General features: G+C 42.2%; 1 protein-coding gene, 1 long non-coding RNA gene, 1 other non-coding gene and 3 pseudogenes across 8 annotated transcripts; 5 read left to right on the top strand and 1 right to left on the bottom strand.

Moving 5' to 3' along the window:
- The first annotated feature begins 16585 nt into the window (after window positions 1-16585).
- Window positions 16586-16690, top strand: LOC112424386 (small nucleolar RNA U13). The gene has a single exon (XR_003015131.1). It is a non-coding gene; the product is annotated as a small nucleolar RNA U13 (small nucleolar RNA).
- Window positions 16691-33039: 16349 nt separating this feature from the next.
- On the top strand, window positions 33040-33550 carry LOC112424319 (large ribosomal subunit protein uL11-like; annotated as a pseudogene).
- A 29135-nt stretch (window positions 33551-62685) lies between these two features.
- On the top strand, window positions 62686-63257 carry LOC112424320 (large ribosomal subunit protein uL6 pseudogene; annotated as a pseudogene).
- Window positions 63258-68913: 5656 nt separating this feature from the next.
- On the top strand, window positions 68914-280119 carry LOC105468002 (pleckstrin homology domain containing M3). 6 transcript variants are annotated; one of them, XM_011717877.3, is made up of 10 exons: window positions 68915-69547; window positions 72777-72877; window positions 75486-75704; window positions 95915-96839; window positions 121643-122578; window positions 155207-155352; window positions 171924-172117; window positions 194553-194616; window positions 241444-241601; window positions 274574-280119. In XM_011717877.3, exons 4-10 carry the CDS (start codon window positions 96230-96232, stop codon window positions 274749-274751), a joined length of 2286 nt encoding a protein of 761 aa, XP_011716179.2. In that variant the 5' UTR covers window positions 68915-69547; window positions 72777-72877; window positions 75486-75704; window positions 95915-96229; the 3' UTR covers window positions 274752-280119. The 6 variants fall into 6 exon arrangements, with proteins under 6 accessions (XP_011716182.2, XP_011716179.2, XP_011716180.2 ...); XM_011717878.3 differs by lacking the exon at window positions 72777-72877; XM_071073316.1 differs by lacking the exon at window positions 75486-75704.
- Window positions 76437-76535, top strand: LOC112424363 (U6 spliceosomal RNA; annotated as a pseudogene).
- Window positions 176868-187644, bottom strand: LOC105468001 (uncharacterized). The gene is made up of 5 exons (XR_011610006.1): window positions 187370-187644; window positions 186037-186101; window positions 181488-181585; window positions 180084-180246; window positions 176868-177359 (listed from the first exon to the last, which is right to left on the bottom strand). It is a non-coding gene; the product is annotated as an uncharacterized lncRNA (long non-coding RNA).
- Window positions 280120-288358: the final 8239 nt, after the last annotated feature.

The following is a 288358-nucleotide window of genomic DNA, read 5'->3' as shown; positions in this document are numbered from 1 at the left end:
GGAGTTGGGAGATAGAGTCAATGAGACTTAAGCCACATGGAATGAGAATGAGGAAGAGGTCATGTGTAGGTCAAACATAACAGCTGTTGCTTATCTTTTACTGGATGCTCTCTAAGCAAAGTTGGATCTAAAGTATTTTGGGGATTAAATGCAAAGCACTGAACACTTATCTTTAGCAAGAGAGATTTCTGTTCATTTAGACTTCTTCTTGAAGCAGTCTACTTTATCTTTAGTTATAAATTTAGGTTGGGCTATTGAAAATGTTCACAAAACTTCATTATTGTTGAAAATATAAGCTGGAAATTTTTCTTTAATTAACAAATTTAATTGATTGAAATTAATTAATTAATTTTTATTTATGTATTTTTATTGAGAAGAGGTCTGTTTTCCAAGGAAAAGAGGAGCACTTGAAGGTGGAATGGATTCCGAGAAGAAAAATCAAAAGAAAACAAGTGCTCGTCACCTGACTATGCCCACTACAAAGTCCAAAGAAAATTGATAACTTGCTTCATGACACAGCATGTAGCGGACACTCCTGCTAACAAATGGGCAGACTAGTCACTGGCTCCCTCATTCACCAGGAACACAGACACTGACAGTGGAGTCTATGGACAGTATCTCTGATTTCCCAGTTAGCACCCTATCACCTGCAACTTTATGAAGCATAATATGTTTCTTCTTCCTTGAAATTTAGACTGTTTTAAGCCAGGTGCAGTGGCTCACACCTGTAATCCCAGCACTTTGGGAGGCCGAGGTGGGTGGGTCACCTGAGGTCAGGAGTTCAAGATCAGCTTGGCCAACATGGTGAAATCCTGTCTCTACCAAAAATACAAAAATCAGCTGGGAGCGGTGGCGGACGCCTGTAGTCCAAGCTACTCAGAAGACTGAGGCAGGAGAATTGCTTGAATCTGGGAGGTGGAGGTTGCAGCGAGCCAAGATTGTGCCATTGCACTCAGCCTGGGTGACAAGAGTAAAACTCCATCTCAAATAAATAAATAAATAAATTTAGATTGTTTTAAAAAACATGTACTGAAAAATTTCAGGTTAGATGAGCACTTCCTGTTGGTAAAGGTGAGTAGACCCTGGAATGGAATTATTGTGTAAAGTTTTAAGATTTTTCTATCATGAGCTGTGTAGAAAATAGGGTCACTAAACTTACTGATCTCTTAAAGGCAAGCCTTAGAGTAATCTACAAATAAATAAATAAATTTAGACTGTTTTAAAAAAAATGTACTGAAAAATTTCAGGTTAGATAAGCACTTCCTGTTGGTAAAGGTAAGTAGACCCTGGAATGGAATTACTGTGTAAAGTTTTAAGATTTTTCTATCATGAGCTGTGTAGAAAACAGGGCCAATAAATTTACTGATCTCTTAAAGGTAAGCCTTAGAGTAATCTTCAAATAATCCCACACCTTTGAATGACCAGGTCTCTTCAGGGTTCTCCAGAGAACTACAGTCAACATGTGTATATAAGAGGACATTTGTTGTAAAGATTGGCTCATGTGATTATGAAGGCTGAGAAGTCCCACAATTTGCTCTTTGTAGTCTGGAGAACCAGAACACTGGTGATGCAATTCCATTGGAAGTCTGAAGTCCAAGTCTGAAGGCCTGGAAAACAGGAGAGCTAATGGTGTATGCTCCAGTTCAGACCCAAAGGCCCGAAAACCAAGAGCACTGATGTCTGATGGCAGAGAAAGACAGATGTCCCAGCTCAAACAGACTGAATTCACCCTCCTCTACTTTTTTGTCCTATTTGGACCCTAAATGGATAAAATTATCCATAAAATGATAAAATTACTGTATTGGTGAAGTTAATTTTCTTTACTGAGGCTGCTGATTCAAATGCTAATCTCTTCCCAAAACACTTTCACAAACATACCCAGAAATATTTTACCAGATATTTGAGCATCCTTTAGCCCAATCAAGTTGACACATAAAAGTAAGCAACCCACTACTATATACCTAATGTGGTCCTTCAATCTATTATCTCATTTTGAAAACCAGACTTCGAACTTCTGTAAAGTTCTGTACTGCTCTGAAATCAAGGCTTTGTAAAGCTCCCACTTTTAATGAGCAGTGGGATGGTGCAGTGAGAAGTTAGATTTGGAATCACGAGCTTGGAAGCCAAGTCTCAAATGTACTTCCTGTTATTTGCATGATTTTATGCAACTCTGAGCCTCAGAGTCCTTGTCTCTCAAACACCAACAGAAATTCCTACCCCACTATCTTGCCAGAATTTTTCAAGAAGCAAATGCGATAATTGTTCAGGAAGCCAATATTTAAACTAGAAAGTGTTCTACTTTTTTGTAAGGTAGACACACATGGAGCTACTCTATAATTAAATGACTACTTGCAGAGTCATTCAATGTCAAGCCAGGTTCCTTCACTCTCCTCCAAGTGGACAGTTATTAATATTTAAATATTTTTTAAATGCCGATGGAAGCTAATTTAAGACAGCCTGCCTTTCTTTTAGAGAAATAAAACTACTTTTTCTTCTTTAATAAAGATATTTATGAATTCATGGACTTTAATTCCTTTTTTTGTAATAAATCTGTTTGCCTTTAGATTATGGAACAGTGTTACACGATTTTAAGGAAATCTGGTTTTTTTTTTTTTTTTTGAGACAAAGTCTCACTTTATTGACAAGCCTGGAGTGCAGTGGCACAATCTCAGCTCACTGCAACCTCTACCTTCCAGGTTCAAGTGATTCTCGTACCTCAGCCTCCCCAATAGCTGGGATTGCAGGTGTGTGCCACCACATTTGCTAATTTTTTTTTTTTTTTTTGAGACGGAGTCCCGCTCTGTCACCCAGCCTGGAGTGCAGTGGTGCAATCTCGGCTCACTGCAAACTCTGCCTCCCGGGTTCACACCATTCTCCTGCCTCAGCCTCCCAAGTAGCTGGGACTACAGGCGCCCACCACCACACCTGGCTAATTTTCACACTTGCTAATTTTTAGCAGAGATGCTATTTTTAGTAGAGAGGCTGGTCTTGAACTCCTGACCTTAGGTGATCCACCCACCTAGGCCTCCCAAAGTGCTGGGATTACAGGCGTGAGCCACTGCGCCCGGCGGAAATCTGTATGTTATTTCTGGCTGCCATTTTTTCCATGCTGAGTTTCCAAATTCTTTAATTGATATATGTCAGCCTTTCTGGTAAATTCTCCACAACTTGATTAGGAGCATTCTTCCTCTTCCCCTATTTCCTGTGTTGGCTCTCTCTGCAGGCACCTCAATGTTGCATCCTCTCACTCATCAGCCTATCCCTCTGGGACACTCTACCAAAGCAGTGCTTCTCAGTCTGCATGGACACTTGAATCATGCGGGAAACTTTTCAAAAAAATCCTAAAGTTTGGCCTCGCTCGGAAGTAGGAGTTAGTCTGAGGTAGGACACAGGCTTCCCGGTGTTTGTAGAGTCCCTCAGCGGATTCTAATGTGCAGTCAGAGGTGGAAACCATGGGGGCAATTTGCCTTCTGAACAAATGTTTTTTTTTTTTTGAGATGGTGTCTCCCTCTTGTTGCCCAGGCTGGAGTGCAGTGGTATGATCTCCGCACACTGCAACCTCCACCTCCTGGGTTCAAGCGATTCTCCTGTCTCAGCCTCCTGAGTAGCTGCGATTACAGATGCCCGCCACTACACCCTGCTAATTTTTGGTATTTTTAGTAGAGACAGGATTTCACCATGTTGGCCAGGCTGGTCTCGAACTCCTGACCTTAGGTGATCCACCCACCTCGGCCTCCCAAAGTGCTGGGATTACAGGTATGAGCCACCACACACCCGGCCTAATAAAGTTTTTAAATACAGTAGCCACCACTGTTAACAAGGCAAATATTCTTTGCTAATTCTATTTCTAGTTTTAATCTTTTTCTTTATGTCTTGGCTACTGCATTCTATTTGTAATGTTCTTGTGTTCTCAAAGTTAATATAAATATTAGTACAGAAAAGAGCAATATTCCTTCATAACAACAAAATTAATGTTCCCATCTGTTTTTATTGCTTATTTTATTTTTGTTAATACATGGAGTTCTTTGAATATCTGAACTTGTCCCTACTTTTAAAAATTATCTAGAACCTCTAACAGTGTTAAATACTAATTTTAGTGTCATTACAAATTCACGGTTGCATTCTGTGGTACAACAGTCATAATTTCTTTTTCTTTTTAGACAAGAGTCTCACTGTGTCACCCAGGCTGGAGAGCAGCGGCGCCATCTCAGCTCACTGCAACCTCCACCTCTGGGGTTCAAGTGATTCTCCTGCCTCAGCATCCCAAGTAACTGGGACTACAGGTGCGCACCACCATGCCTGGCTAATTTTTGTATTTTTAGGAGACATGGGGTTTCACCATATTGGCCAGGCTGAGCTCAAAATTCTGACCTCAGGCGATTCGCCCACCTTGGCCTCCCAAAGTGCTGGGATTACAGGAGTGAGCCACCATGCCCGGCCATAACAATTTTTATTAATATGATCCTCATTCTTTCAATTGTTGAGCATATACCATGTCAGAGACTTTGCTTTGCTCTGAGAAGACCAGGATGAATAAGAGGCCTGAGAAAAACAGGCATGTAAATCAGTCAATTTAGAGCAATATAACAAGTATTCCAAAGGAAATAAGTAAAAGTTCAATGACATCCCAGAGTCCCCTAGGTTTCAGGTTCATCTCTAACTCTCCAGTCCAGACTTTTCATAGAACTTTAAACCCACTGGAGGAGGGACCAAGAGCAACAGCTATTAGGAGGCTGTTACAATAGCCCAGGCAAGATATGGTGATGCTCAGAGCAGGATTCAGGGCCTGTCATTACTCACAGGGACAATGGCCACAGCCTCCTTCTTGGCTTTCCTACCTCCAGTCTTCTCCCCTTAAATCCATCCTCCACATGCAGCCAGACTAACATTTTTAAAAGCAAACCTGATCATGTTGCTACCAACCCAACCCCTGCTTACAAGCATTTATGGCTCCCTGTGGTTCTCAGGGAACCATCCAACCTTCCTTTTTAGAAGGTCCCTACCTCCTCTCACTTATCACCCTTTCTCTCTACCATACCCTCTTTGTCCTTCTCAGCATATTTCCTTCTATTCAGGGCCTTTGTACATGCTCTCTGTACCCTTAGCTAATTCCTAACTCTTTCTTTGGCTCTCCACTTTTTCTAACGAGGCCATTTCCCCCATTTCACTCTGTTACGGCACCATGTACTTTGCCTTCATAAAACTTACCATAAACGAAATTTAGTGCCTTTCCTGAAACTCTTTGATCACTATCTGTCTCCAATAGAGCGGAGACTGTGTATGCTTTTGGCTTACAGCATAGATCTCTGCACTGAGATCAGAACTGGGCCCACAGCAGGTGTTCAAGAACTATGTCCTGATGAATGAATGAGGAGATGAGGAGGTCTTGGAGGTCCCCACAGAGGAACACGTGTACATCATCTGGATGTGCTCAGGGATCATCAAGAAGCATGGCATCAATGGAACATAGGGTATAAGGCAGGGATCAGGAGAACATGAAGCTAAACAGACAAGCTGGGACCAGCTCATGAAAAGCCTCACGAGTGTCTCTATTCTGCAGACAGTAAGGAACTACCACATAATAGCAGAAGAGTAATACTATCATGAAGGTAAGTTGTAGAAATCTAATTCTGGCAGCTTTGTGAAAGATGGGTTGGTGCAAGGAAGCCCTGAATGCAGGGACTTGAGTTAAATGATGATTACATTTCAGGATAGTTTCCTATTTCCAACTGCACTAGCCACTCATTCTAGTGGCTTCTCCAGTTTGACCTTTGGCAATCCTCCTCAGACACAATTCTGTTCTCTATTGGCTGTCTGTTTTCTTCCTACCCTGTTGGGTAAATACCGTGGACAATTTGGACCCAACACTTTTCCACCAAATTGGCCAGATTCACCAGTATTTCCTCACAAGGATGAGTCAGACAGGATCAGGATGTTAAACTTGGTCAGTCAAACTGTTTCTAGACTTCCTCAATTCTTTTTCTTTCCTTTTGGTCAGGTTTGTGTTAATGGCAACTGGAACCCCAGTGGTGGATGAGATGACTCAAAGAGAACCTACAGTGTGCAGAGAGAAAAGGGCTTGAGGAAGAAACCTTAGGAACACCAAAATTTTGGAGCAGAAAGAGCCAGTAGCTGAGACCGAGGCAAAAAAGATAAAAGAAAGGACAAAGCAAAGGAATGACATCTGGGACACTTCTAGAATATCACTAGAAGCTACAGGAGAGGAGAGTTTCATGAAGGAGAGAGTAGTCAATGGTGTCCAAAGTCACAGATACGAGAAGTAACATTTGGGATCTAAAAGATGGCAAATGAATTGTGTTGATAGGAGGTCTTTATTAACCTTAACATTTTATTTTTTAACTATGGCCATTCTTGCAGGAGTTCGGTGGTGTCGCATTGTGGTTTTGATTTGCATTTCCCTGATAATTAGTGATGATGAGCATTTTTCCATGTTTGTTGGCCATTTGTGTATCTTCTTTGCAGAACTGTCTATTCATCTCCTTAGCTCACTTTTTGGTGGGATTTTTTTTTTTCCTCTCTGATTTGTTTGAGTTCCTTGTAGATTCTGGGTATTAGTCCTTTGTCTGATGCATAGCTTGCAAAGATTTTCTCCCACTCTGTGGGTTATCTGTTTACTCTGTTGATTATTTCTTTTGCTGTGCAGAAGCTTTTTAGTTTAAGTCCCATCTGTTTGTTTTTGTTGCATTTGCTTTTGGATTCTTGGTCACAAAGTCTTTGCCTAAGCCAATGTCTAGAAGGGTTTTTCTGGTGTTATCTTCTAGAATTTCTATGGTTTCAGGTCTAAGATTTAAGTCTTTATTGATCTTGAGTTGATTTTTGTATAAGGTGAGGGATGAGGATCCAGTTTCATTCTTCTACATGTGGCTTGCCAACACCATTTGTTAAATAGGGTTTCCTTTCCCCACTTTATGTTTTTGTTTGCTTTGTCAAAGATCAGTTGGCTGTATTTGGCTTTATTTCTGGTTCTCTGTTCCATTGGTCTTTGTACCTATTTTCATGCCAGTATCATGCTGTTTTGGTGACTATAACCTTATGGTGTGGTATAAGTTGAGTAATGTGATGCCTCCAGATTTGTTCTTTTTGCTCAGTCTTGCTTTGGCTATGTGGGCACTTTTTTTGGTTCCATATAAATTTAGGATTGTTTTTTCTAGTTCTATGAAGAATGATGATGGTATTTTGATGGGAAGTGCATTGAATTTGTAGATTGCTTTTGGCAGTATGGTCATTTTCACAACATTGATTCTATGCATCCATGAGACTGGAATGTTTCCATTTTTTGTGTCATCCATGATTTCTTTCTGCAATGTTTTGTGGTTTTTCCTTGTAGAGGTCTTTCACTTCCTTGGCTAGGTATATTCCTAGGTATTTTATTTGTTTATTTAATTTGCATCTATTGTAAAAGGGGTTGAGTTATTGATTTCATTCTCAGCTTGGTCGCCGTTGGTGTATAGCAGACTTACTAATTTGCGACATTGATTTTGTAGCCTGAAACTTTACTGAATTTATTTATCAGGTCTAGGAGCTTTCTGGTTGAGTCTTTAGGGTTTTCCAGGTATACAGTCATATCATCTGCCAACACCAACAGTTTGATGTCCTCTTTGCTGATTTAGATGCCCTTTATTTCTTTCTCTTTCTGATTGCTCTGGCTAGAACTTCCAGTACAATGTTGAATAGAAGTAAGAAATGCTTTCAACTTTTGCCCATTCAGTATAATGTTGGCTGTGGGTTTGTCATAAATGGCTTTTATTACCTTAAGGTATGTCCCTTCTCTGCTGATTTTGCTGAGAGTTTTGATCATAAAGGGATGCTGGATTTTGTCAAATGTTTTTTTGTGTGTCTATTGACATGATCATGTGATTTTTGTTTTTAATTCTGTTTATGTGGTGTATCACATTTATTGACTTGCATATGTTAAACCATCCCTGCACCCCTGGTATGAAACCCACTTGATCAGGATGGATTATCTTTTTTATATACTGTTGCATTCAGTTAGCTAGTATTTTGTTGAGGATTTCTGCATCTATGTTCATCAGGGATATTGGTCTGTAGTTTTCTTTTCTCGTTATGTCATTTCCTGGTTTTGGTGTTAGGGTAATCCCGGCTTCATAGAATGATTTAGGGAGGATTCCCTCTTTCTCTGCGTTTGGAATAGTGTCAACAGGATTGGTACCAATTCTTCTTCGAATGTCTGATAGAAGTCAGCTGTGAATTCTTCTGGTCCTAAACTTTCTTCTGTTGGCAATTTTTAAATTGCCATTTTAATCTCACTGCTTGTTATTGGTCAGTTCAGGGTTTCTATTTCTTCCTGGTTTAATCTAGGAGGGTTGTATATTTCCAGGAATTTATCCATCTCCTCTAGGTTTTCTAGTTTGTGAGTGTAAAGGTATTCATAGTAGTCTTGAATGAGCTTTCATATTTTTGTGGTATCAATTGTAATAGCTCTCATTTTATTTCTAATTGAGCTTATTTGGATCTTTTCTTGGTTAATCTTGCTAATGGTCTATCAATGTTTATCTTTTCAAATAATCAGTTTTTTGTTTCATTTATCTTTTGTATTTGTTTGTTTTAATTTCATTTAGTTCTGCTCTTATCTTTGTTATTTCTTTTTTTGTGTGAGGAAGGGGCTACAGATGGGGTCTCACTCTGTCATCCAGGCTGGAGTGCAATGGCACGACCTCAGCTCACTGCAACCTCCACCTCCCAGGTTCAATCGATTCTCGTGCCTCAGCTTCCAGAGTAGCTGGGATTATAGGTATGCACCACCACACCCAGATAATATTTTTTGTATTTTTAGTAGAGACAGGGTTTCACCATTTTGGCCAGGCTGGTCTTGAACTACTGACCTCAAGTGATCCACCCACCTTGGCCTCCGAGAGTGCTGGGATTACAGGTGTGAGCCACCATGGCTGGCCTGATCTTTGCTATTTGTTTTCTTCTGCTGAGTTTGGGTTTGGTTTGTTCTTCTTTCTCCAGTTCTTTGAAGTGTGACCTTAGATTGTCTACTTGTGCTCTTTCAGGCTTTTTGATTTAGGCATTTAATTCTATGAATTTTCCTCTTAGCACCACTTTTGCTATACCCCAGAGGCTTTCATAGGTTGTGTCATTATTATCATTCAGTTCAAAGAATTTTTTAATTTCCATCTTGATTTCATTGTTGAGCCAATGATCATTCAGGAGTAGGTTATTTAATTTCCATGTATTTGCATGGTTTTGAGGATTCCTTTTGGAGTTAATTTCCGATTTTATTCCACTGTGGTCTGAGAGAGTACTTGATATAATTTCAATTTTATCAAATTTATTGATACTTGTTTTGTGGCCTATCATATGGTCTATCTTGGAGAATGTTCCATGTGCTGATGAATAGAATGTATATTCTGCAGTTGTTGGGTAGAACGTTCTGTAAATATCCATTAAGTCCATTTCTCCTAGGGTATAGTTTAAGTCCATTTTTTCCTTGTTGACTTTCTGACTTGATGACATGTCTAGTGCTGTCAGCGGAGTATTGAAGTCTCTAACTATTATTACATTGCCATCTATTTCATTTCTTAGGTCTAGTAGTAATTATTTTATAAATTTGGGAGCTCCAGTGTTAGGTGCATATATACACACACACACACACACACACACACACACACACACATATATATATATCAGTGTAATATTTTCCTGTTGGACTAGACTTTTGATCATTATATAATGTCCCTCTTTGTCTTTTTTAACTGTGTTGCTTTAAAGTCTGTTTTGTCTAAGAATAGCTACTCCTGCTCGCTTTTGATGTCCATTTGCATGGAATATCTTTTTCCACCCCTTTACCTTAGTTTATGTGAGTCCTTATGTGTTAGGTCAGTTTCTGGAAGCCAGCAGATGCTTGGTTGGTGAATTCTTATTCATTCTGCCATTCTGTAGCTTTTAAGTGGAGTATTTAGGCCATTTACATTTGGCAGTAGTGTTGAGATGTGAGGTATCATTCTATTCATCATGCTAGTTGTTGCCTGAATACCTTATGTTTTTATTTTGTTGTTTTATAGGTCCTATGAGATTTATGCTCTAAGAAGGTTCTATTTTGGTGTATTTCTTTTTTCTTTTTTCTTTTTTTTTTTTTTGATATGGAGACTCGCTGTGTCACCCAGGCTGGAATGCAGTGGTGCACTCTCGGCTCACTGCAACCTCTGCCTCCCGGGTTCAAGCGATTCTCATGACTCAGCCTCCAGAGTATCTGGGACTACAGGTGTGTGCCACCACACCTGGCTAATTTTTTGTGTTTTTAGTAGAGACGGGGTTTCACCATGTTAGCCAGGATGGTCTCGTTCTCCTGAACTTGTGATCTGCCCACCTCAGTCTCCCAAAGTGCTGGGATTATAGGTTTGAGCCACTGCGCTTGGCCTATTTTGGTGTATTTTGAGGCTTCTATCTATTTCTCTGGAGATTTTTCCTTCCATATCCTGTAACATTTTTTAAATGTCTTTAAGTTGGTATTTACCTTTCTCTGGTGCCTCGTTGAGTAGCTTAATAATCGATCTTCTGAATTTTTTTTCTGGCCATTTAGAGATTTCTTCTTAGTTTGGATTGTGAACCTAGAAAGTCTGAGACAGTTCTCAGTTAATTTAGAAAGTTTGGCCGGGCGCGGTGGCTCACGCCTGTAATCCCAGCACTTTGGGAGGCCGAGACGGGCGGATCACGAGGTCAGGAGATCGAGACCATCCTGGCTAACACGGTGAAACCCCGTCTCTACTAAAAAAAAAAATACAAAAAACTAGCCGGGCGAGGTGGCGGGCGCCTATAGTCCCAGCTACTCGGGAGGCTGAGGCAGGAGAATGGCGTGAACCCGGGAGGCGGAGCTTGCAGTGAGCTGAGATCCGGCCACTGCACTCCAGCCTGGGCGACAGAGCGAGACTCCGTCTCAAAAAAAAAAAAAAAAAAAAAAAAGTTTATTTTGCCAAGGTTGAGGACAGACCCGTGACACTGCCTCGGGGAGTTCTGATGACATGCCCAAGGTGGTCGGGGCACAGCTTGGTTTTATACGTTTTAGGGAGACATGAGACAACAATCAATATATGTAAGAAGTACATTGGTTGGATCTGGAAAGGCGGGACAACTTGAAGCAAAGACAGGAAGATTCAAAGCAGGGAGGGATATTCCAGGTCATAGATAGGTGAAACACAAACAGTTGCATTCTTTTGAGTTTCTGATTAGCCTTTCCAAAGGAGGCAATCAGATATGCATCTATCTTAATGAGCAGAGGGATAACTTTGAATAGAACGGAAGGCAGATTTGCCCTAAGCAATTTCCAGCTAGTTTTTCTTAGTGATTTTGGGGCCCAAGATATTTTCCTTTCACAGGATCCATTGCTGGTGAGCTAGTGTGATATTTTGGGGGTGTTAAAGTGCCTTGTTTTATCATATTACCAGAATTGTTTTTCTGGTTCCTTCTCATTTGGGTAGACTATGTCAGAGGGAAGATCTGGGGTTCAAGGGCTGCTGTTCAGATTCTTTTGTCCCACAGGGTGCTCCCTTGATGTGGTGCTCTCCCCTTTCCCCTTGGGATGGGACTTCCTGAGAACCAGACTGCAGTGATTGTTATTTCTCTTCTGGGTCTAGCCACCTGGTGGCTCTGGGCTGGTACTGAGGAGGGTCTGCAAAGAGTCCTGTGATGTGCTCCATCTTCAGGTCTCTCAGCTGTGGATACCAGCACCTGCTCCGCTGGAGGTAGCGGAGGAGTGAAGCGGACTCTGTAAGAGTACTTGGTTGTAGTTTTGTTTAGCATGCCAGTTTTCTCAAATGCTGGTTGTACTGACAGTAAAGCTATCATGTGGACAGACTTAGGACCTCTGGTTAGCCAGGATGTTACAGGCAGTGGAGTTAACCATTGTTTTCTCCTTTCTTGGGGCAGGGCTATTCTTTGATGAGTTGCTGTAATGGTTTGTGTTGCTTGGCCTCCAGCCAGGAGGTGGCGCTTTCTTTTTTTTTTTTTTCTTTTTTTTTTTTTTTTTTTGAGACGGAGTCTCGCACTGTCGCCCAGGCTGGAGTGCAGTGGCTGGATCTTGGCTCACTGCAAGCTCCGCCTCCCGGGTTTACGCCATTCTCCTGCCTCAGCCTCCCGTGTAGCTGGGACTACAGGCGCCCGCTACCTCGCCCGGCTAGTTTTTCGTATTTTTTAGTAGAGACGGGGTTTCACTGTGTTAGCCAGGATGGTCTTGATCTCCTGACCTCGTGATCCGCCCGTCTCGGCCTCCCAAAGTGCTGGGATTACAGGCTTGAGCCACCGCGCCCGGCCAGAGGTGGCGCTTTCAAGACAGCTTCAGCTGAGGTAGTACGGGGGGACCCAAGCTTCCCCTCGGGTCTCCTGGATGAGCATTCAGGTTTCTCAGGTGATGGGCGGGGCCGTACAACTTCCATGAGTTGTACGTCTTTTGTTTTTGGCTACCAGGGCAGGTAGAGAAAGATCATCTATCTGGTGGGGATAGAGTCAGGCGGGTCTGAGCTCAGACTCTCCTTGGGCGGGGCTTGCTGCGGCCACTGTTGGGGAAGGGGTGTGGTTCTCAGGCCATTGCCGTAGGTTCTCAGTGGAATTATGGCTGCCTCGGCTGTCATACAGGTCGCCAGGGAAGTTGGGGAAAACTGGCAGTGACAGGCCTTACCCAGCTCCCACGCACCCTGAAAGGCCAGTCTCGCTCTCCCAGTGCTCCTCAACAGCACCAAGTTTATATCTAGGCAGCCAGTGAGCAGGGCTGGGAACTCCCCCCACCGCCACCATACAAGCCTCCCGCCTAATAAAGCAAGCAGGGCTTTCAGGCCCGCCCCTCCTCGCTGCGGCTTCTGTGCTCCTATCTGCACTTCCTATTTGCCCCCAACCCCAGATTCTGCTCTGGAAAATTCATGCTCGAAATCACTATAAAGTTAAGCTGAAAGTTTCCTTCTCCCTGTGGGCTCTCCCTAATTCCACTGGCAGTCCCCTCCCCACAAGGGCGCCTGTGAGATAAAGTCAGAAATGGGGGGGTCTCTGGGCTTCCCTGGGGACCGGGAGTGCCTACAGGGTTCTTCCTGCTGCTGCTTCTACTTTTATATTTTGCTCAGCTCTAGGTAAGGTTAAATCCTTCTCCCATAATATGGATTTTCAGGCTCCCCAGTAAGGATGTGTGTTTGGAAGGAGACTCCCCCCTCACACTCTGGCCACTCACAGTTTTTCAGCTGTGTCTTGGAGTTTGCAGCGGCAAGCCGCTTCTTTCAAAGGGTCTGTGAATTCTTTTGGTTTTCCTGGTATGTTCCTGCGGTAGTTCTTAGAGCAAAAGTTCACGATGTGAGTCTCCGCATGCTGTTCTGCCTATCTAAGTGAGAGCTGCAAGTCAGTCCTGTCCCCCATCTGGCAGCTATTTTTATTATGCCTTCTGTTGCCGTTCTTGAGAATGTCCAGTGATTGTCTTCCAAGGAAAAACTTTGTATACTATATTTTCTACCATGATCTTTCATCATCAAATCCTAAATTATCTTTCTGGGTGTGATGAATGAGACAAACATGTCTGGGATACTTTCCCATATCACTTTGAAGCAGTCAGCATCCAAAAAAGAAACAGATGGCACACTCAATATGGATAAATTGAGGATATTTTAATAAAGGGTCTATTTATAATGGTGGAAGCCAGATTAGGGAAACCAGAAAGAGAAAGTGTAGCACCCTGGAACTAGCAGTGGGGGAAGCTATTACTTAGGTTAGGGGGTTGGGAAGCCCCCTAACCTAAGGCTCAAGGAAAAAGAGCAATTGTCGCAACCCAGAGAGCTTAGCCATCTAGAGAGGGCTTCTGACAAGAGCAGTGGCCTTCAGAAGGATGCAACCAACCTGTGGAGACACAGCAACAGGGAAACAGGTGAATAAATATCCTGGCCTCAGTCTTCTCCCACTCTCAGATCCCTTCATGGTATTCACCCTTGGCCAAACTCAAACCACAGGCTAACAAAGCAGCTGAGCCCCCCAAAATCATGCTGTTCTTTGTTCTGTTAGATCTTGGAAAGAGTGACATCCCTACTCCATTCTAGCTTGCCACTTTTTAGGACTTTTTTCTCAGCCACACAAGGATGACGGAAATACCCCTGAAGTGCAATGTTGTAGTGAGCAAGCATTTTTGATGGAAGTCTAGAAGTACTGAGTGCACAAGTACCTAAATGCTTACTTCACTCAAACAACCTCTGGACCAAAGCATCTCTCTTTCCTAGTTTAGAAACTAGTGATTAGCAAATGATTAGTGATTGAGATCCAGTTTAAAAATAAAAGTTGCCTGATTTCATCATTGAAACTAGTGCTAAACTCTTTGGACTCGTTTAAATACTGGATTCGTAACACAACACACATTTATTCAAAATCTACTATGGCTCAGGTCCTCCATGCATGCTAAGGCTTAAGGACACAGGCACATAAGACATCAAATAGCATATTCATTCACTCAACAAGTGTTCCTTGAGAGCTTTCTATGTGCCAAGTACTATGTGAGATTTATAGTCTAGAGGGAGGGAGGCAGAACAATAACAGTAAATGAGATAATTACAATGCAAAAGAGAAAAACCCTCATGGCTTGTTATGTGATGAAACTAATGTCTCGACAAATACCACATATTCCTGAATATGGTTTTCCTGAAGACCAAATTCTTTTTTTTTTTTTTTTTTTTTTTTTTTGAGACAGAGTCTCGCTCTGTCGCCCAGGCTGGAGTGCAGTGGCGCTATCTCGGCTCACTGCAAGCTCCACCTCCTGGGTTCATGCCATTCTCCCGCCTCAGCCTCCCGAGTAGCTGGGACTACAGGCACCCGCCACCACACCCGGCTAATTTTTTGTATTTTTAGTAGAGACAGGGTTTCACCGTGTTAGCCAGGATTGTCTCGATTTCCTGACCTCGTGATCCGCCCGCCTTGGCCTCCCAAAGTGCTGGGATTGCACCAAATTCTTTATATACATAATTTTAGAAAATATTTTAAAATGAGTCCTTTTAGAACAACTGTATAATACTAATGTTTTGTATTTATACCACTCAAAAATTTTTGCTGGGCACAGCAGCATGGACCTCTAGTCCCAGCTTCTCAGGAAGCAGAGGTGGGAGGATCTCTTGAGCCCAGGAGTTCAAGGCTGTAGTGCACTATGATTGTGCCTGTGAGTAGCCACTACACTCCAGCCTAGGCAACACAGCAAGACCGTGTCCTTTCAAACTAAATTTTTAAATAAAAATAATTTTTAAATCTTCATTAGGCATTGTAATGGTTAAATATCATTCATTCATTAATAATTATTCAGCACTTATTATAAGCTAGCAATTTACCCCAAGTCATATGATTCTGAAATAACAGAACCCAAGTCTGAACCCAGCCAATTCCAAATCCATGCTAGTTCCTCCACAGTAGAGAGAAGAAGAGGAAAACATGTGAAGGAGAAAAATATTCCCATAAACGTGAGGAACTGAGCATATTTGTGGAAGAGGAATGAAATCAGAACGTATCAAGTCAGGACAACAGAAACCACTCTTTCAATCCAAGGGAATTTAATTCAGGAAATAGATTACAAAAGTGATAGAAGAGCTGAGTTGCCAAACAGGGTGGTGACGTAACCCGGAGATTAGCGACAGCAAGAATCAGCTAACACCCATGGGATGGAGGGACAGTAGGAAGAGATGCTATTCTCAGAGCCTAAAAGCTAGGATTGTCTGGCTGGAAATAGAACCATTATAGAGGCTCCCTTGCGGGGGTCTGGACCATGGAGGGAGGGCCTTTCAGCGGGAGTTAGAGCCTTGAAAGAGACTCTGCTGCTGTGGAAGACATCACAGGAAGCACAGAGAGGCAGGAGAAATACCCATTCACTCATGCCTGTCCCCAGCAGAATATACAAAACTCACGGAGCAAGGAAGCCTGCAAACTAAAGGTTGCCACAATGCAGAACGGGGCAGGGTGAGGAATCACGCTGGGCAGTTGACAGGCTCAGAGCTTCCAGGAAATATTTATGTAATTTATGCGATGTAGTTTTATGTAACCACTTACCCTATCAGTACTATCCTTTTTTTCAACACTCTAGGTCTTACTTCTTGGTCTGAAGGAAAACAGAGGGCCAGGCGCAGTGGCTCATGCCGGTAATCCCAGCACTTTGGGAGGTTGAGGCAGAAGGATGGCCTGAGCCCAGGAGCTTGAGACCAGCCTAAACAACATAGCAAGACCCTCTATTTACAAAACATTTTTTTGAAGTGAACAAACAGGCCTTGCTGTGTTTCCCCGTTCCTTACCAAAAACCAAAAATGTGTTTTTGCCCTATCACATTTCTCCACAGTGGTCCACTCTTCACTAAACCTACTATAAACAATGCTCACATTTAACGGCTTCTTTGGGTCTTCATTTCCTTATGAAGCTTCCCATGTCATGTAAAATTTAAATAAGTTTGTTAATCCATCTTTTGTGCTAAGAATCAGAAAGAGTAGCACTCTACTCCCCTACACAATTCTATGGGACAGATATTGGCATGTCCATTTTAACAGATGAAACTCAGAGAGTGAATGATCTACCCAAAGCTCAGAAATGGTAATTGGCCAAGTAAAACTCAGTCCTTTTGTAGTTCGGGAGCATGATGATTTGGTGTTTATGCCTAAGTGTGCTATGTGCCTCCCTCTGAACCTTGTTACAGCATTGGCACATTAGCCATCTAACCTGAACAACAACAACAACAACAAAACTCAGTCCTAGTTCTTCTGATCATAAGTTTAGTGCCCTTGTCACCTCAACACAATCACCTTCCCCAAGAGAAAGAAGCTTCTGTATTCCCTTCCATATTGGGAAGACACTGTTAAAGTTGAGTGAACTTTATCTTGTATTATCCCAGCCATCTGCTCTATGATTATGATTTTAGTATAAACCTTAAGGCTTTACCAACGAAAATCACAATTAACTTTTTCTGCTCACCTTTTTTTTTTTTTCTTTTTTCCGAGATGGAGCCTTGCTCTGTCGCCCAGGCTTGAGTGCAGTGGTGTGATCTCAGCTCACTGCAACCTCTGCCTCCCGGGTTCAAGTGATTCTCCCGCCTCAGCCTCCTGAGTAGCTGGGATTACAGGCACGCACCACCACTTCTGGCTAATGTTTGTATTCTTAATAGACACGGGGTTTCACCATGTTGGCCAGGCTGGTCTTGAACTCTTGACCTCGTGATCTGCCCGCCACAGCCTCCCAAAGTGCTGGGATTATAGGCATGAACCACCACCCCCGGCCCTTTTCTGCTCATCTTTACCAAAATATTGAAATGTGTTTCCAAGGCCGGGTGTGGTGGCTCCCATCTGTAATCCCAGCACTTTGGGAGGCCAAGGCAGGCAGATTGCTTGAGCTCGTGAGTTCAAGACCAGCCTGGGCAATATGGTGAAATCCCATCTCTACAGAAAAATGCAAAAATTAGCCAGGCGTGGTGATGCACGCCTGTGGTCCCAGCTACTCAAAAGGCTGAGGCATGAGAATCACTTGAACCCAGGAGGTGCAGTGAGCAAGATCATGCCACTGCACTCCAGCGACAAGAATGAGACTCTGTCTCAAATAAAAAAAAAAAAAAGAAAAGAAGCCAGATGCAAAAGAGTACATAGTGTATGATTTCATTTTTATAAAATATAAAAACATGCAAGAGAACTTTATTAGGCCGGGCGCGGTGGCTCAAGCCTGTAATCCCAGCACTTTGGGAGGCCGAGACGGGCGGATCACAAGGTCAGGAGTTCGAGACCATCCTGGCTAACACGGTGAAACCCCGTCTCTACTAAAAAATACAAAAAACTAGCCGGGCGAGGTGGCGGGCGCCTGTAGTCCCGGCTACTCGGGAGGCTGAGGCAGGAGAATGGTGTAAAAACCCGGGAGGCAGAGCTTGCAGTGAGCTGAGATCCGGCCACTGCACTCCAGCCTGGGTGACAGAGAAGACTCCGTCTCAAAAAAAAAAAAAAAAAAAAAAAAAAAAGAACTTTATTAAAATCACAAGGGCACAGGTGGGTTTCTGGGTTTCTGGTGATATTCTATTTCTTAATCTGTGTACTGGTTACAGGGGTGTGACCAGTTTTTGAAAATTCATTGAATTAGACACTTGCAATTTGTGCACTTTTCTGTATATATGTAATATTTTAATAAACAGGGTTTTTAAGAGTAGCATAAGTTGCTTGAAAAAAATTTCCAGGACAGATGCCTTGAATTTACATTTTCTCCTACGCACTGCAGTCAGCTAGAGTGAAGTGTGAAAGGCTCACTCTTGACATTCGGGCCCTTCATTCCTCCTTTATTCATCCATTTAACCCATATTTATTGAAGAATGGTGTCAAGCACTCGGAGGCAGAGTCCCTGCCCTCATGCAGACTACAGCCTATGTAGAGAGGGAGGAGACAGATGTCAATCAAATAGTCATACAAACACACATATCAGAGATGGTGAGAGAAAGGGGGGATGCTGAGAGGCCTCTCTCAGACCTAAAGGGTGAGTAGGCTCTGGCAGAAGAGGATATTAGAAAGGGAACCGTGGTCAGGTGGCTTTTACACGTTAGGCTTAACTAATCCAGTAGAGGGCGACCACAGACAGGCATTTCTGGCAATTCCTACCGCATCAGGAAGGCTGAAGGCTGAAGGCTGAAGGTTTGCTTATCATCATCTCTCATTGAGTGTTGAAGGAGCACAAATTACTCACCAGAAACTAAGAATCCAAGTGTAAATTTACAAACGTCAATGTTGCTGTCTAGCATTGCCCAACAGTTTGATGCAGATTCCTACCAAATGCCTAGTGACCTTAATAAAAAAAAAAAGAAAAAATGTTAATAAGGCACGATTAAAGGAATCAAAATAAAAGCCCTTTTCTTGATTTGCACACATCCTCAAAGAGCTGCCTCAAGCACAGATACATACACATGTGACTTTTTCTTATTTATTAGTACCCCCCTCCATGCCACGCAAATACACAAGAGGCTCATATCTGCTGTACCCCACATCCCCTACAGAAAGCATTCTACTGTGGATCTGCTTTGTGGATTATTGGTTTTATTCAGGCAGCTGATGAACAAATATAATTTTATATGTTGCCTATAGACATAAGGCAAAACAATCAATAATTTCCCACATCCCATTAAATGATCAGGGATGTAATCAGGATTAAAAACCAAGATTTTCCAGTGTACTTAAGGATAGATTTCTTTAACATCTAGTATATGTCAGCACTAGCAAGAATCTAAGGCATGTCATGTCCTTCCTTTAAAATTAATTCCCACTGCAGGCTGGGTGCAGTGGCTCATACCTGTAATCCCAGCACTTTGGGAGGCCAAGGTGGATAGATCACCTGAGGTCAGGAGTTTGAGACCAGGCTGGCCATTATGATGAAACCTCATCTATACTAAAAATACAAAAATTAGCCAGGCATGGTGGCACACACCTGTAATCCCAACTATGCAGGAGGCTGAGGCATGAGAATCACTTGAACCCAAGAGGCAGAGGTTGCAGTAAGCTGAGATTGTGCCACCGCACTCCAGCCTGGGTGACAGAGCAAGACTCTGCTTAAAAAAAAATCCCAATGTGATTAAAATTTTTCAGTTTTTTAAAAAATGAAAGCAATTCTCTGACAGGTAAAGGACTGTGTGGTCTAGCCATTACCCATCTCCCAGACTAATCTCCTTTCCTCCTCATTATGTTTCAGGCTTTCTTGTTTCCACGAAATCGTCATTTTCCATTTGCTGTTTCCCTTGCCTGAAACATTCTGCTCCCATCATCTAACCAGAGCTTCTTGTCATTCAAGTTCCAAATTGTTACTTCCTAGGAAAAGACCTCTTTGACCACTCATTCCTGTCTGCCCTTCCCAACATGCAAAACAGAACCCTGATCTGTGGCTGGAAATGTTTTGGGTTTTTTTTGTTTGTTTGACAGAGACAGAGTCTCCCTCTGTTGCCCAGGCTAGAGTGCAGTGGCATGATCTCAGCTCACTGCAACCTCTGCCTTCCGAGTTCAAGCAGTTTTCCTGCCTCAACCGCCCAAGTAGCTGGGATTACAGGCATGCACCACCATACCCAGCTAATTTTTGTATTTTGGTAGAAATGGGGCTTCACCATGTTGGCCAGTTTGATCTCGAACTCCTGGCCTCAGGTGATCCATCTGCCTTGGCCTTCCAAAGTGCTGGGATTACAGGTGTGAGCCCCCATGCCCAACCTAGCTGGAAACTTTCCTGTATATTAGTCTATATTTCTCAGCCTCACTAGCAGCAGGATGTGGTCATGTTTCTGGCTAATGGGATATAAGTGGATATGTTCAGTGGGACTTCCTAGAAGCTTCCTTAAAGGGAAGCAGACAGGCCAGAGGAGATGCTTTATGCCTAGAATCCCAGCACTTTGGGAGGCCGAGGCGGGAGGATCACTTGAGGCCACGAGTTTGAGACCAGCCTGGGCAATATAGTAAGACCCCATCTTTACAAATTATAAACTTTTTTTTTTTTTTTTTTTTTTTTTGAGACAGAGTCTTGCTCTGTCGCCCAGGCTGGAGTGCAGTGGAGCGATCTTGGCTCACTGCAAGCCCCGCCTCCTGGGTTCACGCCGTTCTCCTGCTCAGCCTCCTGAGGAGCTGGGACTACAGGTGCCTGCCACCATGCCCGGCTAATTTTCTTTTGTATTTTTAGTAGAGACGGGGTTTCACCGTGTTAGCCAGGATGTCTCGATCTCCTAACCTCATGATCCGCCCACCTCAGTCTCCCAAAGTGCTGGGATTACAAGCGTGAGCCACCATGCCGAGCCTGTTTTTTAATTTTGTTTTCTTTTGTTTTGTTTTGTTTTGTTTTGTTTTTTAAATTAGCCAAGTGTAGTGGTTCATGTGTAGTGCCAGCTACTCGGGAGGCCGAGGTTGGAGGATGGCTTGAGCCCAGGAGTTCAAGGATACAGTGAGTGAGCTATGATTGCCTCACTGCTCTCAAGCCTGGGCAACAGAGTGAGAATTCATCTCAAAAAAAAAAAAAAAAAAGGTGGAAAGTAAAAAAGGGAAGCAAACAGCTCTTTTTCCTATTTTCCCCTCTCCTGCTATCTGGAATGCAGGTGTGATCACTGGAGCTCCTGAAAACACCTTGGATGCTGAGACGGCAGTGAGGACGGGAGGAAAGAACGGGTTGGGGCCTGGCTAATGGCACTGTGGGATGAGGGTAGAGTGTGCAATACCAGCCTCTAGATAACTTTGATGTGAGAAAAACAAACAAGTTTCTATCTAATTTGAGACACTGTTATTTGCAGCTTGACTGTTACATGCCGCCAAACCTCAATACTAACTAAAAATATCGCAGCCATCCCCAGACACATCACCTTATTTCATCAGTGTCATTTCCCTATTGGAAATACCCGGATCACTGTGTTTATCTGAGAGTAGGGATCTGGTCTGTCTTGTTCATTGCTGCGTCCCCAGCACCTGCTGCGGTGTGATGTTTCCATGCCTTCCCAGAATTTCTTGGGAAATTGATATTTTCCTGAATCCCAGGAAAAAATCAGTTTAAAATGCAGGGAAAGTTTTCTAATTCTTCCTGCAAGAAATAAATTGTCATGATCTTCATGGAAATGTTACTGGTGAGGAATTCCATCAATATCAACAGCTAGTGGTGATGCAGCAGTAATGAAAAAATTTGGACAGTTTTCAGCAAGTGTGTTCCTTCTCCTTGCTGTAACAAAAGTGTTTTACTCAAAAACTGGAAGATACAGCATCAGACACAACTGGCTGAGGTGGTGTACAGAGTGTAGTCTGTCTATGAGACAGATGAAAGCAATTACTCTGATTCAGATTATGTGGCTGGAGCCAGTCAGTATAATCTACAAGGTCGTGTTTTTCTGGCAATTTTTAGAAAAAGAAAAGTGGTAAAACTGTTTACATTTTCTCCAATAAGAAATTCTCTTTTGCATAAAGAATGAGAAAAAAAAAAAAACACACAGGCCAGGCACAACAGCTCACACCTGTAATCCCAGCACTTTGGGAAGCCAAGATGGAAGGATAACTTGAGCTCAGAAGTTTGAGACCAGCCTGGGCAGCATAGTGAGCCCCTGTCTCTACGAAAAATAAAAAACAGCTGAATGTAGTGGCACACACCTGTAGTCCCAGCTACTCAAGAGGCTGAGCCAGAAGGATCCCTTGATCCCAGGTGTTCAAGCTTGCAGGGAGCTATGATCATGCCACTGCACTTCAGCCTGGGACCTTGTCTTAAAAAAAGAAGAAAGGGGGCCAGGCACAGTGGCTCATGCCTGTAATCCCAGCACTTTGGGAGGCCGAGGCGGGCAGATTACCTGAGGTCTGGAGTTCGAGACCAGCCTGACCAACATGGTGAAACCCCGTTTCTACTAAAAATACAAAAGTTAGCCTGGCATGGTGGTGGATGCCTGTAATCCCAGCTACTCGGGAGGCTGAGGCAGGAGAATTGCTTGAGCCCAGGAGGCGGCAGTTGCAGTGAGCTGAGATCACTGCATTGCACTCCAGCCTGGGTGACAAGAATGAGACTCCGTCTCAAAAAAAAGGGGGGAAGGGAGGAAGTGGGGGGCGGAGGGGAGGAAGAAAGGAGAGAGAAAATGGAATATTGTAAAATTGTGAGAGAGACAATAACTTGCTTAAAACTTGTTTGATTAGTAGTTGAAGCATTAAGTAATCATGGCGCAAATCTTCTAATCGAAAACAGAATTGTGCTTTGAGTAGCATGCTTTTAAAAGAAATTAGAATCAAATTACTTAATGCAGAAAAAAGATCTCATCTCTCATTAAATATTTCAGCAGTTAGTAGTTTATATGAGGTTAACAAATCTTTTTGCTTCAGGAAACAAAAATGAAATGGCTTAATTAGCAAAATCATTAAGGAAAGACTTTTGTGGAGGAAAATATGCTTTATCAGAAGCAATGCAAAGAAGAGTGAATATTGTTGGGAACTACTCCATCACGAAGTCAGAAACATCTAAAATCTGAATTAGCGAAGATAATATACACTTCAAGGAAACAATCAAAACCAGTGAAAGAAGACAATATTTTCATCATTAAGAAAAGTGAATGAGTTTATAATAACCAACACGTACCCTAACGCCCAATTCAAAGATGCTTGTAGACACATTCTTAGTAATAATAAACTAACATTAACATAGAATGAAAGAAACATTCTGCACCCGGAATATTTGTCAGGAAACAAGGACCAAGACATTCAGGGCAATTCGTGCTTTATGTGTTTTTCAGTTTCATTTCTGAGAATAACTTTTGGCCGGGCGCGATGGCCCACGCCTGTAACCCCAGCACTTTGAGAGGCCAAGGCGGGCAGATCACGAGGTCAGGAGTTTGAGACCAGCCTGGCCAACACGGTGAAACCCCGTCTCTACTAAAAATACAAAAATTAGCCAGTGCAGTGGCGTGAGCCTGTAATCTCAGCTATTCGAGAGGCTGAGGTAGGAGAATTGCTTGATCCTGGGAGGTGAAGGTTGCAGTGAGCCGAGATCGCACCACTGCACTCCAGCCTGGGCGACAGAGCAAGATTCCGTCTCCAGAAAAGAATAACGTTTAAAATTTAAATGTTTGCAGTATTATTTTTCAATTATTTGAATTGAAACAATTTGAATCATTTTATTTGGCATTATTCTGTGTTAATGTTCCCTTCTTTTAATATATTCTATTGTCTAACTCAGGTAGAAATTATTTTTACGTGTCATTGAAATGTAGTGTAATCTTGTCTCAATATATATATGTCCATAATAATAATAAACCATATAACCCATTCATTTATTATGTCTGGGGGGATTTCTTGTTTGTTCTGGGGGAAGTTTTATTTGCAGAAAGCCTTAGAAACCTTTTGTATAATCCCATCACAGAAAAATGATTCGCTGTTTACTAGTGTGGTCAGTTGTTGTTTTTAAAAACATACCAAGAAGTCATTATGGAAAAATGTAGAATAACTTATGATTTTGAGGATTGCCAAGAATTCTCAAGAATTCTAATTTTTTGTTCCCGAATCCTGAAGATTAATAACTCTTAGAAATTCTCAAAAACTAGAACAATGCCTGGCATAGAGTAGACATCAGCAGATATTTAGAAGAATGGGTATTATTCTGTTTAATAGTCACAGCACTCCTGTGAAGAAGATGCAAATGTTTCCATTTTACATGTTAGAAATACTTGGATCTCCTTTGAGGTTCCTTCCTGTAAGACAACACCTTTAGGAGTCTACAAAGTTCTATTGTTTACTGAGATGGTCTATGAGGCACATCCTTGCGATTACTAGGCCTGCCCTTAAATTTTTCTGACAAAGCATCTTATTCTGGATTTGACCTTAGGCCCCAGAGATATTTTTTATTTGGGAATCTTTTCATGGGAGAGACCAGGGATAAGCAACAGGTTTATTTTATAATCCAATATTTGTATTTTACCATTTTTGCTAAGAACTTGAACAATTTTTCTTTTTTTCTTTTTCTTTCTTTCTTTTTTTTTTTTTTTTTTGAGAGAGAATCTCACCCTGTCGCCCAGTCTGGAGTGCAGTGGCGTGATCTCAGTTCACTGCAACCTCCGCCTCCAGGGTTCAACCAATTCTTCTGCCTCAGCCTCCCAAGTAGCTGGGACTACAGGTGTGCACCACCACACCCTGCTAATTTTTCATATTTTTAGTAGAGACAGGGTTTCACCACATTGGCCAGGCTGGTCTTGAACTTCTGATCTTCTGATCCTCCTGCCTCAGCCTCCCAAAGTGCTGGGATTCAGGCGTGAGCCACCGCACCCAGCCTACAATTTTTCTTTAGATCATCTCTCCTGTCTCATATTTTGTATAGGCAACTGAAAAAGCCGGTTGGCATCTTCTACATTCTGCTTGGACATCTCTCTAGCCAACCCCACAAGCTGTTAAGCACCCTTTCTGTTTTCCACGTTCCCATAGGCGACAGTGTCCTCACACTTCCTGTCACTACATAAAAAGAGTCCTCTGTTTTCCAGCCTCTATAAATACTTTCCTCAGTGTTTCACACCCTCACCCATAGTCTCCTCCTGGCTTTTCTGCTTCTCTCTGACACTCTGTCCCAAAGTCAGTGCCGCATGGTTTGGTATTCGTTATGATAGCACCCCACTTCCAAGTACCAAATTCTGCCCAAGTATCTGTTGTTACCGAACAATACTGCAGTGGCTTGAAACAACCATTTATCATGACGATCTTCAAACAGGGCACAGCAAGGGACGGCTCATTTCTGCTGCAGAATGCCTGGGGCCTCAGCTGCAAGACTGGAGTAGTCGGGGGACTAGAACAACCAGGAGTTGGCTGGGCATCTGTTTCTCTTTCTCCCTCGGTCTCTCTGTCCCTCCCCACCCGCCTTTCCACAGAGTTTCTTCCTGCAGCTACCTCAGGCTTCCTTATTCGGTGGCAGCCTCTGGGGAGTCAGACTCTCACGGGGAAGCTCGGGGCTCCAGCCAATGTCCTCAGACAGGAACTGGAAGCTGCCAGTCTCTTACAGCCAAGCTTGGAAACCAGCACAGCGCCACTCCTCGGATATTCCACTGGTCAAAGCAGTCAGACTCAAGGAGAGGAGACGTAGGTCCCCTTTCTCAATGCGAGCAGTGTCAAAGAAGGTGTAGTTGTCTTTCATCTATTACTATTCACCTATTTTACTACGGTTATAATAATATGGTAAAGCTTTGTGATAACATAGATTATAAAACATTATTATTATTATTGAGAGGGAGTCTCAGTTTGTTGCCCAGGGTGGAGTGCAGTGGCGCGATCTCAGCTCACTACAACCTCTTTCGCCCAGGTTCAAACGATTCTCCTGCCTCAGCCTCCCAAGTAGCTGGGATTACAGGCACCTGCCACTGCACCTGGCTAATTATTGTAGTTTTGGTAGAGACGGGGTTTCACCATCTTGGCCAGGCTGGTTTTGAGTTCCTGACCTCGTGATCTACCCGCCTCGGCCTACCAAAGTGCTGGGATTACAGACGTGAGCCACGATGCCTAGCCAAAACATCATCAATATTATTATTATTATTATTATTATTATTATTGAGAGATGGTCTTGCTATGTTGCCCAGGGTGGTCTTGAACTCTTGGCCTCAAGTGATCCTCCGGCCTTGTGTTCCCAAAGTGCCGGGATTACAGGCATGAGCCACTGTGCCTGGCCAATTCAGATATTATTTAACTCCTGCTTAAACCCACTCTTAAAAGGAGGCGTCCTCTAGTTCCTTGTCTTCTACACAGTGGTGTCTTGTGATCATTTGGAGACTCTCAGTTCCACATATAAAGCACACCATTTGAAACAGTTGGTGTGCAGAATAGTTTTCATTCATCTCTCTAGGGTAATGCTTTGTCCCTTCCTCACCTGCTCTGTGTCTCAGGAAGCAGGTCTTTCCCTGTTGGCTTCTGGTTGATTTCAGCCACTGGATGACAACAGAAGTTCCATGGAAGAGGTAAGGGAGGGTGAGGGTGCTGGATTTATTCCCCAGCTTCATCCCAGCTGAGTCATTGTGGTTTGGCTTTCTGTTTCTCCAGGCAGCATTCTCCATTTAGCTACACCATATTCTCTCTAAATTAGTTCAGGCCTAGATCAATAATGTCCTCCTGGTTCTTGCTAACTTCAGGATACTGCACCATTCTTTGTGAGTTTCCCTTAAACCTGATTCTTCATTAAATTCCTCTAAATTATCCTATTTGGGTCTTCTGTTCACCGACAGAGACTGATACAGATGGTCTACTTCTGATATAACTAACACTTTGAAACTCTCCCTAATTTTTTTTTTTTTTTTTTGAGTCAGGGTCTGTGTGTTGCCCAGGCTGGAGTGCAGTGGTGTAATCTCAGCTCACTGCAGCTTCCACCTCCCTGGTTCAAGCAATTCTCCCAACACAGCCTCCTGAGTAGCTGGGACCACAGGTGTGTGCCACCACATCTGGCTAACTTTTGTATTTTTTGCAGAGACAGGGTTATCGCCATGTTGCCCAGGCTGGTCTCAGACTCCTGAGCTCAAGTGACCCACCTACCTCGGCCTCCCCAAGTGCTGAGATTACAGGCATAATCAGCCTTTTTCTTCTCAGAATTGTTTATTAATGTAGTTTTCCCATTTTTAAAATCAGGCTTTTGATCCTTTGTCCTTCCATTTATTTAGAGTTCTTTACATATTAAGAATATTATCCTTTTATCTGTAATATATTTCACTGCTTACTGTGTTTTATTTTTCTTTTTGAGGGGAACAGGGTCTCACTCTGTTGTTCAGGCTGGAGTGCAGTGGCACAATCACAGTTCACTGCAAGCTGAACCTCCTGGGCTCAAGCAATCCTCCCACCTCAGCCACCCCAGTAGCTGGGACTAAAGGCATGCACTGCCATGCCCAGCTGGTTTTTTTTCATTTTTAAATTTTGAGATGGAGTCTCACTCTGTCACCGAGGCTGGAGTGCAGTGGCAAGATCTCGGTTCACTGCAACCTCCACCTCCCGGGTTCAAGCAATTCTTCTGCCTCAGCTGGATTACAGTAGCTGGAATTACAGGCACCCACCACAACATCCAGCTAATTTTTTTGTGTTTTTAGTAGAGACAAGGTTTCACCACATTGGCCAGGCTGGTCTCGAACTCCTAACCTCAAGTGCTCCACCTGCCTTGGCCTCCCAAAGTGCAGGGATTACAGGAATGAGCCACCACGCCTGGCTTGTGCTCACTGTTTTTTGACTTTATAGTGGGGTATTTAGCCATGCTCCCCCAAAATTGTTTTTATTTTTAATCTAGTCAAATTTATTAACCTTTTCTTTTATTACCTCTCGATTTTGAGGCTTTCTCCATACCAAGGTTAAAGAACTCACCCATGTTTTCTTCTAGCACTTGTGTGATTTTGCATTTTACATTTAGATTCCTATCTTGAATTTATTCTTCAATATGGTGTGACGTATGAATTTAATTTTATCTTTTTCAAAATGTACCATCTGTCCCAGAACCATTTATTTAAAAGCTTATTGTAGAACTTGAGGATAACTGGTAGATTTTAAAAAATAATAATAAAAGTGTATCTTTGACCCAATGGTTTGAGGTGCCAGTTCTTCACATAGTCAGTTACCATATGTGTTTCTTTCTGTTTCCGCGCTTTTAATTCTGCTGCATTAGACAGTACCACTGGGTGTTAATTATAAAAGGCTTTATAGTATATTTTAATATCTGTTTCGTCTACTTCAAAGTTTTGTGTGTTTTTAAATGTTTCCCTGGCTATTTTTAAATGTTTCTCCATATAAACTTTAGTATCAACTTGTATGGCTTCATTTAAAAAGCTCGTTGCTATTTTTATTGGGATTATGGTTGGTAATAAATTGACTTGAACAACTGACATCTTTGTGCTGCTGAGTCACCCTATCCAAGAATAGGAAATGTTTTAATTATTAGGGGCTTTATAGAATATTTTAATATGTGGCAGGCTACTCCCTGCTAAAAGTTTTTCTTTTTTATTGGTTTCCCGACTATTCTTGCTTATTTTTAAAATATGAACTTTAGTATTAATTTGTTTGGCTCCATAAAAAATTTGGTGGTATTTTCATTGGAACTGTGATAAATCGACTTAGGGAGAAGTAACAAGGCCCCCAGGTCTGATCACTTCAAAATAGATATTTTGAATGTAAACACACACACACACACACACACACACACACACACACGCACACCAGAACCTAAAAATTTATTCCAGATGTGGAAAGGATCAATGTCATTCAATTTAGCAAATATTTATGTATTACCTGCTATTTGCAAATCATTATAATAAAATATAACATGAGTCACGGTCTCTGTTCTCAAGAAGATAAGCACCTGAAGGGGGCGATAAGCACTTAATGATTATAGTGAGCCTCCACGGGATTGAACGCAGTGTCTTTCAGGGTGAGCATCTCTCTGAGTCACAGAAATCTACAGCCCAAATATCCAGCACTTGGATATATCCACAGCAATCCATGGCAAAAATGCAATTTGGTTTTTCTTGCATCTGCCGCATGTTATTATAACTTCTTATTCTCTAGGGATCTTGATCATGTCTAACATTGATCCTCACCCCCAAAATGTTCTCTCTCATAGGAGAAGAAAAGATTAAGATGAGACCATTAATTTATTCTATAAATATTCCTTGAGTACCTTTCATATGTGAAGAATTGGTCTGGGAGCTGAACTCATAATAGGTTACAAGAAAGACCGCATCCCTCCTTGGGGAGATTCCATTCTAGAGACAGAGACAGTTCAGGCGGAAACAAACAAGTTAAGTGATACAACATAATTGCAGGGTGAGGAGGGCTATATGGAAGAAGAAGACAGGGAAAGGAGACAAAGGGCAAGGTGCAATTTTGGATAGGACGGTGAGGGAAAGCCTTGCTGGGGAGAAAGAATTTGGACAGACTTGAATGTGACTGGGGGAATCACATGAAGGTTCTTGGAGAAGACCCTGCCATGCACAAGGAGCATCTGCAGACCCCGGGGGCCCACAAGCCAGAAGATAAAGCAAGGGAGAGACAGGGAGAAAAAGGGCTTCAGGTGCACGGTGCCTAGATCAGGTAGGCACTCCAAGTTCCCCAAAAGGAGTTTGGATTTTGTTCTGTGAGAAAGGATGCTTTAAAGCAGGGGTATGACACGTGTGATCTGATTTATGTTTTAAATTTGGCTGCCATGGAGAAAATGGACTGTAGTGAGGGGGAAAGGGGGAGGCTGGTCAGAAGTCACTGTGCTGATCATGTGACAGATGGCAGGGGCTTGGATCGGGGGACCACAGTGGACAAAAAAAGAAGCAGCAAAGTGGAAGAATGTGGGAATTTTTTTGGAAGACAAACTAACAGGACTTACAGATGAACTGAATTTGGGAGTGAAGGGAGAGGAAGAGCCCAAGGTGGCTCTCTAGTTTTTGGTTTGAGTAAGTGGGCGAATACCAGTACCATATATTAAAAAGAGGTAACTACTGGAGAAGGAGCAGGTTTGGGGCAAAACCATAGAGATCTATTTTAGACACATTATTCAAGATATTTGGTTACTTCCCACTAATTTTTAATAACCTAGCATAAGTTATATTGCCCTTTTCTATTCTTCTTTCATCCTCAATTAGAGTTGTTCCCAGGACAGTGTTTAACCTAGATGTAAAAGAAGGTACAGCAATCATCATTTGATCATTTCTGAAGGTCTCAAGCATTATCGTTCTATAAAAAGGATTCAATAAGGACAGGCAAGGTGGCTCATGCCTGTAATCCCAGCATTTTGGGAGACCAAGGCGGGCAGATCACCTGAGGCTGGGAGTTTCAGACCAGCCTGACCAATATGGGGAAACCCTGACTCTATTAAAAATACAAAATTAGCCAGGCATGGTGATGCATGCCTGTAATCCCAGCTACTCAGGAGGCCGAGGCAGGAGAATTGCTTGAACCCGGGAGGCGGAGGTTTCAGTGAGCCGAGACCACACCATTGCACTCCAGCCTGGGCAACAAGAGCGAAACTCTGTCTCAAAAAAAAACAAACAAAAAGGATTAAATAGTCCAGGTGGAGTGGCTCACACCTGTAATCCCAGCAATTTGGGAGGCCGAAGTGGGCAGACTGCTTTGAGCTCAGGAGTTCAAGACCAGCCTGGTCAACCTGGTGAAACCCCATTTCCACACACACACAAACACACACACACATACACACACACACACACATCAGCCAAGCATGGTGGCTCACACCTGTAGTCCCAGCTACTTGGGAGCCTGAGACTAGAGAATCGCTTGAGTCTGGGAAGCAAAGGTTACAGAGAGCTGTGATGGCGCCACTGCACTCCAGCCTGGATGACAGAGTGAGACCCGGTCTCCAAAAAAAAAGGATGGGGGAGGGATTAAATAAATATTGTCATTGACAGCAAAAGCTGTTTGGATCTAGTTAATGATATAATCTGGATATGTGTCCTCACCCAAACCTCATGTTGAAATATAATCCCCAGTGTTGGAGATGGGTCCTGGTGGGAGATGTTTAGGTCATGGGGGCAGATTTCTCATGGCTTGGTCCTGTCCTGGAGATAGCGAGTAAGTTCTCATGAGATCTGATCATTTAAATGTGTGTGGCACCCCCACCCTCACTCTCTCTCTCTTGCTCTTGCTTTCACCATGTGAAGGGCCAGCTCCCACTTCACCTTCCACCATGAATAAAAGCTCCCTGAGGATTCCCCAGAAACTGAGCAGTTGCCAGCACGATGCCTCCTGAACAGCCTGCAGGACCGTGAGCCAATTAAACCTCTTTCCTTTATAAATTACCCAGTCTCAGCTATTTATTTATAGCAATGCAAGAATGGCCTAATACATTGATTTCAACTATAGTCAAGGAGGGAAAAAAGTGAATGGAGGTTAAACAAAGTTGTTTGCCATTTTTCACATGATCAGGAGCAGAGATAAAGTTATAACTTGCAAGTGGCTCCATTCAGGCTGATGGTGCATGATAACAGTGCTTGGTTACCTGGTGGGCCTCATGGGCTGAGGCCTCAAAGACATAACCAGGCCCTATTGTGATCTCTGCATTGGAAACATGGGGCCTTTATTCAGCATCTGCCATCCACAAGACACTGTGCCCGGGACTTTCACCATGTCTCATATGGTGGCCCTGCTATTATTCTTAGGCAGCTCTTTATTCCCAGAGGGGTTCCCTTGACTTCTTAGATACAATGGATCATTTGAGTTTTGCTTGTGAAACTGTGAAAAGTCTTTAAGAGCAAACACATACCTCAATGAGACCACAAAGGGGTTAAGGCATGTGCAGTGCTTTGAGGTGAAAAGCTCTCAGTAGTACTAATTATTATTCTTTTACTTAAAAGTAGCTCTTATATATATACATACACACACACACACTTTATATATATAGTATATATATGTACTTAAAGTGTATATATATATACTTTAAGTTCTAGGGTACATGTGCACAACGTGCAGGCTTGTTACATATGTATACATGACGTGCTGTGTTTGTTTGCCACACCCATTAACTTGTCATTTACATTAGGTATTTCTCCTAATGCTATCCCTCCCCCCTCTACCCACCCCATGACAGGCCCTGGTATGTGATGTTGCCCGCCCTGTGTCCAAGTATTCTCATTGTTCAATTCCCACCTATGAATGAGAACACGCAGTGTTTGGTTTTCTGTCTTTGCGATAGTTTGCTCAGAATGATGGTTTCCAGTTTCATTCATGTTGCTACAAAGGACATGAACACATCCTTTTTTATGGCTACATAGTATTCCATGGTGTTTATGTGCCACATTTTCTTAATCCAGTCTATCATTGACGGACATTTGGGTTGGTTCCAAGTCTTTGCTATTGTGAATAGTGCCACAATAAACATACGTGTGCATGTGTCTTTATAGTAGCATGATTTATAATCTTTTGGGTATATACCCAGTAATGGAATCGCTGGGTCAAATGGTATTTCTAGTTCTAGATCCTTGAGGAATCGCCACGCTGTCTTCCACAATGGTTGAACTAGTTTATACTAGTTTATACTCCTACCAACAGTGTAAAAGCGTTACTGTTTTGCCACATCCTCTCCAGCACCCGTTGTTTCCTGACTTTTTAATGATCACCATTCTAACTGGTGTGAGATGGTATCTCATTGTGATTTGGATTTCCATTTCTCTGATGACCAGTGATGATGAGCATTTTTTCACGTGTCTGTTGGCTGCATAAATGTCTTCTTTTGAAAAGAGTCTGTTCATATCCTTTGCCCACTTTTTGATGGGGTTGTTTGTTTTTTTCTTGTAAATTTGTTTAAGTTCTGTGTAGATTCTGGATATTAGCCCTTTGTCAGATGGGTAGATGGCAAAAATTTTCTCCTATTCTGTAGGTTGCCTGTTCACTCTGATGGTAGTTTCTTTTGCTGTGCAGAAGCTCTTTAGATTAATTAGATCCCATTTGTCTATTTTGGCTTTTGTTGCCATTGCTTTTAACAAAACAATAAGTAAAACATGAGTCCACAAAAAGCTGTGAGAGGGATATACTTTATAAAGACCTTGGGTTCTTTCAGCTCTTGGCTTGGAGGAGGCCAAGGTGCAACTTTCTTCCATCGTCCCAAATCCGGGTTAATCCAACACCAGCTGCCTCCACCATGCTGCAGAAGTTCAGTCCCAACGAGATCAAAGTCATGTACCTGAGGTGCATCGGGGGTGAAGTCGGGGCCACGTCTGCACTGGCCCCCAAGATCGGCCCCCTGGGTCTGTCTCCATAAAAGGTTGGTGATGACATTGCCATCAATGGGTGACTGGAAGGGCCTGAGAATTACAGTGAAACTGACCATTCAGAACAGACAGGCCCAGATTGAGGTGGTGCCTTCTGCCTCTGCCCTGATCATCAAAGCCCTCAAGGAAACACCAAGAGACAGAAAGAAACAGAAAAACATTAAACACAGTGGGAATATCACTTGTGATGAGATCGTCAACATTGCTTGACAGGTGCAGCACCCATCTTTAGCCAGAGAACTTTCTGGAACCATTAAAGAGATCCGGGAGACTTCCCTGTCTATGGGCCATAATGTTGATGGCCACCAACCTCATGACATCATAGATGGCATCAACAGTGTTGTTGTGGAATGCCTAGCTAGTTAAGAAGCACAAAGGAAAATATTTCAGTAAAGGATCATATGACAACTGAAAAAAAAAAAACAAAACAAAACACCTTGGGTTCTGCAGTCAATTCTCCCTGCCTAAGTGAAAATCCCTGATATTTTGTGAATGATGAGAGGACACAGTCATTCCAGTCCCCAGCACTAAGTCACAGTACACAGAGCAGGGCAGAATATCTGTAGCTACTGTGAATGAAATTATTTTGAATTTTGTGGGAAAAGAACAGTGTGATTGGGCCAGGAAGGAATGATTTACATTTTAAGCATCAAATGTGTGAATATTTTTTTCCAAAAATATAAAGTATTCTTTTATTATAAGGAAAGTAATACAAGTTTTACATAGAAAATTTAAAAATATGAACTTTTATTTCATTTTATTTTATTTTTTTGAGGCAGTCTCACTTTGTCGCCTAGGCTGGAGTGTAGTGGCGTGATTTCGGCTCACTGCAACCTCTCCCTCCCAGGTTCAAGCGATTCTCCTGCTTCAGTCTTCCGGGTAGCTGGGATTACAAGCGCCTGCCACCATGCCTGGCTAATTTTTGTGTTTTTAGTGGAGATGGGGTTTCACCATGTTGGCCAGACTGGTCTCGAACTCCTGGCCTCAAGTGATCCGCCTGCCTCAGCCTCCCAAACTGCTGGGATTACAGGCATGAGCCACCATGCCCAGCCAGAGTATTTTTTTTAAATAACATTTAAATTAATTTTAACCACTACTGAGATAATCATTATTAATATTTTATTTATATACTACAAATACATATGTGTATGTGTGTGTATATTTTTATACAATCATATTTTAGAAATATTGACTTCTATGAGTGTATTCTTTAAGAGAACATGATTTGAAAACTAAAAGATCAACTTTTGAAAACCTTTGTTATTGGGAAAGTTGCCTAGGACAGATATAACAACAATTACTGGCATTTTATAGCATCTTATGTGACTTATCTCTTTTATTATTAACAATAGCTATTGTTATTAACATAAAAATAATTATCATTGACATATTAGTGACAGAAGAAAGAATGCCTTGCTGGGAGGCATAACTCCCAGTTCAAAGTTATGATTAGATACAAGGCTGCGAAATACTTTGAGCCTGAATTTCCTCAAGTATATAATAAACATCTTGGACTAAATGAAGCCTGAGGCCTCTTCCAGTTTTAAAATCCTACCCAAGTCTTATTTTAGAATAGGGGCACTTACTGAGATGCATTTGCTGAGATGCAAATTTACTTTCAAATATTTTATCTAAAATGCACCTGTTTTCAAGCTAAGAAAAATGGATCACATTTTGAAGAAAATTCGAAGGCTTTGAAGATGGGGCCTATTTACAGAGACCAATTTGTTTCTCTGCATTATTTTAACATGCAACTCTTCTCGAGTCCTGAAGCTTCCTAAGTATCTGAGGCTTCGAAAAGTGGGGGTAGAGACAGCTTATTACCATGGAGATAGATGGGAGCAAACGGTCACATCATCAAAAGCAAACTAGAAATGTACAAAGCTTTTGTGATGCTGATCCTTTTTTTTTTTTTTTTAAGTAAGAAGAAGAAGGGAAAAAGGCACAAATAAAAGGACAGATCTCTCTCATTAAATCCAACACTAATTTAGTAATCAGTGAAATAAAGGTACCCTTGAAAGCCTGCTGCCAGAAAATATAGTACAACAAAGAAGCACAAAAGGTTGCTGGCTGCCAGGTATAATTTCCAGGTACTCCAAGTGCATTTGGACTCCCTGTTCTCTTAGCTTTGCTTTGCAGATTGGCTGTCTTCGTGGCAGGCTCGAACTATCCATTTAGTCACCCTAGTGTGTTATCCAAATATTTAGAAGGAGAAAAATTGCAGGAAAATAACCTTTAATTTTACAATTCTCCAAAGGAAACTGTTCAAAATTAAGAGGTCTAAGAAGCTAAGAATGAGTGTTAATCTATTTTTCTGTTTACTACCTATCACTTTGGATAATCTGGAAATAATTTTGACAGTGGGATAAAAGTTGAAGTTGCGGTAAGAGTCCAAATTTTCACAAAGTAGCTTATATCAGAATAAAGTCGCCATCCATTAGATTGCTTACATATAGATATGCGAGCTATTACACCTATCCATTACATAATCTTACTCCAGCAGAGGCTACCAAAAACCTGTAGGCGGGAAAGATTTACACTCAGTTCCTCATAAGTACCCAAAAGAAAAGAAATCACTTTAGAATGATTATATAAGTTAAAGAACACGGCCAAGTTTGTGCCCTGAACTTTTAGCCTATCAATTAGCAATAGTAATTGCATACTGCTGGGATGTTTTAGAGACTGAGGTAATGTTTTAAAAGTGTTTTGTGCTATTCAGAGGGAAATGCAATTTACATTATATTTTAGGATGTGAATTATGAAGGAAATTATCTCTTTTTCTTTCTTAAACCCCTCTTCCCCCTCCTCTACCCCCTTCTCCTCCTCTTCCTTTTCCTCTTCAGATTTTCCCTCTTTGCCTACAGCATTAAGAGAGACTATTCACATTATAAAGACATTGATTTCCTTAATTGATCTATAAATTCAACGTGTAGCCAAATAAAACAACAAGGTGATTTTTTTCAACCTGACAAAAATAACACTAAAGTTCTTCAAGACATATAAATGGGCAATTAGAAAAATTCTGAAAAACAAGAGTAGTGAGAGGGTAATTAATATAACTATATATTAAAATGTATCATGGAGTTATAATAATTAAAATATTTTATTCTAGAGAAGAAATAGAATAGCTAAATAGAATAGAATGGAATAGAAGAGAATGAACAGACATAAACCCAAATACGTATACAGATTTAATGTGTGAAAAAGGTAGATGAGTCAAATTTATAGGGGAGGGATGGGAGAAGGGAAGATGTATTAGTCAATAGATAGTAATGAGAAAACTGGCTAGGAATGGAAAATAAAATAAAATGGGTTCTTTACCATGCTGTTTATATTCCCAAAATTTCCAGAGGGTTCAAAGAAAGCTATACATAATCTATAGCCATACCACTCTGAATGCCCCCAATCTTATCTGATCTCAGAAGATAAGCAAGGTTAGGCCTAGGGGGCTGCTTAATACTTGGATGAGAGAAATGTAATATAAACAAGTAAGTGTATATATGTGTGTATATATGTGTATATATATACACACACACACATAAGTACATATATATACACATATATACTTAACTGTATATATTACACTTGTTACATATACTAGTTTTGAACTACTATTATATGTTAGATTATATAGTTGGTGAATTTATATATAATCTGGAGTATGAAATATATATAATCTAGGAGTTGTATATAATCTAGGAGTTTTTAAAAACTGGTGAATTTATATATAATTAGGAGTTTGGAGTGAATTTATTTATACATAATATATAAATAAATAAATTTATTCATTTATTGGTGAGTTTATTTATATATAATCCAGGAGTTTAAAAATAATTTCTAGGCTGAGTGCTGTGGCCCACACCTGTAATCCCAGCACTTTGGGAGGTCAAGGTGGGAGGACTGCTGGAGCTCAGGAGTTGCAGACCAGCCGGGCATGGTACACACCTATAGTCCACGATCCTTGGGAGGGTGAGGTGGGAGGATGGCTTAAACACAGGAAGTTGAGGCTGTAATGAGCTATAATTGTGCCACTGCACTCCAACCTGGGCAACAGAGTAGTAAGACTCTGTCTCAAAAAAGGAAAAAGGAAAAGAAAACATAAAATAAAATAATTAGACTTTTTCTTCATTTTTTTTTTAGTTTTTTTTTTATACCCACACTACACAGATGTAATATAAAAAGACTTTCTAGGCAAGACACACAATCCTAAAGTCTTAAAGGAAGAGAAAAATAAATTTGAATATATACAAAGTGGAAAAAATATTGCAACATATTTGACAAGCAAAGAAAATCATTAATATACAACTTCTTGTACAACTCAGCAAGTAAAAACAAAACAAAAAGAAAGTGGCCAAATCTATTGAAATCTTTGTCTCATTCACAATTGAATAATTGCATGTAATAATGAGCATATCCATATAATGAAATGTTATCTGGCAATAAAAAGCAGCATTATTAAATAACTGCCAAAAAGTGTAAATAACCAAAATGCTCATCAACCGATGAATGGAGCAGCAAAATGTGCTATATCGATACCATAGACTGTTATTCAACCATAAAAAGGAATGAAAAACTGACACATGCTACCACATGGATGAGCCTTGAAGACGTTATGTTAAGTGAAAAATGCCAGACACAAAAGCATATGTTTTATGATTCCAATGACATAAAATGCTCAGAATACGAAAATCCAGAGAGACGGAAAGTGAGTTTGTGGTCGCCTAGGGCTCGGGGGTGGGACTAGAGGGAAAATGGTGAGTGACTGCTAATAGATACAGTTTTGGGGGGAGGTCATGAAAATTGTTTGTGGTGATGCTTGCACGACTCTGTGATATACTCAAACCATTGAATTGTGCACTTCAAATGGATAAACTTCCTGCCATGTGAATTATATCTCAATAAAGCTGTTATTTTTTAAAAGCTTATGTAAAAAAAAAACCAATGAGCTATGTTGAATTTGTTCATCATATTACAAAACTAGATAACAATAAATGTTGTTAAGAATACAGACACAGTCATTCTCATACTCTATTGGTAGGAGTGCAAATTGGTACACTTTTTTGAGGACAATTCAGCAATAGCCTTCAAAATTTAAATATACCATATCCTTTAATTCTGCAATTCAAAAAATTATCATATGGATATACTTGCAAAAACTTGCCAATATAGATATACAAGTATATCGTTTACAATAGAAAAATCTGAAAATCTGGAGCTAGCCATTGTGGGGAATATTATACAGCCTTTTATTTTTTATTTTATTCCTTTTTTTTTTTTTTGAGACAGAGTCTCGCTCTGTCACCCAGGCTGGAGTGCAGTGGAGCGATCCTGGCTCACTGCAAACTTTGCCTCCTAGGTTCAAGCGATTCTCCTGTCTCAGCCTCCTGAGTATCTGGGACTACAGGCATGTGCCACCACACTCAACTAATTTTTGTATTTTAGTACAGACGGGGTTTCGCCATGTTGGCCAGGCTGGTCTCAAATTCCTGACTTCAGATGATCCACCTGCCTCGGCCTGCCAAAGTGCTGGGATTACAGGCATGAGCCACCATGCCTGGCTTTACACAGCCTTTTAAAAATATTATAGTTATATGGACTGCTATGAAAGGATCTCCAAGAAAACAGTAAAAATAACTAATATTTACCGAGCTTTTGCTATGTGACAGGCAATCTTCTAAGTCCTTTACATTCAATAACCCGCTTAATCTTCTTTGGAACCCTATATTTTTAATATCATCACCTTCATTTTCTAGATGGTGACACTGAGAGGCACAAATAGGTTTAAGCAACCTGCCCAAGATTGCGTAGTAACTAAGTGATAGACACAGAATTCAAACCCGCTTGAATAAATTTAAAAAGTATAGATCTATATAAATATGGCTTCATAGTTATTTTTTTCTTTCTAGGAGCATACATAAGTAACTGTTTGAAGAGAGAGGTACTGAACTGCCTCCTTATTGGTTACTACAAGGCAAATCAACACAAGCTACAAAATGAGGTGGGGTTTTTTTGTTTGTTTGTTTGTTTTTTAATGGAGGGATGGGAGTGGAGGGAGTTGTTAGTGTTTACTTTGTATGTTTCATGGTCTAAAGTCTCTGTTACTGACTGGAAGCAGATTGCTGAATCCATAATTTGATTTGCCTGACATTTTTAGATATGAAAATCAAAGGTCTACCCAACATGTCTAAAACTGAATGACTAATTGTCCTTCTTTTGATATTTTACTTAAATGAAATAACCAGTTTACAGACCTAATTTTCCCTTCTTAAGGTGTTAATTCTCCCTTATTAGGGTGTCTAAGACCTGACCCTTCTTTTTCAGTATAGCTACGTTATATCTAGACTACTCTAGTATAGCATTCAACACTGGTTTTATTCCATTACTTTCTTGCACAAAAGCCTTCAAACTCCCAGTATTAGTCTGTTCTCACTCTGCTGTAAAGAAATACCTGAGACTGGGTAATTTATAAAGGAAAGAGGTTTAATTGACTCACAGTTCCACATTGCTGGGGAGACCTCAGGAAACGTATAATCATGGCAGAAGGCAAAGGATGAGCAGGTGCCTCCTTTACAGGGTGGTAGGACGGAGCAAGTGCAAGCAGAGGAAATGCCAGATGCTTATAAAACGATCAGATCTCCTGAGACTTATTATTAGAGAACAGCACGGGGGAACCGCTCCCATGATCCAGTTACCTACACCTGGTCCTGCCCTTGACACATGGAAGTTATTACAACTCAAGGTAGATTTGGGTGGGGACAAGAGCCAAACCGTATCATTCCCCTCAGGTAAAGATTTCATCCTCAGCCCAGGCTTCACACCTTCCTTGGTCTGTTCAAATCTTTCTTTCCAGGCAGGGCATGGTGGGTCACACCTGTAATCTCAGCGCTTTGGGAGGCCAAAGTGGGAAGATCTCTTGAGCCCAGGAGTTCAAGATCAGCCTGGGCAAGATGGTAAGACCCTATCTCTGTAAAAAAAAAAAAAAAAAAAAAAAAAAGTCTCTTTCCAGTATTATTTCCCACGGCTTTACCCTCCACACCAGCATTTGCTGTGTGAGATTTTTGCTTTATCCCTAAATCAGCGTATCCCTTTCTTTCTGCCCATATCCATTATAGCCTGACTTCGAAGTCCAACTTCAATACAACGTTTTATCGAGAGCCTTCCCTGACCATCCCTACTCTAGTAAGGGTAATCATAGTTATGGCAACTTCCTTGTAAGCTCATCCCGGCATTATTTATGGTTTACTTTGCAATGGAAGAAATGCCAATGACTCAATTTTGTCCTCTCTCACCTGACCAGGATCCTCTCTCTGCAGATTACTCTCTCTCTCCCCTGTATCCTCAGTCTCTCTCTCTTTACTGGCTCCTTCCCATCTCCATTTAAAACTTTTCAAGAGTCTCCTATTATAAATGAAGCAGAAAGTATGTGGCAGTGAAAGTTCTGGTCCCCCTAAGTAAAGTGCTGAGAATACTGAATTGCAAGCCCCAGGATACTGTGAATTCTAGGGTTTGCAATTTTCCATGTACTGCATTAAGCTCCAAGTATCAGACAATCAAGCAGTGGGCAGGTGGGGAGAGGGAAGTAAACGGTAACAAGTATTTTGGAAAAACAGTTTGACATTAAAGAGTTGAAGATTAAAGTGTTCCCTGGGGCGTTATCTACAGGGGGTATGTTCCAAGATCCCCAGTGGATGCTCGAAACCGCGGATAGTACCAAACCCTGTGTATACTATGTTTTTCCTTATACATACATACCTATGAATAATAAATTAGCTGCAGTAAGAGATTAACAACAATAATTAACAACATAGAACAATTATACCAATATACTGTAATAAAAGTTATATGAATTTGGTCTCTCTCTTTCAAAATATCTGATTGTACTGTACTCACCTATTTTCAGATGTTGACTATGGGTAACTGAAACCATGGAAAGCAAAACCACAGTACGGGGGGACTGTTGTAATATCCTTATGACCAAGCAATTCCATTCCTAAATATATGCTCTATAGAATTCCTTGAATGTGTGCACCACGAGACATGTACAAGAATAATCATAGCAGCATACTTATCACAGTCCAAAACTGCAAACAATTCAAATGTCCATTGAGAGTACAGCAAATAAATAAAAATGGTTGTATTGTAATACACATAAATGTATTATGCTGCATATGGAGTGCTTAATAGTATTCTATACAAGAGAATACTACTGAGTGGTGAAAATGAATAAACCGTAGCTGCATGTAACGACATGGATGAATCCCATCAACATTTGAGAAAAAGAAAAGGAAAAGCAACCCCTAATATTCAGCAGCTGTGTTCGTGCTATCAGATGGCCGCTCACAACTAAACATTGGTGTTCACCTGTTGAAAGTAAGTAATTTCATGTAACATTACACCAGATAAAGCCACCCCGTGACCATGATAAAGACAAAAACAAGATTACTCTGTAATCACATCTGACCACAGACAAAACATGGATATTGCCCAGACCACAAAAATGACTAAGTACCCTCTTATTCTAGCTAATGAGGGACTGCTGCTTCTTTCTCAATTACAGCATTAGCCTTGGTCTAGCCTTCCCTGCTTCTAGATAAGATTTAGTGCAATACTCAATGCTCCTGACAGTATCTAGTCCAGAGCAAAGTCCTTGTTCCTTAAACTCTCCCCGAAATTACCTAACAGAAGCCCAAATCCTACAGTGAGTCCTGACACCCTCTTACTGAGATGTCCTGACACCCTCTTACTGAGATGTCCTGACACCCTCTTACTGAGATGCCCCCTCCTTCCCCATGCTGTGCTTCCCCCTCACTATAATGAGTAACGAACTCAACTTCTTCGACTGTAGGAGTTTTCCTGTTGGACTGGAGGGCATTGGCATATTAAATTGAAAGAAGCAAGTCCCCCCAAAGTATAAACTTCCTTGAATAGGAATGATTAGAAAAATAAATAAAAATAATAATCAGAAGAAAAAAAGCAAAATATAAACTTGCATTCAAATTTCTTGAAATACTAATTACATTATTTAGGGATGATTATCACATCCTAAGTGATGTGATACAACTATAGAAATAAAAGCAAAGAGGCCAGGCGCCGTGGCTCAAGCCTGTAATCCCAGGACTTTGGGAGGCTGAGGCGGGCAGATCACGTGAGGTCAGGAGACCAGCCTGGTCAACACGGTGAAACCCTGTCTCTACTAAAAATACAAAATTAGCCAGGCGTGGTGGCGCACGCCTGTAGTTCCAGCTACTCACTCAGCAGGCTGAGGCAAGAGAATCACTTGAACCAGGGAGGCAGAGGTTGCAGTGAGCAGAGATGTGCCACTGCACTCCAGCCTGGGCAACAAGAACAAAACTCTGTCTCAAAAAAAAAAAAAAAAAAAAAAAAAATTAAAGGAGAAAAGAAGGAAAGAAAAGAAAGAAAAGCAAAGAGAGGATTATGACAAACATGGGAATAGTGTTAGCTCTGAGGGGAAGAAAGGGTGGGGTAGGTTGAGGCATAATCAAGGAGGGAGCACCAGTGAAAGCTGCTACAAGAGAGCACATAGGGGAAAGCTGGCTGAAATCTGGAAAGTGACCTGATAGCTACGGAGGTGACCTCTTCTCCGGATGTGTCTGAGAGGAGGGCTCCAGCATTATCCCACTTGACAGAGAAAGGATTCAAGAGCTTGTCTGATGATAAACCTTCGGTCTAGACATAGCTTACCTTATTCAAGGATGAGTAAAGACAGCAAAACGCTGAAGCCTTGGAGACACTTGCAGAATAGGAAAAAGGAAACAACCTCCAGAAGTTTCCAGGGTAGAGCTTGCCCCAGGAATTGATCTACTATAGAATACAGAAGGAAAATTCAGGAAACTGGTAGCCTGCAAAGGTACAAGATGGATTTTTTTTTTAAGGGAAGGGCTATGAGTTATTAAAAGAGGGGAATAAAATGAAGACATAAGGATGAAATGAAAATGCAATGTATTCATCTGTTGAGGCTACTCTAACAAAGCACCATGGACTGGGTAGCTTTTAAATAACATAAATTTATTTCTGATTGTTCTCTAGGCTTGAAAGTCCAAGATCAAGGCACTGGCAGATCTGGTGTCTGGTGAAGGCCTGCTTCCCTTTAGACAGCCGTCTTCTCACTGTAATCTCACACGGCTGAAGAAGCAGAGTGAAGGGCCTCTCTCAGGCCTCTTTTATTAAGACACTAATCCAATGCATGAAGGCTCCACCCCATGACCTAATCACCTTCCAAAGGCCTTTTACCTCCTAATAGCATCACCTTGAGGGTTAGGATTTCAACATATAAATTTTTGAGGAATGCAAGCATTCAGACCATACCATACGATAATTTTTTTTTTTTTTTTTTTGACAGAGTGCAGCGTCACGATCATGGCTCACTGCAGCCTCAAACTCCTGTGCTCAAGTGTTCCTCCCTCCTCAGCCTCTCAAGTAGCTGGAACTATAGGCATGAGCCACCACACCCAGCTAATATTTTATTTTATTTCATTTTATTTTATTTTATTTTATTTTATTCAGAAATGGGGTCTCACTCTGTTGCTCAGGCTGGTCTGGAACTCCTGAACTCAAACAATCTTCCCACTTCAGCCTCCCAAAATGCTGGAATTACAGGTGTGAGCCATCATGCCTGGCCACAACAAGATTTTTATTAAAGGAAGAATGATGTAATGAAGAAAGATTGCAAGGAAATTCTTATGTCCTGGAATTAAAAACAAAACAAAACAAAAAATCAGGCCAGGCACGGTGACTCACACCTGTAATCCCAGTACTTTGGGAGGCCAAGGCTGTCAGATCACAAGGTCATGAGTTCGAGACCAACCTGGCCAAGAGACCAGACTGGCCAATATGGTGAGACCCCGTCTCTACTAAAAATACAAAAATTAGCCGGGGATGGTGGTGGACACCTGTAATCCCAGCTACTCCAGAGGCTGAGGCAGAATTGCTTGAACCCGGGAGGCAGAGGTTGCAGTGAGCTGAAGATCATGCCACTGCACTCCAGCCTGGGTAACAGAGTGAGACTCCAACTCAAAAACAAAACAAAACACCACAATGTTGGAAGTGTAGCAAAACTGATGCTGTAGTGACAAGGACAAGTTAAATAACTTTCCCAAAATACAGGGGGAAAAAAGGACAATGAATGATAAAGATAAGATGATAGAAATGAAGGCTAAAGAGCGAAAAACAGAGGACGTTTCTTAAGAACTCAGAATCAGTGGAAAGACACGCTCACCAAGGGTATGAGAGGAGAGTGATTCTCCACTGGAGGGTGGAGATGAGAGTGTGTAATAACAGCCTGAGTGGGCACATGATGAGAATGGCCCCGGATGGGCTGGTGTGCTTTTGAATTGCAGTAATTAGTGTCTGCTAATTGGGCTGTATTGTGTGCTTCAGTTGAGTTAGGAAAAAAAATAAGTCAGAACCACTGTAAAATAGAAGTCTGATATAAGAAAATGAATCCATATGAATGAATGAGTGAAGTTTAACTAGATCAAGAGTACTAATACATGTTCCAGATGAAATAAATCTCAGGACTTCGAAACCAGACTGGGCAACATAGTGAGACCTCATCTCTACAAATATTAAAGAAAATTAGCCAGGTATGGTGGCATACGCTTTTTTTTTTTTTTTTTTTTTTTTTTTTTTTTTTTTGAGACGGAGTCTAGCTCTGTTGCCCAGGCTGGAGTGCAGTGGCCGGATCTCAGCTCACTGCAAGCCCCGCCTCCCGGGTTCACGCCATTCTCCTGCCTCAGCCTCCCGAGTAGCTGGGAGTACAGGCGCCCGCCACCTCGCCCGGCTAATTTTTTTTGTATTTTAGTAGAGACGGGGTTTCACCGTGTTAGCCAGGATGGTCTCGATCTCCTGAACTCGTGATCCGCCCGTCTCGGCCTCCCAAAGTGCTGGGATTACAGGCTTGAGCCACCGCGCCCGGCTATGGTGGCATACGCTTATAGTTCCAGCTACTCCAGAGGCTGAGGTGGAAGGATTGCTTAAGCCCTGGAGTTCAAGGTTGCAGTGAGCTGTGAATATGCCACTGCACTCCACCTAAGGTGATAGAGTGAGACCCTGTCTCAAAAAAAAAAAGAAAAAAAAGAAAAACATACACCTAGACATATTTAAACAAAATATTTGAACCACAGAATTTAGAAAAAAAAAAGCCAGCATATTTTCTCATTATAAAAAGAAAAATCCCAAAACAAACAGAAAAATTAATATTGTCACAAGCTTCTATTTTTGTGTCACATAAAATACTGGACACAATGAAACAATGTTTACAGAGTGCTGAGAAGTGAGGTTGAAATAATATTCAGCCACATTTTCATTCAGGAAAAGGCAACATAAAGACTCCTGCAATTCAAAAGCACTTGGAAAGATGCCACCTCTGTACTCTTCTTTCAAAATTACGTGAGATGGACTGTAACAAACTTATAAACTGGCAAGTCATGGCGATGAGTATTTATCAACTAAAATTGAGATCGTTTTAATACAAAAATTAACTGAGCATGGTGACGTGCATCTGTAGTCCCAGCTACTTGGGAGGCTGAGGTGGGAGGATGGATTGAGCCAGGGAGGTGGAGGTTGCAGTGAGCCAAGATCATGCCACTGCACTCCAGCTCAGATGACAGAATTAGACTGTCTCAAAAAAAAAAAAAAAAAAAAAAAAAGGAGATAGTTTTATAATCAGTGGCACAGCAGATTCCTATTCTCTATACAACAAAATCAATTTCAGAAAAAAAATCATTAAGTAAAACAACATTAATAATAGTTCATCTCTCAGAAAAGAAATGCAAAAAGTGAAATATTTTATCAAACTTTGTTTCAGTAAAAATTATTACATTACAAAAAAGGAAAATATGGATTAATGCTTTTTAATTACAATGATGTATTTTTGTTTTTGTTCTCATAAAAGCAAAATCTTGTAACTTTGTGCCTACATACTGGTTGGCCACAGTAATGGATACAGCATTACAGTTTGATAATAATTACAAAAGGCCAACATGTTGAAAACAAGAATAAATTCCAATTGTAAAGATTTGATTCAAATTCAGTGCAATATTTCATGTGTAAATGAAAATTTGTAATCAAATTTTTGCCTGTCACATACATTCACTTTGTAGTCTGCATTGTTTCACTGTTTCATATTGTATATATCAAAAGTCCAAAAGGTCACAAAGAAGGACAGAACTAAAGTTAACTCATATTCTGATTTTTTTTTCTTTGTAATCACTATTATTTCAAATCTACTCTTTAAAGACAGGCGTTTGTAGTACACTAGGGCTGAAATCACAACTAGGCCCCCAAAGTGAGCTGGAACCATCTGGTCCATTATAAACTTACTTTAAAAGGAGCCTGCGTTGCTGAGTCCCATGTGTTGGAAACCGAATGAATAACTGGAAACTCTTGTAATTTACTTCCATGTAGAACACTGGGTTTGCTGAAGGATAAGTAACAAAATACGCTAAGTTGAAGTTTACATGCACATTATTAAAACTCAGTAACCTCAGCAATTGTTCAGATTTAGGCCGAATATTTTTTTCAGGGAGGAATATTTTGTCATTGACTTTGTTTACATTTGCTAGCACATGGTGATAAGCACAGCCCAACTTTCAGTTGATTTTATTACTGCTCCCACTGCCCTACGCTTGGTCTACCACTGGCTTTAATAATTCTGGTAGGCCAGACACCAGACACAGTGGCTCATACCTATAATCCCAGCACTTTGGGAGGCCGAGGCAGATGGATGACTTGAGGTCAGGAGTTCACGACCAGCCTGGTCAACGTGGTGAAACCCCGTCTCTAAAAATACAAAAATTAGCCAAGTGTGGTGGTGCATTCCTGTAATCCCAGCTACTTGGGAGGCTGAGGCAGGAGAATGGCTTGAACCTGGGAGGTGGAGGTTGCAGTGAGCTGAGATTGCACCTCTGCACTCTAGCCTGGGAGAACTAGTGAGACTCTGTCTCTAATAATAATAATAATAATAATAATAATAATAATAATAATTCTGGTAAATCTGGCTGGAAAACTGAATGCCAGATCCTGGGTCGCTCTTTTTCGAATTTTTCTCCAAAGAAAGGACTGTGGTTTAATCATTTAGGGTTATGCTCCCACTGTATGTAAAGGAAAGTCATTGCAAAGGCTGAAGCGAGTGAGGGAAATCCTTTTCTTGTGTAATAGACAGCCCAGGGTTGGCAGAGCAGCTGCTCATTGCCAGCAGTGATGTATGCTTTCCCTGGCTTTTGCTTCCAACACCCTTCACTTCTGTCTTTCTTCCTTAAGCTTGTGAAACAGCTGCTGAACCTCAATGTGTCATGCGGACTTTCCACTCAGGAAGAAGCAGAAAAAGCAAAAGCAAAATATTCACAAAGCTAAATCTGTCCCTTTTTATGAGGAAAACAATAGCTTTCCTAGAAGTCTCATCTACCAGGGTTTTCCTGAAATCTCATTGACCATACAGGCCATCCCTGCGTGCAAGAGAGAGTGAGAAATACAGCCTTTTTATTTCAGCTGGATTCATTGCCACCCCAAATAAAATTAGGGTTCTTTTGGTGAGAGGGAATGGATATCATTTAGATAAACTGCCTGGAAACTAAATGCTAGCTATTGAATTCTTTCAGTTGTGAAAAGGTACAGAAATAAACTTGGGGTATACTTGAACTTCCCATAAGGAGAAACTTGTGGTGGAGAATCACTATAATTTTAAACAGTTCCAGTGCTACAGCATGAGAAAGATCCATTAAGAAAGATGCTTAACTATGGAGCAATAGAGACCACAATTACTTCGGGCCAAAATCATTTCATGTTTCTACTTTTTGTATTTTAATATTTTTTTCACTTATGTCGCCTTTCTTTTTTGTGACCAAGAAAGGTTAAAATATATTATCATATTGAATCACCATGAATACGTATCACAAGGTCTAGAGACTATTAAAACTAGAAGCAGGCTACTCCAAAGGCAAATACTGACCCTTCTTTTTCCACCCAGTCATCTTTCAAGTTCCTGAATCTGCCTAAAGTAGAAAGCAGCAGTGGCCCCGGCAGCAATATTAACTATTTACCATTTACTTAGGTCATTAGTCCCACTGCACAGCAACTCCTGAAAGGAAGGGCATGATGGAAGCAATGGTCGTTCCTTGGGTATTTTTAACGCCAAGGCTCCCTAACACTGAGTTCTCATGTTCATCTAATCCAGCTACTTCCTTGTTGTAGCAGACCCATGTTTTCTTAGTTTGCCCTCATTGAGGTGAATAACATATTTGTTGGTGAAAAGTTTCAAGATCAGCTACCTGTTTTCTCTTCTTTTTTTTTTTTTTTTTTTTTTTGAGATGGAGTTTTCGCTTTTGTTGCCCAGGCTGGAGTACAGTGGCTCGATCTCAGCTCACTGCAACCTCCGCCTCCTGGGTTCAAGTGATTCTCCTGCCTCAGCCTCCTGGGTAGCTGGAACTACAGGCGCCAGCCACCACACCTGGCTAATTTTTGTATTTTCAGTAGAGACGTGGTTTCACCATGTTGGCCAGGCTGGTCTTGAACTCCTGACCTCGTGATCCACCTGCCTCGGTCTCCCAAAGTGCTGGGATTACAGGTGTGAGCCACCATGCCTGGCCATACCTGTTTTCTTATTGTCTCCCACCTCAGAAAATAGTGCGGTCTGAAGGAAGGGCTCAGGAAAGGAGCTCCTGTCTAGGGAGGGTACAGTGAGGCTGACAGGCTCCACTACCTAGCTGAAGAAACTGCCACTTGGAGACAAATTCAGGCAATTCATAGTCTCTCTAAAAAAAAAACACTTCTCAAAAACTCTGGCTGGACACAGTGGCACGTGTCCCAGCTACTCAGGAGGCTGAGGTGGGAGGACCACTTGAGTCCAAGAGTTTGAGTCCAGCCTGGGCAATATAGTGAGATCCCATCTCAAAAAAAAAAAAAAAGTCTGGGCCGGGCACGATGGCTCATGCCTGTAATCCCAGCACTTTGGGAGGCTGAGGCAGGCGGATCACAAGGTCAAGAGATCGAGACCATACTGGCCAATATGGTGAAACCCCGTCTCTTTTAAAAATATAAAAATTAGCTGGATGTGGTTGCGGGCACCTGTAGTCCCGGCTACTTGGGAGGCTGAGGCAGGAGAATCGCTTGAACCCGGGAGGCGGAAGTTGCAGTGAGCCGAGATCATGCCATTGCAGTCCAGCCTGGGCGACAGAGTGAGACGCTGTCTAAACAAACAAACAAACAAAAAAGTCGGGGCCAGGGCCTTTCATTTTGCTTTTACATGGGATTTCATGCTAGATAGACAGAGATATAATCGATGTAGATATAGATGTGGATACAAATAGAAATAGATATACATATACATACAGAAAGATATACATATATTAACAGAGATAGGTAAGGACAGACAGATACATATAGGTAGGTATAGATACATGGGGACTAAGTTTCCCAAGAGAAGACCTGCACACCACTTTGAACACCTAGGCCTCCACTGCAGCTGACCATCACAAAGTTTGTGCATACTACATATCACGGCCATCTTCACAACTGTATTCTCAAACACCCCTATCACCATATTCTTCCCAGACTAAACAACAGTGATAAATTATGGTGCTTCATTAGGCAATATGTCATTACACAGTGAAATACCACTGGGCCATTTAAAAGAATGAGGTAGGGCCAGGTACTGTGGCTCACACCTGTAATCCTAGCACTTTGGGAGGCTGAGGCAGGCGGATCACTTGAGGTCAGGAGTTCAAGGCCAGGCTGGCCAACATGGTGAAACCCCGTCTCTACTAAAAATACAAAAAGTGGCTGGGAGTGGTGGTGCGCACCTGTAATCCCAGCTACTCAGGAGGCTGAGGCAGAAGAATAGCTTGAACCTGGGAGGCAGAGGTTGCAGTGAGCCAAGATTGCACCACTGCACTCCAGCCTGCACCACAGAGTGAGACTCAAAAAAAAAAAAAAAAAAAAGAAAGACTGACAGAGGTATGGGGGAATATATTATGAAGTGAACAAAGGAAGTTGCAAAGCTGTGAATAGAAAATTATATGTGGTGTTTTTTGAAGGGGCTGGAGAGAATAGTGTGGAAGAGACGTGATTAGACTATGGATTAAAAAAAAAAATTCTAAGGGAACATATACCAAAATGCCATATATACATATATATATATTTTTGGTTGGGGAGGAGATCACTTTCCTACATTATATGCTTCTCTAATGCTTTATACTTTTATACAAAAATATATAACCTTTGAAATCAGGAAAATACATTGATTCATGTCTTATGTGCAACATGTTTTTAAAATTCACTTTCGACCAGCCACCTGTATCCCAATACTTTGGGAGGCTGAGGCAGGCGGATCACCTGACGTCAGGAGTTCAAGACCAGCCTGGCCAACATAGTGAAACCCCATCTCTACTAAAAATACAAGTAAATCCATCTCAAATAAATAAACAAACAAATAAGTAAATAAATAAAATTCACTTTCTTACAAGATCTGGCCTTGGCTTTCCTACTCACTCTTGCTTCATACCACTCCCAGACTTTCAGCTTCAATAAGCCTCCCTCCTGCCATGTTCATTTCCTCACCTCTACTCCTGTTATTCCTTCTGCCCAGAACATCCTCCCCTGAGCCTTTCATCATTACAAATTCTACCCAAATGCCCTTCAAGGAGTCCAAGAGTCTCCTTGAAACTCTTCTTCCAAATCAAGTGCGGTGGCTCACACCTGTAATCCCAGGCGGGCACCTGTAGTCCCGGCTACTTGGGAGGCTGAGGCAGGAGAATCGCTTGAACCCGGGAGGCGGAAGTTGCAGTGAGCCGAGATCATGCCATTGCAGTCCAGCCTGGGCGACAGAGTGAGACGCTGTCTAAACAAACAAACAAACAAAAAAGTCGGGGCCAGGGCCTTTCATTTTGCTTTTACATGGGATTTCATGCTAGATAGACAGAGATATAATCGATGTAGATATAGATGTGGATACAAATAGAAATAGATATACATATTCGTACAGAAAGATATACATATATTAACAGAGATAGGTAAGGACAGACAGATACATATAGGTAGGTATAGATACATAGTAATCCCAGCACTTTGGGAGGCTGAGGTGGGACGATTGCTGGAGACCAGGAATTTAAGGCCAGCCTGGGCAACATAGTGAGACCTTATCTCTATTTTTTAAAATAGAAAATATGTATAAAAACTTTTCCAGCCGGGCGCGGTGGCTCAAGCCTGTAATCCCAGCACTTTGGGAGGCCGAGACGGGCGAATCACGAGGTCAGGAGATCGAGACCATCCTGGTTAATACGGTGAAACCCCGTCTCTACTGAAAAGTACAAAAAACTAGCCGGGCGAGGTGGCGGGCGCCTGTAGTCCCAGCTACTTGGGAGGCTGAGGCAGGAGAATGGCGTGAACCCGGGAGGCGGAGCTTGCAGTGAGCTGAGATCCGGCCACTGCACTCCGGCCTGGGCGACAGAGCGAGACTCCGTCTCAAAAAATAAAAAAAAACAAAAACTTTTCCTTCAGCTCTCATTCCACTCCGACCACTTCTTTTCTCAATTTGTACAATTCCTTTCAAGTTTTAGTGTGTATAGGAATCCCCTGGAGAGATTGTTAATGCTCCTGTTTCCCCACCCCCAGAGCTTCTGATTCAATAGGGTGGTGTAGGGCCCCAACATTTGCATTTCAAACAATATTCCCAAATGATGTTGCTGCTGCATGCAGGTTGTGCGTCACACTTCTAGAGACACTGGTCCAGAACTCAATAATTTAGAACGTATATTCTGTTGCTTTGTTCATTTTATGAAACACATATCTCTTTCATTATACTGTCAGCTCCTTGAGGGCAGGAATCTTGTTTCACACTCCTCTATCCTCTGCAGTACAAGAGTGCCAAGAGATGCTCATAGGATATGTGTTAATTGAGGCTGGAGGTTTGCATTTTCTTCATAATTTAGATGGGGTAAAGCTTATGTGTTTGCAGCAGTCTCTTCCAGTAGTACCAGCTCTGGAAAATTTCCTGGCACTGGCTCTGAACTTGAATGCATCTGGAACACATGAGGTGTGACCATGTGGCTTTGTGTTCACCTGGCTTGGGAGGACAATTCTCTATGGGCCTCAGATTTTCTGAAAACACAATTTTATAATAAGACTTTTTTTTCTTTGGTCTCCAGACTGTCCCTAAATTGGTGCAGTCCTGAGACTGAGTGATGCAACTTGATTATAAGACAGCAGTCTGGGTCTAGGTGGCCATACTAAGTGTAAAATACAAGTATGCCATCAATTTCTAGCTTTTTTTTTTTTTTTTTTTTTTGAGACAGGGTCTCACCCCGTTGCCCAGACTGGAGTGCAGTGGTGCAATCACAGTGCACTGCAGCCTCAACCTTCTGGGCTCAAACAATCCTCCCACTTCAGCCTTCCAAGTAGCTGAGGTTACAGGTGTGCACCACCACATCTGAATAATTTTTAAGTTTTTGGTAGAAATGGGGTCTTACTATGTTGCCCAGGTTGGTCTCAAACTTGCGGGCTTATAGTATTATAGTTTTAAAAGGAGTGATAGGATACATGGCCTCAGTCAGCCCACTGTATGAATGCCAGATCCCATTCAGTGTGAGTCATGGTACATTCAGTTGGCTGTGTATGGCCTGATGGCCTTCTCTCCAGGGCAGCCGAAGGCAACAGAATACACACACAATCCATGCTGTTACTCTGCATCTACTGAAGCCCACCCTTCCATCTCCAAACAGTAGAGAAAGTCCCCAGTTTTCTTGGGGATCATAAATAATTGGAACAATTCCACTCACCTATCTCTGTGCTGGCGAGTCTGGAGTGCTGAGACACTCTAATTCTTCAACTTCTTCTTTGGATAGACCCTCTGTTCTCTTTCCCACTGGGTGTTGAGAAGACAGGAGGCATCGCTAAAGCTTGTGTGTGTTTACTTGTGCCTTGTGAGTCTGTTATTGGATAAAAATGCTCTCAAAAGGGAAATAAGAATATGCTTCTAGTTCTACCCATAAAACTAGAAAATTAGTCTTTAATCCCATAGGAAAAGAGACCTGGCCTTTTACGCTGATCTGAGAAAATATGGAATATAGGTAGTTCCCAAATATACTAGTCATAGGAACCTCTCAGGGAACAAACTTTGGCTGATAAATTGCAAACAGGCGGCTGAGCGCGGTGGCTCACACCTGTAATCCCAACACTTTGGGAGGCCGATGGGGGCAGATCATGAGGTCAGGAGATTGAGGCCGTTCTGGCTAACACGGTGAAACCCCATCTCTATTAACAATAATTTTTAAAAATATCCAGGCATGGTGGCACGTGCCTGTAGTCCCAGCTACCCAGGAGGCTGAGGCAGGAGAATCACTTGAGTGACAGAGCGAGACTCCATCTCAAACAAAACAGAACAAAACAAAAAAAAAAAAACTGCAAACAGGCAGGAGGAACGGGGTACAGTATTTTGAATCACTATACACAATGCAACAAAGATTTATTAAGCACTCAGGTCACAACACATTGTACTGGACACTGAGGACAGGATGATACAACAAAAATAGGCATAATTATTGCTTATGGAGCATGTGGTTATTCTCATGAAGCTTACAGTTTCCAGCAAGGTAATTATTAATATACAAGCATTCTGACAAGTATAAGTGTTTAATTATCGTAAATGCTGTGAAGAGCATATGGTGCTATAATTGCATGATACAGACGTCGTCAACCTAGAACGGGCACTAAAGGACAACTTTCCTGAAGGGCTGACTACTGAGCTGAGAGCTGAAGGATGACTGGAAACTACTAGGGTAAAGAGTGTTCTAGACAGAATGATATGCAAAGGCCCTGTGGCAGGAATGAGCATGAATTGCTCATAGCATTGAAGAAGGCTGCAGTGACTGAAGCAGACAGCTAGGGGGAGCGTGGTACAAGATGTTGCTAGAGAGGAAGAAAGGACCAGACCACGTCTGGGTCTCTTAAATCATAGTGCGAATTCTTATGAGCAATAGGAAGCTACTGAAATGCTTAAGCAGTTTTCTGTTTTGAAAGAGTTACGCTGGCTGTTAGCTGTTGTAGAGTTAATGGATTGGAAGGGCCAATAGTGCTGCTAGGAGGTGATTGCAGGACAAGTGCAGTCACCCAGAGGAGAGAAGATGGAAGCTTGGTCTAGCGTTGGGAGAAGGGAAATGAAGAGAGGTAGACAGCTCTGCACAGAAGAGTTCCCCGTATGTGATGCAAGCTTCTAGGACAGCTAAGCATTTGAAGCCTTTGTTACAAAGCTAACTGATTATGGAACAGTAGTTTGAATGTAGGTGGCCGTATTAGGTTTGTAAGCATGTGATTGACTTTTAGCTTCATATTTTAAAAGCAATAATGGGACAGGCAGTTTTTCCAGAGAAGTGGAGTCCTGGAGAGTGAGTAGAAGCAGCCAACTCAAGGAGAAATTCTTCAGGAGTGCCATTCTGCTTTATCACCACTGAGTGCTGCTGTTTCCAATGACAAGTTCCCAAGAAATCAAAGGGCCCAGTAAGGTAAGAGGAATCGGGGGGGAAAACCACCTTAGAGTTTTAAAAAGTGGGGAAGACAAAGATGTTTTCTAATTTTGGAAACCTGAGTTCTAAGCTACAAGGGTCCAAATCAAATTTTTGGGAAGGTCATTTTGTAGTATGGTAACTTCTTGCTTTACTGTCAGCATCTCTAAAGACAGTCCCCAGTAATGAAAGGGCCAAAAGAGGCTTTTTTTAGAACCATTAGTGTACCCCCTCCTGTACAGTCCCATTAGCGGGCCTTATTAAACCAACCCAGACAAAGAGCAAAGATGCCCTAGTTAATGGAGAGTCTCCGATAATTACTCTGCTCAGCCGCTTCTTTTAGGGTCTGAATGGTCTTTAAATAATGTTTCTCTTGCTGTGGTCGCAGACAATGACCTAGCAGTCTGCTTTAAGCGGTGCCAATCCCATTAGCCAAAGAATAGCAAAGCTCTGTGTGTGTCTGCGTGCCAAGGAGCGAGTGTGTGTATGTGTGTGTGTGTCTGTGCGCATATGTGTGTGTGGTGAGGAGCTGAGCTTATGGCAGGGATCAGGCTTAATGTTGCTTTCTTCCTCTTTTCCTCCCTTTCTCTTCATACTCATCCCTCCCAGGAACCAGACACACCACTGTGTCTATTGGGTCATCTGCCTGTTAAGTGACAACCTGTCCTTATTGAAAATGGAAACAGACTCCCTTAAATGCTTGCGGATGATGTTTCTCATTCCTACTTACTAAGCACTTCTCTGTAGGATGTGATTCTAAACATGCCCCTGTCCTCTAAGAAATTCACGTCCCGGAACCACAATAATGCAAACAATGTAAAGTCACCCCAGTAAATGTGTGCCACTCAGGTTGGAAAATGTTTTAAAAGCTTCATAAATGTGGAAGAAAAAGATTGAGGGTACAAAAGTTATAGGAAGGAATGCCAAGATCTTTGGAATATTTTCCTCTGTGGCTTTCTCTCCTGATGCCTTGCAACTCTTTTTTCTGATAATGAGAATACTTACTTATATTTGAAGACAGATTACATCCTGGACAGAGAATGTGGAAACAGGGCAACATTAATTTATTTAGGAAGGATCAAGTGCTCCAACATGAAAATGTGAATAAGTTCAATCATGAACTCTTTCGTAATAAAAATGTACAAAGCAACACTCAGAAACACTGCCGTACATGGAACCTGGTTGCAACCTGCTCCTGCCCACCGTTGTCTGGAGGACTTTTTCAGAGGCTCCAGAATGGTCTGATTCAACAGTTTTTGAATCAACTGAGTGTGAAAACAGGCTAGCATAAGTAGGTAGGGTGACTCCACTCACACAAATACATGGGAGTGAGTTATTTGCAGCTCATTAAGTATCACAAGGCCTCTCCCCACCACATACCCACCCATCACCCATATCATATGCCTCCTAGGAAGAATGATTATACTGAAGCCAACAGCATAAAAGAGCCATTTTCTGGTTCTGGGTTCTAGAAAGATATCCTAGACCAAAAAATAGTTTACTTGGGAAAACTAAAAAGAAGCTCCACTTATTTCTTACTTTCTGTAACTTTGATCTGCATGTGTTGTTGTTGTTGTTGTTGTTGTTGTTGTTGTTGAGACGGGGTCTCACTCTGTCACCCAGGCTGGAGTGCAGTGGCGCATAAACACAGCTCACTGCAGCCTCGAACTCCTGGGCTCGAGGGATCTTCCCACTTCATCCTCCCCAGTAGCTGGGACCATAGGCACACTCCACCATGTCTGGCTCGTGTTTTTAATTTTGTAGAGATGGGGTCTCACCATGTTGCCCAGGCCAGTCTCAAACTTTTGGGCTCAAGCAGTCCTCCCACCTCAGCCTCCCAAATTATTGGGGTTACAGGCATGAGACCCTAAGCCCAGCCTCATTTTTTAAAATTTCATTTTTTACTTTAGATTCAGGGAGTGCCTGTGCTTGTTTGTTACATGGGTAGATTGCATACTGGTGGGGATTGGGCTTCTAGTGTACCCATTACCTGAGTAGTGAACACTGTACTAGAAAGGTAATTTTTCAACCCTCCCCCCTTTTGGTGCCCCCAGTGGCTATTATTTCCATCTTTATGCCCATGTGTACCCATTATTTAGCTTCCAGTTAAAAGAGAACATGAGAACATGAAGTATTTGGTTTTCTGTTTCTGAGTTAGTTCACTTAGGATAATGGCCTCCAGCTCTATCCATGTTACTGCAAAGGAAATGATTTCATTCTTTTTTATGGCTGTGTGCCTTTCATTTAAAATTAAATTTTGAACAGATCCTGTGAACAGCTTATGTGTGGGGCTCCTTCTGCATTACTTTTTCTTTCTTTTAGGGACAGGATCTCACTCTGTTACCCAGGCTGGTCTCAAGCTCCTGGGCTCAAGCTGTCCTCCCACCTCAGCCTCCCGAGTATCTAGGACTACAGACGCACGTCACCACAACTCAGCTTCCTTCTGTATAATTTAATTTAAATTTTTTATGTTATTTATTGTTAAATGCATAAACTTACAAACAATTATTTGAGAGAGATTAGTTTCTTGTACATGGACCATTAGCAACCTATCTGTTGGGTAACAACTATTTGCATAACAATGAATTAAAATGTGTGAAATAAGGCAACATCCAGCAGGAGCTGAAGAACTCAGTGTTGTGGGTGTCAGGTTGTTTTGTATCAGTGATTCCAATTCTGGTGAAAAGGAATGAATGGTATAAAAGCTCATTTGGGCCGGGCACAGTGGCTCACGCCTGTAATCCCAGCACTTTGGGAGGCCAAGGTGGGCGGATCACCTGAGGTTGGGAGTTTGAGACCAGCCTGACCAACATGGAGAAACCCTGTCTCTACTAAAAATACAAAATTAGCCTGGTGTGGTGGCAGGTGCCTGTAACCCCAGCCACTTGGGAGGCTGAGGCAGGAGAATCACTTGAGCCCAGGAGGCTGAGGTTGCAGTGAGCCGAGATAGCACCTAGAAGGTAGCAACCTGGAGGCCCCTCCTTCTAGATCAGGTACATGGGGCTTCACAACTCCCTGCCCCGAAAGTTCAGAGTCTGCCTCTAGGGCTGCATGGGCCTTTTCCCCAGGGTCTGTCACCCTGGGGGCTGACCCAGCTGTCAGTATGTCATCATAGGCCTGAGGAGTGACTTCCTCTGGGGAAGCAGTCGGTGAAGTCAGGACATGGCAGCTGAGGTATCTGCATACACATGTGGGTCCTTGTGGTGCAGGACAGGGTCTAGGCTGGGAATCTGAGGGCAACCATTTGTTTTCTTCCCCCAATCCTTGTAACTATCAGGGGTGTGCCTGCCATTAAGGACCTGTTCTGGCAAGGTGAAACTTGGCTCTTTGAATTTTTCCTGGCAGTTTAGTTTTGAGCAATATCAAAGTTTTGTTATACTCTGGCTGCCAGGGCAGTTCAACTTGGTTTTTTAATTTGTTTTGTTTTTCCTTTTTTATTTTTTTGTGGAGAATGGGGTCTCACAATGTTTCCCAGGTAGATCTCAAACTCTGGGGCTCAAGCTGTCCTTCTGCCTCTGCCACCCTAAGTGCTGGGATTACAGGTGTGAGCCACCACGCCTGGATACCAGGGAAGCTCAACCCAAAGATTCACTCTTGATAGGACATTTTGTAAGAAGGGAAAATAGGTCATCATTTCTGATTAAAATTCAGTACATCCTTTTTCATTATTTTTATTTTTTGCACTACTCTGCAATATGATATCTCCATTTTGCTGCATGAAATAAAAGGTTATTTATCAGAGGCCAAATATTACTAAGCACTGTTATAAACTCTCAATATGGGCTGGGTGCGGTGGCTCACGCCTGTAGTCCCAGCACTTTGGGAGGCTGAGGTGGGCAGATCACTTGAGGTCATGAGTTCAAGAACAGCCTGGCCAACATGGTGAAACTCCATCTCTACTAAAAATACAAAAAATTAGCCGGGCGTGGTGGTGGGTGCCCACCAGCTACTCAGGAGGCTGAGGCAGGAGAATCACCTAAACCTGGGAGGTTACAGTGAGCCAAGATCATGCCACTGCACTCCAACCTTGGTTACAGAATGAGACCCGGTCTCAAAAAAAAAAAACCAAAAAACCAAAAACAAAACTCTCAATGTGAATTAACTCATTTCAACAACACTTTGAGGTAGATAAGATTATTACTATTATTATGTCATCATCATCCCATTTTACCTATGGATAAACTGAGGCACAGAGAAGTAAAGTAGTTTGTGCAATGCCTGAAAACTAAAAAGTGGTAGAGCCAAGATTCTAACCACAGTGCAATGCTACTTCTATTCAATCTTCTCTGCTTTTTTTTTTTTTTTTTTTTTGAGACGGAGTCTCGCTCTGTCACCCAGGCTGGAGTGCAGTGGCCAGATCTCAGCTCACTGCAAGCTCCGCCTCCCGGGTTTACGCCATTCTCCTGCCTCAGCCTCCCGAGTAGCTGGGACTACAGGCGCCCGCCACCTCGCCTGGCTAAGTTTTTTGTATTTTTAGTAGAGACGGGGTTTCACCGTGTTAGCCAGGATGGTCTCGATCTCCTGACCTCGTGATCCGCCCGTCTCGGCCTCCCAAAGTGCTGGGATTACAGGCTTGAGCCACCGCGCCTGGCCCAATCTTCTCTGCTTTTCTACCTTTACTTATCCTTCAGGTCAAGCTCAAGCCCTCCCTCTTTATAGAAGCCTATCTGAGCAGATCCATCTGATTTTCTGGACTTCTGGACTTTTCTTTGCCTTCATCCCTCCCTGGATTTTTACTGTTTGAGACTGCTGGAAATCTTTCCAAATTTGTATCTATTAGCTCCAACATCTAAAGTAAAAGGCCTCAGAGTATATGTTCCAGGTTGAAAAAAATGTTTAGGTGAAAGGTGACTAGACTGACAGTTGAGTAGGCAGATGACTGGTTTCCCATCACAAGTATGGTAGACTCTGTGATGTACTGCCCAGATCCCCCATCAAAAAAGGACTTGTTGCTCCAGCTTTGGGGAGTGCTGTCAGCAGGTTACCATCAGTGGCCATTTTTCTTAGAGATTGTCTCAACTTCATAGAGCCACCTTGCCCTAGAGTGGCCCATATCCAATGACTAAGGGATGTGGGAATATAAAATCCTGGCCATCTGGGTCAGTGGTGTGCTGGAGGCAGCTTCTACTGATTCTTAAGGCTTGAATATGTACATTTACAATTCTGTGTTCTGTGATGATACATCCAGAGCTTGAAATTAGGCACGGTAGGGATTTTTATATTGTGAAAATTGGCAAACTCTGAAAAATCAGAACTTTTACTTTTTCAGTCAGTTTACCAGTACACCACTGTTCTTGGTTCCACATAAACTATGCTGAAGCCACATCAAGATTGAGACAGTTTTTCTTTTGTAATATTTTAACTTTCTGGACGATTCTCTTGTAATCACCCAACGGCTTCTTCCTGCCCACTGCACAGATAAAATCAATATACTAAGACTGTGGCATTGCAGTAGAGAAAGAGTTTAATTGACATGAGGCTGGCTCATGCAGAGGAACTGGAGTTATCACTCAAATCAATCTCCCCAAAGGCTGGAAGACTAAGGTTTTTATGGACAATCTTGTGGGCAGGAGGCTAGGGAATGGGTGCTGCTGATTGGTTGGGGATGAAATCATCAAGGAGTGGAAAAAGGTTCTGGTGCACTCAGTGCACCTCTGGGTGGGGCCATATGACCAATTGAGTTATGAGTCACAAATCCAGGTGAGGTCAGTCTGAAACAGCTATAAACCCAGTATTCGTTTCTACAATAGTGATGTTATCTATAGGAGCAAGTGGGGAAGTCACAAATCTTGTGGCCTCCTGGCCACATGACTCCTGGCAGTAAAGGATTATAGAAACTACTTCTACATTTTATCAGAGTTCAAGCCCCTTCCATAATCCTATTCTGTGGCCTTTCATTAGTCTTACAAAGGTGGGTTTCTGTCCCTGAGCAAGGAGGGGGCATTTTAGGGAGGGACTATTATCATGCTTGCTTTCAAGTTAAACTATAAACAAAATCCCTCCCAAGGTTATCTTGGCCTATGGCCAGAAATGACCAAAGATATTTTGAAGGTCAGAAGCAGAATGGTGTCAACTATGTCAAATTTCTTTTACTGTCATAATTGAAACCACAAAGGCGGTTTCACTCATCTATAAACTGTTAATGGAGGCCTCTGGATAGTACTGACCATTATACAAGCCACCAAGAATCAATGAACCCCATACCTAGAGGACAGTGAATTCCTGTAGTAAATGCTTGTTTTTTCTGTTTTGTTTGGTTTTGTTTTCAAGATGGAGTCTCGCTCTGTTGCCAGGCTGGAGTGCAGTGGCATAATCTCAGTTCACTGCAATCTCTGCCTCCCAGGTTTAAGTGATTCTTCTGCCTCAGCCTCGTGAGTAGCTAGGACTATAGGCATGTGCCATCACGCCCAGTTAATTTTTGTATTTTTAGTATAGATGGAGTTTCACCATGTTGGCCAGGATGGTCTCGATCTCTTGACCTCGTGATCCGCCCACCTCAGTCTCCCAAAGTGCTGGGCTTACAGGCATGAGCCACTGCACCCAGCTAGTAAATGCTTGTTGAATGACCACATTCAAATTGCTCTATTGATGTCTTCTGTAAATTCTATCACTTATTCTTGATTAAACTTATTTAGTTTAAAAAGCCTTGGTAGTCGGTGGTGGGGTGGGAAATCATTGAATAGTTAGCTTTGCTAATGGCTTTTCGCTTTTTTCTGTTAACTTATTTGTAGAAGAGATAGTCAAAAGAGTTAAAGACATATATGGCCTGGCCATCAACTAATCGAAAAGAATCCTAGGCCAGGCACAGTGGCTCACACCTGTAATCTCACCACTTTGGGAGGCTGAGGCAGGTGGATCCCCTGAGGTCAGGAGTTCAAGACCAACCTGGCCAACACAGTGAAACCCAGTTTCTACTAAATATACAAAAATGAGCCAGATGTGGTGGTATGTACCTTTAATCCCAGCTACTTGGGAGGCTGAGACAGGAGAATCGCTTGAACCCAGGAGGCGGAGGTTGCAGTGAGCCGAGATCGCACCACTGCATCCAGCCTGGGCGACAGAGCAAGACTCCATCTCAAAAAAAAAAAAAAAAAAAAAAGAATCCTTGCCCTAATATAAGAGTAGGGTCCTAGAGATACCCACCATTTCAGCAAAATAGGGTCAGATATTAATCTTTTGTGTGTTGGATCTTAGGATGTGGGAGGTTCCTTGTAAAGAGACCTTAGGATACTTAGAATGGTTAGAGACAGAAGCTAGTTACCAACCCATATGGAACTGTTTCAATGGAACTGTATTTTAACAGCAGGTATGTCCTTGTGGGTGCCTTCCAGCTGAATAGCAGGTTCATTTATACTTTCAAGGAATAACTCTATTTGTGACTTCAATATTTGACATCTCCTATGCTTTTAATTTACCTAACGAGACAAACAACAGTAATTATACTATGTTGATCTTAATAAATATCCTAATCATTTTTACTTGGGCTTATTTTGGGAGATGGGTGAGGTATACTTGGCTTGCAAATTTTAAGCTCTAAATAGCACTAAAAAGGTTCTGATTAAGTTTAAAACACTTTTTGATGAGATTTTTGTTTTATTTATTGGAAGACAGCATTGATCTTTTTGAATCCTGGCTTGAGCATTACTTTAGTAAATGAAGTCTAAAAGGAAAATATCTAATGAAAGTATATAATAATGGTACTTCCTCATATGACGTTTAACATTTTTGGAGATCATTTACTAGGTACCATAATACTTGTTGAGGAAAATGCAAAGATGAACAAGATAGGGTGCCTGCCCTGCCAGGGATGCTGAAGGGAATATGATGGGGGAAACTTTGTATTTGTCAATTAACCTCAGTAAAGCTGGGAAAAAATCAATTAATTAATTAAAAAGGGGAACCTAAAATTGGAAAAGAAGCGTTTCCAGGAGTGGGTTAAAAAAAAAAAAAAAAAAGGCTTTTTTTGTTGTTGCCACATCTACTGCAAGAATGAAGATCATTCTCAGCAACCAGACTGCTGACATTCCAGAAAATGTTGACATCACTCTGAAGGGAAGCACAGTTATTGTGAAGGGCCCCAGAGGAGGCCTGTGGAGGGACTTCAGTCACATCAATGTAAAACTCAACCTTCTTGGGAAGAAAGAGGCTCTGGGTTGACAAATGGTGGGGCAACAGAAAGGAACTGGCTACCGTTCAGACTATTTATAGTCACACACAGAACATGATCAAGGACGTTACACTGGGCTTCCGTTACAAAATGAGGTCTGTGTCTGCTCACTTCCCCATTAACGTCGTTATCCAGGAGAATGGGTCTCTTATTGAAATCTGAAATTTCTTTGGTGAAAAATACCCCCCCAGGGTTCAGAGGAGGTCAGGTGTTGCTGGTTTGGTATCTCAAGCCCAGAAAGATGAATTAATCCTTGAAGGAAATGACGTTGAGCTTGTTTCAAATTCAGCTGCTTCGATTCAGCAAGTCACAAGTTAAAAATAAGGATATCAGAAAAATTTTGGATGGTACCTATGTCTCTGAAAAAGGAACAGTTCAGCAGGCTGATGAATAAGATCTAAGAGTTGTCCAGCTACAGAAACAAGATGCTGGAAGACTCCTAAGACCTATTTGTGATATTTAAATGATGCAATAAAAGACCTAATGATTTTGCAAAAAAATAGGTGTCTGGACTATAAAATGGGAATAAAGGGGTATGTGGGAGATAAGTCTGGAAAGGTGAAGTGTCAGTCAAGACACTTTCAGTTGTAAATGACAGAAACCAACACAAACTCCCTTGAGATAACATGGGCTTAATTGATAATAGAACTGTGGGGTCTAGGAGGTGAGGTTAGCTCCAGACCTGAGGAGATCCTGGGACTCAAGCAAGGTCATTAGCTCTTACTGTCCCACCACACCTTCCCACTCCCCTCACACAAAATCTTCATCCCTCCTTTGGTGTTACTCTCCTCTCCCCTGTCACCTTCCTTCCCTTCTTCAGCAGACAGGCATTCTCATATGGTGGGAAAGATGGCCATCAGGGGCCTCCAATTCACATCCTTCCAGTCCTGTAACCCAATAGGCAAGGCTCCTTCCACAGCTTCAGAGATGAAAATTCCAGGGAGGGACTCTGATTGGCTGGGTCATATGCCCACCCTGGCTCAACCGCTGTAGCCAAAAGACTAGGGTACTGTGACTAGTAGAACTGGCCTAGCATTGATCACATACTTACCCTGTGTCTTACAGGTAGGGGAAGTTCCCAAAGGAGGTAGGAATGCTGAGTGCAGAAAAACACAGATGTCCCCACATGTAGGAGGGAGCCAATAACGTAGAGAGCCTCAAGGTCAAGCCATGAAGTCTGAACTCCTTCTGGCAATAGGAGGCTGTTAAAAGTACTGGAGGCCGGGTGCGGTGGCTCACGCTTGTAATTCCAGCACTTTGGGAGGCCGAAGGGGGGGGGGGTGGATCACGAGGTCAGGGGTTCGAGACCAGCCTGGCCAACACAGTGAAACCCCACCTCTCCTAAAAATACAAAAAAATTAGCTGGGCGTGGCTGTAGGCACCTGTAATCCCAGTTACTCGGGAGGCTGAAGCAGGAGAATAACCTGAACCCAGGAGGTGGTGGTTGCAGTGAGCTGAGATCATGCCACTGAATGCACTCTAGCCTGGGCAACAGGGCTAGACTACTGTCTTTAAAAAAAAAAAAAAAAAAAGTATTGGAGTAAGAAAGTGGCTGTGGATTAACAATTGGATTAGATAATCTTCTAGGTTTCATCTCATTCTAGGTTTGGGGTGCTTTTTTGTTTTTGTTTTTTAAGACAAGATCTCACTCTTGCTCAGGTTGGAGTAAGAAAGTGGATGGGGATTAACAATTGGACTAGATCATCTTCTAGGTTTCATTTCATTCTAGTTTTGTTTTTTGTTTTTTTTTTTTGACAAGATCTCACTCTGTTGCTCAGGCTGGAGTGCAGTGGTGTGATCATAGCTCACTGCAGTGTCCAACTCCTGGGCTCAAGTGATCCTCCTGTATCAGCCTCCTGAGTAGCTGGAATCTTGTGCCACCACACCTGGCTGATTTTTTTAATTGTTTAAATTTTGTAGAGATAGATTCTCACTATGTTGCTCAGGCTGGTCTCTAATTCCTGGGCTCAAGTGATCCTCCTGCCTCGGTCTCCCAAAGTGTTGGGGTTATAGGTGTGAGCCACTGCCCCCAGCAAACCTTAATTACTGAGCTACAGCATGAGGCTCCATTCCGTGTTAAAAAAACATTCTGATTATTGAAAGAGAGGCCTTCCTGAATGTTAGGGTATAAAGAAGTCAAAAAAATGGTTGCCCTAACGTAAACTATGAACTTTGGGTGGTAATGATGTGACTGTCAGTGCAGGTTCATTGATTGTAGTAAGTATACCACTGTGGTGCAGGATTGATAGTGGGAAAGGTTGTGGGTTTCAGGAACAAGGCATACATGGGAACTCTGTACTTTCTGCTCAATTTTCCTGTGAACCCAAAATTGCTCTAAAAAATAGTCTATTAAAAGACAAAAGAAGGCCGGGCGCGGTGGCTCAAGCCTGTAATCCCAGCACTTTGGGAGGCCGAGACGGGCGGATCACGAGGTCAGGAGATCGAGACCATCCTGGCTAACACAGCGAAACCCCGTCTCTACTAAAAAATACAAAAAAAACTAGCCGGGTGAGGTGGCGGGCGCCTGTAGTCCCAGCTACTTGGGAGGCTGAGGCAGGAGAATGGCGTGAACCCGGGAGGCGGAGCTTGCAGTGAGCTGAGATCTGGCCACTGCACTCCAGCCTGGGCGACAGAGCGAGACTCCGTCTCCAAAAAAAAAAAAAAAAAAAGACAAAAGAAGACCGGGTGCGGTGGCTCATGCCCGTAATCCCAGCACTTTGGGAGACCAAGGCAGGCAGATCACAGGTCAAGAGATTGAGACCATCCTGGCCAATGTGGTGAAACCCCATCTCTACTAAAAATACAAAAATTAGCTGGGTGTGGTGGCGTATCCCTGTAGTCCCAGCTACTCAGGAGACTGACGCAGGAGAATCACTTGAACCCAGGAGGCGGAGGTTGCAGTGAGCCGAGATCATGCCATTGCACTCCAGCCTGGGCAACAGAGCGAGACTCCATTTCAAAAAAAAAAAAAAAAGACAGAAGAAGATGGTGGGACTGCTGTTAGCAGATAATCTTTTGAATGGAGATATGAACTTAAATATTTTATATTTAGAGAGGCAAAATGCTCCCAGCTGACACACAGAGGCCCATGAGCCAGTGGCTGCCTAGCTGAGATTATTCTCAGCCCTAAATCTTTCATCCTTTTTCTGTGATTATCCCCTTAATTTTGGTGCTGAGGATCTGTATTTGTGAGAGTGAATAAAATCAGTCATTCTTTTTTTTGTTTGTTTGTGTTTTTGAGATGGAGTCTCGCTCTATCTCCAGATGGGAGTGCAGTGGCATGATCTCAGCTCACTGCAGCCTCCACCTCCCAGGTTCAAGTGATTTTCTGCCTCAGCCTCCAAGGAGCCGGGATTACAGGCGTGTGCCATGACACCCGGCTAATTTTTGTATTTTTTAGTAGAGCCAGAGTTTTGCCATGTTGGCCAGGCTGGTCTTGAACTCCTGGCCTCAAGTGATCTGCCTGCCTTGGCCTCCCAAAGTGCTGGAATTCCAGGCGTGAGCCACTGCACCAGGCCAAAAGCAGCTTTTTAAATGCATTTTATGTCCCAGACTTCATGCTTAATCCATGAAAAACAATGACAAATCACAGACTCCTGACCTCAGACTTCAAGGCTAGCTTGAAATAGTTTTTCTCAAAGGGTGGTCCATGGATCACCTACATGGGAAGCACTTGAGGACCTTGTAGAAATTATGGAATTCAGCACCCTAATGTAGGTAGACCTTCAGAATAAAAACCTGTGAATGTGTGACCCAGCAATCTGTGGTTTTTTTGTGTTTTGTTTTTGTTTTTGTTTTTTGTTTTGTTTTGTTTTGAGATGGACACTCACTCTGTCACCCAGGCTGGAGTGCAATGGCGTGATCTCGGCTCCCTGCAACCTCTGCCTCCTGGGTTCAAGCAATTCTCCTGCCTCAGCCTCCCGAGTAGCTGGGACTACAGGCACTGGCCACCACATCTGGGTAATTTTTTGTATTTTTTTGTAGTGACAGTGTTTCACCATGTTGGCCAGGCTGGTCTTGAACTCCTGACCTCAGGTGATCCGGCCTCCTCAGCCTCCCAAAGTGCTGGGATTACAGGCATGAGCCACCACGCCCGGCCTAGGAATCTGCATTTTTAACAGCATTCAAGAACTTTGACATTCAAAATGCAGCATCACCGAGAAGATCATGACTGTTGCAGAGGCCCCATCTCAGATTTACTGTATCAGAATCTGCATTTTGACAGAATTCTTACCCATTAAAGTTTGAGAAACACCATCCTAGAAGATTCTGTTCCATGTGAGTTTTGAGAACCACCAGTTCAACGGAAGACTGATCTGTGTAGCACAATGTAATGGGTGCATTTATAAAGGAACACATGAGGTCCTCTAGGAGTGCATAAAAGGAGCAGGTTGCCCTGTCAGGCAAAGTTTCCAGAAGAGGTGTAATGTCACCTGCCGCTTTTTTTTTTTTTTTTTTTTTTTTTTTTTTTTTTTTGAGGCAGCGTCTCGCTCTGTTGCTCAGGCTGGAGGGCACTGGCTCAATATCAGCTCACTGCAACCTGCGCCTCCTGAGTTCAAATGATTCTAGTGCCTCAGCCTCCCAAGTAGCTGAGATTACAGGTCGTGCGCCACCATGCCCGGCTAATTTTCATTTTAGTAGAGACAGGCTTTCACTACGTTGCCCGGGCTGGTCTCGAACTGCTGGCCTCAATCGATCCACCCGCCTCGACCTCCCAAAGTGCTGGGATTATAGGCATGCACCATCATGCTCTGCTAATTTTTGTATTTTTAGTAAAGATGAGGTTTTATCATGTTGGTCAGTCTGGTCTTGAACCCCTGGCCTCAAGCTATCCACCCGCCTCGACCTCCCTAAGTGCTGGGATTACAGGCTCAAGTCACTGTGCCTGGCCTTTTCTGTTTTGTTTTGTTTGTTTGTTTGTTTTTAGAGTGAAAGTTTATTAAAAAGCTTTAGAGTAGTAATGAAGGGAAGTAAAAGAAGAAAAGAACACCTGGAAGAAGGCCAAGCAGGTGACTTGAGAGACCAAGTGCCTGTCACCTGCTTCTTAAAGAGCAAGGAGAAATTAGCCAGGCTAAGTAAGAGGATGAGCCAGGATTGAGAACTCTCATGAGAGGGAATCACATGTACAAAGTCCTGAGGCAAAAGAGAATACTGCAAGTTTAGGTAATTAAAACAAAACAAAACAAAAAAATGTACCCCTGGCCAGGTGAGGTGGCTCACACCTGTAATCCCAGCACTTTGGAAGGCAAGGAAGAAGGATCACCTGAGGCTAGGAGTTCAGGATCATCCTGGGCAACACAGGGAGACCTTGCCTTTACAAAAAAAAAAAGAAAAGAAAAAAGAAATTAGCCATGTTGTGGTGATGCGCGCCTGTAGTCCTAGCTACTCAGGAGGCTGAGTTGGGAGGATCCCTTGAACCCAGAAGTTCAGGGCTGCAGTGAGCTATGATCGTGCGACTACACTCTGGCCTGGGCACAGAGTGAGATCCTGTTTCTAGCAAAACAGAAAAGAAAGTACCTCAAATTGCAGGGTTTAGAGAAAGTTTATTTAAACTTCGAACATCAACCAAAGGAAATTTTTTCTTAACTCAATTGTTAAAGATTTGCTTATCAATCTTCCAGAGGGTGGGAAGAGGAATCAGAGTTTTAGATTTCTGTGTTTCATCCCTGACCCCTCTGACTTTTTTTTTTTTCATTCCTTTGTTCATTCATTTATTCAGATATATATACATTGGACCTGTGCTAGGTGCCTACTAGATGGTGGTGAGTGAAACTGAAATAGTGCCCGCCCTCTGGGAGTTTGTAGGTGAGATGCGTGAGCGTGGGAAGACCAATAAAATATATAAATGTGTACTTATACAGTGAGAAAATGGCTAAGAAGTGTGCTATGATGGAAAACAGACAGGAAACTGCAAGGAAGGTCTGTCCAATCAGACCAGCATATCCCTGCAAAGCGACCACAGTCACGGTGGGTGGGGTGTGGGTGGTCTTACTCAACAGTCCTGCCCGTGTGCACACACATGCACACTCTATTTTGCTGGGAATCCGCAAGTGGGGGTGAAGACCTCACCTCAAAACCACCCCTTTTCAACCTGCGTAGGAAAGGACGGTGAAAACGGATTTTCACTGCAGCCCCAAAACCGGAAATGAGAAGCAATCTCCAGGTTCTAATAGTCCCACTTTTGGAAATAACTTATTTCTTTGCGTAATTAATTCCCTTAGACAAGGAAGATGCTAAAAACCAGCCCGACCCTGACATGTTCTAAGTGACATTTTCCAATCGCAAACACCCATTTTGGCGTTGGGTGGAGCAGTGAGGAGGCTCCGCGACGCACGCCATTGCTTTCACAATGTGTACGAGAGGAACTGTACATAAGAAAGCAAAGAAATAAGAAGGCCTGGTGGGTGCGGTCAGGCCCGGCCGAGCTGCCCGGTCCCTCGGGCAGGAAAGACACGTCCTCGCAGCCTGGAACCTTGTGTGTCCGGCTCTGGCTGCCCGGGCCGCCGGCGGAAGCATTTCAGAGTGGAACCGCGAGAAGCCGCTTGTAAACAGAGCCGGGCCGGGATGGTCAGCGGCTGGGCTGGCTGTCACCGAGAGGCGGGCGGCGGGCTGCGGGAGCCAAGCCCCCGCCAGCAGCGGACTGCAGGCCCCGCAGGTGAAGGGAGAGTAGCAGCCGGCGCCCGGGTGAGCATCCGTCTGCTTCTGTGCTGCCTGGCCGGCCAGTTTGGGGGATGGGGTGGGAACGACAGCATTGTAAATATCTGAGCAGCTCCCGGGGTAGCGGTGATTTTGCTGTTTCTCCCATGCCCAGGTTTTTATTTCGTGCTGGAGATTGTACCACATTGCAATGGCTAATGGGTGACGGGAGATTACATGATGCATTGTCTGCTTGTTTTTGTGAATCAGGTATATAATAGGAGGAGAAAGTAGTTGAAATAGTACGTGATCTCGTTGAGTGCGTTATTAGTACCCCTGCTATCCCCTCCTGGGGATTATAAAACCAAACCCCAGCAGAGCTTTTAACCTACATCAGACTGGGGCTTCCAGAAAACGATTGTTCTTTCTGTCGACTCTGTCCGTTTTTAACGTATAGTAAATGACACCACATGACTGATGACAAGCATGGTTTGATCTTGTAGGAAAGAATTATTAAGCTAAAAAATCAAGAGAAGGAAATCTCACACCCATCCCTTAAATAAAAATAAGTTACTACTGAGATATATATTTGGATGACAAATTGAGACTGGTCTGGATGTACACCTTGCAAAGCAAGACAAATTTGAATTTACCAGGTTAAGCTGAGATTGAGCCATGCTGTTGTAAACTTATTTAGAAGTTTATTTCTCTCCTTTTTTCTTCCTTGGAAGGGACCAGAGAGAAACAGCTGGATTTTTTTTCTTTGTATTTTAATTTAAGTAATCGTAGTGAGTTGTGATTTGTATTTATAAAGTATTTTATTATAAAATACTACATGTAAATTATAATTGGCATACTTAAAATACAAGGTACTTTTTGTTTGACTTCAAGAAAATGCCTTAACAAAAGCTGGGCTATATATATATAGTCTCTAAAAATGTCAATTGACATTTGTAACCTTGGTCACATAGTCTTTTAGACAGGAGATGAATATTAAGTTAAATTGCACCTACAATAGATAGATATACATAGAAGAAATGATACTAATTCCTGATGAGTTTTTCTTTACAGTGAATATTTTTACACTGTCATGGTTTATAGCAAAAACTATAAAGCCAGACTCCTTCAGTTTGAATTCTTGCTTGGTCACTTCCTAGTTGTGTAATCTTGGGCAGTTTACTTAGCTCTTCTGTTTCCTGATCTGTAGAATGGGAATAATAACAGTATTGACCTCATTAGGGTTTTTATTATTGTTATTTTATTTTATTTTATTTTGAGACAGGGTCTTACTCTGTCACTCAGGCTGGAGTACAGTGGCATCATCATGGCTCACTGCAGTCTTGATTTCCTGGACTCAAGCGATCCTCCCACCTCAGCCTCCCGTGTGGCTGGAACCATAGGCACACGCCACCACAGCTGGCTAACTTTTGTACATTTGGTAGAGGCAGGGTTTTGCCATGTTGTCCAGGCTGGTCTTGAACTCCTGAGCTCAAGGCTTAGAACAGTACCTGGCATATAGTAATTGCTATATACATGTTTGTTAATAAATATATAAAATAAAAATATGCCAGTGTTGAAAATGGAATGGTGATTACCAGGGCCTGGAGGGAGGGAGGCAGTGGAGGATTTGTTGTTTAGTGCTGCGGTCCCCAGCCTTTTAGGCACCAGGGACCAGAAGACCATTTTTCCACAGAGGGGGTGGCGTGGGGTCGGGGAGTAGAGGGAGGATAGTTTCGGGATGAAACTGTTCCACCTCAGATCATTAGGCATTAGATCCTCATAAGGAGTGTGCAACCTAGATCCCTCACATGCACAGTTCACAATAAGGTTTGCAAAAGAATCTAATGCTGCTGCCCATCTGTTAGGAGGCGGAGCTCAGACGGTAATGTGTGGCTGGTCCATTGCTCAGCTGCCATGTCGCCCAGTTCCTAACAGGCCATGGACCAGTACTAGTCTGCAGGCATGGGGGTTGGGGACCCCTGGTTTAATGGGTATAGAGTTTCAGTTTTGCAAAATGAAAAGTTCTGGAAATTGGCTGCACAACAGTGTGAATGTACTTAACAATACTGAACTGTACACTTAAAAATGGTTAAGATGGGGCTGGGTATGATGGCTCAGGCCTGTAATTCCAGTGCTTTGGGAGGCTGAGGCAGGGGCATTGCTTGAACCCAAGAGTTGGAGGTTAAGTGAGGTATGATTACGCCACTGCACACCAGCCTGGGCAACAGAGCAAGACCATGTCTTTAAAAAAAAAAAAAAAAAAAGGTTAATATGGTAAATTTCATATTATACGTATTTTACAACAGTTTAAAACTTTTAAATACCAGTGTTAGCAAACTTATGTTTTCAAATTTTTTTTTTTTTTTTTTTTTTTTTTGAGACGGAGTCTCACTCTGTCGCCCAGGCTGGAGTGCAGTGGCCGGGTCTCAGCTCACTGCAAGCTCCGCCTCCCGGGTTCACGCCATTCTCCTGCCTCAGCCTCCGGAGTAGCTGGGACTACAGGCGCCCGCCACCTCGCCCGGCTAGTTTTTTGTATTTTTAGTAGAGACGGGGTTTCACCATGTTAGCCAGGATGGTCTCGATCTCCTGACCTTGTGATCCGCCCGTCTCGGCCTCCCAAAGTGCTGGGATTACAGGCTTGAGCCATCGCGCCCGGCCGTTTTCAAAATTTTATTAGCATGCTGCAGTCCCATTCACAGTTAGTTGCCTTTGCCATTATGGAAATGCAGCTTCTGCAGTCATCAGTAAGATTCACTTTTTTAGTAGATTTGTGTCATTGAGATTTAATTATAAAGAACACAAACAAATGATAAGAAACAACACCTAAGACTCTGTGGCAGGCAGAATTCTAAAAATGCCTCTCTACTAAAATTGCTCTCTGTAATCTGTGAAACCTGTGCATATAATAAGATGCCACTTTCTTGATTATGTTATGTGGCACAGTTGAATTTAAAATGGTGCGATTTTCTGGGTGGGTCTAATCTAATCACAGGAGCCCATGAAAGTTGAGAGCTTTCTCTGTCTGGGAAATTGGAGAGACTTAAAGCAGGAGGACTCAACATGCTGTGTTGCGGCTTCGAAGGTGGAGGGGAACTGTTGAGAGGGAATTTGGGCAGCCTCGAGGAGTACTGGAGGCCTAAAGTTGGTGAGGGTGGCCCCAGCAACAACCAGCATAGAAAAAAATGGGGACCTCTGACATAGGCCACAATGACCTAGATTATGTCAACAATTCCAATAAGCTTATAACTGGATTATTTACCTGAGTTTCTATTAATAGATAAGAACCCAGCCTGGCCGCTACCTTGATTTCAGCCTTGTGGGAGAGAATCTGAGCAGAAAACCCAGCCAAGCCCATCCAGGCTTCTGACCTTCAGAACTGTGAGAAAATAAATAGGTGTTTTAAGCTACTTAAGTTTGTAGAAATTTGTTATGCAACCATAGAAAACTAATACAGAAAGAAAAATTGAAACAATAGCAAAGTATCATTTTTTCCAAATCTCAAATTAACATAAATTTTCAAAACTCCTCCACACCAATTAGTGTGCAGCGCAGCAGACACTCGCAAATGCTAGGAGGGATGCACAATTGCTGTAACCTTTCCAAACAGCTCATTGCTGAATGTATGAAAAGCCTCAATGATGCTCCTACCTTTTGACCCAGTTAATTCCACTTCTAGAGTCCATCCAAAGGAATTTTTCAGAAATATTTTAAAAGTTAATGTTCAAAGATGCTCAATATAACTTTATTTAGAAAAAAACGTGTAATAACCTGAATGCCCCAAAACAGGGGAACAAATTATGGTGTCATCAATAGATACAGTGTTATATAGACACTAAAAAGGATTTTTTTTTTTAATTTTTATTTTTTTGAGACGGAGTCTCGCTGTGTCGCCCAGGCTGGAGTGCAGTGGCGCGATCTTGGCTCACTGCAAACTCTGCCTCCCGGGTTCACGCCATTCTCCCGCCTCAGCCTCCCGAGTAGCTGGGACTACAGGCACCCGCCACCACGCCTGGCTAATTTTTTGTATTTTTAGTGGCGACGGGGTTTCACCATTCACAGGATGGTCTCGATCTCCTGACCTCATGATCCACCTGCCTTGGCCTCCCAAAGTGCTGGGATTACAGGTGTGAGCCACCACGCCCGGCCAAAAGGATTTCTTTTTTTCTTTTTTTTTTTTTTGAGACAGAGTCTCAGTTTGTCACCCAGGCTGGAGTGCAGTGGTGCAATCTTGGCTCACTGCAACCTCTGCCTCCCGGGTTCAAGTGATTCTCCTGCCTCAGCCTCCTAAGTAGCTGGGATTACAGGCGTGTGCCACCACACCCGGCTAATTTTTGTATTCTTTAGTAGAGACGGGGTTTCACCATGTTGGTCATGCTGGTCTTGAACTCCTGACCTCGTGATCTGCCCGCCTCGGCCTCCCAAAGTGTTGGGATTACAGGCATGAGCCACCACGCTCAGCCAAGGATTTCTTAATGAAGTTTAAAAGTGTGGAAAGGTGTTTGCTAGTTGTGGAAATGATTGCTAGTTGGGAAAAAATGCGTATCTATAGTAAGCTCTGAACTATGTTTAAAAAAACAAAATCTACGTAAGGGCTGAAAGGGCCACAACGGGGCAGTGCTTTTTTTCCAGTGGAGGGTGAATAGGCGTTGTTTATTTCGCCCTTTATTCTCTTCCATATTTTCAAAATGACAAGCAATGAACATGTAGTACTTATTTATAATCACAGAACTCAATAAACATTATTTTAAAAGCTGTTAAGTCTCTACATTGTGGGGAATACAATGACCATAAAACACTATACAGTCAAATACTGGAGATAATAAAACCCATAGATAAGTATGTGGCAGAAAGTGATTTTTTAAAGAAAACAAGATATAGAAAACATTATTATTGAAAAGATTGAAAATAAAGTTGGAAACTTATTTCTCAGTAGGGTAATAAGTGAAAGTTTCATGGTAGAAGGATCACTGAATGTCACATAGAAATAATAGAAAAAGTAGGCACATAGCTGAATGTTCATTAAAAGTATTTTGTTTTCTTATAGATTGACGGATGTAGGTTTTGGGCTAAGGACTCAGGTTAATTATACTAGTGGAAAACAACTGTGAAGAATATGTAACCATTTACAGAAAAAAATGGTGCCTGATTAGGAAAACCAAGCTGGCCCTAGCCCAGTAACGTCTTCATTAAAAAACATCCAAGGCTAATATTTACTGAATATTTATGAGATACTTGACATACTCTATTACAGTTTAATCTTGTATATAGCCTTTGCTTAAGACTTGAAGTCGGCCGGGCGTGGTGGCTCAAGCCTGTAATCCCAGCACTTTGGGAGGCCGAGACGGGCGGATCACGAGGTCAGGAGATCGAGACCATCCTGGCTAACATGGTGAAACCCTGTCTCCACTAAAAAATACAAAAAACTAGCTGGGCAAGGTGGCGGGCACCTGTAATCCCAGCTACTCGGGAGGCTGAGGCAGGAGAATGGCATGAACCTGGGAGGCGGGAGCTTGCAGTGAGCTGAGATCCGGCCACTGCACTCCAGCCTGGGCGACAGAGCAAGACTCCGTCTCAAAAAAAAAAAAAAAAAAAAAAAAAAGACTTGAAGTCATTCATTTACATATATAAAAAGTAGGCAGGTAGACAGGTACTAATTTAATTACTGGTTTCAAAAGACCTGACTTTAATGGGAACTTGGAGAAGGTTAGATTGGGCAGGTTTTTTAGGATTCTTTATCTCTAGACAGTTACCAGCAGCACCAAGCTACTGCTGCTGTTACTTTCATTTTCCCATTGTCATCCTATCCTATTTCACGTCACCCTGTCCCCCAACACCCCTAGAAAAGTACAGAGAGTGTCTGTGGCCCCATCGGTTGCTGGCCAAATGCTGATTTGCTTCAGCAAATGTTAAGCCCTTAAAAGAAAAAGTCTGCAGGGATATCTAGATAGCAAGGAGTTGCTTTTTTCTTCTTGCTTTCTCCTTTTAGAGTACATTTGGCATTTGATTCATAAGGAACTGAACTACATCCTAGCTTGGAGTTTCTGACGCAAGCCAATTAATTCAGAGAACTCAGTGCTGAGTGACAGTGTGATAAAAATGACCACCAGCAATAAATTCCATGCATTATGTTTGCTCTGTTTCATTGGCTACTGTGGATCATTCCAGACATTGAAAAACATGCATAATTTGCCTTGGTGCTGACAAGGTAAAAGTTTTATTTGTTCCATAAGTAATTAATCTTGATGACAGTATGAGTTATGAGCAAAAGCCAAAGTCAAAATATGGAGGCCATTGCATTAAGATGGCAGGCATGCTGTTTTCATTAACATTTTGTTTGTTTTTCATACACTCATTAATTGTTCATTTGAGTCATGTGGTTCAAATAGAATCCCCCAATCATATGATATGCCACATTTGTGACCATGGTAGAGATTTATTTATCCAGTTCTCCTGCCTAGTGTAACCAGTTTATAATTCAGTACAAACTAAAGCTGTTCTATCTGGCATTATCCAGTTTACCTGTGAATACTTATATAACTGGGAAATTGTTAAATATCCACTTCACCTTGTATTCTGTAGGTGTGATTATATAAATGTTGATTTTTCAGTCACAGAACAAAAAACATGTGTTATAGGTTAGAAACATCGATATATAACTAGCAGATTTTTTGTTCCAGGAAATTAGCTGAATGATCTCCTCCTACGTGTTCTTGATCCACGTTTACCAGCACTATCACTTTTCCAGAACAGCTTCTCTTCCACCTTCAGGGATTCATTGATTTGTTGATTCAGCATGTAAGGATTGAGCACTTGTTTTGTGCCATGGCACAGTACTTGGAGGTAGGAATGAACAAGACAGGCACAGTCCATGCCTTCATGAAGTTTACAGTCTAGTGGGGGAGACCAACAGTAAACAAGCCATTTGAAAATAACTTCTGTGCTCACTTCGGCAGCACATACCTTAAAACTGGAACAACACAGAGATTAGCATGGCTTCTGTGCAGGGATGACATGCAAATCTGTGAAGAGCGCTTTCGGGTAATGTTAAGATGTGTATGGTTTATACCAATGGTAAAAAATTATAAAGTTAAAAAAACTAGCTTGAGATGCATAATAGTGGAGGAAATCTGGGTGCTGTGGTAGCATATAAGAGGCCATTCAAAATGGACCTGGAGGTCAGGAGAGATGTGATTCCTCATCAAGGACCGGACAGCTGAATTACACTTAGCCAGATTGTTTGTGTGTGGGTGGGAGGTAAGGAGGGGACTGGTGATAAAGAAGATGAGGGTGATGGTGGTGGAAAACAGTGTTCCAGGCAGAGGAAACAAGATAGGTAAGAAAGCATGTGGAAAATTCCAGGTTTGGTTTTGTTTTCAGACAAGGTCTTATTCTATTGCCCAAGCTGGCGTGCAGTGGCGTGATCATAGCTCACTGCAGCCTCAAACTCCTGAGCCCAAGCGATCCTCCTACCTCAGCCTACTGTGTAGCTGGGACTGTAGGTTCACACCGCCATGCCTAGTTAACTTTTAAAAATTTTTTTGTAGAGATGGGGTCTCACTATGTTGCTCAGGATGGTCTTGAACCCCTAGCCTCCAGCAATCCTCCCATCTTGGCCTCCCAAAGTGCCGGGATTACAGGTGTGAGGCACCGTACCTGGTTCCAGTTTCTATAAATCTTTTTTTTTTTTTTTTGAGATGCAGTGGCACAATCACAGCTGAAAGTGCTGGGATTACGGGCATCAGCTACTGCTCCTGGCCTGTATAAATTCTTTATAGGTAGATATAGAGTGGGGGTGAGGTGGGAGTGGGTGTGGGGTGAGGGTAGGGATAGAGAGAGAGATTAAAGAGATAAGGCCAAGAAGGTAGGTGGCCATAAACTCTTTCAGGTAATGTTAAGATGTGTGTAGTTTATCCAAATGGCAATAGGTTTTAATTTTGGAAAGAACATTTTGGTTGCAGTGTGGTGAATGGATTAGAGGAGGGTAAGACTGAAGGGAAGAAGATTGGAAGGTGGTGATTGAATGAAGGCAGTGGAGACAGAGAAATGGGTAGATGTGGCCAATGCTGTAGATGAGAATTCATATGACTTGCTGATTTGGAGTGATTGCAGGTGAGGGAGCCAGAAGGATCAAGAATGATGTTTATCTTTTGGCGACAGAGGATATGTCCTTTACTCTATGGTGAATGCTGAGAGGAGGGACAGTTTTGAGAGAAGATGAGTTCAGTGTTGCATATGCAGGTCTAGAGCTTGAGAGTAATGTGTTTCTTTTTTTTTTTTTTCTTTTTGGGACAGAGTCTCGCTCTGTCGCCAGGCTGGAGTGCAGTGGCGTGATCTCGGCTCACTGCAACTTCCGCCTTCCAGGTTCAAGCAATTCTCCTGCCTCAGCCTTTCGAGTAGCTGGGACTACAGGCGCGTGCCACCACCCCCAGCTAATTTTTGTATTTTTGGTAGAGACGAGGTTTCACCATGTTGGCCAGGATCATCTCGATCTCTTGACCTCGTGATCCACCTGCCTCGGCCTCCCAAAGGGCTGGGATTACAGGCGTGAACCACTGTGCCTGGCCGGAGAGTAATATGTTTCTTGTCTGCCATGTAAATTGCAGCTGAAGCCACAGGATGAAGATCACTCAGGGAGGGCAGACGAGGAACCAGATAAGAGGGTTATGGGCAAAACGGGAATACCCACATGTACAATATGGGCATAGGAAGGGGAGCCCATAGAAGGTAGTGGGAGGAGCCTCCAGAGTTGGAGAAATACCAGGAGAGAGCATCCGTGAATTCATGAGAGAATGCAAGGAGTGGGTGTTCAGTAGGTCAAATACTGCTGTGTGGTTAGGTCAGATGCTGAGTGAAAAGTCTTTAGGGTTTAGCAAAAAGAAAATCATTGGTGACCTTTTCCTGTGAAGTTTCAGCTGGGGCAGAATCAGACTGCTTCTTGAGGGGAGAATGAATGGGCAATGAGAAACGGAGTCAGAAAGTATAAAGAACAAGTTTCTTCAAGAAACTTACAAAAAAAAAAAAAGAGAGGAAGGGGAAAATATCCCAGCTGTGGGGAAACTTGGGCGGCAAAGATGGGTTTTATTCGTTTTTTACTTTTTTTTTTTTTTTTTTTTTGAGGCGGAGTCTGGCACTCTTGCCCATACTGGAGTGCAGTGGCCCCATCTCGGCTCACTGCAAGCCCCGCCTCCTGGGTTCACGCCATTCTCCTGCCTCAGCCTCCCGAGTAGCTGGGACTACAGGCGCCTGCCACCTCGCCCGGCTAGTTTTTTTGTATTTTTTTAGTAGAGACGGGGTTTCACCGGTTTAGCCAGGATGGTCTCGATCTCCTGACCTCGTGATCCGCCCGTCTCGGCCTCCCAAAGTGCTGGGATTACAGGCTTGAGCCACCGCGCCCGGCCCTGTTTTTTACTTTTTTGAGAAGAGATATTCCTTTTGAATTTTTATGCAACACTGCAACACTTGCGCCACTGAATCCGTCCTTTCCAAGACCACCAGAAAAGCTGATGCACAGCAACTCCTACTGCCTTGAAAATGCTGGAGGAACCTTGAGTAGATTAAAACCTTATTTCAAAGCTTCCTAAACTGAGTGCTGTCGCCACTCCCTCCACCAGTTCGTTGATTTATAATGGAGATCAAAGAGAATGTGGTGACCTTTTCGTTGGTATCAGACAACTGATGGGCATCCTGTACACTGCTTTGGAGTTCATAAAACACTACATTATGTTATTTGATTTGCACTCTGAAAAAGGTGAGAGAGGTATCCTTATTTGCCCTACATCACAGACAAATTACAGTTGGCCCCCTGCATCTGTGGGTTCCACATCTGCAGATTCAGCCAACCATGGATCAAAAATATTAGGAAAAAAAAATTCCACAAAGATCTAAAAGGCAAAACTTGAGTTTGCTAAATGCTGAATACCACATTGACTCCACCAGATGAGAGGATGTGTAGGCACTGTAATAGATATTGTAAGTAACCTAGAGATGACTTACGGGAGGATGTGCGTAGGTTGTATGCAAATATTACACAATTTTCTATAAGGGACTTGAGCATCTGTGGATTTTAGTATCTGAGGGGGTCCTGGAACCAGTCCCCCATGGATACAGAGTAACTGAAATTCAGATTCAAGTCGCTTGTCCAGAATCAAACTTCTCATAATGATACATAGAAAGTTGAGGCCCAGATTGGCTAATTCCAAATATTGTGGTTCAAAAGTGGTTGCCCTACACTGAAAGGTTAGCTATGGCCTCTGTATTTTCATGGTAGTATGGTAATATGAAACCAGGGCATATATATATATATATGTATTTTAAACAGGGTCTCACTCTGTCACCTAGGTTGGAGTACAGTGGCTCGATCTCGGCTCACTGCAATCTCTGCTTCCCAAGCTCCTGCAGTCCTCCCACCTCAGCCTCCTGAGTAGCTGGGACCACTGCCATACACCACCATGCCTGGCTAGGTTTTTGTATTTTGGATAGAGACAGGGTTTCACCCTGTTCCCCAGGCTGATCTCGAACTCCTGAGCTCAGGAAATCCACCTGCCACCGCCTCCCAAAGTGCTGGGATTATAGGTGTGAACCACCACACCCAGCCAGCATATCATCTTTTAGTAGATTATAGAAACAAGACAGAAGGTTGTGGGTCAATTTTGTTATTTTGTTTGAACCCCACATACATTGATATTTGCCTGTCCCCCCAAAAAAAGTCGTTAGTTTTAGAAGGAGGCAGTTTATTTATTTAATTAATTAATTTATTTTGAGATGGAGTCTCTCCCTGTCCCCCAGGCTAGAGTGCAATGGCGTGATCTCGGCTCACTGCAACCTCTGCCTCATGGGTTCTAGAGATTCTCCTGCCTCAGCCTCCTGAGTAGCTGGGATTACAGGCACCCACCATCACAGCCAACTAATTTTTGTATTTTTAGTAGAGATGGGGTTTCTCCATTTTGGCCAGGCTGGTCTTGAACTCCTGACCTCAGGTGATCTGCCTGCCTTGGCCTCCCAAAGTGCTGGGATTACAGGCATGAGCCACTGTGCCTGGTCAGCAATTTATTTCAGTATGTCTTAATCATCAAAATATGTTTGAATTAGGCCGGGCGCGGTGGCTCACGCCTGTAATCCCAGCACTTTGGGAGGCCGAGGCGGGCGGATCACAAGGTCAGGAGATCGAGACCACGGTGAAACCCTGTCTCTACTAAAAATACAAAAAATTAGCCGGGCGCGGTTGTGGGCGCCTGTAGTCCCAGCTACTCGGGAGGCTGAGGCAGGAGAATGGCGTGAACCCGGGAGGCGGAGCTTGCAGTGAGCCGAGATCGCGCCACTGCACTCCAGCCTGGGCGACAGAGCGAGACTCCGTCTCAAAAAAAAAAAAAAAAATATGTTTGAATTATTGATCGTAACATCTAATTTGAAATATTTCTTTTAATTCTTTTGACAGAAACATTTGTTTGCAGGTTGTTTTAAGCAAACATTTTTACAAGTGTTTCTATTTATTGGCTAAATGAAAAATGATGTCGCAGGGAAACACTAGTAAAAGGTTTGGGCAATTAGGACCATGTAAACATTTGCAGAAGCACTTGTTTCGCCTAAATGAAGTCACAGTTATTATACCCTTGCAAACATTCCAAGTAATGTGTCCAAGGTCACTAAGACAATTGAGGTTAGCTATTTAGAGAACAGCTTTTTACCGTGTTTGTTCAGGAACCTGTCTTCTACCATTCCCTTAGAGAACTTATAATAATAACATAGAAGTATTATAGAGGTGATTTTTTTTTTTAATTAAGTATAAACTACTTCCCCAGGTGTAAATGTGATATTTAGCAATTAACTCTCTGGGTCATGGGATTAAGAAACATATTTGGAAATAAATAATATAGTTGCTGGCATTTGACACTAAAATTTGAAGCACCGTGTTCATGTACTAAAATTTTAGCCATATCCCAGGGTAATTAATTTGCTCTGAATTGTCATATGGGGCTGTGTGTGTATCTTAGAGTCTTGTTTCTACTCACTGACCATATTTTCCTAGACAAGTAACTTCATCTTTTTAAATCTCAGTTTCCTTATCTGTAAAGTAGTAATAATAGCAGCTTTCTAATAGGGTGGTTGTGAGGATTTAACAACATAATGCAGTAGAGGGCTTAACATATGTTAAGTAGTAAGTACTTTAGTAAGTATGCAATAAATATTAGCTATAACTTTTTAATCTTGGTCTTAGATTAGGGCTTATAAGAACTATATTTTGTTGTTAAACATTTTATCAAATACATCATTCAACCTTTAAAATGTGTCCATCCACATTGAAGGAGTCCTCTGCAGGACATGTTTAAAGAGTTTAGCATAGCCATAGCAGTGCCTGATTCAGCTATTTATTCCCAGCTATCATATGCCTATCATCCTGATGTCAGAGCAAAACAATCCAAGAAGTATGGATCAATCAGAGCTCCAGAATTCAACTCCAGAATGTTCACACATTGTTTGATAAAATCTATGCCATGCTAACGGTAATAGTCCCTAATAAAAGAAATTCAGAAACTGTTTTAATGTAAACCCAGATTAGGGGAATGAAAACATAGTTCCTACTACTCTTTTTTTTTTTTTTTTTTTGAGATGGAGTCTTACTCTGTGGCCCAGGCCAGAGTGCAGTGGTGCAATCTTAGCCCACTGCAACCTCCGCCTCCCGGGTTCAAGTGATTCTCCTGCCTCAGCCTCCCGAGTAGCTAGGATTACAGACGCCTGCCACCAGGGCCAGCTAATTTTTGTATTTTTTTTTTTTTTTTTTTGAGACGGAGTCTCACTCTGTCGCCCAGGCTGGAGTGCAGTGGCCGGATCTCAGCTCGCTGCAAGCTCCGCCTCCCGGGTTCACGCCATTCTCCTGCCTCAGCCTCCCGAGTAGCTGGGACTACAGGCGCCCACCACCTCGCCCGGCTAGTTTTTTTTTTTTTTGTACTTTTTAGTAGAGACGGGGTTTCACCATGTTGACCAGGCTGGTCTCAAACTCCTGACCTCAGGTGATCCGCCTGCCTCGTCCTCCCAAAGTACTGGGATTACAGGCGTGAGCCACTGCACCTGGCCAGTTCCTACTATTCTTATCCTTCATACCTTATACGGTTTTCTTTTTTTTTTTTTTTTTTTGAGACGGAGTCTCGCTCTGTCGCCCAGGCTGGAGTGCAGTGGCCGGATCTCAGTTCACTGCAAGCTCCGCCTCCCGGGTTCACGCCATTCTCTGGCCTCAGCCTCCCGAGTAGCTGGGACTACAGGCGCTGCCACCTCGCCCGGCTATTTTTTGTATTTCTTAGTAGAGACGGGGTTTCACCGTGTTAGCCAGGATGGTCTCGATCTCCTGACCTCGTGATCCGCCCGTCTCGGCCTCCCAAAGTGCTGGGATTACAGGCTTGAGCCACCGCGCCCGGCCCCTTATACGGTTTTCTTCTGTCCTGTGTGATGGGCAGAGATTTTTCTGTCCTTCAATTTGTACATAGTTAAATGACAGAGACTCATTCTGTTATTTTGCCTTATCTTGTGCTTATCTTTGAGGGTCAGAGACAGTGTTTTGTCTGCCTTTGCCAGCCTTGCTTGTTTCCTGACTAAATTAGTTAAGAGGCTGATTGGTAGCCAAGGTTGTTGTCACAGATTAAGTCCAAAAGGGAGGGAGAGGTCATAGATGCAGCCCATCACTGCTGAGTATGTCTGCCCTTTCAAACAAGAGGTGAGTCACCTTTTTGCTTAGATCTTACCATTGGTCTAGTACTCTTGGGATGCCAGTTAACAAAGACCTAGGCTTACTTTTTAGCAGGTTCGAGTTCAGCAGAGACAGAAAATAAATCAACTAATTACTTCTCTCATACATTTACTCTGAATGCCCATGGAAACTGGTTTTGTGAGTGTGTGCTAAGCCATAAGCTGGTTGTTTTTTTGAAGGTTAAAGTTGTAAGTATTCTCCCTTCTGCTGGTGAGCTGCAGTGACCAAAAGAGTTAAAGTCAACAGGAAGTGAGGGAATTATTCATTTGCCATGACATCCTCACCACCCAGCAAAGGCCTTCTATTGGACAAGAATGTGTCTGTGGGTCAGAACGACTTGAACAGCTTGTGAAGAAGGCCTTTGCATGCTTGCCTTCCGCGTGTGGTTAGTTCACATAGTGCTCACTCTTTAGTGGAACCTTTGAGGTTGTTATTGTAGGCTGACAGCTTCATGCCAGAAGCAGCATGATTTCTTTTGTTTTGTTTTGTTTTTTCTTTTTGAGACAGAGTCTTGCTCTGTTGCCCAGGCTGGAGTGCAGTGGCATGATCTCGGCTCACCACAACTTCCGCCTCCCGGGTTCAAGCAATTCTCCTGCCTCAGCCTCCTCAGTAACTGGGACTACAGGTGCATGCCACCATGCCCAGCTAATTTTTGTACTTTTAGTAGAGATGGGGTTTCGTTATGTTGGCCAGGCTGGTCTGGAACTCCTGACCTCTTGATCCGCCTGCCTTGGCCTCCCAAAGTGCTGGGATTATAGGCATGAGCCACCATGCCTGGCCTGCAGCATGATTTCTGGAGCAGGTATGATTGGTTTTGTTGTATGTTTTTGTTTCCTTTGTTTCTGATTTCTTTCGACTAAAGTAATCTCTGTATATCTATCATTGTCATTTAATTGTGTTCTGTTACTTGTAAGAATCTTTATTGTCCCTTAGTTAGTAATGATTCCTTATTTGTGCTTATATAACATGTTTTGTATACTTCTGTTGAAGTGCTTTTTATACTTGGTTTTGTGTCTCACTCTCCACTAGCTATTTAGCTCTTCAAGAGCAGGAGCTGTGTTTTGTGTCTCTAATATCTCACATAGTGTTTGGGTACTTGGTCTGTCCTCTATAAATGCTTGTTGAGGATAAATGGTTATGTGGTTAGAAATCAGCTAACTAATAGGAATAGTCATTGTTTTAGAGTTAATAAAGAACTTTCACATGCTTTGTCCATATTGTGCTTCTCTGCTTTCTCAGGTAGAAGGCAGCAGGCATTGGCAGGACTTCCATTTTGCAGATAAGAAGGGCACAGAAGCCCTGAGTCAGCCTGACTTGCTGGATGTCAGTTAGCTTAGAAGGCAGTGTGGGGACATGACCCTTTCCTGGTGTTATAAATTTATGTTCTTCCTATTGCCACACTTCTCTCACACTGAACAAACTCAATATGTAGTCTGAGTAGCTCAGGGGTTGGATTCAGCCTACTCACTCCTTGTTTATGGTCCTTCTACCAACATCAGGGCCCCTGTGTGATTTAAGGTGATTTAAAATGTAATTGAACTTGGGTGGCCCAAAGGACTCAGTAATTAGACAAGAATTTGAGGAACTTCATTTTCTTCTCTTCGGGAACACAATTGACAATAAATGAATCATCTTGGGTTCTCTTTCATCATCTTTAAAATAGTGCCAGTACTTTACTCACCTCTCTTTTTTGAGATTACTACAAGTGTTTATTAAGAAGTTATTAAGAAGGCCAGTTGCGGTGGCTCACCCCTGTAATCCCGGCACTTTGGGAGGCCGAGGTGGGTGGATCACCTGAGGTCAGGAATTCGAGACCAGCCTGGCCAAAATGATGAAACCCTGTCTCTACTAAAAATACAAAAAATTAGCCAGGCGTGGTGGTGGCCACCTGTAATGCCAGTTACTCGGGAGGCTGAGCAGGACAATCACTTGAACCTAGGAGGCGGAGGTTGTGGTAAGCCGAGATCACACCATTGCACTCCAGCCTGGGCAACAAGAGTGAAACTGTCTCAAAAAAAAAAGAAAAAAAAAGAAAAATGAAGTTTATCAAGCACTTAAAATTTTTTTTTTCATTTCCGTAAGTTTGTGGGGAACAGGTGATATTTAGTTACTAAGTTCTTTAGTGGTGACTTGTGAGATTTTGGTGCACCCATCCCCCAGGCAGTATACACTGAACCGGATTTGTAGTCTTTTATTCCTCACCCCCTCCCCACCCTTTCCCCCTAAGTCCCCAAAGTCTATTTTCTCATTCTTATGCCTTTGACTCCGCATAGCTTAGCTCCCATTTATGAGTGAGAACATGTGATGTTTGGTTTTTCATTCCTGAATTACTTCACTTAGAATAGTAGACTCCAAACCCCTCCAGGTTGCTGCAAATGCCATTGTTTCCTTTTTATGGCTGAGTAGTAGTCCATCATATACATATATTTATATCTATATGTATCTATATATATAGATTATATATATAGATATCTCACAGTTTCTTTCTATTCGTTGATTGATGGACATTTGGGTTGGCTCCACATTTTTGCAGCTGCAAATTGTGCTACGATAAACATGCATGTGCAAGTGTGTTTTTCGTATAATGACGTCTTTTCCTCTGGGTAGATACCCAGTAGTGGGATTGCTGGGTCAGATTGTAGTTCTACTTTTAGTTCTTAAAGGAATCTCCCACTGTTTTCCATGGTGGTTGTACTAGCTTACATTCCCACCAGCAGTGTAGAAGTGTTCCCTTTTCACTACATCCACGCCAACATCTATTTTTTTTTAATTTTTTGATTATGGCCATTCTTGGCAGGAGTAAGGTGTTATCACATTATGGTTTTGATTTGCATTTCCCTGATCATTAGTGATGTTGAGCATTTTTTCATATGTGTGTTGGCCATTTGTTATCAAGCACTTTATAAGCTTTATTCTAAACCATGCATGTGAAAAATGATTATTTTCTGTAAAAACCAAGTGATTTTTTCCTGAGATTACCTCAGTTTTAGGAGGTTTGTGAGATAATTAGATAAACACAGTCCTGTATTGAATTTAGAAACACAACCTCTATTACGCAGGCTCAAGTAGAAGATTCTAGTTATATAAACTGATGACATCTTTAAGTCTATTTCCCCAGCCCTTTTTGGGTATCTTGCATATTTGGTCTCACTGTACTTCTTTGTTGTTACATTCACTGTTGCAGTCAGCCACACTAGCTGGCTTGGCTCTGATGGTACCTACTTGTACCTCACCAGTTACTCCTGTTGCAGTTGGAGGCTGATATGGTTTTTATCATGGAAGTTTTTGCCTTCTTCCTCTCAGTCCCAAGATAAAGCTAATTCAAGTGGTTCCTTTGTTTTCTAGTCAATGTTCTCTGCCATGGAGGCAAAGGGAGATGGAAAACGTCAAGTCTGCATTTGTAGACATTTCATAACTGAAGTTTGTGTCCTCCTGCTTTGTTTCTAAGAGCAGGACATACTGGATCTCTGGTGGTTTTTATGAAAATGGGCTTCCCAGCCAGAAGCTTTGGCTTTCCAATTTGACATAAAGGTGCAGTAACACTGCTGCCTTCAGTCGCAAAGCAATCTGAGATTTAAAGTGCCATGCTTATATTTAGTTAGGTTTCTGAGGCAGCAAATGTCTCAATGATTTTGCAGGTGGCAAACAATAAACATGTGCAGAGATGTGCTGAAAAATGCTTTAAGTGGATTGTTGGGGCTATTTCAAAGGGAACATCTCATCACTGGTGTTGTAAAGAGCTTGAGCTCTAAGTTGTTGGAAAATGAACCCAGCCAAGTTGCTGATATTGTAGTGGTTCACAGGACAATTCCTAAGTAATGCAAAGGTGCTTTGGTTTCTATAAAAGGTCTGAGTGAGGTTTTTGCTACCTGATCTTTGCCATGTTATTTTTAAGCCCAGGTTTTAATAGCTAGGAAGCCTTTTCTACCAAGAAAAAAATGTAAAAGTTTGAGTTCAACATAACGTTTTGGAAAGTATGTCAAATTTTACTGAAACGAGCCTATAAGGAATTCAAATATAATTTTGCCAGGAAACTAGAGTGGTATATATACTTACAGATGTTAGTGGCTTAAAAATATACTGTTTATTCAGTTATTCATTCAACAAATGCTTACTGAGTACCCGCTGTGTACTAACCACAATTCTATGCCCAATGAGAGTTATACAAATGGAAGAGGGCAGAATTGCTGCTTTCAGGTTCCTCTAAGTCCAGTAGGTAGTCGTGTTACTTGATATCAGGCAGTTTACTTGATATAATTGAGCGTCCTCATTTGTAAAATGAGGGTGATAGTACTCACATTATACATTTTGGGGCTTAGAGATATGAAATACCAAGCAACATACCTGGCACAAAATAGGCTTTTGATAACTTGTAATTATTGTCATCATTGTCATTTGAGAGGGAACATGCAGCATGCAGTATATGTTATGGGGGAGGTACCAAAGATATTCTGTGGCAGTTTAAAGAAAGAACAGACCATTTTGGATCAGGGACCCAAAAAAGCTTGCGGAAGTGGTGGTATTTGAGCTGGGCCTTGAAGAATAGAATTTCAGTAGGTTGAGGTGGGAAGAGGGTATTTCAGAAATAACTGTAAACCTTTCCTGAAATAACTGGAAAAGCATAACATTTGAGCAATAGCGTTCAGTTTGGAGGTAAAGAGTGTGTGAATTGAAGTAGAAAGTTGGAATGGCAAACTAGCCCAAGATTGTGAAAGGCCTAGAATGTCAGGTTAAAGAGTTGAACCTTATTGCCAATGGGAGCTTCATCGAAGGGTTTCCCTGGTGCCCAGCACAGTGTCCAGCCCATAGTAGGCACTCAGCAAATACTTATTGAATAAATAAATGAGTATAATTTTAGACAAATGGAGCTTAGTAAGCCAGGTGGAAATGTCTTACAAATAGCTGGGAACATAGGACCAAAATTCAATTCTGAGATTGAGACTGAAGGTGGAAATTTGAACAGCATGCATGTAGAAGAAGTTACTGGAGTTACACATGTGAATAAATTGATTTAAGGAGAACATCATGTAGCTCTAGCCAGAGAAGAAACTCAGACAACGCCCCCATTTGATGAGACCAGGAAGGGAAGGAAGAAGATGGAGACTAAGTGGGTAGAAATGAGAAGAAAACTTCAGTGAATGTAGTACCCTGGGAAGAAACTTAAGAAGGGACTGGTTAACAGCACAAGGAGGTTAAGGACTTTGGAAAACACTAATGGCTGTGTAACAAGGAGGTCCCTTGGTAGCTATAGAAGAGAAGTTCAGTTGAGTGGGGTCTTGTGTCAGGTTGTAAGGTATAAGATATAAGTAGGCACAGCACTCCCTGGGACATTTCTTTTTGTCTATTTTTTTTTTTTTTTGGCAAGATTAGTATTTACTGGTATTTGATTTTTTTGGCACATACATTTAAACAAACAGTGTACCCAAACTGTATATATAGTTTTTGATTCCAATTAAATATTGGACAAAAGTACACTTACCTATTGATTTACTTTGACTGAGTTATGAGATCATGATTGATTTTTATTTCCTTTTCCATGTCTGTCACTATTTTCCAGAGTTTCTACAAGTATTTATTACTTTTAGAACTGGAAAAAAATTATATAGATTATTTTCATTTTATTTATTTATTTATTTTGAGACAGGGTCTCACTCTGTCGCCCAGGCTGGCACATAGTAGTTCAATCACAGCTTACTACAACCTTGAACTCCTGGGCTCAAGGGATCCTCTTGCCTTAGCCCCCTGAGTAGCTGGGACTACAGGCACATGCCACCACACCTGACTAATTTTTAATTTTTTTTTTTTATTTTTTATTTTTTTTTGAGATAGAGTCTCACTCTATTACCCAGGCTGGAGTGCAGTGGCTCAGTCTTGGCTCACTGCAGGCTCTGCCTCCTGGGTTCACGCCATTCTCCTGCCTCAGCCTCCCGAGTAGCTAAGACTACAGGTACCTGCCGCCACGCCCGGCTAGTTTTTTCTGTTTTTAGTAGAGACGGGGTTTCACCATGTTAGCCAGGATGGTCTCGATCTCCTGGCCTCGTGATCTGCCCACCTCGGCCTCCCAAAGTGCTGGGATTACAGGCATAAGCCACCGCACCCAGCCTATTTTTAATTTTTTGTTTGTAGAGAAAGGGTCTCACTGTGTTACCTAGGCTGGTCTTGAACTCCTGGCCTCAAGTTATCCTCCTGCCTCAGCCTCCCAAAATGCTGGGATTACTGGTGTGAGCTACCACCTCCAGCCCAAATTATTTTTTTAATGGTATGCTCTTTATGTATTGTGGCAATAGTCTTCTCTTTCATTTAAACTTAGATATAATGTAGCCATTTAATGTTTGCTCCAAACCTATGAAAATGGGATTCCATCTGTGTTTCTAGCTGTCTGTTTCATCTGACAGCCTTCTGAGCTCTTTTTATGAGGTCCACCCTGGCACCATTTCCTTTTCTGCTGCTTGTGGCATGCCTGTGCTCCATCCACATCCTTACATCACCATGTAGCCTTGTGGTCCAGAAAGGCCATATTACTAGGGGCAGATCCTCTGGTGGTGTATCCTTCACATTATGTAACTCTTAAAAATTCTCAGTCAGCCACAACCTTAAACCAAAGTGAAGACCAGGTGAGCACCCTCAATGTGGACCATCCTTGTAATCACCTTTGGCTCTTGTTTTTGCAAATTGATGGACAGACATAAGTTGTCCTAGGTATCTTTGCCATTGCAATTTTCTTCCCAGTCCAGCGGCTTCTAAAATAATATGGCCCTCATAATATTCTGAGTCACTTAGCTAAGAAGGAGGAAGTCAGTGCTTTTACCATCCAGCTCAGGAGGACACGGCATCTCTGTGTGAGTCAGGGTAGAATTATTACTCATAAGTGCTTCTGTCTCTGTGTGGGAGAACTACTGTATTCATCCTGTTAATTAGCCTTGCATAACGATCATGTAAACAACAGATTTCTTAGTTAGAAAATAGCAATACACTGATTCGTTTTGACGCATGCATAGGATTCTTTGGGTTGAGCTCTTTTATTTCCTCAATTTCTCAATCTATTAAATAGGGGAAATACCGCTTCTTACAGAAAGGGCATTCTATACAAATATAAGCTAAAATGTCTATAGGTCACTGAGTTTGGCTGAAAGGCAGTGTATTATAAATAGTTCGTTGCTGACTTTGCCTTTGTTGGACTGACAGACCTTTGTTGGACTTCCAGGGAGAGATGAGGAACACGTGATTGTTGAATGGGTGAGGTCCGGTGGAGTGCTCCATAATTATGTAGCAGTTTACAATTGTAAAGGCATGTTGGAGCAGCTACCTAGTGAATGATCCACACGCAAAGCAATTTGATATTAGCAACTCTGTGGGGTACAGGTAGCTGAGTAAGGCATGCAGAGGTTAAATGGTTTGCTAGAGGCCACCCAGCAAGTGAGTGGTTGAGCCAGATTTAGAACACAGTTCTAATTAGCTCCTGATTTCCAATTTTGTACTGAGGCAAACCACACTGCCCCCACATACTGATCTTATTCCCTTCACTTTGTCAGACGAAGGTCTCCTTTATATTTTGACCTATCTGAATGTATTATTATATTTTGATTAATTTCAAAACCAAATGAGGCAAGCTAGTAAGAACTACTCAATTATAGAAATTAAACTTGACATCAGACTCTTGTACTGTAGTGAATTTGAGAGCTATAGAGCTCAGGAAAAAGATGAAATTCCAAAGAGTAAGGTTGGAAGACAGAGCCTAAAAGAATGAAGACAGAGGCCGGGCGCGGTGGCTCAAGCCTGTAATCCCAGCACTTTGAGAGGCCGAGGCGGGCGGATCACAAGGTCAGGAGATCGAGACCACAGTGAAACCCCGTCTCTACTAAAAATACAAAAAACTAGCCGGGCGAGGTGGCGGGCGCCTGTAGTCCCAGCTACTCAGGAGGCTGAGGCAGGAGAATGGCGGGAACCCGGGAGGCGGAGCTTGCAGTGAGCCGAGATCGCGCCACTGCACTCCAGCCTGGGCAACAGCGTGAGACTCCGTCTCAAAAAAAAAAAAAAAAAAAAAGAATGAAGACAGAGAGTATATAGGAGGATAAGTAAGAAGGGCATGGTGTCTGCAGTCAAGTAGCTCAGAGTTTAGAGTAGGATCTAGAGAGATTGGCTGATCATTTCAGTACAATGTAGCAAACCCAGGGTGCTATGAGAGCCTGAGCAATTAGGAAAAGCTCCCCAACTTGGACAAAAGCATGGAGAAGTAAAATAACAAGGTGGGTGGTGTCAGGCCTCTGAGCCCAAGCTAAGCCATCATATCCCCAGCGACCTGCACGTGTACATCCAGATGGCCTGTAGCAACTGAAGATCCACAGAAGTGAAAATAGCTTAACTGATGACATTCCACCATTGTGATTTGTTTCTGCCCCACCTTAACTGATCAATGTACTTTGTAATCTCCCCCACCCTTAAGAAGGTTCTTTATAATCTCCCCCACCCTTAAGAAGTTTCTTTGTAATTCTCCCCACTCTTGAGAATATACTTTGTGAGATCCACCCCCTGTCCCCAAAACATTGCTCTTAACTCTACCACCTATCCCAAAACCTGTAAGAACTCATGATAATCCCACCACTTTTGCTGACTCCTTTTTCGGGCTCAGCCCACCTGCACCCAGGTGAAATAAACAGCCATGTTGCTCACACAAAGCCAGTTTGGTGATCTCTTCACATGGACACGTGAAACAGGTGGGTGTTGGTGAAGAACTTTAACTTGGAGAAGTGGATAGGTCATGAGGCACTATCTCTTATGCAACACAACAGCAACACATTTGTTCAACACGTGTCTAGTACGTGTGTGTGTGTGTGCATGCGCTCCAAACGCTATTCCATGTATTGAGGGTACATTAGTGAACACAATGAACACAAATTCCTGGACTCGTAGAGCTTGTATTTTAGTGGAGAGAAATACTAAATGTTAAATAAGTCAATTAAATGGTATCTTAGAAGATGGTAAATGCTTAAGGAAAAAGGGTACCTCAAGACAGGTGATCAAGGTTAACGTGAACAGTAGTAAGTCATGTTCATAGTATATATCCTTAATATTATATGATGAGAATGGTACTTCAAAAACATATAGCCCTGGGTTAGTGATGAGAAAAACATCAAACAAATCCAAAATGAGGGACATTCTATGAAATGCCTGACTAGTACTCCTCAAAACTGTCAAAGACATCAAAAAAAGGTAAAGTCTGAGACACTATCATAGCCAAGACAAGGCCCAAGAAACATGACAACTAAATGTCATGTGGTATCTTGTATAGGATCCTGGAATAGATAGAGGACGTTAGGGAAATTTGAAGAATTTTGAAGAAAGTATAACTTAAGTTAATAATGATGTAACAATATTGGTTCATTAATTGTGAAAAATGTATCATACTAATGTAAGATGTTACATAGAGGAAACTGAGCATGGGGTATATAGAAACTGAGTGTATTATCTTTGTAATAATTCTATAGATATAAAACTGTTGACCGGGAGTGGTGGCTCATCCCTGTAATCCTAGCACTTTGGGAGGCCAAGGCGGGCAGATCACCAGAGTTCAAGAGTTCGAGACCAGCCTGGCAACATGGGGAAACCCCGTCGCTACTAAAAATAAAAAAATTAGCCAGGCATGATGGCGGACGCCTATAATCCCTACTACTCAGGAGGCCGAGGCAGGAGAATTGCTTGAACGCGGTGGGCTAGAGGTTGCAGTGAGCTGAGATTGTGCCACTTCACTCTAGCCTGGGCGAAAGAGCAAAACTCCGTCTCAAAACAAAAACAGAAACAAACAAAACGGTTTTAAAATGAAAAGTTTATTTAAACAAAAGCAGAGTAAGGGAGATCAAGAGTCTAGGGCAGAGAAGGGCATTATGATTTTAAAGAGGGTCGTCAGGGAGGGTCATATGAACAGTTAGCTAAGGAGAGAGTTGTCCATGTTGGGGTGTCTGGGGGAACAGCAAATGCAAAGGCCCTGAGGTGAAAACTTGCCTGCATGTTTAAGAACATCCTCTTCCCTTCTTTGGGCCTCAGTGGCTTCTTCTATGAAATACTAAGGTTGAAAAGATAATCCCAAAGGCCAGTTTCCTTGTCTAACAGTCTATGGCTTTAGACCATGTGGGTTAGAAGTATTCCACCAACCAGCATGGCCAACAATGGTTATATACATTCTTTTTTTTTTTTCTTTGAGACAGGGTCTCGCTCTGTTGCCCAGGCTGGAGTGCAATTGTGCGATCTCAGCTCGCTGCAACCTCCGACTCTCTGGTTCAAATGATCCTCCCACCTCAGCCTCCTGAGTAGCTGGGACTACAGGTGCACACCACCATGACTGGCTCATTTTTGTATTTTTAGTAGAGATGAGGTTTCACCATGTTGGCCAGGCTGGTCTCAAACTCTTGGTGGATCAAGTGATCTGCCTGCCTCCCAGAGTGCTGGGATTACAGGCATGAGCCACTGCACCTGGCCTGTTATATACTTCTAACCAGCCGGCAAATACCAAGCCAGAAGCATAAAAAATAATATATCTAGATAGTTCGATAAATCAAAAAAAAGAGAAAGAAACAATTACTTTGAAGGTTATTTACACTTTCTCTGTCATGAGTAAAGACTGAATTTGAAACATTGGATGAGAAAAGGAATATCAGTAATCTTCAGTGAACAACTTAATACTCTGAACCTTGGAGCCTCTTATACATTGGGAAACTTGTACTTTGTTTATGTTTGTTTCAGTTTTTAGTAAGGAAAGAATGAAAAGTTTTAAGATTTATTATATTTATGTATATTTCTGTCTGTGGTATACAAGATGAAATTGAAAAATATCCCAAGTTTCAAAATTATAGAAGCACTAAAACCCTGTTACACAGTTGGAGAGACTGAAGGTTTAACTTTAGACTCAGAAAAAATAACCCTGTTTACAGCTAGAAATGTTTTATAACTAGTATATAGTTCTAAAAATAAATCTATGCCTTGCTTCATGAAGTACTAACATAATAAATATCAAAATATGTAAAAGTAGACAAATTCATAGTCATTATCACTTTGCAGGAGGTTCTATAGAGATCTTATGAACTGTAAACCTCCTTGATACATCTAAAATAAAGGTCTGTATATATGAGTTTAATTTACATATGTTAAGCTAAGTAGATTGGTGCTGTTGATATAAATGTAATGGTTTAATGACCTAAGTGGAAAAAATGAATTTAATCATAAAAATTGTGAAGTTTTTACAAAGAAACCACATCCATGTACATTTGTGACAACATGTATGTATTAGTCCGTTTTCACGCTGCTGATAAAGATATACCCCTAGACTGGGCAATTTACAAAAGAAAGAGTTTTATTGGACTTACAGTTCCACATGGCTGGGAAGGCCTCACAATCATGGTGGAAGGTGAAAAGCATGTGTCATGTGGCAGCAGACGAGAAGAACTTGTGCAGGGAAACTCCTCTTTTAAAACTATCAGATCTCGTGAGACTTATTCACTATCACAATAACAGCACAGGAAAGACCTGCCCCCATGATTTGATTATCTCCCACTGGGTCCCTCCCACAACATGTAGGAATTCAAGATGAGATTTGGGTGGGGACACAGCCAAACCATGTCAATATATAATGGTGTTGCTAGTTGCCTAGTTTTGCCTACTTGTAAGTAGTTAAGGATTTAAAAAGCCCTTGCCTAGTTGTTTTATTTTTTATTTTTTTTTTTTTTTGGTAAAGGTACAAAGGTATATGTGACAGTTGGACACTTGAAATGTGACTAGTGTAACTGAGGAACTTTGATTTTACTAAATTTAAATTTGAATGGTCATAATGGCTGCTGTCTACTGTACTGGACAGCATCACTGTCAAGGTCTGCTCTAATTTGGCCCGGCCTTGGTAATCTAGTATTTGAAAGCGCGGGTTACTACTTATATAGGATTCTTTCTGCCCAGGTAGAGATGTAAGGTTTGGAACTTGAGTTCTGTAGAGAGAAAAGGATGAACTCAAGCCTGCCACTCAGGCCGTGACTTCACCTTAAGCTCTTAGACACCCTGCAGACCGGACCCATACTCTGAGGCCGATCCTGGAAGTCTCCGGGAGTTTGGAGCCTGAAACTCTAAGAACGCCAGAGCAGTTCTGAAGTCCAGAGTCATCATCAAGCATTATATAATCTAAGTCTAAGAAGCACAAGCACAGTCACATTTGGATTTAAAAAAAGGGCAGAACCTTCTTCTCTGCCTCCCTGTGGCACCTTTAAACCCAGCAAATCATCAGTGCCTTCAAAGTTGGTGAAAGGACTCAGGCGTTTATGACTTTTAGACTGATTACGATACAGTCCCAGTCACAGAATTCCTGGTCTCTTTTGCTTACTATTTTAGGTCAGCATATCAGAGATTTGCCAGGGCAGTCTTTTCACAAATGCTCTCAAAGCATTTTCTCTGTGTGAGTAAAAGCTATTGACCTTAATTCCTCTTATCAAGTGCTCCTCCCTGCTCCGTTTAAGTTTTTATCCAAAGCGGGTAGTGATATGTATTCCTGACAATGGCACTTCTGTGTAGGTGTTGTCTGCCTTTGTGCTTGACTGCCATAGAACGGACGGATGTAGAAGTGGGAAAGCAATTCGGCAGATTTGTGTACTGTAGAATACAATGAACCATGTGCCAACGTTATCCTGTTTATTTTCTTCCAGGAAATCAAGGATTGGCATGGCGTTGCTTTGACGAGTACTTCCTGTTGTCTTCACAGAGGTCTTGCTGAAGAATAATCTCAAAGGAACATTTGGTCTTCCTATACATCTGTTAATGTCCATTAGCTAGTAGCAAATGCTTTTAATTACTGGGAAAACATCAACCACCTTTGTGTTTGGCCTGCTCCAGGAAGCCCAATGAAGGTTTCTTCCAGTTGTTTCCATAGCTGTATTGCTGAAGCACCCCTCTTGGGTGAATGTTCATGAAGCCATTTCTGGAACCAGCTTAGGAGGCTGAGGCCTCCTGGAGCCTGTGACATGGAAGCTTTGGAAGTGGATGATATCAGCCCGGCCTTAGAAGTTACGGAGGAATTCTTTAGTACTTTGGATAGTAAGCTAGAAAAGGCTGTGCAGCAAGCAGAGGTTTATGGGATCCAGGAAGTCCCTGAACTGGTGGGGCATGAGGTACTCAGTAACATAACAGACAATGGTGCTATGAGAAATGTCACCTCCCTGGGCAAGGGGGGCATGATTTGGGACCACTGTAAGAGCAGGCTCTTAGAAACCAAAGCTCAAAATGTCTTCCCTGCCAAAGAACAGTTTATGGTCCAGAGAGGGACAACCCCAGATAATCTTTCCTGGATGGAACAAAAGGAAGCATCAACCTTTAATTTTTTCAATATCTGTCAGCGTCGGAGGGACCGGCCTCGTTCTGTAAATGACTTACTGGATGAGACCTCAACTTTCAAGCCAGGGCATGCTCGATCACGATCAGATATTACCCAAGTGGACTGGAGGGTGGTCCTCAAAACCACGCCTCTGCAGCAGCAGCAACAGCAGCAGCCATCGCTTCAAGGCCCGCACGTCACCAGGCCATCTTTTCTGTTGCCCTCACCAAATAAGATAGAAGATGCTCAAGGAAATACCGGTATGTTTTTAAATTTTATTTGTTTATTTCCTTTTTTTCTTTCTTTTGGGGCTGTGACTCAGATAAGCTTATATGTTTTTATATCTGACTTCTACTGAATCATTGCTGATTTTTCCTTTGTTTCTCTTAATCTGCCTTACGAGAATCTTACGCTCCAGCATCCACATCTGGCCTTGCTTATCTAAGCTCCCTCTTCCATTTTCTTATGTACTTTACCAGACCTCAAGTCAACAGTCTTAGTATCTTCCTAAGAGGTATTCAGTGAAAAGACAATTATGGTAAATTCTCCCTTTCTAATCTTGTATGTTAGAATCAGAATACTGTCATACTTAATGTATTAATAGTATTTTCCTGTGCACATTGTATGATACTGCCTATTCTTACAGTAGATCGTACGTTGGGCTGAGCGTATGCTAGGAAGGATTTAAAGATGTGTGAAGACACAATCCCTGCCCTAAAGAACTTTTCATCTAGCTGAGGGGATCCAACACCAGCAAAGACTCAAGAAGGTACTTGGTAATGAGAGACAGTAGATGGGCCATTGAAATGTGTGGGAGGGGCTTTCATTTTACTGTCCATATAAGAGTGAGTGGCAGTGACCATAAGAGGACAGAAGGAGAAGACACTGTGGGTTGGGCTTCTCAGGAAGGGCTTGGCTTGCAAGGGGACATGGAACTTGAGCTACATCTGGAAGGACACTAAGATGCAGACAGAACATCACAGGACATGGCACTTGGTCAGGGTTACAGTGTAAACAAAGATGGGGAGAAGAGCGTGCAGAAGAGAGCAAGCAGACCCTGGCAAGTAGAGCAAAGGACCCTGTAGCCAGCAGTGACAGGAAATGGCTGGAGAGGGTGGTTAGGTCCTCCCTCATGGCAGAGGGTCTTAAATTTCCTTTCTCCTCATACTTTATTCACATATGTGTGCACATGAATACGTACTCATGAACTTGCTCTTCTGTGAGACACAACAAACTCTCTCTCCATTTTCCCCAGAATTTCCTTTGAGATAACCTCATTTATACAGGCTATCAATTTTTGTTACTAATGACTCTCAGTCACCCTACTCAACCTTTAATGTAGGTGGCTTCTACTCAATTAACTGGGAGACCATTTTTGGTACTTCACTGCTGTTTCAGTATTACTTCAATTTCTATCATTGCATGGTATTCTATTGATGCGTTCAACATTTTAATTATAAAAATTAGCTTATAAGTGTAACCCAAGGCAAGGATATAGTTTAGTATGTCTGTTAAGGAAATGCAGTGTTCCTGAAATTCATCCTTTTCAAGTCCTTTATTTTTTACACTCTAATTCATGACTTGTAATTCCTTGTCTTCTCTGCTAGGCTCTCACCAGTCTTACATCTAACCAAGGGTAGTGACCATGGGAGTGAAAAGAAAAAGACATTGTATATTTTTTTTCTTCTTTTAAAATCCGTTTTTTTAGAGACAAGGTCTTGTTGTCTCCCAGGCTGGAATACGATGGTGTAATTGTAGCTCATTGCAGCCTCAAACTCTCGGGCTCATGGGATCCTCCAACATCAGCCTCTCAAGTAGCTGGGACTACAGGCAGGCCCGGCTAATTTTTTCAGGTTTTTTTAGAGATGGGGTCTTGCTATGTTGCTATGGCTGGTCTTGAGTTCCTGTGCTCAAGCAATCCTTCCATTTCAGCCATCCAAGTAGCTGGGATTACAGGCATGAGCCACCACACCTGGCTAAAAAAAGGATATTTTAAAGCACAGTACTTGATGACTGATTAGATATTAAGGGACATGGCTGGGCATGGTGGCTCATGCCTGTAATCCCAGTACTTTGGGAGGCTGAGGCAGGCGGATCATTTGAGGTCAGAGACCAGTCTGGACAACAAGGCAAAACCCTGTCTTTACTAAGAACAAAAATTAGCTGGGCTTGGTGGCACGCTTCTGTAGTCCCAGCTACTTGGGAGGCTGAGGCATGAAAATCGATTGAACCTGGGAGGTGGAGGTTGCAGTGAGACCGCACCACTGCACTCCAGCCTGGGCGACAGAGGGAGACTGTCTCAAAAAAAAAAAAAAAAAAAAAAAGATGTTAAGGGACATACAAGTTGCTGTAAGCCCAGTGCCTAGCAGAATGATAGCTTTGCCTTGAGCTCATGTACAAGCAGTTGCACCTTCTGATTAGCAAATAACCTCAGTAGTTTTTTTGGTTTCTTGGCATTCATTTAGGTTTTTAATCACAAAGCCTCCTTAACCATCCTAAATCCCTGGTGTAGCCCAAGTTAAGAGGGTGTCATATTTCCAATTTTATTTTTCCTAGCTTGTTTTGATTGTAAATACAAGAACTCAACCTTCCTTAGGCTCTCTAAAGACCTGAACTGCTCCTTTGAGTGCTCTACAGACCATGATAATTATTTAATTCTCATGTTTAAAAAAGTTTAATATTAAATTATGTTGAAATATGAGAACTGAGTGGTATTTTGAAAAGTCAACTGTAACAAATGGCATTTGCAAGTATCAATGTAATACATTCTGACCACCATTTATTTATTTATTTTTAAATTTTTTTCCAACAGGGTCTCACTTAGTTGCCCAGTTTGGAGTGCAGTGGTGTAAATTATAGCTCACTGCAGCCTCAGTGTCCCAGGCTCATGCAATCCTTCCACCTCATATAGCTAGGACTACAGGCGTGTACCATCATGCCTGGCTAATTTATTATTATTATTATTTTTAGTAGAGACAAGGTCTTGCTATGTTGCCCAGGCTGGTCGCAAACTCCTGGGCTCAAGCAATCCTCCTACCTAGGCCTCCCAAACTGTTGGGGTTACGGGCGTGAGCCACTGCTCCCAGCTATTGCCACCTTTTAGTCATCCAGGAGATAGCGAATGTGGGTAAATGGCATGCCAAGTTTTTGACACCTTTTCTTTCTGGCATTCTCTGGAGAGCAGGCAAGATAAATCATGTTCCTATTGCCCATCAGTTGAAGGGCAGGGGCAAGCAGTGGCCACCCATTTTCAGGCTGCAGTTCTAGATTGCATGGCTGATCACTTATTCTCACAAGCTGGTATTCTCACAAGCATTCGTGGAGGGGTGTGCCAATATCCAGGTGCCTGCTAGTCAAAATCAGCCAAGATCTCTGAGTAAAATTTACTTTAAAACCTTTTAAGTTAGTAATCCGAACTGAAGAAAGACTCATTGTTTCTCCTGAGGAATATGCCAAAAGCAGAGGGAGGCAGTGCAGTACCTTTGCTAGAGCTGGAGGTGAGGACCCAGGAGATTTGGGGTCAGGTAAGACCTCTTCCTTGAGCTGCAGACTCGCATCTCCAACTGCCTGGTGAGCATTTTTTTGGAATGTACCACAGGCACCTCAAATTCAAAGTATCTCAAATGACTCATAATCCTCCTTTCTCCCACTCCTGCTGTTCTTAGTTAACAAGGGTTAATGAAAGGCTGGGGGCTCCTCAGAAGAAATAAAATTTTGTCAGTGTGTTTCTTTTGACGAGGTTTTGTGTCCAGCCCAGTCATTCTCTTACTTGCGGGTGTTATTACTGCATGGTTATGTTTTCTCCAGTTAATGTTCATTTTTTTTACCTAGCTCCTTTTCTGAACTCACCTTGAATAGCTTAAAGGCTTATCGAAGTGCGTCTTCCCTCATCTGCTCCTTCTTCCTACCCCGCTTCATCCCTTTCCTTCCTCCTGTAACAAGTCAGAGGGTCTTCTTCATCAGGTAGGGCCTCTGCATCTTCTGTCTCAATTGGTGATGAATAATCAGGCTCTTGAGCCTTTCTGAGGATAAATGCTATTTTGGGTACATAAAGCAAATTGGGCTCAGGTATAATGAGGGCTGTGGGTAGCTAGTGTGTAGCAGCTATTTTGCTAATAGGGAAGCCTGGTCTGAAGGAGGCCTTCTGGTCAAACAAAGTAGCATATTTGTTAGAAACACTGACTCTAAACCTAGACTGCTAGAGTTTCCAACTTTGCTCTAGTACTTACTAGTTGTATAACATAGCGCAGGTTTCTTAATCACTCTGTACCCCCATGTTAATTTTTTTTTTTTTTTTTGGACATAAAGTATCAGGTAATGGTAGTACTGACCTCAATTTCTTGTGGTCATTAAATGGGTTAAAACATCTACAGTGCTTCTTAGAACCATGTTCAGTATGCTTGAACACTTAATAAAAGTTGTAAACATTGAATGATATTATTGTTACTATTATAAATTGAATTTGAAATCCATCAGTGAGAATCAAAGTGACACTAACAAGCACCTCAAGGTTTTTTTTTTGTTATAAAATGGGCCTCACAATAAATATTTCTTGAAATGAATTGGCCTTCCTGTGGTATACTTTCTCATAGTTATTAACTGGTTTGTTAATGGGAAATAGACCATTCTTTCCCTCTCTCATACTGATTTGTGATCAGCTACTTAATTGTCATTCACACCAGAGTTTATAGTCACTGATGGAAGCGATTGTTTCTTACCCATTTGTTTTTCTTTCTTTTTAAAGTTACTTTTCACCTGAGAATTTTACCCATTGTTTTATCGTCAGTATCTAACTTAGTGCTTTGAACATGTGCTCAAAAATATGTGCTCGAAAATTTTTTTAATGTAAAATGAGTGTAATCCTGGTAAGAACTAAGCTGATAAATTAAAGACATTAACTCCTTTAGCTGGTTTGTGTCTTTCTAGAAAAAATGACTCCACCCTCTTTTCTGACATCCTCCCTTTCTCCACCTTCACATCAACATTAAGCATTTGTACACCCTCTCTGTGAAGCTCTGTGGCAGCAGTAAATACTGAAAAATGAAGATAGGCTTTTGTCTCAAAAGCTGCCCTGATAAGAGAAAATCAGACACTTTTGATTTTCTCTCCCCGTGTTCACTTTCCCCTCCCTGACTGTGTGTGGCTTATAAAGTGCCCCTAACATTGGAAGAATGTGACTCTGGTCTTGGAGAGCTTGGAGAGCTATTTAGATACCATTTCAGACTCCTGAGTTGCGTTGGCACAATTAAGATTTCCCTTCTTACAGGAATCTGACTGCTGTTTGATGAGCACAAAGCCTGGTGAGATCATTGTGGTTTGCCCTTTAGTCTTTCTGAAGTTGGCAATCATTTGAGATAATTTTATAACGTTTTTCAACTTTTCTCTCTTCCTTGATTGTGTTTCTTTACGGAAGATTATTGCTTTGGATTTGGAGACCACTGCTTTCCTAGAATGGGAAAGGGGTATCTGAGAGCAGAATACATGAACCAGATTAACAGTTTGTTTATTACTGTCAAAGCCAACATCTGAGCACCCAGTGTGTTTGTTCTCAGGGTGAGTGAGAGAGCCCAGGTGGAAAGAGAGGGGAAAAAAAATAATAATGGCAGTGGCAGTTGCAGCTAACACTTTGTTCATTGACAATTTTAAGTGCTTTATAGATAGCAGCTTATTTAATTTATAGAACACTCCTGTGACATGGGTTTTTCATTGGTCCTGTTTTAAGGATGATGAAACTGAGGCACAGGAAGCGTAAGTAACTTGTTCGAATTCCCACAGTGAGGGAGAAGTGGAGCCTCAATTTGGATCTAGGCAGTCTTCGTCCGAGTCCAGGCTCTTAACCACTAAGCTGGTGCTGTGCCCTTACTTTGGAAGCTAGTGGTCCTCAGTCTCCACAGCCCTCCACTTTGAAAACCTCATTGGCAGTAAATCACTATGGGGGTAGTTGGTGGGGATCAGTACGATAATGTTCACTGAACTAAAATTAACCAACTTAGGTATGGCTGAAATTATTTAACACAGAAAGATTTATGTGTGCCTTGTAACTCTATCACTGGTTCAGAAAAACTGAGGCACACCAAAGCAATCCAGCTAAGCAAGAATTGTTTCCTACATTTAACTTACTCGCTGAAATACTCGGACACAGAGCTGGTCACAGCTTCTTAGGAGACCAATGAATCCGCAAAAGGAAGACAGTCACTTTGCCTTTCATACTGTTTAATGTTAGTGTGGCAACAGCTGAAGTGAACCGACCCCGATGGGTTTGTAAGAATGGAAGGGAGAGCTTTGGGGTTTTGCCCCATTTAAAAAAAATATATTATACATTAAGTTCTGGGATACATGTGCAGATTTGTTACATAGGTATACACGTGTTTGGCCCATTTTTTAACTGTCTTACTTTGGAGATTGCCTTGCCTCAGGCAGAGGCAGACCTAGCTCTGACTTCTTAAGAAGGAATGTCGGCTGTGCTAGTGGATGAAGGTTGCCACCAGTTGATGGGATGTGGCTTTTTTCCTATCTTAAATAGTTAACACCATTTCCATCATCTGAGGATTGAGTAGTTCTGTCTCAGGGTTAAATCATAAAGTGATGATGGGAAGAAATAGATCTAAGGCAAAGTGACAGCAGAGGCAATTATCTCTGAAGAACCTCAAGGTAGGTGGTGGACACCAAAGCTTCCTCAGGATCAGTGCCTCTCCTTACTGCCATCCCAATGCCTGCTATGCCCTTGGTAGCTATAGCAAGGTATGACTGGGAACCAGCCCTGAGAGTGGGCCCTGATCCTACTACTAGAATGGCTGATTTCTTACAAGTCAACTCCAGAAAATGAAAAAAAAAAAAAAAAGAATGGCTGATTTCTAGTCTTAGCACTAGTCTTAGTTGTATAAAGACATGCTCTTCACTAGTGTCTGTACTAAACCCTTTTCCCTCTGCATCACTGTTATCTGTTCTTGTTCATTGAGTAATGACACAATCATAAGCACCAAGGACTTCCCTGTGGGATAAAGAAAACAAGGTCTTAACATCTCAGAATTACAATCTAAACATAAACGTATCATAAGGTAAGAACATAAAAAGTCATGTGAACATGTGGACATATATATGAAATATAGGTTATACACACACACACTTATAACAAAGTATAGACACATAGAGGAAGTGAGGCTGTATATAGACAACTTTACTGTCTATTGCGTTTGGTTTACAAACCTACTGAGGCAGGTTAAATTATCTCTATTGTCCTTCCCAACTCCAAAATTATATCATTCTAGGATGTATTTGAACTGACCCTGACTCATGGTTGTGTGGAAGCTAATTACTGTAGTCAGATAATAAAAAATTGTAATGAAAACGTAGGTACGGTTGAAATTATTTAACACAGAAAGATTTCTGTGTGTCTTGTAACTCTACTTCTGGGTGAACCGCTGTTGCAATTTTTAAAATAAAAAAATTTTAAAGAAATTCTTTGCATTAGCTACAGAGCTCTGAAACTCAACAAACTGCCAGAATCTAACTTACTTTTCCATTCCTGACTGTGTTCACATTTTCATCTGCTTGGCAAGGGCAGTGGTCAACTGGGCTTTTGTTTCCGTCGGTTTCACTCTCTGCTGACCTGGTACCATCCCTATGCCTGTATTTTCTTGTTCTAAGTACTTCAGGAGAAGGTCTCAAGCAGAGATTTTCTTTAGGGCTAGAAAAACCATGGCAGTAGAGTTTCTTTATCCCAGGTTTTGTGTTACTCTGTTTCGGTTCCCTTTTTCCCCATCTTTCACTTTTTTAAAAAAAAAAAGCCAAATTTGGGACTTATACTAAAATGACTGCTTTTTCAATTATGATGTTTCTCAAAAGCCTTGGAGCCAGTAGAGGTGGGAATATTCCTGCAGGCTAAGAACAAGTGAGGTCACCAGGACATGGTCTCTTGCTGAATTTATGATTCACCCTTCAGCAAGATTAGTCAGTACAAAGAAGTTGCTAAAATAGGTCACAGAAAATTGATTTTATATGGTCGTATAGTTTCCATTGGTTACATTATTGAATGTTGGCCTGTGGCAGCTATTTGGAAACCCAATATGCCTCATTGACAGCCCACATTCTGATTCATAACACTTCTCTATGGGAACCTTTAAATCAAAATGTCTGATATTTTTTCCCGGTTGTCCTACTAATTTATTTTTTTTTCTTTTTGGCTAAGGAAAACTATGGTTACTAATTTCATAAACTGCTAAAGTTTTCTTTCTAAAACACAAATCTTTTCATATCACTTTGTTCTCAAAAGTGAACCACAGTTCCCCATTTCTTACAAAATCAAGTGTAAACTTTATAAAGCATCCAGGTATCTTCCCAACCTTATCACCTACACCTTCTTCCTTTTGAGCCTTTTTGCCATTTTTGAAAGTGCCATGTGCTTTAAAGCTCCTGGGCCTTTGCTGCCTCTTCATCCCAGAATACTTTCCCTGCCCTTTTCACTTTCCAAAAGTCCTCCATTATCTTTCAAGGGCCAATTCAAATGCCATATCCTCCCTGGGACCTTTCCAGATTTTTCTCAATTAAAATTCTTTTTTTTTTTCCCCCTTTCACTTTATGTTCCCATGGCACATTTTACTCTGCTGTGCACGATAGATAATTGCTTGTCCATCCATCTCCCATACCAGATTGGAAGTCCTTTGAAGGTATCAGCTGTATTTCAGAAAACTCTGCTGTACCAAGCATGAGCACGTGGAAAGTTGAATTCTGTGTATTGGTGCTTAAAAGTCAGGACAGAATAGTGATGTTTTGTTTTTTATTTAAAATGGAAAGGGCTTCTCTTTCTTTCTCCTTAGTTACAGCTTGATTCAAGTTGAATGAAGTTTGTTGTTATTACTACTGTCAGTAAGACATTATCACTTAATGAGCGATAATTTTATGCCCAGCTCTGTGCTAAGAAGTGTTCATTCATTATCTTAGTTAATAATCACAACAGTTTAACATAATAGATGATATTATCCTGATCTACAAAGGAGGAAACTGAGGCTTAGAGAAGATGCAACTAGTATGTGGCAGGGCTAGGATTCTAAGCCAAGCCTAACTCCAAGACTGCACATAACCACTGTGTTACACTGCCTCTCCAGCCTGAGGAAGGCTAGGACTCATGCCCTCCACCACAAATAAAACACAGTGTGATCTAGATTTAAAGTCTGGAGGTTGGAGTTCTACTCTCAACTTGCCCACTTTGTGGTATAACCTTGGCCAAGTCATTTTGCTTCCTGGAACCTCTTTCCAAATGTGTTCAGTCAGTTAGAATGCTTTCAGAAGCAAGTAACAAAGTACTCAACCAAAAGTGGCACAAATAGTAAGGCCAAAATAGCATTGTATTTTTTCTTTTATCTAACAGATAACTATTGAGCACTTAGTGAATGTCGAGGACTTATGCAATGAACACTTAACAAGATACCCAGGGGTAGGTGGTCTTGGGGTCATCCAGGACCTGCAGGCTTTCCATCTTTTTGCTTTGTTGTCCTTGGTATATTGGTGATTTCTCTTCTCTCCCCTCGTTGGTACAAAGTGGCCACAGCTGCCCCAAGGATCATTTTTAAAAATTTTTTTCCTAACTTCCCAAGTGTGTTCAGATCATTTTCTTAAATACCAGCAGTAAAAGCCAGGAAGAAAGAAAGCAGGGCATCTCTTCTGGGTCTTTTTTCCAGAGGCTCCCAATAGCACCCGCTCCTTGGCCAGAACTGGGTCACATGTCCACCCCTAAGGCAATCTCTGGCAAAGGAAAATAGGCTTATTGTGATTGGATTAAACAAATTATTATTCTTTTCACAGGGCACGGGAGAGGCCATCTTTCCTAAGCATATTGCCCCCATACCTGAACAAAATTAGGTTCTGTTGATGAAGGCAGCTGACAGGTTCTGCCTCACATGTGGATGTACTAGTGGAATTTCTAGGATCCCTTCCGGCTCTAAGTCTCTAATTCTGTAGGCTGCATCAAGAAATCGTAATGGAATGCCATTTATGCCTCAAATCCAGCAGCCTCAGTATGGGAGGGTCTTTTATATTTAATTCCTATAGATTGGAGATATAGAGCCAAAAGCTCACCATGGCAAAGAATAAGCATAGTATGAAAGGTGATGTTTGGAATTGTTTCCTGGGTCAAAAAGCTCAACAGAGGCTAGGGCTTGCCCTCATCACAGAAGACAGAAAAACTCTGCTTTTAAAAAGTTGGGTCTGTGGCCGGGCGCGGTGGCTCAAGCCTGTAATCCCAGCACTTTGGGAGGCCGAGACTGGCGGATCGAGCCAGATCGAGACCATCCTGGCTAACACAGTGAAACCCCGTCTCTACTAAAAAATACAAAAAACTAGCCGGGCGAGGTGGCGGGCGCCTGTAGTCCCAGCTACTCGGGAGGCTGAGGCAGGAGAATGGCGTGAACCCGGGAGGCGGAGCTTGCAGTGAGCCGAGATCCGGCCACTGCACTCCAGCCTGGGTGACAGAGCGAGACTCCGTCTCCAGAAAAAAAAAAAAAAAAAAAAAAAGTTGGGTCTGTGATCTCCTAGTCAGGTTCACACTTGAGAAAAATTGGCCAGGAATGTATTGACTTATGCTCTATCACTGTTGCAAAGAACTGGATGGAAGAGATCCCTAAACTGATATATCTAGCTAATATGTAGCCAGATATGTTACAGGTCTGTTTCCACTAGAGCTGACATAGGTAATCTTTTTTCTAGGTTTATGAGGGGAAAATGAATGGAATATCCTCTTTTTACCCAAAAAGAAAGTCTCCAAAGTAGCCATAGAAAAGACTAGTTCATTTCTACCAGAACAAATTTGTTAATAAAAATATCTGTGGAATACCATCTGTGTACTCCACTGGCCAACACTGTAGCAGGGCCTGTGGAGCGTATTTAATATGTGCAAGACACAGTCCGGCTTTGGTTGCTGTAGTATCATTCTCTTCATGTTCTTTGCTATGCACATGTGTGTCAGTGTCATGATTAGTGTGCCCTGATGTGCCTGTGACGAGGAGGACAAAGACCTAACATTAGTTCATTTTTTTCCCTTTGTTTCTGGCTTAAACATAGTTGAGTACTATAACATGAAACAAATTGACTTGGAAAACTGTGTTTTATTAACCAGGAATCAAAGAAAAGAGTGATGATTGTGATTCAGAATGCCAGAGGAGTCTTCATTGAGGAAAGGCTATTTCAGCTGAACTTTGAGGGTTGAGCACAAAGTCAAGGTGGAAAGAACACAGCGTATGTATGAGATGGTCAGGAGGCTAACCTAGAACAGGGGGACATTTTGGAGTAGTAGGCTGAGACTTTGGAGGACCTTCAAAGCCATACGAATAGACTTACTGTGATATATTTGGCAAGAAGCACCCATACATATCTTGAGACTCAAAATTAAAGGGTATTTGATAAGAAATGTGGAAGTTGGTGGGGTGAAAGGTGGTGATAGGGTAGCAGGGACCCTCATTTTCAGTGGCCTTATGTGTCCATGTAAAGGGACATCAGCTAGAATGGTACTCTTGGCCTCTCTCCATCCCTTTGCACACTCCACCCATGAGAAGGAGGAGTGACTTATTGGCAAGTTTAGGAGACGAACCAGGTAATTCAGCTGCTCTCCTACGAGCACTAATTCTGGTCCACTCGCCCAGATCTGCTCCTCCATGCCATCAGCCCTTCATGGGCAGTTTCCCAGGAGGGAAGGCCTCTGGCTATCCAGTGATGCTTGTGACTCAGAGGTAAGTCTGTGAAATCCTGGGGTTCAATTTGCTGCTACGCAACTAAGTTGCATCCTCCAACTGGCTGATGTTTCGATCCCCATGTGTCTGGCCACCCTCTGTCCGTCTCAATTGGTTCAAAAGTTGGGTGAGGAAAAGGAATGCTCTTCAATGGGTCTCCTCAGGCCCCAGCAGTACATGGAATGATTGGTAGGTGGAAAGAACTAAGGGATGGAAACCAATCAGGTCTGCCAGGCGTCATGATGTGTGATGAGGACTCAAATTAGGGTGATAGTGACAATGAAGAGAAAGTGGGACTTGTGAAAAGGAAAAGAAGGGCTGTAATTGGGGATAGATGGAGGATAATGGATAAAGGAAAGAGAAAATCTAAGTGAAGGCCCACCATCAGGAATGCTCTTTACCCCTTCCTTCCATCTCTGAGTATCAATTCTACCCTCTCTTCAAAGTCTACCTCAGATGCCACCTCCTTCTCAAGACTTTTAAGAACTCCCCAGGCAAAAGCCTTCTCTTTCTTCTCTTGCATGTTAGAAGGCTCTGAGTACTTTTTGCTGCATATTGCAGATACTTTGGGGCCCATCTTTTCCCCACTATGGGCTATAAACTCTATTGATAGGATCTGTGTCTGATTGGTTTGGTATCTCCACAGATTCTAGCAAAGTCCTTTGCTGATACAGTCAACAATATTTATGGAGCCAGTCTCTGGTATTCAGGAAGGAGAGAGATATCAAGGTCCCTGTTCTCAGGAGGAGAGAGTTCTTTGAAGGAAATAAAGCAAGAGGTGTGATGGAGAACAATTGAGGGGCTCTTTAACCTGAGTGGTTAAGGGATGGCTTCACTGAGGATAGCACTTTTGAGGTGAAACACTGAGAGAGGCAAATAAGGTAGTGGAACTGGGGAGAGAAGCCCCAGATGGAGAACATGGCAACCCAGAGGCCTCGGAGCTAGAATGTGCTTGGCTTGTTCAAGGGACCTAAGAGAGGATTGTGGCTGGAGTGAGAGAAGGGTTATAAGATGATGTGAGATGAGGTCAGAGCAATAGCCAGAGGCCAGGTCATGTGGACCAGGAAGAAGAGGCATTGTAAGCGTATGGAATCTGAAGGAAAAAGACACTTCAGCCATAAGGGGGTAGGATCAAGCAAATAATTTTTTAATAGACACAGTAAACCTTAGGATATTGGAAGATAGAGGAAAGGAGGTTAGTAGAGAGAGAACTGCAATATGTTATAGACGAAGGGATTCTAGAGAAGTAGGAAGGAGCTTGTTAACAGTAGAGGTGGAAGGGTCTGCTATAGCAAGGAAGCAAAAAGTTTCTTCTTTTGTTACTAAAAGGCTGAAACGGAAAACATCTATTGAACACTTATATAGTGTCAGGCATTGTCCTAAGAGCTACTTATTTCTTCCTCACGACAGTACACTGAGGTACATACTACTATGATAGCACCACTTTAAAGATGAGGAAACCAAGACTCAGGTTAAATAATTTGTCAACGGTCACGTAGGCAGTAAGGGCAGAATTGGGAGTTGAACCTAGGCTGGTTGCTCCAGCAACTGAGGCCTTAACCACTAAGCTCTGTGGCACTTCTACAGGACATGGGTTAGTATGATGTTGAAGTGAAGTCAAATATCTTATATATACAAGAGCTCCCTACAGTGCACAGAGAAAGAGACCATGGAATTAGGTGTTTGAGGAAAGTGAAGATGGTATGGAAATACTGTTCTGGGGATTGTGTTTCAGATCCACAGAAATGAATAAAAGAATAGATTATCAGGACTAAAGATATGATAGAAGGTGAGCAATATGAATTTGTGTTTCCTGGGGTTAGCACTTCTATCTCTTGCTCAAGAAAGCTAGACTTAAATAGAGAATATAGATGATGGTGTGATCCAGAATTGGTGATTAAATCAGAGAGGTAAGAGAAAACGAGTTTAAACTACTGACCACAGATCTTGAGAAGCTAGGAATCCACTGAAACAGGGAAGAGGTTGTACGGGGTGAGGTGGAAGAGTTTTGTGATTGAAGGCCCTCGTGAAGATGGAGTGGAAGGCAGGTGAGGTGGACTGAGAAAAATGCCTGTGTAAAGAATGAAGGAAGGCCGGGCGCGGTGGCTCAAGCCTGTAATCCCAGCACTTTGGGAGGCCGAGACGGGCGGATCACGAGGTCAGGAAATCGAGACCATCCTGGCTAACACGGTGAAACCCCGTCTCTACTAAAAAAATACAAAAAACTAGCCGGGCGAGGTGGCGGGCGCCTGTAGTGCCAGCTACTCGGGAGGCTGAGGCAGGAGAATGGCGTAAACCCGGGAGGCGGAGCTTGCAGTGAGCTGAGATCCGGCCACTGCACTCCAGCCTGGGCGACAGAGCGAGACTCTGTCTCAAAAAAAAAAAAAGAATGAAGGAGAACCAGGTTGGAATTGATAAGAACTTTATTATGAAGAGTTCTAAAAGGTCTAGGATATTACTGTTGTGGAAGACAGAATTTGTCTCTGGAGTCAAAGAGGGTAAGGAACTGTGTTGTCAAGATCCTAAAACCACAGGGCAAATGCATAACTCACATTATTACCCACCACAGCAACACCCCAGGGTTCTTTCCCACTGAGTCCACATGTGGTCTCAGCATCTTTCTCAGTGCAGAGTTCCAGGAAGTCAATAGCAGTCGATGAAAACTGACTTTTATCTTTGCTTTAGACAGTGCCACGAGGGGTTGTTACTTGAGACCAAGAGTGGGTGGAGCTGACAGTGGGGCAGTGTATAAGAGATGAAGTTTAGTAGTCCCCTGGAATTACAGTTGTGGCTAGAGTGGAATTTTGAAATCTAGAGGGTGTAACTAATCTTGGAGAAGTGCACAGCCTTAGAGGAGGGAGTGGGGCTGGTAGGTGGTTGAATGGTTCTCAGGAAGTCTAACCACTTTCTCTCCTGCTCTAGGCTGTCAGTGCAGTGCTGGCAGCACCTGGGCCAGAGCCGTTAGGTGAGGTTGAACCAAGTGGCATGGTGTCTGCAAAGCTGGAAATGGGGCCTAAAAGGCAAGAGGAAGTAGCAGTTGAATACAGATTGTTGGTATTGGCCATAAGTGAAGACGAGCCAAAGCAGAGGAATACCTTTGTTCTGAAGTGATGCTTCTTTTCTTTCTTTTTTTTTTTTTTAAGTTTTACACTTTTATAAGTTTAATGTTGTCACTGTATGTTTACATATTCATTGGTACAATTTACAGCAAGTTTTGTACTTATCCATTTTCGCAAAGATATCTTTTCTTTTATCTTTAGCTAATCGATTATATTGATGGAGGCCTCATGTGGTGGCTCACACCTGTAATTCCAACACTTTGGAAGGCCAAGGCGGTAGGATTGCTTGAGCCCAGGAGTTTGAGACCAGTCTGGGCAACATAGCGAGGCCCTGTCTCTACAAAAATAAAAATAAATTAGTTGGGCGTGGTTGGTGCACACCTGAAGTCCTACCTACTCAGGAGGCTGAGGTGGGAGGATCTCTTGAGCCTGGGAGGTTGATGCTTGCCGTGAGCCATGAACATGCCACTGCACTTCAGCTTGGTCAACAGAGCAAGACCCTGTCTCAAAAAAAAAACCAAACAATGTTTTTAATGATGGAGAAGTCTATATTCGAGTAATTTACCACAACCAAATTTTAAGGACTTTAAGAACTTCTGGGCCGGGCGCGGTGGCTCAAGCCTGTAATCCCAGCACTTTGGGAGGCCGAGACGGGCGGATCACGAGGTCAGGAGATTGAGACCATCCTGGCTGACACGGTGAAACCCCGTCTCTACTTTAAAAAATACAAAAAACTAGCCGGGCGAGGTGGCGGCGCCTGTAGTCCCAGCTACTCGGGAGGCTGAGGCAGGAGAATGGCGTGAACCCGGGAGGCGGAGCTTGCAGTGAGCTGAGATCCGGCCACTGCACTCCAGCCTGGGCGGCAGAGCGAGACTCCGTCTCAAAAAAAAAAAAAAAAAAAAAAAAAGAACTTCTGTCACCTTTGTGTCTCCAACAAAGCTTAGTGCCCTGCTTTGCACGTAGTTGGTGCTCCATAAATGCGGGTCAAATTGCTTTGCTTCCTTGTCTTTGAGCCTATATAACAGTTGTAAATCCTGTTTCCTGACTTCCAGATAATATCATTTATCCTTTCAGCTTACTATAGCCTGGATAGCCTGTAGAGAAACTGAAAAGAAAGATGATCCAGTGAAAGAAGTGTCATAGATCTTCTAAACTTTGACAGAGAAGCAGTCCGGGTGAGCCTGTCTAGGACTGCATCCACTTTCTGCTCTGGCTTCTTTTCACATTTATTAATCTTATTATAATAACTTAAGTGTTTCATTTAAATTTTCCTAGATAATTTTGATTTGGAATATTGGCACCACATGGCTTTTGAGTTCTTTGAAAACATTAAAAGGTTGCACTTTGTCTTTCATTCCAACTATTGCCTGATCTTCAGAATCCTATTCCTGTGGGTTCATTCATTATTCTGACTCAGGCAGTCCAGATTTTCCTGGTAAAGTAGTTACCTAAACATTTCATTTATTGTGATCTGGAACATTGTATTTTTTAAAAAGGCAAAATTTTATAAAGTAATCAAAATGAAAGCACATTAATAGTCCAATAATTATATATGCTAATATATGTGAACAGACCTAATTATTTAATCTGTATATATTTATAAAAAATGTCTAAAGGGTTCATATCAAACAGTATACAGGCCGGGCGCTGTGGCTCACACCTGTAATCCCAGCACTTTGGGAGGCCGAGGCGGGCAGATCACAAGGTCAGGAGATCGAGACCATGGTGAAACCCTGTCTCTACTAAAAATACAAAAAATTAGCCGGGTGCGGTGGCGGGCACCTGTAGTCCCAGCTACTCGGGAGGCTGAGGCAGGAGAATGGCGTGAACCCGGGAGGCGGAGCTTGCAGTGAGCCGAGATTGCGCCACTGCACTCCAGCCTGGGCGACAGAGCGAGACTCCGTCTCAAAAAAAAAAAAAAAGTATACAGTCTGGGCAGGAGAATTTTGTGGGTGCTAGGGTGTAGAAGTGGAAACTTTTTTTTTCCTTTTACATTTCTTACTGATTTGGGGAATAATTTTTATTATAAAATTTAATAAATATTTGATGAGCATGAAATAGTATTTGAAGGCAAAAATGACTCTGAGTCATCAGAATGGTATAGACATAGAGCCGTGAATGTTCAGAGCACAATTGTTTTCAACTAGAAGGGATGAAGAAAGGCTTCAGGAATGGATGAGATTTTATCGTAGCCCTCAAGTATGGGGAGAACTCGGACAAGCAGAGACGAAGGAAGATCTAGGTGGGGGACTGTGGAGAAAATGCATGAAGGGCAGGAGGAGGTGGGCCATGAAAACGGTGATTTGGTCAACTGACAGAAAGATGGTGGAGTTAAGAGGGGCAGCACTGTGTGAGGGGTTTCTGAGGAAATGTATGATGTAGGGGTCAGGCTAATATACCCTGAACCCCCTAATTATCTTAACATCCCTAGAAGTGGGACAACCACCTGTGACATACTCTTGCAAAAACAAAACAGATACAAAACCAAAAAGCCGCCAAGAATGAAAACACAAAAAACCTCACTGAACCTTGAGGTTCAAGTAGCAGTTGACAGAAAACGTGGGAAACAGGAACATTGAAGTAATTCTGTGAAGATACACTCAGCCAAATCCAGAATGTGGGAAATTCTGCAGGATAAATGAACCAGCTTCTTTGGGAAATACATGGCATGTAAAAAAAGGAGGAAGAGAGAACTGTTATAGATTTTAAAAAACTTAAACGACATGTCAATGAAATCAACATATGAACTCATTCAAACAAACTATCTATATTAAAGAAATGTGCCTGGGTGTGGTGGCTCATGCCTGTAACCCCAGCACTTTGGGAGGCCGAGGCATGTGGATCACCTGAGGTCAGGAGTTCGAGACCAGCCTGACCAACATGACGAACCCCCGTCTCTACTAAAAATCAAAAAATTAGCTCGGTATAGTGGCACACGCCTGTAAACCCAGCTACTTGGGAGGCTGAGACAGGAAAATTGCTTGAACCCGGGAGGTGGAGGTTGCAGTGAGCCGAGATTGTGGCACTGCACTCAAGCCTGGGTGACAGAACGAGACTCCATCTCAAAAAGAAAAGAAAAGAAAAGAAAAATGTTTGGGACAACCTGGGAAAATTAGACACAGACTAGGTATTAGATAAGGAATTATCAGTTTTGTTGGGTGTGAAAAAGTATCGTATATATTTTAAAGATCTTATCTGTTAGACTAGAAATATACCCTGAAGTATTTACAGGTGAAATGAAACTAATGTCTGTGATTTGCTTTCAAACATACCAGCAAGAAAAACAAATAAAAAGCAAGAGTTGGAGAGGGATAGGAGAGATGAAAGAAGAATGGCAGAAAATTGCGATTTTTAAAACTGAACAATGCGTACCTGGCGTTCATCTTACTCTTCTACATGCTTTTCAAGTGTGTTTGAAACTTTCCATAATGAAATGTTTAAGGCCAAGCCAAGGAGTATGGACTTTACTGTGTGGCACCCAGAAACCTGTGAAGAGTGTTAGCCTGAGGAGGGGTGTGAGAGGGACTGTGAGATACCCGTAGAGTTTAGCCTGGCAACAATGGGTGAAATGGCCAGGAAGGAGGAGGACTCAACCTTGATGAAGGTGGCCATGAGCATGGAAACTTTTTTGAGAACAGATAGAGGAAATAATGGCAAAAGAGAAACTCTTTGGGGTGTTGGCAGTAGAGAAGTGAATCAGGTGCATGACAGGGAAAATTCCCTTCTTCCTCTTCAGTAACTAGCATTTATTGTCCTGAAACCACTGCACTGGATACTGTAAGGATGAGGAGAAGGAAAAGGGGATCTTCGTTGAGGAGGAACAGAACCAAGTCTTTGTGTTAGCCATAGTAGAAAGCAATGGAGAAATAGTTGTTTTTTTTTTGTTTGTTTGTTTGTTTTGTTTTTCATGAGGAATTTGTCTTGTGGTTTCAGTATGAAATTCACGGGTACAGTGATTTGTTTTGCTCGCCTTTCTCTGTTTTCTTTGGGGAAATGATGATATTCTTTGTCAGTGATCCTATCTGGATCATTTGTGATATTAGATAATTTACTCATTTGCAAAATAAATTATATTACAGTTGACTCTTGAATAACTTGGGTTAGGTGTGACAGTCCCTCATGCCGTAAAAAATCCATGTTTGGGCCGGATGTGGTGGCTCATGCCTGTAATCCCAACACTTTGGGAGGCTGAGGCAGGCAGATCACGAGGTCGGGAGATCAAGACCATCCTGGTTAACACAGTGAAACCCCGTCTCTACTAAAAATATAAAAAATCAGCCGGGTGTGGTGGCGGGTGCCTGTAGTCCCAGCTACTCAGGAGGCTGAGTCAGGAGAATGGCGTGAACCCGGGAGGCGAAGCTGGCAGTGAGCCGAGATCGCGCCACTGCACTCCAGCCTGGGCAACAGAGCAAGACTCCCTCTCAAAAAAAAAAAAAATCCATGTTTAATATTTGACTCCCCCAAAACTTTATTAATAGCCTACTGTTGACCAGAAGCCTTACTGATAACATGAACAGTCAATTAACACACATTTTGTATATGTGTTATATACTGTATTCTTACAATTGAGTAAGCCAGAGAAAAGAAAATGTTATTAAGAAAATCAAGCGGGGTGCAGTGGCTCATGCCTGTAATCCCAGCACTTTGGGAGGCTGAGGCATGCAGATCAGGAGCTCGAGACCAGCCTGGCCAACATGGTGAAACCCCATCTCTACTAAAAATGCAAAATTAGCCAGGCGTGGTGGCAGGTACCTGTAATCCCAGCTACTTGGGAGGCTGCGGCAGGAGAATCACTTGAACCCAGGAGGCGGAGGTTGCAGTGAGCCAAGATCATGCCATAGCACTCCAGCCTACAGGACAAGAGCAAGACTTCATCTCAAAAAAAAAAAAAAAAGAAAAAAGAAAGAAAAGAAAATCAAAGCTGGGCACAGTGACTCCCACCTATGATCCCAGCACTTTGGCAGGCCAAGGTGGGAGGATTGCTTGAAGCCAGGAGTTTGATACTAGCCTGGGCAACATAGCAAGACTCTGTCTCTACAAAAAATTAAAAAATGGACCAGGTGCGACAGTGCATACCTGTAGTCCCAGCCACTCTGGAGACTGATCTAGGAGGATTGCTTGAGCTCAAGAGTTCAAGGCTGCAGTGAGCTATGTTTGTACCACTGCTGTCCAGCCTGGGTGACAGAGTGAGACCCCATCTCAAGAAAGAAAGGGAGGGAGGGAGGGAGGGAGGAAGGAAGGAAATCACAAACAGGCTGACAGGTGCACCATGGTGGCCATAGCCATCTACATAAAATAAGTAAATAATCAGGATGAGAAAATATATTTACTATTCATTAAGTGGAAGTCGATTATAAACATCTTCATCTTCTTCATCTTCATGTTCAATAGACTGAGGAGGAAGAGAAGGGGCTGCTCTTCCTATCTCAGTGGTGGCAGAGATAGAAGATTTTCCAGGTAAAAGTGGACCTGCACAGTTCAAACCCATGCTCTTCAAGAGTCAACTGTATTCATTTGTGATGATATTCATTTATGAAGTCAAACACTTTCACTTCATTATTATATGATATTCATTTATCAAATTAGTCATTGTGAGATTTTATTATTTATGAAATTGAATACTTTAAAAGAATATGTGTGGGGTTAATTAAATGAGTTGAAATGATATAGCCCAGAGAAACAAAAGGTGAACTATGGTAAATTAATGAAAACTTAGATTTAAATACATAGCTTCTGATTTGTTAGTAGCAAAAATATTAAAAATAAACTTCACTCTGGGTGCAGTGGCTCACAACTATAATCGAAGCACTTTGGGAGGCCAAAGTGGGAGGACTGTTTGAAGCCAGGAGTTCAATACCAGTTGGGGCAACATAGTGAGATTCCTTCTCTACAAAGAAATAAAGAAATAAGCCAGGTATCATGATGTGCGCCTATACTCCCAGCTACTTAGGAGGCTGAGGCAGGAGGATTGTTTGAGCCTCTAGGAGTTCAAGGCTGCAGTGAGCTATGATTGTGCCACTGTACTCCAGCCTTGGGGACAGGGTGAGACCCTGTCTCAACTAAATAAATAAACTTCAGATCCAGTAGAAAGAGTTGTTAGAGAAATGGTAGTTTGTTTGTTTTGTTTTTCATGAGGAATTTGTCTTGTGGTTTCAGTATGAAATTCACGGGTACAGTGATTTGTTTTGCTCGCCTTTCTCTGTTTTCCTTCTCTTTGTAGAGGTTCCTTCTCTACAAAGAAATAAAGAAATTGGAGACAGTCATAACTCTCATTTCTCTCCTTCTCTCTTTTGGTTTGCTATTTTAAGATCTAGACCTATATTATTCTTTTTTTCTTTAGCCAAAAGCAGAAATCTTTAGCCAAAAGCAGAAATCATACCCTTTGGCAGTATGATTTATCTTTTTTAGGGAATGACTCAATTAGTTTATGACTGTCTCCAATTTCTTTATTTCTAGCACTTTATGATCAGATATGTAACTTTTATATCACACACAATATATTAATAAGGTATGGTATAAACAGGTCCTCCAGAGAGGAATGGATACTGCAGAAAATAGCTTCCTGATCACCTTTGCTATTTTTCTTCTTATTTTTCTTTTCTTTTCTTTTCTTTTTTTTTTTTTTTTTTTTTTTTGAGATGGAGTCTCATTCTGTTGCCCAGGCTGGAGTGCAGTGGTGCGGTCTCGGCTCACTGCAACCTCTGCCTCCTGGGTTCAAGGGATTCTCCTGTCTCAGCCTCCTGAGTAGCTGGGATTACAGGTGCACACCACCACACCCGGCTAATTTTTGTATTTTTAGTAGAGATGGGGTTTCTCCATGTTGGACCAGTCTGGTCTCGAACTCCTGATATCATGTGATCCGCCCACCTCAGCCTCCCAAAGTGCTGGTGTTACAGGGGTGCACCAGCGCGCCCAGCTGATTCTTATTTTTCAAGAAATTATATGACAAACAGCAGCCTATAAGAATACACCATTTCCCCAGCCTGGGCAATATGGTGAAACCCTGTCTCTATTAAAAACATACAAAAATTAGCTAGGTATGCTGGCATATACCTGTATTCTCAGCTGGCTGGGAGGCTGAGGTGAGAGGATTGCTTGAGCCTGGGAGGTCAAGGCTGCAGTGAGTCATGATCATGCCATTGCACTCCAGCCTGAGTGACAGAGTAAGACCCTGTCTCCAAAAAAAAAAAAAAAAAAAAAAAAAAAGCCATTTCCTAGGATTCTAGGATTCACAGTTTTTTTTTCTGTTTCGATTTAATGTACCACTTAAAGAGGGCTGAAGCTGAGTTGGGAGAACAGAGATAGGAAATGTTGCTTAGTGAGTGGGGAAAAAATGTTGGAACCCAGTGCATTTTTTCTTCTTATTCTGCATCTAGAAGGTGAGGGAACCTTGAAAATTCCCTCGCTGGTCTTCTCATTCAGTCCACCCAAGCTGGCACCTGCCACCATACCTTCTATAGTTAGAAAGGAGTGAGGTTTTAGCCGGGCTTGCTGCTGGTTTGGGCCCAATTAAAGTAGAATTTTTAATTCCTGGGAGCTGTTGTTAAAAGCTCGCAGAGAGATAAGAAGAGGGGAGGAAAAGTCCTAGCGAAAAGCAGGAGAGGTGGTTTTTATTTTACTCCGCGGACTCAGCTGAGCCGTCGGGTCACAGTGGGGATGGGGATAGAGGGACACATAGTTTTAAGTCTTATTATGGAAAAGATTGAACTATCATCAGTGCTTGATGGAAATGAGACCAGGAGAGGTGGCAGCAGTGTCGCTAACAGCACTGCCTCCCTTATTGCATTATCAGAAGAAAAAGATAACCTGCAAATAGGCATCCATTATCTCTTTCTACAAAGGGATTAGTGTGGGTTGCAAGAAATTAATGGCTTTTGAGTTACCACAGAAATACTAATGAATGTCAGGACCAGAGATGTAAAGCAGGTAAAACTGGCTTTTCTCAGCCTCATTTCTCTCCTTCTCTCTTTTGGTTTGCTATTTTAAGATCTAGACCTATATTATTCTTTTTTTCTTTAGCCAAAAGCAGAAATCTTTAGCCAAAAGCAGAAATCATACCCTTTGGCAGTATGATTTATCTTTTTTAGGGAATGACTCAATTAGTTTATGACTGTCTCCAATGTGTGTCGGCAAAGAGATTGAGAAACATTTCAGAAATTAAAATCTCTACCAGGGAGGAGATGATTGACATCTCTTACATGGATGTCATTTTTTCTTTTCTTTTCTTTTCTCTTTTCTTTTCTTTTCTTTCTTTCTTTCTTTCTTTCTTTCTTTCTTTCTTTCTTTCTTTCTTTCTTTCTCTTTCTTTCTCTCTTTCTTTCTTTCTTTCTCTCCTCCTCTCCTCCTCTCCTCCTCTTCTCCTCTTCTCCCCTCCACCCCCTCCTCTTCCCTCCTTTCCCCTCCTCTCCTTTGAGACAGAGTTTCACTTTTGTTGCCCACGCTGGAGTGCAATGGCATGATCTCGGCTCACTGCAACCTTTGCCTCCTGGGTTCAAGTGATTCTCCTGCCTCAGCCTCCTGAGTAGCTGGGATTACAGGCGCATGCTACCATGCCTGGCTAATTTTTGTATTTTTAGTAGAGACGAGTTTCGCCATATTGGCCAGGCTGGTCTCGAACTCCTGACCTCAGGTGATCCACCCGCCTCGGCTTCCCAAAGTGCTGGGATTACAGGCGTGAGCCACTGTGCCTGGCCGGATGTCATTTTCATGTCTGATAAGAATGTCAGGAAATCTCTGAAATGATAGTCCCCTTTTATTAAGTACTAAACTAGTATATATTGCGCTAATCATTGATTACGGATGGCATGACTAGTAAAACAGTGGGAAAGAGAGAAAAGAAGATAGGAGGGGAATTATACCTACTATGTGCTGAGCATTGTGCTAGGTGCTTTATTTCTAATTCAACAAGTACTTATTAAGCACCCACTATGTACAAGGCAATGTTCAGTGTGCTGTGGTCTAAGAATGAAAAGAGAGACCTTACCCTTGCCCTCAGTGGAACTGATTGTCTAGCAGGAAAGACAGTCTTAAAAAAAATTTAAGACTTATTTTATTTGTTCAGACATGTAAATAAGCTATTATAATATAGCCTGAGCTAAGAGCCCATGATAGAAGAATAATTTAGTAGTGATACCTGATACTGACTCAGGCATGCATGCACGTGTGTAGGTGAGGTTGGGAGAATCAGGACAGACTCTTTTTCTGAAAGAGGGTAAGTGTGCAGTTGCTGATTGAAGCCTTTGGAAGGAGCATTGCAAGCTCAGGGGATAGCATAAGCACAGTCAGGCTCAGAGAGAAAACTGCCATCTAAGCAGAGACCTAAAAAGTGAGCTAGTCGGGTCAAGCTTGGATCTCTGGTTCCTAGACAGAAGGCCCATGAACTGGCCTTGAGGGCTGCTGAAGGTATCTGAGAAATGAGAGTTTGTGAGCAGCACATTTTATGCTCTCTCCTATTCATTGACCCTTCCTCGCTTTACCAACCTGAGAAAAGATAAGAGTATTAGCAGAGAGTTAGGTCCAGTGGCAGAAGGCACGTTCTCTCTTGTGTATTTGGTACTGTTAGGTTGGTGCAAAAGTAATTGCGGTTTTTACCATTAAAAGTAATGGTAGAAATAGACTGTTAATAGACTAATAGACTGTTAATAGTCTATTACCTAGAAAACATGGAACCCTGGCAAAGTGTGATTGATTCCTAGATTCACAAGGCATAACTAGTCACAGTCGTTCCAGTATTTCTGTTTTCCACACAGACCTCTGCATCTCACATTGATGTTGCACACTCCATTGGTGTTGCACGTTCCATGCCCCATACTTATTCTCGTTCATGTGATTCCACCCTAGTTCTAGTTTTTATTTTTATTTTATTTTTAAGACAGAGTCTTGCTGTGTCTCTCAGGCTGGAGTGCATTGGCATGATTACAGTGGCTACAGGCATGTGCCACATGCCCAGCTAATTTTTTAATTGTTTATAGAGATGGGCTCTCACTATGTTGCCTAGGTTGGTCTTGAACTCCCGTGCTCACGCAATCCCTGCCACCTTGGCCTCCCAAAATGCTGGGATTAGAAGTGTGCGCCATCACACCCAGCCTGCTAATTAAAGTTTTTAGACTCAAGATTTCCCCAGCTATTTCTTGCCAATTAGGTACCATCTTGGGATTCTGCTACTTTTACTTTGTTTAATTTGAACCAGAAGACTGTCAGTCCCTGATCTGTGTGGTTTCTTGGGCCTGCCTTCTTATAACTAACTAATTCTAATTAATACTTTGCCTTTCTTTTTCTTTCTAGAACACAAGCAGACATTCCCAAACATTCTAAAGAAGGGTTACCTGGAGATTAGAAAGGACCATGACAGTTACTGGCAAAGCTGTTATGCAGAACTTTCACCTTACAACTTATACTTCTACAGCCTCGACAGCAGTGGGAATCAAAACCTCTATGCCACGTACCAGCTTTCACACTTCCAGAGCATATCTGTTTTGGGCAACCTGGAGGCCAGGATGGTGGATACTGTTTTGTATGACAACACTCAGCTACAGCTAAAGGCAGAGTCACCATGGGAGGCTTTGGACTGGGGGCAGAAGCTTTGGGAAGTCGTGCATGCTGCTGTGCCTGGTTACATGGGGCGGCAGAATGAGCTGACAATCTCACCAGGGCTTGGCCATCATGATGACTATACACAGTATCATTGTTTCCAGAAGAAAGCCAGTGGGCTGCTGTCACCGTCCCCTGTACTAGATAGCCCCAAACAGTACCAAAACATCCTCAAATCAGGGACTCTCTACAGGCTGACTGTCCAAAACAACTGGAAGGCATTTACGTTTGTGCTGAGCAGGGCCTACCTTATGGCTTTTCAGCCCGGCAAGCTAGACGAGGATCCACTGTTGAGCTACAATGTGGATGTGTGTCTGGCTGTCCAGATGGACAACCTGGATGGCTGCGACTCTTGCTTTCAAGTCATTTTCCCCCAGGATGTCCTTCGCCTCCGAGCTGAGACCCGACAGAGAGCTCAGGAATGGATGGAGGCTCTGAAGACAGCTGCCAATGCGGCCAGGAGTTCAGAGCAAAACCTGCAAGTCACACTGAGGAACAAACCCAAGGATCAGACGGGTGGGCATGAACTCAGGAAGAATAAACGCCAATCTGTGACTACCAGCTTCCTGAGCATTTTGACGACTTTGTCTTTGGAACGAGGACTCACTGCTCAGAGTTTCAAATGTGCAGGTATGAAGCAGATTTTCAGCCTAAAGCTCATTAAAGAACAATCCTGAACCCCACAATTGGAATTCACTTTAAAAATCCCCTTAAGGCCGGGCGCGGTGGCTCAAGCCTGTAATCCCAGCACTTTGGGAGGCCGAGACGGGCGGATCGCGAGGTCAGGAGATCGAGACCATCCTGGCTAACACGGTGAAACCCCGTCTCTACTGAAAAATACGAAAAACTAGCCGGGCGAGGTGGCGGGCGCCTGTAGTCCCAGCTACTCGGGAGGCTGAGGCAGGAGAATGGCGTGAACCCGGGAGGCGGAGCTTGCAGTGAGCTGAGATCCAGTCACTGCACTCCAGCCTGGGCGACACAGTGAGACTCCGTCTCAAAAAAAAAAAAAAAAAAATCCCCTTAAAAGGCTAGTCACAGCCACTTCCTGTTTATAGAAAGCATCTCTCCTCGAGGAGCTTACTATGTTAAAGCATCCGTCCATCCTTATCCCATGCTGTTGAAGTAAATAGAAGCAGCTATGATAAACCCCGTTGAATCAAAATGACTTGGCTAGAGCCTAACGAGACTAGAATTTAGGCTTCCTGAGTCGGACGTGATTCTATTCTCTCTGCCTTCTTGAATAAAGGTCACTGTGAATATGCATGTCACAAATTGTCTCATAAGAGACATTCAAGTCCAAAGCTGACTACTAAAACTCCTTAGGCAAGGAAAATGGCCACAGTCAGTAACTGTCATTGATCTTGACCTTGTCAAATCCTCTTAAGGTGAAATCTAGAAAATCAGTCTTGACAGAAAATGTGGGGGTGGCTAAAAGCAGGGTAGATGATGATTCAGCAGATGACCGCTGAGTCACTACGGGCTTATGCCCATCATGGGAAGCCCAGGGCTTCTGGAACTGCTATGTAAGGATGAGATGCAAAGAGGAGTTTGAGGTCAACAATCTTATTTTGTAAAAGCTTATTACTGCATCTTTCCTCTACTGCCCATTCTTCCACCTTTCCTAAAACAGTAAAATTACCAAAAAAAAAAAAAAAAAAATTGTGCCAGGCACGGTGGCTTACGCCTGAAATCTCAGCACTTTGGGAGGCCGAGGCAGGTGGATCACTTGAGGTCAGGAGTTTGAGGCAGCCTGGCCAACATGGTGAAACCCCATCTCTACTAAAAGTGCAAAAATTCACCAGGCATGGTGGCGGGTACTTGTAATCTCAGCTATTCAGGAGGCTGAGGCAGGAGAATCGCTTGAGCCCAGGAGGCAGAGGTTGCAGTGAGCCAAGACGGATCACACCACTGTGCTCTAGCCTGGGCGACAGAGTGAGACTTCATCTCAAAAAAAAAAAAAAAAAAAGGTTTTAAAACTTCACTGAACCCGATCTAGATATCTGTTATAAACTAAATCAAATTATTTTCCTTTCATTAAACCCCAGTTTGTGACATTAAATTTACCATGAGAATGGCTTTAAATGGAAACCTGATTTGGAAGGTTTTAATTCAAGTCTATTAGATTTAAGTATGTTGTGTAAAAGTGATCAAGAAGCTCACCACCAGCCAAAACCACATTTAAAATTTTGTCCTTGCTCCTGCATTGAAAAAAGCCAAATAGGGGTGGCACATTGAAAACCCACATTTTGAACTTTGGTTAGTTATGATGCTGGTCTTTTCTGTTGGAAAATAAATTACCCAAAGTGAGGATTGAGTGAATCATCCTTGCTTTGACTCAAGGACCTCAGTGACTGTGGACCAGAAACTTGCGGGGTGGGATTGGAGAGACCAGAAACACTGAGCCAGTTAAGAAGCTCTACTAGACCTGGCGTGGTGGCTCATGCCTGTAATCCCAGCACTTTGGGAGGCTGAGACGGGCAGATCACAAGGTCAGGAGTTTGAGACAAGCCTGGCCAATATAGTGAAACCCCGTCTCTACTAAAAATACAAAATTAGCCGGGTGTGGTGGTGGGCACCTGTAATCCCAGCTACTCAGGAGGCTGAGGCAGGAGAATCACTTGAACCTGGGAGGCGGAGGTTGCAGTGAACCGAGATTATGCCACTGCACTCCAGCCTGGGTGACAGAGTGAGACTCCATCTCCAAAAAAGGAAAAAGAAAAAAGAAGAGGAAAGAAGCTCTACTAGTTTATATAGATGTATCTGTAGGTATGAAAGACCTGTATTAAGTCACCCAGATACTTTTGGAAAATGGTTTTGAAATAAGGAGATACTAGTTTTAGCAGTTTTTTTAAAAATAGACATTTCAGTGTTTTATACTAGTATATATTTTTTTAAGTTCAGGCATTCAATAATAATTTACTAAGTGCTTACTCTGGACATCCTGGAATTATGGTACACTTCCGTGGCTTTAGATTACAGATGTAGTCAGCAAATCTGTTGTGTTATTGGAGTAAGGAAGAACAGCTCAGCTTAGTTCTCAAGATGTGGAGATTGGAGTAGCTGAATCAAGAAACTTTCTAGTAAAAGAGGGAAGAAAAGCCTCAGGTATTTCACAAGAGGTATTGCCTAATTCACCTCCCTCTCAGAAGTGTGCCTTCTGATGGAGGGTGCACTGCCCATGCTCTGCACTGCATTCATAGCATTCCTGACACTCAAGAGGAAGGAGAAATGTAGGTAGAAGGTGCCATTCAGCAAGCTCATCGCATCCGGGAACTGGAGAAATGAAATCAGGAAAAAAAGAAAAGTGAGCAAAAGAGGGAGAAGGAAGCTGAGTAGAAAAGAACAGGAAACATATTATATAATGGGCAGGAATAGAACTTTCTGGCAGCTGCCTTAGGTTCCATATGATAGGATGCTTCCCTTTGCTGTCTAGATTTTGTGCTCACTAAATTTGGCTTGTGGAGGATAGGTTGGATAAGGGTAGTAGTAGGGAATCAGGGGAGGAAGGCAGTCTAAAATTCATTTGCACTGCTCGACTTTTAACTTTGTGCTTTGGTTCGGAGTTCTGATGAATGGGGCAGAGAGAGACAGGTTTCTAATTTGGGACACGGAGAAGTTGGTCTTAATTTGTATAGTATGGCACATTCCAAAAAAAAAAAAAAAAGGAAAGAAAGAAAAGCTGTTCCATTTATATACCCCTTCTTCCCTCAGAAAGTGCTATATTCAGTTGCTTTGTGATACTTGTGGTTTACCAGGTTGTTTTTGTACCAGCACTTGAACTCTGGATTTCTTTCTTTCTTTCTTTCTTTTTTGAGATGGAGTTTCGGTCTCGTTGCCCAGGTTGGAGTGCCATGGTGCAATCTCAGCTCACTGCAACCTCCGCCTCCCAGGTTCAAATGATTCTCCTGCCTCAGCCTCCTGAGTAGCTGAGATTACAGGCATGTGCCACCACACCCAGCTAATTTTGTACTTTTAGTAGAGATGGGGTTTCTCTTTGTTGGTCAGGCTGGTCTCGAACTCCCGACCTCAGGTGATCTGCCCACCTTGGCCTCCCAAAGTGCTGGGATTATAGGCGTGAGCCACCGCCTGTGCCCGGCTGAACTGTGGTTTTCTAGGTAAGAATACTTTATTTCCTCATCTCCTGTAGGGGGCAGAGTCTCAAAAGAAAAAGGCAAAAACCTGTTAAGCAAACTTCTAAATGTTTTTTAAATTACCTGGGAGACTGTTCATTATATCAGAGATTATTATAGCAGATGGAACGTTAAAAATTGATCTGTGTTTCTCACAAACACAGTTAATCTAAACCAGCTGCTTCTTCCTTTTGTACCTATGTCTTCTAACTTTGCATCCTCATAAAAACACACCTTCAGTGAAGAAGCTGGTAGCATTGCATGTTGATCTTCCGAAATGCCAAAATCTTAAGCACATTGTTTTTGATGAATTTTGGCTTTATGTACTATTTTAAGGAGAGGCATATTCACTGTATGTCGTGGTTTTAGTGTGCCCCTTATACTATAAGTTTTTATGTCTACTTAGTTCTTCCCCCTTTAAATAGTTTGGATGAATAAACTTTTAAAGTGGAAGATTGCACAGAGTAGCTCTTTATTATGATGTCATTTACTTGCTATTCAGGGGAGCCACAAATGTTGGCTTTTAAATCTACAAAATAGTGCAATTGGCCTTATTTCATTAAATTCTTTCTGTAAGTGAAGAATTTTCTATATCCTTCTTTAAAACTTAAACAGCCCCTGCAGAAAAAAATGGACCATGGTTATCCAAAAACGCCTGAGGTTATGGTTTTAAAAATATATGCTGATACATAACTGTATGTTTTAAATGTGTACTTGATTTTTGATAGTTGTATCTGATTATGCGTGACTGTTCCATGGCTTCCTCTGCAGCTCCAGGGTTGCACTGAGCTTAGGAAGTCCCAGCCATAGTGGTCTGCTTTTTTTTTTTTTTTTTTTGAGACAGAATCTTGCCCTGTTACCCAGGCTGGAATGCAGTGGTGTGATCTCGGCTCACTGCAACCACCGCCTCCCGGGTTCAAGTGATTCTCCTGCCTCATCCTTCCTTGTAGCTGGGATTACAGGCATGTGCCACCATGCCCGGCTAATTTTTGTATTTTTAGTAGAGACGGGGTTTCGCCATGTTGGTCAGGCTGGTTTTGAACTCCTGACCTCGTGATCCGCCCCCCCCCCCCCCCCCCCGCCGGCCTCCCAAAGTGCTGGGGTGACAGGCGTAAGCCACTGCGCCCGGCCTCATAGTGGTCTTCTTGCTGTTCCTGGAACCTACTATTATCATGCCTACCTCTAGGACCCTTACACTTTTGCTAGTTCTACTTCTTGAAATTTGAAAACTTAGTTATTTCATTCATTATATTATTTGTTGTGTGCCCAGAAACTTGGAAGCACCTAGATGGGTCAGTGCTGCAGGAAAGCCAACATGGTCCTTGCCTTCATGAAATTTGCAGTCCACTAGGGAAGACAAGACATGAATCAAATAATCACATCAGTGAATGTCAAAAGGCAGCTGTGACAATTGCTACAGATGTGAGGCCATGCATTGGGTTAGAGAACTCTCAGAGATGGTGCCAGGTAGAACTATGTGAAATTGCAGATTTTCAGTCATTTTTGACCTATAAAAATAAAGACAGTTCAGATTACATTTAATGTTTGACCCTGAAGTCACAGAAGGTTCTTGAGCAGAGAAGCACTTGATGGGAATGGTATTTAGGAACAGTTAATTTGGTGGTACAGCTTTTCAGGGACACCTCTGTAGCAGCAAATGAGGCATGCTTCTTCAGTGAAATTACTGGTTGAGGTTTAAAATTATATTTGGCAATGAGGAATCTATGCTGTTATAATATTAATGCTAAAACAAATGACTATACAGCTTATTAAAGTCTTTATGAATTACGTACCTGTATGTGATTCTGAATTAGGCTATTCACAAAATGCTCCGAAATTAGATTAAGGCAATAGCTCTGTTTTTTTTTTTTTTTAGTTAAAAAAAGTTTTAATTGACACAATATACATCTTTATGGGGTACACAGTGATATTGCAATACATATATATAGTGATCAGATCAGGGTAATTAGCATATCCATCATCTCAAACATTTATCATTTCTTTGTGTTGGGAACATTCAGTATCTCCCTTCTAGGTATTTGAAACTACATATTATTGTTAACTATAGTCATCCTACAGTGCTATTGAACACTAGAACTTGTTCCTCCTATCTAAGCAGCTCTATTTTCTTTAGGAATTTGACATTTGTACCTACCTATTTGCACTTAATAGATACATGGTTTTCTTGGCACTAGCACACACACATATTTTTCCTAAAATTTCCCAGCAATCAAGAAACCTAGCAATTGATTACTATAATAAAAGGGCCCAAGGACTTGTTTCTGAGTGTGACAAGAGATGCAAAGCTCACCTTTGGAAGTGTTCTCTGTTTGACTGTTTTGTAATCTGGAGATGGAATTGGATGGCCCACTGTAGGGCAGTGTTCCCAATTCTGAACCGAATTTGAACATGTTAACAGCAAAGACAGCAAGAAAAACAGTGAGCCTGGGAGATCCTCTATGCCATTTTCACTGTGTCAGGTTTTATGGTTTTACTCCTTGGCTGCTGTTTAACCTCTTGGGACTGCTGTTGGTAATTACATCTCTCTGGCATTAAGAGCTTTTTTGCTTTCCTTTTTTTCCCTCCAACCCTTGGGAGGAGTAAACCCAAGAGGTGGTGGGGAGAAGTTTTGCTGTGAATTCTTCAGCCATTTAGTGCAAATTCCTGTAATTACCAGCATTGTGTCTTCTCTGAATGGCACATAATACAGCAGAAGCCATTCCTAATTGAGACCTTACAGGAGGTACAAATCCCCTCTTTGTTCAGGCTGACAAATTAGTGCCAGAAAGTGGCAGGGTCTGAGTGGGAATCAAAGGCAAGAAACACAAAGATGGAACTTAAGGCTACAGTAATAACCCTCTCTTGTCCTGAAGGGAAAAAAGTAATGACCAATGAAAAATGAAGTTTTTTTTGTTATAAATTCCCTTGACATGACAGCACCTCGGGGCTGCTCTATTTATTTAGCAAAAGTGATTAAATAGTAATACAACAGGGCTGTCCATTGTTTCCCTGGGTGCCCCCCCTTCACAGACCCCTGCTGCCTGGGCTAATTGATTGACAATGAACCTCTGATAAAGAAGTATGTTGTTAGGACCTGGGGTAGGGGGTGTGGGGGCATTTTCCTCCTCTTTGTGTGTTTGAGAGAGAGAGAGAAAGAGAGAGTTTCATTTTTGTTTGAATTGCTCTCTAGTTTTTCTTTGCCCCACCCCACCCCCTCTTTCCCTTCTTCTCTCTCTTGTCTCCCCTGCCTTATTTTCCTCCCTGCTTTTTTCCCCCCAAAGCTTTTCAGCGGTTGCTCCCAGCTAACATTCACAAACAGGTAGAGGGCAACTAGAATTGTAGGGCAGGCTTTCGATGAGTTTATCTTCGTAGCTAACTTCCTCTCCCTGTACTCTGTTTCAGCCTGAACAGCAGTATGAGAAGAAAGAAAAAGAGAAGGGGCCTGATTATTGGTGCTTTAAGGCCAGAAAAGTTGTGCTTTTTAGTTTTTTATTTGTGGGAACGGATGTCTGAAACTAGACTTTGCACTAAGATTTTGTCTTAAATTCCTTGCTCAACTTTAGAAAAAAATCTATGTACTAATAACATTTATATGCTTAGTGGGGGGAGTTGTGGAATAAGAAATAAAAACTCAAATTTTTAGCCTCCCCTTAGTAACCAAGAAGCCAAGATTAATTCTTCGAGGATAAAATCTGGCTGCTTTTGGTGTAACTTAGTCCTCCAAGGATGCTGTAAGTTGTGGGAAGATGACCAAAGGCTTCTAGGCAGATAATTAATAGCTCCTAGTTATATATGCTCATCTAGCTAAGCTGAAACTAAATCCCTAATTTAACTCTGTTACAGCTGCAAAAACAAATCATTTCAAGCTCCTATGAAAGCAAAATATATTGAACAAACATTATCGACCTTGCTAATACCACATGGCATTTCATATGATAAATGAGGGTGTATTTCTGGCAAAGGCCTGTTTTATGGCATCATTTCAACATAAAGGATACCTTTACCCTAGCAATACAAGCATCCTTGATAGAAAGTATGGGGTGGTTAATTACTCATTAAATGGCTGCCAGTCTGGAAGTAAGCAGTATTTCTGGTTTGGACCTAGTTAGTTACTTATTGGCTTCTGGGTAAATCATGTAGAATAGCAATTCTTCAGAAAAAGGGAAATTGAATTTGGGAACTTCTTATGCATGTGAGTCTAGGTGAGGAAAGATCTGTTGGTTTCTAAGTGCCCAGAAGGGTTATTGTGTATTATGCTCTTGAAAAACAAGAAGTTCTAGGGTAGCCAAAATCTGTTTTCATTCCCATGTGAAAAATTAGGGGGTCCTTTAGTAGCCAAAGTGCCAGATCTTCTAAGGAAATGAGAGGTAGAAATAAGGAAATTGACTTTCCTTGGTATCTCCAATTATTATCTTTACTACTATTTTCAAATTTGTCTCCCACTTAGAAGTAATAAGGTGAAGATTTATTAGAGTTAGGGAATAGGTATGTAGCTAATTGGGGGAGGAAAAGACAACAAAGGAAGAGTCAGATATGCCCCTCCACCAAACATATAAACAGCTTTGATACATGAGAAATGTTTAGTGCATTGTTGCTTCTTATGTTGTATTGTCTAAGTCATTTTCTCATTGAGTGTTTTGGATTGTTGTCTCCCAGAGGAGAAATCCCTAGGTATTTATGTGTGATAAAGGGCTAAATTTTATTTTTCCAACTTTGAATACAACCGTGGAGGGGTTGCTTATAAGTAAAATCCTTAAGTGAAGTTTTAGTTGGGGGTTTTCAAACCCCTCTGGTGTGCTACACCCACTCTGACAGGCACCTTGGGATATGCAAATAAGAATGAGGTGCAGATTGTGCTCTTCAAATACTTACAGAAACACCCAGCCCCGCAAGGCTATGGAGGGCTTGAAGGGGGTGAGCCGAAGAATGGGACAGGGTGACCAAGGGTCAAGCCATCATGGCCAGTGGCTTGGAGACCATTACATCCTTGTCTCTGCCTTATGTCAGGGAATCTGTACTAAAGAATTTGAAAGCTAAAGAGCTAAAGTGGCCCCCCCGGCCCCCAACTCCGCTTTAAACTTTGTCCTTAGTTCCCACAGAATTTAACTCGGGGAAAATCTCCTTGGCTTTTGCTACCATCTGTCAAAGATAAAACTTTCTGTTGTGTGTTCATGATGTAGTAGGTGCTCTGGGAGATATAAGAGGAAGTGTAGTTGTGGTCTGTAACTCCCAAGACTTTACAGTCTGAGGGCACACAACAGAAATTGAGGAATACTGGATAAGTAGGTCAGGTCTGTGCTGTATAGCACTTAGTGTTCAGAAAAGCATTTGGCAAAGCCCTCAAAACAACACACATACTACAATCTCTGTTAACTTGGGTTATCAGAGATTGTAGTATGTGTGTTGTTTTGTGAATAATTGGCAGTTTTACTCAACGATTGTTGTCTAATGGTTCCCTCTTAGTCTAGAAGTTTGTCAGTAAAGGTACACAATAATAATGAGAAGCAGCACAATTTAGTAATTAAGAGCAAGGATTCTGGAGCCAGACTGCTTGGGTTTCCAGTTCTGCTCACGAGCTCTGCGATCCTAAGTAAACTGCTTAACCTCTCTGTACCTCCACTGTTTCATCAGATGTGAGAAAATAATCACATCTGCCTTATTAGTCTGTAGTGAGAATAAATTGAGTTAAAGGACTTAGAACGCTGCCTGGCACATAGTAAGTGTCGTATAAGGCTAGCTGTTATTATTAGGTTTGTGCAAAAGTAATTGTGGTTCTTGCCCTTACTTTTAATGGCAAAAGCCGCAATAACTTTTGCACCAACCTAATGGTATCTGCTCACTTACCACTATAATTACCTGGATAAAGATACCATAGGCATACTTATCAAATTTGCAGCTATCACAAAACTAGTTTGGAGAGCTAATATGTTGAATGACAGAATTGAGATTCTGAAATGTAAGCTAGAGGATGGATCAAAACAAACAAGATGAGATTTAGTAGGGAGAAGTAGTCCTCTATTTGTATTCAGAAAATTAACCACAAAGATAGAAGGTAGAGAAAACCTGAGCTAACAACAGCCCATGTGGGCATACAAATGAGGCAGCTGTGAAGCCAGGATTTATGTTGCATAGCTACATGAAAACCTTTTACAAGACTGGTGCAGTAGCTCACACCAATAATCTCAGCACTTTGGGAGGCTGAAGTGGGAGGATTGCTTGAGGCCGGGAGTTTCAGACCAGCCTGAGCAACGTAGCAAGACCCTGTCTCCACCAAAAAAAAAAAAAAAAAAAAAAAAATAGCCCAGCCTGGTGGCTGATGCCTGTAGTCCCAGCTATGCAGGAGACTGAGGTAAAAGGATTACTTGAGTCCAGGAGTTCTAGGCTGCGATGAGCTATGAACCTGACACTGCTCTTCAGCCTGGGTGACAGAGTGAGATCCTGTCTAAAAAAAAAGAAAGAAAAGAAAAGCTTTTACAAAACCGGTCCAGAAAGAAGAGATAATATTCTCACTGCTATCTGCCCTGGCCAGATCGTATCTGGAAACTTGAGTTATGTATGCTGTACTTTAAGAATACACATCCTAGGCTGGGTGCGGTGGTTCACGCCTATAATCCCAGCACTTTGGGAGGCTGAGGCAGGTGGATCACGAGGTAAGGAGATCGAGACCAACCTGGCCAACACAGTGAAACCCTGTCTCTACTAAACATAAAAAAAATTAGCTGGGCATGGTGGCGGGCACCTGTAGTCCCAGCGACTCAGAAGGCTGAGGTAGGAGAATCTCTTGAACCCAGGAGGTGGAGGTTGCAGTGAGCCAGGATCGCGCCATTGCACTCCAGCAGCCTGGGCGACAGAGCAAGACTCTGTGTCAAAAAACAAAAACAAAACCAAAACAAAAAACCACACACATCCACATCTATTGATGTGTGGTAGTGAAGGAACTAAAAGCCATAGCTTGCAAATCAATGTAACCTCGAATAGGGAAGACACAAGTATTATCCCCTCATATTTGAAGGCTGTCACTTACAGGAGAAAAGAGGGTTACTATGTGTAATCCCATTGGGCCAAGGTAACAAAAATATCCAGAGTGGATTGGATTTTTTTCTTATTTAAGAAAACTTGATGGCCATGAGTGGGTGAAAATGAGTAGAATGGCAAGAGGCCTGGAATTTTGACCTCAAGACAAGTCATTTAATTTGTCTGATCTAGAGTTTTCTCCTCTGCAAGATAGAGATTTATTCATTCAGCCTTTCTGCAAATGTTTATGGAAGCCTTACTATGTGCTAAGCACTATGCTTTCTGTAGAGTGAACAAGGCAATCAGTCTCATTTTGTGTCCTTACAAAATTTGAAAACTGGAAGCCAGACAAATAAATAAGTGATTGTAACACACAGTTGAACTCAAAGATGTTAGACTTTCCTTCCAACTCTTCCACCTCTGTCTGGCATATTTTAGAGGGACCGACTTTGGTCTGTGTGGTTCCTTTTATCTCTCATTTTGTGATCCTTTGAATGTCTATAGACGGTTAGAGAAAATGAGATTAATGTGGTCCTTCGTTTAAACCTTATTTAATAAGGAATACCTTTTTCCTTTGGGGAAGAGAACTTAAACTAGTAGAAATATCAGTTGACTAAGGAGACAGGACATAGGAATTCTTTTCCTGGCTCTGATGTCTATCATTAAATAAATTACTTTTTGCAGTCTAAGTTTCTAGGCCAGGAAATAATTTTAAATAAAAATAAATGTATGAGAAGAATATGAATACGTATTAAAGTAGTAATGCAAGTCTATGGAAGAAGAATGTTATATAATTTGTGTTTTAAACTATTTCATATCCTAAAATTCAAAGAGATTTGATCACATTATATAAGTAGGCCCTTTGATTTTATAGGATATAAATTTGCTTTTTTGATTTATTCCTGGTATTCTCATCATAGAAGTCACATGTTGGTCTTTGATATGTTTCAGAAGAATAAAATCATTTTGAATTTCAGAAGATACAGATCTTTTGATGGACCTTCCTGAACTTCATAGGCCATAGCTGTGCTGTCGTTTTTTTTTTTTTTTTTAAGCCGTTCATTTCTCGTAGTCTTTGTTGCTATACTTTGGTCTGGAAAGTTCTTGTCCCTTTTTGTAGCTTCCTTTTTGGTTAACATTGTTCTCATCATGTGTTCATTTCCGGCGTAACTTCTAAAGAGAGTGTTAATGTACCATTGGATTCCACATTGACTTCAAAGTTTTTATTTACTGACCTTTCACTGGGAGAGAAACTGGTGTAGGTACAGTTTTAAGATAGACTTGGGTAGGTTAAGATTCTCCTTAATTTCTAGCTAAGTTCCTTGAAAAACTAAGCTTTTCATGGACCTAAGAATAAAAGCCTGAGAGGTTTTCTAAAATCTATTATACTCCCTAAAGACAGAAACCTGCTTAAGTGAAAAACTTGCCATTTTAAAATATATCACTAGGTAAAGAAATCTAGTAATATAGCAGTACCAATTTATTTCTTGCATTAATATTTTCATCTAATCATTTATATATTCAGCAAACTTGGACCACACACAGTCCCAGAAATTGAGGTGTAGGGGTAAAGTACAGGTTAATTTTGCAGTAGGATAGATGCCTGTATGTATGCCTATCCATCTTTTTACCTTGAAATATGTTAACATAAAAAAGTTTTAATTAAATTACATTAATAAAAAACCAAAGAGCGTGAAACTCCTTCCCTTTTTTCAGGTGAAAAATGGAGCAAGCCTGAAAAGCAGTGAGATCAGGAGGACAGCTGATGTTTGACCATGTTGATTATGGTTCTGGATTGTACTTTGTTGAAGACTTCTGGGTGTGAAAAATCTTTTACACCCCTAAAGACATTTTTGCAAGACTTTATTGACTGCCCTCCCCTCCACCCCTAATTCTAATGCTCCAGATATAATCGAACATTTATCCTTTGCAACCTCCCTTCCTCCACTCTAACGGACTCCTGTCATGGGCCTATGACTTTGTGTTTTACTTTTGTGAGGGCAGGGCCCCAGCACCAGTGTATCTACCCCAGGATCTCTCAAAGTGTGATATGAGTACCATTTACATTAGAATCATGAGTGTGATTTGAGTAGGGATAACTGGACCCTTCCCGAGACCTGTTGAAATCAAAATCTCTGGGATTTTTTAACAAGCTTTCCTATTGATTTGTGTACATACAAAGTTTGAGAAACAATGGTTTGGCCCATAGGATGTTCCTTTTTTTCTTTTTTTCTTTTTTTTTTTTTCGAGACGCCATTGTACTCTGTCACCCAGGCTGGAGTGCAATGGTGCAATCTCGGCTCACTGCAACCTCCACCTCCTGGGTTCAAGTGATGCTCCTGCCTCATCCTCCTGAGTAGCTGGGACTACAGGCACGTGCCACCGTGCCCAGCTAATTTTTGTGTTTTTAGTAGAGACAGGGTTTCACCATATTGGCCAGGCTGGTCTCAAACTCCTGACCTCAGGTGATCCGCCTGCCTCAGCCTCCCAAAGTGCTGGAATTATTAGGCGTGAGCCACTGCGCCTGGCCAGGATGTTCTTAGTGAATGGGTCAACCCATACTTCAGTTTTCTGTAGTTTCTATAGGCACATTTCCTTTAACTATTTCTTCTACATATATTTAATATGTTAGCCATTGGGGTATCAATCTGCTGAAACATCTCCAGGTTTCCATGTTTTCCTTACATTCTGGAAATGTCAATGATGTTCTGACAGGGTCTACCTGGTAGCGAGTACGAAGAAAGGAAGGAGTTAGCCCGAATTCAGCTTCCTTTTTAATACATCCTAATGTCATGCCTAATTTTTATTTTATACTCGGTAAACATAGTTGGCGTTTGAGTTTTGAGATCTCCTTTACCTCCCTCACTTTATTTGCTGCAACTGGGTCATCTTTCACCAGGATGACCATAGTGGTCTTCTAACCAGTTTTCCTGCTTTTATTCTGACTTTTTCTAAATCTTGTCTCAACTGTAGCAAGTGTGATCTTATTAAAATTCAGATTGACCCCTGGTAGTCCTCTCTTTACAATTCTTCAGTGGCTTCCCACTTCTTTTGGCATGAAGACCAGCATCCTTAGTGACCCTGCCCACCCCCTCAGTTTCAACTCTCGCCTTCTTGCCACTTTCTCCCTTACACACTGTTCCAGCCACACTGGCTTTCTTCTGTTCCTCAAATGCACCACTTTCTGCTCACCCACCTTAGAGCCTTTGTATGTGCAGTTGCCTCCTCAGAGTATTGCCATCCCCAGCACGACCCGCAGCTCATTCTTCAGGCCACTAGCTTAAATGTCACTTTCTCAAGAACACCCTCTCCATCCCAGCACACCGACTTAGGACCTATCAGATTCTCTCCACTGTAATGCTCGAACTGCCATCCCCACACCCACCATTAGGTTTCCTGCTTTCACCATCTTTTCTAGGAATCCTAGGTTGGAGTCATCTGTAGATACAGTTAACATGTTTCCTATTTAGCAAACCAGTTACAATCTTGCAAGTTTCCAGGCACTTTTTTTTTTTTTTTTAAATTTTTGACTGTAGGACCTCTTAGAGCCTTTATTCTACTAATGTGAGATAAAAGTATACAACATTTCCTAACTTACTTAACCATAATACCCTCATCTGCAGGACTAGGATTCTTCAGATATAAGGTACAATCCCCTACTCTGGGCAATGCACTGTCAGAGTTTATTTGCATGGTTTATTTGCACATAATCTGTTTCAACTCCAATTGGATACTGCAATTCAGTTCTGGCGCTGACCACCCAGAATTAGCACAGACCTGGCAAATTAAAGGCTCAGCCCTCCACAAGACTGCTCCCACTTCAGATGCCAGCGCAAGTTCAGGGGTTCCCAGGACACCTGCACAGGGACTGACTGGCTACAAATCTGAGGGTTCCTACCCCTCCTCAGGTTTGATAATTTGTAAGAACAATTCACAGAACTCAGGAAAATGCTATACATACAATTGCAGTTTTATTATAAAGGATAAAACCCAGAAACAGCCAAATTAAGAGACTCAGAAGGTAAGGTGTGGGAGGGCCATAAATGCACCGCTTCTGTGCCCTCTCTCTGTGGAATCGGGCTGCATCACCTTCCCATCAAATTGATACGATCCTCAATGAGGAAGCTCCTCTGAGCTTCAGTGTCCTAAGTTTTTACTGGGGCTTCATTATGTAGGCATGATGGATTGAATCATTGGCCATGCAAGTGAACTTAATATCTAGCCCCCTTCCCCTTCCTGGAGGTCAGGCTGGCTCAAAGTCCCAACCCTCTAATTGCATGGGTTGGTCTTTCTGTTGACCACCCCCCATTCTGAAGCTATTTAGTGGTCCACTATGACTCATTGTTAGCAGAAACTCAGGTGTGATTTTAGGGGCTCGTGAATACCAAAGATATTCATACCACTTGGGGAAATTCCAAGGGCTTTAGAAGCTCCCTGCCAGAGATCAGGGACAAAGACTAGACAGATTGTTATACAATAGTCCAGGACATTGAATGGACATTTCCACAGCAAAAATGGAACCTGGATGAAAGGAGGATGAATGATGGATGTGATTCCTCCCCAGAGAATGAGGAAGCTTTGGCCTACTTGCCCTGTTTCCTCATTTCCAGTCAGCTATTCCAACACTGACAGCATCCACCTGGGGAAGGGAGATTTCTGGTGATATCTTTTTGGCTGCTTCTGGGACCAAGCAGACAAGAAACTGACCAGCTCTGGACTGCTCAGCCTGTCTGCAGCCCTCTCAGAGCCCCAACTCAGAGTGGTGGGATGATGGGCAGGCACACTTAGTGACTCTGTGATCTCCACTATCTAACCCAGATATCACTCTTAAATCTTGGCTAAAAATAGAGGGTGTTTCTTTCTTAAATGGATATAAAAGGAACCACAAAATTGATTTTATTTATTACCTTTAACTGCAAAAAAAAAAAAAAAAAAAAATGTAGTACTTACCATATACCACTTCCAGAAGGAAACTAGGATTCTAAAACCTAAGACATATGGGTTTGTATCAATTTCCAAAAGATTGAAAAATCACATTCTAACCAGGTATATACCAGTGTACCAAGGATTGTGTCTTACCCATATTTTTTCTATGAAGGAATTAAATAATGTAGGGCTGAACCAAAAACTTTGCTGAAATTGCTCCCTTTTAAATCAGCAGACTTGTACCTCTGACACAGAGGATTGACTTAGTTTGAGTCTTGGTCTCCTTCTCCATCTTCATCAATAAAGATGTTTTTCTTGAGCCCCAGACCAGACAAAATAATAGACACACATGATGTAGTGGCTGGGAGGCATCCACACTCAGTGGGATAAGTAATAAATTAGGAGCACAAGAGCTCGGTCTTCTGTTTATAGTCCTGCCACTGATTTATTATATGGCCCCGAGCCAACCTTTTCACAGTCTTGTGGGTCAGCCTCTTCAACACTCTATTTTGAGGGAAGATTAAACTGTCTTGACTATGTACAATTCAAATGTTACAAAATATCAGTTGAACCAAAAGTGACATATCCTAATTCAGTAATTAGTACATCACTGCAATTTTTTCCCCCAGAAACTACAGGGAGGCTTCCCAAACGATCTCTTAGATAAAGAGAAGTCTTACTATGGCCTAATAATGGATAGAAAACCTTTGGGAAAATGACATTTCTCATCCATTGTTAGGATAGGGAGTTTTAACTTGAGTAAAAGGTTCCTGATAATGGTAAAGGTTTCCAGGCAGCCCCTTTAGCCCAACTTTCCTGTGTGATCTTCGTCTCTCAATAATGTCACCCACCGACATGGCGTCTGAGTGCCTTTCCCTTTCCTCTCTACTCCCATTATTAGATGCTGTCTGTGTGAGCCACCATCCTTGCAGGAGTTTTACAGGTTAATAAATGAATAATACCTCTTCTTTCTTATGCCAAGAGACAGGAAGATGGGGATTAAAATATCACATATATTGCTTATAGATCACATTTATTTTGTAGAGTGGACCCCTAAATTAGATGGACTTACTCACCTGGCCACAGCTGGAGTCCTGAAGGGCATGATGTCCTCTTACCACAGCAGACAGAAACCTGCTTCCTGAAGGCCATGATGTCCTCTTATCACATCACACAGAAACCTGCTTCCTGAAGGGCATGATGTCCTCTTACCACAGCAGACAGAAACCCGCTTCCTGAAGGCCAAGGGTCCTTCTTCTTAACTTGGCAGTCAGATACCTAATTTCTCCATCTGTGAGGAGAGTTGGATAAGGGACGGGGAGAGAAGCTAGGACTATCACTCTGGGGAATTCCCCAGAAGCAGGAGTTCCAGATAATAGGAGTTTTCCGCTTGTGTCTTGCCTACTAAGTCTAAATAACCTGATACAAATAGCTTATCTGCAAATACTAAACATATAGTTAAAAGATTAGCTTTGGAGGTGTTCACAAACATGTGCTTCTAAGGAGACAGAAAAGCCTGGAAAGAAGACAAAAAGGAAAAGAATAAAGGAAGGGAAAATAGACCAAGACAGTTCCTAAACCTGGTACAACATAAAGAATTTGGTTGGGGTAAAAATGAAGAAATTCAAGCGTGGATTTAAAGGAAGCTGATGAAAGTAATCTTTTTCACTTTGAGACTGTTCCTAGCACTACTCAGATCCACTCTCATGACTTTAATTTTATCAAATTGTTATCATTACCAAAATGGCTCAAGTAGAATTACTCTAAGAAATGCCGTCAGGGTTTTTTAGGAGGTTTTAGCAAAGAAGAGGACAGGTTTTGTTTTAAGGATACTGTAAAGTTCAAAGAGATGAGATTCTTGTAAAATATGAGGAAAGAGAAACAGGCATTAGGAATGGGGAGTGGCGTGAAAGAGAAGTCAGAAGGGACCCTGGTAGGACACTGTATGTGATAGAAGCTACAGAGTGGAGGAGACTGATGTAGGAAGCGACTTCTAAATCCAAGCTGGGAGAAAATATAAGTTCCAGAAACAGTAAGAAAAGACAGGTTGCTTTTCAGGTAACCCCCAAAAATAATCTGAACCTCTAAGCCAATAGGAGGTTCTTGGCCTTTTGAAGCAATCATAAAAGAGAGATGTAACTGGGGAATCATAAAAAGAGTGGTGGTTTAATATAATGCTAAATACCAGGGGAAATCACTGTAGAAAATGTTAAGTGCAGCATACATTGGATTCTCTCTGAGGCAAAAGTGTTCAGAACAGGACTGGGACTAGGGTAAGGCAAGCGAGGCATGTACTTTGAGTACAGAATTTAAGGAAGTACCGAAAAACTCTTAGTAATCAAGATTTTAAAAATATGTTGATATGATATTCTTTTTTTTGAGACGGGGTCTCACTTTGTCGCCCAGGCTGGAGTGTAGTGGCGTGATCTCAGCTCACTGCAAGCTCCGCCTCCTGGGTTCACACCATTCTCCTGCCTCAGCCTCCCAAGTAGCTGGGACTACAGGCGCCCGCCACCACGCCCGGCTAATTTTTTTGTATTTTTAGTAGAGATGGGTTTCACCATGTTAGCCAGGATGGTCTCAATCTCCTGACCTCGTGATCCACCCATCTCGGCCTCCCAAAGTGCTGGGATTACAGGCGTGAGCCACCGCACCTGGCCTAATATGATATTCTTTAAAAATAAAAATTAATGTAAAAAGTCCATGATGAACAAAATATAAAAGCTTAACTAGAGACAGGATGAGAATTCCTGATTTCTCCTTTTGTTTTGGGTTCTAATATGGCTTGGCGTTGGTTCAGAGAAACATTCCAGTAAGATAGTTTATTTATTTTATTTTATTTTATTTTTTTATTATTATTATTATTTTTTTTTTTTTTTTTTTTTTTTTTTTTTTGAGACGGAGTCTCGCTGTGTCTCCCAGGCTGGAGTGCAGTGGCGTGATCTCGGCTCACTGCAAGCTCCGCCTCCCGGGTTCATGCCATTCTCCCGCCTCAGCCTCCCAAGTAGCTGAGACTACAGGCGCCCGCCACCACGCCCGGCTAGTTTTTTTTTGTATTTTTAGTAGAGACGGGGTTTCACCATGTTAGCCAGGATAGTCTCGATCTCCTGACCTCATGATCCACCCGCCTCGGCCTCCCAAAGTGCTGGGATTACAGGCTTGAGCCACCGCGCCCGGCCTTATTTTTTGAGATAGAGTCTCACTCTGTTGCCCAGGCTGAAGTGCAGTGGTGCAATCTCAGCTCACTGCAGTCTCTACCTCATGGGCTCAAATGATTTTCCTGCCTCAGCCTCCTGAGTAGCTAGGATTATAGGTGGGTGCCACCATGCCTGGCTAATTTTTGTATTTTTAGTAGACATGGGGTTTCATCATGTTGGCCAGGCTGCTGTTGAACTCTGGACTTGAGGTGGTCTGCCCACCTCGGCCTCCCAAAGTGCTGGGATTACAGGCGTGAGCCACCACACCCAGTCAAGACAGTTTATTTAATTAGACATCTTCCTCTGAAGCTCTCAGTACTCCAAGTAGCCCAGCCCAGCATTTGTCTTGTTTCAAGGATTGTGAGGTTGACCTTCATTCCCTATCTGGGATTGCAGGAGAATATATAGAGAATCCTGGTAGCCCCATGTTGAAGATAGAACTGATAGAGAAAGAGGGAGATCAACTGTGACAAGAAGCATTCTTTCCATCCACCACTAGCAGCTTTCATGTCTGAAATCAGCTCAACCAAGCCCTGATTATGCACTTGTTTTTCGAGTAACAGTTCTTGTTGAGCAGTGTTTCACCAAAATTAATTTGTGAAGAAAAGAGCCAAGCTTGGAGCAGATGTTACTAGCAGGTAGTCTAGTGGATGATGGTGCCTCTTTTTCATGGCACTATTTAACCTACCAGCATAAATCATTTTTTAAGGTAAGAAAGTAGAACTGGTGAAAGGGCTTTTCCTCCTCCCTGTAATAAATGGTATATCCATTGCTGGCAGAGAAAAATGAGTGAGTAGGGTCAGCATACTGATCTCTTATTTTGCCCTGTTGTCTTTCTGTTGTCATAGGGTTTTTCCAACAGTGGCACTATTGACATTTTAGGCCAGATATTTCTTTGTTGTGGAGGGATGTCTTGTGCATTGTAGGATAGTTAGCAGTGTTCCTTGCCTTCATCCATAAGATACCAGTAGCTCACCCACCCACCCTACCAAAAATGTCTGCGGACATTACAAATATCCCCTGTTGGGACAGCAATCTCCCCTGGTTGAGAACCACTGTGCTACCAAAGGTCAAGGCCTACCAATGATGTCTTCTTTTCTTCATCCAGCTTTTTCTCACTTCTTTGTAAATTAATAAATGTCTTCCGCTGAAATAGATGTTGATTATTTCTACCACATAATTTTTGTTGTCATTGTTGTTGTTGTTGTTGTCATCGCCCAGGCTGGAGTGCAGTGGCGCAATCTCGGCTCACTGCAATCTCAGCCTCCCAGGTTCATGCCATCCTCCTGCCTCAGCCTACCGAGTAGCTGGGACTACAGGCGCCCGCCACCATGCCCGCTAATTTTTTGTATTTTTAGTAGAGATGGGGTTTCACCGTGTTAACCAGGATGGTCTCCATCTCCTGACCTTGTGATCCGCCTGCCTCGGCCTCCCAAAGTGCTGGAATTACAGGCGTTGTTTTGTTTTTTGAGACAGAGTCTTGCTCTGTCGCCTAGGCTGGAGTGCAGTGGTGCATTCTTGGCTTACTGCAACCTCCGTCTCCTGGGTTCAAGCAATTCTTCTGTCTCAGCCTCCCAAATAGCTGGGATTACAGGCTCCCGCCACCACCCCTGGCTAATTTTTAGTATTTTTTAGTAGAGATGAGGTTTCGCCATGTTGGCCAGGCTGGTCTTGAACTCCTGACCTCATGATCCACCCTCCTTAGCCTCCCAAAGTGCTGGGATTACAGGTGTGAGCCACCGCGCCCAGCCACCACATAATATTTTATAATCTGAGACCTCTGCATCTTAGGTAAATTTAAGTAAAAATAGTAGGTTATAAAAACAGGACCTTCACCAACCATCATGTGATATCAGGTATATCAAATGCTTTCGGTAACAACTAATAGAATATACAGTTCAAACTGATTTATACAATAAGGGGAATTATTCTCAATCACCTGAGATTTAGGCATCAGTAGATCTGGTAGCTCAAATTTTTCGAACTTTTTTTTTTTATTAAATGCTTCAAATAGCATTTTCTCCCCCAAACCATCTGCTCCTTTTAATTGATGGATTTCTCACAGGAGTCACAGGCTTGAAACATCATGAGCCTCTTTAACAGTCCCTTCGCGTGCCCCCAGCATCGGTCAGTTGCCAGATCATCTGCAGTTTGTCCCCATGCTATCTCCTTCTCTTTCTCTCTTCCTGTTTCCAAGACCACCACCTAATCAAGCTCAAACTGGTGCAGTAACTTAACTAGTTCCTCCCCTTCCAGCTTTTCTTGCTAATTAATCTTTTCAAAGCGTACATTGCAGCTGGTCATGGTAGCACATGCCTGTAATTCCAACACTTTGGGAGGCCAGGGCGGGAGGATAGCTTGAGGAAAGGAGTTCAACACCATCCTTGTGCAGTATAGCAAGACCCGTGGGTCTCTGCAAAAAAAAAAATTTAAATCAGCCAGGCGTGGTGGAATGCACCTGTAACCTTTGTTACCTAGGAGGCTGAGGTGGGAGGATCACTTGAGCCCAGGAGGTTGAGGCTGCAATGAACCATGATTGCACTACTGTACTCCAGGCTGGGTGACAGAGTAAAACCTTTTCTCCAAATTTTTTATTTATTTATTTATTTATTTATTTATTTATTTATTTATTTATTTTATTATACTTTAAGTTCTAGGGTACGTGTGCACAACGTGCAGGTTTGTTACATATGTATACTTGTGCCATGTTGGTGTGCTGCACCCATCAACTCATCAGCACCCACCAACTCGTCATTTACATCAGGTATAACTCCCAATGGCATCCCTCCCCACTCCCCCGTCCCCATCATAGGCCCCAGTGTGTGATGTTCCCCTTCCAGAGTCCAAGTGATCTCATTGATCAATTCCCATCTATGAGTGAGAACATGCAGTGTTTGGTTTTCTGTTCTTGCGATAGTTTGCTGAGAATGATGGTTTCCAGCTGCATCCATGTCCCTACAAAGGACATGAACTCATCCTTTTTTATGGCTGCATAGTATTCCATGGTGTATATGTGCCATATTTTCTTAATCCAGTCTGTCAGTGATGGACATTTGGCTTGATTCCAAGTCTTTGCTATTGGGAATAGTGCCGCAATAAACATACGTGTGCATGTGTCTTTATAGCAGCATGATTTATAATCCTTTGGGTATATACCCAGTAATGGGATGGCTGGGTCAAATGGTATTTCTAGTTCTAGATCCTTGAGGAATCGCCATACTGTTTTCCACAATGGTTGAACCAATTTACAGTCCCACCAACAGTGTAAAAGTGTTCCTATTTCTCCACATCCTGTCCAGCACCTGTTGTTTCCTGACTTTTTTTTTTTATAAGTTTACATTGCTACTCTGCTTCAAACTCTGGTTGTTCCTATGTCTTTTTTTATTTTTATTTTTGAGATGTAGTCTCATACTGTTGCCCTGGCCGGAGTGCAATTGCATGATCCTGGCTCACTGCAAGCTCTACCTCCCGGGTTCACGCCATTCTCCTGCCTCAGCCTCCTGAGCAGCTGGGACTACAGGCACCCGCCACCATGCCCGGCTAAATTTTTTTTTTTTTTTTTTTTTTTTTTTTTTTTTGAGACGGAGTCTCGCTCTGTTCCCCTGGCTGGAGTGCAGTGGCGCGATCTCGGCTCACTGCAAGCTCCGCCTCCCGGGTTCCTGCCATTCTCCTGCCTCAGCCTCCCGAGTAGCTGGGACTACAGGCGCCCGCCACTGCGCCCGGCTAATTTTTTTTTTTTGTATTTTTAGTAGAGACGGGGTTTCACCGTGGTCTCGAACTCCTGACCTTGTGATCCGCCCGCCTCGGCCTCCCAAAGTGCTGGGATTACAGGCGTGAGCCACCGCGCCCGGCACTTTTTTTTTTTTTTTTTTTTTGTATTTTTCACATCACCATGTTGGCCAGGCTGGTCTCAAACTCCTGACCTCATGATCCACCTGCCTTAGCCTCCCAAAGTGCTATATCTTATTAATTAGGACCCCTCACTCTGAGCACTCAGGATTCTTATGTTCTAGCTTCACTTTATCATTCCAAGCTCTTTTCTTCATACTCCTCTATGTATAAGCCTCAGACAACTAGAATATCCAGTGTTTCCAAAGATGCTCCCATTTTTCTGACTTGAGCCTTTATGAATGAATCTCCTCTCTTCTTCAAGACCCAGCTGAAATGCCCCTATGTCTACACAGCCTTCCTCGATCTTCACAACTAACAGTGATTGCTTCCTCCTTTCCTCGTTTCTTACCTTCTGCTGTTTAGTTTATAGATTTGTATTCTTCTTCCCCTCACCCTTCATCTTCAGAGGTGATGCTAATGCCTGTGAGGTCCCAGGCTATATTCATTGATGAGCTAAATTATGTTCTTTTATGTAAATTGATTCATATTTTTTTCCTTGTTGTTTTGTCATCTGCAGGGGACAGTTTTTATAATGTCTTACAAAGGAAGATTACTACTTGGAAATTCACCTTTATAGTTGATTGGTGTTAGTCATAAAATGCCACATTGCCACTTTTATTAGGCTCTGCCTTTTAAGCAGCTGTACAACTGTGGACAGAATTACTTTTTCACCTTCTGCCTCAGTTTCTTATTCTGTAAAATGGGCATAATACCTACCTCATATAATTGGTATGAGGATTAAATGAATATAGACATACACATATATTTACATATGTTCATTTGTGTATATGTAAGTTAGTTATGACAGTGCCTGGCTTATAGTAAGCCTGTCTTACATAAGATGTTTGCTTATAATGTAAGTGTTTATCCATTTGCTTATTTCTTTATTTTTATTTTTAAATTGCTTACCATTTTCTTGAAAGACTTCGGGGAAAGAACACAGAAATAAATGAGAAAGTCTAGTCATAGACTGTTAGGGAAAAACTGGATGAAAAAATACTAAGTTTAGACTGATTTCAATAAACTAGAAGCTGAATTTGTAAGATTTTATTATTAATATTAAACTTACCTGACACCAATAAAAGCACTATTGAAGCATCTTATCCTAAGAAAAATTAAAAGTAACTCAACAACTCAAGTCATGTCTTGGGAAGTGAAAATCTGTGTTACAGATCATTATATTTACAACTTTTGGGGTGGATATTTCATAGATAGAAAGCAGTCAGATTCTCTAAAATGGTGTACATATTTACTTACGTGCTTTAGCAAAAATCAAGATTTATTGCCTTTCAAGATAAATTTTGACTAAATATTGACTTTAGGTTCTCAATCATTGTTTACCTGAAAGACCAATAAATCTTGACACTTCTCAACTTGAGTTGGAATCTACTTGGTATTTATTAATTTGTTTCACACGATTTATAATCTTAATAACAACATTCCATGAGATTAAATAAACATTGTAGAGTTTAGCAAGTTTATATTTTCAGTCAGCAGTAATTACTTGACATGTGATTTTCACTTCATTTCTTACTTACATATAGTACCTCTAGCACTGTTAACACAACATAGGTCCTACGTGTCAAAGCTGACTTAGCTATTTAAATATTCAGAGGGGGAAAACCCAAATAACTCTTAACAGCTTATGTAATTACTTTACATTTTAAACCAATTAGTATTCAGATTGGAGTTTCTAATCTGAATTGATTTTATTTTTTTGGTTGCTTTAGTTCTGCAAGTATACTCTAGTAATACATGATTATACTTCATCGATGGCCTCTGTCTTGGATGGTTTATGTCTGTTGGTTTTAATCTCTGTTTCATGCATCTGTCTGTTCTTGTCTGTCTCTCTAGGTATAATGTGTATTGAACATTCACTGTGTCTCAGCACAGTACTAATACTTTACAAACATAATATTTGCCATATCATTGTGTTGACAGGGTTTTTAGAGACAGGGTCTCACTCTGTCACTTAGGTTGGTGTGCAGTGGTGCAGTAATAGCTCATTGAACCCTCGAACTCCTGGGCTCAAGGTATTCTCCTGCCTCAGCCTCCAAAGCAGCTGGGATTGCAGGTGCAGACCACCACACCTGGCTAATTTTTAGAAACTTTTTTATAGAGATAGGGCCTCACTCTGTCGCCCAAGCTGGAGTGCAGTGGTACGATCATAGCTCTCTATAACCTCGAAGTCCTGGCCACAAGCAGTTCTCCCAGCTTGGTCTCCCAAAGTACTGGGATTACAGGTGTGAGCCACCAGTGCCCGGCTGGAAATTCTTTGGTTAGGTACATTCATTGTGTCCAGGAGGGGTTACTTACTTCTCTGAGATTCTTAAGGACAGAGCTGTCCTAGCTATAGCAGCAGTCCATTCTACAAGTACCAGCTGAAGTTAACCTAAATGTGTGTCACCCATGGTAGGAACATGCTTTTTAACATGTGTCAGCTCTCTGTGCAGTGGAACTTTTTTTTTTTTTTTTTCCCAGACAGAGTCTTGCTTTGTGGCCAAGGCTGGAGTACAGAAGCACAATCTCAGCTCACTGCAGCCCCTGCCTCCCAGGTTCAAGCAATTCTACTGCCCCAGGAGAGGCAGGGATTACAGGCGTGTACCATCATGCCCAGCTAATTTTTGTGTTTTTAGTAGGGGTTTCACCATGCTGTTTTTACTAGGGGTTTCACCATGTTGGCCAGGCTGGTCTCAAATTCCTAACCTCAAGAGATCCGTCCACCTCGGCCTCCCAAAGGATTATAGGCATGAGCCACCACACCCGACTTGTGCAGTGGAACTTTATGAGTCAGTTTCAGCCAACAAGGAATGACAATTTCTCATATATAATCTCTCACTGCTATAAAATTTGTAGATGAAGCTGGACGCGGTAGCTCACGCCTGTAATCCCAGCACTTTGGGAGGCTGAGGTGGGTGGATCACCTGAGGTCAGGAGTTCGAGACCAGCCTGGCCAACATAGTGAAACCCTGTCTCTACTTAAAAAAATACAAAAAATTAGCCAGGCGTGGTGGCGCATGCCTGTAATCCCAACTACTCGGGAGACTGAGGCAGGAGAATCGCTTGAACCTGGCAGGCAGAGGTTGCAGTGAGCTGAGATCACGCCACTGCCCTCCAGCCTAGGTGACAGAGCAAGACTCGGTCTCAAAAAAAAAAAAAAAAATTTGTAGATGAACATAAAACGAAGCCCATCAGAAAAAAAAAAATTCTGATGAACAGAAATGAACTTTTGTGTAGCTTTGGAAACAACCATCAGTAGATTTCGGGATTGTATTTGAGCATGTGTATTTCCTCCCAACTGTGAAGTTTTCGTCCCCTGGGAAGAGAATTCACTATGAAGGGACTTAAAGCCTTATGGAGAAAATAATTTTGAAGTGTTGCAGTCTAAAGTCCATGAACTCAACCCAAAGACTGTCAGCTGTGTGTCATGCTATCCACATTAGCAATTACACGAGGCACACAATTGATTTTTTTCCGGATTTCCCCTATTGTTCCTTTAGTTTTATTTGAGATGCTGTAGATACTATTTGCTTTGTAACTGACAGAATGCATACTTAATGGCATGTGCCTGATTCTCCATCCAAATGTTTAATGTCTTAATTGATTTATGACTAAATAGATAGCTCCTACTTTATGGATCACCACCTTGTCCCAAAGACAAAATAACTTGGATGCTTGGGATGCAAAAAGTTTTGGATCACTGGTTTTTGAGTAGATGTTTCTCAATGGCCCCCACTCTTTATGCCCTTTCCACTCTACAGTTACATAGAATTCTGTAGCCTCAGTTTCCCCATGTTAACTTCAGAGTACATATGTGTGTGTGGTCAGTCTCAAACTTTATCTCTGTTCCCTCTGACAGTGGAGGATGCAAGTCTGGGGCTCAGGTTTGCTTTGCCTCTGCTTCTTTTAATGGACCTCAAAGCTACATTGCAAAAATTGCTTGTGCCCTGTGTCAAATAATCCTTTCTTTATGCCCAACTTTGTGCTAATCCCAGGGAGGACTTTGAATTGTATACCAAATGTAATACCTTATTTTTTAAACTATAGGTTCAAAATTTGACTACTTAGTGAGGCAATTGTTAGAGACTCTAAGCTAGGAAAGCTAAGTTCTTTATGACTTTAACCCCTAATTCTTGCAAAATAGCAACTCCTTGAACCTGCATGTCTATTTTTCTTCATTTTGGGAAATCTGGTCTAAAGAGCATATGATTAACGTATAGGCCTTTAAGCAATATTTTACACAGTGCTTACTGCAGCTCACTGTCCCCAGCCAGGAAAATGGAGGGATGGAAGGAGGGACAGGAAAGTCTCGTTGCTCACTCCTGTGGACATCTCTCCCTACTTGGTGCATAAAGTAAAAGAAGATGTGAAACTCGCCAGTTTTTTTGGGTTTTTTTTTTTTTTTTTTCTATTTTTACAGAGAAAACGACAATGTGTCCTCTCGCCCTCTTTATCTCTTTTCCTTCCTTTTACAAAGGCACCTTCTCTTCTTTTCTATTTGCCCTTGTTCTTTTCCTAGAGCATTTCTGCCTTCTAAATGCAAAAGACTGGATTTACCTTACTGAATTAGGTAAAAGCTTACTTTAAGAGATGGAAAGTGAGTGGCATAACTGACCACACTTAGCACTGTATGAGGTCCTTCCTTAGTGAGAGAGATTCACTTGGATCCAGCCATGGCTTTCTTGTTCTTCCCTCTTATGCCCATGAGTTTTCCGACTGCTGGTCAGGGAAAGGAGAACTGAAGATAATAGTCATAAAGTAGAGGGAAGGTGGCTGGCTCTTCCTCAAGATCGCAGCTTCAGTAACAACAACTGCAGCCAGTTGAGCTAACTAGGTACACTTGTTAGAAGAAAGATTGTGCTTTTGCGGAGAAGTATGCCAAAGTTTTCCACAATCCTCAGCAACAGATTCTTTTTGGTGTGTTTAGTGAAAGGCCATTTGGGAAATGGACTGTACATGCAGCAAATAGGATTTTGGTTAAATGGTGACATTTGTTTCCAAGAGTGTATCAGAGGGGAGGCTAAGCTCTTCAGAGCATGTGTTCATTAAAGATTTGAAGTGGAGTGGGAAGCAATAATTAAAAAAAAGGCCAGTGGGTTCTCTGGTGAGATAGTTTTTTGTTCCTATGAATTGAATACACTCTGAAAAGTTTCAAAAAGAGTCTGGGAAGAATGTATTTGCTTTGATCCAACATATGGAGTGTTCTTTACTACAAATGCCCTTTAATTTAGAAACATTGCTGAAAAGTCTGTTTGAAAGTATGTAAAAATATAATATGTAAATAAGTCCTAATTAGTTATTTCAATTAATTACTTTTTGTCTCTACTTTACAGCTCTATTTTTCTCCCCATAATGTCGCTTTTCAGAGTCCAGCTTTGGCACCCTCTAAAAAAATGGTTTTTTGTAACAGTGATTATTAAGAAAAAATTTTCCTCTGTTAAAAACCCCACAATGATAAAGTAAAATCCCAGATTGTATATTTTTATGGGGAATTGTTTTAGACATTCTTAGTCCATGATTTGCTACTGTGATGGTAAAGGAAATCTCGCAGTTAATTGAAAAAACTCGTGTTTCCTTCTTCAAATAAATGACATGTGTTGTTTTTTAGAAAATGAATCTACATCAGGCCACTAACTAGCCTCTAATCTTCTTTTCCAACCATTCTGTGTTCTTTCAAATACAAATACTTTGGATTTGGGGGTTAAAAGTTTTCATTCTTTTTAAAGTGAATAGGATACTCCCAGTGGAGACAAGAATGCTCTGGAAAAACACTGGCAAAATGAAGTCAGGTTGTTTCTACATAGACAGTTTTTTAGAAATTGACTAAGCACCTAAAGTATTGATTTTTTTGAAGCCTAGAGTGTAAACTGTGTGACAAATTCTGAGCTTTTCACTGAGCAGTCTGCATACCCTCTGCACTTTTGTTGAATAGAAGCAGAATTTTAGAGCTTGAGGGACCTTGGAGGTCACCTAGAAATCAGGGAGCAATCCTCAGCTTTTAGCCATCAAAGTCCCGGGTGTGAGTTGGGGATAGGATGGGAGGGGAGAGGATGCTCATTAGAAATGCAGATTTTTGGTCCCTACCCAAGATCTACAGAGTCAAAATCATCTCAGTGGGAAGAAGGGTCCACATTCCTCACAAACATCTCCAGAAAATTCCATTGCTCACTCAAATTTGGCAACTCACCAATTAAAGCTAACAAGTTTATTTTGTGGTGAGGAAGCAAGGCCTAGAGAATTTCATGGGGAGGGTCACAGTGGTGCTTAGGCAAGAACAGACTCAGGTTTCCTGCCTTTAGACTAGTGATGGTCTGTATACCATGTGCCTAAAGTAGTTTTAAGCATGCAGACAGGTTCATACCTACTTCTGGGTCATTAGGGTGATTTCAGCACCAAGAGTAGGATAGCCTGGTTCTAAATAAGGTATAAAAGTAAAGACACCAGGCCGGGCGCGGTGGCTCACGCCTGTAATCCCAGCACTTTGGGAGGCCGAGACGGGCGGATCACGAGGTCAGGAGATCGAGACCATCCTGGCTAACACGGTGAAACCCCGTCTCTACTAAAAAATACAAAAAACTAGCCGGGCGAGGTGGCGGGCGCCTGTAGTCCCAGCTACTCGGGAGGCTGAGGCAGGAGAATGGCGTGAACCCGGGAGGCGGAGCTTGCAGTGAGCTGAGATCTGGCCACTGCACCCCAGCCTGGGCGACAGAGCGAGACTCCGTCTCAAAAAAAAAAAAAAAAAAAAAGTAAAGACACCCAAGGACTAAAGGTAGGTGTTTATGTGCTGCTGCTTTTGTCTAAACTAAAACCTGAATGGACTCTATCCACGTTCTCTCATCCCTCTGTCTTTTATGAGCCTGGAGACCTGTGCACAGTTGCGAGGATGTTTAACTCAGTTAACTGAGTTGATCCCCCAGCATGGTGAGCTTTGGATCTGTGTGCTTGGTTGATGTGAACATTCTTAGGCTATAGGCTTTCTTAAAATGCGTGTTTGTGTATGTTAACATTGCCTATGTGTGTTGCATCCAGAAAATTAGAATAAGCTCATTAAAATTATAGACAGATAAACCCAGTAGTGCCTACTAGGGAATATATAAATATCCAGCAAATGCTTACTGATGTCTGTTATATCCAATTTTTTTTTTTTTTTTTTTTTTTTTTTTTTTAGTGTTCTTTGGTGAGAATTTAAACTATAATGATGATCCTGAATTTCTGCAAGATCATGATCACCTTTTAAGTCATTAGGAAAGATTGGATTCTACTCAGTGTCATTTTAGTGTTCAGTCAATTTGTCTACTGATTTTTAGAAACAGTATCCCACTGTCTAGGATATGTTAAGTTCCACAGAACTCTATTCCACAGTTTGTTCTTTCTTTTTTTAATTTTTTTTTTCTTTTGAGACAGGGCCTTCCTCTGTCACTCAGGCTGGAGTACAGTGACATGATCACAGCTCACAGCAGCCTTGACCTCCTGGGTTCAAGTGCTCCTCCCAGCCCAGCCTCCCAATAGCTGGGATTACAAGCCCATGCCACCATACCTAACTAATTTTTTTGTAGAGACGGGGTTTTACCATGTTGCCCAGGCTGGTCTCAAACTCCTGGGCTCAAGCAATCCACTGGCCTCGGCCTCCCAAAGTGGTAGGATTACAAGTGTGAGCTACCGTGCCTGGCCAGTTCCACAGTTCCTATGTGAACACGGATAATATATAGTCCTTAGAATGGGCAACATATTTTAACAGGGATGTTAATGAAAGGCTGTTTTCAGAAGCAGGTGATCAGGTTAAGAGGATCAGTTTTGGAATCACTATGGAAAATTAAAATTTCTATATATACAGTTTATGTGAGTGTACATGTGCCAGATAGTACTCAGTTTATCATCCCTTTAACATAAATATTTATTGATTGTCTGCTATGCGTAAAGCTCTGTGTTAAGTGCTGAGGATAAAAACATAGATCTGGGCCAGGCACAGTGGCTCACGCCTGTAATCCTAGCACTTTGGGAGGCCGAGGCAGATGGATCACGAAGTCAGGAGTTCAAGACCAGTCTGGCCAACATGGTGAAACCCCATCTCTACTGAAAATACAAAAATTAGCCAGGCATGGTGGTGCGTGCCTGTAGTCCCTGCTACTAGGGAGGCTGAGGCAGGAGAATCACTTGAACCCGGGAGGTGGAGGTTGCAGTGAGCCAAGATCGTGCTACTGTGCTCCAGCTTGGACAGCAGAGTGAGACTCTGTCTCAAAAAAAAAAAAAAAAAAATCTGAGGAGATTCTAGCGTGGTGCTGGTTGGACAAGCCCATAAAAAGGCATGATAATTTAAAGAGGCACGTGCTAAATGCCAAATGAGTAATGCAGTCAGTGAGTGCAGTGAACAGCATTCCAACATTCACAGCCCTGTGACTGTGGCAAGGTCTTCTTTATCAGTCAGGAGCTACATGTTTGTTGGTTCTAACTCATCTTTCACACATTTCTCATTCCTCAGCCAGTCTGAAGAACAGGAGCTTATTATGATTTTTTTGCTGCTCAATAGTAAAGAAATAGCCATTCTAGAAAGGAACTGGATCAAGCTCTGGAAGCCTAATACCGGTATATTTACTTATCTTCTTCCCATTTCTCATGTATTTAAAAACAATGAGATCTAATTCTGTTTCTAGAGGATGCACTGGGAAACTGATTAATTACTGATGCCATTGTATTTGTGATGAAAATGAAAGTTCTGTTGAGTCTTGTGATAGTTTCATTCATGGAGCTCATGTGAATCAGAATCTTCTTAGGTTGGTAGTTTGTTAAATAAATGTGTTTGACCTCCTTAAAGTGGAAAAGGGTTACAACACTGATCGTTATATTAGTAGCAGTAGTAGTAGTCGTCGTCGTCGTAGTCGTAGCAGTAATTGTAGTAGTATTGAAAGAGGAATTCATTTCTGCCCCACTTCATGAAATAGGCTTAGTGTCAGATCTCTTTGATTCATGTAGTTCTTGGCACCCAACCATAAAATGGGCCACATGGAAGGATTTCTAAAATGAAAACTGTAGACCAGAAATGTCAGATTAATGATGCTGTTTGTGTATTCTTGATTACCTGTTCTGGATCTGCTGGGATTTTGTCCTTGGGGATGATTGTGATGGAATTTACATACTCAGTAGAAGGTAATTCTTCCTATCTAAAGAAAACGAATGGCTTTCCTTTGGAAGGGCTGTGATTATTCCCAGGTTCCTGAGAGTACCAAGACAGCGCTCACAGTCATGGACTTTCTTGGATCTGAAAAGGACATTGTAGGCAACCAGTAGTCTTGGGCAAGATTTGTTGAAGTAAAGAGCAGAGAAGAGGGTGCTGTGTAAGGAGAAGTAATACGTGTTAATATACGATGGGTGGAGTAAGCACGCTGTGTTTATTTGGGGAACAATGAGGAGAGTTCTCTGACTGGAATAAAGTGATTACATTCCCATTGGACAGTAGTGGGAGGGAAAGTTAGAAAGGTGAGGTGGAGCCAATCAGAGGCCAAATTCCTTACGATGATTTAGTAAGCAAAGGAAGGCTACATATCAGTTTTGGGGATTATTTTAGCATCAAATTTAGAGCCAAATCCAAACTCTGGCTTTTTTTGGCTAGGTGAACTCAGACAAGATACTTAGCCTCATAAAAATCTTAGATTATTCATCTATAAAATAGAGTCAATAATATCTTCCTCATAGAGAAGTTGTGCTGGTTAAACAAGATTCTGTATGAGATGCCCTCAGCAAAGTGCTTGGTGGAAATGGAGTTCTGAGCAGGGCAGTGAGGTGGTAAAGGTGGGGTTGTAGAAAGACTGATCTCTGGCAGCTGTATGCAGAAGAGATGGAATCAGAAGAAACCAGAGACGGGACCAGTTTTTGACCCTTACAGCAATACCCTAGGAGGTGAAGGGACAGGCTGTCAGACTAGGAAGAAAAGGACACAACTGTACAACTCTATTCTCTGTAACTTCTTTTTTTGTTGCAGACTTTCATTTACCTTGAGGTAAATGAAATATAACCTTGTTCTATGATGTTAGAGCTCTATAACCTTGTTCTGTCGTGTTAAAAGTACAGCAGCAATCATAGATTCTTTCTTTTTCCTTGAACAGGCTGCCAGCGATCCATAGGTCTTTCCAATGGGAAGGCCAAGGTGTGCAACTACAGTGGGTGGTATTACTGCAGCAGCTGCCACGTGGATGACAGCTTTCTCATCCCAGCACGCATAGTCCACAACTGGGATACTTCAAAATATAAGGTAGGTACAAAAACTCAGTTCACTTAATAATAATAATTCAGGCGTTCGTATGTTCTCAGGTAGATTATAAAGATGGTGATCAAACAATGTGAAGCAGATATGATTAGGTAGTCTCATAAAAGGTGCAAGACCTTACCTAATGCTTCTTATATATCTCACAGTTGAAAGGCTTCTTAAGTATGACTCTTATTAGTTTCCTCATTTAAAAAGACATGTAGAACAGTTTTTACTTCTGGTGCTAAGAGAATTCTGAGAGAGGAGCCTCTTTTATTATTTTTTATTTGATCTCCAACATCACAACACTATGGGAAGATAGAAATGGGAAAATAATACACACATGAGCATGCTAGTGATCTTTCTAGGCAAGGACTTATATAATCCAAGATATTTCTTTTGTTTGTTTTGTTGTTTTGTTTTGTTTTGTTTTTGTTCATTTGTTTGTGTCGGGGTTTTTGGGTTTTTTTTTTTTTTTTTTTTTTTTGAGACATTGTCTCACTCCATCACCCAGGCTGGAGTGCAGTGGCATGATCTTGGCTCATTGCAACCTCCACTTCCTGGGTTCAAGTGATTCTTGTGCCTCAACCTCCCAAGTAGCTGGAATTACACACACATGCCACCACGCCCAGCTCATTTTTGTATTTTTAGTAGAGACAGGGTTTCACTATGTTGCCCAGGCTGGTCTCAAACTCTTGACCTCAAGTGATCTGCTTGCCCTGGCCTCCCAATATGCTGAGATTACAGGCGTGAGCCACTGTGGCCCGAGATATTTCCTATAGTAGAGTAGTGCTCCTACTCACGTGAAGGTCAGTCTTCTAGCAAATCCAGGCCTTTGGAACTAGAACCAGAACCTTGAGAGAAGCTATGAAGACTTCTGAGTAGGGGCGAACAGCAAGGAACAGTACACCAAGCCATCCTCAGGCCTTCATCAGCACTGTTGTTTTTTAAAAAGGAGAGCAAGTGAGAATCTCAGGTATATGCTAATAGCTTTGCAAAGTAACTGCTAACAGCCAAGGAGGCTATTCAGGAAGTATAAATAGCAGTCTTAGTGGCTATAAAAATGCAAGTCAATAGAGGAGAAAAGGAATAGTAAGCATGGGGACACTCCAACTTAGGAGCCTAGAGGCAAGAGGAGGGACCAGCAAAGGAGGCCAAGAAGGAGTGAGCAGTGAGGTAGAAGGATCCCAGGGTGTCTGACAAGCCACGTGAAGAAAGTGTTTCCAGATGAATTGTGACAGATGCTGATAGGTCAAATAAGATGAGCACTGAGAACTGACGATTGGCTTTAGTAATGTGGAGGTAATTAGTGACCTTAATGAAAGCAGTTTGAATGGAGTGGTGGGAGCAAAGGTCTGATTGAAATGGGTTCAACGTAGAATAGAGAGAGAGAAACAAGAAACAAGAATAGACAACTCTTTTGAGAAGTTTTGCTATAAAGGGAAGAAGAGAAGTCAGGAGTAACTTGAAGGGAAGTGGGGTCAAGTTAGGTTTGATTTTTTTGTGTTGTTTTAATGGAAAAAAGTAACCGTATGTTTTCTATGCTGATGTAAACTACCCAGAAGAGAGAGAATTGCTAGAATGATATGGTTGAATCAGTGAGAATGATGGAATTGTGTGAACGATAGGAGGGTTTGGCTATTGCTTGGAGCATGGAATAAGAGAAAAAAGCTGTCTCCGGCCTTGGGGGCCAGTAGGTACTTAGATGTGATGTTGGAAGCTTGTTGAAGTTGTATTCCATTTATATTCAGTAGCTTTCATCAGATTCTTTTATTTCAGCATCTGTGATCTTAAAGAGAGGAAATACCCAGTCCAAGTTACCCTGTGAAGTGCCGTTATCTTCTACTTCATAGAGAAAATAGGGGTGATTATGCAATAATCCTGTCAACTGACCTATTAATGTGCCTACATCTGCATCTATCCTCATTGTCCTCTTTCCAGCCACCAAAGAAACATTACTTGTCTTATGAAAGTTTATCCCTTCTGCCTGTGTTCATGGTCTTCTCCTCTCTTCTCCATCACAGTTTTGCCGAATCTCGTCTCGTCTCCATCACAATTTTGCCAAATCTTGTTGATCCTTGGCAGTTTCTTATTCTACTGGACTTCTCTAGGATACACTATTTGACCAGATGGACCATGCTCCTTTTGAATTCTCTTGCCTTGGTTTTGATAACATACCCCCAGTTCTCCTCCTTCTAACTCTTGTTTTTCAATCACCTTCTCTAATTTCTCATCCTCTGCCTATACCTTTAACAGTGGGCTTCCTTAAGATCATTATTTTGTTACCCACTTTATACTCTTTCTATTGGGCCTCTCCCTCACTTACATGGTTTTAACTACAAGGACTCTTATGCTGATAATTCCTACTTTTATCTGCAGCTCCAGTTTTGCTACTAATATTGAAATCTGTGGCTTTAATTGCCTATTGGACATCTCAACTTTCTTTTCAAACTAGTAGTCTTTAAGATACATAAATTGGTTAGCTATATGGTACAGCATTTCAACCCTTGCATAACAAAGGTAGTAGAATTTGGCGAGTCCAGGAATCTAATTCTCTACTGGGGTAGCACTCTAAGCTTAGGATTCTGTTATGATCCTGCATCTTACACACATATTAGATAACATACTTCAATTCATATCAATTCTGATATGACCAGAAGCTTTTCTGATCCTTCTGCCAGAATGTTGTGACATCTGCCTTGAATGTACCTTCTGTGCAAGGTGCTTCAATATGGAAACAGGCTGTATGACTGCTTTTAAAATTGATCCATAATAGTTGTACATGTTTATGGGGTATACGTAATATTTTGATACACACATACTGTGTGTAATAATTAAATCAGATTATCCATCACCTCAAAATATTTATCATTTCTTTGGGTTGGGAACATTCAAAATGTTCTCTTCTAGCTATTTTTGAAATATACAATAAATTGTTATGAACTGTAGTTGCCCTACTATGCTATCAAACACTAGAACTTCTCTTTCCAACTATATTTTTATTATTTTTTTATTTTTTTGAGATGGAGTCTCGCTTTGTCACCCAGGCTGGAGTGCAGTGGCGCGATCTCGGCTCACTGCAAGCTCCGCCTCCCGGGTTCACGCCATTCTCCTGCCTCAGCCTCCGAGTAGCTGGGACTACAGGCCGCGCACCACCACGCCCAGCTAATTTTTTTGTATTTTTAGTAGAGACGGGGTTTCACCGTGTTCGCCAGGATGGTCTCGATCTTCTGACCTCGTGATCCACCCGCCTCGGCCTCCCAAAGTGCTGGAATTACAGACTTGAGCCACCGCGCCCGGCTTCCAACTATATTTTTATACCCATTAACCAGCCTTTCTTCATTCCCCTCTTCCCCCTACTTTTCTTAGCCTTTGGTAACCACCATTTTACTCACTACCTCCATGAGATCAATTTTTTTGCTCCTACATGTGAGTGAAAATGTGTGATATTTGTCTTGTCTGTGCCTGCCTTATTTCTTTTTTTCTTTCTTTCTTTTTTTTTTTTTTTTTTTTTTTTGAGACGGAGTCTTGCTCTGTCTCCAGGCTGGAGTGCAGTGGCGTGATCTTGGCTCACTGCAACCTCCGCCTTCCAGGTTCAAGTGGTTCTCATTCCTCAGCCTCCTGAGTAACTGGCGCTACAGGCATGCACCACCACGCCCAGCTAATTTTTGTATTTTTTAGTAGAGGCGGGGTTTCACCATGTTGGCCAGGATGATCTCGATCTCTTGACCTTGTGATCCACCCTCCTTGGCCTCCCAAAGTGCTGGGATTACAGGAGTGAGCCACCGGGCTGAGCCGACTTATTTCACTTTAATTTCCAGTTCTATCCATGTTGCTGCAAATGAGAGAATTTTATTCTTTTTTTTTTTTTTTGAAACAGGGTCTCACTCTGTCACTCAAGGTGTGGAGTGCAGTGGCACGGTCATGGCTCACTGCAGCCTTGACCTCCTAGGCTCAAGCAGTCCTCCCACCTCAGCCTGCCAGCTAGCTGGGACCATAGGTGCACACCACCACATCTGACTAATTTTTATATTTTTTGTAGAGTCAGGGTTTTGCCGTGTTGCCCAGGCTGGCCTCGAACTCCTGATCTCAAGCAGTCTTCCCACCTCAGCCTCCCAAAGGCATGAGCCACCACACCTGGACAAGAATTTTATTCTTTTTTATGGCTGAATAATATCCCATTGTGCAGATATACCACATTATCCATTTGTCCATTGATGGGCACTTAAGTTGATTCCATATCTACCTTCTTTTGGATATATATCTAGCAGTGAGATTGCTGGGTCATATGTTAGTTCTATTTTTAGTTTACTGAAGAACTCCCGGACTGTTTTCCACAGTGGTTGTACTAATTTACATTCCCACTAACAGTGTCTGAGCATTCATTCCCTTTTCTCCACATCCTCACCAGCATCTGTTATTTTCTGTCTTTTGAGTAACAGCCATTTTAACTGGAGTAAGATGATATCTCATTGTGGTTTTGATTTGCATTTCCCTAATGATTAGTGATGTTGAACATTTTTTAACATACCTGTTGGCTATTTGTATGCGTTTATTGAGAATTGTCTATTCAGATCTTTTGCTCATTTTAAAATAAGATTTATTTTTGTTGCTATTGGGTTGAGTTGCTTATATATTCTGTTTATTAATCCCTTGTCAGATTAATGGCTTGCACATATTTTCTTCCATTTGGTACATTGTCTCTTCACTTTGTTGGTTGTTTCTTTTGCTATGTGGAAACTTTTTAGCTTGATGTAATCCTACTTATCTATTTTTGCTCTTGTTGCCTGTGCTTTTGAGGTCTTACCCAAAAAATCTTTGCCCAGGCCAATGTTCTGAAGCATTTTTTCAGTGCTTCCTTCTGGTCATTTTATTTGTCAAGTCTTACATTTCAGTCTTTAATACATTTTTATTTGATTTTTTGTATATCCTGAAGGGTCTAGTTTCATTCTTCTGCATATGGATATCCACTTCTCCCAGCACCATTTACTGAAGAGACTGTCCTTTCCCCAATGTAGGTCCTTGGCAGCTTTGTTGAAAATGAGTTGGTTGTAAAGGCGTGGATTTATTTCTGGGTTCTTGTTCTGTTGCATTGGTCTGTGTGTATATGTCTGTTTTGATGCCACCTTGCTAACAGATGTCTGAGACTTACTTTCATTGGAGCTATGTTACCTGGGAGAAAGTAGGTGGGGAAGGGTCCTAGAGCTGTCCCCTACCTGGAATCTTTGAAGTCTTATAAAACAAACATGAAAATTGTGAGTGGTCAATTGGCTTATGTCCTTTTCTAATATATCCCTGGGCAACTCTGTTTCCAGTTCTACCCAATAATCATCTAAATCTTCACTGTTTTCAAGATGCCTCTTCCTAGTTATTCTCAGCATATGACCTTGTCTCCTATTCAAGGAGAAAAATGAAGTTATGAAATATGAATGTGAATATCTACAAATCTGTCTGTATTTGTACCTATCCTGTTTTCCCTCCTAACTTGAGAGAAAGAAGAACCCCTTCTCTTGTTTAGTGACCATCTTCCCACCTGTGCTCCAGATATTTTTATCCATCTGGGGAATCCCTGCTTATTCTTTGAGAGCTAAAGAAGGCATGTCCTCCGTGGTGACAGTTTTTTTGTTGCTCCCTACCATTCCCTGTTGACTACATTGCTGGCTCTCTTCTTCGTGCCACCATCGTGTCATGTGGACCTTGAGAATTGGACTGTTTTTTTTTTTTTTTTGAGATGCAGTCTCACTCTGTCACTCAGGCTGGAGTGCGGTGGCACGATCTCGGCTCACTGCAAGCTCCACCTCCCGGATTCACGCCATTCTTCTGCCTCAGCCTCCCGAGTAGCTGGGACTACAGGCACCTGCCACCACGCCCTGCTAATTTTTTTTGTAATTTTAGTAGAGACAGGGTTTCACTGTTAGCCAGGATGGTCTCGATCTCCTGACCTCATGATCCGCCCACCTCAGCCTCCCAAAGTGCCGGGATTACAGGCGTGAGCCACCACACCCGGCCGAGAATTGCACTTATTAAGGGATTAATAGCAGGAACTTGGAGTTAAAACCTCTATCTGTTATCAGGTGCTTGATTTGTTGGGGCAAATTGCTTGAATTTCCTAGAGCCTCAGTTTTGTAATCTGTAAAACCAGCCCAGACTGCCAGGGCCCAAGTCTTGGCATTGTCACTTGTTAGTTAGCTGTTTAACCTAGACAAGTTATTTAGACTTTCTAGGTGTCAGTTTCCTCATATGTAAAATGAGGATATTAATGCCTTATAGAGTTACTGCTGGGTAAATGGGTTAATGCATGTGTCATGTTTAGAACAGTGCTTAGCACATAGTGTGTACCAAATAAGCATTTGCTCCCATCATCATTTCACATATTTACCTAAAAGAGTTGTGTGAATTGGGATAATATAAGAAAAGCACTTAGCAAATGACTGTGATAAGTACTTAATGAATGGAAGCTGTTACTATTTTCATTATCATAATAACATCTCTATAACAGCTAGTTGCTTGTCTATTTTCTCTATAAAGGTGAGCTCTCTGGGCATACGGAATGTGTTTTAGCACAGTTCTGGCATATAGTAGATAAGCAGGAATGTATATTAAATGAGTGAAAGCATGAAGCCTGTCCCCTGGGAACATCAAACTCAACATTTCCCAAATTGGCCTTATCACATCACACTCACCAGATGTTCCCCCGAGTGCACATTACCTGTCTTGGTGAATGGCCCACAGTCACCACTACCAGATGTGGGAGACATCCTGGACTCCTCCCTCTGCCACACCTACGCTGCCTAAGCAGTTAGCAAAACCAAGCCTTCATTTTAGCTCTTGAGACCATGCTCTCCACTGTACTCCAGTCCCACCACACTAACTCAAACCCTCAGTCTCACTCACATGAAGGAAGTTAGGAGCCTCCTATTTGCACTTCCTGCCTTTAAGCGTCGCTCGCTGGTTAGTATATTTCAAAAGAAAGGTCCTAATCTTACCTTAAGTAAGTTTCTTACTCTCTCTGTCTTAGTTTCTTCAACTTTAGAATGGAAATAATAATAGAGCCCAGTTCATAAGGTTGCTGTTTGCTTAAATAAGTGATTTCACAGAAAGCACCTGGCACAGGGTGTGGTGCATCATAAGCCCTCAGTTATGGTTAGCTTTTACTACAATTGTATACAGGACAAATACAATTCTCTTAGCCTCCGTGATCCTTAGCCCCTGCCTGCCTTCCTAGCTCCTTCATCCATAACCGTTTCCCAGCACCAGTCTCTTCATTAATATTACAGCCATCCGTCTATATCCCTGTCATGCCATGCTGTTTCATACCTCTTGTCTTCCTTTTGCCCTCACCCACAACAGCAAATCCTAAAACCCAGCTTAAAACCTCTTTTCCTCTCCTGATTCTTTCTTTCTTCTCTGCCAGACAAAATTATCATTCTATCCTCTGCTTCTTGTACTTGACACTTTGAATATAGACTATAAATATATTTGCCATGTGTGTATTAGATAAAAAATTATTTAGAGGGAAAGAATGCTAGTTGAGCTTGGCTTAGAAGTTTTGGATTAATCTGCTTGGAGCGGGGCTTTGACAACTATGAGAGGTGTCTAGAGAGGAAGTAAGTGAGGCAGTCCCAGCCCTGTGATCCATTGAGAGTTTAGGCATGTAGTACCTGCCACCAGAGTACACACCAATTAGTAAAGCAAAAGCAGAAAACGTGGCACTGAATAAGAAAAATGAAAATGGAAGCATGGTTGATGAAGGCATGAAATGGAGGAGGAGATCCGAGTCTGTTTGCAATGAGCTCTGAAGGTCACAGAAATCACCAATTTAGCCATCATTGACACTCAAAATCTCTCTGTAAAGCAGGATGTTTTGTTGTGGTGGTCATTCAAGTAATTAGATTTGATTTTGAGAGGATAGGTAGGTAATTGAAGATATTAGGTACACTCGCTTTATCCATGTTGCACATGAGGAAAATCTCCTTTGTCAGACCACTCCTTCCCAAGTTCTTAGTGGACCAAGGAAGGTTTTAAAGCAAAAAGGGAACTGGTGGATTTTATCTGGATCATCTCTTACTGGCATTAAGTAACTATATTCCATTTAGTCCAGTGTCTGTCTGTCTTTGCTCAGATATCAGGATTTAACTTAATTCTCCTAATTGTGAGGATCAATTCAGACCTATCAGTTTTCAAGACCAGACATTGTTCTGTTAGATCTGCCTGCTATCCTTAATAGCAAGTATGTGACTGGCTTGAATATCCATTTAAAAGAGTAAAAAAATGGTTTTGCTGAACAGAATGAAATCTGTCATCTGAAGCATTTCTTGGCCTGCCCTCTGGAATATTAATAATCCTAATTATTTTTAAAGCAGTATTTCATCTATTTTCTGGTGTTATACTGAAGATTGAATTAAGCTCCAAGATTAGGAAGCAGCTAAACCCTATCCTCAATTTCTATAGCCATTTTCTAATAAAATCTCTTTGAAGATAACTTTCCCTGTCCCCCTAATCAAAAATATCAAGCGTCGCAAAGAGATGGGAAGGAAATCAAACAACCCCAACTCTTCCAAATAGTTTCCCTTAGTTTTGTTTTTAAAAAAAATTGTTTGTATCCTAGCTTGAATATTCACATTCCATTTAGCTAGGGGTTTTCCATGTTACATAAACCATTTCCTATCTCTATATCTTGAGAGGTATTCAAAGCAAGCTCTACTGCCCTTGCGGAGCTGAGGAAAAGCTCACTGATGGGAAAAACCTCTTGATCAGAGTCATTTGGAGATTCTGAGAACAAATTGTAATTAAACTGAAGGTTTCCTAATTCCTCCTCCATTAGCCCACAGTGACTATTTTAACAGGACTAAGAAGCGTTACCGTTAGAATTGATTTTATTATGATTTTGGCTATGAATTTTTATGATAGAGATGGGAATAAATACAGGAAGGAAATGTTTTACCAAAGCAATAAGTGGTTATTTTATTGTGGTAACATTATAGATATATTTTTTCTCTGTTGATCTTTATTCTCCAAATTTTCAGTAATGGGATTATATTACTTTTATAATTTTATAAATTTTAACTGTCATATTCTATTTAAAAATATATATATTAAAAATTAACTTTTTTAATGCCTTGGAATCATAATTTTTTTTTTTTTAGAGACAGGGTCTTGCTCTGTTACCCAGGCTGGAGTGCAGTTGGCATGATTGTAGCTCACTGCAGCCTTGAACTCTGGTGCTCAAGCATTCCTCCCACCCCAGCCTCCTGAGTAGTTGGGACTACAGGTGCATGCCACCACACCTGGCTAATTTCTGAATTAGTTTTTGGTGGAGACAAGGTCTCGCTCTGTTGCCCAGGCTGGTCTCAAACTCCTGACCTAAAGCAATCCTCCTACCTTGGCCTCCCAAAGTGTTGGGATTATAGGTGTGAGCCACTGTGCCTGGACCAGAATTATTAATGTAAATGATTGTTCTGTCCTGTGATAGATAACTTGAGGGTTTAATGTGGTAAGTGAGGCTGTTTTTCCCCTAAATGCCTTGCACTGCTATATTTTATTCATTCTTCTTTTTTGGGGAAGGAGGGGCTGGAGTCTCGCTCTGTCTCCCAGGCTGGAGTGCAGTGGCATGATCTCGGCTCACTGCGAGCTCTGCCTCCTGGGTTCACGCCATTCTCCTGCCTCAGCCTCCCGAGTAGCTGGGACTATAGGCATGGCACCACCTACACCCGGCTAATTTTTTTTTTTTTTTTTTTGTATTTTTAGTAGAGACAGGGTTTCACCGTGTTAGCCAGGATGGCCTCGATCTCCTGACCTCGTGATCCACCCGCCTTGGCCTCCCAAAGTGCTAGGATTACAGGCATGAGCCACTGCGCCCAGCCTTATTCATTCTTCTTTTTTGAATATAGTATACTTTCAGTAAGTTCAAGGTTCAAAAAGTAAAAGGGGGCATGCGTACATATATAAATAATCTCCTTTTTACTCACCCCATTCTTCTCAGAGGCAACCAAAACACTCCTTTCTCATGTATCCTTCCAGAGATATTTTATATACATGTATTTTTTCAAACAAAAATGACAATATAGTATACACCCTGTGCTTAGAGAGCTTTCCATTTAGATAATAAAACTCTTCCTTGCACTTTTTAAATTATTTCATCATGAATCCTACACACACACACTAATTTGTCTAACAAGTTCTTTTTTTTAATGGACATTTAGATTTTTCCCGTCTTTTGCTATTATAGACAGTAATTCAATGAATAACTTTCTACATAATATTGAATATAATTTTTTTTCACTGATGAACAAAACTGTCTGTAGATAACTTCCTAGATGTAGGTATGTACATTCTTCAGTTTGATGGATAGTGCCAAGTTGCCCTCAATCAGGGTTGTATGCTCTTTGTTTTCACCTTGTAGCTTCCTGTAGTTGCCTCTCTTCTCTTGGTGCCAGGATGTCAGCGGTCACTTCTGTTGTCTCCGTGCTGCCTCTAGCTATCTTTTCTTCTTTTTTTTTTTTTTTTTTTTTTTTTTGAGACGGAGTCTCACTGTGTCTCCCAGGCTGGAGTGCAGTGGCGTGATCTCGGCTCACTGCAAGCTCCGCCTCCTGGGTTCACGCCATTCTCCCGCCTCAGCTTCCCAAGTAGCTGAGACTACAGGCGCCCGCCACCACGCCCGGCTAGTTTTTTGTATTTTTAGTAGAGACGGGGTTTCACCATGTTAGCCAGGATAGTCTCGATCTCCTGACCTCGTGATCCACCCGTCTTGGCCTCCCAAAGTGCTGGGATTACAGGCTTGAGCCACCGCGCCCGGCCTCTTTTCTTCTTTATTGACTCTCAGTTCATTGCATTTTAATATGTTATGAACTTAGAAACAAATAACCAAGCTGTAGGAATTATGTCTAAAGCAAGAGTGTGTGCTTCAAAGTTGTGGCCCGAGCATTGTAAATTATTCATTCATTTGTTCAACAAGTATTTATTGGATATTTATTGTGCTCACTGTTCTAGGCACTGGGGACATAGTTTCTGCCCTCATGGATGCTCTTATTCCAGTGAAACGAGAAAGACAGTAAAAAAAATACACAAATAGACTGGGCGCAGTGGCTCATGCCTGTAATCCTAGTGCTTTTGGAGGCTGAAGCAGAAGAATTTGCTTGAGACCAGGGGTTCAAGACCAGCTCGGGCAGCATAGCAAGACGCCATCTCTACAAAAAATTTAAAAATTAGCCAGGCATGGTGGCATGCACCTGTAGTCCTACCTAACTACTCCAGAGGCTGAGATGGGAGGATCCCTTGAGCCCAGAAGTTTGAAGTTACAGTGAACTTTGACCATGCCACTGCATTCCAGCCAGCCTGGGCAACAGAGCAAAACCTTGTCTCTAAAATAAAATAAAATAAATTGCACAAACAAGTAACTTTTATATAAATGAAATGTTACTGAACTTCAGTTTTATTTTAAAGTTAAAATCAAATGGGATCCTACGTGTCAGTGTCCTGCTTAATCACATTATAGGTTAGTCATCTTTTGTTGCCTACTTGCTGTAAGATGGAGAAGGGGCAGGAAAACTCTTTTATGGAGTGATAAGCTGATAGAGTATGGTAACATGATTAAAAAATAAGAATTGTGGGCCGGGCGCGGTGGCTCAAGCCTGTAAGGACTTTGGGAGGCCGAGATGGGCGGATCGCGAGGTCAGGAGATCGAGACCATCCTGGCTAACACGGTGAAACCCCGTCTCTACTAAAAAATACAAAAAACTAGCTGGGCGAGGTGGCGGGCACCTGTAGTCCCAGCTACTCGGGAGGCTGAGGCAGGAGAATGGCATGAACCCAGGAGGCGGAGCTTGCAGTGAGCTGAGATCCGGCCACTGCACTCCAGCCTGGGTGACAGAGCGAGACTCTGTCTCAAAAAAATAAATAAATAAATAAAATAAAATAAATAATAATAAGAAGAATTGTGAATGTAAACAATGCTAAAAAGCACAGAGCAGAGTATCCAGGGATCTGAGTTCTGGCTCTAATTCTACCATGACATGACCACAAATAAGTTACTTACGCTCTTTGTACTCAATTTTCTCTTCTGCTAAATACAGGCAATGGATTAGTTCAGTGTTTCTCAAAGTGTATTCCATGGAGCATCACCAGATTCTTTCGTGTTAGTAGGTGTTACACAAAAAGGAGGGCCACAGCTAGGCCAGCTTTACGGGAATTGGAAAAGGGCGCCTTTAGAACACAGCTCAGCAAACTCATAGCTTAGCAAGAGGATGCAGCGAGGTAGAGAAAGATACCCTTTCTTCTGGCTGGTGAGTGGGGGTCCAGGCTGGATCTTATCTCCCACACTCCCACCGCCCATGCATCCTGTGCAGCACTGAACAGCTGCCCTGTCTATAGTCAAATAGCTTTGAGAAGTGGCTGGGTTAAGCAGGTTTTCTTCGGTACGAGATGTCTCAGTTTTAATATGCAAACATGCTGTGCTTTGAATCTCCAAGGAAAGAAAGTGGTGTGTGGCATACATCTTATTGGACCTCAGAACGACTTTTTTGTGGGACTAGTGTTCCTTGGAACGCAAATTGAGGAAAATTGAATTAGATTATCTTTACTAGTCTGTTATTCTATGAGTCCTTCTTATTCATGTTTCATTCTGATACATTTTCCTCCTTTAATAAAAATAAAGTCCTCACTACCACCACCATAATACCATGTCATCTCCAAATTGCTATCTATGGTTAAACATTCCCTTTGCCCCATTGCGTTATCACCAGGGGCTATTTTTGTGGGGGAGCATACCAGAACACTCTCCCTCAGGATTACGCAAACCTGAACAACATTCAAGAACTTTGTTTTTAAGAGGTGGCTGTCACCAACGTAACAAAAGTTGTATTGTGTTTGAATCTACACTGGTGATACTTAATAATGTTCAAGTCAAATGACATATGTGTTTACTTATAAATGTATATGTGTAAATGGTAATTATTAGTTTGTAGCTAATCATAATGTGATTTTGGCATTTTCTTCAACTCCTCCTGAATGTGAGGTAGGGCAGGAGGCCTGTTTCCTCTTGGATTCCTCTCTCTCATTTCTCTTGAATCATGTAGTCTGCAGGGTTGCGAAGAAATAATCAGTTCATAAACTGCGGCATAATCACCGTTACAGTGTTGAGTTCTTATAGCTCAAACTATTCTGTTTATAAGCTACAAAAGCTATGGAAAGAAATTCATTCATATGAATAGAATGAATATCATTAATAAATATTAAATATTATTTGGTAAAATACTAATAGGTCAATACTAATACTAATGTGAATGGAGTGGTATCGTGGAAAAGAGTGCCAGTCCAAACCATTCATTTTTTAAAATAGAGTTTTGAGCTCATTCATGTGCACCTGACTATGAGCTGAATTTTTCTTTACATCAGAATTGGCAGCAGGCTTTTTAGGTTTTTCATAGTTTGGTTGGCAAGAAGTAGGACAGTAGCTCTTAGCTCTTAGTTGGAACATAGTCAGTGTTCACATATAATTCATGTAATATTTATATTAACAAAATACTTATTCTCACATAAACTTTATCACCTAAGAATATCTTTGGCTTTTGTTCCTGAGTAACTTTTTTTTAACATTTTCTTTTTTAATTCGAGTTGAGTTTGAGAGTGCAATCCTCATGCCAGTATAGAGGGTCATTTAGAACTTAGGAAGTCAGTGGGGATACAATGCTCTATTTTGCAAAAATAGTATCCCATGCCAGATTTTGAGTTCTCTCAAAAATTCCCTCACCGATTGTTAGTGGCTGATTCTCAAAAATGAGCTCATGCGCTCAGCCTTGCTGCCAAAAATGGCTGAACGTGGTGGGGATTTGTTCATGTACTCAGGCAGCAGCGGTAGCGATGTGCACCGTATGCCTGCTGCTAGTAACAACTGGTGAAGGCAGCGCCTCCGACATGGTTGAAAAGAGCTCTGTTTTTGTTTTTTGTAATTTCAGTTTATGAATACTGATGTCAGTGGCTGCTGTTCCATTTGTCTCACTGCTTTTACTTTCTCTGTAAAAGATTTTTTTCTTCCTTTTGGGCTTAAGTACCACCTGAAGAGAGAAGCCTTTTAAGGCCTGGGAGACTGGCCAGTGCCCTCTGTCGCTCTGTTCACCTACTAAAAGGTAGCATTGTTAACCTAATTCAGCAGGGCCCTGACTCCATATAAACACTGCTCAATAGAGCCAGAAAGACTAATTGAATTGTACAATACATCATTTTTTAGCAACAGTTTCAAGTGGGTTGTACTTCATTTCCCAAAACACCATCAGTCTTTTCCTCATTTTAAGATATTTAAATATCGCAAATATTTAATCATGATAAATAAAATATTTAAACCCAATTCTTTCTTTCCCACCGAACTGTGGGCTCTTATACCTAAAGACAGGGCCATGCTTGTTTTATTCTCCACTGGATGCCTAATGCCTGCTACGGTATCTGGCATGTACCTGTGTCTATTCATATATGCCTCAAAAATAAAAGTGAGGAATAACTGTTATTTCCAATCTGGTTAGATAGTTGAAGATTTTGGCTAATTCTAGTTGCCTCTTTGTGGCCTGGATTTTCAGAGACTGTAAACTTCTCTAATTCTGTAACTCTAACTCTGCAGGATGCTATAGGATCACACAACACAACAGGTACCTCAAAAATAATTGCTTATAAGGAAAAAAATTAGATGTTTATTTTTTAAATGATGTATTTTTTTGCATTCCTATAAAGAACAAAAACTTTGATATAAGCTTTGCAATATAAGAAAATGGTCATATTGAATTCTATGTTTATGTACAAGAAATTTATAATCAACATATAATAGCCATATATTTAATTATCACATATACATACAGAGGGGTTGTTATGTTTGTTTCTGCCTGTTGTACTCTCCTCTGTCCCGCATTTGTTCAGCAAGTGAATATCTGTTTATCTTCTACACTCAGATCCAGTGCCACCTGCTTTGCCAACCCTCTCCCCACCAGGAGTGTTGATTTCTCCCTCCTCTAAGCTACCAGTGGGCCCCATCCATACCTCTTTTGTAGCAGATGACAGGCTACATGCTGCATGTTACATGCGGTTTTGTTTTAAATATTTGTCTCATACTAAACAGTGAGCCACTTGAGGGTAGGAACTGTATCCTATATATCTTTATTAATGTACTTCTAGCCTAGCATATGAAACATAGTAGATTTTTTATTTTCTTTTTAATAAGCAAAGTTTTTTATTTTAATGTTGAATTCTAACCTTGCTCCTAGAGAGATTTTAATGGGAACTTTTTAGAGAGGTTTTACTTTCCATAAATAGAAACTGAGCCAACTTTCTATGTATTTGTAGCCAATCTACATCTCACTATCAGTGATTGATATGTACAGATTCTGAAAAATTACCCTCACGTTATGCATTATTTAAGCCACTCCCTCTGTATATCTGAGACATTGTGTTTCCACGTACTATTTATTTCTACTGATGACAATGACATTATAAAATGAACTTTCATAGTCTTGTGGATCACCATGGATTACCACTCGAGGTGGATACAGAATTGGATGGATATATTGGCTGGAGTTAGCCCAAGTTCAAAGTTGTAATAAGAGCAACTCCTTTCTGGTCACTGAAGCAGGATATTTGAGCTTGTTTGCTAGTCAGTCAGATTATTCTGCAAATAATATCCTTTTATCCCTCTTGAATGTTGTAATATGTACATGATTTACTCTTTTTTGTTTGTTTGTTTTTTAGACGGAGTCTCGCTCTGTTGCCAAGGCTAGAGTGCAGTGGCATGATCTTGGCACACTGCAACCCCCGCCTTCCGAGTTCAAGCAATTCTCCCACCTCAACCTCCCAAGTAGCTGGGATTACAGCCATGTGCCACCATGCCTGGCTGATTTCTGTATTTTTAGTAGAGACGGGGTTTCACCATGTTGGCCAGGCTGGTCTCGAACTCCTGACCTCAAGTGATCTGCCTGCCTCAGCCTCCCAAAGTGCTGTGATTACAGGCAGAACCACTACACCCGGCCTTGATTTGCCTATTTTTTAAGTGGCTACTTTTTAAAAGTCTTATGGAATATTCATACATATATATGCACATATAAATTTATGTCATTTTTAAAAATCTGGATTTATATTAAGACAGTCTTCTTAATTCCTTTTTTATTTTGAAATAATCGTGGATTCACAGGAAATTGCATAGACAATTCAGAGAGGTTCTGTGTACCTTTCACATAGTTTCCTCCCTTGGCTACATCTTAGGCAACTGAGGTACAATATCAAAAACAAAAACAGCAAATTGACATTGGTCTAATGGGTCAGTGTAATGGCACCATACTGTGCCCTTCTATCACATATGTAGGTTCCTATAATCACCACTGCAGTCAAGATGCAGAATTAATAAATTCCTTCCTAGCTTACAGTTGAATGTCTGGAAGAGAGAGAAGTCAAAATTTACATTTAATTCTACTACAGACTTTTTCATTTGTCTGTATTCAGAAAATAATGGTGTTCCTTTGATATATCAGCTATGGTTCCTAGTTTGAGCAAGTGTGGAGAGCCAGGTGCTTCTCCAGGACTGACTGACAACGCTTGTTTTATAGGTGTCGAAGCAGGCCAAGGAGTTTCTGGAGTACGTGTACGAGGAGCCGCTCATCGACATCCAGCAGGAGAACGCCATGCTGTACCACCACGCAGAGCCGCTGGCCGCCGTGCTGCGGCTGCGGCAGCGGCTGAAGTCGCTCCGAGCCTATTTGTTCAGCTGCCGGGCAGCGGTGGCAGAGGATCTCCGCCGCAGGTAAGAGTCATAAATCTTAGACGGCTCCCGTTTGTTTTTCTTTCCCGCCCATGGAGGGTGGTGAGATGATCTCCAAAGGGCCTTTCCAGCACAGACCGCCTCTAATTCTGTGGCTCTCCCTCCGCCTCTCCACTGCCAGCCTCTCTCTGGGCTCATCTTTTTACTTTTTTTACTCCAAGGTCCCCATTTGGTTAAGCCAAGCAAAATGAAAATAACATTCACCGTTACTGAAGGCTTTCACCCATGGATCGAGTGCCCAGGACGGTGAAGGCTTCTCTTACCAATATGTTCATTTGAGATAATAATCATGGAAGTATCTATATTGGTCACTTATGTAGTATTTTATACTTTTTCCAATTTCAATTCCTGTTTCTCATCAGCAAAAAATAAGCATGTTTAAAATAGTTCATAACTAAAAAGCATTTTCAATGGGAAATAAGTAAATGGTTATTCAAATTTTATTTTATTTTATATATTTATTATTTTTTTTTTTTTAAGAATATAGACAGAGACTCATTCTGTTGCCCAAGCTGGTCTTAAAATCCTGAACTCAAGCGATCCTCCTGCCTCAGCCTCCCAAAGTGTTGGGATTACAGGCATGAGCCACTGTGTGGGCCTCAAATCTTATTTTCTGTGCAGAAACAAATACCCAAACTTGGTCAATGATGCAGGCAGTAGAGCTATAATTAAAATGCACAGGCCCAGGATTCTGCCTTTTCATCTTACCATGGGTGCAGGCTGCTTTCCCGTAACTTAGTTAGCTCATAGTTCATAGAACACCAAGTCCAAAGCAGGCTCAGATCCTTAAAGTTGAAACTAAAATGTGCCTGCTCTCATAAAATTCCTTTTTTACAGACAGATTTTATAGGCATTTAAAGTCTCACCCTTGGCGTATACAAACTAGCTTATACTTGAAATAATTGTTGATGGCGTTCATAAGTCTCTAAAAATACCTTTTAATTTTTTTGTTTTAATAGAAATGACCAGCCGCATGCATTAGTCATGTTAATGTTTTTGGAGGTAAGCCTACCTGCCTAAGAACCTTTGGAAAGTATTGAAGTGATGGAGTTTTGAGATCCAGTTAGATCCAAAGAAACTGACATAACCCCAGGCATCTAAAAAGAACTAAATGTAGATAGTGAAGGATATATAATATCTAGACTAGCTCTCATAAAATAATAATGAAAAGACAGCTGCCATAAAGCAAAATACTTCTCAGTGGTAGTCATTCTATTACCTAGTTGTTTTTCAGAAAGCACAGAAAGTGGTCAGGATTTATTCTTATAAAGTCTAGGCATATCTTAATTTTAAAAGATCAAGGCTTTCCTTGGAAGGCAGTAGAATTATATGTCTCAAACTAATTTACCAACCAAACCAGATACAAGATTTTTAATGTTCAAAGTATGTTCTATTATTTTCAGTACCTTTTGGCTTTGCTCAGAGCTTATTTTTCTTGTGCCTGTATTTCTAGACAATATTAAAATCTGTACATGGGAATCATGTTAGATACCTTTGTGGTATAATGTTTTGCTCTGCTTAAAATATGCCAAATCAAGGCACACATTTAGAAATTAAATAGAAGGTCCTCTCCTCATTTGGATGACTAAGAATCTCTACTCAATTCCAGCAGTCTGGTGGTTTACCACCATGTACTGTGCCTTATGGCCAGACCACCAGGAAAAAGATGGGAGTTCTAGAAACAAGGCACTCCCAAAGCTATGAGAATGAAGACAGCATTTTTCCCCTTCATTCTCCCTTTTCCCTATATTTTTCTTTCCTGGACTTGTTCATAACCATTATATAATGCAATGCCTGGCACAAGGTAGGTGTTCAGTAAGTACTGAATGGCTAGATGGAGGGAGGGATGGATGTATATTAAGCGTCACTTTAGACCACTGAGTAATGGCTAGTAGCCCAATTTTGGGGAGGGAATCATCTTCAGGGTCTTCTTTTTCTTACCTTCTTATTTTTCACTTAGCATAATGTCTGACCCATCCAAAACACTGAAAAATAGTTGTTGAGTGAATAAGCAAATGAATGAAGGAGCCATCAAATCAGTCCAAAAAATTTTAGATGGTTCTGTTTCTGAGATAACTCTCAAATCTTTCCTCTCCTGTTTACTTCTAATATACTACCCTGGTTGAGAATCTCAAGGCTATTGCAGTGTCCTTCTAACTAGCCTAACATTTCTTCCCTCTTCAATCCAACCTTTGCGTTAGATAAATTATTTAAAATAGAAGTATAGAATTCAAGATCTGCCTAAGTCTAACCCAGTATATTGTTCTACTCTCAAATACCCTGCCCTTCTGGCAAAAATTATTACTTTGCTCTCAAGGCATTCCCTTGTGGGAATTAAATGAGTCCACACAACTGAAGTGCTTAAAACAGTGCTTGGACATAGTAAGCACACAGTAAATACTATTATTGCTATTAATATCACTTTCTTATCCTAGACTGTTCTTATATTTGACTTTTAAAATATCTGATAAAATATTGCACTTAAAAGCCACCCCCTGTTATTCTCTCTACTAGAATTAATCCTCTTTTCCTGCTGCTATGTCAAGAAAGGAGTGAGCAAGGGAGAGTCGGATGGAACGCTAGCTGGGCCCAGGCCTGTAGTTTCTGCTTATACAGTGCATGCTTCTCCATGTGACCGCTTTCATAAAATGGGTGGAGGTGTCTCCCTACGAGCCAGCAATGAGACATTGATTCCTATGGAAACTGAGGAAGCACTGCTTTATTTTCAATTTTGTTATTTTGGATTTCCTATGCTTACATGTTGTTAAAATATTATTTAGGGTTACCATTTCTCTCAAACCTGAGGCAGAGAAAAGTGTGCTAGTAACAAGTAGTACTTTTACAGTTTTTGAGGGAGGAGGTAAGTTGAGGGGGCTGGTCTTGAATTTTTTTAAATCTTTTTTATTAAAAAATTTAAAATATAATTTTTAAAAATTATTTTTCTAGCCACTAAACAACCAGGGATGATTTATTTTGAAATATGACTATTTAGTGAAATAACCTCCAAGAGTTTTGCTGGGGTGTCCATACTTCCTGCAGCCAGGCCACATTTTTTTTCTTTGAGACGGAGTTTCACTCTTGTCACCCAGGCTGGAGTGCAGTGGTGCAATCTTGGCTCACTGCAACCTCCACCTCCCAGGTTCCAGCAATTCTCCTGCCTCAGCCGCCTGGGTAGCTGAGATTACAGGCATGTGCCACCACGGCTGGCTAATTTTTTTATTTTTAGTAGAGACGGGGTTTCACCACGTTGGCCAGGCTGGTCTTGAATTCCCGACCTCAGGTGATCTGCCCACCTCAGCCTCCCAAAGTGCTGGGATTATAGGTGTCAGCCACCACACTCGGCCAGCCACTCTTCTTTTTTTTTTTTTTTTTTTTTTTGAGACAGAGTCTCGCTCTGTTGCCCAGGCTGGAGTGCAGTGGCATGATCTTGGCTCACTGCAACTTCTGCCTCCTGGGTTCAAGCGATTCTCCTGCCTCAGCCTCCTGAGTAGCTGGGACTACAGGCACCCGCCACCACACCTGGCTAATTTTTGTATTTTTAGTAGAGATGGGGTTTCACCATGTTGCCCAGGCTGAATACGACTTCTTAAAAACAAAGTTAGTCACCAATACCTTTATATGTAATGAGTTTATCCAAAATCAATATCTAAGGCTCCCTTTGTTTTACCTGAGGATACAACATCTAAAGTGGGGGAGTTTAAACACTGAGGTGAACTTGCTGGACTTAACTAATCTTATATATCCCTGATAGAAATTAAAAGAGGGAGGAGTTGATGGGGAACAAAAAAAAGCAAGAGAATCTAGTTCTTATCTAGTCGTAAAAGGCATTCTCTTCCTGCCTGGTTTTTACCTCAATATGAGAGTGGCCATTAATCTCCAGCAAGTAGGCCCAACATGCCGAAGACCTGTCAGCACCATATAAACAGAATAAAGCAAACTGTTAATATTGCTGTCGTGAGAAAACTGAAAACAGACTGATTAATTGTATTGGCGCTCGACCGCCAGGGAGCCAGCTTTGGCCGTCGCCTTATTAGGGAAGTCACAGTTTGCTTTTAGGCCTTTCATTATGATGGCTGTCCGGTTTTCATCCTCACTGTTTTTGTTATTGTTGTTAAATGAACGCCTTGTTCTTGAACCCATGCTGCACATTTTGACTGGCAGGGGTGATTAGTTTAGAAAAAGTCAGTGTCCTCCCCGAAGCTTAAAATGTTTACAGTGCTGACAATTCACTGTTTCTGAGGACTCCCAGATGGCGGCCCTGCTGAATTAGTTCAAGGTCTAGTTAACTTTTCATGAGAAGAATTATTTACAGTGTCCACACATGAAGGTGCATGAAGAACTCTGTGGAAAATCTGGGCATACATGGCAATGTCAGGACACATCCGGATCGGCAGCTGTTAGGGAAATGTCTGGGAGGGACGTTAAGAACTGCTAGGAAGAGCCTCAGCTCTGGCTGAACACGGGAACGGCAGGATATGTCACACACAGGAGCAGTAGAATGTGTCGCCTCAAGGCCAGATTTGGCCAGCAGACATGTTTTGTTTGGCCTTATGGGGATGGCCCTACAAAGTTTTGAAATTGTGAAATAGTTGCCACCTTTAAAAAATCAGGCGTTTTCATGCACACACAAAGTAAAGCTTTCTGGTTTCTCTTGGGAAATGAGTTCTGATTACACAGAGCTTCCCTCATTCTGCGTAGCAGAGATCAGCTTTAGACACTCGACTCTCCGCTTTGCCGTAACTTCTTCTGCTCTAGTTTGTCTCCCCAAACCCAGTGCCACTTGGCATATAACACATTGCTGCCCTGTTTTTCTCATCTCCAGCCCATTTAATTCATTTATCATGGTTCCCCCGGCCTAGGCATTTAAGGTTTTAACTCCAAGGCCATGTAATTAAATATTAAGAATAGAGTTTGCAGATGTCTCAGATACTAGATCCATAACTCAGTCAGGAAGTCCATCTCAAAGGATGCCGAACGTCTAGATGTGGTTCTGTCAAAAGACAGACATGAAGAGGCTTGTAGAACTAGAAGAAATAACACCAGGTCGACTTCAAAGTTCCTCAGAAGATGGGTTGGGGTGTTCTAAGGCTTGGGCTAGGCCGTTACAACGCGCCCCTCCGGCAGTTGCAGTCCAGTGATTTGAGGGAGGGACCATTACCTGGAGCAGCAGCCTCACCACAGAGCTAAAGATTAGAGCTGGGTTACCAAGCCCAGGTGGGGCAAACTGAGAAAAAAGAAACAAATGAGGACACAAATGGAGGTGGTTTATTAAAAACCCTGAGTTAAGTTGGACTGCCTGAGCTCAGAGCGTATTTCTGTCTCTGATAGCTTTCAGAGCCAGTTTTCTCACCTGGAGACAATACCACCTCATAAGGAAAGTGCGAGAATTCAGGGAGTTAATGCCCAGAACAGAGCAAGCTCTCAGGACATATTAGCTGCTATAACTCTTATTTTAAGCAGATCATAATTCAGGAGGAGCCAGGAGGTGAACAGGGGAGAAGAGGCAAAAGGAAGATGAGCCTGGAGGCCTCCAAGAGCCTGGGATTCAGGGAATTGCCATGCCTTTCTGTGCAGAGCACACAGCATCAGTAGAAGTTATGAGATGCAGACTCTGGCCCATCAGTAGTGATCCACCTGGATCCTTTAGGGACCATGCCCCTTAATCCTCCCTCCCTGCTTCTAGCATATTTAATTAATGTCATACTCTGAGTTTTTTTTACCTGCCCTCTCACTAAAAAAAAAAAACCTCTCCCCTGTTCGTACTACCACCTAAGATCCCATCTTAAGCACTCAGAACTGTCTCCATTTCCCTTTTGCCCTACTCACTTCTGACGTGGCCCCTTGCAGGCTGACTGTGGATTGCACTCTTCTCTGACACCTTGACTTCCTGAGGCCCTTGTTTCTTTGGCTTCCTGGGCATTGTTGGTCACCATTTCTCCTAGACCTCCTTCTCCCTGTCCTTCTCTGCACTCTGTCCTGTCCGGGTCTCCCCCTTCTCCTTGCCCTCACTACCTCCACATCCTCCTCCAGCTCCCTAATACTAAGAATACCCAGCACCTCGGCTGCCTTTCTGCATAATCCTCCAGCCTTGACAGCAGCCAGTGTGGCAACTTTATGTGAACTGGCAGAAGGTGCCCCTTTCTCAGGGCACTTGGTTTTTTGTTGTTGTTTTTTTGTTTGTTCGTTTGTTTGTTTTGTTTTTGAGACGGAGTCTCTCTGTCACCCAGGCTGGAGTGCAGGGATATGATCTCAGCTCACTGCAACCTCCACCCCCCAGGTTCAAGCGATTCTCCTGCCTCAGCCTCCTGAGTAGCTGGGATTACAGGCATGCGCCACCACACCTGGCTAATTTTTGTATTTTTAGTAGAGACAGGGTTTCACCATGTTGGCCAGGCTGGACTCAAACTCCTGACCTCAAGTGATCCACCTGCCTCGGCGTCCCCAAGTGTTGGGATTACAGGCATGAGCTGCTACACCGGGCCTTATCAGGGCACTTTGTTGTCATCTGCAGGGACAGAGTCATGGTCCCTCTGTAAATCGACACTGACTATAAGGTGACAACGTTTGGCCCAGCACTATTCCTTGAGGAGATCACTCACTAGTTTGTTATGTCCAACTGCCTACTGGACATCCCCACTTCAAATTGAAATTATCTTTTCCCTGAAAAATATATCCATGTGGGCCAGGCGCAGCAGCTCACACTTGTAATCCCAGCACTTTGGGAGGCCGAGGTGGGTGGATCACCTGAGGCCAGGAGTTCAAGACCAGCCTGGCCAACATGGTGAAACTTGTCTCTACTAAAAATACAAAAATTAGCAGGGCGTGGTGGCAGGCACCTGTAATCCCAGCTACTCGGGAGGCTGAGGCGGGAGAATCGCTCGAACCTGGGAGGTGGAGGTTGCAGTGAGCCGAGATTGCACCACTGCACTCCAGCCTGGGAGACAGAGCAAGACTCGACCTCAAAATATATATATGTGTGTGTGTGTGTGTGTGTGTGTGTGTGTGTGTATCCATGTGGTCAGGTGTGTTCAGTTAATCATGGCATTATTGCCTTATTTTCCCCTAGTTTGAACCTTGACATAGTTCAAAAGTTTTGCTTTAAGGTTCTCTAAGAGCCAGTCAAATTCTTCCCTTATTTTTCATTCCCATTGCCATCCCCCTTGTCTCTACTCTCATCACCTTATTTCAGTGATTTTCTTTTCTTTTGTGTGTGTGTGTGTGTGTGTGTGTGTGTGTGTGTGAGAGAGAGATGGAGTTTGACTCTTGTCGTCCAGGCTGGAGTGCAGTGGTGCCATCTCGGCTCACCACAACCTCCACCTCCTGGGTTCAAGCAATTCTCCTGCCTCAGCCTCCCAAGTAACTGGGATTACAGGCATGTGCCACCACACCCAGCTAATTTTGTATTTTTTTGTAGAGATGGGGTTTCTCCATGTTGGTCAGGCTGGTCTCGAACTCCCAACCTCAGGTGATCCTCCCACCTCCGCCCCCTAAAGTACTGGGATTACAGGCATGAGCCACCGTGCCCAGCTATTTTAATAATTTTCTTTTTTTCTTTTTTTTTATTTTAATAATTTTCTAACTGGGGATCCTACCTCCCCATGGCACCCCTCCTCAGTCCCTCTAACATATGTGCTACTGTAAAATGGTCTTATTAGACAGTGAGTAGTTCAGCTACCTACAGGATAAAGCAACACTCTTGGATGGGTTTTCAAGGTTCTCTGTCATCTGACCCTGACCTACATGCACAACTTTAACATCCACATGGTTCCTATGTGGATCACACCACGAGCCAGAATCTTCCACTGTGTTCCTGATGGACCACAGCCACCCCAGCCCAGCCAAAGTGACATACTCATTTCCTTGACACCAGCTGCCTCCCAGTCCTCTCAACTCGACTTGACTTGGCTTCTCTTACTTTAAAGCCAACTCAAGTGCTGCCTCTTCCCACCTGTCTTCAGTAGCTGATCCCTTCTCTGGTCTCTTCCAGCAGTGATCATCTGGACCACACATTTGGCACTTAAGGGCTTGGATGGTTTTCATCTCCTTATGTATATATCCTCTCTTGCTGGCTAGATCAGAAGGCCCTTAAAGGCCACGATTGTCCTCGAAACCTAAAATAGAAGACCACACATGCTAGCGGTGCAATAAAAGCTTGTTAATAATCGTAATTATGTGTAGAATAGTTTACCGTATATAAAGATAATTATGATTTCATTAGTCACAAAGTACTTTCCCTTAAATATATTATTTGTTCTTTACAGCAGCCCTTTTAGATAGGTGGGGCAGATGGTATTTAGAAAGAAGAGAAAGCGTCACTAAGCATCAGGGAAATGCAAATCAAAACCACAAGGAGATACCATCTCACCCCAGTTAGAATGGCTATTATCAAAAAGACAGAAAATAACAACCACCAGCAAGGATGTGGAGAAAAGAGAACTCTTATAAACTGTTGGTATGAATGTAAATTAGTACAGACTCTATGGAAAACAGCATGGAGCTTCCTCAAAAAACTAGAAATAGAGCTACCATATGATCCAGCAATCCTACTATTGGGTGTATAGCCAAAAAAAAAAAAGGAAATCATTATGTCAAATGGATATCTGCATCCTCCTATTTGTGGGGATCCCACTATTCACTGTGGAAGTGTCCATCAAATGGACAAAGAAAATGTGGTAAATATACACAATGAAGTACCATTCAGCCATAAAAAAGAGTGCAATCCTGTCATTCACAGCAATATGGATGAGCCTAGACAATGTTAAGTGAAATAAGCCAAGCACAGAGACAAATACTCCATGTTCTCACTCATATGCAGGAACTCAAAAAGTGGATCACATAGAAGTAGAGAGTAGAACAGTGGTCACTAAAGGTGGGGAAGGGTAGAGGGATGAGAGGGTTAGGGAGAGGTTGGTTAACAAATACAAATTACAGTTAGAGAAATAGGTTCTGGCATTCTATAGCACTGTAGGGTGAATATAGTTAACAATAATTTGTTGTATATTTTCAAATAGCTAGAAGAGTACATTTGAATGTTCCTGCCATAAAGAAATGATAAACGTTTGAGATGATAGATGTGCTAATTACCCTGATTTATTATACATTGTATAATGTATTGAAATAGTATATTGTACCCTATCAATACATATAGTCATATGTCAATTAAAAATATTTAATAATAATTTTTTAAAAAGAAGAGAGGCCCGGTGCGATGGCTCACACCTGTAATCCCAGCACTTTGGGAGGTTGAGGCAGGCAGATTGCGAGGTCAAGAGATTGAGACCGTCCTGGTCAACATGGTGAAACCCCATCTCTACTAAAAATACAAAAATTAGCTGGGTGTGGTGGCACACACCTGTAATCCCAGGTACTCAGGAGGCTGAAGCAGGAGAATCACTTGAACCCAGGAGGCGGAGGTTGCAGTGCGCCGAGATAGCGCCACTGTACTCCAGCCTGGCAACAGAGTGAGACAACATCAAAAAAAGTAGGAAAGAAAGAAGGGATGGAGGGAGGGAGGGAAGGAAGGAATGGAACTATGACTCTAAGATGCTACACTCTGAGAGTGTAAAGGAAGGCAGGGAGGTGACAGACAGTGGTGTCCCTTGAACAGGGAGGCGGATCGCTGAGACAGCCACTCCTGTGCTCGTTGGCAAGCTTGATCAGCCGTGGAGAACCAGGCATGACAATTGGGTTAGTGCCAGCAAATGCATTTACTCCAGGTCAGCATTTGCCAGACCTTCCTACGTCCCATACCTGTAAACTTAAAACAAAAATGCAAAGATAACTATAGGATTGCCGTATAAATATCTTTAGCCAAAACAAATAAAAACGTGACCCTCTATTTCTCACCATCATTTCACATAAGAACATAGTAATACTAGAAAAAAAAAAAATAGGCAAACTGCTTTAGAAATCAAATAGCTTTTTAAAATCAAGTAGATTTAGAAATTGTTCTACATTTTTTTTTTCTCTAAAATTTTTCTTTGGACTGCTAAAAACATCACCAGACTGACACCAGCTGTTTGGACTAGCTTTTCAGAAATCCCAGTTTAAGTCGTATTTTCTCTTCTGAGTGCTGAAGTGAAATCCAGCCCAGGGAAATTTATGTGGATGCTTCAGTATTTCACATTCTCAATCATCAAAAATGTGATTTGGGGGCTTGGGGTGCCTGACAAATCCACAACCCATTATGGTATAAATGTAAAACTCATCTCTCTCCAGCACTAGTTAAGGGCAGTAGGCAATATTAGGCCTCTTTCCCTGGTTGCTTAGGACAGAATTGTGTTCTCAGGGAGCATTTGCTCCTACATGTTTGTCAGGTTAAGTCCTTGACTTAGACCATTCCGAAGCAATTTAATGGCTTGGCTTGAGAGTCTCAAGAGAATACCCAAAGTGATTCTTCTAAGCCATCTCTTCCTGTCTTTGGTCTCACATTTTATTTGAAATTATGATTATATCCAGCAGGAGTTCCCACTGAAATATCAGTTTTACCGAATGGTGAGAAATTTCTATTATAAAGATTGCCATTTTTATTAACACTGTCCCGGTGAATACCAGAAAAAAAATGTGTGTGGGGTGTGTGTGTGTGTATGTGTCCTGACAGACTCTTGTTGCTTCCTCTTCCTTCAAGCAAAATTTAGCAGCTTACTCTGCTCTTAGACCCGTCTCCATAAATGTCACTTGATTTACCAAGACAGCCTTCTCCCTCCTTCCCTTGTTACGCCAGAAAAAAAACTGTCTTTCTAGTGAGTTCACTTAGCTGAGGCTAAGTCCAAAGGTTGGAATGCTCTTTGGCCGTCTAATAACGTCTTAACCTTAATATGTCCAAAACTGAGCTCCTAGTATTCCCACCCACCCGCACTCACATTGCAAAGCACTCCTCCTGCAGTATTTCCCATCTTGCTTCATGGCATCTCTGTCCATCCAGTAATTCAAACCAAACACCTCTCATATTCTACATCCAGTCAGCAAACCCTGTCAGCTTCAGCTTCAAAATCTATCTACTTTTCACCACTTGCACTGCTGCAGGTGGGGTCCACCATCACCTTTTGCCTGAATTATTCCAGTAACTGGTCTCCTGCACCACCCTTAGCCCCCTTCAGTCTGTTCTTAAGACTATAGCTAATGTATAAATTAGATGAGTCACTCCTGGCCCAAATGAATAGTTTCACCTCGCGCTCCAAGTGAAAGCCCAGGGCATACCTGGTCTCATCTCCCATTACCTCTCTGCCTCATCGCCCACTACTTTCCCCTCATTCACTTTGTTCCAGTCACACTGGCCTTTTTGTTGGTCCTTGGGCATACCAAGCTGGCTGCTACCTGAGTTTCCATCCTTGCTTTTCCGTTCCCTCTAACTGCTGAGATTGCTTCCTTTTTTTTTCCTTTTTCTTTTTTTTATCGGTTTGTTTCTCAGTGTGAAACCAAGCTTGCTTCCTAACTCCTTTAGGTCTTTGAGCAGCCATCACTTAATGAAGCATCCTTGACCACTCTGTTTTAAATGGCAACACAGTGTCTATTTGCACCCCACTGTCCACCACACATGCCTTCTGTCTTCTTTCTCTGCTTACTCATCACCATAAAACCTGGTATTTTATTTTGTCTGTCTCCATCTCTTAGGCCATCAGGTGTGAATGTAGACGTTTTGCTTTGTTCAAACTATGCAGCCACATGCACTGGCTCTGCCCTTTCTACTAGATGTAAGCTACGAAAGGTCATGACTTTTTATCTGTTATATTCACTGCTTAGAGCTATACATATCGTGGGGGCTAATAAATACTTGGTGAATAAATTAATTAAATGAATGAAGATTCTGCCCAATTTGGCCAAACTTATTTTTTCTCTTATTACAAAAGAATACTGTTCATCATAGAAAACAAAAATAAGAAAGCCACCCATATCCTACCACTTTGATGCATATCCTCCCAGACCTTTTCCTCTGCAGATGATTTTTCCCCATGAAAGCTGTTTTTGTTTGTTTGTTTGTTTGTTTGTTTGTAATGGAGTCTCACTCTGCCACCCAGGCTGCAGTGCAATGGCTCGATCTCGGCTCACTGCAAGCTCCGCCTCCCAGGTTCATGCCATTCTCCTGCCTCAGCCTCCGGAGTAGCTGGGACTACAGGTGTGAGCCACCGCACCCAGGCCTGAAAGTATATACTGTACATACTATCCTTAACCATTTCACTTAGTATATTGTGAACATCTTTTTTATGGTGATAAATATTTGTCTAAACATCATGAAATGAGTGAAAATGGTGTTTTGATATGTGGGCATACCTACATGTCATTGATCTTGGAAGAAGTAGGTGGGGATTATTCAGTGTACTCAACAAAAGATTGCATGAGCAATCTAATACTAAATGAGCTGGTAGAACCACTTCATATCAACACCCCCTCTTCTCCCCTCACCGCCTAAAAAATCAAATATATTAGGTAGAAGGAATATCTAATACAGAGAGAAAAGATTGCATGCTGTTGTAAATCAAATACACTTGATCTGGGAGGGCAGTTTATTAAGAACACATCTCTTATGGCAGAATTTTCTGTTTTGTTTTGTTTTTTTTTTCTTTTTGAGACAAGGTATCACTGTTGCTCAGTGCCGTGACATGACCACAGCTCACTGCAGCCTCGACCTCCCAAGCTCAAACAATCCTACTTCAGCCTCCTGAGAGCTGGGACTACAGGTGTGTGCCACCATGCCCACCTAATTTTTTTATTTTTTATTTTTTGTAGAGACAGGGTCTCACTATGTTGCTAGGGCTCCTCTCAAACTCCTGGATTTAAGGGATCCTCTGCCTCAGCCTCCCAAAGTGCTGGGATTACAAGCATGAGCCACCCTGCCTGACCAAGGCGGCCTAACTCTAAAAGCACAATCTACACAGACTGGAGTTGCAATGTCTCTGAACTGCATATGAGGAATATCATACAAGCAAAATCTGAGACTGAAATGTGCAAAGTCTGGTTAATACTGAATTTTAGAAGAATAAGTCTATTTTAGCAAAAATATTAGCACTAAATTAGTCTCATTAAAGACCAGTAAGTATTAGCTCTTCAAACTTGCTGATAACACTTCTTTAAGCTCAGTAAATGAAAACAAGTCTTTATGTTTTCTGTAAGATTTACGGTTACTCAGACTTTTGTGGCTACTTTTCCAGTTAGCTAGTTAAAAATTTCATCAGCTGCAGCTGGGGCTTTAGCCTTAACAGATTAGCTGCAGAATCTATCAGGACTCAGAAATAAAGGAGGTCATTTTGGTAGTTTTGATAGCAACCATTCTTCTCATTCTACTTCAAGAATTCTTTTCCATTAGATGACTTCTAAAAGTGTGGTTTTCGAGTCATCTATCTTCCTGATATCCTAATAGCTCCTCCCTCTCCCTTCTTTTTCTCCAGAGATCTAATTCAGCAAATTATGTATATACCAGTATCAGCACTGTAAAAGGGTGCTACAGACTGTCTGCAGTGTCATTCACGACTAAACAGATTTGAAAACTTTCAAAAGGAACTCTGGGAAGTTATATGTTAATTTTACTAATCTGCATAGATTCATAGCTCTTTATTTACTCAGAGATCTTTCAAAAAGCCAGGATGTTATTTTCTCTTATTCTGAGATTAAATGAAATATATAAATTCTCTAAAATCATTTTCTTTTTTTTCCTTTTTTTTTTGAGACGAAGTCTCACTCAGTCACCTGGGCTGGAGTGCAATGGTGAAATCTTGGCTCACTGCAACCTCCACCTCCTGGGTTCAAGTGATTCTCCTGCCTCAGCCTCCCTAGCAGCTGTGATTACAGGTGTGAGCAGCCACCATACCCAGCTAATTTTTTTCTTTTGTATTTTTAGAAGAGACAGAGTTTCACCAAGTTTGCCAGAGTGGTCTTGAACTCCTGACCTCAGGTGATCCACCTACCTTGGCCTCCCAAAGTGCTGGGATTACAGATGTGAACCACCATGCTCAGCCTCTAAAATAATTTTCTAAGAGAAAACAAAAATAAAACTCATTGCAGGACAAGTGTTATATTCTTGCAACTGTTAAACACCGTAAAAATTTGAGCTAGGTATATAACAGCTATGATATAATCTATCATTTTTATAATCAGATGCCACAATAATCACAATTAAAATTACATCCCAAATATTTCCACTCGAGGCTTTAGATTGTTGCTAAGAAACTTAAGTACGATTTCTGAATGAGCAGGTAAAAGAGACCCTTATTTCCTGTAACTACCTGCCAAGATACAATATCTGGTGCAATCTTGCCATTTTTTCAGCCAATGAGATTAGCAAAATGAGGTACCTAGAAAAGTGATTGAAGCTTGTTTCTTTCACATAGGCTGCTATCGAAATATGTGCCTTTGATTTAAAATTGTTTTTCCATTAGCTCAGAGTATGGCTGGACATACAAGTCCTGTCCACATCCAGCCTAATGTAACTATTTCAGAAAGAGTTTGCAGCTCATATCAAGAACACCAAATTGCATCTCCCTGGGGATGCTTCGTAGTGCTTTTTGCTGATTTCGGTGTGGGTGTATGTGCCCTCCAAAGGAAAGACACTGGCCATCTCGACTTAGTACAAATTACCTACCCTGGAGCACATATTCTTGGAAGACAGTAAAACTACATGAATAAATGGTTTCCCTTTTAAAATTATTCCTTATGCATCTTTATCCATATTCTTTATTTAGACCCTTATCATTTAGAATCAAATTGTGGAGTTTGCTTTTGGTGTTGTGCTATCATTTTAATTTTACGTGTGTGTGTTGTGGGTCTTTTCTTTAAAGCCTAAGATATTTCCATTGCAAATTTTTCCCCCATTTTAATCATTGAGTCTTTAAATGCGGGTTGTGCATCTCTAAGAACTGAGCTTCAGGAAAATGGTAATATTATCAAATCTATCAGAACCTTGCAAAGGGTCTGCCTACTTCACAGCCTGACCCAATCCCTTTTTTCTCGTGAGCACTGGGGCTTGGTGGGAGCTGAGTTGAACTTCTCAGAAATTAGTCAAGTTAAATGAGTCTTGATTTATTTGACTTAATGTCATGGAACAAAATGGAATGAGGCCCTTCTACCTTTTTGTTAAGATTACTGCCTTTGATTTCATAGGCAATTATCTCTGCATTTTTAACCCCAAGTACCAGCTACATCATATAAAGGCTCTGAATCATATATGACCTTTTTCCTTTTTAATTTTCATCTTTTCTCACCTTTCTCATTAGAGCAATCTATAAATGAAGCCTAAGTTACCTTCCCAGTGTGTCAGGCGATTCTGAAGATGATAAAATAGAAAATGTTAGCACTAGAAGCGATCGTGCTAGTTGGTTTTCATGATCTTCTAGCACGTTTCTTCAATGTTTTTTGCTACCAGGAAACTCGGTAGTGCTACCTGCTAGTGATACCATTTCCTTTGATGGGTGGGTGAAGTGTGGAGTTGACTCTTCTTATTTATTCTTTGGCTCTGGTGTCAGGGCTTGCATTGGTATAAGCAGGGCTGCCCACTGCAGAAATGCTGCCAGACATGGTGATTAATAGCCCTGCAATACAGTGAAGTCAGTTAATGCACAGAAGGCCCTAAACACAGCAGCCTCGTATGCAACAAGGATCCTGTTTACTAAAGGACTGCTAAACCAGATAACCTTCAGTTAGTTTGTAGCTTTTGGTTCTTAATATAATGAAGGTTATGGGTTAAATTTAATAAATTAGTGATTACTTTTTTTTTTTTTTTGAGACAGGATCTTGCTTTGTCACCCAGGCTGGAGTGCAGTAGCATGATCATGGCTCACTGCAGCCTCAACCTCTTGGGCTCAATTGATCCTCCTGCTGCAGCCTCTTGAGTAGTTGGGACCACAGGCATTCACCACTACCCCCAGCTAATTTATTTTATTTTTATTTTTATTTTATTTTTAATTATTATTATTTTTTTTTTTGAGACAGAGTTTCATTCTTATTGCCCAGGCTGGAGTGCAATGGCATGATCTCGGCTCACCGCAACCTCTACCTCCTGGGTTCAAGCGATTCTCCTGCCTCAGTCTCCTGAGTAGCTGGGATTACAGGCATGCGCAACCATGCCCAGCTAATTTTTTTGTATTTTTAGTAGAGATGGGGTTTTTCCATGTTAATCAGACTGGTCTCGAACTCCCAACCTCTGATGATCAGCCCACCTTGGCCTCCCAAAGTTCTGGGATTACAGGCGTGAGCCACTGCTCTTGGACCCCCAGCTAATTTTTGTATTTTTTGTAGAGACGGGGTCTTGCTATGTTGCCCAGTCTGGTCCCAAACTTCTGAGCTTAAGTGATCCTCCCACCTTACCCTCCCAAAGTGCTGGGATTACAGGTGGGAGCCACTGTGCCCCATTGAGTAATTATTAATCTTTTTTATATAACATTTTAGTAACAACTTGAACCGTTTCAGTTAATAAAATACTGTGTGTAGGGAGTATCCGTGTGTGTGCGCGCACGTGCGCACTGTGGGGGGAGTGTGTGTCTGTATGTTTTCCTGCACGCACATGCACATGTGCAAATGTGTATATTTGAAAGAGCTTCCAGCTGGGTCCACATCCCATTTCCTTTAGGCCTTTTGAAGACCGGTCTTCATCAATTATCTCTACTTTTGTGTCTTCTGCTTTTGTTTCTATAGTAGCTTCTTTTTTTTTTTTTTTTTTTTTTTGAGACGGAGTCTCGCTCTGTCACCCAGGCTGGGGTGCGGTGGCCGGATCTCTGCTCACTGCAAGCTCTGCCTCCTGGGTTTACGCCATTCTCCTGGCTCAGCCTCCCGAGTAGCTGGGACTACAGGCGCTCGCCACCTCGCCCGGCTAGTTTTTTGTACTTTTTAGTAGAGACGGGGTTTCACCGTGTTAGCCAGGATGGTCTCGATCTCCTGACCTCGTGATCCGCCCGTCTCGGCCTCCCAAAGTGCTGGGATTACAGGCTTGAGCCACCGCGCCCGGCCAGTAGCTTCTTAATGTTAGCGTTTAAGTATGCCCAAGTCTCGATTATTTAAAAAAAAAAAAAAAATCCTTTCTTTTTTTTTTTTTTTTTTTTCTGAGACAGAGTCTCACTCTGTCGCCCAGGCTGGAGTGCAGTGGCTGGATCTCAGCTCACTGCAAGCTCCGCCTCCCGGGTTCACGCCATTCTCCTGCCTCAGCCTCCTGAGTAAAAAAATCCTTTCTTAGTCCTACATCCTTCTTTAGCTGTGGCCTGATTTCCCTCCTTTTCTTTAAAGTTGACTTCATAAAAGAGTAACCCACAATCCTCACCCCTCTCCAGTCTTTCCTCCCCCTCCACTGAAACCACCCTGTCTGAGGTCACTGATGGATTCCTGCTTGCCAGCAGGCACTTTCCAGGCCTCATGAGAGTCTTCCTCACGTTATCTGACCTCTCCACTACTGTTGATGCCATTGACCACCTTCTTCCTTCATGAAATTATCTCCTTCCTTGGCTTCCCTGGTGCTGGCTCTTCTGCTCTTTCTCCTCCCTGTCAACCTACTCCTTCCCAGTCCTCTTCCTGTTTATCTACTCCTAAATATTAATAGTACTGTTTCACCCGGAGCCAGTCTTTTCTCATGTCCCAGCATGTGCCCCCCTGGGCTATCACTTTTTCTCAGGGCTTCACCTAAAACCTATAAGCTGGGGGCCCACAAATCACACACTTGGACTCACAGGTGACTCCACTTGAGCCTTCCAAAGACAGTTCCAACATCTGAGCTACCCTTTCCCCCACCAAGACAACTCCTCTTCCTTAGTCCTGTTTTTCAGACCCCTTTCTACTAATCAGAGTTTAAGGCAAACTGGCTCTGGGAATCTACTTTTCCCATTCATTTCCTAAAGGACTCCCGTCAGGCCCACTTGTAGGACCTCAGCCACAGCAGAGGAAAGCCCTTGGAGTCACCCAGATGGGAAGTTGCCGCAGCCCACGCTTTCCCAAGCTTGGCTTTTAGGTCCATATTTACCCTGAGTTTCCCTGTGTTTGGTCTTCCTAAAGAAAATATTTAGAGAATGTCTTGCAAATTCAGTCTGCCTTAGGGGAAAGAGGAATAAATGGCAGTGAGCGTAAGTTATCTGGCCCTGCCTTGGAAACCCTTACCTCCTCTAAGCAGAAGACTGAGTCCCTATCTCTAAACAGCTGCAAAAAAAACTTTTTCAGGGCCGGGCGCGGTGGCTCAAGCCTGTAATCCCAGCACTTTGGGAGGCCGAGACGGGCGGATCACGAGGTCAGGAGATCGAGACCATCCTGGCTAACACGGTGAAACCCCGTCTCTACTAAAAATACAAAAAAAAAAACTTAGCCGGGCGAGGTGGCGAGCGCCTGTAGTCCCAGCTACTCGGGAGGCTGAGGCAGGAGAATGGCGTGAACCCGGGAGGCGGAGCTTGCAGTGACCTGAGATCCGGCCACTGCACTCCAGCCTGGGTGACAGAGCGAGACTCCGTCTCAAAAAAAAAAAAACTTTTTCTTCTTTTATTTACGTTAAAAAGCATTACTATAAGAGATGCATTTTAATACCTACCAGTCTTCCCTCTCAGGAAATATATTACCATATTTGACTTTAGTGCTTTCATACTACAACTCCCGTCCTCCAGGGAGGAAAAAAAGATGATTGGCATTATCTCTCTTAAAAGTCTTTATTTTTAATGGCCACCACTAAATCTCTTGGACACAACATCTTCTCCAGACACAATAAGCTGGGTTCCTTTATCTTTCCTGCATATATTGCATTTTCCAGTTCTTTGTGTCTGTTATGACTGACCTCATGTAAATTATAGTATTAGACATTGAAGCGTGATGGAGAAGCCAGTAGAGGAAGTGTTTCTGGAGGGGCTTAGAATCTCATATAAAAGGAGAGAGAAAATAAACATATGTGAAATATATATACACAAAGAAACATTAAATAAATACATAGCCACTTCAGTTTACTGTACAAATAATGTTGAAGGAATATCAGAGATGATCGTGACCAAAGTTGGTTAATTTTTGTAAGAAGAATAATGAATCGTGTTTGGAAGCAAGAAGGACCCTGCCTAGTAAGGAGAAATTGGAAATTCTCTTTGTTGTTCATCAGTTGTATTCATTGAAGTATTCATCTCCGGCATGTAGCACAATGCCTTATTTTAGACACTCAGTAAGTACTTGTTGACTATATGATTACCGACTGGGCATAGTACTCCAGAAAGAGTATGCCAGTATGATTTGGTTTGTAAATTTGTAAATAAGTCTGATATCCTGTATATCCCTAATCATAAAAATTTTAGAATTTTAAAGCAGAAAGGATTTTTAAGTAGCGAAACATTACAGATATGCTCTCCTGCATTTGTCCCTGCCATAGATCATTTCATCTTCCTTTTAACTCTTTCTCCAGCTGACCTATGTTTCTACAAACCTGAAGAAGAGGCAGGAGCTAGTCTTGAAATGATTTTGCAGCCTTCTTACTGGACTCCATTTCTTAGCACTGCTGCCACATTGCTTTCATTTTACTTTATTTAAGGGATTTCATTATTAAGCATTTACCTTTCAGTGAGATTATTCCTTCCATTTAGTCACCCCTAAACATCCTCTGTCTCTCATATTGTCATACCCTGCTCCCCTTGAGTCCCACTGAAAGACTGCCCTAGTTTTCCTTTCCTGCAGATAAGTTTGGGTCCTTGGATCTTGGAACAGCGAAAGGACATTAGTGAAACAACTGGTGAAACCTGAATAAAGTCTATAATTTGCATAATGTTAATTTCTTATTTTTGATCAATGTGCCATGGTTGGGTAAGATGTAAGCATTAAGGGAAGCTGGATAAAGAGTATGAAGGTATGAACATTTTACAAATACAGAGAAATGTTAAAAACTGTGGAAGCATATGTGAACATTCTAGTTATTTTCAAAAACATACTTTTCAAAATATAATGAGAAAATTGCAGACTACCAAAGTACACTTTTAGATAGTTCTAGATTGTAAGGTAAACAAAGTAAAAACAAACAACCCTCGTCTGGGTTCAGCCACCTTCCCATTCAGGTTTTTCCTCACTCCATTCCCTCCATTCCCATGGCTTCAGCTGTCCGCTCTGTGCTCCCATCAGAAGTGCCCTGAGTCTTCTACATCTCAGGCCCAGATCCATGCTTGTCGTTCCCCACACAGGCACTGGATATTCGGCACATGGGAAGCTCAGTTTTTTATTCCCTCCCCTGGAAGCCTACCCTCAGTTGGCCAATGGCTTCACCATTCTGATCCCCAGGCTCTATACTTCAGGGTCATCGTAGACCCCCTTCTCCTTTTTCACTTATTCCCAATGTTCTCACTTCTTCCAAAAAGTCTCCGGCATCTACCCACTCATTCCTTTCACTGTCCGCTTGCCTACCCTAGAACAGACTCTCACATGCTTTGTCACCTGTCTGTAGTCTCTCCACCCTCCCTGCTGCCTTCAGAGGCATACCAGTGTGGCTTTCCTGCCTCAAAAAGCATCAGTGGCTCTATACTGCTACTGGCCTAAACTACAGTAATAAACATCCATCCAGAAGAGATGTGCATGATATTACTAAATTAGATGGTCAGCTCAAACCTACCTCCCTCCTTCCCCCACCCCTAGCCCCAAGAAATTAGAAGGAATGTAGGCCTTTGGAGTCAGAAAGTCCTGGCCTTGAATCTCGGAAGACATCCCTTGATCATTTCTGTCATGTGTTTGTGTTTTTGAAAATGGAGGTTGATTACATCTCATGGTTCCTCCAGGGACCATGGTCTACCTTCCATGACAGGGGCCTTCCTGTGGAGAACCTAATCCTACATGAAGGAATTGAGTACTTTTCCTATGCCCTACCCAGCTGTGCTGGGCCTGTGCTCTGCTTCCTGTCACAAGTGCAGCCCTGAACCATTAGAGGTGAAGGGAGCCCAGCCTTAGGAACTGCATTCAGTTTCCCAGAATATAATGCCCTTGTCACTTGTCTCATTCCTGTGGGTGAAACAGTGCTTTCCAGCAGAATTCTTCAGCGACTTTCCTACTTTCCAGGAGAGGTCCTTACTAGAATACACCTACCCCAGTCCTCCGTCCAGTCAGGACTTCGTCTAATTGGTTCAGTGCTCCATTTTCAGTAGTCTAATACAGTGCCCGATATGCAGTATGTGCTTAATCAATATTGGATGGATGGAAGGATGAATGATTTAATATCTAGGATTTGGCAACTAATGCATACTTAATTGAAAGACTGAATAATGATTTTTCCAATGAGCAAGATTATTAGGCCAGTGGTTCTAAACCTTGACTGTACTAATCACCAAGAGAGTTTTTGTTTTCTTTAACACTGATTTATGAGCTCTACCCAGGCATATACCCAGTTGTTTTCTAAAAGGTCTCCAAGTGATTCTAATAGACAGCCAGGGTTGGAATCCACCGTGTTAGACTACTCAAAAAATATGTACCCCATGCATAACTCTTTATCATTTTCAATTACCACATTGTATTGTAATTATCAGCTTCTGTGTCTTTCCCTCACTTGACTTTATGCTCCTTGGCCTCATACTGGGGCTGTCTTCCTAATGCCTGGCATAGTGCTTGGCATATAATGAATAGTCATAAATGTGAATTGGATAAATTGGTGGTTTCTTTCATTTAAGACCCAAGAAAATTGCATAGTACCAAATAAGACAAAGAGAAAAATGCTAGTATCATGGATTTTGTTTTGGGTTTAGTTTGTGTGTATATTGTTTTCCAGTCATCTACACTTTGGTAACCTGTTTGCTTGCCCATAATGGGTTATTTTTTTCTGTTCATTCATTTTCATCTATTCAGATGCTGTGAACAGACAGCAGCTAAAGATATTGGACTTTGTTGAAGAGTCCTAATTTAAAATGTCTTGTCCCATTATTCTCATTTGTACAGAGGTTCTAAAATTGCCATCACTATACATATGAGAGGATAGTTCATTAATGTGATATTCAGTATCACTCCTCCTCATTAATGAAAGCCATAGAAGCCTCTAGACACGAGTGGCCACTCCAATTTTTCTGAAATCCAAAATCAGTATATTTAGATATAGAATAATACAGCTAGAAAGATATTTAGAGACATCACATTAAACCACCCTCATTCTGCGTGAAGAAGCTGAAGCCAGGTGGGCATTTGAGGACTTGGCAGAGATCACACAGCTTATTATGAACACAGCTGGTACAAGAAACCTGATGTTCTGGTCCTCAGGCCTGGGCTACTACACAGTGCTTGTAGCTCTTAAGATTACATTAGAAGTCAAAGATCAAACTTTTACCTCCATTCTGGTGTCGTATTGGGAAGAAAAATATCTGAGAAAAAGATATTTCTCAGAAGGCTTAGGAGGAAAAGTATAGGTGGAAAGTAGAGAGGGCAGAGGAAAGGAATTCTTGAATGAGACTTTGAAACTTATCAGAAAAATGTGTGTTTTGGCAGCACCGCAGTTCACTTGTCTATCTGCCCTTGTTTTCAGAATTTTCCCCAGAGAATACCTCCTTCAACAGATCCACCTGTATTCCCTCGCCGACCTGCAACAGGTAAGCACTCAGAGGGGCTGTTTCATTTTCGTTGTTTTCCTGGAGAAGTCTCTTTGTCGACTTTGGTCTTTGCCATCATTGGGGTAGTTTTCATCACAAACCCTGATAATTCTTATTCAGAATGGGGGGAAAACTTAGTATAAAAAGATATATAGGACAATACCAAATGTTGGCAAGGATGTAGAGAAACTGGGGCTCTTATACATTGCTGATGGGATGCAAAGTACGTCAGCCACTTTGGAAACAGGTAAAAAATTAAACATAGAGTTACCATATGACCCAACAATTTTACTCCTAGGTATATACCCAAGACAGCTGAAAACATATGTCCACAGAAAAACCTGTACACAAATGTTCAGAGCAGCATTATTCATAATAGCAAAAAAGTGGAAACAACCCAAATGTTCATCAGCTGATGAATGGATGAACAAAATGTTTTGTAGCCGTATAATAAAATATTATTCTGCCATAGAAAGAAGTGAAGTACTGATGCATGCTATAACATGGATAACTCTTGAAAACATCATGCTAAGTAAAAGAAGCCAGAAAGAAAAGAATACATACTGTATGATTCTATTTACATGAAATGTTTAGAATAGGCAAATCCATTGTGACAGAAAGTACGTTAGTGGTTGCCAGGGCCTGGGGAGAGTAAAGAAATGGGGAGTGCCTGCTCATGGATAAAGAGTTTCTTTGGAGGCTAATGAAAGTGTTCTGGAATTAGACAGCAGTGATGGTTGTACAGTCTTGTGAATATTCTGAAAACCACTAAACTGTTTACTTTAAAAGAGTAAATTTTATGGTGTGTGACTTTTACCAATTAAAAATTTGTATGAAAAGATGTAAAAGGCATTGAATGTGTTAAGCCCTTGACTTGTGCTCAAGCCAAAAAGTTGAATGGCTTTTAAAGTTTAGTAAAACATAACATAGCATGTAAGAGTTGAAATCATCCTTTTATACTTTTATTAGCACATGTACTTTTTTTTTTTTCTTTCGTTTGTGAGACAAGAGTCTTGCTCTGTCGCCCAGGCTGGAGTGCAGTGGCGTGACCTTGGCTCGCTGCACCCTCCACCTCCCAGTTTCAAGCGATTCTCCTGCCTCAGCCTCCTGAGTAGCTGGGATTACAGGCATGTGCCACCACACCTGGCTAGTTTTTGTATTTTAGTAGAGATGGGGTTTCACCATGTTGGCCAGGCTGGTCTCGAACTCCTGACCTCAAGTGATCTGCCCACCTTAGCCTCCTAAAGTGCTGGGATTACAGGCGTGAGCCACCACGCCTGGCCACACTTGTACTTTTAATGATTGACCAGATTAGCAGCTAGGAAGAAACTGGCCTCTTGTGTGTTCAGCCCAAAATTCTAAATATGTTAAGCTTTGGTTAATCATTTAAATCAACAACTCACTCCTAAGAACTGTTGGACACTAGATAATGATTATTTTAAGAGTTCATTAACTAATAATAATAATTGTGACAACTTTCAGTGTATCTCAAACTGCTGTGATTCTGTTCTTTCGTTGTTGTTTTCCTCTCTGGTTGTTTTATCCAGAAGAATTTAGGTCAACTTAAAAACCATACTTATAATAACTTCAGTCATTTTTCTGGCTTTAAATTACTTTTCAAGGATATTTTGTGTCTTTTAATTTAATAACTTAAGAATTTTATGTTCTTTTTGTCCCCCCAGAGCTAGGAAAGTTATTTATTTATTTATTTATTTATTTGACAATCTCATTCTGTTGCCCAGGATGGAGTGCAGTGGTGTGATCTTGGCTCACTGCAACTTCAGCCTCCTGAGTTTAAGCAATTCTCGTGCCTCAGGCTCCTGTGTAGCTGGGATCACAAGCGTGTGCCACCAGGCCCGTCTGATTTTTGCATTTTTAATAGAGACAGGGTTTCACCATGTTGGCCAGGCTGGTTTCGAACTTCTGACTCAAGTGATCCACCTGCCTCAGCCTCCCAAAGAGCTGGGATTACAGGTGTGAGCCTCTGCTCCCTGCCAGAAAGTTATTTTAAATTAAATGGCAGACATGATGTTAGAGCATTTAATTGGAGAGCTCTAAGAAAAGACTAAGGTTTTCATTTCCATTTATGTGTCAAGTTGAAACCTATTTGCACATACCAGCTCTCCCAACTTCTTCAGTCCTGCCTGATCTTTACTACATAGTCAGGCAGCAGTGGTCTGCTGGCAAGGGTGGAAAGAGGTATATTTTTACTTAAAATTGTTGTTCAAGGGGAAGAGTTGGTTAAAACACTTGTTATACATTTATCTATTTTCTGGAGTCCACCTGATCATAGTGCCTGAGGACACAGACTCTATCGTTTGAGAAGTATGTTTAAAGGCACTGAACATTCTTGTAAAGCTGGTTTAAAATAGAATAGGTGGGCTCCAAAGTGAGTACTCTTTGAAGGAGCCTTTCAAACGTGAGTTTCGATATCTGACGAAGAGAAAGAATCAGAGTAATTCCATATTCATTTTAGGGTGTCAAAGTAATGTATCCATTTGGAATCGTACAGCCTGCTTTTTAAGGCTTTCCTATACCCTGCTGTCTTTCCCTCCACCCCCTTTTCTTTTTTTTCCTCCTTTAATAATCAAACTATACATGCCAAGCAGCTTACTGAAATCAGTGGCAGGGGTATTCCTGGTGGCCAGGCCATTAGCCCCTGGAGCCCCATAAGCAGCTTAATCAGTTGTCAGCCTGGGTAGTAAAGTGATCGAGGCAATCAACAGCTTATCAAACACGCTGTGGGCGGGGCAGCTAGAGCTCAATGCATCCATTTACTTAACAGCTCACTCTAACCTGGTTCTTTGTGCCTGGCTTTAAGAGCCCCAAACTTATCATATTTAGAGGAAGTTTAATTCGATTACTTTTTCTGCCTGAGGTGGGTTAAATTGGATTTAGCTTTTGATCTGTCTGCATCTTGGCTATCAGCACTGAAGGGCATCCCCTGCTTCATCTTTCGTTGGTTTCTGAGTAAATAACAAGCATGTTTTCTAGATCTGAATTGTTCTTGCAAATATGTAAGGGAAGGGACACAAGGAGAAAGAACAAAAAATACCATTGCTTTGTGAAAGGGCATGTAGTGGTATGGGGAAACCCAACCTAACTGACCCAACCACCAGCCTGATGGCATCCTAGGCCATTTTGGCCTCTCCTGGACTGCTTCATCATCCCACTTATTGTCAGTGTCAGGCGTTTTAGAGTAAATTATTTTCCCCTGTTTGATTTTTCTCCTCACTGCTAAAGGTTTCTGTAAAAACAGACCTGTCTGTCATATCAAGTAACTCTAGAAAAGGGGCTTTTAATGTTCAGATTTTGCAGGGGAAAGGAAAATAAACTAAAGCAAGTGACTCAAGAGTTATAAATCAGAGAAAAACAATAAGATGGATATTCTTCTTAAATGCACAGATTCCTGTCTACTTTAAGATTTCTCTTGTTAATTTGATTTTTCCCATTAGCTTTTATTTAAAAAGCAAAACAGCCATTTTCCTCTTCAAAAAGGAAAAAAAAAAAAACAGGTAAGAATTTAATAAACATGGTGAAAGGAGATTTATAATTTAGAGATAATTTAAAATAATATAGTACACAAAGCACTAATAATACTTAAAGATGCTGAAAGAATTCTGGTACCAAAAAAATTGCAATCTTATTGTCTCTGTCTGGTTTTATGTTTATAAGTAACAATCCCTAAAATTTTCGCAGATAGACTCAATTCAACAATTTGGCTGAAGATTTCGAGCTGCCTTAACCGCTGCTTTTGTTACATTCAAGACACTTTTCCCCCTTTTCATGATTTGAATTACTGTCCTCTTTGCATGCATTTTCCTTTACTATTGTACATTTAGATGTGAGGAAAGAAATAGCAAGGATTGACAATTGCTTTGCAAAGGACATTCCCTCCAGTTGTTCAGGAAGGGCTGTCACCTGCTCACTGTTCACTGAGTACCAGTTATTGGCAAAATTAATGCTCAGACTGAGTCCCTAATTGTCTGTTTCACCAGTGATTGAATTGCTCACTGGTATGACTTGCACATCGAAAAAGTAGTAGTTGTATATAGTCATTATCTGACTACAGTCAGTTGGTAGCATTTAGCCATAACCTGTAAAATAGAGCCAGGTACACCTGGCCTAGTAGCAGGGCCAAGGAAGACGCATAAGACAGGGGCAGAGGCTCTCCAAATCCTAGGAGCTCCAGGGAGCATGGCCTTCCTTTGCTTATTTCTTGCGTTTAGAATTCCAGGTGAATTTCTGTTCTGCGAACTCGATATTGTTAGAAAAATATACTCAAGGCCGGGCACGGTGGCTCGAGCCTGTAATCCCAGCACTTTGGGAGGCCGAGACGGGCGGATCACGAGATCAGGAGATCGAGACCATCCTGGCTAACACGGTGAAACCCCATCTCTACTAAAAAATACAAAAAATTAGCCGGGCAAGGTGGCGGGCGCCTGTAGTCCCAGCTACTCGGGAGGCTGAGGCAGGAGAATGGCATAAACCGGGAGGCGGAGCTTGCAGTGAGCTGAGATCTGGCCACTGCACTCCAGCCCGGGCGACAGATCGAGACTCCGTCTCAAAAAAAAAAAAAAAAGAAAAACATATTCAATTCCATACTCTTTGAATGTAACTCTGACAGAATGTACTGTTCATTTTTTAAAAAATAAAATCTTACAAATTTTCTTTCAGGAGGTACGAATGCATGGTGGTTTTTGAACTGACGAAGTGCTTCCTTGTAAAGGAGGTAGAAGGCAACAACTCAGCATGTGTGAATGCACGGACTAGTATTGGTGCATGTTTTGAATGGGGAAACTGAGGCACTGCTTTTTAAGAGCTTTTCCTTGGTTAGTTACTTTGGGAAGAATAAATAGAATAGAATTTGTGTTTGGTTATTTTCAGTCTATCCAGCATTATCACAAATCCATGAGAAGGCTTTAAGACAGGAATGCAATAAAAAGATATGCTCACCTGAGATGGAGAGAGTTGTACCGTAACTCTCAGTGCCTTAACTTTCGGCGTCAGCTATCTGCTTTCCCTGTTAAGTATGTGACAAACCATCTCCTTACTCCCCTTGGCGCTTTTAACACTGATGAAAAGGTTCCAGATTTTACCAGTAGAATACATTAGTATATATAAATAAATGGTCAAGAGTTCTTAGTTGTTCTTAAGGAGCAAATCAGAAGTCTGGTTTAATATGTCATTCTTTGGACTGTGTAAATGATAGCAGGTTTATTCTAAAGTTCCTTCTCTTTGCTGAAAGAAAAGGTCAGATTTGACTTCTAAATTTTGGCTACCTGTGCTCTTGTGACAAAACCTAAAATGTATATTAATGACTAACTCTTCTGGTATTACTCACCTTTGGGGGCATATGTAAGTTAAGCATTGAATGATTCTATTTGTGGCGATTCATGAGAAAGGATACTGGATGATCCCATGGGTGAGGTGGCTGGTTAGAGTAGGCCCTCCACCCTACTCCCTCCACTGCCCACCACCTCACCCCCCCACACACACACCCCTCTTGTGAGACAACCTAAGGAGCTAATTTTCTCATTATTCACCTTCCCTGGGCCCTACATTTCCAAATGAGACCCTACCTTTAGGTGAAGGCATTTAGATTGTAGTTAATAGGAAATATATTACCCAAGAAAAATAAATTATTATTTTGGCAGAAATTCATTTGAAAACATGGCATGATATTGAGGGTGGGGAGACATTTCAACAGATAAGTTTTATGAAAGAAAAAGGACAGGAAAGTCTGGAATTTGGAGTCCTTACTAAAGAGTTGTGAAGTGGGAAGGATGCCAGGTGGGAGGACCCACAGCACTCAAGAGCTGTGAAAAGAGAGAGGAGTGACCAGATGTACACTACCTTTCTGGAATTGCCTAGCACTGCCTAAACTGTTTAATACTAAAGCAATAAACACACTCAGCAACTGATGTAACTTATGCAACATAGAAATGTCCAGTGGATGGATGGATGGATGGATGGATGGATGGGTGGATGGATGGGTGACAAAGGTGTATATGTACATATGTTCATACATACGGTATCATGAACTCACTGGTTCTCTCTCCCCTAAAAAGCAAAGCAAACTGGTTAATTTAACAGCAGTCGCTAAACAAAACAAAATTAGAAATGCTGACTATGAAATATAACAATGCACAGAATTCTAAAACAAAATAAAAATATCTGCTTATGTCAGAATAATAGTGAGTTGTTTCGTGTTGCAAACTTTCTGAACACTCACTCCATATCCAGAACAGTTAACTCTTCGGTTAACTTTTTTGCTAGTCCAGCGTACCCACAGAGCTTAGGAATTGTCATCCGTGTGACCTCAACATTTGTTAGAATTGGCCCCTGAAGAAATAAATCAAACGGTGGTCTTACCTCAACTGTTTTCTAGCTGGTAAGATCACAAAAAGGCAATGTTTAAGACATTTCAAGGCCACTTTTAAACAACATGCTTTACTGAATTCTTCTTCAAGGAAGTGATGTGAGTTATTTTGCATGGCCCTGACCCACCAAGCAAACCCATAATCAGAGAACGTTTTTCTCTATGGACGCTCTTCACAGAGTCAGCAGACAAAGGCCACGCCTAAGTGGGCACCCAGCACAGCTGCCCTTTCACCAAAGAAGTAACAGGTGATGACCTTTATTCACACAGGGGTTGACATCTTTGAATCCACAGCCCACAGGAACACAGCGCCTCAGTACCCACAACCGAGTCACCAGTCCCAAGCCTCAGGAGCCCAAGGAACTTGTATTCATAGCTTCTCAGCAGCCCTGATCCCTACACCATTGTCCACCCAGGCATTAGCGGCCAGGATAACTAATTAGGAGCATTCGGATTTAACAAGCAGAAAAACAAAGCGTGACAGCTCGCTTGTGTTGTTCCATGGCCTGTGCCTGTGTCCGCTGCAGCCGGCACTGCCTTCAGAAACCCCTGAATGTAATCTGGGGTGAGACGGGAGCGAGGCCTCCATTAAAACATCACTAAATCTCTGTTAGCTATTTTAGCCACAGCTCTCCCAACCAATTAATGAGCTAGGAAAGAGGACCGTAAGTTATTTGGGGAGCAAATTATGCCTTTTAAACAAGTGGGTTTTCAAAAAATGAATGCACAGGCTAAGATCTTGCTGGGGCGGAGGAAGGGATTGAGTGTTATTCTTTGAAGTTTTGATAGGCAGGCAGCGGAGCAAATGGAAAAGCCCTGTTCCTCAGGAGAGCAGGTGTATCTTGAGTGGGTGCCGAACAGTTCATGCCTCACACTCAGTCTCCCAGGGTGTTTCACGTTGTACAGGGAGGGGAAAGGGAAGAGTGACAACTGCTGCTAGGTGCCAGGACTGGAGCTGGGTCTTCTGACTCCTCACTTTCAGTCTTGACATCTTTACTACCTGCTGAGCATAACTACTAGTTTTCTGATGTTTTGATGATGGAACCAGTTAGCTGAGTGGGTTAAAGCAGGTGATTAGCAAGGTGCTGGTGCAGATTGTTCTCTATGCAAGCTGACTTTTCTGTTCTGCAGACCCAGGCGCCGCAGCCAAATTCCACAGATGATTGAAGGATCGGGGGAGCTCGGCATGGGCTGTGGCAGAAAATGTGCAGAGCTAAGGACAAAGTCACTACCTTTTGTGGAAGCCAGATCAGAAAGATAACTGTGCGTTGTGAGTGGTGGATAGAGAGCCCTGTTGCCCAGGTGAGAAGGAGCTCAGTTGAGATAAGGATTCCAGGAGCCAACTCTAGCCCCTCAGGTAGAGACAACACAATACCGGTTGAGGCTGCAGCTGTGGAATTGGATGGTGTTTAGTCAGTGCTGAAATTACTCTCCTGGGAGTCCTTTGGCATGCAGCCATCTGAGTTCTGTTGTTGTTGGGTTTTTGTTGTTTCATATTTTAAAAGAGCAATCATAATACTGACAAAGTGAGGGCCTGTTTTCAAAGAACATTTACTTAAAGATATAGAGTAAGGTTAGCGTCGGTCTTGCCAGTGGTAGAAACCTATGCCACCAACAGCCATTGTGAAAGGGACCCAGTAGTCTTTCTGGTTCTTCATTTCTATTCAGTTTGATTCAACAAGTGTGTATTGATTGAATGCTTTCTGTGTGCTAATCATTGAGCTAGCCACAGAGGAGGCAAAGGTGATTAAGCCATAGTCCCTTCCCTCACTGAGCTCACAGTCTGATGAGAGAGGCAGATAGGCATTAAGTCAGGGGAGTTGAACCTAGGGTACTTGGGGAATACATCTGACCAAGTATGTGGCAGATTGTATTTTGCAAAGATAGCCGCAACAGTATCTTCCATCCCACATGTCTTTTTTACACTGTGACTCTGTTGCTCCTCCTATTCAGTGGTGGGATCTGTGTTCCTTCTCCCCAAATTTGGGCAGGCCTGTGACTATGGAAGTGATGCCATGTGATTTCCAAAGCCAAGTCATAAAAGGTAATATAGGTCCAACCTGGTGCTTTCTGGAGATGCTCACTCATGGCAAGCCAGTGGCCATGTTGTAAGGAAGTCCAGATGAGCCCTCATAGAAGAACCACATGAGCAGGCCTCATGGTGGTGGTTCTAGCTGACAGCAATCATCAGCCACCAGAGAGATGAGTGGAGACAACCCCACATGATTCCAGCTGCTCTAGCCTTCAAGTCTTCTCACCTGAGCCTATAGATGAGGCTGCAGATATTATGGAGCAGAAACAAACCATCTCCATAGTGTCCTTCCTGGAGTCCTGACCGACAAAATGTGTGAGCCCGTAATAAATGATTGTTTTGCACCACTAGGTTTTTGTTGGTTGGTTTTTTTTCACCACTACGTTTTGGAGTAATTTGTTTTGCAGTAATAGTAACCAGAACACCCAGTAACTTGGCCATCAGGGAAGGCTTCTTAGAGGCTGTAAGTTAAAATTTTGGCCCATAATCATAAGCCAAAGAGAGAGGACTAAGAGGAGAACTTTGAGGCCTTGGTAGCCTTAAACCATTCTAATGATCTGATCTACAGTGTTTCTTCCATGGGGGCAAGCTGAAGAAAATTTTTACTACCAACTGTGACTTTTTTTTTTTTTTGAGATGGAATCTCGCTCTGTTGCCAGGCTGGAGCGCAGTGGCGTAATCCTGGCTCACTGCAACCTCCGCCTTCCAGGTTCAAGCGATTCTCCTGCCTTGGCCTCCTGAATAGCTGAGATTACAGGCACGAGGCACCAAGCCCAGCTAATTTTTTTTGTATTTTTAGTAGATATAGGGTTTCACCATATTGGCCAGGATGGTCTTGATCTCTTGACCTTGTGGTCCACCCGCCTTGGCCTCCCAAAGTGCTGGGATTACAGTATGAGCCACCGCGCCCGGCCAACTGTGACATTTCTTAACATTGTCCACATGCTTCAGGATTATTCTGATAAATTGTCTCAACGAAATATTCATAGGATGAGTAAAACGGTATTGCTTCACTTCCCTCAGAAATGAAAGATTCTGGGATGTGCCTTGAGGTGCAAAGAACGAGGAACTGAGTTTTAAATCTTTCCATCCCACCTGTGCACCTGAAATATGAGCCCGACTCTGTCATCAAGCCCCTCACTGGGTGTTTTCGCCCTATTCATTTATTCATTCAGCAAATATTTATTAAGCATGTACTATGTATCAGGAGCCATGTTTCCCCTGAAATTGAAAGGGCACATTTTCTCAGAAACGGACTGGTGATTCTTACTGATTATGGTCAAATTCCTGCACGCTGTCCGTGTGCCAGGAACTTATAGTCAAAGCTGCTCATGATTCTGTTCCACTTGATGATGTCCAGTGGGATTTCATCCCTTGATGCCTTGGACTAGCCATCCCACCACACCCATAGTTGGTCTTCAAGGGACCAGAGGGATAACCAGAAGGCACTATCTATTCAGGTGTTTTAGGGCTGAGGAGGTTTCCAGCACTTCACCCAATTCAGAAATGTAACCAGGATGCATGGCAGCCTCAGAAGACAGCATTGCCACATGTATTAGTGGACATCATTGTCTCCATGTGATAGTGGCCTGCAATTCCCTCCATATTTGGAACTTGCAGCTTTTGAACAACATTACACCCGTCCTTGTGGGGAAACAGAGAAGGCTGATGGGGGCAGCTTTTCATATTGTTGTTTGGCTTTTATTTGAACTTCTGGCTAAAGCCTAGTGGACCATCAACACATTTGCTCCTGGAATTTTATTTTATTTATTTTTTTGAGACAGGGTCTCACTCTGCTGCCCAGGCTGGAGTGCAGGGGCATGATCATGGCTGGCTCCAGCTTTGACTTCCTGAGCCCGAGCAATCCTCCCATCTCAGCCTCTCAGGTAGCTGAAACCATAGGCATGCGCCACCACGCCACGGCTGATTTTTTAAATGTTTTGTAGAGATGGGGGTCTCCCTATGTTGCCCAGGCTGGCCTTGAATTCCTGGACTCAAGCAATCCTCTCACCTCAGTCCCCTGAATAGCTGGGACTACAGGCTTGCACCACCATGCCTGGCTAATTTTTGTGGGGTTTTTTGGTAGAGACAGGGTTTTGCCATGTTGCCCAGGCTGATGTCGAACTCCTGGGCAAGGGATTTGCCCGCCTCAAACTTCCCAAGTGCTGGGATTACAGGCGTGAGCCAGCACGCCTGGCCCATCTCACGTTTTAAAGGAGGGAATTCTGGCTCTAGAACAGAGCTATGTTGACTGGGATTCCTGCAGAGACCAGGCAAATGGCATCTGTGCCTGAAGCAGGCCCAAGGGGAGACTCAAGTTGGGCAGATGAACCAGAGAGAGCTTCCATATCTGAAGGCAGCAGCTGTTACTCAGTAGCCCCAGAGTTGTCTGCTCTTCCCGTTTTCCAAGAGAAGCCGGAAATCTGTATTTTTATGTGAAATTTCTCAATATTTAAACACTCTGCAGGCCAAACAAAACACAGCCACCAGTTTTGACCTCTGCTTTATAATAGAGAATGCCTGCTTTTGTTCCGTCAAACTAATGAATGCTCAATTACGAGAAGGAATTTGGAGGTTAGTGTTAGATTGTGCTCCTCAAAAGGCGGCAGACCCCATCCCAAACCCTTGAGATACTAATTGACAGACTTGCACAGGCTGACAGCTGGGCTCTGAAAGTGGACACACACAAGGAAACAGCCAAGCTATTCCAGGTCACTTTGCAAGGTCAGGGCAGCAATGCAAACATTAGGAAGGCCGAAGACAAAGGTCAGGTGGCAGCAAGGAAGCCCTGCATTCCCTTAAGCTGTTGGTTGATAAATCATATTCTAAAGGTATCACCAGACTCCCTCTCCCTGGCATTGCTTTGTGAGGTGGAAAATTAAATAGAAATCAAAATTAAGATGGCTGTCAGGAGCTTTTAGGAGGCCAGCACGCCAGTGTGAGGTGAACATGGGATGGAGTTTCTGCCTGGAGCAAAGGTCTCCAAAGGGATGATGATATCCGACATTGGGCATTGCAGAGGTGCTGGCCACTGCAGCGGTCGCACACTGGAGCTTTGGAGGCCGCCTGCCCATGTTCAAATGCCAACTCACCCCAGACACACTAGGTGACCTTGGGCAAGTCACTTCTCTTTGTGCCTTAAGCACTTCATCTCTGAAGTGAGGATAATTGTTGTTGTGAGGCCTTAGAGTTAGTATGCATAGAGCACTTAGAACTTTGCCTGTCACTTAAGGGCTTAGGGGATAGGCGCTTTACTAGGGGTAGAGTATTGCTATTAGTGTTGTTGTGAGGTGTGGGCCTTGTATAAATGACTCCTGGGAGCTTTCTTCGGCGTCATCAAGACACTGCATCTGTGGACACTAGACAACAACCATCACCACAAAAGTAATGCTTGCTGCGTCCCAGTTTTGCCCCTCATGTTCTGTAGGGGAATCTAGGCCATAGACACCTGCTATAGCTGCAGCTATACAATCACCATATGGAGCATTACCTTGGTAGGGGACGCAGAAAAGCCTCATTTCCTCTTGCCTCCAGGATGGTCCTAGACCAGACCTCCCCAGTGGCTCCACAGGGGAATTGCACCTGGACAGCCCCTACCCTCTTGAGCCAGGGTATTGTCCCTCGTCCTGCACTTGAGTGAGTGGTACTACCTACCCTCTGAACCTTGCCACCTGTCTTTGCTCTTGCTGAGAGACGTCTTCAGAGCTTGCACCCGAAGGTGGGTTTTGGCTTGCTGAAAAAGGGAAGCACCTTCGGCACTTGTTTCTTGGAAGAATGCATGACCTTTTGGTGGGCTATGCACAGACATCTTTTCAATTTTAACAGAAAGCAGTCTTTCTGTAAATTTTGTAGAATCCTGGAGTACACATTTTTGTGCTTAAAGAAAACCATGGAGTCCACACTCTTTCTGCAGCTGCAGAGAGAGCTCACCAGACCGAAATGTTGGCAGAAACAAAGAGACGCCATGTTCCTTCCCACCTGCAATTATAGTTTTACTAGCTTGTAAAGCACACATAGAATTTGCAGTACATTCTTCCCTTGCAGTAGGGGAGAGGCCCTGCTGTGAATGTAATTGGCTTTCTAGCTTCCTTTAACATTGAGGTGGAAGGGAGCTGGACTGAAGGGCCTTTACTCTTAGAATTAACTGATGTTGAATTGTGTTTAAATTCCACGCATCTCCCTGAATGCATTTGTTCCATTAAGTCTTAGTCAGAAGTGGAGGCACAGCGTACCTCTGAAAATATCCCAATCCCTATCATTTCTCATCACTTTGTAAAGGCTGAGTTTCTTTCTTTTTAAAAAATGAATTTTTAACTTAACCCTGGTAGGGATTATTTTCCATCCTGTTAACCTCTGTTAAAGATGTATGGCATCTGTAAATGACAATTTCATACAGTATAGCCCATTTGGGTCACTTTTTATTCTGACTTTGGCCTTGCAACTATATCGTTTCCCAGGAAGAGGACCACAGGCATGTATTTGGATGGAAACTGTATTACTTTACTTCTCAAGTCCTCAGTTTCTTCATTCATGAAGTAAGAGGATTGGATTAAACAATCTTTACAGCCCCTTCCAGCTCTAGGGCCCTTGTTCTGTGCTTTCATAGACCTCGAGAAGTGATGAAATTGTGGAAGTCTTTCTGCATGTATCTGCTTTCGGGGACCTCCCAGCCAGTTTGCACAAAGTATCCAGGCTTCTGGGTGCAGCAAGGAACCTAGAATGCGAGCCAGGCCGCTGAGTGTCAGCTCAGCACCTTCAGTTCTAACTGACAAATGGCTGGATTTCCATTGGCCAAAGGTCAACTATTTCAACTTTTTGTCAGGAAATAGCAGCTTTAAGCATTTTGACAAATATGATCTGAAGGACAGCTTATTAAAACAAGTTAAATATATTGATTTTATATTTTCCTTAAAGACAAATTGTCATCTTAATACCTTACAATTCAGTGGCCGTTAAAATAATGCCCAGCAAACAAAAGTTGGCCAATAAAAATGTGCAGAAGATAATATGCCACCTAGTGGGTTTCCTCCTAAGACGAGCAGCACCAATCAGGTTATCTGGTGAACTGTGAGTTGGCATTTGTGTTTGGGCTAACAGCAGAGAGCCCATTGCAGCTGAGGTTCGCAAGAGGTGGAACTATTTAAGAACTTGGGCTATAAGGGACATTAAGGGAATGGGGCACCATAAGGGAAGCTTTAGAGCTGAACAACAAAGGAAATCAGGGGAAAGAGACTGTGAAAGGATTCTTGGTTAGAGCAGAGGTCAAGGGCACAGAGAGAAAGTAGGCTAGGCAATCACGGGTAATAAAACTACTGATTTGAGTTTCACCTTTTTCTCTTTTCTCTGCCTACTGCCTGCTGGGGACAGGGACTGATCATCTGGCAGACAGGCAGATATGCTGAAAGGGGCAGGATCCTCGGCCTGTGTGCTCCACCCCTGGCTTGGTATGGTGCAGTCTCTTGGAAGGCAAGGGGCCTGCCTGCTTCACTCTCATTTTGTAGCACTTAGCCAAGAGGAGAGGGAGAGGTCAGAAAACCCATGACCCAGGATGACAGCAACAGTTTATCCTTTAGCAAGTCACAAAATACCTCTGCTGCTTAAAGTCTTTCTTTGTAAAATGAGAAGGTTGTACTAAATAATTAGATTAATAATAGCTCCCTTTTATTATATGCTCAAAAAATGTTACTCACTTTTATTATTGAGTGCTTACTTTAGGCCAGACCCTGTCCTAAATCTACATGGATTATCTCATTTAATCCACACAATAGCCCTATATAATATACCTATATTAACAGGTACTATTATTATCCACATTTCACCAATGAGATTTACTTGCACAAAGTCATCCAGCTAAAGTGGAGGAGCTGGGATTCAAACCCATCCTGTTCTAGCACAAGTCCTGTTTTGTTATTTTTGTTCAATTTTGTGTGAAATGTTTCAAACTTATTAAAAGAAAGAAGAATGAATACTTCCAGCTGCACAGTTGCTCCTGCAGTGGAAGGACTCCCTTCGTTAGAGAAATAGGCACACACTCTGAACCACTAAATTGGACTGTTTTCTCCCAGCACGCACATTCTCTATTTCTGGAGGTAAACTGCTATCAAATCTACCTGGCAGCAAAGCAAACCCCTCACCCTAACCACCACCATTTCTGAAACTACCATGTCTTTCCACTGGGTGGAAGGCAGGAATAATAGGGCAAAGCGGGGGAAAGGAAAGGGCAAATGCACCCATCATTAGCCCTGGAGTGGCAGCACCATGCATAGCAAAAAACCCAGTGCTTGGAGAGACTCTGTAGATATTGGGATTTTATCGGTCAGGCCCAGCTTCCTGCCCAGTTTCCCCCAAAGAGACTGTAACCCCTAAAATTATTTACAGGTCAGTTTTAACTGGTGCCATGGTGGTCAAAATATTTCATTCTGTCTACACCAATGACCTGTAGTCATCAAAAACAGCAAGATGCTAGAACAAAGGAACTGGATAACCCACAGAATATATTGCAGTCCACAAGGGAATGCAGCCTAATTAGATATGGATTTATGATGCTGCAAATTTGCTTTTTGCTTTTTTGTTTGTTTATTTTTAAGACCAGGACTCTTTCTGTCACCCAGGCTGGAATGCAGTGCATGATCCCAGCTCACTGCAGCCTCGACTTCCCAGGCTCAAGCAATCCTCCCACCTCAGTCTCTCATGTAGCTGAAACTACAGGTGTGCGCCACCACACCCAGCTAAATTTTTTTATTTTTAGTAGAGACAAGGTCTTGCTATTTTTCCCAGGCTGGTCTCGAACTCCTGAGCTCAAGTGATCCTCCCACCTCGGCCTCCCAAAGTACTGGAATTACAGATATGAGCCACTGCACCTGGCCTTGCTTTTTGTTTTTGTTTTGTTTTGCTTTTCAAAATTTTCAGGTTAGCACATTCTGTATCTGTAGCTTTGACTGACCCGTGTCAGTGTGTGGTTTTGTATTTAGAGCTGGCATGATTCCAAAAAGGACTTTTGAGGTAGAGCTTCTCTCTCTGTCTCTCTCTCATGCATGTGTATGTGTACGTATTTATAACTGTGACTAATTTTAATTCCTATCCCCTTCCATTGGTTTGAATTATTGACATATACACTTATCAAAGATGAGTCTTTGCTACCCAGGATCCCGCGTGTCTGGAGTTCTGCTAGCATCCATCCCCCAGTTTATGGTTAAAAAACCCAACTTCTCGGCCGGGCGCGGTGGCTCAAGCCTGTAATCCCAGCACTTTGGGAGGCCGAGGCGGGTGGATCACGAGGTCAGGAGATCGAGACTATCCTGGCTAACATGGTGAAACCCCGTCTCTACTAAAAATACAAAAAAAACTAGCCGGGCGTGGTGGCGGGCGCCTGTAGTCTCAGCTACTTGGGAGGCTGAGGCGGGAGAATGGCGTGAACCCGGGAGGCGGAGCTTGCAGTGAGCGGAGATCATGCCACTGCACTCCAGCCTGGGAGACACAGCGAGACTCCGTCTCAAAAAAAAAAAAAAAAAAAAAAAAAAAAACCCAACTTCTAAAATTGCCATCAGCCTGAAGGTTCTCTTCAGCCACGCGAAAGATAGCAAAAATCTCTGATGCAGCTGACATTTTAGGTGTGTGTATAATTTAACAAATTGTTGACCACTCAGCTTTTAGTCAGTGGTCACAAAAGGAATTAGCAGCCCTCCCCTGCTCCCCCAAAACCCAAAGAAGGAAGGGTGTTCCTTGGCTTTGGCCCAGAGGCCTGCTGGCACGCAGTGTCAAACAGCAGCACAATGGTACATTTTGGCCACAAAAGGCTTTGGGGTGGCAGAAAGGGCCAAAATAGTTGTGGCATAAGTTGGCTGGGATATTAAGTAAATCTGAGTTTAATTTAACATAGAGATAACAACCCTTTTTTTGTTTTCCAACTGGCTGCTGCTTTCTCTGTCTCCATGAGACCAAAGATTGGAGCCAGGAGTTAGTTCATGAGGGTATTCAAGCCCTTTCAAAGTGAGACATGCAGTGGTCTTTACACAGGCTTTCACGTTTGTCTGGGCAAGATGGAGTAAGGATAAAAAGGCACATGGGTAGCTGGGGGAGGCTGAAAATGGATCTTGAGGCTTGAATTCCTTCTATGAGTTTGCTTAAGCCACATTGCCTGAGCTTAGAATAGCGAGGCAGGCAGTCTGTCTCCTTGGGATAAGGAAGGATTTGGAACTCGGCGACTGTGAGGTCTTGGCCCCTACTGTGTTTTCTGGTTTGTTTTGTTAACAGGAGCAAGTTATTCTAGTTTCTTGCTTCTGGGTTTTTCTTCAGCACACTTTAAGCAGTGAGTCTCCACCCCACCGATGGCAGTGGGGTGGATGGAATGGGATAATGAAAGGGGTGGCGAGAGAAGTTGATTCAGCTGCCTCGGATGAGGGAGGCAAACTTCGGACCTTGGAGTTAGCTTCTGAATCTGTCAAGGGTGGAGAGGGAAGCGGTCCACAGGATTGAATCACCTCAGCGTAGGAGAGAAGTTGAAGTCTTTCTGAGAAACTGATATGGCCAGCCGTGCTGGTTAGGAAAACCAGCTTATTGTCTCAACTGCAATTTTATTACCCATGAAATGGTTAACAGTGGAGGAGAAGCTATAGTATTTTAAAATGCAATCTGTGAAATGTAACCAATCAAAAATGATTATGATGCACCTAAAATGGTATGCTGTGTACATTTACCACAATAAGAAAAAGAATATCATCCCCTTTACAAAAATGATTATGAGCACCGCAGGAAAGTACTGGCACTGCATGACTTATGGAGTCTATTTCACAGCCTTTTCAGTATCTGTTAAGTGCTAGGTACAATGTACTGTGAGGCAGTGAATTTGAAAAGAAAGTAGAAGAGAAGACACACATTCTAGGTGGGAGTGTGCTGAGAGTCCTCTGAACTGAGAGGAGAGGAATACAGTTAGGAGAAAATCACCAGCCCCTCATACCCAGGCTCTGGAGGAGCTCACCTTGAAGGGTGTCCTCAGTTTCAAGGCCAGGGAGTCTAAGAGGGTACAGTTTTATGTTTCTTGCCAGGACTGTGTTATGCCTTCCCCAAATAAAATGTCACCTGAGTTACTTCGTTCTCAGGCGTGCTTGCAAGAGCCTTTAAAAATAATCCATAAATGAAAGATTCAGCCTTGGAAGCAAGTCTTGATCTTATCCATCCTGGACCCCAATCCCAGGAGCAGTGCCTGGGCAAGAAAAAGTGCCTCATAAATATGGGGTGAATGAATGAATCAGTTATAGGAAGAGGTGGTGAGGGTAAGAATGAGCTCAAAGGGGGCTGTCTGTTCATTCAAACTGTGTTATTGCGTAAGTGAGCATTTGCGAACTGAAAACCTCTTTGGTTTTTTGCTTTAGGACTGCTTGGTCCCGAGTTCAAGTGAACAATTGACTTTCAAGTAAATCTTTAAATAACCCTGGTCTATTGGTTAACTTCAGCATGGCCTCTGAAAAGCAGTTTAGCATAATAGTTGTGGGCAGAGAGTCTGGAGCCAGACAGCTTGAGTTTGTATCTTGCCAGCACCCCTTACCTGCTGTGTGACCTTGAGAAATTTATTTAAACTTATCATGCCTCAGTTTCCTTTTCTGCAAAATGAGGATAAACTACCTACCTCCCAAGGTTGTGAGGTTAAGTGAGTTACAAATATGTACAATGCTTAGAAGAGTGTTTGGCATATAGTGAATGCCCTATGAGGGCTGCAATTCAAAGTCCCTTAACAAGAGTCACTTGATTTACAGCTGTAATGAGGCTTTATCACACCCCCATGACCACAGATTCTTTCTCTCCGGTTTGCATTCTGACCAGCAGTTAAAACTATCCCTGGATAGCAAGAACACCTTGAGTGATGTTAGAAACTATCTCAAATGTTACAAAGGGTATTTCTTACATGAGCAATTTGACATTTATTTCATATCCACCACCACTACTAATCTTTTTTAGTTTCGGTGGCCTCAATTTTTCCATCTCTGACATGGATAATAATTTATTTCACATTACTGATAGGAAAACTAATAAAATATGTATTAAAATTTTATTAAAGTTTATTAGCCAATAATAAAGTGTAATAAAAATGCTTTTTCAAATGGCCTAGCAAGAATTACTTATGCTGGCATTTTTTTAAAAATACAATGAAAATAGTAGTTGATTTGCTTTGGTGATCATATCCTCCAAAAGCAACACTATAAAGCTAAGTGACAATGGCCCAATAGAAGAAGCAAAAATAACAATATGTAGCCATCATGATATAGACTGAAACTCAGTATCAGAGATGATATTGCTAGCAACTGAGCCCTTAAATGATGGCCTTTTCTATTGTCAGGTCTTATAGTATATTCTTGCTTTTTCGTTTTTTTATTTTTTGAGACCAAGTCTCATTCTGTCACCCAGGCTGGAGGGCAGTGGTGCCATCTTGGCTCACTGCAACCTTCGCCATCCAGGTTCAAACAATTCTCATGCCTCAGCCTCCCAAGTAGCTAGGACTACAGGTGCACGCCACCACATCCAGCTAATTTTTTTATTTTTAGTAGAGATGGGGCCATGTTGGCCAGGTTGGTCTCCAACTCCTGACCTCAAGTAATCCACCCACCTCGGCCTCCCAAAGTGGTGGGATTATAGGCGTGAGCCACTGCACCCAGCTCTATTCTTTAGTATTAAGTTACTAATATATATTATTCACAGTCATGTATTTAAGGAAACCATTTCCTTTCCATAATTTGAAAATTTCTGGTAACTCCGTTTTGTTTTATTAACACACATTCTCATTTGATGTTAACTACCTGTTTTCTAGGATGCCCTATAATTTATTCTTCTGACATCACCTCGTGACAGGAATTATGAGCACTAAAGCCAATTTGCAATTCTTAAAAAATGAATGAATAGGCAGGGTGCGGTGGCTCACACCTGTAATCTCAGCACTTTGGGAGGCGAGGCGGGCAGATTGTCTGAGCTTGGAAGTTCTAAACCAGCCTGGGCAATATGGCGAAACCCCATCTCTACTAAAAATACAAAAAATTAGCCAGGTGTGGTGGTGGGCGCCTGTAGTCCCAGCTACTCGAGAGGCTAAGACAGGAGAATCGCTTGAACCCGGGAGACGGAGGTTGCAGTGAGCTGAGATTGTGCCACTGCATTCCAGCCTGGGCGACAGAGCGAGATTCTGTCTCAAAAAAAAAAAAAAGAATGAATAATAAGAGGGAAAATGTGTGAATGTAGGAGGGCTGGGGGTGGCAGGAAGAAGGGAGGAAAGCAACTTGGCCCAGGAATGGCATTGGAAATGGGGAGAAAGGAGAGAGCTGACTGCCCCCAAGACATGTTATTTTTGCTGTGGCTTCTTGCTCCTTTCCACCCCCACCTCTTCCAGTCTGAGCTTTGAGCTTTGAGTACACTTGAATTTTCACCACAGAACTTGGCTAGGCCTCCTAAGGGACTTTCTCTTTCCCATCTTTCCATAAATTATAGGTTTGCACATGAGAGCAGAACACATGATTCCCATTATCTTTTGGGTTTGGTTAGGGGTGTGTGTGTGTGTGTGTGTTGAAAAAAACCTTCTGCCTGCTCTTAAATGTGTATCCTAGTTGAGGGAGGTGGAGCTTTGTTAACATAGTGGCCTATCTGCCAAAGAAATGGTCCTCTCCTCCTCTCTAAGGTGTTTTTAACCTGATTTCCTTGACCAGGGTTGACTGCAATCCTTTTCCTTGGCCTTTCAATAGGAAGTCATGGCCCCACCATAGCAAGGCCTTGTCTGGCTTGTTCACCTACATCCCCAGCATGTGCAACAGTGCCAAGCATACTGCAAGCTCCTCCTGAATGTATGGGGAGATTTTTCTCCCTATTTTGGTGACAAAGTGACATTTCTAGGACACTTCTTACTTTCATAAATGACCCATTCAGATCACCATAAAGTAATTGGACAGATCCAAAAAAGTTGATTTACCCCAGAACATAGAGGCCATTTATAGGTAGAGTGTGGAACTCACTAAAAGCTGGAGCCACCGCTAATACTAGTTAAGTTTAGGGAGCTCCACTCCTGGGTACTCATTTTGATTTGGTACCCAGACCAGTGCAAACACAGTAACAGACAGGGAAAAGAGTTTATTGCATTGCCTCTGAGTTTATTCTGCACTTTTTGGTATCCTCAAGTACCGAAGCCTCTAAGAGAAATAGGTCCTAGGGAACAGGTACAATGTGGCCTACCAAGTAAGGGGAGTAGACTGTAATTCATGTCAGAGTCTGGAACATTTTATTACTTATAAACGTAATAGAAGTAGAGTGAAGGCACTGGCGCGGTGGCTCATGCCTGTAATCCCAGCACTTTGGGAGGCCGAGGCAGGCAGATCACGAGGTCAGGAGTTCGAGACCAACCCGACCAACATGGTGAAACCCTGTCTCCACTAAAAATACAAAAATTACCTGGGTTTGGTGGCGGGCGCTTATAATCCCAGTTACTCAGGAGTCTGAGGTGGGAGAATCACTTGAACCCAGGAGGCGGAGGTTGCAGTGAGCCGAGATCACGCCACTGCACTCCAGCCTAGGCGAGAGAGCGAGATTCTGTCTCAAAGAAAAAAGAAAAAAAGAACTAGAGTGAAGGAATTATCCAAGTGTGTTTGTGTGTCTGTGTGTGTGTGTGTGTGTGTGTGTGTGTGTGTGTGTGTAGAAAAGCAGGAAAAGGCAGACAACATTCATCAAGAAAGAATAGTTAGTGTGTGATGCACAATTCAATAGAAAAGCTGAGGGTCCTGCCTGAAGAAACAGAGCAAGCAAGGATAGTAACTTCACCCACTCAGAGGAGAAGCAGCCTAGCAATGAAGAGGTCTGGAGAAAAATGGAGGATCATGACATCAAAAAGGAACAGCAGAAAAAGGAACACCTTGAGATGCTGGAGGAAGGAAGAGCCAGAACTGAGTGGAGAGGAAAGGGAAGTAGTAAAGATGTTACCAAGAAGCCTGTTGCAGAGCTGGAAGAAACTGTCCTACAATGAATGGACAGGGACTAAGAAAGACAGATATTTTTATAATCCAGATCTTTCTGAATGAGACCACCATCAACATAGGCCCAATATAGGGTCTAGAGATTGCCATAAATTTCCAATATAACCTTATCTTGTAGTTCAATAAGCCAAATATTTACTTGTCCACTATCTCCTGCCCTAACCTTGACCAGCTTCTACTAAATTAATGCCCTCTCTTTCTACTTGACTGCCCTGGCAGTGCTGTTGTTCTCTGTGTACTAAATATAATTCCAGGGACAAAAGGGATGAGACACATGAAAGGCAACAGCTTAGATATGTTAGTATATGTCTTTCTTGTTCAGGACCAACTAATCCATCTTTGGAGCCCCCTAGAACTACTGCTTTTTGATGTTAGCATATTTATTTGGTTGTTTACTGATGAGTAAATCCTCCCTTACTGTATTTCATAACATGAATTAAATTATAACATGTGTAGCCACTCTGACAATTAAATCCTATGTTAATTCTATTGTTTGCTTCAAATAGATGAGACATTGATTTCATAATTTAACAGCTAATATATTTGGGCAGCCTTGTTTACCTAAATAGTGACTTACAGTTAAGATCCTAAAATCCTTTCTCTGTGGTGTGACATTTTTGTGTCAAATGCATCGCGTACTATGCCCTAAAGGCAATAATATATCATTCAGACTTGCTGTTGGTCAAGTAAATGAGGCATGGAAGGAAACATGAGCAAAATGAACAGTAAATTGCCTTAGATGCATTTGTTGTAAGTTATTCATTTACATTTACATCAGCAAAAGAATTGTCATTCTTATTCCCTAGCCATATGTTCTTTCCAGAAATGTGTTGCTGTATTACTGTATGCCTGATACAGTCTAGCATAGGCGTAGACAAGTATCCTAATTTGGTGTTTCCCAAAGTGTGGGATAGTGAGAATAATAACTAACATTTTTCAGCTCTTAATATGTGCTATTTACTGTTCTAAAGGTTTTACTGTATATACTGTACTCATTTGATCTTCACAGTGAATCTATGAGGTGGGTATTATTTTCCCCACTTGGTAGATGAAAACCTTAGGCACAGAAAATTATCCCCTTCAATTGTCTTTCTGCCCTTCAGGTTAAATCAAACAGAAAGTTTCATTCTGGTGCTGGTGTGACTGGAACCCCTAACACCTGCTGATCTCCCTTTTCAACAGAGAGTTGGCTGCAGGCTCAGGGCCTTCCAGCATCTGTGTTAGCTTCATTTTATGGCAAGGGATACTGGCTTCCCATTTATGGTATTTCTATAAGGCTTTCATTTTAAATAAACTTTTAAAAGTAAATGACTCAATTTAAATAAAGCATTAAATAAATAACACAGGTGGAATGCAGCTGTGACAATACCTGTAAAGGTGTTTACACCTTGACAGTGTTGTAAGCACTGTCCTGCTTCTTCCGTTTTGAAATTCACTTCTATGCAATGACTTTGTCTTTCAGTTACTTTTAATGGCTTTTAATCTATAGGTTATTTCTTTGTCCTTCTTGTTTTGATCCCCTGGGCTCTTACTACAAAGATTCTCCATTTCCCTCTGTGGGCTTGGGGCTCATCTGGGATGGAGTTTTCACCAAATTTTAATAATATCACATGTATTTAGTTTAAAATATTCCTGTTTTTAAAAATTATACTGTTTCCACTTTTTTTGGTGTTAAAATCCCCTTTTTTGTGAAATAATGGTGAAAATATATGGTAGCTTTTGTTTTGCTTTTAGCATCTTTACTTGGCCAATTTAAAATTGGAAACTTAAAAAAAATTATGCTGATCTAGAAGACAAAAAATTGGGGTGCCACTGTTCAGTCGCTCTCTGCTCAGATATGATTCCTCCCAGTTGCCTAAGCATTCTTGAATATTTCAGGAAGGATGATATGGACTCACGCTAATCTTTCTTTCTAAAGTATACTCAAGCATTTTCTTCAGGGAAATTGTTAAAGAGTTCCTGCTTATGAAACTCTCTTATGTCTACTACCCTAGGTTTATCATTTTCCCATCAGAACTGCAATCCTAATTATTAATAAAATCATTTTTAAGTATCTGAGATAACTAATTATTGTGAGCACTCAGTCCACTGGAATACTTACACAGTACTTACTAAGATGTGTCTCTTTCATACACGCTTCCAAAATGGAAAGTTCATAGCACAGTTGAGAAAAACCTAAACAGTCGTTGGTTTTTGTTTTTATTTTTCTTTAATGTTACTGGGATTTAGGAGAATAGAGAAGCTACAAAATCTTGCACATATTTAAGAAAATTTTTAAAAACTATCTTTTCTCCATCCGCTTCTTTCTTTCCTGCTTTGATGAACACATTATTTTACATGGGATTTCAGAATTGGTCTAGAAAGACATCATTTGGAGGTGCCGACAGATTTGCAAAAGGCCCAAAACGCCCCATGTCAAGCAAGCTAGAGTTAGAAGAGCAGGGCTGAAACACAAACAAGAAGCAAAGTTCAAGAACTCCAGGAAGCTTTAAGGCAGTTTGTCAGGATATGTAATGGTCTGAGTTAGTCAGGGAAGATCTGTCAAAGCCAAGGCCAACATACGCCAGTAAACCCAGAGCAACAGGATCACTGCCTCCAGAGAGTAGAAACTAGTCAGAGCTTTCAAACCAAAGCATTCCCACACCACCAGCTCGCTCCGTAGATTCAGTGGGTATGACTAGCTGGTGTGCAGCTTTTATTTGACTAACTCTGTGGTGTCTGAATGGCCCTATCCCTTCCATGACTTTCCTTGTGCCTCAAAGGATTTTCATAGAGAGACAGGCAGGTTCTCAGCTTCATCTACCCAAGGAACCCAGTTTCAGCAGCACATGATGATGGCTTGTTTCTGATCTTACTCTAGGCCCCGTGTTCATATGGAGCCTTTCATGGTCCGCTCCAAAGGGACCTGGAGCAGGCATATCAGACCAATATCGTCTGTTCCCTTGGGAGTAGGCAGGGCCAGACTGAACTATGTGGGCACCCAGGAAGGCTGGTCATTTGACATCCTGCACTTTGACACCCTTTAAACATATTTTCAATACATATTTAAATAGTATTCAATATATTTAGTAGATAGGGGAAGAGAAACTGATTTTCTATTAACAAAATATATATACATCATCTTTATGTTGAAAATGAAGAATATATTACATGCTCTGACAGTAACACTAACTTTTTGACTTATTTGGAATGAGATTCCTTAATAAGCTTTTCCATAACTCTGAGCTGGACAGGGTTAGCCATTTAGTCTCTTCAAGAGTAGAAGCAATATACATGGATATAGTTACAAAATCTTGATCCAAATATATTTAAAAGTTTTTTTTTCCCTAACTTTTGTATCATCAAAATGTTTCCCACTTTCCTGTATACCAGAGCTTGTCATCTGAGACTAGAGATAGTTTTACTTCTTCCTTTCCACTCTGGAGTTTTTTTTGTTTCTGTTTCTTGCATGATCGCCCTGGCTAGAACTTCCAGTAAAATATTGAATAGATGTGGTGAGAGCAGACGTCGTATCTAGTTCCTGATCTTCCTAGGAAAAAAATTGAGTCTTTCACCATTAAGTGGGATGTTAACTGTGAGTTTTTCAGATATCCTGTATCAGATAAGGAAGTTCATTTGTATTCCTAGTTTGTTGAGTGTTTTTTTTTGAGGGGGGTGGGGACAGGGTCTCGCTCTGTTGCCCAGGGTGGTCTCGAACTCCTGAGCTCAAGCAATCCTCCCACCTCGGCCTCCCAGAGTGCTGGGATTACAGGCATAAGCCATCACACCTGGCCTGTTGAGTGTTTTTATCAAAGAAGGATATTAGATTTTGTCAAATGCTTTTTCTGTGTCTATTGAGATGATCTTTATTAATATGGTCTGTTACATTGTTTGATTTTCAGATGTTAAACTAACCTTGCTTTACCAGGACAAATCCCAGTTGGTCATAGTGTATAATTCTTTTTATATGCGGATGCATTTAGTTTGATAGTATTTTGCTGAGGATTTTTATATCTTTTTCCATCTTTTATGTAGTTATTTTCTCTAGTTTTTTCTTCACAATTTTTACTGAATCAGTCCATTTTAACATTTATGTAATAAAACCAGTCGCCTGGACCCATGTTAGTTGACCTCTGACTCAGATGACAGTCAGCTGCCTCACTCCAGGGCTGCTTCTCTGGTTTATATTTGCACTCTACACCTTACACATGCTCACCACCAAAATGCTGAATGCTCACTATATAAAGAAATGTTTAAACACTTTCACTGCTATCTTCTTATTCTCAAGTGAGACTAGTTCTCTTTTGCCAGTAATTTAAGGAACATATGTGAAAACCTGAGCTCACTAGCACCTTATTTCCAATTATTTGGTGGTGATTTAATGCAGTTTACCAATTTGTGTGCTGGGGCCGCCTGGGCTATACCTTAATCTAACTGTAATGGCAGGAGCTTGAGAAGAAGAACCTCACCTTTGGACTCTGATGTTTTGATGCCTAGTCCCTGGTAGTCAGAACAAATCTAAGGCCACAGAAAAGAGCTATCTGAAATTCTTTCAGTTTTGTGTTGCACCAGCCATGGTTTTGGAAAGTATAGTCACAAAACAATATTCTCATCTCATCTTCCCCTTTCAGCCACTTCTTTTAGGGGGAAGGAGACAGAACACTCAGCTGAGCACATGGTACCAAAGCCTTGCCAACCAATGGTAACGTCACAGGTGTGGAGCCTCCTAAGTTGAGAATGTGTAGTTCAGCCAGGCACAGTAGCTCATGCCTGTAATCTCAACACTTTGGGAGGCCAAGGTGGGTGGATCACTTCAGGTTAGGAGTTCAAAACCGGCCTGGGCAACGTGGTGAAACCCTGTCTCTACTAAAGTATAAAAGTTAGCTAGGCATGGTGGCAGGCACCTGTAATCCCAACTACTCAGGAGGCTGAGGCACGAGAATATTGGGAAAAAAGAAAAAATAATAAATAAAAACTATAATTACTGGCTGAGAATATGTAGTTCAGTATGACCAAGCTTATCTAGCTTGTATAACAGGTACTTAGACATAGACGTAGTCTGCCTTTTAGTCTGAATAAACAACATCATCAGTAGACAATGACTTTTACTATTTGATTACACTATAGGATTAACCAACTCCCATTGTGATAACCCAGGCCTTTTTTTTTTTTTTTTTTTTTTTTTTTTAGATGGAGTTTAGCTCTTGTCGCCCAGGCTGGAGTGCAGTGATGCGATCTGGGCTCACTGCAACCTCTGCCCCCCAGGTTCAAGAGATTCTCCTGTCTCAGCCTCCTAGGTAACTGCGATTACAGGCACCCATGACCATGCCCGGCTAATTTTTGTATTTTTAGTAGAGACAAGGGTTTCACCATGTTGGTGAGGCTGGCCTCGAACTCCTGACCTCAGGTGATCCACCTGCCTCGGCCTCCCAAAATGCTGTGATTACAGGCGTGAGCCACTGCATCCGGCCAACCCAGGCCTTTTATAACTGTTTTCAGAGAGAGAGAGAAGAGAAAACAAGAGAGAGCAACTCTGACCATGGTCTAAGAGCCAGGTTTCTGTCACTAAGCAATAAAGAAAAAAAGCTCAAGTAGCCCTTGCATAAGTGGGAATTTGTGGTTTCTAAAGCTGCCCATTCCCCAAACGACTAAAATATGTTACTGGCATTTGGCACTGTTTCCTATGTTTTGCTCTCCTTAAATTTCTCTTTAAAGGGGTTTGAGTTTAAAGGCAGAACCACTGAAAAATGCAATTTAATCATAGAACTGTGAAAGGCCAAGCCCAGAGTTAACCCCAGGATGCCCTGTGTTGTTTTGTTAAACCAGGACCTTGAACCAGGCTTATTCCCAAGAGGTGGTGGAAAGCCTAAGGGCAGGCAGGAGGGAGAAAACCAGCAGGCCAGACTGACCCCAGGATGGTGCCTCCAAGCAGCAAGGGCTTCCCTCCCTCACTAGGCCCAGTAGCTCCATGATTTTCACTGGAAAGAGTAGGAGAAAGGGAGAAGGGAAATTGAAGGAAGGGAGCCCACAGCCAAGGAGAAGAGTAAGAAGACTCAGTGGTGGACTATCCACCATACCGCAGGCTGTCACGGGACAGAACACGGAACTTCAAAGGGCCTTCTTGGCCCTAATTCCCATTTTTAAAGTTATTTTTTTCTTGATTATAAAAGTACGCTGATTACAGAGAATTTGGGAAGCACACATCGTTACTGAATAGAAAATAACCCTCCAGGCAGCATGGCAGAGATTCAGACCTTACTTAGCCTTTGGTAGACCTGAGTTTGAGTCCCACCTCCTCTGCTCAGCATCCTCATCTATAAAACAGGAGTAGTAAGACCCCCGTAATGATGTGGTGAGGATTCAATGGGATCAACACCTGGCAGAGGCTAGCTGCCAGTGCTATAATCATTATGATGGCACCAAGGTTAATATTATCTAATGTTACACATCCCGCTTATTCTTTTCTGTGAATGTGTAGGTTTAAAGTATGGCTCATTCTTTATAGTACATCAGTTTTTATCCTGCCTTCTTAAAAACTTACTAAATAATCTTCAGAAGAATTAGCTAGTTTGAATGCCTGTATAAGATTCCATTGCCATAATTAGTTTAACCTTCTCGTTTGTATTGGGTATTTAGGTTTCCAATTCTGTATTATTATAAATAATACTATTATATATATATCTGTGTAAAACCATTTACCTTCTGACTAAGATAAATTCGGAAGAGGATCTACTATATTTAGAGTGTTTCTATATTCAGAACTACTATATTCTGAACCTTTTCAAAGCTCTGGAACAATTATCTGTACCCATCAACAGTGTAAGCAAGTTCTCCATATCACTAGAGCATAACCGTTGTCATTAAAAAACACAAATCTTTGGTCATTTTGGAGGTTAAAAAAAAAAAGATTTCTTATGATTGTTTGACTTTGCATCTCTTTTTTATTTGTGAAGCTAAACTTTTTATATGTTTATTACTACATCAATTTTGGGTTTTGTTTTGTTTTGTTGTGTTTTGTTTTGAGACAGAGTCTCACTCTGTCGCCCAGGTTAGAGTGCGGTGGCATGATCTCACCTCGCTGCAACCTTCGCCTCCTGGGTTCAAGTGATTCTTGTGCCTCAGCCTCCCCAGTAGCTGGGATTATAGGCACATGCCACCACGCCCAGCTAATTTTCGTGTTTTTAGTAGAGACGGGGTTTTGCCATGTTGGCCAGGCTGGTCTCGAACTCCTGGCCTCAAGTGATCCTCCCACCTCGGCCTCCCTAAGTGTTGAGTTTGCAGGCGTGAGCTACCATGCCCGGCCCGAATTGTTTGATTATATCTTTTGTCCATTTGGGAGCAGGCGAATTTTTTAGTTAAACAATTAACTTATTTTATAATCTTAAATACAAGTAAGATTGAGTGATGACAACCAAATGCTGCCAGAACTTGTCAGGAAGCAATTACAGAACCACTTCCTGACAAGTCGAGAGACTTGTATAGATTGTACATTAATATTCACTTTTGATATACAGAAGGAGCTGAACATGTACCAAATGTTCAAATGTTAGGGTATTTTTCTTTTACCCTGCATAATCAACAAGAATGTTAGCTATTCCAATAATAAAATGCTTTTCACGATCAATTTAAAAATTGCCCATTATGGCCTTTCTGGCAGCCACAGAATCCACCCTCCGTTGTCCTCTTGTTTAGAGAGCTGGCTAGCTCATTCCTCAGGAATGACCCATGTCCCAGGAGCTTGGGAATCATACATCCCCCAGAGGTTCTTCTGAAGTCCATGTGGTGCTCGAGTGGCAGCAACTTCTCCATTTGCCCTCTGTGTTCGTGCCATTAGGCCATAACCCCGTCTGGTCAAAGACTTGCCATTTTGTTTGGACAAAGCACAATTTAAATGTTTGGATCCAGGGCTTGCAGTAGGAATGTTCCAGAAATACTTAGTTTCGCTTTTTGAATGCAAAGGTGAATGCACTTGGAAAGGCCTAGAATAGAAATTAGGCAAGAACACTTCTTTCTTAACAAATGATCTGTTCATAACTATGGATAGCAGTGGAGCAAGAGGAGGCAAACGGGTGACCAAAGTCACAAATGCCTTAGGAACTAGGTGACATTTGAGCCAGATGTGAAAGAGTGTGACTTGAGAGGAATTTGCATAAAGGAGAAAGGAGAAAGGACCGAGCATTAAAATCAGACAGGCCTGAGGTCAAACTCCAGTTTTGATGCATATTAGCTCTCTGACCATAAACAAGTTCTTTAATCTTTCTATGTCTCAGTTTACTTATCTGCAAGATGAGTATAATACTCATTTGGGGAAGTTACAGAGAGAATTGGAATGAAATACAGGAAGCACCCAGAACTCATACATGGTAATAGCAATAAGTGGTACTTACTATCATAATAGATTTTTCAGGGAATAGGCAGGCAACATGAATGCAGAATATGAATACGTGGTAGATAAAGACTAGAAGCAAGTGAGGAAAAAGAGGCTGTCCCTAGCTTGGGGAAGACTTTATAGGGCATGCTGAGGAGTTAAACCTCATCCTCCAGGGGCAGAAGAGGCTTCAGGGGCTTTTCATTAAAAAAAAAAAAAAAAAAAAAAAAAAAAAACAGCTCTAGCAAGACAGTAAAGCTTAGTGCTTAGGGCTTAAGCTCTGGGAGTCCAGCTCCCTACTCTATACTTCCAAGCTGGGCAACCCTGGGCACATGACTTAAGCCTTCTAAGCCTCAGTTTTATCTCCTATAAATTGGTAATGACAAAAATATTGACCTCTTGGAACTATTGTGAATAACAGAAATAATAGTTTTGTTTGTTTGTTTTTGAGACAGAGTTTCGCTCTTGTTGCCCAGGCTGGAGTGCAGTGGCACAGTCTTGGCTCGCCACAACCTCCACCTCCCGGGTTCAAGCGATTCTGCTGCCTCAGCCTCCCCAGTAGCTGGGATTACAGGCATGCACCACCACGCCCGGCTAATTTTGTATTTTTAGTAGAGACGGGATTTCTCCATGTTGGTCAGGCTGGTCTCAAACTCCTGAGCTCAGGTGATTCGCCTGCCTCAGCCTCCCAAAGTGCTGGGATTACAGGCGTGAGCCACTGCACCCGGCCAGAAATAATAGTATTTTTTCAATGCTCACTGTGTGCCTTCCAGTGTTCTAAGTGCTTTGCATGTATTATCATAAATGAGCATTGAATTAAAAGCCTAGGGCAAGGCTGGGTGCGGTCCCAACACTTTAGGAGGCCAAGGCAGGAGTATCACTTGATCCCATGAGTTCAAGACCAGCCTGGGCAATATAGGGAGACCTTATCTCCAAAAAATGTTTAAAAATTAGCTGAGCATGGTGGCATGTACCTGTATTCCCAGCTACTGGGGGAGCTGAAGTGGGAAGATCGTTTGAGTGTAGGAGGCAGAGATGGTTGTGGTGAGACAAGATTGTGCCACTGCACTCCAGCCTGGATGACAGAGGGAGTCCCTATCTCAAATAAATAAATAAATAAAAGCCTAGAGCAGTGACGAGCACATATCAAACAGTCAGTCGGTGCTACAGGAATGGTGGTAATTGTTGCTGATGTCATTATTAGTATTCTTTGGTCAGATCTATCTTTTAATAAGATCTTTCTGGTGATGGCATCGAGAATGATTAGGAATGGTTGCAACTAGAGGACAGGAGAGCAGATAAGACAGTGGTAGCTTCACATACATGTTTAAAAATTCATTGAGTTATGTATTTAAGATTTTTGCACTTTACCTTATATATGTTATACTTCAGTTTTTTTAATGTAATTAAAAAAAAAAAAGATAACCAACAAAACCTCTTCTCTCAGTTTATGTAAGCTAGTCTACAGCTGCTTGGAGTTTCAACTAGCTGAGTTCTCTTCACTTAAGAAAATGGATGGACAGTGGCCGGGCGTGGTGGCTCATGCCTGTAATCCCAGCACTTTAGGAGGCCGAGGTGGGCGGATCACCAGAGGTCGGGAGTTGGTAACTAGCCTGACCAACATGAAGAAACCCTGTCTCTACTAAAAATACAGCTACTCGGGAGGCTGAGGCAGGAGAATCACTTGAACCCGGGAGGCAGAGGTTGCGGTGAGCCAAGATCACACCATTGCACTCCAGCCTGGGCAACAAGAGTGAAACTCCGTGTCAAAAAAAAAAAAGAAAGAAAGAAAAAAGAAAACGGACCGTGAGGAGCGAAGTAAAATCCTTTTTCTTCAATTAGCCACATTCATGAAGGACAGGGAGCCCAAGGAAAACTGAAACCTCTACAACTCCTACAGAATTGTGCCCCAGTGGATGGTTTCCCTCTGCTAGAGCTGCTAGCAGGAGCAAATGAATCTAGATAGGCGCCAGCTCTCCCTCGCTCTGGGCTGGTGTTGCAGGGAAGCTAGCATGGGAAAGGCAGCTGATCAAGGTGGTGCAGAGAAGGACATTAGGGGCTGAGCCAGATCACAGACTGTCTGCCCTCAACCCTCAGGAAAATTGGCTGTTTCCTTTTTTAGGACTCTTTTCTATTTAGATTTTACTGAACCTCTGAACATGTCTCAGGTGGGCATGCTATTCAAAATGCTTTTCTTTTTGAAACTAGTCTTATCTTTGAATGCCCTCCTATTGCAAAACCATGGTTTTCGTTTCCTTCTTCGGGCCAAGTCTAAGGCAGGTGGGTCAGTACATTGACTTTTCCTTGGATTGACCTCAAACTAAGTGGTAAAAAATCTTCAGATTGGGTAATATACTTCCTTGGCACAATACTTTGAGTGGTATGAAATTATTGTGACCTCTGAGTAGATGAGGAAAGGAATTTAAAAATCTGATACCAATACTGTTTCTCCTCCTTTTACTGTTCATCACAAATGTGCCTGAAGGGATGGAACCAGTAAGAGTAGGTCATCTCTGTTAGGACAGGGAGGAAAAAGCCCTGGAGGAGCAAACCTGAATCTTGGCTGGAAGAGGGCATTTAAAACATGTGAGCGAATTCCTAATAGAAAACAGCAATATGCATCCTAACTGGTTACTTAAGTCCCAGGCAAGTGTTTAAAGAGATAAGATTAAGTGTCTAGAATTCAGTGTTAATCATGTAAACAAAAACCATCCTTAAATCGCCTGGTATTAGATATGGCTGTTGACACTGCATAAGTCATTCTAATTGAATGGGCTACCTTAGAAGCCTGAGAGACCCATAAGTAAGGGAACATTCTGATTAGGCAGACAAGGCTCATGGGAAGCAAACAAGCCTGATGTAGTCATGACAGATTCACTGATAGGCAATTTTCAAGTACTTTTGTGAAAATAAAGATGTTATGAGGGACAAGTGAAAACACAGGTCATCTAAAACCAAAAAAATCAAGGTTTTCTACGTTTTTATAATGTTTATGTATATGCATATGCAAATTATGTTTGTTTACTTCTAAAGCCATGCTTTGTAGAGCTGTCATTGGTTTGTTTTTTTTTTTTAACAATTTAAATATTTGTTATAAAAGTGACGATTCATATTCATTATTTAGAAATCAGCCAGGTGCAATGGCTCACACCTGTAGTCCCAGCTGCCCAGGAGGCTAAGGCAGAGGATCGCCTGAGCTTTCCAAGTCAGCCCTTGTCTCCCCTACATCCCACTACAGTGGTAGCTTTTCTTCACTGTAGCCAGTCTGTGTCCTTCCAGACAATTGTACACAATTACAAATGTTACATTTTTACAATGGGATCAAACTATGCCATCTTTCTGTGCTTTGTCTTTTCCAGTTCATGTTATACTGTGGGCATTTGGGCATGTATACACATTTAGTACACATGAAGATTTACCTCATTCTTTTTACTGGCTGCATAACAGAGTTATCTTATATCTAAAGTAACTGAGGTGTAAGCTAGGTAAGTTAAGCGAGGTAACTTAAACTTGTTTTGTTGTTGTTGTTGTTTGCTTTTTTTAAGAGACAGGGTCTCACTATGTTGCCCACCTGGCCTCAGAATCTGAGAGTCAAAGGATGCTCCCACTTCAGCCTCCTAAGTAGCTGAGACTACAAGGTACACACCACCCACACTGCCACGCCCAGCTAAGCCTAAGTTGTGTGTGTGTGTGTGTGTGTGTGTTTAAGCTGTGCCAGTCTTTCTCTTTGAGAACCTATACTGCAGTGAACACCCTCTACATTTCCCTGTACACTTGTGTGAATATCTCTATAGTGTAAATTCATTAAAGTGAGACTGCTAGGTCAAAGGGTATGCATGCTTTGCAGTTTGATAAGTATTGCCAGTTGCCTTTTGAAAAGGTAGAACCAATTTAATACTTCCATTCACTGTCTTGAGAGTGCCTGTTTTTCTGAACACACATTAATTTTCCATATTAACAATATTTTTAATCCTGGACAATCTGATAAATAACAAATAACTTCACAGTGTTGTTTTAATTTGCATTTTTTCCATGAGAAGTAAAGTTGAGCATCTTTTTAATATCATTATTGGCCATTTGTAGTTTTTCTGAATTGCCTTTTTATTAACCTGTGTTTAAGTTATATCATTGGTCTTTTCCTTATTAATTTAAAAGACCTTTGTGTATATTAAGGAAATTGGCACTTTTTTTTCATATAAATAGGAATTTTTTTTTTGTTTCCGTCATTTGACTTTTAAATTATATTTTATATTGAACTAATTGTTTACTTTATATATTTAGATTTATTACTCTTTTATAGCATCTAAGATTATAAAATATTTACCACACATAAATGGGGCAAATTCTATTTTTCTAATATTCTAAATTTCTAATATTTTCCCTAATATTTTTATAATTTTAAAAATACTTTTATGGTTTTCTTTTTATATTTTAAGTCTTCAGTTTATCAGAAAATACAGTTTTTAAAGGCCAGGCTCAGTGGCTCATACCTGTAATCCCATCACTTTGGGAGGCCAAGGCGGGCGAATCATGAGGTCAGGAGTTCAAGACCAGCCTGGCCAATATGGTGAAACCCCATCTCTACTAAAAATGCAAAAATTAGCCGAGCATGGTAGTGTGTGCCTGTAGTCCCAGCTACTCAGGAGACTGAGGCAGAAGAATCACTTGAACCCAGGAGGCGGAGGTTGCAGTGAGCCAAGATCATGCCACTGCACTCCAGCCTGGGCAACAGAACAAGATTACATCTGAAAAAAAAAAAAAAAGAAGAAAGAAAGAAAGAAAAGAAAAGAAAATATAGTTTTGTGTTTTTTTTTTTTTGTTTTGAGACAGAGTTTCACTCTTGTTACCCAGGCTGGAGTGCAATGGCACAATCTCAGCTCACGGTAACCTCCGCCTCCCGGGTTCAAGCAATTCTCCTGCCTCAATCTCCCAAGTAGTTGGGATTATAGGCGTGCACCATCACACCTGGCTAATTTTGTATTTTTTGTAAAGATAAGGTTTCTCCATTTTGGTCAGGCTTGTCTCGAACTCCCGACCTCAGGTGATCCGCCCACCTCGGCCTCCCAAAGTGCTGGGATTACAGGTGTGAGCCACCATGCCTGGCCTGAAAATACAGTTTTTATGAGATGAGTTAAGGATCCAGCTTATTTGTTTTCCCTGATGCCTAACCACTTGCCCCAACATCATTTGTTAAAAAATTCATCTTCCCCACCTTTATTGTATAGCAAATTCCCATGTATTTGAATCCATATTCTGGGTGTACAGGTGCCCAGGCATACAGACACTGCAGACACAACAGATAATGTTCTAGAAATACAGGACATGTGAAATCATAATCACTACTGTGTTGTAAGTTGTGGCTTCTACTTGTGGACCTTGAAGCAAAGAGTAAAAATCCCCAACCATCTTAGACAACGATATGCAGGCTGATAAAAGCACCTATTTCAGTGTATATGCAGGGCTTGTTTTTCCTCATCAGTGAGCCAGCAATGTATTCGATCACAGCCTTCTAACCAGGGACTCACTTTAGTTTCTTATTTAATCTCAGGAATGGCTGGTCCCATAAAAGCTGTTAAGTAATAATAATGTTGAGCACTTATATTGTACTTTACATCCCAAAAGTGCTATCTAAACATTAACTAATTAAATGCATTGATGAAAGGAAGGGATTTGCAGAGGTTTTCAGGAAAACTGGTATCTGGTTGCACACCTGTGAGGGGATGATTCCTAGAAGGCCTTACTTCCTCTTTGAATGGAGCTCAGCAGGCAGGGGAACAAAAAGCTGGTGACATTATTTCACTTTTGTTGAAAATTTCCTGGAGTATCTTCTAATTAGTCTGGTTAAACTCACCTTTTATCTAGCTCCGCAGATATTCCCTTGCAACATTCCTGGAGCTATTCAACAAGTTTCTTTTGATGTCTTCCTTGTTGTTTCATTATAAAATCATACAATCTTCAAATTGAAAGAGATCCTTATTGATCATCTAGTTTTGAATGACTGAATAGAATCACTTTATTTTGCAGATGAGGAAACTGAGGCATGGAGAAGTTAAGTGATTAACAAAAAAGGTCGTAGAGCTTCCTGGGGACATAACTGGGAATAGAAACCAAGATTTCACCCTCCCATTTAAGTTCTCAATCAGCGTCATTGAGCAATGAAACTTTCTTCCCTCTTTGTAAGCATCTGTATTCTCTATTTTTTAAACTTAAAAAAAAATTGCCACAGAACCATCAAGCCCAATTTTTTCTTTTTTAAATTATCACTATTGTTATTATCATTATTGCTTTCATCCTTCCCTACTTCTTCCCTTCTTTGTTCTCAGCCTTTTATGTCTCTCCTCACTCTTATGGTTCATTCCCCCACGTGATCAGGTAATGCTACTTCTGTTTCTCCTCTGTTTCTGAAAAGCCATATTTCTTTAGTTTCTCCCACATATGTACATACAGGGAGTTGCTTTGTTTTGCTTTTTCTTTTTCCTCAACTGTAGTTGCTTCTCGTTTTAATAAAGCTACTTCTCTAGTTTTGGCAAATAGCCTAGGGTGTTTGTTTGTTTGTTTGTTTGTGACGGAGTCTCACTCTGTTGCCCAGGCTGGAATACAATGGCACGATCTTGGCTCACTGCAACCTCCGCCTCCCGGGTTCAAGTGATTCTCCGGCCTCAGCCTCCTGAGTAGCTGGGATTACAAGCATGCACCACCACCCACGGCTAATTTTTTGTATTTTTAGTAGAGACGGGGTTTCGCCATGTTGGCCAGGCTGGTCTCGAACTCCTGACCTCAGGTGATCCATCCCCCTCAGCCTCCCAAAGTGCTGGGATTACAGGCATGAGCCACGGCGCCCGGCTGCCTAGGGTTTAAGTTGATGATAAGTCCATTTCTGTCACAGAATTTTGCGTTACTTTATGAGTTTCCTAGTAGTTTAGCCAATCAGATATTGTTAAAGATCATCTTCATATTCAGAAAATGGCATGAGATGTGACCATTGAGAGAATTTTTATACAAGAACTTCATAGAAGGACTAGAGGTATTATTTTTCAGTAAGCCAAAGACAGATCTAGTTCAGATCAAAATTGTGGATCTAAACCTGGACTAATTTCGTCTGCACAATCCTGCTTCTGTGCAGGGTCTCAGTATTAGAAATCTTCCATTTCTACAAGGTGGGTCAGTAGGCATCCAGTGACTTCAGAATTCCTGGGCTGAACCAAACCCTGGGGCTACACTCTGACCTCAGATACCCTCAGAAAGGCTCCTTCCTTGGAATAGTAAAGGGTGCTTAAGAAAGCGAGTCAGAAGCTGTCACTAATCAGCTGGGTGATCTTAGGTAGAGCGCATTACCTCTCTGGGCTCAATTTTCTCATATATTAAGTAAGGAAGGTGAGTTAAAAAGTCCACTTAGGACTTTTCTTCATTTACTGCTCAATGAGTCAATAATGTCAGAACTCAGGCTAAAAGGAATAGTAGAGACCTAAATCAGATTTATTTCAAACATGTAACTAATTAACTCAACAGAGAAGCAAAAATCTGCTGACCATCTATGAGAATTTTCTGGAATTGTCTCCATTTAAAATATTGTAGTTTATTTTCCTCATAAATAAAACACATGTACCTGTATCAGATCATATAACCTGTTTTGGGCTCAGAATATTTGGACCACATTCTTGTACTTACTCTTTGCAAATGCCTCTTAAGTTCCATGGAGATGTGGTTTGACTAAGCCACACCCCTTGAGGCACTTAGTGCAGAAAAACTGTCTGAAGTAGACCCCATCCCATATATTTTTCTGGATAAGAAATTTGCATTCTTGGTTTTGTCTTTGCCATTCTAGCCACTGAGAAAAATGAAATTGAAATTTTTAAAATCTCTTATTCCTTAAGACCTAGTTAGCAGGGAGCAAAATGTAATTTGATAGGAACTATGGTGGCCACTCATAAATCTACCCAATTACATTAAACCGGATTAAATTATCACATAGTTTCCCAGCTCTAAGTAGAAATTATCACCTTTGGGAAAGGATCAGATAAGAGCTAATTGGTGGCATCACAATCCACCCTCAGTAAAGTGCTTGATTAGCCAAAATTTAAGTCTTGTTAGAGCAGTCCCATAATGGATTGGGAATGGTGAGGAGCAGCTAATTAGAAAAGAGAGACTTTTATGTTTATGTACAAACATCCCAGCACCGAGCCATGATAAAGAACTCAAAGGTTAATTATGGGAAAAGTGAGGGGGTTTTTTTGTTTGTTTTTTTGTTTTTTTGTTTTTTTGAGACGGAGTCTCACTCTGTCACCCAGGCTGGAGTGCTGTGGCCGGATCTCAGCTCACTGCAAGCTCCGCCTCCCGGGTTCCCGCCATTCTCCTGCCTCAGCCTCCCGAGTAGCCGGGACTACAGGCGCCGGCCACCTCGCCCGGCTAGGTTTTTTTTTTTGTATTTTTTAGTAGAGACGGGGTTTCACCGTGTTAGCCAGGATGGTCTCGATCTCCTGACCTCGTGATCTGCCCGTCTCGGCCTCCCAAAGTGCTGGGATTACAGGCTTGAGCCACCGCGCCCGGCGGGAAAAGTGAGTTTTAAACAACTTTTTGAAATAGGAATATCCCATATACTTTGGTGATATTTATTTATTTTGAGACGGGGTCTTGCCCTGTCACCCAGGCTGGAGTATAGTGACCCAATCATAGCTCATAGTTCACTGCAACCTCAAATTCCTGGGCTTTGTAGTGAAAGCCCACCTCAGCCTCCTAAGTAGCTTGGACTACAGGTGCATACCACTGCAATCGGCTAATTTTTTTTATTTTTTACAGAGATAGGGATCTCACTTCATTGACAGGCTGGTCTGGAACTCCTGGGCTCAAGTGATCCTCCCACCTTGGCCTCCGAAAGTGCTGGGATTACAGGCATCAGCCCCTACATCCAGCTTGCTTTTTATTTTCTATTTTTAAGGATTTATGAGTAAGAGGAGTAAAATTTAACATTGAATGAGGATTCAGAATAGTCTCGTGAGGTGTGTTAGGGTTTTCAAGCTTGAGCAGAATCCACAGCCTGTTTTTTCCTAACTTCCCATGAACTCATCTGGCCAAGGCCACTAGACTTCACTCTACCTACCTATTAAATGGACTGAGAAATGACACTAGAGACAAAATGCAACCTTTCAGGGTTGTCTGGCCAGGCAAATGCAACTAAATTATATGGGAAATTATTTCACAATATGTGACAATTTTGATTCTTCCATTTCGTCAAGCCAGCCTGTTCCTAGTGAGTGACAGGTGACTGTTCACCATGAATTGGGTCTTTTGTTTAGACTTTCAGAGATGGAGTTGTTTGTCAAGTGCAGTAGCCCTCTTCACCAAAGCATTCCCAACCGTTGCTCCGAATCCAGATGTTACACGATGGCTAAGGAAGCTTGTTTTGAAATGGAAGGTAAATTGACAAATCAGAGGGAAGGAATTAGCTGATGCATAAGGAAATTTGATGAGAAAGAGCTTTTTCCTTTCTTTTTTCTTGTCCAGGTTACTAGTGCTCTGTCTTCCCCCAGCCCGTAAATTTTGAATTTTGTGATGGTTCCAAGGGAGTGAAGGTAACCAACATAAAAGATTCATTTGTGCCCTTTTCCCAATCCCACAGATCTCTATTGGCTGCAGACCTTGAACATGACACTGCAATTTCCTGGTGCCACACATGAGTAATAAGCAGCTGTTTCTGAAACTGTGGTTTGGGGAAGGCAGCACTAGGTTATTTTTTAACTTAATTGTAATTTTTGATTGGTCTGCAAGAAAGTAAATCAAATAAAGTCTGTTGTCTTAGTCTGCAAGAAAGCCATAGGCCTCAAATTCCAATGCTGACCATCTTGACCAGAATAGAAGAGGGAGGCAAAATGTGTGTATCCCTGAGCTGGAAGTTCAACCAGGCAGCTTTCATGGGCTTCTTTCACACAAGAAGGGTAAGCATATTTGGCATATTTATCAGGGACTGGATGGTGGAAAGTGATATTTGACAGTTCCTTGAGTTCTAGAAGTACCTAAAATGATGGTGAAAAGAATTTATAGACAGACTGCAAAAGTGAAAAACAGCGAAATCTGGAAGAAGATATCAGCTTGTTGCTACATTTTGTCCTTGTGCTACAAGGCAATAAGGTGACCTAATTTTGTTACAAATGGAAATGTGTATTCTTTGAATATCCAGTTAGTGTAACACCTCTGAAACAGTCATATATACACACTCCCCAAGTAAATAAATCAGACTAGTACCTTCCTTCGTACAAGACATTAAGTTTAATGGAAAACAGAAACAAACTTTCACCCTATTTTGGACATCTGCCTTTTCTCAAGGAGATAGGGCAATTTGGTATATGGAGAAAGGGAAGGGGGTTGAGCGCAGGGAAGCAAGGAAATGGGGAAAGAGCTACACGTGTTTCCTTCTAATTACGCTGTCATGATTTTGTTCACGTAGACATGCACTTTGAGGGAATAAATAGAGATAACTAAACCTCATCTCAGGTCTGTTTCACTATCACTAATATACCGAATGACCACCTGGTTTAAACTAAAAACTACCGGCCTTCTAATGCTAAAGATGAAGTGTCCTTTTGACTTTTGAGGGGTTGTTATAAAGTTATATTAGCCTGTGACTAATTTAAGTATAAGTAGGAAAGGAGTAAGACACAATTTCCAGGTGTTGCTAAGATATTATCTTACATAAGTGATTCAAATCAAGTTTGAGCTGTGTTAAATGTCTTCCCCCTAGCATTTTGGCCTTGGCAAAAGTAAGTATGCTTGTACAAGCCCTGTTCTCTTATTTACAGCAATATCAAAAGAAATGGATGTGACTGCTTTAGATTCATTTCTACTGATCCCATCCAAACAGACGAACAACTTGATGCCTTCCTTTAAAAAACTAAAAAATAAAAAAAATGACATGTGATGTCTGAAGTAGCCACAGATCTAAGCCATGAAGCCTACATGAAATTTAAGTAAGGGTTAAGAAAAGTGAAACTCCAGATAGAGGAATGACATGGACGAAGGCACAGGAGCAAGAGCAAGCATGTTCTACGTAGGGGTAAATGTGCTCGCAACAGGAGGTACATGTTAAGAAATGCAAAATGAGTTTGAATGGCTAATATGGAATCCACTTGCATACCAGGTAAAATGTAAGCTCCAGTTTTTGTGCAGTTCACTCTACACTGAGTGTCTAGTACATAGTAACTCAATATAATTTTATGAAATGAAAGAGCAAAGAGTTTTGGTTGATGATACACTAAGAATTTGCCGAGCCCAGTGGCTCACGCCTATAACCTCAGCACTTTGGGCGACCGAGGCAGGTGGATCACACAAGTTCAGGAGTTTGAGACCAGCCTGGCCAACATGGTGAAACCCCACCTCTACTAAAAATACAAAAAATTAGCTGGGCATGGTGGCTCGTGCCTGTAATCCCGGCTACTTGGGAGGTTGAGGCAGGAGAATCGCTTGAACCTGGGAGGCAGAGGTTGCAGTGAGCCTAGATCACACCATTGCCCTGCAGCCTGGGTGACAGAGCAAGACTCCATCTCAAAAATGAAGAATTCACCAAAGGTTTGAGGGAAGAGATGATACACGATGAAAGTGGTGTCTAAAACTGATTAATATGTATGCATGCTGGATCTAGGAAAAAAGACTGACATCTAGAAATAAAACTAGGAGATTATTTTATTAATCTAGAGAGGAGTGATAAAAGTCTAGGGTAAGATGGAAAAAAGAGACTTATAGTGAAGGCATTTAAAAGAAAATCAGCATGAACCTTGAACGCTTTATGCTGAGTGAAAGAAGCCCGTCATAAAAGACCACATATTATATGATCATATTTACATGAAATCTCCAGAATAGGCAAATCTATGAAGACAGAAAGTATATATATATATATTTTTTTGAGATGGAGTTTTTGCTTTTGTTGCCCAGGCTGGAGTGCAGTGGCACCATCTCAGCTCACTGCAACTTCTGCCTCCTGGGTTCAAGCAATTCTCCTGCCTTAGCCCCCCGAGTAGCTGGGATTACAGGCATGCGCCACCGTGCCCTGCTAATTTTTTTTGTATTTTTAGTAGAGATGGGGTTTCACCATGTTAGCCAGGCTAGTTGTGAACTCCTGACCTCAGGTGATCCGCCTGCTTCTACCTCCCAAAGTGCTGGGGTTACAGGTGTGAGCCACTGCACCCAGACAGAGAGTAAATTATTGGTTCCTTGGGCTTGCAGGGGCATGGTAAAGGGAAAGTGACTACTAATGGATATAGAGTTTTTTCAGAGGGTTAGTGGGATCCCCTAGAATCGATTGTGGTGATGTTTCACAACTCTGTGAATAAACTAAGAACCATTGAATTGTAGACTTTAAATAGGTGAATCACATGGTATGTGAATTATATCTCAGTATAGCTGTTATTTAAAGAGGGGGAATAAATGAAATGTGGTGAATGACAGGATATACATATTTGATGGAGAAAATTAGTCATTCACTATAAACTCCATAAGTTCCAGTTTGATTCTTCCTGAAATAATAAAAATAACCACTAGTACCATTATTAATATTGTTTTAGGAGCCCTGGGTGGTGCAACAAGAAATGAAACATAAACAAGAGATATAGTACTAGAAAAAACAAAAGAATCACCTAAAAGTAATTAGCATCAATGGAAATTCAGTAATTACTGTCATATAGTAACATGCACACAAATGTCAATATATTCTAATATACCAGCAATAGCTAATGAGAAAAATATACAAAAGTTTAACCTTAAACTAAATAATAAATGTGAGTAGCTTGTACAAGGAAATAAATTTGTATTAAGCAATAATAAGTGAAGATTTAATGAAATGCAGATATGTATCACATTGTTTTAAAGGAAGACTGAATATTATACAGATATCAATCCCCAGAGCTTATTAAGGTCCCTATTTAAGAATAAATATACATTGCTGACAGTGTAAATTTGGTGAAATATTTCAAGAGCCTTCAAAATGTTCACACCCTTTCTCCAAGGAAATCTAAATAGAGAAAAAACTTTATGCACAAGATGCTCAAACTTCTCCTTTAGATCCTGGATGATAACTCTCATGTCTTCCTCAAGGTCTTTTCTTCCCAGTTTCACCAACCTTTACTCACCTGGTTTCCAGACTGTTCTCTATCCTGGTTGTTTCCCCCTAAATGGACTATAGTTTGTTAGTGCCTCTCTTTAAATGCCTCATTCAGTTTGGTTGTTTAGAGAAGAGTAAAATGAGGAAAACCAAACTCAACTGAAGTGCTACCATCACGATTTAGAAATAACCCCATCACGCATTGAAAAGTGTTTACTGGTGGTTGGATATATGATTTGTTAGAAAGGTTGTATATATGGCTGTTTCTTAGAAAGTGTATATCACGTGTTGGTATTAGGAGCATGCCTTACTGGGGTTTATTGGAGTTAATGGTTCCTCAGAGAACATAAATAAAAGAAGGTCTATCTATGGCTTCGTAAAGGTAATGGAGAGGAAAGTAAGTTGAAAAATGGTGGGAAATGTATGGTTGACTAAAAACAGCCAGGATAATTTCTACCCCCTTTACTAAGAAAAAAACTCTACTCTTACAAAGTAATAAATCTGATTTTTCTGTTCACCTTCTGCAGTTTAATGCAAAATTGTTATACATTGTTTTTTCAAGTGCAAAAACACAGCTATATACAAAGTGACAATTTACTTGCACCAGGAGTTACATATTAAGAAATAGAAAATGAGTTTGGATAGCTTGTGTGTGTGTGTGTGTGTGTGTGTGTGTGTGTGTGTGTGTATATATATATATAAAAAACAACTTTGTATATAGTTGTGTTTTTGCTTCTCTGACTTATTGCCCTCCCTAGAGTTAACCAGCATTACATTTATTTTTCTTTTTTTCTTTTTTTTTTTTTTTTTTTGAGACAGAGTCTCACTCTGTCGCCCAGGCTGGAGTGCAGTGGCACGATCTCAACTCACTGCAAGCTCCGCCTCCCGGGTTCATGTCATTCTCCTGCCTCAGCCTCCCGAGTAGCTAAGACTACAGGCGCCTGCCACCACACCTGGCTAATTTTTTTGTATTTTTAGTAGAGACGAGGTTTCACCATGTTAGCCAGGATGGTCTCGATCTCCTGACCTTGTGATCCGCCTGCCTCGGCCTCCCAAAGTGCTGGGATTACAGGCATGAGCCACTGCGCCTGGCCCTATTTATCTTTTTTTCATAGAAAAGTTATTCTTTTATTATTTTAAGGAGGTAATACATTGCCCAATATGCCAAAGTGTAGGGAATTAGAGGAAGCAAATGGCCAGGTTTTTTTAAGAGTCTCATGCTAGCCAGGCACAGTGGCTCACGCCTGTAATCCCAGCACTTTGGGAGGCTGAGGTGGGTGGATCACCTGAGGTCAGGAGTTCAAGACCAGCCTTACCAACATGGTGAAACCCCATCTCTACTACAAATACAATAATTAGCCATGCATGGTGACCAGCACCTGTAGTTCCAGCTACACAGGAGGCTTAGGCAGGAGAATTGCCTGAACCTGGGAGGTGGAGGTTGCAGTGAGCTGAGATTGTGCCACTGTACTCCAGCCTAGGTGACAGAGCAAGACTCTGTCTCAAAAAAAAAAAAAAGCCTCATGCTGCATTTCTGAGCTCCTGTCTGCCCACAACCCGCGGCTGCTTACATGAAGTCAGGGTCAGTGGACAGATGACCCAACTCGACACCCATTAACTGAGAAAGGGCTCGATCAGCAGAGGCACTGCCAGGTCCCAGCACGCCAGGTGGCACCCAATAAGGCTAGTGCCTTATTGGCAGCCAGTGTGTCTAACACTTGATTTTATTTTTGTGAACCTAGAGTGGGCAGGACGTGAATAAATCCTGAGTCATAAATTAAGGTGAAAGACTTAGTAGTGTTAATACTCTGGGTGAGAAAAGATAACACTGTCTCGGAGGAGAGTGGGCTTGGAGTCTGGTGGAAGAAAGATGGAAACCCCCAGAAGGGCCTTGGCCTGCAGGCACTGCCTTGAGGCCATCAGAGGGGTTTTCACAGTACATGATGGGGAAGGGCAAGGCAGGGTAGGCACTGGAGGGCTGCTTCATCTGGCACAGTTGAACTAGAGGTTCATTTTCCACTCATAATTGGTTTCCTAAGTCTAAGTCACCACACCTGGGGCTGAAGCAAGTCTTGCCTACGCACTAAGCATGGCCTTGGACCTCGAAGAAATGCATGACTCAGTTCCCCAGTGTTGAAGGGGAGGCACTTTCAATTGAAGGAGATCTTTCTCCCTGTACCTCCAGCTCCTTTCCCTTGCAAATGACCAGGGTGGGAGGCAAGAGGGAAAGGCGCCTCCTGGTGCAGCCTCACCACAACCTTCCAGAGAAATCATCTTCGTGGGACCTAAAGCCTAGCCTTGGCTTGGAGCAGACTTGTTTCCACCCATGGGAGGGTACCCTGTCTGGCAATTGAATGGAACCACCATTATATTTATTTCTAAAACATGGATCATTCCATGATGTTTAAAAACCACTTCAGTTTTTATCTCCGGTATTATATATAGCTATTATGTATAGCTTCATTTTTTGCAAAAGGCATGATTACATTTTTTGTAGTCTTTTGTTTTTGTATTACCAGTCACTACTACCTACTCACCTAGACATTGTAATTTCTCTTTAGGTATGATTTATACTACATTTCCCTCAGATACTATTTTTTTCTTTTTCTTTTCTTTTTTGAGATGGGAGTTTCACTCTTGTTGCCCAGGCTGGAGTGCAATGGTATGACCTCAGCTCACTGCAACCTCCACCTCCCAGGTTCAAGTGATTCTCCTGCATCAGCCTCCTGAGTAGCTGGGATTACAGACACCTGCCACCACGCCCAGCTAATTTTTTGTATTTTTAGTAGAGACAGGGTTTTGCCATGTTGGTCAGGCTGGTCTCAAACCTCTAACCTCAGGCGATCCACCTGCCTTGGCCTCCCAAAGTGCTGGGATTACAGGTGTGAGCCACAGCACCCGGCCTCCCTCAGATATTATTTTTATGAAAAATTATAATGTAACTATATTCATTTGAAAGAAACTATTTTCAGCTATTTCCAAATTAAATGTAATCTTCAATTATTTTCTTATATCAAAACCAGCATGTATTTGTATCTGCATTAATTAGAAGTAAAGGCAGATTTTATCTAGCTGGCGTGTGAAATACTGAAGTCTTTGAAGCCCATGGGTATTAGTAAGTGAGAAATGATCAACAGAACGTGAGTTCCAAACTCAGGGATGTATGCACGCCAACAGGCGAGGCCACTGTGGAAGGCAGGCAGATGCAAGACCCTGGGGCCTGGTGGGAACAGCTGTCAGGCAGAGAGCGGATATCTCAGCATAAACAGGCAGCCCCTCGCATGGCCAGGTCCTCATCACGCTGAATCCAAGCCTAGTTGTGCTGGATCATCTGATTTTTCCAAAAATCTGGGTTTTTATGTAAAATATCCCAATTTTTAAATTACTTCATTTTAAAAACCACCACGAGTTAAAAGAAAAAAAACCGACAGGCTGAAAATGGCCATTAGGCTGCCAAATTGCAAGCTTTTTTTGCTATACTTACCAGCAGCAAAAGAAACCTATTTTTCCCCATTTACTGTATGTTCTTGGGGAAGATGGTGAAAAAACTATCCCATTAATTCATCAGAGAAAAGGTATTATTGCATTTACAACACAAACTTATGCATCTAGATTTACTCCGTATGTTTTCAGTGTACTTTAGGAAACCTACCACGCTCCTCTTGTACCACACCCTCACTGTGAAGTTGGTCTATCCAAGTAGGGTTCCCCATCTGTTGGGCCTCAATTTTCTACACCACACTGCAAAGCAAGAGGAATACAAAAGAAGTTTCAGCATCTTAATTTACAACCTCCAGTGGTTTAAACCAGAAAGTTCTTTTGGAGCAGAACTACTATGTCTTTTCTTCCTCAGAGTTGCTGAGAAATTATAATTAGAGGTTTTCCTGTTGTATAAAGGAAAGGAATTCCTTTCCTTTCCTGTGTGTACAAGACTTCTGTTCTCAATAAGTGTGCTTCCCTGTCCCATTTCTCTTTCTGCAGGTAATAGAGGGAAAGCTGGCTCCATTCTTGGGCAAGGTCATTAAATTTGCCACCTCACACGTGTACAGCTGCAGTCTTTGTAGCCAGAAGGGGTTCATCTGCGAAATCTGTAACAATGGAGAGATCCTCTACCCTTTTGAGGATATTTCAACAAGCAGGTACAGAATATCTTATTTCATAAAAGAACACCCGAATGTGTAATATGCCATTTTCTTTGGCCAAATCAGGCCAACTTTTAGTCAAGTACTATATCTGTCTCTCACCCTGGATCAGGTTTTCCTTGTCCTTGGATAACATGTTTCCCCCTCTGGTTTCCCATATTTATTTCCACCCCTTAACCTCGCTACCTTTATCCAGAATGAGATGACAGAGCTGCAAAGAAACATTGCCGAACTCCGCCTTATTAGGTAACAGAGAGTCTTCAGGTTCAATTTTAGAATGAAGATTGGGGAGGAAGCATCTTAATAATTTTTTAAGGGCCAAATGATAGGCAATGGGAAACTGCAGTCTCAGAGGCCCAAACTGGACCTACCACCAGGGGTGAAACTAGAGGACACTGGTGAGCAGCTACTGCCTGGCCATGTGCTTTTCTCCGCAGATGCATATACTGCAGTGGAGCGATGAAAGTTTTAGGATCCAAAGGAGAGAAAAGTGGGAGTTTATGTGGGATGATTTTTCTAACCAAAGTAATATTTGGGCATCATCACATCCATGGATTGATGGATGATTCACAAAATGATACATATTACTTTTCCTTTCATCCCAAAAGCGCAATAGAAATCTACACGGTATGTGTGTGCACTGGCTTCTTTGGGTATGAATGTCATGGCTCATTTCCCACCCTGCAGGGCTCACTTATACTGTGGTTCAGAACAGAAGGTAAGGCATGTAGCCAGGGAGAGTTGAAGCATGTAGAGTAGAACTAAGATATTGAGAGTTGACTCAGCCCTTTTGGCCTCTCCTAAAACCTAAAGACTGTTTGTAAACATGCAGGAATTTGGGTTGGCCCACACACAGAAAAACAGACACGTAAACACATAGACATGCAGATACACAAACACACACGTACACCCACACACACACACATACACACAGAGGCAGAGTTCAGCCTCCCGTTTCCTGAGCAGGTACTTAGCTTATAGAGCTTATATAGCCTAGAGATTAGCTACCTCTTAAAGGAAGGAAACTCCTCACAGCCTTTTTAGGGCCAAGTGAGACACAGTGGGAAATTGCAGTCTCAGAGGAAGGCCCAAACTGGACGAACCACTAGGAGTAAAATTAGAAGACACTGGTGAACAGTAACTTAGCCCATAGCCTAGAGATTAGTTACCTCTAAAAAATGTACACCAGGCCAGGTGTGGTGGCTCACACCTGTAATCCTAGCACTTTGAGAGGCCAGGGCAGGAAGATCACTGAGGTCAGGAGTTCAACACCAGCCTGTCCAACATGGTGAAACCCCATCTCTACTGAAAATACAAAAATTAGCTGGGCATGGTGGCAGGCACCTGTAACCCCAGCTACTCAGGAGGCTGAGGCAGGAGAATCGCTTGAACCCAGGAGGCAGAGGCTATAGTGAGTTGAGATTATGCTACTGCACTCTAGCCTGGGCAACACAGCAAGACTCTGTCTAAAAAAAAAAAACACAAAATGCGGCTGGGCACAATAGCTCATGTCTGTAATCCCAGCACTTTGGGAGGCTGAGACGGGTGGATCACAAGGTCAGGAGATTGAGACCATCCTGGCTAACATGGTGAAACCCCGTCTCTACTAAAAATACAAAAAATTAGCCGGGCGTGGTGGCAGGTGCCTGTAGTCCCAGCTACTCAGGAGGCTGAGTCAGGAGAATGGCGTGAACCCGGGAGGCAGAGCTTGCAGTGAGCCAAGATCATGCCACTGCACTCCAGCCTGGGCGACAGAGCGAGACTCCGTCTCAAAAAAAATGCACACCACATAAAACTTGTACACAAATGCTCACAGCAGCAGCATTCGTAATAGCTAAAAAGTAGAAACAACTTAATTGTCTATCAACTGATGAATGGATAAACAAAATGTAGGATATCCAGACAATGGAAAATTATTCAGCTATAAAAAGAAAAAAAGTACTGATACATGCTGCAACATGTATTAACATTGAAAACATGCTAACGGAAAGAAGCCAGATACAAACCACATATTACATGATTCTATTTATATAAAATGTCCAAAATAGACAAATCCATAGAAACAGAGAATAGATTAGTGGTTGTCTAGGGCTTGGGGGAAGGAGGAAAAGGAGTTACTACTCGTGGGTATACATTTCTTTTTGGGGTAAAGAAAATGTTCTGGAATTAGATTGTGGTAATGGTTGCGTGGTCTTATGAGTACACTAAAAATTAGTGAATTGTATACTTTAAAGGGGTGAGTTTTATGGTACTTGAATTATATTGCAATAAAATATGTTTAATGGCTGGGCATGGTGACTCACACCTATAATCCCAGTGCTTTAGGAGGCGCAGGTGGGTGGATCACTAGAGGAAAAGAGTTTGAGACCAGCCTGACCAACATGGCAAAACCCCATCTCTACTAAAAATACAAAATTAGCTGGGCGTGGTGGCAAATTCCTGTAATCCCAGCTACTCAGGAGGCTGAGGCACAGGAATCACTTGAACCTGGAGGCTGAGGTTGTAGTGAGTGGAGATCACGTCACTGCACTCCAGGCTGGGTAACAGCAAAACTGTCTCAAAAAAAAAAAAAAAAAAAATCATGTTTAGTAAAGAATTTCTAAATGCCTAAATGCTTCTAACTGAGTATATCCAATACACTGGGCCACAAAACAAATCTCAATTAATTTTGAGACTATACCAAGTATGTTCTCTGGCACATGGAATTAAAGATTCACAGTAGAAAAAAATACGATTAGTTAGGCATGGTGGCGCACACCTGTAATCCCAGGTACTCAGGAGGCTGAAGCAGCAGAATCACTTAAACCCAGGAGGCAAAGGTTGCAGTGAGCCAAGATCACAAGACTGCACTCCAATCTGGGCAACAGAGTGAGACTTCATCTCAAAAAAATATATATATATACATACACACACACACACACACACACACACACATGAATATATATGAAACCCCAAAACATTTGGAAATTAGACAATATATTTCTAAGCAACTCATGGGTCAAAGAAGGATACACAAGGGAAATTTTAAAATATTTTGAAATGAATGAAAATGAAATATAAAACATATAAAAAAACTGCTGAAGTAGCACTTAGAATGAAATTTATAACTATAAATACCTGTATCAGAAAAGAAGAAAGCTCTGAAATCAATATCATAAAATTTCACCTTACGAAACTAGATAAAAAAAGAGCAAACTAAATCCAAAGCAAGCAGAAAGAGGAAAGAATAAAGATTAAGGCAGTTATCAATGAGATAGTAAACAGAAAAATCACAAGTTCATTCTTTGAGAGATCAACAAAGTTACCAACCTTTTAGCTACCCTGATCAAGAAATTAAAAGAGAAGATACAAATTGCAAAAATCAGGAATGAAAAGAGGTACAGAAATTAAAAGAATTATAAAAGTATTATAAACAATGTTATACCAGCAAATTAGACAAATTTAGATGAAATGGACAAATGACTAGAAAGACAAATTACCAAAACTGACTCAACAAGAAGTAGAAATATGAATAGACCTAAAACAAGTAAAGAAATTGAATTAGTAATTCTGAAATCTTCCCACAGAGAGGCCAGATGGCTTCACCAGTGAATGCTACGGAATATTGAAAGGAATAATAACAAACTTTCACTCACTACTTTTATCTCCAGAATGAGATATCCAGAGTAAAATATTCAGAATGAGATACTAGAGTTGCAAAAAAAAAATTGCCTGACTCCACCATATTAGGTAACAAAGAGTGTCCAGATTCATTTTAGAATGAAGATTAGAGAGAAAGAATCCCCAAGGATAAAGATGGGTCAGTTCTCCAAAAAAGATGTAACAATCCTTAATGTATGAATAGAGTCAAAATATGTAAGACAAAAACTGATGGAACTGAAAGAAGAGAGAGACAAGTTTACTGTTGTAGTTAGAGCCTTCAACACTTCTCTGTTCATAACTGACAGGTCCAACAGGCAGAAAATCAGTAAGCATATAGTTAAACTCAACAGCACTGTCAACTAACCCGATCTAATTGACATCTCTAGAATACTTCATTGAACAACAAAATATACATTCTTCTCAAGGTCACATGGAACAGTTACCAAGAGAGACCACATTCTGGGACATAAAAAAAAATCTGAACAAATTTAAAAGAGTAGAAATTATGCAAAGTATGCTCTCAAACCATAATGAAATTAAACTAGAAATCAGTAACAAAGATACCTGGAAAATCCCAAAATATTTGGACATTAAACAAAATACCTCGAAGTAACACAAGTTGATAACGTATATCCACACAAAAGCGTGCATATGGATGTTTATAGCATATGCTTTATTCATAATCACTGAAAACTGGAAGCAGCCAAGATGTCCTTCAGTACCTGAACGCATAAACTGTGGCATATCCGTACAATGGAATATTATTCAGCAACAAAAGAAATGAGCTGTCAGGCCACAAAGAGACATGGAGGAAACCTAAACGTATATCACAAGTGAGCAAAGCCATTCTGAGAAGGCTACACACTGTACTATGTGATTCCAACTATATGACATTTTGGAAAAGACAAAACTATACAGACAGTAAAAAGATCAGTGGTCACAGGGATTTGGGGGCTGGGGAGGGATGACTAGGTGAAACACAGGAGATTTGTAGGACAGTGAAACTATTCTATATGATGCTTCAGTGGTGTATACATGACATTATACATTTGTCAGAACCTGTGGTTTCATACATCACAGAGTGAGCCTTAACCTAAATGGCAGACTTTAGTTAATAATGATATATCAATATTGGTTCACTAATTTTCTAACAAATGTATCATAGGATTGCAAAATGTTGTTAATAAAGACAACACAACAGGAGGTGGTGGGGTGGAATATGGGAACTCTGCCCAATTTTTCTGTAAATCTAAAACTATTCTAAAAATTAGTCTATTATTAATAAAAATTTAAAAGTTGTTCAATTGAACAGTTGACTCTAAGATCAAACATGAACAATTTTTACCAAACCTTATTGGAGCAATTTTAGGCTCATGGAGAAATCACAGAAATAGTACAGAGTTCCCATATACCACACACTCAGTTTCCCCTATTAATATTTTATGTTAGTATAGTACATTTGTTACAATTAATGAACCAATATTGATACATTATTAGTAGCTAAAGTTCATAGTTTTTTCAGATTTCCTTAGTTTTCACCTACCATCCTCCTTCTGTTCCAGGATACCACATTATATTTAGTTGTCACACCTCCCTAGGCTCCTCTTGGCTGTGACAGTTTCTCAGACCTTGTTTTTGATGACCTTGACAGTTTTGAGGAGTACTGGTCAGTATTTTCTAGAATATCTCTGTTGGATATGCCTGATGTTTTTCTTACGTGTAGAGTCGGTTTTATGGGCTTGAGGAGGAAGGCTGTAGAGGTAGTGCCATTTTCATCACATCATATCAAGGGAGCATACAATCAACATGACTTATCACTGTAGTGTTTGTGTCAGGATGCTCCACGTGAAGTTCCTCTTCCTCCCCCTCTTTCCATGCTGTTCCCTGTGGAAGGAAGTCACTATGTGTAGCTCACACTTAAGGAGTGGGGAGTTATGTTCCACCCCCTTGGGAGCCAAGTATGGATAAAGTTATTTAGAATCCTTCCACACGGGAGATGTGTCTCTTCCTCACTTATTTTTTTCAGTTGTTTGTTTATATCAGTATGGACTTGTGCATAGTTCATTTATACTTTGGGTTACAGTCCAGTTCTATATTTTATTGTTCAGACTGTCCCAGCTTTGGCCGTTCAAGCTCTCAGCAGGCTCCTTTGTTCCCTTGACATACCCCACTCATTATGGGATTTTTGCTGGGGGGAGCAAAAATGGGATTTTGTTTTTGATTTGGTTTGGTTTTCAGCATTTCCTTACTTTTTGGCACCACCAGATGCACCAGGCTTATCTTACTTATTTCCTGCCCTAATCCTAGGAACAGACATGTGTCCAAGGAGCCTTGGTTTCTTTTGTTAAAGAATGACATTAGAAACTGAGATCTAGGCACTGGGTCTTGCACACATGTTTAAAGCCCTCAGTTCCTGGACTTGTACCTTGACTGGGGCAGAGGTGCTGCCCTCTGACTGTACATCAGAATCTTTTTTGAGACTTGGCTTTTAAAACTCCAGAATCTGTATCTTCAAGGATTCTGTATGATTATGAATCACCCCAGAAAAAAGAATCACTCCTCTAAGGTAGCTGTGGTCATAGTTAAGATGCTGGATTCTCACCAAAATAACCACATTATCATAGCTGTAGGTTCATAGGGGCCTTTACTCAGTAGTAAAAACTATGGAGAATCCTCCTTCTTCCTTGATCAGATGCAGTTCTCTAAGCTTGTACAAATGTCTGAGTCAGAAGGAACATTAACCAGCTTTCCTGGAATTCCAGGTTAACACTTTTCAGAAACCTGTTGAGCTTTCTCTTGGTGGTGTTCAGTTTCTGGTTAAACACCAAGAGTGGTTTATACAACCCTGTGACAAGGCAAAAGGAAACACTAATAAAAAATTTATTAAAAGAAAATTTTAGTCAGAAATAGTTGCTGATTCAAAACATGTCTATAAAAATGTTTTAAATAAATGTGATAAATAAAAATAGATTTGAATAGTGAAGTAAATTTTAAAATCTCAGTGTAATTGAAATCTTTATGGATTAAGTAATATGATGTCTGGGATTTGCTTCAGGATTATCTGATGATGGGGTAGGGGGATGATACAGATGAAAGAAATTTCAATATGTTGGCCAGGCGCGGTGGCTCACGCCTGTAATCCCAGCACTTTGGGAGGCCGAGGCGGGCAGATCACGAGGTCAGGAGATTGAGACCATCCTGGCTAACGTGGTGAAACCCCGTCTCTACTAAAAATACAAAAAATTAGCAGGGTGCGGTGGCAGGAGTCCTGTAGTCCCAGCTACTCGGGAGGTTGAGGCAGGAGAATGGCGTGAACCCAGGAGGCAGAGCTTGCAGTGAGCCAATATCGCACCACTGCACTTCAGCCTGGGCGACAGAGCAAGACTCCGTCTCAAAAAAAAAAAAAAAAAAGAAATTTCAGTGTATTAATAATTGTGGCAGCTAGGTGATAGGTACACAGGGATTTGTTATATACTATTCTCTGTACTTTTGCATATGTTTGAAATTTTCCATAAAAAAAAAAGTTTTAAAATCTGTATGTAAAAATTTTAGAAATAAGGTATTTAGTGAATTTGTTACCACATACCCTTGACTATCCTGCTAAATTTGGCATTTTTGTGTCCTCAGAGATATACTTAATATCCTTTCAGGTCCAAATATCACTTGAATAGCATAATTACAGTTCAGTTAAAAAAAAAAAAAAAAATTCAGGGTTGGGCGCGGTGGCTCATGCCTGTAAATCCCAGCATTTTGGGAGGCCTAGGCTGGATCACTTGAGGTCAGAAGTTCGAGACCAACCTAGTCAACATGGTGAAACCCTGTCTCTAATAAAAATACAAAAATTAGCTGGGTGTGGTAGCACACACCTGTAATCCCAGCTACTCGGAAGGCTGAGGCATGAGAATCACTCAAACTCAGCAGGCGGAGGCTGCAGTGAGCCAAGCTCATGCCACTGCACTCCAGCCGGGGCAACAGAGTAAGACTCTGTCAAAAAAAAAAAAAAAAATTTCACAAGCATGATAACGGTTTGTACTTGTTTGTTGGTTTGTTTTTGTTTGTTTGTTTTTTGAGACGGAGTCTTGCTCTGTCGCCAGGGCTGGAGTGTGGTGGCATGATCTCAGATCACTGCAACTTCCACCTCCTGGGTTCAAGTGGTTCTCCTGCCTCAACCTCCCAAGTAGCTGGGATTACAGGCACCCACCACCACACCTGGCTAATTTTTGTATTTTTAGTAGAGACAGAGTTTCACCATGTTGGCCAGGCTAGTCTCGAACTCCTGACCTCAGGTGATCTGCCCACCTCAACCTCCCAAAGTGCTGGGATTATAGGTGTGAGCCACCACACCCGGCCCTGTACTTTTAATAAATGATTTTTTTTTTTTTTTTTTGAGATGAAGTATCACTCTTGTTGCCCAGACTGGAGTACAATGGCATGATCTTGGCTCACTGCAACCTCCGCCTCCTGGGTTCAAGTGATTCTCCTGCCTCAGCCTCCCAAGTAGCTGGGATTACAGGCATGTGCCACCACACTCGGCTAATTTTGTATTTTTAGTAGAGACGAGGTTTCACCATGTTGGTCAGGCTGGTCTCAAACTCCTGACCTCTGGTGATCCACCCGCCTCGGCCTCCCAAAGTGCTGGGATTACAAATGTGAGCCTGACCCTAATAAATAATTTATGGAGTATATCACGTAATGTGCATTGGGCTAGGTTCTGGAGACACAGTGAACACAGCATGAACTGTGAACTCAACAAAGAGTTGAGTTTAGTAGGGACAGACAGGCCAGTAGGCAGTTCTATGAACGTGTGGGAGGAGCACAGTAGAGGGATGGACCCGAAGCTCCCAGAAGGGCTCCATCATCCACAGAAGTGATGTGCATGTTGAGTGAGAAAGACGTTCCACAGTTTCTAAAAGTATTAGGGAGCTCTGTGTTTTTTAGGTTTGGGGGTTTTTTTGGTTTTGTTTTTTCTTTTTTCTTTTTAAATTTTAGATTCGGAGACCCATATGCGGATTTATTACAAGGATATGTGGCATGATGCCGAGGTTTGGGTTTTCATTGATCCCGTCACCTATATAGTGAACATAGTACCCAACAGGAAGTTTTTCAGCCTTTCCCTGTCTCCCTCCCCTCTTTTGAGTCCCCAGTGTCTATTGTTCCCTCTGTCTATGTTGAACTCTGAGTCACTGATTTATGTTCTTCAGTACTAGAATATACACAGTTTTAACGTGTTCATTTGATTATGACTATATAGCAAACATTCGTCAACTCCTTCAGGCTTTCTTTTCCGTGTTAAATTAATTATTATGCAGGAGGAAGTTTCATGACTATGTAATTTGAAAATATACCCCTAGTATTTTAGGACCCCACCTCTGGCAGATATAGAGAAGGTGCTGGGATTGTAAGGGAATGGCACTAACATTTATTAGTACTAGTGCCAGCAACTTATATATATTATCTAATTTTTCTGCCAGTCCTCTGAGGAAATAGTGTTACTTTCATTTTAATAATGAAGAAACCTAGGTTCAGAGAAGTCAATTAACTTGGCCCTAGAGATAAGGCCAAAACTTGAATCCAAATACATCTGACTCCAAAATCCATGTTTTTTCCATTATATCTCACTGCTCCTTCTGTACCTGAAGTCTTCAAAACATTTTGCCATATACCCCCTCAAATCAATTTGAAAAAAGTATGTACCTCTGTCATTAAAGAAGTCTTCTCCAAAACTGCTATTTTGAAATGTCATTTTATTTGCTGCCTTGGGAGTCTTTACACTCGGAGCAGTAAGCCATGATTAGATTGGTTTGGGGGAAAGATATGCCTTCCTTCTGTAAAATGTCCAACGTAGTGTTGTGGAGACAACAGCAGAGCTTCCACCTCCTGTGCATCCCTTGGCAGGTCAGGTTTTGCAAGGGGTGCCTATGAAGCTGAGGATCTGCCTAAACTGGACTTCCATAGGCAAATCCCTGTTTGTTGCACCAAAGCAAACTCCCCTCCATTCAGAAGATAATGCTGACAGTTTTACCTTGAGATATCCTTTCTTCTCAAACACACTTTTTTTTTTGAGATGGTTTCACTCTTCTTGCCCAGGCTGGGGTGCAATGGCGCGACCTCAGCTAACTGCAACCTCTGCCTCCTGGGTTCAAGCGATTCTCCTGACTCAGCCTCCGGTGTATCTGGGATTACAGGCACCCACCACCACGCCCCACTAATTTTTTTGTATTTTTAGTAGAGACTGGGTTTCATCATGTTGACCAGGCTGGTCTCGAACTCCTAACCTCAGGTGATCCACCTGCCTCGGCCTCCCAAAGTACTGGGACTATAGACATGAGCCACTCCACCGGACCTCAAACACAAATTAAATACATACCTCTCTTTAACCTAAATAGAAAAACCCTAAAACCCAGATTGCAAGATTTTTAAATACAATAAGAATATCCTGAATCATAAAACTGCTTTGCTAAAGCCTAATCAAGCGTTTATCCTCCTAGAGGATTACAAGGAAAGCATAGCCTTGGGAGAGATAAACATTTTGATAAAACAATGATAAAATTCCATGTCCTAAAAAAATAGAAATGACGAAACATGCCCTCCTTGATTGAGAATAAGAAGGAAGGGCTCTAACTTTTAAGAATTGCAAATCAGAAGATTAGCCTGACACTGCTCTACAATTTAAGGGAAAACAATGAATATAAAAGCAAAAAAGTCACATACATCCGCAAAATGACCCAGGATTTAGATTTTTTTTTTAATCCTTAAATTGCCTCCTATGCAGCTTTCTTTCTGACATCTTTACACATCCCTAATCTTCTCTCGTTATTAAGATCCCCTTCCTAATGCTGCTAAGAAGACAATCCTGCTTTCTACATTTCTGCCAAGATGCTATTTCTGAATCTTAAAATGCTTCGAGATTACAAGTACATAAACACTTCATCTTAAAAACCCTCAGTGTGCATTTTTAACATAGGACTTACAAAATAAACCAACTGTGATAAATCAGTTTCATCATTTCTGTCCTGTCCATTTGGCTTTCATGAGTTTTTCATGTGACATGTAACTCATCCTCTTAGGGTTTTCACTCTGAAGAATGTTGCACTTAAAGACTTTATGACCTTTATGCCACTTGGCACTGTATTTAAATGTGAGTATTCTATGAGAAGATTCTACTGAAACTGATTTTAGTATCCTCCAGCTGGTAGGCATTTTCTATGGTTTGAATATGGTTTGTCCCCAGAAAAACTTGTTGAAGCTTGGTCCCCAGTGTAGAGGTGTTGGGAGGTGGTGCCTTTAAGAGGTGATGAGGTCGTTAACATGGATTAATCTCCTTCTGACAGGAATGGATGAGTTCTGGAGGGAATGGGTTAGTTCGGTGATAGGGGGTTGTTAGAAAGCGAGTTGCCTCCTGCGTTCGGTCCTTTTCCACGTGCCTGCTTCCCCTTCCACTTCCCTGCCGTTTGTGATGCAGCTCGAGGGCTCACCAAAAGCTGAGCAGATGCCAGTGCCATGTTTCCTAGACCTCCCAGCCTCCAGAATCAGGAGCCAAATAAACTTTAAAAATAAATTTTCCCTGTCTCAGGTATTCTGTTTTACCAACACGAAATGGACTAAGCATTACATAAATACTTACTGTTTGGTTTAAGCTTGCCTAAGTATATATGCAGTCATAAGAACACTGACAGTGTTTTTTAAATAAACTAATTAGTTAAGGGAATATAAAATACCTCCAAAGATAGAGGAGCATAACACAAGTCTGAGGTAACACTGCAGCTTTCTATATAAGGTTGAAGCAATTGGTGTACCATTTAAGGTGTTTCTCTGGTGACAGCACAAGCCTGCCCTGGTCAGCAACATTCGCTGACACCAGGGAAGGCATCAGAGGAGGTATTCTGTGTTAGCAGGGCATCGGCAGCTCCGTGGTTACTCTTCGAAAAAGGGTTGTTTTTTAAAGCGCTGGAATTCAGAGGTGTAGACTGAGCATTGCTTGCCAGTTTTTCTTTATGCACAAGTAACTGAGCACTCCATCCCCTCTTCCAAGAAATAATGGTGGCACACAGGGCATTGAACTTATTAACACCAAATTCTTACCCGCTTACCACTTGAGTTAGCATACTCTACTACTACATCTAGTCTGTACACCTCTTTTTTTTTTTTTTTTTTTTTGAGACAGAGTCTCGCTCCATGGCCCAGGCTGGAGTGCAGTGGCATGATCTCGGCTCACTGCAACCTCCACCTCCCAGGTTCAAGCAGTTCTCCTGCCTTAGCCCCCTGAGTAGCTGGGATTACAATTGGGCACATCCACGCCTGGCTAGTTTTTGTATTTTTAGTACAGACGGAGTTTCGCCATGTTGGCCAGGCTGGTCTCAAGCTCCTGGCCTCCAGTGATCTGCCCGCCTCGGCCCCCCGAAGTGCTGGGATTCCAGGTGTAAGCCACCACGCCCAGCCTGCACACATTTAAAGAATATTTTCTACATCAGTCTTGAGAACAAACATCAGCCTCATGGAGAAGTGCATAGCAGATGAGCTTCTAACAGAGTTTATCTGCTTTTTCATTTTTAAAATCTATTTTATCAGGTAATCTTACCAAAAAAGAAGGCCTCCCATGAACCTTAGTCCAAGCCCCATTGCTTTCATCCATCTGGCCAAACTTCAGAAATGTCCAGGTTGTCCTGAAGAACATGGAGACTCCTCCCAACACGCTCGACGCTTTGAATTGGTCTTTGTCATTTTCCGTTTCACTGCAATCCATACCACCCTGCTTCTGAGGACCTAAACTTGTTGGGGCATGGACTTTGTTCTTTGCCTTGGCACTTTCTTCCCTTCTTTAAGGCTCATGTACACATGAAGCTTCAAATACCTAATTGTACTCAAACCTTTTAAAGCCTTGTTTAAAAAGAGGAATCTGCTTTATTATAAAATGTAGAACTACTTCTTCCCATAGATGATGCTGAGATGCCTAATTGTTCTCAGCACAGCTTGAACAATCAATCCGTCAAGAGCTGTATTTTCTGTTGCCCTGTTACCCGTAGATTTGCCCCGGGCACAAGGCATGGAGAAGGCTCCAGGGAGGCTGAATGTGGAGTTGGTTTTGCCTAAAGTTGTCACATAGGTGCCAAAAAAACCATCAAGCCCCAGATGTGTCAGTAACCTTACAAAGACTCTTTCATTTTTCTGAGGAACCAGTTGTAGTTTGTCACTTTTTGAAAGAGACTTTCATGTTAAGTGTTTAGGCAAGAATTTTTTGGTGGGGAAGGGGTGGAGACAGAGGCAGGTGGACAAAACTCCTGAGGAGAAGGGGAGAGAAGCACTGCCCAGAAGCTGGGCTTTCCCCATGGCTTCCTATTTGCTCGGCCTTCGTTTTTGTGAGTCCTTGCACAAACAGACTGAATACCTGGATTATGCCCTCATCTGGACTCAAATACACATACATTACATACCCTTTTCTCCCTAATCAGCCTGACACATTCCTTTGTTGGTAAATGGTTCCAAAACAAACACTGTCAGGGCACCTAATTAGCAGGTTTGTGGGCTGCGCTTGGCAGTCTTGTTACATCCTGTTCAACAATAGAGAACAACAGCCTTGGCTAGGCCGGGCTTCAGGGAGGGAGCAGCTTCCCCCAATGTATATGCCATTTTTTAATGATATTTCCTTTCTGTGGCTTTTCTTGGGAAGCAGCCACTCAGTGAGTATTGCAGTGAGGTGTGGGATCCTAGAAGCAGCTAAAGGAAACTTGTGCTCCTCTGTAGAGTACCTTTTCAGAGGAGCTGTTTGTTTCTAATCGTTCTTTTCTTTCTGTGGAATTGAAGAGGAACTTTCTCAGTGGTTCTCTAATACCAGTGGTGGAGGACCAGACTCCTGCTTGCGTTTTAGAATTATAAACTAACAGAGATAGAAGGGACTGTGGGGACCCTTTAGACATTTTGGAGGTGGGAAACTTGAAGCCCAGACAGCTCACATGTCTTGTGCATGGCAGAGGCAGGGTGATGACTCCCCAGATGGAATTTGACCCTTCTTCAGCTCTGACTGCCCACTCCTAAGTGTGTTTATTGTGTCAATGACAGTTTTCTTTAATGAAAATGCTTCAGCACAATGCTAGTTTTTCTGGATTTTAAACTTTGGTCAAAGAGTAACTTGGTAAATAACATTTCACCTTGGCCTGGTGGCTTCTGTATTCACACGTCAAAATGTTTCAGAATGTCTGCTAACATAGCTGAGACTTTTGTGAAACCCTCAGGGTTGACCTGGCCCTTTATGCCAGTAAGCCACTTGATAAATATGGTGCATTTATAAACACAGTCCTAGCTGCTGAAGCCACCATTGTGTTTTGAGGCCATCTGGTCACTTGAATAAATGGCTGTCACCTAGATACATTTCTTACCAAGCTTCTAGTTAGGTGTCTGGTTAATATTGTGTTGATCATCTTAGCTTTGCGCATTTCAGGCAGCTTAATTTTTTTGCTGTTCATCGTTTAACTCATTTTAAGTTTCTAACTATAAAATTAGTTGATATTTATTATAGAAAATTTGAAAAGTACACAAAATTAAAGAAAATATTCTCCATTATTTCTCCATTTTTTCTACACATCTGTATTTTTAAATGAAGTTGGAATCATATTGAATATACAATTTTATATCCAGCATTTTTTATCACATTGTATCAGAACCAGAAAAATAGTCACATTTAATCTATAAACTTATATTAATGGGTACTTTTAAAGGAAAAAAAAAAAAATATATATATATAAAAATTATCTGGGTGTGGTGGAGAGCACCTGTAGCCCCAGCTACTCGGCAGGCTGAGGTGAGAAGATCGTTTGAGCCTGGGAGGCAGAGGTTGCAGCAAGCCGAGATCGTACCACTGCATTCCAGCCTGGGCAACAGAGCAAGACTCCATCTCGAAAAAAAAAAAAAAATCACTGGAATAGGAACAAAGAAGTCTCGATGTCATTCCTAGCCACTAACTTGTTGTGTGACCTTTGACAAGCCACCACTCCTCTGGACCTTCATAGCGGTCATATGGCACTGTTTTAAGCTTTTATTGACAAAAGGAGTAAGATCTTGGCTTCCGCTCCATTGCTCAGCATTTTGTATTTGTGTTTCATAGTTTGTCATGATGTTGTCAGTAAAGTTGGCTGATTTTTATTCTATTTACCAAAAGGGATTTAGATACAAATCCAAATTGCAATTCAGTCCACCGTTTTGAAATAATGTAAGCACCATGAGGAAATAGACTTTTTATATTTTGGTCACTGCTCTAAGACAACACTTAGTAACTGCTCAATAAATAATTCATGAATGAATAGAGCGTTTGCTTTATTCTGTAATTTTAACTATAATCTGTAGTTATTAACATATTTTCTTTTAAATGGCTTTTAAAGTGATTTCAGGAAATTCATTATTTAAGTAGTCATTACCAAGATATGTGACTTTGTTGAGTGATGGCTAACATTCTTATCATATGTTAGAGACAGATGTGTTTTACTGGGTCAATGGAGACTTTAATGTCAGGGGAGAGATGATGTAAAAAATGTAAGCTTTGCTAAGCTACTCAGATAATTTCATTTTCAAAACATCTTTTAGGTCGGTTCTTAGCATGTGCTTTTTCTTCCCCATGGGACTGTAAATAAGTAACCTGAACACACAATAGGGAAGAGAAGGAGTATTTACCTTTCCAAACAAAATGTGTTGACTTTTCGGACTGACCAAAATGTTCTGAAATGAACTGTTCTATGCTTTAGAATTACAAAGGATACAATAGTATCTTGGTTTTGTCAACATATGTTTGTTATTTTTGAGACTTCTTTCATACAACCAATTATAGGAGTTCAAATAGTAATACCTCATTAAATTTGTCTTTCAAGAAAATCTTTTTTAAGTATCTAATATATATTATCATACCTTTACTAAGCCCCTGCAGAATTCTGAATATTTAAACCACTCAACAATGCTACTTCAGGAAACATCTTCACAACTATCTAGAGCTACCATTAATAATTATCTTTTCAGCTCCTGATGCTTTCAGAGCACTTAAAATAGAGAGAAAGGTGCAACCTGTGTTAACTCTGTGTACGAAGTTATAACAGAGCATAGAACGTTTGTAGAGCCGGGGGAGCTTAGCAATGTTCTGCCCATGTCTCCCACCTCCTTGGAAGCCAGAATCCCCCTCCAAACCACACCTGGAGCTACTGGAAGATTCAGGCTGCTGAATCCTTTCTGCCCTACCCTCTTGTCACTGCAGTAGCGCTGAAATCTGGGAACCCACAAACCAGCCAGAGAGGGTAAAGGATTCTGCCCCCTACCTTTAACTAGTCTCACTTACGGTGGTGGTTGATGTGTAATTGGGATCATCACCACCACATTTAATGGGGAGAATTTTGTAGCCTTTTGATGAGAAAACAAGGGAAGATAGCATTAAAAAGTAATTCATATGACAAATAAATGTGTGAATTGTTATTTTATAAAACCAATAGCATGATAGAGTACACAAATAATGAACCTGGTTCAAAGACTGCCTTGGAAATATTGGAAGCCACTAACTTGAACTGATTTAACTTAGACTGAAAGATCTAGTTTGGCTCTGAGAATTGGGAGGTTGAAGTATCTTAAGACCATTCTTTGAGAATGGAGTTAAGTCCTATTTTTTTTTTCTTTTCTTTTTTTTTTTTTTTTTTTTGAGACAGGGTTTTACTCTGTTGCCCAGACTTGAGTGCAGTGGCCCTATCAGGGCTCACTGCAACCTCCACCTCCCAGGCTTAGGTGACCCTCCAGCCTCAGCCTCCCAGGTAACAGGGACTACAGATGCACGCCACCATGCTTGGTTAATTTATCTGTGGAGACAAGATCTCAATATGGTGCTCAGACTGGTCTCCAACTCCTGGGCTCAAGCAGTCCTCCTGCCCTGGCCTCCCAAATTGCTGGGATTACAGGAATGAGCCACCACTCCCGCCCCAAATTCCACGTTTTTTTCTAGAAAGCAAATGTTTGATGGTGGAGAGAAAGGAAATTTAAATGAAAAGACTGAGGAAAAAGCAATTTATATCAACGATTGGAAAGAAAATCTTCAAACTCTATAGATTGCAAAGAGACAAGCAAATTTCCCTTGGTAGCAGAAGACACAGGAGTCGGGGAGGGAGCACGGCATGGAATGAGCTCAGAGGCCTGAGGTAACAGCCTCTTGGGTGGAGCATGGTTTTCCTGCAGTGCTTGACATAAGCACCAGCTCAGGGGCTTAGGGACAGAGATGATGTGAATGTCAAAGCAGCAAGCAAGATGACTTTTCCCTTCCTCTGGCTTCCCTAAAAGCACATTTAAGATATACTGTTTAAAAGTGAGAGATCTAATTAGGGGGACTTTAATACTTACAAAGTACCTACAAGCAGTACTCAAGTCTCCTTCTCCCAGGCTAACCCCGCCGCCATTAGTTTGTTACCTCACTTTTTCTCAGAGAGCGGTCTGGGGAGTTTGCTCAGGCAGGCTGCTACCCAAAGACAATGAAAAGGAAAAGCCCCTGGTGCCACCGGTGGCTCAACACTTTGGGAGGTCAACACTTTCGGAGGCCAAAGGAGGCCAACACTTTGTGAGGCTGAGACAGGCGGATCACTTGAGCCTAGGAGTTTGAGACCAGCCTGGGCAACATGGTGAGACCCCATCTCTCAAAAAAATACAAAAATGAGCCAGCCGTGGTGGTGTGCACCTGTAGCTTCAGCTACCCTGGTAGCTGGGGTGGGAGGGAAGATCACTTGAGCCCAGGAGGCGGAGGTTGCTGTGAGCCGTGATCGCACCACTGCACTCCAGCTTGGGCGATGGAATGGGACCCTATCTCAATAAAATAGAAAAAACTTAGTTCTTACTTAGCACAGCTGGATGTTTCAGCCTAAGTTAGAAGCTCAAATTGGCCTCCCAATGTGACTGCTGCTCCCTTTGAGAGATTCCTTTGCTGAAATACTGCTATTTAGCCTTCTCTGTCATATTTCTGTTTTATGAGTATGTGTGGTGTTGAAAAAAATAAGGTTTTCAGTGACTTCTTACATATCAGCTTATGGCTTGGGCATGCAGCAGAACTGTTCTTATTATTTTTTTTTGTGACTATCAGTTCCATCCAACATTTACCAATACGCAGAATGGAAACAAAAGTTCCAACGAATGTTCTCACTAAATGAAAGGGACTGCTAAAACATGCTTTGCTGTCCCTTCTTCCCTCCTTCAATGTTAATATATATCAGGCTGAAAGCATTATTGCAGTATTTTTCCAAGGTAATACATGTTTGGTTCATGCAAAGTAGAGTAATTTTAATTATTAAAAGTGTATACATTATTAAACAATTGAACCATGTTTGCTAATTTTATAAACATATAAACAATCAGTCTAATTAGTTTAACCCACCAAACTTGTACCTTTATCCTTATATAAAAATGAAAAGCATCTGAGATTTTCAGAAAGTCCAATATCTAAAGCCAAGATTAATTCTTAACTACCTGAAGTGTTTATTATACAGATGCATCTCATTTTAAATAAACCTTATAAATAAAACTATAATATAAAGATCGGGGCAGTAAACTTCCCTAGTATATTTAATATACAATTATATAGAATTTGACTTCTTGAAGTTTTATGTACATGAAGGGAGACTTTCTATCAGATATAAAAATGTATTGTCAAACAATATAATGGGAATAAGGATACAAAGATCACTAGACAAGAGTCAAAAAGATTCAGAAAGTATGGAAATAGACCCAAGTAATATGGTAATTTAATCCATGATAAAGGTGGCATAGCAAATTGGTGGAACAAAAAAATGTATTATTCCATAAAAGGAATTGGGAACTAATTAGCCATTTGGAAAAAGAAAAATAATGCTGCCCATACTCCTTACATCAAGATAAATTCTAGGTGGATCAAAGATTTTAATGTAAAAATAAATGAAGCCCACAAAGTACTAGAAATGTACTAGAAAGAAACGGTGGTGAATATATATATATAATATATATATATATTTTTTTTTTTTTGAGATGGAGTCTCGCTCTGTCACCCAGGCTGGAGTGCAATGGCGCGACCTTGGCTCACTGCAACCTCCACCTCTGGGGTTGAAGCCATTCTCATGCCTCAGCCTCCCAAGTAGCTGGGATCACAAGCGCGCATCACCACGCCTGGCTAATTTTTGTATTTTTAGTAGAGACGGGGTTTCACCATGTTGGTCAGGCTGGTCTCAAACTCCTGACCTCGTGATCCACCCACCTCAGCCTCCGAAAGGGCTGGGATTACAGGCATGAGCCTCTACTCCTGGCCTATTATTTTTAAAATATTAAAGTGTGAAAGGACTTTCTAAGCCATGGAAGCAAAATGCTTTTAAATACATAAAAAGTTGTCCGGGTGCCTGTAATCCCAGCACTTTGGGAAGCCAAAGCGGGTGGATCAGTTGAGGTCAGGAGTTTGAGACCTGCCTGGCCAACATGGTGAAACCCTGTCTTTACTAAAAATACAAAAATAGGCCGGGCGCGGTGGCTCAAGCCTGTAATCCCAGCACTTTGGGAGGCCGAGACGGGCGGATCACGAGGTCAGGAGATCGAGACCATCCTGGCTAAAGCGGTGAAACCCCGTCTCTACTAAAAAAATACAAAAAAAACTAGCCGGGCGAGGTGGCGGGCGCCTGTAGTCCCAGCTACTCGGGAGGCTGAGGCAGGAGAATGGCGTAAACCCGGGAGGCGGAGCTTGCAGTGAGCTGAGATCCCGCCACTGCACTCCAGCCTGGGCGACAGAGCGAGACTCCGTCTCAAAAAAAAAAAATACAAAAATTAGCCAGGGATGGTGGCACACACCTGTAATCCCAGCTACCTGAGAGGCTGAGACATGAGAATCACTTGAACCCGGGAGGCGGAGGTTGCAGTGAGCCGAGATCACACTATTGCACTCCAGCCTGAGTAACGGAGACTCTGTCTGAAAAACAAAAACATAAAAAGTGTTAAATGCTTAAAATTCTATAGGTAAAGACAAACACAAACAGGAAACTTGGAGAAATAATTTCAACACATGACGAAGTATTGATTTCCTTAATATGAAAGATATATTTAAAAATTAGTAAAATAGCCGGGTGCGGTGGCTCACACCTGTAATCCTAGCACTTTGGGAGGCCGAGGTGGGCGGATCACGAGGTCAGTAGATCGAGACCATCCTGGCTAACATGGTGAAACCCCGTCTCCACTAAAAATAAAAATAAAAAATCAGCTGGGTGTGGTGGCATGCGCCTGTAGTCCCAGCTACTGGGGGAGGGCGAGACAGGAGAATCGCTTGAACCTGGGAGGTGGAGGTTGCAGTGAGCCGAGATCGCACCATTGCACTCCAGCTTGGGCGACAGAGCGAGACTCGGTCTCAAAAATAAATAAATAAATAAATAATAAAAATTTGTAAAATATCAATAGAAAATGGGTGGAGAACATGAACCGATTTACTGAAAGAATATGCAAATGGCCAAAAACTGCATGAACAACTCCATATTATAATTAAAGCAAAATTAGATTTTAACCTATGATGAGAAAATATTAATAGATATGAAATGTAAAGTCCTATGTAAAAACAATAGTTGGCCGGGCATGGTGGCTCACACCTGTTATCACAACACTAGGGGAGGCCAAGGCAGGAGATCCACTGAAGCCAGGAGTTTGAGCCCAGCCTGGGCAATATAGCAGAAACTTGTCTCTGCAAAAACAATGTTTTCTTTAATTAGCCAGTCGTAGTGGCACACACTTGTAGTCCTAGCTATTAATACTTGGGAGGCGGAGGTGGGAGGACCCCTTGAGTCCAGCAGTTCGAGGCTGCAGTGAACTATGATCACACTTGCACTCCAGCCTGGGCAACAGAGCAAGACCCTGTCTCTAAAACAAAAAACAAAACCCACATTAGTTAATATCACCTCCTATTTTCATTTTGCAAAGTTCATATTTTTTGTTTTAAATATATTATATGACAAATAAGAGTCTTGCTGTCCTTACCAATGATTGACTTAGAAGTGTAGTTCTCAAACTTTTGTGTTCATCAGAATTCCGAGGAGGACTTGTTAAAACACAGATTGCTGGGCCCCACCCCAGAGTTTATGATTCACTAAGTCTAGAGGGAGACCCAATAATTAGCCTTTATTTTTTTTATTTATTTATTTAGAGACAGGGTCTCACTCTGTTGCCCAAGCTGGAATGCAGTGGCACCATCATGGCTCACTGTAGCCTCGACCTCCCAGTCTCAAGCAATCTTCCCACCTCAGCCTCCCCAGGAGCTGGGACCACAGGTGTGCACTACCACTACCATACCCAGCTAATTTTTTTCTATTTTTGTAGACATGGGATCTCCCTATGTTGCCCAGGTCTTGAACTCCTTTCTAACACATTCTCTAGTGATGCTGGCTTGGCTGCATCACATTTGGTCCAGGGACCACACTTTCAGCACAACCAGCCTAGAATAAATTGAGTATTAGAAAATTATAGTTACCATCTTTTAAGAGCATTGTCTTAGAGAGACAAATAGAATAATCTAAAGTAATGGCAAAACAGTTTAGGTCTTTTATTTAAATGCCTTTCTCCTAAATTTACATCAGTAACCAGTAACTTATTCCTAAGCAACTAATCATGCTGCTCATAAAAAGAAATAATAATGTAACAGGAAGATACCCACCCAAGACTCTGAATGGGACTCTATTATTTCTTTTTAAAAGACTTACCTCAAAAACTTGCCAGGTAAATGTTTCAATTTTACATTAAAAAGGTAGACTGGTAAATCATGAGAAGTTCATATGTAAACCAACATCATTTGTTTGAATCTGCATTGGCCTAATAATCTCATATTCACTCCCTTCATCTTAGATGTAGCAAGACAATTCTAAACACCCCTTGGGCTCTTAGGCATTTTAAACCACTTTAGGAATTTCTACAGAAAACCATTTCTCTTGTTTATAGTTCTCTATGGCTACAATTATAATATAGTCTAGCTTTTTCCCAGAAATGGTTGAAAATGTTTAAATCCTCCATCAGTTCCTTTACTTTGTCTAATATTAAACAGATTTGCCTAAATACCAAGATGGGTATTTGTTTCTTGAGAATTATATTAATTACCAGATGAACCTTAAAATAAAAACTTAGAAGCATCAGAAATATTCATTTTCCCTATCCCAAGAAAACTATTTCATCAAGGTGAAATCTATTATAATTTTATACACATTCTTAGAATATAACTGAGAAGTTCAGTCACCATCCACAAATTAGCAAGAAGCACTCATTAAGCATTTGCACAAAAGATGACAGTGAGTTAACGTCCCCAGTAGGGTAGCAAAATTAACAAATGAATTAATTAACCCTTATTTACATTCTATTTTAAAGCCAAGATTTAAGTAAAGCTTTTGTCAAAGTTATTTAGCTGAACTTGGTTTACAAACTAAAAGTGCAAATGCTTTGTGGGCTGCCATCAGGGAAAGCCTCTCCTTAATTAACTCTGGGGCTTAAAGTGTAGATAAAAAGATCATTGCAGGACATACCAATTGTTCTTCCCGGATTTGGGTCTTAGCAGGTATTTGGGCACGTGTTGAGTAACTTAAAGGACCAAGTTGCTAGTAACAGAAATAGGGCCACATTCACGAGAACACTGGAATCAAGTAGGCTTACTAGCTCTGGAACCAGATAAACCTCCAGTTATTATATTATATTATATTATATTATATTATATTATATTATATCTATTATTTTCTTACTGACTGACTTAATAAAAATGGAAAAATTGCTCACGCCTGTAATCTCAGCACTTTGGGAGGCCAAGGCAGGCGGATCACCTGAGGTCGGGAGTTTGAGACCAGCCTGACCAACATGGAAAACCCCGTCTCTACTAAAAATACAAAAAATTAGCCGGGTGTGGTGGCAGGTGCCTGTAATCCCAGCTACTCAGGAGGCTGAGGCACGAGAATCACTTGAACCCAGGAGGTGGAGGTTGCAGTGAGCTGAGATTGTGCCACAGCACTCCAGCCTGGGCAACAAGAATGAAACTCTGTCTCAGAAAAAAAAAAAAAAAAGGGAGAACTCAGGCACAGTGGCTCACGCCTGTAATCCCAGCACTTTGGAAGGCCAAGGCGGGCAGATCACGAGGTCAGAAGTTTGAGACCAGTCTGACCAACATGGTGAAACTCCGTCTCTACTAAAAATACAAAAATTAGCTGGGTGTGGTGGCACGCGCCTGTAATCCCAGCTACTCAGGAGGCTAAGGCAGGAGAATCGCTTGAACCTGGGATGCGGAGGTTGCAGTGAGCTGAGATCTCACCATTGCACTCCAGCCTGGGCGACAGAGCGAGACGTAATCTCAACAAAAAAAAACAAAAAGGGAGAACTTGCTGGGCACCGTGGCTCACACCTGCAATCCCAGCACTTTGGGAGGCCAAGGCGGGCGGATCACGAAGTCAGGAGTACAAGACCAGCCTGACTCCATCTCAAAAAAAAAAAAAACACACACACACACAATGGGAGAACTGTTGTAATTTTATTTTATTTTATTTTTTTGAGATGAAGTCTCACTCTGTTGCCCAGACTGGAGTGCAGTAGTGCAATCTCGGCTCACTGCCACCTCCGCCTCCCAGGTTCAAGCGATTCTCCTGCGTCAGGTTCCCAAGTAGCTGGGATTACAAACATGAGCCACCATGCCGGCTAATTTTTGTATTTTTAGTAGAGACAGGGTTTCACCATGTTGGCCAGGCTGATCTCGAGCTCCTGATCTCAGGCAATCTGCCTGCTGCAGCCTCCCAAAGTGCTGGAATTATGGCTTAATTTAGCCAGGCACAGCTAAATTAATCCTATTAATCATATTTAATTCATTTTACCTTAGAATGTCTAGTATCCTGTATATGTCTATAAGTACATGCATAGCACATAGGTTCACATGGAAGCATAAACTATACATGATATTGGCTGATTTCCTATTCAAGCAAATTAAAAATTGCTTGCTTATGTTTACTTACACAATAACAAAAGAAAACACCAACCCAAAACATTTAAATAACCAGGATCCAGTAAGTACCCTCCTTAGCTAAGAGATTTAAGTAATCATCTTGGTTTTTTGGAAAAAACAATAGCTAGTGACTGTATGGGGTGCCTTGCATAGTAACCATACGCAAAACCGCACTCACATGCCTGATAACGTGCACTTATTTCTGAGCCCCACCCCATTCGTTGTGGGCTCTGCAGAGTGGAAACCAGCCAAGGCTCTGCCCTGCTCTGCAGGCCTGTCCTTTTGCTTGTCAGAGATCCAACCAAACTGAAGCCTGAATTTCAATCCAAGTGAAATATCTGAGGCCATTGCCTGAGCCAAAAATAAAAATGCAGCAGGAGAAGAACCCAACATGAACATAGCAGAAGCATTTCAGTGACCTCAACACGGGGCAGGGGCCTTTAGCAGTTTCCTGTGACCTCCCTGTGTGCAGCTAGAATCTGGAAGGGTGCAGACAAAGCCATTGGGCCTGTCTCTAACTGGTCTCACATCATCAGCATTCCACAACAGGAAACTGTCTGCAGCCAGGAATTCTTGCTTCTTTGCCATAATATTTGAGAAGCAAACCTTTTCCCCCTGCACATACTTAGTTCTGCTAGTTTGCAGCAGGTTCATTTTCCTGGTTTCAATAGCTACAATAAGAGCATCATGTCTGGCCTATCTCTTGGTGATGGACTATTAGATTTCCAGGGTATGAACTTCTTCTTCACTTGCTATGGGTCAGTAAGCTAATGTTTGGGTCAAAGACTTCATAAAATATATAGTCTCATTCCATGGTGCTTTTTTTTTTTTTTGACAGAGTCTCTCTCTGTCGCCCAAGCTGGAGTGCAGTGGCATGATCTCGGCTCACTGCAACCTCTGCCTCCTGGGTTCAAGTGATTCTCCTGCCTCAGCCTCCTAAGTAGCTGGGATTCCAGGCATGCATATGGTGCTTTTATTGAAATTCAAAGTGAGATTTATGCTACCCCAAAATGGGGGAGATATTCCGCTGCTCCTATCCCAAGGAAGGGGACCAGTTTGACAGGGCACACACAGATAATTAGGAGTGCCCCCAAGAGCATCCACAGAAGCCGAACTCCAGTCCCCGCTTCCTGGTCCCATGTCTTGTGGTGTATCCAGTGTTGACATGCACCCAGTTAACTCTGGTGCAGCTGTCCCAACAGTTAAAACACAAACATACTTCCACATAGGCTGGTAAATGGCTGTCGTCTCTAGCTGGCCCTCCTCGTCCCCACCCCCCCAAAAAAACTTGACAACATTTAACAATTACCTTTTTTTTTGCTTGGGAAGAAGGGGTACTGATGAGGATTGGGAGAAGGCTTAAAAAGGAACCCTTAATTTTTAATTGAAATTTTATTAAATAGGGGCAAAGTCAGTTCCTTTTGGCCAAATTCCTGAGAGTCAGAGCTGTATATACTAGTTCATATAAGCTATTTCATAGCTTGATTAATCAGTGCAAATAAATAAAATAAAAAGTAATACTTTACCCCTTAAGGTTTATCTCATGCAGTCTCAGCTTATGAGTTTGAGACTCTCTGGGGAGGTGGCAAAGCTACGTTCCTACTCATTCACCCACAGACCTTGGAGCAAGACAGTTTGGAGAGAGGAGAGTACGACCCAGAGTAGCTCCCTCAGCCCCTCAAATCCTGCACAAAATCTGCAAGTTGGAAGAAACTTTAGATATCATCTAACCCAAGCTTCTCTTTTACTTCTGTGGAGAGTGAGGTTTAGAGATAAAGTAACTTACCGAAGACCCCTATGACACCAAGGCCAACCTGGGCCGAGGACTCGGGGCTCCTCACTCAAGCTGAGGTCTCTTCTCTGCAGTAAGCACCCCATTGAAGTAGTATTGGTCTCCGTTTTATTGCAGAAGTTGTTGAAACTGGCCAGGCGTAGTGGCTCACACCTATAATCCCAGCACTTTGGGAAGCCAAGGCGAATGGATCACGAGGTCAGGAGTTCAAGACCAGCCTGGCCAACATGAGACAGTGAAACCCCGTCTCTACTAAAAATACAAAAAAAATTAGCCGGGCGTGGTGGCGGGCACCTGTAATCTCAGCTACTCGGGAGGTTGAGGCAGGAGAATCGCTTGAAACCGGAAGGCAGAGGTTGCAGTGAGCCGAGATCGCACCACTGCACTCCAGCCTGGGCAACAACAGTGAAACTCCACCTCAAAAAAAGAAAAAAAAAAAAAAAGCTGTTGAAACCAACTTCACAGTTGCGTAAAAGCAATTTATTTTATGAAGTAGATGTAAAAGTTTTAGCTTTGATTTGCTAGATGGCCCAGGTAGGACATAAAGAAGCAGAAAATACCACAGAGAAACAGCCCAGAGGTTCCTGGCCAAAGAGCAAATACATGGGACTAAGACGCGCTACCAAGACGGCTTTTAGATAGAATTGAAAAGTCAGGCTGGGCGCAGTGGCTTACGCTTGTAATCCCAGCACTTTCGGAGGCCGAGGTGGGCGGATCACCTGAGGTCAGGAGTTCGAGACCAGCCTAACCAACATGGAGAAACCTCGTCTCTACTAAAAATACAAAATTGGCCGGGCGCGGTGGCTCAAGCCTGTAATCCCAGCACTTTGGGAGGCCGAGGCGGGCGGATCACGAGGTCAGGAGATCAAGACCATCCTGGCTGACACGGTGAAACCCCGTCTCTACTAAAAAATACAAAAAAAACTAGCCAGGTGAGGTGGCGGGCGCCTGTAGTCCCAGCTACTGGGGAGGCTGAGGCAGGAGAATTGCGTGAACCCGGGAGGCGGAGCCTGCAGTGAGCTGAGATCCGGCCACTGCACTCCAGCCTGGGCGGCAGAGCAAGACTCCGTCTCAAAAAAATAAATAAATAAATAAATAAATAAATAAATAAAAATAAAAATAAAAAATAAAAATAAAAATACAAAATTATCTGGGCATGGTGGCGCATGCCTGTAATCCCAGCTACTGGGGGGACTGAGGCAGGAGAATCGCTTGAACCCAGGAGGTGGAGGTTGCCGTGAACCAAGATTGCACTATTGCACTCTAACCTCAAGAGCAAAACTTCATCTCAAAAAAAAAAAAAAGAAAAATCAGAGTGGGTCAATAGGGAGTGACTGAGTGATGCACAGAATTGTGTCACTGATATTGACTTCTTAAATGATGTTCTAAATGATTTCCATTTAGGTTCGTGCGACAGCAAGTGCGGTTTTTGCCATTAGAAGTAACAGAAATCACTGTTTGGTTAATATTAATATTAGTGGTTTCGGCCGGGCGCGGTGGCTCAAGCCTGTAATCCCAGCACTTTGGGAGGCCGAGGCGGGTGGATCACGAGGTCAGGAGATCGAGACTATCCTGGCTAACATGGTGAAACCCCGTCTCTACTAAAAATACAAAAAACTAGCCGGGCGTGGTGGCGGGCACCTGTAGTCTCAGCTACTTGGGAGGCTGAGGCGGGAGAATGGCGTGAACCCGGGAGGCGGAGCTTGCAGTGAGCCGAGATCACGCCACTGCACTCCAGCCTGGGAGACACAGCGAGACTCTGTCTCAAAAAAAAAAAAAAAAAAAAAAAAAAAAAAAAAAAATTAGTGGTTTCAACTATTTTATCAAATGATGTGTTTAACATATGTATTTGTGAAAGTTAAATGAATAAGTACAGTACACTGGACCTTATTGGTTGGTAAGAACGTAAGCCAGCAGGTGACACTTGCAAATTCAGTATGGTGTACCTGGGTACCCCCTCTGTGATGCATTTTTCACTAGATTAGGTCAAGGTTGTCCACAGGGATGGTTTTGCCCTCCAGAGGCATTTGGCAGTGTTTGGAGATATTGCTGGTTGTCATAACTGGGAGGAGGGGGTGATGTGGCTACTGGCATCTAGTCGATAGAGGCCAGGGTTACTGCTACACATCCTCTGATACACAGGACACCCCATCACATCAAAGGATTATCACCCAAAATGTCAGTGGTGCCAAGACTGAGATCCCTAGGTGTGAAAAAAAGTGAAGCAATGAATGTTTTCTTTTTGTTTTTTGTTTTTTGTTTTTTTTGAGGCGGAGTCTCGCTGTGTCTCCCAGGCTGGAGTGCAGTGGCGTGATCTCGGCTCACTGCAAGCTCCGCCTCCCGGGTTCACGCCATTCTCCCGCCTCAGCCTCCCAAGTAACTGAGACTACAGGCGCCCGCCACCACGCCCGGCTAGTTTTTTGTATTTTTAGTAGAGACGGGGTTTCACCATGTTAGCCAGGATAGTCTCGATCTCCTGACCTCATGATCCACCCGCCTCGGCCTCCCAAAGTGCTGGGATTACAGGCTTGAGCCACCGCGCCCGGCCATGAATGTTTTCAAGAAGAAAAAAAAAGAAAAACACATTGGGTGACTTTGGTCAATAACAAATGTCTCCCTGCAGTTACGGACACTGCAAAGGGAGGACGTCGGTCTTTGTTTGCTGTGATGTTCAGCAACATCCAGCAAGCAGTGAACTGCTCATCGCTGGACTGGATGACTCAGAAATGAAGAAACCAGCTTTCATTTGATGTATCACACAGGAACACCAAAGGGACATTTCTCTTTCATTACCTGTTGCAATTTTCAGCAGAGATGATTACATTGGCAGATTTGCCTTATATGAAAGATGTGTTCCTGAAAAGTTGTATGTGCTAAATCATATTTTAAATACAGTCAAGGAACTCAGTGAGCACTAAGGAGGACCAACGAATCTTTTTTTTTTTTTTTTTTTTTTTCCTGAGATGGTGTCTTGCTCTGTCGCCCAGGCTGGAGTGCAGTGGTGCAATCTCAGCTCACTACAGCCTCTGCCTCCCGGGTTTCAGCGATTCTCCTGCCTCAGCCTCCCGAGTAGCTGGGACTACAGGCACCCGCCACCATGCCCAGCTAATTTTTGTATTTTTAGTAGAGATGGGGTTTCACCATGTTGGCCAGGCTGGTCTTGATCTCCTGACCTCAGGTGATCCGCCTGCCTCGGCCTCCCAAAGTGCTGGGATTACAGGCGTGAGCCACTGCACCCGGCCAATGAATCTTTTTAAAGTAAGAAAATAAAATCCTATTCTCAAAGAGGAACACTCCCATACATTACATTTTTTAATGTAAATATTTATCCTGAACTTTACATTTTTATTACAGGGCTCCATAAATCTTATGTAAGAGAACAATTTCCCTTTCTCCTTCCTTTTCCTCGTCTTATTCTTTTCCTTTAAAGAGAAAAGGGTTGGGGGAGGGATTAACTATAGATTCTCAGAATTTGGAAAGGTCATTGATCAATCTATCCATACTACAGTTTAAAAGATACCTGCTGGGTTACAAATTGTTAGAAAATAGGATTTTGTTCTATTTTGAAATCATTAATTTTTTTTTTTTTTATCTCATGCTTTTTTTTCAGTTCCTGACCTTTGGTTAGAAAGAGCAGGTGCGCTCAGCTCTTCCATCACCCCATGGGTGTTTGTTGCACCAGAAATATCCGATAAGACTCAATCTGTTCACTCACTGGAGCCTGGTATCAGCAGAGATAAGGGAGTGGTACTGAAGGAACCCAGGGTTTTTCCTCCTTATCAATCACTGCCCTGGGGCTACATCCCTAGGTGTATAAATCACTGACTAACCCAGCAGGGGAAAGGGGGCTGAAAGGAGGAAATTTATATGATAAAGCTACCATTAGTGTCACTTTAGTGATAGAAGGTTACAGAGGTGTGACCAGTGGGGACAAAGCCATTGCCACTAGGAAGGAGCTGGCCCAGATGAGAGAGGCTCTAGAAGACATGGGTCTGACCTTTATCCTCACTGGAAGGAGGAGGGGACTGGGAAGAGGAAAATGCTAGAGGTGACCCTGCCATGTCCAGGATAGCGCCTGTGTCAAGGAGATGGGTACTAGAGTCACCTGTGAGGGGTGGCGTCACAGCCTTTGCATAGTCCTTCCACTTACAAGTATGTTTCTCTTTATTTTTATTTTTATTTTTTTTTTAATTTTTTTTGAGATGGAGTCTCACTTTGTCACCCAGGCTGGAGTGCAGTGACGCGATCTCATCTCACTGCAAGCTCCGCCTCCTTGGTTCACGCCATTCTTCTGCCACAGCCTCCCGAGTAGCTGGGACTACAGGTGCCCGCCACCACGCCCGGCTAATTTTTTTTTTTTTTTTTTTTTTTTTTTTTTTTTTTTGGTATTTTTAGCTGAGACGGGGTTTCACCACGTTAGCCAGGATAGTCTGGATCACCTGACCTCGTGATCCACTCGCCTCGGCCTCCCAAAATGCTGGGATTATAGACGTGAGCCACAAGTATGTTTCTCATTTTAGTCTCACAGCAACCCAGTGAGTAGGAAAGGGTTCACCATGAGCAGCATTTTACAAATGAGAAAACCAAAGCACGGAGAACTTAAGTGGTAACTTGGCCACTGTCACTCAGCCACAAAGAAGGATTTGTGGTTTGACACAGGTGTTCTGACCAGAAGCCCCACGTTTCCCTATGCGATAACTCCCTGCTCTCGTTGGGATGGCCAGGCCTCAGCCAGGCAGTGTGGCGCTCGGTAAGAGCCTTGGCTGGGCTGCCAGGAGCCCTGGGCTCCAGTCACAACTCTGTCTCCAACTCACCGTGTCTCCGGTAGGCAATCCCTAACCCTCTTGGAGTCTCTTTTCTCATCTAGGCAAGGAGGGGGTTGACTGAGATGTCCTCAGGTCTCCATAGTGACACGGGTGAAGTCAGGCTGCAATGCAGCCATACAGAAGGCAGCAGGCAGCCTGAGGGGCACCCTGGCCGGAACAGTCCTTGCTGTTTGCTAAGCACTTCCCACCACGGCCAGGAACTGGGAATACACTGCATCCACGATGTTACCTGAGGCTCGCAGCACCGCAAGAGGTGGGTGCTATGTAGTCTCCAATTAGCTGATAAGGACACTGAAGCGCAGGAAGCTCAGAAAGGCAACGTGACTTGCTTAAGGTCATTAGTCTACTCAGACTGTCACATGGAATACGACAGACTGGGTGGCTTAGACAACAGAAATGTGTTGCCCCCAGTTCTGGAGGCTGGAAGTTTCAGATCAAGGTGCCAGCAGGGTTGGTTTCTGGCGAGGCCTCTCCTCCTGGCTTGCAGAGGACCCCTTCTCTGTGTGTGCCCACATGGCACTGCCTCTGAGGCATGCGGAGTTGGGGAGAGCAAGCTCCCCGTGCTCTTCTTCTAAGGACACTTATGAGCTTGGATCAGGGTCTCACCCTCATGACCTCATTTAATCTTTTTTTGTTTTTGAGACACAGTTTTGCTCTTGTCACCTAGGCTAGAGTGCAGTGGCGTGATCTTGACTCTCCACAAACCAACACCTCCCGGGTTTAAGCAATTCTCCTGCCTCAGCCTCCCAAGTAGCTGGGATTACAGGCGTGCGTCACCACACCCTACTAATTTTGTATTTTCAGTAGAGTCGCAGTTTCACCATGTTGGCGAGGCTGGTCTCAAACTCCTGACCTCAGGTGATCCGCTTGCTTCAACCTCCCAAAGTGCTGAGATTATAGGCGTGAGCTGCCACGCCTGGCCAACCTCATTTAATCTTAATTGCCTCCTAAGCACAGTGTCTCCAAATATAGTCACACTGTGGGTAAGGGGTTCAACATATGAATAACAGAGACACAGTTCAGTTCATAGCAGTCACACAGCCAGAAATTGATGTGAAGCTCCTTGCCGGCTCGCCTCACTTGACCCAGAGAGCTAAGCTGGGGGTAGAGCTGCTGGGTGAAGGAAGTCCTGTCTTCCTGGCCCTCCGCTGGAATAGGTGTACACGCACATACACACATACACGCACACACTCTCTCTCTTTCTCCCCCTTCCAACCCCCACTCCTCACAACAGTGTCTCTCCATCCAAGTCACTGCCTCCTCTCCAAGGTATGAGAGTAGGTAGAAAGATCTTCCTTTCACTAAGCCCTCTGGGTCCTGAATGGTGCTGGGGTATGTCAGTGGCAGACTAGGAGATAATGTCCCCAAGACCATCCTGCACCCAACACTGAAACTCAAGACCTATGGAAAAAGCAAAAGAAGCCTGAGGCTGAGCCCTCGGGACTGGTTCCTTCGCAACCCTCTTTGAACCCAGTCCAGTTCTGGACCCTCCCTGAATGCTGCAGGCTGAACAAAATTACGCGGGCACAATTCCCTGGGCTCCTAGGACTTGGTACAAGTTTCCTGTTACCCTTATGGAAGGATGAAAACTCAGTCCATATCGGCAAACCACTCACTGGAGCAGCTGTATTTGAGCTTGTCAGTTACTCATTATTAAAAGCTTTGCAGACCAAATGCAGTGGCTCATGCCTGTAATCCCAGCACTTTGGGAGACCAAGGCGGGTGGATCACCTGAAGTCAGGAGTTCCAGACCAGCCTGGCCAACATGGCAAAACTCCGTCTCTACTAAAAATACAAAAATTAGCCAGGTTTGGTGGTGGGTGCCTATAGTCCCAGCTACTCAGGAGGCTGAGGTGGGAGGATCACGTGAGCCCAGGAGGTGGAGGGTGCAGTGAGCTGAGGTCACACCACTGGACTCCAGCCTGAGTGACAGAATGAGACACTATCTCCAAAAAAATAAATAAATAAATAAAAACTTCGCTGTAAAAACAAGTTATTCAGACTCCCGTGCAGGTTTCCACCAAGCCGAACAACAAACGAGTCATCCACCTGGAATGTTTCCTTTCTACAAATGACAATATCTGTCATATTGTTGGGAAAATGTGTTCTCCCCACTGTCTCCTGCTTTAATGTTCACGCTCATGTTATAAAAGTAGACTTACAAAGGTAGGAGTTTTTTCCTAATGTTTAAAAAACTCACAAGATTTCATAGACCACAGGATGTCATTCAGAAAATGAAAATGTGTCATTTTATCTTTTCAAACTGTCAAATAAAGGCAGCTAGTTAACAGAACCACTTAGCTCGTGTTAACGGATGTAGAAAGCTACCTTGCCACAGATGTAACGCGGTGGCTGTCACTGGTGTGCCGAGCGTTTTCACGAGGCACTCCCCCCTCATTTCTAGGGTGACTTCACCCTAGAGTCACTGCCCCACTCCCTTCTCAATGGAGAGCTTCTGGTGTTCTGTCCATTGTCACTATGACCAGAATTGCTGGGTGACTGCGGACTCCCCCCGACTCATAAGCCTTAGTTCAGATCAGAAAAGCAAAAATGTTTTTCAAGTGAAATTCAACCTTGAGCATTTTGGAAAAGCAAACAGTTCATTTCAGTGAGTCATTTCTCTTCCCATTGGCAGGGTTGTCCAGAACAGTAGATTCTGCCGCCAGCTGCACCCGAGGCCACAGGGCTTCCCGTTTGTCTTGCTGGCTTCAGTCTTGCTCATCATATCCATGGTTGACTTTTGCAGGTGTGAAAGCTGTGGAGCCGTTTTCCATTCTGAATGCAAAGAAAAGTCTGTCCCCTGCCCGAGGTGTGTTCGCCGAGAGCTGCAGAAGAAGCAGAAGTCTTTCTGGCAGAGACTGAACATGGACGAGAGTCTAGAGGAGGCTTGCACCATGTTCGAGCTGTCCTACCAGAACACCTGACTCCGGCCGCCCCGAAGGCCGGGGATGCACCAGTCAACAACCCATCAGCCCCACAGCGGCTTCCTAACTAGCCAGTTAGACCCCTTTGGAAGAAGAGTATGTCTCCTCTTCAGCTAGATATAGAGAGAGATATATATTTATTTATATATGCACAAATACCTATACGTCCTGTACGTATGCTCTGTGTACATCATTGTCCAAACGATCCACAGAACCTCTGTGGCTTGAGAAACTACCAATAGCTGGATTACACTTAGCCAAGAATTTCAGCTGCTTGCTCCCAGACAAAACGTGGTCTACACAATGCTTTATAGTTCAGACGTTTTTTTCTGTCTCTCGGGACATTTTATTACCCAAGACACAAGAGGAAGCATTTCCTGCACAAAACAGTGATTTAGGTTATTTTTGTGTTATTTATTTTTAGCCTTCACAGAGGCTGAGGTAACTGAGGCAGGCACCCATCATCATCTGTTTCATAAGAAAACCTTCAAAACACAAGAGACGGCTGGGTCCTTCCAGGACCTGCTGTCCCTGGCGCTCCCGCCTCAGTTCCTCCCGCGGAGGCGGGGAATCACCTAAGCAGAGCCGAATGGCTGGAAACAGGAGCCAAGCTCCCTCTGACAGAAAGCATACACCCCTAATTTATGAGGAGAGCTGGTTCTGGTTTTGAAGTTAATCTCAGAAGTTTTTTCCCCGAGAAGAGAAGAAACCTCTGCGACCAATAACTGCGTGTTGTCCGTCTGTTTGCCGGTACGAATCCCAACACCTGCCTGATGATGTGACACTCCACCATGTTTTCCAGGCTGTACACATGGCTTTCTGAAGAACAGTTTTCAACGGGTGACCATGGTTGGTATTTATGATTCTCATGATGCTGGCCGGAGGAAATGTCCTGGGAGTGTTATTAAAGACATCGGCGTGTAGACTGGTAGATAGGGCTGTACGGTACGTATATTCACAGAGGGTCGTTTTAGTTTCTTTTCTCAGAATCCTGTGTAGGCAGTTCCTACCTATTCGTTTTAAGTGCTTTATTTCTCATTGTTCTTCCTGCACTTTCATTTTGACCTTTGTCAATGTAACCGTTCCTGCTTTCTCATTTTTTTGTTTAAAAAATCAGAGTAATGTAGAACTTCAAAATATCAACTTTGGACTATTAAGAAAATACCAAACTTACAAGTATAATTAATGAATTAGATCTAATATTATTTAAATAAATATGTATGTACACACACACATATATAATTGCCACCTTGAAGTAAAGCAAAGAGTGCTAAAATAAACAATAGGAGTAAGAGAGAGAGCTGCTTTGCTATTTGGCAGGTAGCGTTCTCCCGCTGCAGTGCCCTTGGAAGAGCGCGTGGCAGTCACTGTGAACAAAACGGCAGGTAGGATAGCCCTGGGACCCTGACAGCTCCCATTCTTTCCCCTTAACTCTCTCTAGAGCAGGAAAATACATTTATAATGAAACAGTTCTCAGTAGACGTTATGAGAAGATTCTGTATCTTTCGTGCTGAGCAGATGCCTTCTATGTCTTCATGGTTTAGTAGTTTTGCTGCTATTAGGATCAGTGGCTCACAAAATACTTGGTACATTCAACCCCATTGCTGCTTTCCCCCACACCCCGCTTCCCCAAGACCCCAACTCATGATACTTCCGTCCATCTAGAGATGTGATATTTCAGACTGACTTTCATGCAGTTAGATGTAAGCATTTTACCTCTCAACCCACACCAGTTCCTTTGGCCCCAGACCACACATTTCACCTTAATAGCTCAGCACCACACATGCATTTATTTTCTGACTATACAGTAGCAGCAACCAAGGCTTGAAAACTTGTTAAAAGGCCAGGGCCCTATTCATGAGACGCCTCACGGTGCCTTTTACCCTTAGAAAAGCAGGTTGACTTTCCCCCCACTCTAGTTAAAGAGAACGTTGCACACAAAAGAAAAAGGGTGGAAAATCTCAAACACTTGGCAACAGGCAAACAAATTTGATCATCTCCTTTCCTCCTCCCCTTGGTAAAATACAGTATTTATATTTTCCAGCCTCAGAGAAGATAGCAGAACATGATCTTTCACAAGAGAATTATAGACCTGCTTATTATAAAACAGATGTGCTCCCATGGCAAAGTGCCTTCTCCCTCCGCCCCCAGTTCCCTGTCACTGTAGCTTACTTTTGCCTTCGCTGTAATTAATGTATCCGTGATTCCAACTGTCAGCGAGGCCGTTCCCAGCACACTGCATCTGGAGACCTGAAGTGCAGGGCCATCTCCTCCCCTTGTAACAAGTCTGCCCGACGTACAGAATTTCCTCTCCTAGCTCACAGGCACCCAGGGTCATACCTGCCGAGAGTCAAGGGCGAAATTCTGGATCCCTGTTCAAAACATCTTTGTTTTCACCAGTCCCCATTCAGAGGGCCCTGCTAAATATGAGCAGTCCCTGTAAACTCCTAACGAGGACTTTCCATCCACATCATTTTCTACTTATTTTCAAAAGCGAAAAAAAATCGATGTGTTATCACTGTCAGCTACCCAGAGCTGGATCCATGTCCAGCTACTCCTGTTTCCTCTCCTTTTCATACAACCCTGACAGCTTGGTCGGTGCCAGCCACAAGCCTGTGACATTCTCTGCCACCACCACCAAAATCTGATAGGACAGAATGGAGCCAGCTTAGGAGTTGGGTCTGCCATGAAAATTCAGAATTGCTGTTTTCAGCCCAGAATGCCTTGGCGCACATGAACGCCCTTACTGTTTTCAACTCTTAACAAATTATTTGGTGCACTGTTAGGTAATTGTTCCACTGCTTAGAAACTGTCGAAACAAAAGCAAATCTGTGGATTACCACCTCTTTCAGACCCAACTAATACCTGCTTTTCCTCGTGTTCCATTTTTCATCCCATATTAAATATCTTGCACATAAAACATGAAAAAATGGCCAATTAATCTCCCGGAGCTGGCAACTGACTCCGGGGAACCGCTTTTTGCTGAAAGGCTCACTCCCTAGTGTATCACTTGAGGAAATCCCTCCTAAAAGTGCCAGAAACTCATGTGTGAGATCGTCCAACCCTGGTGAAATGTTGGCATCTAACCCCGCAGTAAAGAAGCCAGTTCCTAAAATAGACCTCATTTTGCACCGCGGCAGGAAGGCCACAAAGTACTTAAAAAGCAGTCAACTGGAATGGGAGTAGTGTTCTTTCCAGGCCCGCTTTTTCCAAAGTTAAAAGCCTCTTTATATGAAAACCATGTAAACTCTCAGCGGCCCCCTTTGCTTCACTGCCTTTTCTAGGGACTGCACCATAGTCATTTTTACGTCTATAGTGCTAAAGTGTCACCTAGTTAGGAGCTTTACCATTGGATTCACTGAGAGGGTCATCACTTTTGATTCTTCTAGAGTAGGCCTCCACCAAGAAGGGAATACGTCTAATACTTGGGATCTGTGGTTTGCCTCAGACTCCTGAAAAGGGACTATGCCGTGACTTCCTTCCGGCTGCAGTGAGATCCGAGGTGTTTATACCACGCTAGTTGCCGAATGCAGCCTTTGCTCAGCCAGAGTGTGTCGTTTGACGGAGCCTGGCCTCTGTTTTTGTCTCTGTGTGTCGTGTGTACACACTGAACGTGGACATTGGATAGTTATTTTCTGTGCTTCCTCAGAGAGGCTGGGCTTGCAAATCTGGGAGTTGGTTCTCTACCCATTGGCTAAAAAAGGCCGTCCATAAATTAATTTTGATGCCACACACACTGAACATTTTCTGCAGAGGGGCATTAGCAGAGGAAGTAGAGGGCATTCTGCTCCTCCTTTAGAGTCAAGCCAATGCTGTTGCTCATGTGTTTGTGCAGAATTATTCATCTCCGTTGATCTGACACCCTCCTGAAATCACTAGATTATGAAACAAATCTTCACCTCCTGATTCCAATACTGCCTGGTTTCAACACAGGGGTTATTTTATTTTTTTTACTTCTCCTAGTAAATAGAGATGTGTATAACTTTTGCCCACTTTATTTCTTGAGTTTGCTGCACCACTTCTTTTCTTACTCTGAAATAATGTGAAAATGTGGAAAGGTTGGAGCAAGACTGAAAGAGCCCCCCTCCCTGGCATGACCTGAATCCGTAGCGGCACTCTCCGTTTCCCCTGCCTCCGTGTCACTTGTTAGTGACAGGCATTAGGAGCTTCGTATGTCGCACACCTTGTACCACTCTTCCGACCCTGAGTCAAGTAGGTCGAATCCAGTGACGCGTGAATAAGCTCTGCTGAGTTAATGTAAACAGACAAGTGTTGATTTCTGTCACGTGGAACGGTGTTTCGACAGTTAAGTCTAGCACCCAGCAGTCTCCTTTAGTCTAGCACCCAGCAGTCTCCTTATTGGTAGACGATTCTAATTTCACTGGATTCAAAAATCTCTGACTCAAGGGTCTTTCCTTAGTGCTTTTTAATGGATGCATGGGTGAGGCAAAATCCAAGTCATTGTTAAACTCTAGGTAAAAGACAAGAGTATGGGATACCCTCCTAAGCATGCCGGTAGTTGTCAGTTTTATTTAAAGTGGGTTCCACTTGGCCAGGATTGGTGGCACGCCTGTAATCCCAGCACTTTGGGGGCAGGAGTTTTAAGACCAGCCGGGCCAAAAAATGGTGAAATCAGGTCTCTACTAAAAGTACAAAAATTAGGCTGTGCGTGGTGGCTCATGCCTGTAATCCGAGCACTTTGAAGGCCAAGGTGGGTGGATCACTTGAGGTCAGGAGTTTGAGGCCAGCCTGGCCAACATGGTGAAACCCCCTCTTTACTAAAAATACAAAAATTAGCCAAGCGTTGTGGTGGATGCCTGTAATCCCAGCTACTTGGGAGACTGAGGCAGGAGAATCGCTTGAACCTGGGAGGTGGAGGTTGCAGTGAGCCGAGATCGCGCCACTGCACTCCAGCCTGGGTGACAGTGCAAGGCTCGGTCTCAAAAAAAAAACAAAAAAAAAGGTTCCAAATGATCATGTTTTGTGGCACTGTCCTCGTAAGTGGCCACTGGTGTGACAGAAGGCATTGCTAAACTCAAGTGAGACAACTGCTATTTTGCTTCGGATTGTCCCGGTGAAAAGGGAAGCCATTGACTGCTCGTCTTGTTAGAAAGACAAGACATTGAATGAAGTTCGAGACGTTAAATGAAGCTGGTTGTTGCCCAGAGTAGAAGATTCAGGCACCTACAGCAACTCACAGCAACTCCTAACTCTTGGGAGGGCTCCCTCCTTCCTATTAGCCGTGAAGCTGCAAACCAGCCTCTCTGTTTTCCCCAGATCTTCCTTGCCCCTAGTTCTGAGCCCCAGCCCAGAGGCAGGCCTCATGGCTAATAAACCAGCTAGTGGACAGCTGGGACCTGTGGCTCCTTCTCCATGTTGGCCTTCCCTTGTGTCTCTTGTAGGAGTGCCTTATAGTATTGTCTCATGCTTCTAGTCTAGTCTGTCTGAACCACTTGAAGCCTGCAGGACCCTTCAAGGGATCCAAGCAAAGCCTGGATCCCTTTGCTTCTTCCCCACTGGCTAGTCTTCACATAGATGCTCTTGGAGCCTGTGCATTCCGTGATGCATGTCAGACCTCTCACCTTGTTCAGCCTGGTGTGCCTTAACCTCAGGAGTAAAGGAGTAAAGGGAATCATGTCGGAAACACATCGTTAAAGTGGAATGGTAGAAACATTGGCTTCTTAGTGCCGTTAGCACTTTTACCAGGAAATAGATGCAACCACGTAATGTTTTCACTTTGTTTTATGCTGTTCTTAAATCGCTCTTTTGTTTATTTGTTTGTTTGCTTTCATTAACCAAACTCGGGAATGTCATGATGTCACCAAGGCCAATGGGTAGAGAAATAAAAACCAGCCATCCAGAATTGAATCTGTAAAGTCAGTGAACTTAACCTTTTCAGGTTCAAAATTACACAAACACAAGGATTTTCTTATCCTTCACCTTTCGAAGGTTTTCTTTTTATTTTGCCACCTGTTTTCCAGATAAGAAGTGGGAAGCCTCTTAGCTAAATTGTGATAAAAATGTCTCTTTGTGTGGCGTGAGCTATCAAATTAGCTTTGTGTGTCCACTGAGCTATCAAATTAGCTTTGTGTGTCCACTGAGCTATCAAATTAGGCTTTGGCTGCTGGAGGCCTAGGTTCTAGCTTTGGTCACCTATCAGAATCTTACTGTTACGCTGGGCATGGTGGCATGTGCCTACAGTCCCAGCTATTTGGGAGGCTGAGGTGGGTAGATGGCTTGAGCCCAGGAGCCTACACAATATGGTGAGACCCATCTCAAAAAAACAAACAAAAAAAGAAGTAGAATCTTAATGTGAAGAGCTACTAGCCTACCCTAGAAGATATATATTTTAAATCTGTTTCTTAGGAATAGTAGCTAAAAGAAGGAATGGTCAAAGGAGGGAAAGTGACTGGCCACAGTGGCTCACGCCTGTAATCCCAGCTCTTTGGGAGGCCAGGGTGGGAGGATCACTGGAGCCCAGGAGTTCAAGACAAGTCTGGGCAAGATAGCGAGACCCCATCTCTTTAAAAAAAAAAAAAAAAAACAATGCTTAGGTTGCGAAAAAAAGAAAATGCTTAGGTTGCAAATGGAGAGTATTGAACACGGTGACATAAAAAACTTCTGCACAACTTGTTCTCTAGCTCCTGGGTCTGATCTATGCCATTTTTTCTTATATCTGCTCACACAGTACAGAAATGACTAAAATTTTGGGTCTGGGTTGTTATATCACTTTGTGTTAAGTTATTTGTAGTACCTAATGTGCTAACTTATATGTGTTCTCTCTGTTTTTTTGATGTTATTTCCTTTTGTTTTGGCATAACTTATCTACATTTTTGTTTACATTATTTTAAAAACATCAGTAACTGTAATAATATAAAATTGAAGTTGTATTGTTGACAATACCTCTAGTTTTTAAGGTCATCTGTCACATAATTTAAGTGCACTAGTTCCTAATGTATAAAGTTCTCTCTCTCTCAATAAACAATGCAGAAAATACTTTCCTTTCTCATAACAACTTCATTAAAACACTGCTGTAGAGGGGGTGGTGAAAGCCCAAGGTGAGCCCTATATATTAATTCAAAGTCAAGATTTGAGCTTTATTGAAAATGAGTCACAGCCGGGTGCAGAGCCCGAGGCAGGCGGATCACCTAAAGTTGAAAGTTCGAGACCAGCCTCGGCCAACATGGGGAAACTCCCTCTCTACTGAAAATACAAAAATTAGCTGGGCATGGTGCTGTAATCCCAGCTACTCGGGGGAGGCTGAAGCAGGGAGAATTGCTTGATCCTGGGAGGCAGAGGCTGCAGTGAGCTGAGATCATGCCACTGCACTCCAGCCTGGGTGATAGCACGACTCCATCTCAAAAAAAAGAAAAAAAAAAAGAAAATGAGCCACTTTTAATGTATCTCCTAATATCTCACAGATAAACTTTTTAAAAAATTCATCAACCTACAACATTCTCATCAGCCCTTTCCATGCTTATGAAAAATGTAGTGTAACTTTTAAAAAGATGCAGATGTAGTGTCATGGGTGTTATTTGCTGAATCTAAGCATGATTACTTTCAGTTCCAAGACAAAGCTGCCAAAGCTCATGCATGGATGTTCTCCCACCAAAGCTTTTCTCCAAGCCTTCTGGCCCTGATTCCATTTCACCATTCCTGCACTCTCCAAATTAGATGGCCAAGTGCCAGGTGGCCAGCTAGGCAAAAGCACTGGTCCTTCCTTCGGGGACCATATTTTGGGAGCAAAGAAGAAGCAAAGAGTGGAGAGTAAAGAGAAACTTCCTCCTTGAGACGGCAGCTCTCTGGGAGTTGAGAAACGATCAGAAATATCTGCACAGCCTCATGCCTGGGCTGACCCTCACCCACTTAGAAAGCCAGGGGTACAACAGCTATCCACTTGGAAACTTTAGAAGGCTCCGTTTAAACTCACTTTCCCAAAGGAAGACATGGAAAAGAGACTAGAACAGGTTCTTGTGGTAAAACATTTACCAAGATGAACCCTGAGCCTTACACCCTAAGACACACCTAAACAAGTTTATGCCCAGCCCCTCCCACTCCACCCTCAGGAAATCAGCCTGGGCGCATACCCACTCTGTCCAAGAAATAACTGGACTTCATCGTCACACGAAACCTGCCACAATCCACGATAAAGAGAAGCGGGTTAATGTTTCACTGAACCAAACTAGACATACGATGTAGTCAGAGCCTGGATTCATAATCAGATGAATCACACAAGACAGGTTAGCTCTCCCCCAGTTGTAGGAAGCTGGCGAGGCTGGATAACTCCAGGAAGTTTTGACATCAAAGAGGAGATAGGCAAAAATGTCAGAAGCATGGAGAGAGACACTATTTTGTTCATCTCTTACCTCAGGAGACGAGGATGATTGAATCTCCCTTAATTGTTTCCCATGTCCTGTCCTTTGATGATGACTCAAGATGATGGTTTAAATCCATGGTTCCTGCATTTGAAACACAGAAATAAAAGCAAAATCTCAGGGCCTCATTACAGACAATTGACTCAGAATCTCTCTGGATAGGGCTTGAGTATTTGTATTTTTTAAAAGCTCCCTGGGTGACCCGATGCATTCTGGAAGTGAAGAACCACTAGTTTAAATGAAGCGAGTTGCCTTGAAATAAACATTTGTTTGCTGTATCCATGGTCCTCAGTGGGAACAGTGCCAAGAGGAATTGGGATGAACGGCGGTAGCTGCCCTGCAGTTAACAGCTGTTGCTTCTCTTCTTCCCAAAAGTCACAGCACTTTAGAACTTGCTGCTCATGGACTGTAATTGTTTACATAAAACCTTACCTTTACACCCCCTTTATTTTCTTCCAGGGTGTGATTAGTGTGTGTTTATCAGTATATCTCGTTGCCAGAGAGCATTAGTGAATAGAAGTGTCCAGGTCACAGCTGCAGGCAACTAAGCTGGCCTAAAAAGGGAGCTTTGTACACTCCCATTCATTTTTCCATTCCTCCTAGTTATCCTGTGATTGGTCCTCAAATGCATGTGAGAGTCCGCTCCCAGTTCAGGCCCATCCAATGAATGTGAACCTCACCACTCTGGATGGTGGTTTTTAAAACAGAAAATCACACCGGACAAGGTGGCTCATGCCTGTAATCCTAGCACTTTGGGAGGCCAAGGCAAGTGGATCACCTGAGGTCAGGAGTTCAAGACCAGCCTGGGCAACATGGTGACACCCCGTCTCTACTAAAAATACAAAAATTAGCCGGGCGTGGTAGTGTGTGCCTGTAATCCCAGCTACTCAGGAGGCTGAGGCAGGAGAATCGCTTGAACTTGGGAGGCGGAGGCTGCAGTGAGCTGAGATCGTGCCACTGAACTCCAGCCTGGGCAACAAGAACAAAACTCCATCTCAAAAAAATTAATTAATTAAACAAAATAGAAAATCACTAGGTGCTTCTTGCCCAGAAAGGCTTAGGAAATTCAGGAAATCTTGAGCTATGTCCAGATTCATCTGGTGAGACCACCAGGCGAGACCACCCTGACAAACATGGAGAAACCCCGTCTCCACTAAAAATACAAAATTAGTCAGGTGTGGTGGCACATGCCTGTAATCCCAGCTTCTCAGGAGGCTGAGACAGGAGAATCCCTTGAACCCGGGAGGCGGAGGTTGCGGTGAGCTGGAGATCACACCATTGCACTCCAGCCTGGGCAACAAGAGTGAAACTCCGTCTTAAAAAAAAAAAAAAAATTAGCTGGGCGTGGTGGCTCATGCTTGTAATTCCAGCTACTCGGGAGGCTGAGGCAGGAGAATCATTTGAACTCAGCAGATGGAGGTTGCAGTAATCTCAGCACTTCAGGAGGCTGAGGTGGTTGGATCACCTGAGGTCAGGAGTTCGAGACCTGCCTGGCCAGCATAGTGAAACCCCATCTCTACTAAAAGTACAAAAATTAGCCAGCCTGGCCAGGCACGGTGGCTCACGCCTGTAATCCCAGCACTTTGGGAGGCCGAGGCGGGCGGATCACGAGGTCAGGAGATCAAGACCATCCTGGCGAACACAGTGAAACCCCGTCTCTACTAAAAATACAAAAAAAAATTAGCCGGGCGTGGTGGCAGGCGCCTGTAGTCCCAGCTTCTAGGGAGGCTGAAGCAGGAGAATGGCATGAACCAGGGAGGTGGCGGAGCTTGCAGTGAGCAGAGATCGCACCACTGCACTCTAGCCTGGGCAACAGAGCAAGACTCCGTCTCGAAAAAAAAAAAAAAAGAACCAGAGTTCATTCACATCCAGGCATCTGTTGAACTGATGATTTTCAACTTCAACTGCCAGCTACAGGTGAATAGATACTTAGAAAGGCAGTTCTTTCCCTTTCCTCCCTTTATGAGGTCAATAACTAATGACAAATATTCCTTATGGATGGAATAGTTCGCCAGAGTTCAGAGTCTCCTACCAAAGATGCTATTCTATCTCCATGCCCACAATGCTGAGCATATCAGGTGCAGCCACAGCAGCAACAACTGGATTCTCAGTCCTCGTAGGAAGCAAGTGCCAAAGGGCAGATATGCAACTAGAAATGAACTTGGGTCTACTGGGGCTTTACCTGGGACTTGTTCCAAAGCAGCATCATTAGAAACCACATTCCTCATTGAGAAAAAAGTATTTTGCATTTATTACATTATTATATTGGATTCTAATTGGGGTAGAAGATTCCTCCCCCACATAACAAAGGTCCCTGGTACGCAATACTTAGGAAGCCTGAGACAAAACACACCTAAGAGAAAGATATAGTTTATTCTCCCTCATTTGCATCTATTCTCTTGTAGCTTGGGCAGAGAAGTCTGGCAGGAAGACCAGATTTTTCCCATAGCTGAACATACAGAGATTCTGATTTATGTGCACTGACATCCAATTTACCTGGACAATGGGGAAATTCATTATTTTTCCACCTTTATTTCATATTCCTCCATTAAGGGCTATTGATTTTAAGCAAATCAGCTAGAGTTCATGAGTTCATACAGTATTTCAGATCCTGCCATACAACCTCAGGCAGCTGTTGGTCTGGGGGAAATTCCTCCAGCTTTTGTCCAGACTCTCCCAACACGGTCTGTTGTTCGGAGGCTGAAGAGCTGCTATTAGCACAGTAATTTTTCCAAATGAACACTGAGCTAAATTATCTCAAATGTATAAAGGAACATCTCTCACTGTGTTACGGAAAATTGCCTCCCAAATTACAAGACTATACAAAGCACATATTAATTCTAGGACCAAGGACATCCAAATTGCCTTAGATTTTGTGCTGTATTGTGATAACACACTCTTAATAATGTCAGGCTCTGAGGATACTGCAAGGTACACGTTGTTAGGAAAATAAACCAGGGTTTTTCTCCATTAGGATCACCACATGCACAACCAAGCCCAGCTACAGGTATTTTGCTCTGAGATTCAAGCCTTTTGCAGAGGAAATAAATTCCAATTGCACAGACAGGGAATGAATTTGAATTCTAAACTGGGTCAACCGTCCCAAACGGCTTTCTCACTGCTGCCCATGAGTGAGGCAACCTAGGAAGCAGCTGTGGGCAGCCGTAGTGCTCGGAAGAGATTCCTGACAGCCGATGTCTCAGGGAGGAGCTCCTGCTCACGCGTGTTTAATTCCACGACAAGGGGAAATCAGAGGCCAGACACCAGTTCACAGACTGCCAAATGCCAGTGCTGTGGTCAGCGTGTGTGGACAAACCCCAGAAACTAGTGCTACCAAAATTGCCCCAAACCAGTCCCCCAGGCACCGAAACAGCTCAAATGTAGTCCACACAAGGTGTTTTCAATAGATATTTTCAAAAACAAGGTTTATTCAGTTTTTCACCTTGTTTTATCTACTCTTGTTTTTCTTTTTTTTTTTTTTCTACTTCTCTAAGGATATATTACAAAGCAAATCCCAGATATAATGGCATTTTATCCCCACATCCCTCAGTATGCATCTAAAATATGGGTTTTTTCCTGTGTAGTCACAATGCCATTACACACCTAACAAATGAATAATAATTCCTTCTATCATCTCAGTTCCAAATCAAATTTATCTAATTGCATCAAAAATGGTCTTTTCTAGGCCAGCACAGGTGGATCATGCCTGTAATCACAGGCCTTTGGGAGGCTGAGGCAGGCAGATCACCTGAGGTCAGGAGTTCGAGACCAGCCTGGCCAACACAGCAAAACCCCGTCTCTACTAAAAATATAAAAATTAGCCGGGCGTGGTAGTGTGCACCTGTAATCCCAGCTACTTGGGAGGCTGAGACAGGAGAATCGCTTGAACCCAGGAGGCAGAGGCTGCAGTAAACCAAGATTGTGCCACTGCATTCCAGCCTGGGTGACAGAGTGAGACTCTGTCTCAAAAATAAATGAATAAATAAATAAATGTAGGAAAATGAGTACCCCTCCTGAAGGCTTGATAAAATGTAAAAGGCTGTGGGGTCTCCCCAGCATGCTACCCCCTTCTTGAAGGTAATGGCACCCCACTTTGCCCTCAGAAGGCAGTAGCCATCCCACCCTTATTCCACGTAGTCCTGGTGGCCTGTCAGCAAAGTCCCCTGCCTTCAGGGTGGGACCCATAGCTCAAACTTGGCCAGCAGGAATTTGAATCTTGTGAGCACTAAGGACATGCATTGACTGCAGCCTGCGAAGAGGTTGTCCATTGGTTTCTGCTCCCTTGAAACTGCCTGAATTCTCTTCTTCCGAAGACCTGATTTTTTTATTCCGTAAATTGTGTCAACTGCGCAACAAATAGTTCTCTCTTTAAGTCAGCCAGCCCAATGGCTTTCCTGTACAATTTCTCACTATGATTTCCTTCCTGGCTCTATGTTTTTGCAGTCTCACTCTGGCCTATGCACTCAATAGACACAGCAGCATGAACATTCAACAAGAGTGAGCCGGGCACGGTGGCTCACACCTTTAATCCCAGCACTTTGGGAGGCTGAGGCGGGCGGATCACCTGAGGTGAGGAGCTCAAGACCAGCCTGACCAACATGTAGAAACCTAATCTCTACTAAAAATACAAAATTAGCCAGGCATGGTGGTACATGCCTGTAATCCCAGCTACTCGGGAGGCTGAGGCAGGAGAATTGCTTGAACCTGGGAGGCAGAGGTTGCAGTGAGCCAAGATTGCGCCATTGCACTCCAGCCTGAGCAACAAGAGTTAAACTCCGTCTCAAAAAAAAAAAAACAAAAAAAAAAAACAAGAGTGAACCCTGCCAGGGTACACCATTCCTGGCCTCTGTATTCACAAAGCTATAACAGGGCCAGGAAAACTTTCTCTTTTTTTTTGAGACGGAGTCTCGCTCTGTCCCCCAGGCTGGAGTGCAGTGGCACGATCTCAGCTCACTGCAAGCTCCGCCTCCCGGGTTCACGCCATTCTCCCGCCTCTGCCTCCCAAGTAGCTGGGACTACAGGTGCCCGCCACCACGCCTGGCTAATCTTTTGTATTTTTAGTAGAGACGGGGTTTCACCGTGTTAGCCAGGGTGGTCTCGATCTCCTGACCTCGTGATCCGCACGCCTCGGCCTCCCAAAGTGCTGGGATTACAGGCGTGAGCCACTGCGCCCGGCTTTTTTTTTTTCTTTAATGGAGAAGACATCCTACTTCAGAAGCTTGCGACATTGCT

This window comes from Macaca nemestrina, chromosome 11 (assembly GCF_043159975.1).
Source record: "Macaca nemestrina isolate mMacNem1 chromosome 11, mMacNem.hap1, whole genome shotgun sequence".
NCBI classification, from domain to species: Eukaryota; Metazoa; Chordata; class Mammalia; order Primates; family Cercopithecidae; genus Macaca; species Macaca nemestrina.
This window is presented reverse-complemented; position numbering and strand designations above follow the sequence as displayed.

Excerpts from the sequence above, each read along its gene's own strand:
- LOC105468002 (XM_011717876.3), top strand. The coding sequence starts at position 96,230 with ATGGAAGCTTTGGAAGTGGATGATATCAGCCCGGCCTTAGAAGTTACG. Across the intron at positions 122,579-155,206 it reads TCAGAGTTTCAAATGTGCAG|GCTGCCAGCGATCCATAGGT; the intron begins GTATGAAGCAGA and ends TTCCTTGAACAG. Across the intron at positions 194,617-241,443 it reads CCCTCGCCGACCTGCAACAG|GTAATAGAGGGAAAGCTGGC; the intron begins GTAAGCACTCAG and ends CTCTTTCTGCAG.